The sequence below is a fragment of the Penicillium macrosclerotiorum genome, assembly GCF_028827735.1.
Source record: "Penicillium macrosclerotiorum strain IBT 26536 chromosome Unknown utg000010l_segment0_segment0, whole genome shotgun sequence".
Taxonomy (NCBI): domain Eukaryota; kingdom Fungi; phylum Ascomycota; class Eurotiomycetes; order Eurotiales; family Aspergillaceae; genus Penicillium; species Penicillium macrosclerotiorum.
Genome location: NW_026643089.1, coordinates 542,849 through 764,497, shown reverse-complemented (window position 1 = coordinate 764,497; position 221,649 = coordinate 542,849). Strand labels below are relative to the sequence as shown.

The 221,649-nt window shown below is 49.3% G+C and overlaps 66 protein-coding genes across 66 annotated transcripts; 26 read left to right on the top strand and 40 right to left on the bottom strand.

Moving 5' to 3' along the window:
* Positions 1-1,421: 1,421 nt before the first annotated feature.
* On the top strand, positions 1,422-3,013 carry N7462_009942 (protein kinase domain-containing protein; the record flags this gene model as incomplete). Its single annotated transcript, XM_057081656.1, has 2 exons — positions 1,422-2,737; positions 2,905-3,013. 2 exons carry the CDS (start codon positions 1,422-1,424, stop codon positions 3,011-3,013), a joined length of 1,425 nt encoding a protein of 474 aa, XP_056928696.1.
* A 1,305-nt stretch (positions 3,014-4,318) lies between these two features.
* N7462_009941 (uncharacterized protein) lies at positions 4,319-6,039 on the bottom strand (the record flags this gene model as incomplete). Its single annotated transcript, XM_057081655.1, has 6 exons — positions 4,319-4,531; positions 4,587-5,036; positions 5,090-5,394; positions 5,448-5,635; positions 5,691-5,775; positions 5,826-6,039. The coding sequence occupies 6 exons, from the start codon at positions 6,037-6,039 to the stop codon at positions 4,319-4,321; spliced, it is 1,455 nt and encodes a 484-aa protein (XP_056928695.1).
* A 1,409-nt stretch (positions 6,040-7,448) lies between these two features.
* Positions 7,449-10,048, top strand: N7462_009940 (uncharacterized protein; the record flags this gene model as incomplete). Its single annotated transcript, XM_057081654.1, has 10 exons — positions 7,449-7,757; positions 7,933-8,171; positions 8,241-8,388; positions 8,439-8,529; positions 8,582-8,611; positions 8,662-8,728; positions 8,779-9,373; positions 9,429-9,517; positions 9,574-9,793; positions 9,851-10,048. 10 exons carry the CDS (start codon positions 7,449-7,451, stop codon positions 10,046-10,048), a joined length of 1,986 nt encoding a protein of 661 aa, XP_056928694.1.
* A 959-nt stretch (positions 10,049-11,007) lies between these two features.
* On the top strand, positions 11,008-12,109 carry N7462_009939 (uncharacterized protein; the record flags this gene model as incomplete). Its single annotated transcript, XM_057081653.1, has 2 exons — positions 11,008-11,870; positions 11,998-12,109. 2 exons carry the CDS (start codon positions 11,008-11,010, stop codon positions 12,107-12,109), a joined length of 975 nt encoding a protein of 324 aa, XP_056928693.1.
* A 702-nt stretch (positions 12,110-12,811) lies between these two features.
* Positions 12,812-15,323, bottom strand: N7462_009938 (DUF803 domain membrane protein; the record flags this gene model as incomplete). The annotated part of the gene is made up of 2 exons (XM_057081652.1): positions 12,812-14,512; positions 14,580-15,323. 2 exons carry the CDS (start codon positions 15,321-15,323, stop codon positions 12,812-12,814), a joined length of 2,445 nt encoding a protein of 814 aa, XP_056928692.1.
* A 1,431-nt stretch (positions 15,324-16,754) lies between these two features.
* Positions 16,755-18,866, bottom strand: N7462_009937 (putative Patatin-like serine hydrolase; the record flags this gene model as incomplete). The annotated part of the gene is made up of 3 exons (XM_057081651.1): positions 16,755-18,078; positions 18,137-18,713; positions 18,800-18,866. The coding sequence occupies 3 exons, from the start codon at positions 18,864-18,866 to the stop codon at positions 16,755-16,757; spliced, it is 1,968 nt and encodes a 655-aa protein (XP_056928691.1).
* Positions 18,867-20,201: 1,335 nt separating this feature from the next.
* Positions 20,202-21,455, bottom strand: N7462_009936 (MOSC domain protein; the record flags this gene model as incomplete). Its single annotated transcript, XM_057081650.1, has 1 exon — positions 20,202-21,455. One exon carries the CDS (start codon positions 21,453-21,455, stop codon positions 20,202-20,204), a length of 1,254 nt encoding a protein of 417 aa, XP_056928690.1.
* A 399-nt stretch (positions 21,456-21,854) lies between these two features.
* On the bottom strand, positions 21,855-23,701 carry N7462_009935 (serine hydroxymethyltransferase; the record flags this gene model as incomplete). The annotated part of the gene is made up of 5 exons (XM_057081649.1): positions 21,855-22,999; positions 23,062-23,199; positions 23,265-23,358; positions 23,422-23,478; positions 23,552-23,701. The coding sequence occupies 5 exons, from the start codon at positions 23,699-23,701 to the stop codon at positions 21,855-21,857; spliced, it is 1,584 nt and encodes a 527-aa protein (XP_056928689.1).
* A 1,907-nt stretch (positions 23,702-25,608) lies between these two features.
* N7462_009934 (uncharacterized protein) lies at positions 25,609-27,003 on the top strand (the record flags this gene model as incomplete). The annotated part of the gene is made up of 1 exon (XM_057081648.1): positions 25,609-27,003. The coding sequence occupies one exon, from the start codon at positions 25,609-25,611 to the stop codon at positions 27,001-27,003; it is 1,395 nt and encodes a 464-aa protein (XP_056928688.1).
* A 1,108-nt stretch (positions 27,004-28,111) lies between these two features.
* Positions 28,112-29,279, bottom strand: N7462_009933 (uncharacterized protein; the record flags this gene model as incomplete). Its single annotated transcript, XM_057081647.1, has 5 exons — positions 28,112-28,273; positions 28,384-28,463; positions 28,521-28,818; positions 28,999-29,142; positions 29,202-29,279. 5 exons carry the CDS (start codon positions 29,277-29,279, stop codon positions 28,112-28,114), a joined length of 762 nt encoding a protein of 253 aa, XP_056928687.1.
* A 1,275-nt stretch (positions 29,280-30,554) lies between these two features.
* Positions 30,555-31,167, bottom strand: N7462_009932 (uncharacterized protein; the record flags this gene model as incomplete). The annotated part of the gene is made up of 2 exons (XM_057081646.1): positions 30,555-30,909; positions 31,010-31,167. Coding segments are annotated over 2 exons (513 nt in total), but the record flags the coding sequence as incomplete, so codon positions are not given.
* A 2,635-nt stretch (positions 31,168-33,802) lies between these two features.
* On the top strand, positions 33,803-34,578 carry N7462_009931 (putative GPI anchored protein; the record flags this gene model as incomplete). Its single annotated transcript, XM_057081645.1, has 3 exons — positions 33,803-33,949; positions 34,192-34,274; positions 34,356-34,578. The coding sequence occupies 3 exons, from the start codon at positions 33,803-33,805 to the stop codon at positions 34,576-34,578; spliced, it is 453 nt and encodes a 150-aa protein (XP_056928685.1).
* Positions 34,579-35,804: 1,226 nt separating this feature from the next.
* Positions 35,805-38,282, bottom strand: N7462_009930 (putative acyl-CoA synthetase; the record flags this gene model as incomplete). Its single annotated transcript, XM_057081644.1, has 4 exons — positions 35,805-36,253; positions 36,337-37,212; positions 37,320-37,715; positions 37,907-38,282. 4 exons carry the CDS (start codon positions 38,280-38,282, stop codon positions 35,805-35,807), a joined length of 2,097 nt encoding a protein of 698 aa, XP_056928684.1.
* Positions 38,283-40,093: 1,811 nt separating this feature from the next.
* Positions 40,094-41,081, bottom strand: rasB (Ras small monomeric GTPase RasB; the record flags this gene model as incomplete). The annotated part of the gene is made up of 2 exons (XM_057081643.1): positions 40,094-40,732; positions 41,004-41,081. The coding sequence occupies 2 exons, from the start codon at positions 41,079-41,081 to the stop codon at positions 40,094-40,096; spliced, it is 717 nt and encodes a 238-aa protein (XP_056928683.1).
* A 9,360-nt stretch (positions 41,082-50,441) lies between these two features.
* On the bottom strand, positions 50,442-51,569 carry N7462_009928 (uncharacterized protein; the record flags this gene model as incomplete). Its single annotated transcript, XM_057081642.1, has 2 exons — positions 50,442-51,440; positions 51,510-51,569. 2 exons carry the CDS (start codon positions 51,567-51,569, stop codon positions 50,442-50,444), a joined length of 1,059 nt encoding a protein of 352 aa, XP_056928682.1.
* A 788-nt stretch (positions 51,570-52,357) lies between these two features.
* Positions 52,358-58,666, bottom strand: N7462_009927 (uncharacterized protein; the record flags this gene model as incomplete). The annotated part of the gene is made up of 3 exons (XM_057081641.1): positions 52,358-57,286; positions 57,324-58,166; positions 58,238-58,666. The coding sequence occupies 3 exons, from the start codon at positions 58,664-58,666 to the stop codon at positions 52,358-52,360; spliced, it is 6,201 nt and encodes a 2,066-aa protein (XP_056928681.1).
* A 1,168-nt stretch (positions 58,667-59,834) lies between these two features.
* Positions 59,835-61,118, top strand: N7462_009926 (GNAT family N-acetyltransferase; the record flags this gene model as incomplete). The annotated part of the gene is made up of 1 exon (XM_057081640.1): positions 59,835-61,118. The coding sequence occupies one exon, from the start codon at positions 59,835-59,837 to the stop codon at positions 61,116-61,118; it is 1,284 nt and encodes a 427-aa protein (XP_056928680.1).
* A 287-nt stretch (positions 61,119-61,405) lies between these two features.
* N7462_009925 (ABC transporter ATP-binding protein) lies at positions 61,406-65,546 on the bottom strand (the record flags this gene model as incomplete). Its single annotated transcript, XM_057081639.1, has 3 exons — positions 61,406-64,431; positions 64,493-65,423; positions 65,490-65,546. 3 exons carry the CDS (start codon positions 65,544-65,546, stop codon positions 61,406-61,408), a joined length of 4,014 nt encoding a protein of 1,337 aa, XP_056928679.1.
* Positions 65,547-66,740: 1,194 nt separating this feature from the next.
* On the top strand, positions 66,741-67,610 carry N7462_009924 (enoyl-CoA hydratase/isomerase family protein; the record flags this gene model as incomplete). The annotated part of the gene is made up of 1 exon (XM_057081638.1): positions 66,741-67,610. The coding sequence occupies one exon, from the start codon at positions 66,741-66,743 to the stop codon at positions 67,608-67,610; it is 870 nt and encodes a 289-aa protein (XP_056928678.1).
* A 3,770-nt stretch (positions 67,611-71,380) lies between these two features.
* Positions 71,381-72,501, bottom strand: N7462_009923 (glutathione S-transferase family protein; the record flags this gene model as incomplete). Its single annotated transcript, XM_057081637.1, has 2 exons — positions 71,381-71,485; positions 71,542-72,501. The coding sequence occupies 2 exons, from the start codon at positions 72,499-72,501 to the stop codon at positions 71,381-71,383; spliced, it is 1,065 nt and encodes a 354-aa protein (XP_056928677.1).
* A 333-nt stretch (positions 72,502-72,834) lies between these two features.
* Positions 72,835-73,623, bottom strand: N7462_009922 (haloacid dehalogenase, type II; the record flags this gene model as incomplete). Its single annotated transcript, XM_057081636.1, has 1 exon — positions 72,835-73,623. One exon carries the CDS (start codon positions 73,621-73,623, stop codon positions 72,835-72,837), a length of 789 nt encoding a protein of 262 aa, XP_056928676.1.
* Positions 73,624-75,708: 2,085 nt separating this feature from the next.
* N7462_009921 (uncharacterized protein) lies at positions 75,709-76,053 on the top strand (the record flags this gene model as incomplete). The annotated part of the gene is made up of 1 exon (XM_057081635.1): positions 75,709-76,053. The coding sequence occupies one exon, from the start codon at positions 75,709-75,711 to the stop codon at positions 76,051-76,053; it is 345 nt and encodes a 114-aa protein (XP_056928675.1).
* A 1,998-nt stretch (positions 76,054-78,051) lies between these two features.
* Positions 78,052-82,114, top strand: N7462_009920 (putative nuclear migration protein; the record flags this gene model as incomplete). Its single annotated transcript, XM_057081634.1, has 2 exons — positions 78,052-81,136; positions 81,204-82,114. 2 exons carry the CDS (start codon positions 78,052-78,054, stop codon positions 82,112-82,114), a joined length of 3,996 nt encoding a protein of 1,331 aa, XP_056928674.1.
* A 2,584-nt stretch (positions 82,115-84,698) lies between these two features.
* On the top strand, positions 84,699-86,616 carry N7462_009919 (uncharacterized protein; the record flags this gene model as incomplete). Its single annotated transcript, XM_057081633.1, has 5 exons — positions 84,699-84,798; positions 84,855-84,935; positions 84,986-85,509; positions 85,596-86,146; positions 86,193-86,616. The coding sequence occupies 5 exons, from the start codon at positions 84,699-84,701 to the stop codon at positions 86,614-86,616; spliced, it is 1,680 nt and encodes a 559-aa protein (XP_056928673.1).
* Positions 86,617-89,382: 2,766 nt separating this feature from the next.
* On the bottom strand, positions 89,383-89,760 carry N7462_009918 (uncharacterized protein; the record flags this gene model as incomplete). Its single annotated transcript, XM_057081632.1, has 1 exon — positions 89,383-89,760. One exon carries the CDS (start codon positions 89,758-89,760, stop codon positions 89,383-89,385), a length of 378 nt encoding a protein of 125 aa, XP_056928672.1.
* A 1,817-nt stretch (positions 89,761-91,577) lies between these two features.
* On the bottom strand, positions 91,578-93,376 carry N7462_009917 (cytochrome P450; the record flags this gene model as incomplete). The annotated part of the gene is made up of 6 exons (XM_057081631.1): positions 91,578-91,792; positions 91,851-92,141; positions 92,212-92,345; positions 92,410-93,019; positions 93,060-93,325; positions 93,366-93,376. 6 exons carry the CDS (start codon positions 93,374-93,376, stop codon positions 91,578-91,580), a joined length of 1,527 nt encoding a protein of 508 aa, XP_056928671.1.
* A 4,291-nt stretch (positions 93,377-97,667) lies between these two features.
* On the bottom strand, positions 97,668-98,043 carry N7462_009916 (cytochrome b5-like heme/steroid binding domain-containing protein; the record flags this gene model as incomplete). The annotated part of the gene is made up of 2 exons (XM_057081630.1): positions 97,668-97,745; positions 97,867-98,043. The coding sequence occupies 2 exons, from the start codon at positions 98,041-98,043 to the stop codon at positions 97,668-97,670; spliced, it is 255 nt and encodes an 84-aa protein (XP_056928670.1).
* A 463-nt stretch (positions 98,044-98,506) lies between these two features.
* Positions 98,507-101,848, bottom strand: N7462_009915 (putative mRNA splicing factor RNA helicase (Cdc28); the record flags this gene model as incomplete). Its single annotated transcript, XM_057081629.1, has 1 exon — positions 98,507-101,848. One exon carries the CDS (start codon positions 101,846-101,848, stop codon positions 98,507-98,509), a length of 3,342 nt encoding a protein of 1,113 aa, XP_056928669.1.
* Positions 101,849-103,110: 1,262 nt separating this feature from the next.
* Positions 103,111-106,328, bottom strand: N7462_009914 (tyrosine protein kinase SWE1; the record flags this gene model as incomplete). Its single annotated transcript, XM_057081628.1, has 2 exons — positions 103,111-104,728; positions 104,779-106,328. 2 exons carry the CDS (start codon positions 106,326-106,328, stop codon positions 103,111-103,113), a joined length of 3,168 nt encoding a protein of 1,055 aa, XP_056928668.1.
* A 2,307-nt stretch (positions 106,329-108,635) lies between these two features.
* On the bottom strand, positions 108,636-124,303 carry sidC (nonribosomal siderophore peptide synthase SidC; the record flags this gene model as incomplete). Its single annotated transcript, XM_057081627.1, has 10 exons — positions 108,636-108,791; positions 108,868-112,437; positions 112,497-113,596; positions 113,655-115,290; positions 115,341-115,685; positions 115,746-116,930; positions 116,983-119,340; positions 119,393-119,577; positions 119,637-119,885; positions 119,941-124,303. The coding sequence occupies 10 exons, from the start codon at positions 124,301-124,303 to the stop codon at positions 108,636-108,638; spliced, it is 15,147 nt and encodes a 5,048-aa protein (XP_056928667.1).
* Positions 124,304-127,429: 3,126 nt separating this feature from the next.
* On the top strand, positions 127,430-129,063 carry N7462_009912 (L-ornithine N(5)-monooxygenase; the record flags this gene model as incomplete). The annotated part of the gene is made up of 2 exons (XM_057081626.1): positions 127,430-128,289; positions 128,442-129,063. 2 exons carry the CDS (start codon positions 127,430-127,432, stop codon positions 129,061-129,063), a joined length of 1,482 nt encoding a protein of 493 aa, XP_056928666.1.
* Positions 129,064-131,422: 2,359 nt separating this feature from the next.
* N7462_009911 (uncharacterized protein) lies at positions 131,423-131,620 on the top strand (the record flags this gene model as incomplete). The annotated part of the gene is made up of 1 exon (XM_057081625.1): positions 131,423-131,620. One exon carries the CDS (start codon positions 131,423-131,425, stop codon positions 131,618-131,620), a length of 198 nt encoding a protein of 65 aa, XP_056928665.1.
* A 435-nt stretch (positions 131,621-132,055) lies between these two features.
* Positions 132,056-134,587, bottom strand: N7462_009910 (ankyrin repeat domain-containing DHHC palmitoyltransferase family protein; the record flags this gene model as incomplete). The annotated part of the gene is made up of 6 exons (XM_057081624.1): positions 132,056-132,726; positions 132,778-132,890; positions 132,943-133,207; positions 133,261-133,333; positions 133,399-134,202; positions 134,303-134,587. 6 exons carry the CDS (start codon positions 134,585-134,587, stop codon positions 132,056-132,058), a joined length of 2,211 nt encoding a protein of 736 aa, XP_056928664.1.
* Positions 134,588-135,217: 630 nt separating this feature from the next.
* Positions 135,218-136,006, bottom strand: N7462_009909 (putative cyclin-dependent protein kinase complex component; the record flags this gene model as incomplete). The annotated part of the gene is made up of 1 exon (XM_057081623.1): positions 135,218-136,006. One exon carries the CDS (start codon positions 136,004-136,006, stop codon positions 135,218-135,220), a length of 789 nt encoding a protein of 262 aa, XP_056928663.1.
* A 1,117-nt stretch (positions 136,007-137,123) lies between these two features.
* Positions 137,124-138,164, bottom strand: N7462_009908 (uncharacterized protein; the record flags this gene model as incomplete). The annotated part of the gene is made up of 1 exon (XM_057081622.1): positions 137,124-138,164. One exon carries the CDS (start codon positions 138,162-138,164, stop codon positions 137,124-137,126), a length of 1,041 nt encoding a protein of 346 aa, XP_056928662.1.
* A 1,559-nt stretch (positions 138,165-139,723) lies between these two features.
* Positions 139,724-141,458, bottom strand: N7462_009907 (uncharacterized protein; the record flags this gene model as incomplete). The annotated part of the gene is made up of 3 exons (XM_057081621.1): positions 139,724-140,887; positions 140,941-141,220; positions 141,277-141,458. The coding sequence occupies 3 exons, from the start codon at positions 141,456-141,458 to the stop codon at positions 139,724-139,726; spliced, it is 1,626 nt and encodes a 541-aa protein (XP_056928661.1).
* A 393-nt stretch (positions 141,459-141,851) lies between these two features.
* N7462_009906 (hydrogen/calcium exchanger domain-containing protein) lies at positions 141,852-143,307 on the bottom strand (the record flags this gene model as incomplete). The annotated part of the gene is made up of 2 exons (XM_057081620.1): positions 141,852-142,443; positions 142,511-143,307. 2 exons carry the CDS (start codon positions 143,305-143,307, stop codon positions 141,852-141,854), a joined length of 1,389 nt encoding a protein of 462 aa, XP_056928660.1.
* A 316-nt stretch (positions 143,308-143,623) lies between these two features.
* Positions 143,624-143,803, bottom strand: N7462_009905 (uncharacterized protein; the record flags this gene model as incomplete). The annotated part of the gene is made up of 1 exon (XM_057081619.1): positions 143,624-143,803. The coding sequence occupies one exon, from the start codon at positions 143,801-143,803 to the stop codon at positions 143,624-143,626; it is 180 nt and encodes a 59-aa protein (XP_056928659.1).
* An 802-nt stretch (positions 143,804-144,605) lies between these two features.
* Positions 144,606-147,010, top strand: N7462_009904 (cystathionine beta-synthase CYS4; the record flags this gene model as incomplete). The annotated part of the gene is made up of 5 exons (XM_057081618.1): positions 144,606-144,649; positions 144,962-145,468; positions 145,529-145,563; positions 145,674-146,350; positions 146,417-147,010. The coding sequence occupies 5 exons, from the start codon at positions 144,606-144,608 to the stop codon at positions 147,008-147,010; spliced, it is 1,857 nt and encodes a 618-aa protein (XP_056928658.1).
* A 337-nt stretch (positions 147,011-147,347) lies between these two features.
* On the top strand, positions 147,348-148,721 carry N7462_009903 (putative short chain dehydrogenase/reductase; the record flags this gene model as incomplete). Its single annotated transcript, XM_057081617.1, has 5 exons — positions 147,348-147,519; positions 147,584-147,616; positions 147,687-147,926; positions 147,981-148,597; positions 148,671-148,721. Coding segments are annotated over 5 exons (1,113 nt in total), but the record flags the coding sequence as incomplete, so codon positions are not given.
* A 377-nt stretch (positions 148,722-149,098) lies between these two features.
* Positions 149,099-150,115, bottom strand: N7462_009902 (signal recognition particle receptor subunit beta; the record flags this gene model as incomplete). Its single annotated transcript, XM_057081616.1, has 2 exons — positions 149,099-149,842; positions 149,903-150,115. 2 exons carry the CDS (start codon positions 150,113-150,115, stop codon positions 149,099-149,101), a joined length of 957 nt encoding a protein of 318 aa, XP_056928656.1.
* Positions 150,116-150,362: 247 nt separating this feature from the next.
* Positions 150,363-151,436, top strand: N7462_009901 (putative beta-1,6-glucan biosynthesis protein (Knh1); the record flags this gene model as incomplete). Its single annotated transcript, XM_057081615.1, has 4 exons — positions 150,363-150,542; positions 150,623-150,723; positions 150,804-151,317; positions 151,374-151,436. 4 exons carry the CDS (start codon positions 150,363-150,365, stop codon positions 151,434-151,436), a joined length of 858 nt encoding a protein of 285 aa, XP_056928655.1.
* A 285-nt stretch (positions 151,437-151,721) lies between these two features.
* On the bottom strand, positions 151,722-153,315 carry N7462_009900 (glutamate 5-kinase; the record flags this gene model as incomplete). Its single annotated transcript, XM_057081614.1, has 5 exons — positions 151,722-152,618; positions 152,672-152,767; positions 152,824-152,934; positions 153,024-153,211; positions 153,279-153,315. The coding sequence occupies 5 exons, from the start codon at positions 153,313-153,315 to the stop codon at positions 151,722-151,724; spliced, it is 1,329 nt and encodes a 442-aa protein (XP_056928654.1).
* Positions 153,316-153,538: 223 nt separating this feature from the next.
* N7462_009899 (mitochondrial inner membrane protease ATP23) lies at positions 153,539-154,385 on the top strand (the record flags this gene model as incomplete). Its single annotated transcript, XM_057081613.1, has 3 exons — positions 153,539-153,767; positions 153,830-154,089; positions 154,158-154,385. 3 exons carry the CDS (start codon positions 153,539-153,541, stop codon positions 154,383-154,385), a joined length of 717 nt encoding a protein of 238 aa, XP_056928653.1.
* A 315-nt stretch (positions 154,386-154,700) lies between these two features.
* Positions 154,701-155,979, bottom strand: N7462_009898 (aurora family serine/threonine-protein kinase; the record flags this gene model as incomplete). Its single annotated transcript, XM_057081612.1, has 4 exons — positions 154,701-154,826; positions 154,882-155,114; positions 155,150-155,828; positions 155,887-155,979. 4 exons carry the CDS (start codon positions 155,977-155,979, stop codon positions 154,701-154,703), a joined length of 1,131 nt encoding a protein of 376 aa, XP_056928652.1.
* A 335-nt stretch (positions 155,980-156,314) lies between these two features.
* N7462_009897 (TIP41 family protein) lies at positions 156,315-157,276 on the top strand (the record flags this gene model as incomplete). The annotated part of the gene is made up of 3 exons (XM_057081611.1): positions 156,315-156,640; positions 156,716-157,106; positions 157,163-157,276. The coding sequence occupies 3 exons, from the start codon at positions 156,315-156,317 to the stop codon at positions 157,274-157,276; spliced, it is 831 nt and encodes a 276-aa protein (XP_056928651.1).
* A 656-nt stretch (positions 157,277-157,932) lies between these two features.
* N7462_009896 (uncharacterized protein) lies at positions 157,933-159,057 on the top strand (the record flags this gene model as incomplete). The annotated part of the gene is made up of 3 exons (XM_057081610.1): positions 157,933-158,001; positions 158,061-158,445; positions 158,546-159,057. The coding sequence occupies 3 exons, from the start codon at positions 157,933-157,935 to the stop codon at positions 159,055-159,057; spliced, it is 966 nt and encodes a 321-aa protein (XP_056928650.1).
* A 278-nt stretch (positions 159,058-159,335) lies between these two features.
* Positions 159,336-161,865, bottom strand: N7462_009895 (bifunctional aminopeptidase/epoxide hydrolase; the record flags this gene model as incomplete). Its single annotated transcript, XM_057081609.1, has 10 exons — positions 159,336-159,456; positions 159,518-160,005; positions 160,114-160,342; positions 160,396-160,409; positions 160,466-160,591; positions 160,682-160,801; positions 160,882-160,999; positions 161,075-161,294; positions 161,385-161,469; positions 161,542-161,865. The coding sequence occupies 10 exons, from the start codon at positions 161,863-161,865 to the stop codon at positions 159,336-159,338; spliced, it is 1,845 nt and encodes a 614-aa protein (XP_056928649.1).
* A 472-nt stretch (positions 161,866-162,337) lies between these two features.
* Positions 162,338-162,958, bottom strand: N7462_009894 (uncharacterized protein; the record flags this gene model as incomplete). Its single annotated transcript, XM_057081608.1, has 1 exon — positions 162,338-162,958. The coding sequence occupies one exon, from the start codon at positions 162,956-162,958 to the stop codon at positions 162,338-162,340; it is 621 nt and encodes a 206-aa protein (XP_056928648.1).
* Positions 162,959-163,382: 424 nt separating this feature from the next.
* On the top strand, positions 163,383-166,957 carry N7462_009893 (uncharacterized protein; the record flags this gene model as incomplete). The annotated part of the gene is made up of 3 exons (XM_057081607.1): positions 163,383-164,168; positions 164,263-166,690; positions 166,770-166,957. 3 exons carry the CDS (start codon positions 163,383-163,385, stop codon positions 166,955-166,957), a joined length of 3,402 nt encoding a protein of 1,133 aa, XP_056928647.1.
* Positions 166,958-167,486: 529 nt separating this feature from the next.
* Positions 167,487-169,480, bottom strand: N7462_009892 (Zn(II)2Cys6 transcription factor; the record flags this gene model as incomplete). The annotated part of the gene is made up of 2 exons (XM_057081606.1): positions 167,487-169,289; positions 169,358-169,480. 2 exons carry the CDS (start codon positions 169,478-169,480, stop codon positions 167,487-167,489), a joined length of 1,926 nt encoding a protein of 641 aa, XP_056928646.1.
* Positions 169,481-170,167: 687 nt separating this feature from the next.
* N7462_009891 (uncharacterized protein) lies at positions 170,168-171,553 on the top strand (the record flags this gene model as incomplete). Its single annotated transcript, XM_057081605.1, has 1 exon — positions 170,168-171,553. One exon carries the CDS (start codon positions 170,168-170,170, stop codon positions 171,551-171,553), a length of 1,386 nt encoding a protein of 461 aa, XP_056928645.1.
* Positions 171,554-171,784: 231 nt separating this feature from the next.
* N7462_009890 (uncharacterized protein) lies at positions 171,785-173,332 on the top strand (the record flags this gene model as incomplete). Its single annotated transcript, XM_057081604.1, has 3 exons — positions 171,785-171,994; positions 172,040-173,071; positions 173,132-173,332. 3 exons carry the CDS (start codon positions 171,785-171,787, stop codon positions 173,330-173,332), a joined length of 1,443 nt encoding a protein of 480 aa, XP_056928644.1.
* A 221-nt stretch (positions 173,333-173,553) lies between these two features.
* On the bottom strand, positions 173,554-174,579 carry N7462_009889 (uncharacterized protein; the record flags this gene model as incomplete). The annotated part of the gene is made up of 2 exons (XM_057081603.1): positions 173,554-174,262; positions 174,383-174,579. The coding sequence occupies 2 exons, from the start codon at positions 174,577-174,579 to the stop codon at positions 173,554-173,556; spliced, it is 906 nt and encodes a 301-aa protein (XP_056928643.1).
* Positions 174,580-175,252: 673 nt separating this feature from the next.
* On the top strand, positions 175,253-177,259 carry N7462_009888 (Sterol O-acyltransferase ACAT/DAG/ARE; the record flags this gene model as incomplete). Its single annotated transcript, XM_057081602.1, has 4 exons — positions 175,253-175,831; positions 175,924-176,065; positions 176,119-176,792; positions 176,855-177,259. The coding sequence occupies 4 exons, from the start codon at positions 175,253-175,255 to the stop codon at positions 177,257-177,259; spliced, it is 1,800 nt and encodes a 599-aa protein (XP_056928642.1).
* A 214-nt stretch (positions 177,260-177,473) lies between these two features.
* Positions 177,474-177,764, bottom strand: N7462_009887 (uncharacterized protein; the record flags this gene model as incomplete). Its single annotated transcript, XM_057081601.1, has 2 exons — positions 177,474-177,656; positions 177,690-177,764. 2 exons carry the CDS (start codon positions 177,762-177,764, stop codon positions 177,474-177,476), a joined length of 258 nt encoding a protein of 85 aa, XP_056928641.1.
* Positions 177,765-178,317: 553 nt separating this feature from the next.
* On the bottom strand, positions 178,318-180,537 carry sac6 (fimbrin; the record flags this gene model as incomplete). The annotated part of the gene is made up of 5 exons (XM_057081600.1): positions 178,318-178,349; positions 178,423-179,405; positions 179,477-180,180; positions 180,241-180,451; positions 180,515-180,537. 5 exons carry the CDS (start codon positions 180,535-180,537, stop codon positions 178,318-178,320), a joined length of 1,953 nt encoding a protein of 650 aa, XP_056928640.1.
* A 1,406-nt stretch (positions 180,538-181,943) lies between these two features.
* Positions 181,944-186,258, top strand: N7462_009885 (uncharacterized protein; the record flags this gene model as incomplete). Its single annotated transcript, XM_057081599.1, has 6 exons — positions 181,944-182,006; positions 182,088-182,237; positions 182,282-184,739; positions 184,797-185,282; positions 185,341-185,522; positions 185,584-186,258. The coding sequence occupies 6 exons, from the start codon at positions 181,944-181,946 to the stop codon at positions 186,256-186,258; spliced, it is 4,014 nt and encodes a 1,337-aa protein (XP_056928639.1).
* N7462_009884 (uncharacterized protein) lies at positions 186,012-190,266 on the bottom strand (the record flags this gene model as incomplete). Its single annotated transcript, XM_057081598.1, is given in 6 exon segments — positions 186,012-186,146; positions 186,482-186,652; positions 186,735-186,959; positions 187,184-189,656; positions 189,706-189,874; positions 189,894-190,266. The coding sequence occupies 6 exon segments, from the start codon at positions 190,264-190,266 to the stop codon at positions 186,012-186,014; spliced, it is 3,546 nt and encodes a 1,181-aa protein (XP_056928638.1).
* A 1,043-nt stretch (positions 190,267-191,309) lies between these two features.
* N7462_009883 (PaaI family thioesterase) lies at positions 191,310-191,744 on the bottom strand (the record flags this gene model as incomplete). Its single annotated transcript, XM_057081597.1, has 1 exon — positions 191,310-191,744. The coding sequence occupies one exon, from the start codon at positions 191,742-191,744 to the stop codon at positions 191,310-191,312; it is 435 nt and encodes a 144-aa protein (XP_056928637.1).
* Positions 191,745-192,375: 631 nt separating this feature from the next.
* N7462_009882 (DDHD family phospholipase) lies at positions 192,376-195,156 on the bottom strand (the record flags this gene model as incomplete). Its single annotated transcript, XM_057081596.1, has 2 exons — positions 192,376-193,618; positions 193,685-195,156. The coding sequence occupies 2 exons, from the start codon at positions 195,154-195,156 to the stop codon at positions 192,376-192,378; spliced, it is 2,715 nt and encodes a 904-aa protein (XP_056928636.1).
* Positions 195,157-196,600: 1,444 nt separating this feature from the next.
* Positions 196,601-197,675, bottom strand: N7462_009881 (RNA-binding protein; the record flags this gene model as incomplete). Its single annotated transcript, XM_057081595.1, has 5 exons — positions 196,601-196,653; positions 196,708-197,071; positions 197,130-197,229; positions 197,289-197,345; positions 197,593-197,675. 5 exons carry the CDS (start codon positions 197,673-197,675, stop codon positions 196,601-196,603), a joined length of 657 nt encoding a protein of 218 aa, XP_056928635.1.
* A 1,343-nt stretch (positions 197,676-199,018) lies between these two features.
* On the top strand, positions 199,019-201,813 carry N7462_009880 (putative mitochondrial carrier protein; the record flags this gene model as incomplete). Its single annotated transcript, XM_057081594.1, has 8 exons — positions 199,019-199,123; positions 199,180-199,497; positions 199,553-199,840; positions 199,911-200,047; positions 200,117-200,318; positions 201,062-201,182; positions 201,283-201,650; positions 201,736-201,813. The coding sequence occupies 8 exons, from the start codon at positions 199,019-199,021 to the stop codon at positions 201,811-201,813; spliced, it is 1,617 nt and encodes a 538-aa protein (XP_056928634.1).
* A 298-nt stretch (positions 201,814-202,111) lies between these two features.
* On the bottom strand, positions 202,112-203,586 carry N7462_009879 (glutamate-5-semialdehyde dehydrogenase; the record flags this gene model as incomplete). Its single annotated transcript, XM_057081593.1, has 3 exons — positions 202,112-203,013; positions 203,069-203,230; positions 203,286-203,586. The coding sequence occupies 3 exons, from the start codon at positions 203,584-203,586 to the stop codon at positions 202,112-202,114; spliced, it is 1,365 nt and encodes a 454-aa protein (XP_056928633.1).
* Positions 203,587-203,909: 323 nt separating this feature from the next.
* On the top strand, positions 203,910-204,555 carry N7462_009878 (uncharacterized protein; the record flags this gene model as incomplete). Its single annotated transcript, XM_057081592.1, has 2 exons — positions 203,910-204,167; positions 204,229-204,555. Coding segments are annotated over 2 exons (585 nt in total), but the record flags the coding sequence as incomplete, so codon positions are not given.
* A 60-nt stretch (positions 204,556-204,615) lies between these two features.
* N7462_009877 (putative COP9 subunit 3) lies at positions 204,616-205,803 on the top strand (the record flags this gene model as incomplete). The annotated part of the gene is made up of 3 exons (XM_057081591.1): positions 204,616-205,032; positions 205,107-205,259; positions 205,321-205,803. The coding sequence occupies 3 exons, from the start codon at positions 204,616-204,618 to the stop codon at positions 205,801-205,803; spliced, it is 1,053 nt and encodes a 350-aa protein (XP_056928631.1).
* Positions 205,804-221,649: the final 15,846 nt, after the last annotated feature.

Below are 221,649 nucleotides of genomic sequence, written 5' to 3'. Positions count from 1 at the left end.
AAAAAAATAGGTTTTGTGTATATGTTATGATCAAAGAACGTTGTTGTTCAGATATTTTAGTGTACACTATGTACAATAGTGAAAAGGATAAAACACTAAAAATGCATCAGTTTGATTATCCAATGTCTCTAGGAACAATTCACATCGATATGAAGCGTTCCCAGAAACACGGAATTATCTTTTCTCCGATTCTCTGGGTACGCCTCCATGGGACCCGTTTGTATGTAATGTAATATATGGGTAACAATTGAATTCCAGCATGGTAAACCAAATACTGTTCCACCACCATAGGGGAGCTCAACCTGCTTCTTTTCCACATTTCGCTCATAGAATTTCTTTCTTCACTCAATCAATAGTTTCATTGATTGATTTCGTTAGTCTCCATTCGCCTAATTGCAAACTAGTTCATGCGATTTCAGCCCACTTTGATAGATGATATCTGGGCCATCAACCTCGTTGGCAGACACGCTCAAAGGTATAGGATAAAACGGTATGCATGGTGCGGGGGTTCGCCAGGCTTTCCATCCACTCGCTGGATAGGAACCACATTGGAGTTTGCCGAAGCGCTGGTATAGCTCAGTTGTGCTTAGGCCGTCCGTAAGTTTCAAATACTGTACAGTAACCTCGCACGGAGGCTCTGAGAGCTGAGCGTGAGCACTGCCTCGAGGCAGTGCTCATTACATAAACAGCTGACAAGGCCTCCTGATAAGAATTATCTGTACACTAGTTTACAGTATTATAGGACCTGAGGGTCGTCCGAGGGTCGTCCGAGGGTAATAGTGGGAGTACCCGTGGCTTTCTGCCGACCCCATTATATTTCTCGTATTGCAAAACCTAGGACATTTGACCGCAAAGAATGCTCCACTATTCTATGCTTAATCGTCGAGATTCCATCAACCATCTTCACACAATTGAAAGTGTATCTGAATCTTAGTCTTTACATATCAGCTACTAACGCCAAGTCCCCGACATCAAGCAGGAGAATTTCCACTATAGCCTCAGTATTTGTCTGTCGCTTATTTGGTCATTAAATACAACCCTATTTGGCACCTCGTCACCCCTGAACCTGAAACTCTACCTTCCCAAGCGCTCACCTCGACATCTCTCCTTTTCCTAGGGCTGGGGATCTCTGTCTGCGGTGCACGTCTCGTGTCTAAACGTTTCTTATCAGCTATTCTTAACAGCCTGTGAGCCGGCCAGTACATATGATATAATCCGCGCTTTTCTATTGCGTCCTCCGGCGGGCAGCCCCGCCTTCGTTCGCAAATTGCTGATCATCTTCGCTCGCTTTGTTTACCAGGTCCGAGACGTGCTTCTTCTGTAATCCAATCCAAGAACCTACCAATGAAAACTTCCCCGCCACCTCTCAGTCGCGTTATATTCGTCTCGCGATCCGATCCACCTCTACCACTGTCACTCCTATGCAGAGAGAACGATTACCGATAGAGAGGCTCTGCGAGCGGTTCAAGGATCGCCTCGGCGATCAATTCTCAGAAAATTATCGAGGACAGCGCTTTTTCCCGTATGGGACCGCACAAGAGGTCTTCCGAAACCACAGGCGAGATTTAGAACGGCTTCTACAAAATGTGAGCGAGGCGCTTGCTGCAGATGAAACGCTTCTGGTGAGCGTTGTTGATCAGATCCGGACGAGTCTCTCGAACGTCCTGGCAATTTTGCTTATGGACAGGGCGCAGAATGACACATTGGTTTTCAACCAATTTCTCTCTTTGATTTTACAAAGGAATAACCGCATGTGGGAGACCCTAGTGTTGAGTGATTCTGAATTGCCCATTTCTCGGGCTCGTGCCGAATGCCTATTTCCGGGTAAGGGAGGTGCCTTCTTCGTCACGCAGTTGCAATTCTGTGCGATAGTACTGCAGGACAAAAAGGAGGTGAAATGCTCGGATAATGAGCAGATCCTGCGTCCTCTCCCATACCTGACACAGGAAAATATCGGATCGGGGGGCTTTGGACAGGTGTGGAAAGTCAAAATCGAAAGACGCCATATGCTTTCAGCGAACGGAGACAGCGAAAATCGAGATACAGTGCTACTAGCACGGAAGGACTTTCAAATTCAGACGGCATTTAAGAAAGAGCTAGAAGTGTTGAGGGAGATTATGAAGCAACCCCAGAAGCACGACCATCTAGTACCCCTTCTCGCCATTTTACAACAGGAAGCTACCTACAGCCTATTCTTCCCATTGGCGTCTTGTGATTTGAGCTATTACTTTGAGCATACCCCAGTCCCCCGCGACATAGACGAGAAGAAGGCTATATATCATCGAGGAGTTGCCTTAGCGGGAGCGTTGGCGTTCCTTCACCATGGTCTGACCAATATGTCGTGCTATCATTTGGATTTGAAACCCAAGAATATTCTGGTCTATGATAGGAGCACGCCAAATGAAGTTTGGAAAATTGCCGACTTTGGTCTTTCCTCAGTTAGGGTCAACGCAACCTTGCAGAGTAATGGCGACTCCACTATGGCGACAGGAGTTCCAGGGACGTACTTAGCCCCTGAGTGCGCAGTCACTGGTGAGAAGGTCAGCGCTTTGAGTGATGTGTGGTCATTTGGCTGCATATTCAGCTTAGTTCTTACCTTTATGATGCAGGGTTGCCCTGGGATCGAAAATTTCAAGGAGCGACGAGGTAGAGAGCCCAATGGCGACACTTTTTACACCGATCCGGCTAGGCCACATATTTCGCCTGCCGTAACTAGATGGTTTGATTACTTGAAAGAGTATGCCCCTGAAGATCCATGTTCAAACGTGATATGCGAATCCTTTGATTTTCTGCTGGACAAAGTTTTACTGCCTCGAAGGAGACAACGACTGGAAGCGAGGGAAATTGAAGCCCGATTGAGGGAAATATGGACTGCCAACAGCCACTTTGAGTCCCCTTTAATAGTTCAAGACAGTCGCTCGACCAATCGCCCATTTTCCAGATTGACTCGGTGGATTTCTCGGCCAAGTTCAACCTCCAGGCCCAACCCACCGCCTGCATTTCGGGGAAGTAGATTCTCGCCAGAAGGCAACATCCTGGTATCTTACAACTCCAGTCATAATCGGATTCAGGAATTACCACATATGCAACGGCCAGTGGTCGTGCAAATTCCTGGATCTGTAAACTGTGTTTCGGTCAGCAATAACTACATTTGTAATGGGCTGGAGGGGAATTGTTTTAATGTATGCTTACTCCTTCTGCAATCTGATCTCTCATCACTAATGGTACCGGTACAGTGCTGTATTTATTCTTTCATGGGAGGCTCCACCAATAAACAGCCAGATCTTATATCCATTCCCAGTTTGGGTTCCATAAAGATGGTTGCCCTATCGACGGATGGTGCGTTAGTCGCCTTCATTATGACCCAGGAACCCAATGGGACCGAGTTGGAATGCTCGAGATATCTTTGTAAAACCGAAGACTTGATGCGTCTGGGTGATAGGTAAGTTTCCAGGTTAAGACACTGTGCAAATCGTGTGCTAACAGATAGACACAGAGAGGATCCCTATTTTATATCCAGCAGGTCAAACTCTGCAGCCTCTGCCCCTTCATTGGAATCCATAACCACAGGATCTGCTGCGAATCAGTTGGGACCTGCAATTGGATCGGCTGCAGATATTCGATTCTTTGGCTTCACCAGTGATGACCAATTTCTGGTCATGGTGACCCAAAAAAAGACGATCAGTTTTTGTGTCAAGGCATGGAAAACCCAAGGCGCCACTCTATACCAAGACAGGCCATACTTAGAAATGACTATTCCATATAAGGTGAGCGTGATGCATGTATCCTGATGATACAAAATGCTTACCACTAATTAGGGCTCGGCTGCCGCAGCTGCTCCGCACTTTACAGCGTGCACAGTTTTTGTGCTCGACGGGAATCTTCGGTTGTTTATACTGTCGCAAGAGCAGTATCTTATTAACGCTGATTTGTCCCAAAAAAAATGGAAGAGCCGAGGGTTGAACAAGAAGATGGTCCATATACATCACAGCAATGACAACCAAACACTAATCTTTCTCAAGCCCGATCGCCAACAAATTTTTACTTTAGCCGTCTCGCCTGTACATATTGAAGACGTTTCGGTTGCCCATCTGACCCCAAGAGGAACGATTGAAAGCTCTCCAACGCGGAAGGGTCAAGCTAGTCTTGTCATGCGAAAAAAGGAGAGGGGGCAAGTTGAGGTATTACTGGCCACGACAGATGGCGTTGTCCATAATTTTGATGTGACGTGACAGTTCCTGAGTGAACGCATCTGTAACTTGTTTCGAAATTTTGTTAAGAATAGCAAGTGCCATCTAAAAAAGGAACATAATGAACATCATGTCGAATCATACAGCGAGCCTTTTTCCATAATATCCTCCTTGTTTCTTGACTTTGCGCGCTGTTTACTGCTCTTGAAAAACCACCAGTATAACAACGTGGCTGCTGTCAATGGTACAGATACCACAAAGTATATCCAGAATCGTGGGGACACAACCAAGTTGTGATTATTGGGGTCCATCTCGAAAAAGGAATTCATTCCCAAGAGGGTCTATTCCACCAATCTTAGTTACACGTCTTATCTTTAAAGTACCTGGACTACTTACTGCCATGAATGTGGGAGGAAGATAGATCAGCGTGACAATCGTGATAACGCGCACGGTTGTGGAGTCGTCGACAGTAGAAAGTGTCAAATCGAGCATATATTGGCTCTGGCTTTTTGCCGTGAAAGAGTCTTTGAAAGAGAGGGTATCTGTGATGGAGACTGCGAGACATGCGGTCCGAGACTTCAGAAACTCTGCTTGCTGGCTGTACGCATCCACCATACTGGTGTAGTTGCGGAGTAGCTGCTTCATTGAATAAGCATCTGACTGCTGCGTGATGTTGCTCTCCGCTAAGGCGTCATTAAAATAATGCAATGCCTGGAAGCTCTGTTGGAGTGATCTAAAGATGGGTACCAGAGATAGACAGCGAGCCTCTGTATGACGGACGGTGTTTAGTGTCTCATGGTTCAGTCGCAGCTCCTCTTCTAGGCGCTGGGCCATATTTGTGTTGGCCTGCGAAATGTTAGCCCAGAATGCCGTTGTAATTTCTGCGACATACAACGTACAATAGTGAGAATTTTGCGCTCATGGTGGGCTAGGTAATCTCGCCACAGGGGAAAGAATGTCCCAAAGAGGATGTTGTGAATAAGAAGCGGCTGGATTTTGAAGGCTTGCACCAGGGATGGGTTCCGCAAGAGTCTCGTGAGGCGTTCTTGAAAGACACAGTCCAAGGTAGGATTGAGGAAGATCCATGTGGACCGATTGGTGTCTGTTTCATACTTTTGATACACTGCTGTCTGGCGAATGGCCCAAGGGTCCATTCCACCTTCAACAGACCTGCAAACAGGGTACTTCAATACGTAAACGACTTCTATTCATTCCGTCAGTTGATGCATGATTGGGGATTGCATGCGACCGGCCTACCGATGGTACGACCATTAAATTTGAAAATAGGCGCACTACTAAAGGCCTCTTCCACCCCAACACTCTTCTCGCAGAAGGCGAGAGGATATTCGAGGATTTCTGATGAGGCCCCGGCAATATCAATGATCTCTTGGAAGATCTGGCGAGACACGTTTAGTGAACTCCAGGAGTATATCTGATCAACAGAACTGGAGCAACGTTAGACACGCCAATTTCATATAATAAATGATTCCAGTTACATACATGACTCTCAGTTCGCTTTCTGTCTTGCCAGAATCGGTGTTCCAGGCGCGCAATTCGGCCAATGACTTCAAAATGTGTACTTCCACTATCTAGACATCAACAAAAGGAAACCGATCAAGAGCAATGAATAAATACCACCACTCCCCAGTTTCACGTCCGACAAAGTCACCTGAACATTTTCCTGCTCTGTGGTAAAGCAATGCCGGGTCTCTGCTCGCGTCCAGTAGTCTTCCGGAAATGGGACGAGAGAGTACAGTTCTAGGGGATCCAAGTCTGGCGCATAGTTGTTTTCGAGAATTTTGGTTGTAGGCGCGTATGTCGCTCCCACTCTCATGCTCTCAAGCCCCATATTTGGAATGGTGATAAGAATAGGAAAGGCTTGGAACTTGATTACCACACCCGGCACGATTTTTCCAACAGCCACAATTTATAGGACATATAGGGAGATTTTTTCAGGACACCAAACCGGGTCAATACATTGAAATCAGCCTCGGGGGGCTTACAATACACCCCTAAACAGCCAAGGCTGCACGCTGTTGCCCCGACGGGCCGCAGCAATGGCAAATACGAGCTTTCGTGCGTGGTAATTTCCATCCGCCTCAAGTCATTGGTCGCATTGGGGATCATCCCCCTGTAGGATGCTCGAGCCCCTTCCCATCATTTGGTTTCCTTTTTGCCGCCATAATCTCCTTCATGACCTCGTGTCTGATTTTTCTACGTGCCAAAGGTAAGCAAAAGTCCACACTGCCACTCAAAGCCTCAGCCACTCGGTCGCACTGCATCAGGCTTGTTTCGGGCTTGTTCAAACTTACTGAAGTTCAGCCTTTCATTGAATTATTAGCCTTCCTGCCTTTCTGTTCATTCTTCATTCACATATGGGAAAGGCTTACCTCAGTTACTTCTGATGGGGCGTCGAAAGACAATACATCTTCATGAATCTGCAGCACCACAACCGAAAGTCAGTGATCAAACAGGGATCCACATACTATTCTGCCGCGAGCTTACTTGAAAATGGAAGTTTCTTCCAGGATGGCTGGGAAACTTGGTCTCCAGAAACGCCTGCAGCTTCGCGATTGTCAGATACTTCCCTGGAGCCTCCTGTCGGCGCATAGGGGTCGAATTTGATGGAGGCGAAGACGACAAGACTGAGAAAGAGCTCCAGGCACGTTTGATGCTTGACATTTATATTTAGCTAGCCGTATGCCGTGGTGAAAGTATTGCTATTGTATAAGTATAGAGTAGATAGTTGTTCTATAGATTATTTGGTAGGAAGCGTCGAGGGATTTGAAAGACGATAAAAAAGCGGGGGATTCTTGACTCGCTCTATACTGGTTGCAGCCTACTTCCAAAGGCAACGAGGCAGGAAATAGGAGGCTCTGCACCTGTAGGGTTGTCCAATCATCTCAGTGAGCTGAGAGGGGAACCGACGTGGCTGCAGTCACCCGGATCGCAATGCTGCAGGAAAGGCCATGGCGGGCCAATGGACCATTCGCTGGCTATCGGTTCAGATAGCTGGGTATTATTAGCTCTACGCGGCGGACAGGGGATTTCGAACAGGCCCAATGGATCAAGAGCCTAGTTCAGCTAGCTTACTGTTGATCTCACTTTACCCAGCGCGGAATGGCTGTGGCGGACGCATTGTCCGTGCTGTCCAGAATCCCATCTTTCGACCCCGGCTCCGTCCATCTGAGCCCTGTTCATTGAAAGGATGATGCTGTTTGATGCATTGTTCAGGATCTCCTCAAAATTTACGACACGATGGCCTTGAACAACAACGGTAGTGTCGATGCATACGAGATCTTTCGCGACCTTGATTGGCTTCCCTTTCGTGCGGGATTAAATGAGACTCGAGATGACTCCGAGTCAGCACGCACAGGAACGACGAGAGGCAACACAGTTGAGCTGCAACAGCTTGGAATTCCACTCACACCGCAGTCGCCGTCTATGCCATCAGTCTCGCCCCAATCCTCGCGCCCTCGAGGACCAGAGGGCATTGATGGCTCTGGCGAGCCACCAGATAGCTCGAACGATGCTACTTCTGCCATGCAGGACCCGAGAGATCGCTCTGTAAGGTAAAGGCTACGTACGTCGACCCTATCTGAATCACTGCTTGGCTAACTGTGTACATCTCAAAACTTGCATAGTCAGAGACTGCGAGGCATTCATATTTTCGTAAGCGCTACCTACCCAGTCTCTTCCAGTCGTACGTGAATGTTGCTAACTGAGTTTGTTTTGCTCGTAGATGATTACCCTCAGCGGCGTTCTCGGAGCTGGACTCTATGTGCGAAGCGGTTCGATCTTACGATTTGGGGGCCCCGGTGCCGTGCTCATATCCTTCACCGTCATGGGGCTACTCGCTTGGACGGTGATGCAATGCATCGGTGAGATGCTGACTCTATGGCCAATACCCGGTGCACTGGTGGAATACGTCGGAGCCTTTGTCGACGAGGACTTGGGTATTGCGGTCGGCATTGCATATTGGTATTTTCTACTTGATTGTATATGCGTCGAAGAAAAATGAACTGACTGCTTGGCCTTTTGCTATACTAGGTTCACTTATTCAATCATCTTTGCGGCGCTAATTGTGGCGGGGGCCGGTGTGCTTGATTTTTGGGATCCGGGCAAAAGTATTGAGGGGACAGTGATGTTTTTCCTAGTTCCATTATGTATCATCTTCTTCAACAGCTTTGGAGTCCAGGTGTGACATAGTTTACCATACACTAAAGATGTATTGCTAATGATTGTCAGATTTATGGATTATCAGAGGTAATCGGAGGCTCTCTGAAAATCATTGGCATATGCGTGGTGATTGGTAGTATGATTGCGATCAACGCTGGGGGTAAGTCATATGTCCCAAGGGGCTATATTGAGCCTGAGCTGACTTTAGATAGCTGGAAAGGAGGGCCATATTGGTACAGATTGTAAGTTCCATTCCCCCCGGCGAGGATGAAGGTCGCTCAATCTATTGCAGATTTCAAATACGACACCATCTTCCCCCATGATCCAGCGATTGGTAGTTCTTGGGCATCTGCCTTGTTGTAAGTATATTTCCCCAAATATGCACTCATGTGGATCTTAATCTGTACAGTATTGCATTCTCTATCGCAGCCTTCGCCTACATCGGTGTCGATATCACAGCCGCCATTGCCCTTGAAGCTCGTCTGGACAGCAAAAGTCCACAGGGTAAAAAAAGTATTTGGCCTACCTTATCGGTCCGATTCGTCGCAACATGGACAACGTTTATCATCTGGGTTATCTACTTCTTTGCAGGAATAATGCTTAGCTTCAACGTTCAGTGGCAAGATCCTGATCTCCCTCGCGAATCATTCCTCGGATCCCCGGCCACCCGTACCAATAACAACCAGATTAAGAGCAACTCTGGGTTCGTCATTAGTGCATCGCACTCGGAGATTCCCGGACTTGATACTCTGGTCGCAGTGATTATCCTTGTAACCGTGATCTTTTCGGCAAACACAAACCTATACGTCGCCTCGCGATCGCTTTTTGTTCTCACCCGCAAAATCCACAGCGATGACAAGTGGTACTTGCAGGCTATGGCATTCTTTGGAAAGACGAATCGTTACTATGTGCCAGTCAGGGCGATGTTGCTCTCGTGTTGTTTTCTGTGGGTGCCGTTTCTGTACCTTTCGCCGCATAACTCGCCCAATACCACTATTACCAGTGTGAGTTAACCCCGTTCCTTGGAGATTTTCTTTTTTTTTTTGACACGTTGAACAGTTACTTGAGATCCTTTCCCAAATGGGCTCAGTGAGCTGCATTATAGTTTGGGCTTGTGAATGCTGGGCATTCGTCCGGTTTTATAACTGGTAATCTCAATCTCCCTAGCTCGGTGGACCCATATTCCATGTTGACATTAAACTAGTCTCTACAAACACCGTGACAAAATCAACAGCTCCCCCTCCTTGGCACGACTTCGTCGCTTTCCTCAGGCTGCAGAAGACTTTTACCCCTGGCGCTCCCACGGTCAGCCGATTACCATGAACCTCGCGCTTTTCGGCTGCCTTTTCGTCCTCATTATCGCTGATGGTGCTGCGCTGTGGCACGGCTTTTTAGTCAATGATTTTCTCTCTGCTTATCTTGCCGTATGTGCTCAGTCCATCTCCAAATATTAGGTTTGACATGCTGATTATCCTGGGCAGCCACCCTGCTTCGTTGTCCTCTGGTTTGGAATCAAATATCTGCGCTGGAGAAGTCTCAAACTGCATCTCAAGGATCTGTCAGATTTTGAGGAGGCTAAGCTGAGCTTTCGCTACCTGAATGAGATTGGGGAGAGAGCTTCTATGAGGGTCCAACCGCAACAGCCACGCGGATGGGGAAATCTATGGGGCTTAATGTAATTGGAAGATGTATATCAACGGGGGTCTGCCCAAGGTTGCCCGGTTGGTTCGGACAAGCCGAGGCATGTACAGCATGCAAAAACCACTCATCGCAAAACAGCAAGCAATATGGTCATCTCAGCCTATTGGGGATGGCAGGCACAGCAGGAATGTAATGACAGCAAAATCCACTCCATGGATCCAACTAATCGGCTCATATAATAATGAATACTGTAACATGTGTCTGTCGTACAAAGATATTATATACTGCATTATCTAGTTTATATCATCAAGCGCTATGCTCGTCCTTCTTGGTGTCCTTCTCCGGTGGAAGCCAGTGGTAGCCTAGTATTTGCGTATTAGAACGCATAATGCGACTTCTCGCTACTACTAGATTCGGAAAAGAGGCTCTGCCTTTCGAATGTCCAAAACGCACAGGATCCGACTATAGTCGATATCGATTATGTGCTATATAATGTCTTCCATCAATTCCAACCATTTCAGAGTGATCTTCACTCTCACGCTGGTTGTTTGAGGACTGTGGCCAAACTTCAATTTTAGGCTCGCGGGCTTATCAAATGAAGAAAACAACCACTCAACTACTCAATTAAGAATCGAGATAGTCAAAGCTATCTTGAAAATTTCCTCTAATATAATAAACCATAGAGCAGCTGGGGGAAAAAGGCATGTCCCCATCACTCAATACCACGTGATAGACAGAACCCTATCCCAAAGTAGTAAAATCTAAACACGGCGCAACCATGGTTCCGCAAACCTCGGTCACGCCAACGTCACTCATCGATGGCTGGTTCACACCTCCAAGCAAGAAAACACAGTCTGAGCCTGGTCGCTGCGTAATATAGAAACAAATTTATGCATTCGACCAAGGAAGGCACAGAAGCCAAACCGCCCGAGAGCAGCGCATTTCAACCCGCCAAGCAATACTCCCCAGCAACGTATCTCCGCAGTTCACGCTCACCATGCCTCCTCCTCCCCCTCCTGCTCCCCCACGACCGCCGTTGAAACAGACCCCACAAAACCATCAAATATTCGACCCCTGGAACTCCGCTTCAACGGGCCATCAGCGTGCCGAGAACCCCTACTCGAACACTACCGCCTGGCGCGACACCCGCGCGCACAAGCTGGCGCGCCAGTTACGCGGTGGCGACTGCAACGAAGATAGTGAAGACGGGGTGCGCACGGCGCAGGCATTCGATGGGACATGCGGCTTGGTGTCGCCCACGAGAGACGAGGGCCGCGTTGTGAAGGGCGGAGAGTGGCGCTGGGTGTCGGAGGAGGAGGCGAAGCGGGCGAGGCTGGGCGTTCGGGATATTCGGTGCTTTATGGGGGTTGGGAAAAGGAGGGCCGGTGGGGACTTAGAGGGCCAGACTGGGAAGAAGGCGAAAAGCACAGGTGATAGGTTGGAGAGGGCTTCTGCATTTAAGTCTGGCATTGCTGCTTCGCTGACTTCGGCGGTGTCGTCGTCGGCATCGTCGTCGTCAGAGCCCGATGCCAAAGCCATGGCACCGAATACTGTACAGGAGAAATCTAAGCCAGACTCGCAATCTGCAGCTGCTTCTGTATCGACTCTCTTTGCCGGAACCACTATCTATGTCAACGGCTCGACTCTCCCTCAGATTTCGGATCATAAGCTGAAACAGCTCCTTGTCTCGCACGGCGCAAAGGTGTCCATTGCCATGGCACGTAGATCGGTGTCACACGTTGTTATCGGTCAGCCTAGTGGCATTGGACAAGGGGCCGGTGGCGGTCTTGCGGCGCGGAAGTTGCAGCAGGAGATTGAGCGGGGTGGTTGGAAGGGCGTTAAAGTGGTTGGTGTTGACTGGTAAGAAGCATCTGCTAGGATAAGAAGCATCTGCCAGGATCTATCCTTTTCTCCCATCATTCTTTTGTTAAAAATTGTTTGTGCAGATGGATGAACGTCTGGGAGGCTGACTTCTAATCTACTGCAGGGTTTTGGAGAGTATTAAAGCCGGGAAAAGGCTCGCCGAGTCCAGATTCGCGGCTATGCATGTCGCGCCAAAGGGACAAAGGAGTGTTGCAGGCATGTTTGGTGGTCGGTAGATTGCTCCCAGTCGTTTGGGTCTCTCTTTGATGACATTGGCTGCATTGGCATCTATGTTTAGTTTACATTGCATTACATTAGACCTGGCGTTTAGGAGGAGGTGCATAGCATGGATATATGGCGTTTCTTCATTAATTTGTCCACTTTCTACTCTTACACGAGACTCGGTGGTATGATGATTGCTACAAGAATATTTTAAATTACGAAGAAAAATGCTATACGATTTACCTTGCACGACTAGACAATCCATCTGAAGTCATTTTCAGTCGCATCCAAGAAAACACGTATATGGGATGGATACAAACATATTGCAAATTTCCCGAGGGCGAAGAGACCACATACTTCACCAATGACACTGTCGATCATGAAAGTATTCAATCGTAATGCATTATCAGTCATCTATCATGACATCCATATATGTACAGTGCCTTACGCACAAGCTCGCTTGTGCCCAGACATACAAAGGTAGAGATAAGTAGTAGAAACAGGAAAAGGAAACAGATGTACACCCAATATATCCCAGCTACCCAAAAATCAAAGTATAATACGCCGTCATATATGCAGGGAGAACCTCGGCGAGGCTGTAAGATATAAAAGACACTAAGAGGGGTAAGAGGGGTGATGTCCATCGATCACAGATCGGTTACAGAGTCATCATAGAGAAACGTCCAAGATGCACTGCTGGAAGAATCGGGTCCCAATTAGAGAAAGGCGCCTGTGCCACCTGTGCCACCACCGCGAGCAGAGCGCCGCTGTTGGTATGTCTCGCCGTCATCACTGCCCACTTCCGACATGTGTCGTCGCCATCCGCTTTGTGAGCGGCTTAAGTAAGTAGGCTGGACGTTGTCATCGTCGTGGGCCTCCACGGATGAAGGAATCGACGTGACTCCCATGTCAGAAGATCCGGATGAGACAGACCTCACTCCGGTCGGGTCATCTGCCATGGTGGTCTCGTCGGGCAGCGGCGGGAGAGGATTAGGGTGGCGGTGCGTAGAGAAAGAAGAATGAGCTGGTGGCGGAGCACGACCGTGGGATGAGGAATTTGTCCGGGTACGGGAGCGAGAGCCCATCTGCCAGCTCTCGTGTTCGGCATCACCACGTTCATATGAGGCAGGAACCTGGCGAGTTGGGGGCAGGTAGTACGGATTGGAGACGTTGGATGACTGCCCAGTGAAGAAAGCGTGTTGATCCTCGTACGGCGGGAACGCTGCGGTGGACATGCTCGAAACTGAGTCATGATGCGGGCGGGCTGGTTGCAAAGGGTGGACTTCACCGGCATCAGACTCAGCACTGGACCAGCGGTCCAGTTTCTCGCCTAGGCTCTCTTCTTCGGGATGAGCAGCGCGTGTGTCGCCGCGCACCAGACCGAGGCGCTCCTCCTCAGTTCCAGATCTAGTATGACGCAAAATACCGCGTGGGGAATTGACAGGGCGTTGCGGTGAAGAAGGATTACTGTCAGACTTGTTGCGATTGAACATGCCGTTGAAGGAGAATTGGCGTCGGGCGGTTTGCATCGGGGGATCAAGGGTTTGCGTGTCTGGCTCTTCTTTCTTGTCAGCCCAGGAGATAGACCGAGGCGTATCGCTACGTTCTCGGCCAGTTGGGCGAAGCGAGGCTTCTACCCCAGCGTGTCCAGCACCGTGATACTCCGTGTCGACAGGCTCGCCATTGCCCGTTTCGGTCATGTTCGGAGGCGCACTCTTCGCGCTCAGGGGTTGCTTCTCATCCTGATCATTCAAATGCAGCCACTGCCCAGGGTGAAGCATGCTCGAGGTTCGCGACCGGAAATCACTGAGAAAGGAGTGTCCACTTTGCTTGGTGCTTGGACGGTGTTCCTCTGCATCGACATGATCGGGGAAACGAGACATACCCAGAGGCGGCAAGTTTTGTTTGATCGAAGGAGATCGGGGCGTATGCGGGCGAGACATGGTGGGTCCTGCACCGATGACAGTTCTGCGCCGGCGGATACCGTCCCATTCGATTATTTCGTTCTCACTCGGTGGCTTGAGGTAATCCTCCTGTTTCTCCTGGACGAAGCGACGGGCTTCATCAGCCTCCTGGGTGCGACGAACGGTTGAAATACGGCGGATGATGGAAGCAGCACCCCGAATAGAATCGGCTTTAGGCTCATACTCGGGTCCTTCCTGGGTAGCCACTTCACGAAGCTGGTCAAGATCACCCTTGAACACAGCGGCATCCGGAACATCCTTGGCAGACTTGGAAAGTTGCAGCAAGACTACGCCGGAGCAAATTTGCAGGAAGCCCATGATAACGGTCGCGATTTGAACACCGGTGGCCTTGAAACCACGAAACAAAATTGCCGAGGTGATAATGGTGGCACTGGTGAACAAGACATAGTAAGTTGGGGTGACGAGGGCAGCATTGAAAAGGTTGAGTGCTTTCTGTTTTTTTTGATAATGATTAGCATCGACCAGTCCAACCTAGAAAATGAGAAGGAAGAAGACATACGTTGAGAAAGATGATCTCTGTCAGCAGCGTGCAGACGACAAAGACAAACAGGACGTATAGAAACCAGTGCTTGAACTGTTCCTCGCCATCGATCTGAGCGATAATTGCGGAGCCCAGACCCTGCGTTGCAACAACGCTCAAGCCCCCAACGGAGCTGCAGATGCTGATGTAGGGGAACATGCTCTTCTTGCCATAGCGTGGGCCCACCCAGATCGCGGTGAATGCGGCGCCGATGAGGATGATGCCTCCATATACCAAGAATCCAGGGGAAAGAACATATTTTTGCATTTCCTGAATATCGTCGACAGACGACTGGTCGGGCGCATTCATGGCGATGATGACGGACCCGAGAATACACGAGAAGCAGCCCACTTTGCCAACAAAACTGAGCCGCTCCTTCAGGAAGATGGCCGACAGGATGGTGGTGATGACGACGGAGAGAGCACCGAGGGGAGTCACAAGAATCGCATCGACGAAACAATAGGCGACAAAGTTGCAGATTTCGCCGATAATCATCAGGGTCATTCCTAGCCACCACCAAGCATTTTTCAAATATCCGTATCCTTCACCGGCCTCCTCGTTGTATTTGATGTTCGCCTTGAGTAGTCCGACCTTCTTGATCACGAAGGAGATGCCGATGAACACTCCCGAGGCGACGGCTAGTGAAATTCCGACAGCCTTATAGAAGGCCGGGCGGCCACTGGAGTCCGCGCGGGCCAAAAGGGTCGCGGTATGAGGATCCATGACGGATGATGAATTCGCGCGATAAGTTGAACCACACTGGCCAGCAGTGAGGGGAGGAAGGGAAATGTGTTTCCAGAAAGAAGGTTCAGTCGTAAGGACGGAGTCGTCCGAGGACGGGACTCGGCGTCTAGACCTGAGACACTTTGGGTCAGGCCAGTTTTGCGCCGCGTGGCCTCGTCAGCGTCTAGACCGTGCGTTTCTCAATAGAGAGCAGAGTCGTCAAGTCGCAACACGAGGGAAGCCAGGTTGAGGTTTGAGGAGGAGTTTGGATCTTGTCAGGAAGAAATGACCTCCGAGACTTGGCTACTTTTGACAGTGCTGATCTCGGAATGTTTCTGGAACGAGGAAATCAAGGCGGGGGCAAAGCGATCAGCGGGTGGAACGTCAGCGGCAGAGGCGAGGATGAGGAGGGCGCGACCGAGGGAAATTCCAATAGATGTGGTCAAAAGGGACGGGATTTGATGCAAGAGAGATATGAAGAAGAAAGAGAGAGAAAAAAGTGCAGCGCAAACGATCGAGACAGATAGAAAAGGGGGGCAGAGGAAACAAAGAGGCTGGGCCTGTGGGGAAGAAGAAGGTTGCGGGTACACGCAAAGGACTTGAGAGTGGGGCGTTGCGCCGTGCGATCGGGCGGTACCTGGCAGGTCGCGATTCAGCGATTTGGCGATTTGGGCCGATAAGGGACTAAGATGCGATCGGTACGGCGGACTCCCGTAGATATAGTATGCTTCTCGAAGTACCAACCCGAACTACTCTGAACAGAAACCCGAAAGGGTAGACCCTTGGGAACCGGGACTCATAGCAGTGAATTCGTTGATGCTGGGACGGGCCAGTCTGCAGTCCTTGGTTGTGTCGCAGCTAAAATTAACTCGGCGATCCGTTGGGCCCAACGTTACAGTGCCCTGGTTCATTGGGTCTGCGCTGTGGCTGGCCAACTACGCTCTTACAGTTACAGTTCCAGCAGGTCCATCGGGCGTAGCTGAACAGATCGGATTCAAGTATCAATTGGACGCCGCGGCTGGACCCTGCATGGTAGCCGAGAGACCCATTTTATTACTACTGTACTATACACCAGATGTCTCGTTCAATCCTCTTATGATCGTCAAAAGTCATCATTCATCACATCCACCGCACCAGCCCAGGAGAAGGCGGGGGCGAAGATAGAAAGGAAGAAAGAAAAAGAAAGAAAAGAAAACAAAAAAAAGGATATGTAAAATAGAGTCTTCAAGAAACAGGAAGTCTCGCGAGAGAAACTGCCACACACCGAGACACCAGCCTGTTCCTCGAGAGACCCATTCCCCAATTTGCACCGTCCCGATGGTAGGGTATCCAAGGAGAAACAAGAAACAGTAGTAATATGAAACCCAGATCCCGGAAGAAAGCTTGCGAGTCAACAGTAAAAGAAGTTCAACAGGACACGAGAGGAAGAGATCATCGTAGATGGTAGCTCGGCTTGCTTTGTCGGTTCACAGCGGGCGGCGGCTCGTCGACAGGGTAGGGCGGGCGGACCTTCCCGGTAGCGGCAGGTATGGGGTGCTGCGAGAACAGCGGCGCCGGCATCGCAACGCGATCATCGTCGGCAGACGGATAGGGGATGGGCGTCTTGGGAGGGATAGGGGGTGGCATCCCGTTGAAAGCAGAGTACTGGTCGGCACTGCGGCGGGGAGGACTCCCGCTCTGCTGCTGCGACGACGGCCGCCCGTAATCGTGGCTGCGACGAGAAGTCGCCACCTCGCCGCTTGAATTGCGGGCAGGGAAACCCGTTACGCTATCATGCGGCGTGGGGTGAGCGGGCAGCGAGTCATCGGCTGGCGGTGCGGTCACCGTCACACTAGTAGGCACCGGTGGTGATACTTGCGTGGGTGGGTGAGAGAAGTACTCGACGGGCTCCGCAGGAAGCTCGATCGCAATGGGGTTGGAAGGTGGTGGTACGGAGTAGGGGGCCGTACTAGGCGGAGATGGGAACTGAGATAGAGAATGGGAGAAGGATTGGAACTGAGACTGAGACTGAGACTGAGACGGTGACTCAATCGGGGAGTGGACGGTGATCTCTTCTCGCTCTAAGTCGAAAGATAGATCATCCCGCTCCCCTCCAGCAGCGGCATGCGCAGCTAGGCGCTTGTTCATGCGATCGATCTTGGCGAACCGAACACCAGAATCCATAATCATCTTCTTCACCTCGGGCCTCGCCAGGTATCGTCGAGTATTGGTGCTGATGTCGGCAAGTCGATTCCATTCGTTCATGCCGAACTCGCCCACGCCAACCTCAACATTCAAACGGCAGTAGTTGTCTCTCGAAACATTTCTCTTAGCTAGGATGTCCCGCAGCATCTCCTGGTGGATATCTTCACAGCCTTCAATCTTGGAAATGAGTCGTCGCCGGGCCTCGGCGAATGTGCCCAGCGCATCACCAAAGAAATCCTCCCACCATTCATGCTGTCGGTTGTTTGTGCCCGAAGGCCGCTTGCCCGTTCCAACACTCACAAACACACCAACCTCCCGACCAGGCCACTCGTTGACCACCGCCTCCTCTAGGATTTGCGGTGCAGGGTTGTAGGTGCCGGAGCCCTCATCGATGAACTTGTGCTGGCCAATTTGGATCGGCTTGAAGGCGAGTCCGGTTGCTGAGGTGGCGCGACCAGCTTGCCAGATGGTGCAGTCAAATTCCGGTGGAGGTTCTCGACGGGAGTCGTAGGAGCGCAGAAGGACTGCAGGTACATTGCGTTGGGTACCCTTATAGAGAGCAGTGACAGCCCTGGCGGCCGAGTTAGCATGCAATTCCAAATATTCGATCCAGCAAGAAAGAGCCTTACGTTTTGGTTCGATTCTCTCGGTTGTCATAGAGCAATGCCTCCGGATTGCCCCAGCGCAACCCGTTGAGAAAGGTGGAGCCTCTTTGGCTTGTTGGACTTTGCGGATGTGACATTGCCGAGGTGCTGAAACTGCCACGGCTGACAGAGCGTTGAGGCATGGGTCCTGAGCTATAGGGCAGGCTGGAGATGGATGCGCGCGGATCTCCTCCGGGTTGGTCGTTCCCTTCGGCCTCGAAAACGGTGTGTTCGCGCACACATTCCTTGATGGCCTCTTCCAGCTTGGAGGCCTTGAACAACGTTGAGCGATACGGGATACCCGCGATCGTCTTGTCCGTTTCAAAAACCTTTCGAGTCATCCGTACATAAACTTCCTTGCAAGTCTCAAGGTCGAGGCGAAGGCGCCCCAGCATGATTGCGATCAGACCGCCGGTGCCGGTGCCGGCAATCAGGTCGAAATGGTCGCAAGGCTTTGGAATCTGGTCGCGCCGCGGGGGTTTGCCTTCGCATTCGACGTATGTCCGGTACATGAGTTCCTGGAGAATGATGAGCATGGAGTAGCCGCGAACACCGCCTCCATCTATGCCTTCGAGTTAGCGCGATGCCCGGATGCCTTGCATTGAGGGTGAATATGGGAAGGAAAAGATGGAATTTTGTTGGGCTTACCGAGAGACAGGATCCGCAGCGGCGGACCCTTGGTGGTGTCTTTGCGACGCAGGGTAACTTCGTCCATCGTAACCGCGGCAGATGGAGAATGAAGGTAACAAGATCGCCCTCGCCCTTTTTTTGGGCTGCGGCAGCTTACCCGCGGCGGGGCTCAGCGGCGCCTTATGCACCGAGATCGCGGGATCACTGGCGCCTGACCGGTGCGGTCAGAGCGTGGGAACAGAGGCGTGACGCTCAGTGTAACAACTGACAAGTGAATGGAAAGCTAGATTGGGTGTGTGACACGGTCGATGTGCGGTGCCGATAATGCGGGTTTCGAGTAGGCAACGGCGTAACTTCGGTTGGAGGGGGGGCCCTGCTTGGAGGCAAGCCACAACGTGATCGGGTTTTCGATCGCAGGTGGCTGTGGCTTCGCAGGGAGGTGGGAGCTGCACGATGCGAAACGAGGAGTTGAAAAATCGAAGATCGCTCGTTCAGTGCGAATGATGATAACAACAGTTATTCTTGGAAAACGCACCCACATCCAATGGTTCCATGGATCCCGGGCCAGTCAGGTGATACTGTGGCGGTGTAGTGAGATCTGACGTAATTTGTGGCAGTGACTCAGGGACCCTTTTCCTCAGCCCTGAGCACTCTGCGTACTTATGTCTAGAAAATCTTGGAAAAAGGAAATCTGGTTTGAAGAATGTTGGGAAGGTGTGCACTCAACGCTTGAGTTTAAGTCATTTATTGGAGTGGCCAACGACAAGGAGATAATAATAAATGGCTCTCATGGAGACGTCAAAATTCCTGCTTCTGCGGTCCGAAACACGTGGGTTTTCCGCTTCATGCGAAATGACGGGCAGCATAAATAACTTAGAATTAAGTATACTCCAAATATATGCCACTACAGTTAGCCCAGAAAACTGTAATAAATGCAGTCATTACTTGCAGTGATTTTACTGATCGAGGAAAATGAGAGGAGGGTTACAGAGTGGTGGCGGGTGAGGATATTGATGGCATTTCTGCGGCTGTGATATCCATCGCGCGGCCTCTACGAAAATATAACGATCTTATCGCTATAAACGACTCACAGCCGTTGTATCACTAGCATTCTATGGTGCAGGATGGAGGTTTGCTGTCCCCTCCAGCCTGCATAGTCCAAAAAGTCTTGGAATTATTCCATGAAACGATACTGCAAAGGAGCTCAATTGCTCTGAAAGGGCACGAAATTACACAGGCTATATATTTGTATCACAAGATATACTTTTATCTTCGTAGAGAAATGTCTCGACTGGAGCGAAACGCCACATAGATGAACCCATTCGTAAAATCATAACAGGCATTCAGTTCGAAATGCCCGGCCAATCTAGCAATTGTCAGCACGAAAAAGTCGGCTCCACTAATTGAGGAAGAAACAGATTCACTCACCGATAACTGAATGCTCCTTCGCCCGTGCGACAACTTCAACCTCATCACCGACCCGTATCTTCTGCCCAATTGCCATCTTTCCGAGAAACGAGTAACGCCCAAAGACGGGACTGAACCGTGCCCCCTTGTCCACCCGCCGGTCTTTCATCAGCTTCTTCAGCACGCTTCCCGCCTCGCCAGTCCCCATCTTGCCTGTCTCAAAGTCCACATTCAGGCTTTGGCACCGTACGCAATTCGCCGTCAACAGTAGCTGCGCCTTTGACGTAGTCCCGATGGCTAGCTCCGCCCAAAAGTCTTCCTCAAATGCCCTCTCCGCCCCGGAAACCACTATATTCGGCCGGAACTTGGTCCGGTCCATTTCTTCATCCCCCGCCAGCCGCGCAGACACGTTGTCCACCGAAGTTTCCGAGATGACCAGATACGGTGCGCAGTCTGCGAACGTGATCCGCGCCTCATGCTTGCGCTGCGCGTACCAGTTCACAGCGGCCCAGAGCCCTCCAAGGACGACGGATGTGAGACCCAGCGCTTGAGGGCCCGGCAGGCCGCTTTGGAACCGTCGCAGACTCCAGCCCACCACGTTGAGGAAAAGGCTGGCCAGACAGATGAGCTGGATCCATCGGTCGACGAGCTTGTTTCCGGGAAGCGTGAGCTCTTGGCGCCATACACTCCACCACCGCTCCTTGTTCCGCTTTGCGGGCGCCAGGGTGCCGAGCACGCCTCGTGTGTTGGGCCCTAGGAAGGCCAGCACCACCCGGTACCCGAAACACTCGCTGAACCAGTCGTTGTACTCTGCGCCCATGTCGAACCCTGTCGTCGGGCTCTGGTGCATCGTGATTTTGAGCGGCTTAAGTTGTTTCTCGTTAGGGTGGAGCGGAATCTCAAGGCGTCTGGTGTCTCGGGGAGTCCGACTCTGATTGAGGTCTCCTTGTGTTGGTGGGTGGTATGTCACGATGACTTTGCTGTTCACTTCCTTGCTCTCTGATATCTCGATGTTTGTCTGGAAGAGGGCCATCGCGGGAAAATCCGGGACATGCATGTTCTTCAGCGTGGGCTCTGCGCCGTTCTCTCCAGGCTCAACTTTCAGCAGCATGAAGCAGCGGTCATAGCGAAAGCCCAGAGGCGTTAATTCGCCCTCGGTGACGGTCGTCGGCCGCAGGGATTTGATGGGGTAAACATAGAGCTGGGTGCGTAAGCGGACGTTAGCGCCTACTTCTCGAAGTGAGATTGAAGTCCTCAAGATGGACATACCTGGCTGATCTTCATGGCCAATACTATGTGGGGTAACGGTAGGAACGATAGTTCGGTGTTTGGAGCAAAGAAATCAAGCCCAGCGACGTCACCCTTTTTAAGGGCGAAGATCATTCAGGACGGCGTTTGGTCCGTGTCATGGGTCTCGATTCCACTCTTATCGGTTATCGGTTATCGTGCCGACCCCGCGTCAGCGATTGAGTTTGAGACGCATTTTAAAGCCATCTTGAGGATAAAAATGCGATTATTCTTTCCACATTCTACAAGCAAGATTGGAAGGAATTTTGTTTTTGAAGTTAATTCTTGTTGATCATATTTCGTGTTGAACCATGGCTGGGAAATGTACATAATAAAACGAGAAGGAAAAATGAAAACCCCTAGGATAAAAGAAATGCGTCTACTGGTCCTTCGCCCACGGCAGGCTAAAGGTGCCCACCCAATCCTCAACTTCTTGTCGCAGCATGACAATCTCTGAGATCTCCTCGCCCTCACCAATGTACTCGAAGAAGGCCTTCAGAGTACCGGGGTTCTTGGCACCACGCGACTGGGCCTGCTCGCGCGCGGCCTTGTCCAGCTTCTGGGTCAGAGTCACGGCACGGTCGACAATATCCGCAACACGGCGGAAGTCTTCGGGCTGGAAGCCACGAGAAGTCATGGCGGGGGTACCTAGACGCAGACCGCCGGGCTTGAGGGCAGACTTGTCGCCAGGGACAGTGTTCTTGTTGCTAGCAACGCCGCACAGCTCGAGAATACGCTCGACACGAGCGCCATCCACGCCGCGGTTCTTCAGATCGACGAGGACCAGGTGGTTGTCGGTACCACCGGAGACGATGTTGTAACCGAGACCGCCGTTGCTGGTGGACTCACCCAAGCGCTCGGCGAGGGCCTGGCAGTTGGCTAGAACGGTCTTCTGGTACTCCTTGAAGTCGCTGGACTGGGCCTGCTTCAGGGCAACAGCCAGCGCAGTGATGGTGTGGTTGTGAGGACCACCCTGGTGGCCGGGGAAGACAGAGGCGTTGATAGGGTTCTCTAGGTCGTACATCTCCTTGTTACCCTTCTTGTCAGTGCGACGAACACCCTTGCGGTAGAAGATCATGGCACCACGAGGACCTCGCAATGACTTGTGGGTGGTGGTGGTCACCACATCGGAGTAGGGGAAGGGAGATGGGAGAACATCGGCGGCCACGAGACCCGAGATGTGGGCCATATCAGTCAGGAGGTAAGCCCCAACGGAGTCGGCAATTGCGCGCATGCGGGGGTAGTCAACCAGACGGCTGTAGGCGGAGGCACCGGCCACAATCAGCTTGGGGCGGTACAATTGAGCCTGCTTCTCCAGTGCGTCGTAGTCAATCAAACCAGTGGACTCATCCAGGCGATACGGCAGGGTTTCGAAATATTTGGAAATCGCGGAGATCTTCTTGGTCGGAGTCTGATAGCCGTGGGAAAGATGGCCACCGTGGGGCAGATCAAGACCCATCAGGCGGTCGTGGGTGTTCAGGAGAGCGGAGTAGGCATAAAGGTTTGCGGGAGAACCGGACAGGGCTGGGACCATGTTAGCGCACTCTCTTACGTTGCGTGTTGTTACGAAGACTGTGGCACCATACGCTGAACGTTCACTCCCCACTCCTCCGGGTCGAGACGGAAAGTCTCGAGAGCGCGTTGCTGACACAAGCGCTCAGAAGCATCAATGTGTTCATTTCCACCATAGTAACGGGCGCCAGGATATCCCTCGGAGTACTTGTCTGGATATGCGGTTAGGACTCGGTGCTTATCAAGGAGGTCGAGGAAGGGAGGTATCGTCACATACTCTGCATCACACTGCCCAGCGCATCGAGAACAGCCTGAGAGGTGAAGTTCTCAGAGGGAATGAGGTTGATGAAGTGCTGCTGGCGGTTTTTCTCCTGGGATTGGTCTCAGCGAGGGTGCTCTACAGCTCTGCAGGAGCTTCGGATCTCATGACGTACCTTCTCCAGGATGGTGTACACCGTCGGGTCGGAATCCTTCAATGAGGATGAGAGAAGCTGCAGGGACCATTAGAATCGCCAACTTCGCCTTTTGGAGTTCAATTGAGGCCTTCCGCGGGTCATTTCTTACCTTCTGCTGCGCATCGGGGCTCGATGACGATACTCCCCGCACGGGAAGGACACGGGGCACGGCAGTGAGAGCGCGAGCAGACACGGGCACAGCCGGTCGAAGGCTCCCCAAAGAGAGACGGGCAAGACGCCCACAGCGAGCGAGAGACATGGTGACGGGTGACCTTTGCCAAACTTCGATAGGAAAGCGGCGACTTTATAGTCGTGAACAGGCCGAACCGCCGTTCCCCGTTGCCCGCGGAAAGCGGGAAACCACGCTATCCCGCTTCGGGCGGTCCGCCTGGCCCGTGCGCGCGCGTCCGTTTTTCTTCCCACAATTTTCTGCCTCCGTCTTTTTCTTCTTCACACAACTAAATCCAAGATGAAGAGATGGCGTTCTATCTGTTTCAGCACTCGTCGGTGATGGCCTGGCCTCGTGCCGGGCTGTCGCTGGACGGGCGCTGCTGAGAAGGTCCCGCGCCCAGTCACCATCCATATTAGGGATCAGTTTACCATCTGATTGGACGTGTTGTGTTTGGTTTGGAGCTGAAGCTTCGCCCAAGCTGGCAGGTTTGGAGGATCTGGATGGGACATGGATCAACCTGGAGGGTTTTCCGAGTTCCTGAACCAGGGAACACACAGTTTTCAGGACTACAGAACTAGACAATCCAGTCCACCACTTTCTCTCCTCTCGGATGGTGTGAAATGTGGTGCAAATCCTGTCCTTTCCACGGTCGCGGTGCCCCGTTGGCTCCAATGGGCGTGGCACCTCAGTCAAGACATTTGAGATAGTGCTAGTAAGAATTCAATTTAATTTATACTCAATATATCTGAACAATATATTCCTGTATTCATTCCTAGGCTTTATTGTCTGTCTCGCAAGCTCTTGGAATCCTCGAGATTCGTGCTTTGTGTGAAGCACGCGAGATTTAGGTCAAGGTTTATCAAGCTTATCGCGTTCCCCTATCACCGCTTCGGCTTCCGGTCGGAGGTGGCCCCGAGGCCCCCCAGAGCCAGCAGCTACTCCGATCAGTCGACCGCCATTTCGCATGACCATCGTGAATAGCTGCAGTCCCAAAATGTTGCCGGCTGCCAAGGCAAATGTCGTGGTTCTACATTATCTGCCTCAATAACTCTCGTGACTCTCCCCGCCCTCTCTCGGGAAGCCAAGCTCAGTGTAGGACTTGATCGATTACCATGTAGAGCTCACTCTTGGTTGCACTGTCTGAGAACCACAAAAACATCAGAAGAGGAAAAGGCAGGTCATACTCTGAAACTTTGTACCTTCCCACTGGAATGATGCAGTCTGGCGGTGCCGAGCCTGACCGGCAGGGATCATAGGCAAGAACAGGGCCAAAACCAGGTGACGATCACACGAGAGAGTGCACAGGATGGGCTAGCGCACGAGACTCGGACCTTGAACTTATGCAACCACGGGGGTATCCACCGACATGAAACTGGTCCTCAAGAAACGAAATGAAGTCCACGATGTATCTATTAATGGCGCCAGACACAGAGTCTGCAGGATGAATAGCAGATCTTACGCTCCAAGCTGTTCGATTTGCATACTCAAGTGTTTGCAGATTACAGAGGGATAGGAAACGGAAGAGTACGAAGCACCAAGCTGGAAACCCACTGACCGCTACAGATGCATGCCCGATAGGCTACGGTTGTGTAATCTGCAGTTACAGAAGAGCATGGGCCTTGCGGGGCTAACGGCTGCATGTCGTTGTCCATGTGGTCCATTTTTGTGCAAGATTCCCTCTTTTTCGCATCACGCTTCGATCTCTTTTTCTATTTTTTATTCATATAAGATAGTTCATTCCAATCTTCATCACTACGTCCCCAACTTAAAATCGTCAGGCATCTGGTAGACAGAATGATATGTTCACAGACAGAAGAAGAGAGACGTCCTCTTCTTCTTGATCAAGAATCCCAAGAGAGTGAAATACCTTGTTCGCAACCAAAATCTCTGTGGGCGCGGTTTCGTCAACCCTCTGTAGGGCTTCGACCTGGACTCCTACCGAAATCCAGACTAATTGTGTTTTGCAACAGCCTTCATGGATTGTCGGCACCTTCATGTGTTTCGTAATCGTCACCAGTTTCTTTGCGATTCCTGATCTGAACGCCACTCTCGCCTTAATCTGCCACCAACAGTTTCCGGCCAGCCTAGCTCATTCAAACAGAGGCTCCTCTCCACCGGACCTTCTGGACGAGCTCTCACAATGCCTGGGCAACGAACATGCCCAATCTGCTTTAGCAAGGTTCCTGATATATGGCCAAGTCATCGCAGGCTTTCTAAGTGCCATCTCATGTCCAATTCTGGGCTCTTTATCTGATTCGCTTGGACGCAAGCCCATCCTTGCTTGTAGCGCCTTCGGCCTCGCCCTCTATGACAGTGTTATACTTCTGGTGCTGCGGCATCCAGATTCGATAGATTACCACTGGCTCTTAGTTGGTAGTGCCATTGAGGGCCTCACTGGCTCAATCATCATTGCTCTGCCCACTTCCCAGGCATACATCGTGGATCTCACCAACTCGCAAGACCGAGCGTCACCATTTAGCTACCTCCAAGCCGCACTTGCCGTCTCTCATGCTGTAGGACCAATCATTTCTGCGATTCTAATCAAGGCATTCAAGTCTCTCGTGGCTGTTTACGCTATCGGATTATATGCCCACTTATCGCTCGGCATGGTCTTCCTCTGTGTCTTGCCAGAATCCCGCTCTCGACCCTCAGGCACGCATAAAGACGATGATTTTAATGGTGAGCAATTGACACGCGAGCCAGAGTCGCTTAAAAGCTCAGCTTATGCGGCCCTCCCATCTTTCAAATCCCTTTGGGAAACGAGTGCACCTCAGCGCCGCAACATAATAATTTTGGCTGTTCTGGAGGTCACCGTGTTTAGCATCGGGCTGGGAACATATCAACTACAGTTGGCATACCCGGCTTATCTATTCCACTGGCAGCCTGAAGGCCAGAGCTTGTTTATGGCCTTGATAAACTCGTGGAGCATCCTTGTCCTAGTTCTTATATTCCCACTCGCGATGACCATGGTTCGGAACAGGGCGAGCTGCCTACCCGGTCCCAAATCGCCGAGCGTCTTTAATGTGGGCGAAATAAGTGCTATTCAACTGCTTTTACTTTTGCAAGGAGTTGGGTATCTTGCGATTGTGCTTTCTCAGCATCAAGTATTATTCATTTCCTCGTCATTGATTGTTGCATCGGCTGCCCCTGCTCTTCCTCTTCTAACATCTTGTTTAACGGCGCACGTACCAAGTGACCACACTGGTCAACTGCTCGGAGCTTTGAGCTTTTTACATGCTATTGCGCGTATTATTATCCCGGCTTCTTTGAATGCTTTATATAGCTCAACAATCGGCTGGTTTCCGCAGGCGTTATTCGTGGTGCTGGCAACTGTTTTCGGGGGTTTATTCCTTGCCAGCATCTGCATTCAGAGAAACAGAGGCATTTGAGGATTATATTGGCGTTCCCATACTTTTTACTACCATACACATAGATAGTGGCCAATAGACGAGCAGGCAATGAGCAAAAGATCAGTCTGAAGTGGCTCTCTTGGAGCGATCGGCTACGAAAATATCAGTCTTGATGGCACTTCTCTCTAGGCCAGTAGAGCTCCTAGCAGATTCCTCTCCTCATTCCTTGAATGTAAGATATTTTTGCCTAGATTTACTCCGAACCTTAATGTAACATAGCCTGAACCCAGTTCCCAACCAAAGAAAAGCTCATACCTTCATGACGCCGAGCCTCTTAAGGGAGCAACTTCTTTGCATCGCTCTACGAACAAAACCCGCACTCTCAAGCGACCTGTCCCGATAACTGGACGCAAAACATAATATTGAGATAGCTTATGGAAGATAAAATCAGTGTGCTCAGACCGACCACTAGATTTTTGGTTATTGACGAGAGATTCTCTACCGTGGTCCTTGGTTAGAGCGATTTGGTGCTGGGAGCTGAATGCAGAAATAACTAACAAAAACGCAATTTAATTACTAATTAAATCAGATTATTCTCGCCAAGACGGAACGCCCTAACTATGAAGTCGACGATACAGCAGTTGATGCCATATAAACCAGAATGCCATGGATGTTAAATACATGACAGATGGAAGCTGACCTTCGTTCTTTTCGACAATAAAGAAATGGCGATAGCGTGGGTGAGAGGGAAAAATCTTGTTGAATATGCCAAATCGAAGCCAGGAGAGATAATAAATATCAAACAGAGGAGACAATATCAGTGTCAACATCATGGGGAAACCTGCAACCGATACCCGCACAGTTCTCTCGTGGACATCGATGACCACTGATGCAACGATCATCGTCACATTGCAAGCCCTTCCAACAGGGCGAAAACCGTGCAATCCACATCAGATCAATCACATCTTGACCAACAAGCCGTGGTATATGCTTATGGGTACAATCCCTGTAGGAGCAGGATCCCAATATTTGAAACTGGTTGCAAAATTTGTTCCGCTTCAGAGTCTCAATCTTGGCTTTTGTGGAGTACTGCAGCGGTACATCAACGCGTTCTCCATTCACATTCCTACGCACGACCAATATTGGACTAGGCGGGGTATCTTGTTTTGCTGTCGGTTTTGTTAGCGGAGCCGCTGTTCTTGCTATAGAGGCGTAGTTTGGAGTCGGCGTCCGTGGAGGTGTAATTGATTGCGTGACCACTTTGTTGCTGAATGAAACTCTTCTCGCTAACTTCTTTGACCGAAAAACGCTGGGGAACGAAGTTGTCTCAAATTCGTACGCTAGGTCTCTCATTTCGCTGGGAAATGGTGGCCCTTCTACAAGTGATATATGATTCGACCCTCGATGGGGTCCTAATACTCGGGCATAGCCATTATCTGCAGACCCGCAGAAAATGATATGCTGACAATGAAGATCGTGAAGATAGTGGTCAAAGTGAGCTAGGGTATACATTAGAGCTTCCTTAATCCTCTGGAGTAGAAATTGAAAACCCTTACCTCCAATCTTCACATCAGAACATTCCTTCCCGCTACCAGCATCCACAAACTCACACAGAGTATTTTCCATGTTAAAACCTTGTATAAAGCATCTCACAACATCCACTGAGCTCACGATACCACTATCGGAATATACCTTCGCTAGACCAGCCACGTTCGCGTATACCCGAATTATGAACTGGATGTTGGGGCTACTGTCGGGTTTGACCTCTCGGATATGACAGCGAGCCGCCTCAATAAGTGCTTTTGCGGCGGTGCGACCACCCTTCTGTCCATCTTGAATTAACTCATCCATGAACTACATCACACAGTTTAGTCCAATTCGAAATCTGCGTAGTAGGAGATACTCATGCTCACGTTCATGTGATCGCCATCGACCAGTACCAATACAAAGCTCAACTTTGCCTATGCATTTGAAACCAATATCAGGCTTGGATACACAAGGTAATCCAGCGAAGGAAACCATCGCAAAACTTACTTCCATGCGAGACTTCTCTTTGAGTTCACCCTCGCATTTCCTCGCATCTTCTTTATACACCTGAACTAGCTTCTTCTGGTCCTCAGACTCGTTCTTCTCGAGTTGAAGTTCTTTTTGAAGATCTTTGACGTAGGTGAGAAGCTCCTGGTAACATTTTCTTTCATTATTTAGGTTTAGGCCGTATAGCCACGAGCATCACATACCTCGATGATTTTATCCTTGTTATCTTCCGCAACTCTGACAGCCTCATATCTGCTATTCAGCTCGTCCAGCTCCACCATTTTGGTCGCTTCTCAGAAGAGAAATGTGGGACGTATGTGAGGGAGTGTAGCCAGGAAACAGGGGCGCATCGCTGACCCTCGAGTTCTTTTTGAGTGCCTACTGCTTTCAACCCAAGGCAGAGGAGGCACCAAATGAGAGGTCATTTTGTGGCAGTGTGCATGCATAGATCCTTGGATGTTGGTATCCCATGCTTTACTGTCTATATAGCATGGGTCAGAATTGGTTGCCACGTCACCGCCGCATCCAACGAGTGGTTGTTGCAGGGGTATTGGCGAAGCGCCGCATGCGCCTCATTCAGTTCCTCCTAGACAAACTCAAAACGTGATGACCATTTTAGGTCAAGGGATGCATGCAACTTTTTATGCATCACTGTTCAATTAATAAGGCCGGTGCGGCGTTGACACGTTGGAGCGTATGTCAAAAGTCCACCCCGGGCTACCTAACCCCGATATTATCGAGCAAACTATGGAGGAGGCTCTTCCCTGTTCGATCCGTCAAATTTTTCAAAGTCATCGTAACCCTCTACCATTTCGAATACCCCACCAGCCATGATTAGATTTTTGAAACACGATTTTTCAACAATTATAAATTGATTCAACTACTTGATCTAGACACCAATTGAATCGATTAGGTACATAGACTGCAATTTCTTCAGTCATTTACTCAGGAAAAAGGAGAGAAGAGAGGAGAGGGTACGAGCTTTTGCTCTTTCACCATATTGGCTGCGCAGGTTGGTCTTTCCTTCCTCTGGGGTGAAGGAGCCCCTTCTTTGTCGTAGCGGGCGCCAGTGTCCCGTTAGGGTAGAGAGATAAGAGTCGAGTTGTCATCTTGTCCTCACGCAACTGTTACAAACTCCAAAGGATAAGCTTTCTTGTACTAGGATCTTCTATCTCTGTTCTTTGCGTCCATCTATCATTGATATTATCCACTCCATGATTGCCATGATTCAAGCAACTGATAGGGTGCAACGAGTATTTTCAGGAAGTGGATCAAGGGAGACCTAGCTATATAGCTAAATGAAAATTCAGCTCATACTACGTGCTACACATTGACAGAAACAACTGAACTAATTTGTGTATATACTACAGTAGATGCCCCAGCAAACGAAGTAATGAACCGTCATTCATTTTGCTTCATAAATTCTCCTGTTGGGCGAGCACTACAGTAATAATTAAGTAGTAGGTAGTCATGATTTGCTTTCGTCTGTTTCTTGACAGCCGTCACATCAAGCACAAGCGAAATTGTACTTTGAGAATAGAAATTCAGTGCATTGCCTAAATAATGCTGGCGACCGACTGAATGAGTCCAAACACCAAGACCAAAAATAAGGCGATTACCACAATCCAAAACATATACCTCTGGTTAGGCTTACGTTTGTCGACCACCCATTTCCGTACCGTTGTCGGCTCTGTCCGGTCGTATTCTTCGCGCAACTCCAACAACTGGTGGGACCAGAAGGGGAAACTAGCAATATCGCGCGACGTAGAAGGGAGTTGGCCTGCTTCCAGGTCAATGGCTGCTTTTCGACGGCATTTTAGGATACAACGCTGGCACTTAAGGTTGGATCGTGGGATCAGTAGCGACAACGTACGTGCAGTCTCTTCCAGGAAGCCGTGGGGGAAGATGGGGCTGTGATAAGTCAGTATATGAAAGCTCGCGAAAACCCGATTGATCCGGGGCAGGTCAGTCGTAACAATCTTCGCCATGTCTATCCTAGTCTATAAAAGACGCAATGTGAAAAACTCTGAGCTCCTTATATCCGTCCTCCAAGCTCAATATAAGGTGATTCTCAAGGCGATCCGTCCACCCAATCTGGAATCCACCAACTTTTCTCAGATTCTCAATATTGAATATCAACGAAAATGACGGGGCATCAGAGAATCCTGGGACTTTTGGAAAAAGAGACTGAATTAATTGCTCTAGTGTCAAGAATATGCAGGCCGGGTACACAATTAGCACAAAGCTGGCGAAATTAGCCCTCGATCGCTGCGACCTCGTTCTGGGCTGTGTTCAACCCCCTAATCGCAAGTATGCCCGGCCTTAAGGACTCACTCATGATCAATAACAATTACTACTAGGTCAACGGATCCAAGGGTGAATTTCCCATGTCAGGCAATTTACTCGTGTAACCGAGGGAAGCTGTGTTCTGAACCGTGGTGTTGCGTGGAGAGCTGGTCGAGATAACAAACCCAATTTTATTGGGGCCAGTGGAGGCTTGCACTGGCGAAGTGATGACCGCAGACGCATTATCCAGCTTGCGGCAATTAAATTTGAAACGGGAAACGAATCTCAACCTCATGGAGCCTCTGATGATGCACTTGCTCATGATCACGGGAGAAAATTTCACCACAAATGGTGAATGCAAATGCTTGCGTCAGAGCGGTTGTCGAGGACGGCGAGGATAATAGATCTAAGAAACATGTCCGCTAATCGAGGATGCTGGAAAGGCCACGTATGTTGCTGCCTGTGACGGGAGATTGCGTTGATAGTTTACTTGAGAGCCTTGGCTCCAGAAGTCTGGATTAATATCTTGCCTAGCCGAGTCAACGAAATCGCGAAACTCCAGTGGGTACGAACACTAGAGCTGGGAGACGATGCGGTGGCTGGCGCGCTATGTCGAATTATGTTGGAGATACATATGAGCAGGTAAATTGGGATGAAGAATCCATCTCACCGGACTGGAAAGCTTAGGCCGCGTGTTTCGACAAACTGGTCAGTACGGAAGGCGACATTTACCGAATAATCGTCTCTCGCCTAAACGTTTGGCCTTCGACGACAGAGGATACCTAGATTCTACATAGCTGATTTGCTTGTTAGTCTAGGCGTAGCTTACAGCTTCCAACAAAAGTATGAAGCGGCTCTGCGTGCCTCCGAAAAGTTTTCTACGTTGCTGAGCCAGCGGGGTTATGACACTCAAATGCTTCCATAGCTGTAAACGATAACAAGCCGGTCTTTATGATGACCGAAAGGCTCGATGAGGCCGAGATTCTATTATGGGATGCTGCCGCTGACTTCTCCGACCACGATAGAAACACGCATGTCCTCAATTATCACCAGCGGAAGCGCCTGTACCTCCACATCATGAAGACATAGGCGAGGTCTTCTACAAGCCTCGCTATAAATATCATCAGCAGAGAAGAAACCGCAGCCTTGGCCACAGAGCTTGTTTCACCGGTTGCTGGCTTACTTTTTTTTCTCTAAGCTTACTCGATGTCATCGTGCATGATCAAGCTGCAGGGAGCTTGTTATGACTTAACAGTAAGATTTTATAGGTCTGGCGCCAGCGCCAGCGCCCTTGCACAAGCTTTGTACGTCCTACTCCCTAGTGATGATGTGCAGGCAACTAAGTATAAATGAGAAGATACAAGTTTTGAAGTATGACGCATAAGTGTAGAACAACATATGCTCTCATCCTGAACTTCGTTCGGAGTAGAAGATGTATTTTGTACTTCTTTTTGCAACTGGTCCCTCAGATCTCTCTTTCCCCACGCGATAATTCTTTACTTAGGTCTACCCAATCATCATGCTTCCTCTATTTGGTTGATGGGGGAAAACAGCCTTGGCCCCACAGGGCACATTCCGCCTGTAATTCGTTCCTGTGCTGACACTTGAGTGTATGGAATATGTCACTGAACGAGTACCAACACGGAGAGCTGGACCATACAGTTGCCGCCTGAATACTAAAACTGGTGGGTGTTGGGATACGTCATAAAGGGTCTCAACCCGATGAGAGGTGATACTTAGTACCGCGAACTAAGGATCTTGGCTGCTAAGAATAACGACGACGATTCAGTTCGTTTCGATTTCGATCAACCCCCCTAGCCCGATCTTCACCAGGTCCAGACCCTTGGCTGCCCCCGACCAGGCTTTGCTCCTCGCATGTGTGAGACTGTTCGGTCTGACGAGATCCACCAAATATGGCCCAAGCCGGCAACGATCCTCGCAATTAGCGGGCCACGCACCCAGACCGAGTTTCTGTTTTTTTCCCCCATCGGCGTTGGTTTGGCTGGTCCGTGGCGGGTAATCAGGGGATAGTCGGCGGTGATCGGGCCACGGCCTCATCTTGTTCGACTCCGCTCCGCTCCGCTTGAAAGTCCCTGATTCGTCGCCAAGGCTCCACTTTACCCCTGCGTCCACCAGTCGCAGCGTCCTTGCAGCACCACCGGGCGTGAATACCTTGAGGTCTTCAATTCCTCATCTCCCAGAGCTTCTCGCCACGCCGTTTACCGGGGATACTGCCACAGCCGCGTCCCTTCCTGGCCCCTTTTCCTGCGCTAGTGCACGGGTACCTGAGCAGACCCGGGGGACACAACAACCAACATTGCTATAAACCCGCCCAGTCTCCCCCTTCCTCTTCCCGCCCCCCATCCGCTCTCTTACCAAACTAAACACCCCCGGTGCATTCCTCGCCCGAGTACATTCTTTTTACAACGAAATCCACTCTTTTCCAACTCCTCCGGATCATATCTATATCTCCCCCCTTGCCAGGAACATTCCTCGAATCTCTCTCCACACTTCCAAGATGCGTTTCTCTATCGCCGCTATTGCCGCCCTGGCCGCTGGTGTTGTCGCCTCCGATGTTGTCACTGAGACCGTCACCCACTACACCACCTACTGCCCTGAGGCCACCTCCATCGTCCACGGTGGAAGCACCTACAGCATCTCCACCGTATGTGATCTCCTCTCGAACAGTCCGACCCTGTCACACCTTCCCCTGGCGATCGTGATCGCATGTTGGTTCGAGAATATGAAGGAAGAGATATCGAAGCTCGGCAGCTTGGCGACTTGGCGACACAGCCGTCAGACCTCCGATTCACATTCCAGAGCCAACATGATGTTTCTCGAGATCTATATCCCACCTTTTCGCACTTCGGGCTCTTGTGAACACTGCTAACATCTATGCTCCTATAGCCCGGTCACATCACCATGACCAACGGTCCCTTCACTGTTACTCGTCCTCTGATCACTCAGACCGTGACCTCGTGCAACAAGTGGTAAGTGGTTCCTATCGACCGGACTCCCAGGTCGATGCCGTCCAGTCTCGAATTAAGAGGTGACTAACGTAACTTGTACAGCTCCTCCAGCGGTGTGCCTTCCGGCAGCCCCTCCAGCACCGTCAAGGTCACCTCCACTCCTCTGGTCCCCAGCAGCGCTGGTGCCACTGGCACCAGCGGCACCTCGCCCTCCGGCGCCGCCTCCACCTCCCAGGCCGCCTTCAACGCCGGTGCCGTCAACGCCGCTACTGGTGCTGGCGCCGGTCTGGCCGCCGTCTTCGGTGCCGTTGCCCTCTTGCTGTAAGCGCGAGCATGAGCTTTAGCTTTGTTCCGAGTATGAGCATGTGAGCGGTTATCGCATGCACGGTTGGTCGGATCGCCCTCGAGATTTTCTTTTGATTTAGAGTGATCCCGAGAGGCGTCCGTTTTCCAGGCGTTTCTTTTTTTTTATTTTCACTCTTCTGGATGAGCCTTATGGAATTGTTTTGGGGATCTTGTCTGTTTATTCTACTTTTTTTTTCTTGGTGTATATGTCTTGTCTATGCATTTACTAGATAATACATAATCGACCCCTGTCTCAGGGTTTTTTATGTCTTTGACGTCGCGAATCAGCTCTTTCCTTTATACCCGCGCTTGCGATACGTTCTTCTGGCAAAATTCTCCTGGATATAGAGTTTGAGTCTTCGTGAAAATGATTTCCTTGCCTTCACTCTTTGCCCTCGCTCACATGGGTGTTGTATTGTGGTTTGTCGCCGTTTTGTAAGTGCGAATGGTGTAGATGCAATTTGGAGCTCTTTTCGTCTTGACCTTTCCATTGCTCTCATCCCATGGCTGAATTTAGTGCTCGGCAGAGGTGAGTCGAGCTTAACTACCTGCATCTCGACTATATTATGAACGCTCCTTACCTCATTTCCCCGGAACATCAAGTTAGACATGCACAAGTCCGCTTTGGCTGTTTTGGGGGGGGTCTCAATTCCGGGTTTCGGCTGATTTGATCCTAGGTATGCAGGCTGCCTGGGTTATATATAACTAGACTCATGCTGGACTACGCTACATGCCTTCAGCATGTCATTATTTCCGGCTTGGAATGAATGGGTGAAGCTATCTGAATTGAACGATATGGCGAAACTTTTGTAGCTACTACGTGGTAAATATATATATATCTATGTCTGTATGTATGCGAACGACTGTTGCTGTACGTAGTGGCTTGGTGTTAGGCGAAATTGAGCTTCATACACAGTCTATTGCAATCTTTCATCCGTCAGTAGAATGATAGAACTAATACCAAGGCTCATATCTGAATACTGAGTGAGAGTGTATAAAGGACTGTCTTCCCATCCAAGTTATCAAAAACCAAACAAACCAAGAGGCACAAATCTACAGCTTCCTACATATCCGACTTTGCCTGCCACTAAAGCCTCAAGGCAACCTTCCCGCACAGCGACAAGGGACGTCACATATATACAACCTGCCAATCATCCTCCCTCTTCTCCTATCCAAAACCCAAACCCAACCCAACATCGCGCATATTCATAGCCTCGCCTTCGTCGCCCCCCCGGCGGCCCTTGTCTCAAAGTACTCACGCACCCGCGCCCTCGCAACCTCCACCACCTCAGCATCCTCTACCGTCGGCGGCACGCTCACAGGCGCCCCAATCCGCCCGGCCACCCCATGCTCCACCAGCTCCCGCAGCACCCGCCGCAGCGTCTTCCCACTCCGCGTTTTCGGCATCATACCCCGGCCCTGGATCATTCCGCCTAGCGACGCAATTGCCCCAATCTGCGCCCGCACCAGCCCATTGACCTCGTTGAACAACGCTGCCGGTGCAACGGCTGGGAGCGCAGCAGCCGGGTCCGGGTCTGCGCTGTCACGCAGGTGCACGAACGCGAAGGGCAGGTGACCCTTCAGTGGGTCGGGGATGCCGACTACGCTGGCTTCGCTGATAGACGGGTGGCTGAGGATAGCTTGTTCGATGGCACCTGGATCGCGCAGGAATGAAAGTGCATCAGCAGAGACAATCGAAGAAGCGGGTATATCGTGAGAAAGGGTAGGGTCTACGAACCTGTGCTGAAGCGGTGCGCCGCAACGTTGATGATGTCGTCTGACCGAGCCATGATATGTACATAGCCCTCGGCATCAATCATCCCCGCATCCCCCGTGTCCACCCACCGCCCCCCAAACCGCTTCATGTACCCGCGGTAGAACCGCTCCTCGTCGGCGAACAGTGTCGTGAACGCCGTCGGCGCAAGCGGCGCCGCCAGCACGATGTTCCCCATCGTCCCGCGTGGCACTTCTACTCCCTCGTCGTTCACAGCCCGCACATCGAACCCAGGCATTGGCTGGCCCGCAGACCCGGGCCGGGCCGGCAACGGTGTGTCTGTACTGCTAGGCGATTTTTCATGCGCTGCAGCGCTGCTGTGCAGCGCAAGTGCGGTGATCGGGGACCCAGACTCCGAGGACCACCAGTTATCGATGACCAGCGCGCCGGGGGCGGCGTGCTGTGACAGTAGGTCTTGGTAGAAACGCACAATGCTGGGCTCGCTGCGCTCGCCAGCAAGGAACAAACCCCGCAGTGTTCTAAGGCCGCCGCGCTTCGCGACTTGATGGAAGAGCTGGTTGTCCGGGTCGTCTTTACGGACTGCGCGCATAGCCGTGGGCGCCGTAAATAGCGCATTCACTTTATGCTCCTCGATGATACGCCAGTATGCCCCGGCATCAGGTGTGCCGACGGGCTTGCCCTCGAACACCACCGTCGTGGCGCCGACGAGCAGTGGGCCGTATAGGATATAGGAGTGACCAACGACCCAACCGATGTCGGACGCGCAGAACATCACGTCGCCCGGCCCATTTATGTTGAAGATATACCGCATCGACAGGTCCAGGCCCACGGCATGCCCGCCGACCTCGCGGACGACGCCCTTCGGCAAGCCTGTCGTTCCTGGAGAGTGTATCAGAAATGGAAGAAAGAAGGAAGAAAGAAAGAAGGAAGAAAAGTTGGAAGAGGAAATTGCGCTCTATATTCCTCTAGGGATTGCTCCCACTTACCACTGGTATAGATGATATAGAGCGCATCAGTGCTCTTCACGGGCACCGGGTCTGCGCGTACATTGCGCATACGCCCGCTCTTCACCAGACGCTGCCAGTTGCGCTGCCCGCCCAGCTTATCCGGGTTATTCCATCGCAGCTGGTCTCGCTGCCACACGATGACCTTGTCCGGCTTGAACGCGCTCGCTGCGATTGCGCCCTCCACTAGTGGCCGGTACGCAATCGGACCCTTGGCTCCTTCAATCCCGCACGACGCGGTCATGATAGCCCGCGGCCGCGCGGCCTCGATACGCTGCGCCAGTGACTGTGCGGCGAATCCGCCAAACACGGCGGCGTGGATCGCCCCCAGGCGGGACACTGCTAGCGCGGCGATGAGCGCCGCGGGTATCATCGGCACTGCGGGAGGCGTGCTGTTAGCCTTGAGTCCTCATCATGTGGTTGTGCCGGTTGTGCCACCTCGGCGCAAGCTCCGAAGGGGCCGCATTGGATGAGAAGGGTAGCTCTGGGAGCTTGGGAGCTCCGAAGCGAAGTGGGAGGGGGAAAGGTGGGGTAGACGACGGGGGTGGGGGAGAGAGAGGGCCAGTTACTGTAGAGGATCACCACGTCGCCTTTGCGGACGCCCTCCTCGCGTAACACCCCGGCCAGCACCTCGACTTCACCGAGCAGTTGTGCGTAGGTGTACTTCTCCACCGTGTGCGTCACGGGCGACTCCCAGATGATGGCGACCGCATCGCCGAGCCCATTCTGCACGTGACGATCGACGCAGTTGTACGAGGTCGAGAGCTCCCCGTCCGCGAACCACGACCAGTGCGGGTGCTGGCCACCGGCCACCGTCTTAGTGCGCTGTGTCAGTGCTCGTGATGGCTTGCGGTGCCAGTGGAGTCGCTCCGCAGGCCCGGCCCAGAAGCTCTCCGGGTCGCGAAGCGAGTGGGCAAGGGCTGTCTGTTGGGGATGGGGCACCATCGTTTGCCGTTTGCAATTGGAACAGTCGGTGAGCGAAACGGTTAGGTTGTTTTTGATCCCAATGCTGTTTACTTTCCTGTCTTTGTGCTCACTGTTTCGCCTTCTCGCCTTCTCGCCTTTTTGCTATATACTCATTCGGGAGGGCGGAGAAAGGGGATGAGTGAGATTCGTTGCACCCCCCGACTGCTCGGACTTATAGACCGTACTGTACCCGAGGTCCAGGGCTCGGGATCCGCTGGTGCGATTGGCCGAGCGGCATGCAGGGATCCTGAGATGCAGAGTCTTAGAGAGATGCAGGGATGCGGACATCAGAAACACCCTGAATTGTCGAGGACAACAAGTCCGAGCAAATGCGGGGGAAGCACGGACGTCCCCGCACCGCGGTACCCGAGAGCTACATGTGCTTGAGCTGGCGCCGACGTACGTCGCGTAGGTACTCACTCGGTAGCCTGGATCGACGCAATAGCGCTCCTCCGATGAATCCAATTAGCTGTTCTAAGTATAAGCTGTAATCTAATAGTACAGTAGAGATGCAGAGTGGGGGGTAAAGAGGGGAAAACTCTTAAATAGACTAGACACGTCGACACTAGTCCATAGTGCCACTCATCGGCCAATTCAACCCTTTCAGCTCACGGTGGCAAGAGGAGGCTGAAACATGCCGGTTCAATAGGCAGCTTGAGTTGCCCGCACAAGATGGTTGAGAGGGCCCAAAATGTCTTGCTCTCTATGCGACTCCGCCTCAAAGGGAACTCAAGACACTGGAAACTCTCTAACCGAGACTCACAGGAGTCTGGCTCATCGGTCTCAAAGCAAAGCTATAACAGTCTCAACTCTGTATTTGTCTATATATACTGGCAAATGGAAAAAAAAAGAAGTAGGGGGAAGGAGCTAGTAGAGATTCCAATAGAATAGATGAGGATAGTAATGGAATGAGAAGAGGGGAAAAAAATAAAGAACAAGCTCAGTCGTAGGGTATCATGTCGAAATGCCTGCTAATGCGCGACTGCGATCTTCTTGGCTTCGTCGCCTGCGAAGTGGTATGTGGTTGTTTTTTTTTCTGTGGCGTCGGGAGAGGCTCCAATGAATGCAACTATCCCCGTCCCATCGGATCTGTGTTCGTGGATTGCAAAGTCGTCTGCTGTACTCCGCCAGAAACAAGACCGGGCCCGTTACCCGTCATGCATTCTGTGAGAGTGGCGGTCATCACAACTATGCATGAGCTCAAATGCCCTCCCCAAGGGCTCTAAAATGGCACCAATCAGCCGGACCGAAGGGAAAAGGGAGAATGAGCGGCGTTCCAATAATTGCCGAGACATTCGGAAATTGGACGGCGAAGAGATGGCGGTGAGCCCCCATCTCTGGAAATCGAGGATGATCAGCGGGCGGGATCGGAGGTGTAAGGGCGAAGCGGGTCGAGTAGGAGCATGTGAGGTTAGAGGTCGCGATGATGAAGGATGGGCGGAAGAGGTAAATCAAAATAGGGCCACCGACGCCGAACGAGGTCGTAAACCAAAAGACAGAACCGCCCTCCAAATGCACCCGAGACCAAAACAATAGAGAAATCGAGCGGGACAAAATAAAGAGGAGATCGAGAGGAAATAGGGCAGCAATGCGAGTGTAAGGGCGAGGGGAAGCAAAAGGTAAAAAAAAAAAAAAGAAACTGAGACACACGCAACAGCCCTCACAAGGGGCCACCGCTGAAGAAGAAAAGAAAAAGGGGACAGAGACAAAGAAGAGCACCCAATCCCAAGTCAAGAAAGGCAAAAAAAAGAAAATCAAGACTCAAACGAATCCCGGACGGGCCCGGCCGCTCACAGGATAGTGCATCGACGGCGATGAGGTCGATTATCCTGGCGAAGTCGATTGGGAAATTCGGCATTGGCATCGCGATCTCTGTGCGTCTGGCGGCGCTCTTGTCCCCGACCGCCTTGTTGCTGTTGCCGCTGCTGGCGGAGCATGCGCACGACGTCATAGAAGGCCTTCTCGACATTGATGCAGTTCTTGGCTGAGGCTTCGACGAACTCACAGCCCAATTCCTTGGCCAGGGCCTGGCCCTCCTGTGCGGACACGGCCCGCTCGACGGCCTTGTCGCTCTTGTTGCCGACCAGCATCACGGGCACAGGCAATGGGGGACCGCCGGAGGGATTGCCTATCGGGGAGTTCAGGTAGCTTGGGCCGGAGGGAGAACCCGAGCTAGCGGATTCCTTGACCATCTTAATCTGGTTATAGAATTTGGTGATGCGCGAGAAGGAGGCGCGCGACGTGATGCTGTAGACCAGTACAAATCCTTCCCCGTCGCGGATCCACTGATCCCGGAGCGCGGTGTACTCTTCCTGGCCAGCCGTGTCCAGCACCTCGAGCATGCATGACTGTTGATCGATGACGACTTGTTTGCGGTACGAATCCTCGATGGTCGGATCGTATGTTTCAACGAAATGGTTGAGACAGAGCTGCGCGGGTGGGAAAATGCCAAGGTTAGTCCAGCGGTCTTAGATCGTTGTTCTGTGGTGATGCCAGTGAAGCGTGTCTCTCTGTCTCTCTCTCTCTCTCTCTCTCTCTCTCTCTCTCTCTCTCTCTCTCTGTGTGTGTGTGTGTGTGTGTCTTTCTCTCTTCTCTTTTCCTTTTGTGAGGCGCGTGGCGTGTACAATTCGGGTTGTGCAGGTTTTTCGTGGAGCGTATGCTTTGATCGCCGATCGGGGGAAGGGATTGGGAGGGACCAACCTGGATTGTGAGAGCCGTCTTTCCAACACCTCCATCTCCCAACACCACCAACTTGTACAATGTCATTTTTCCCGACATGGCGGGCGAAAGTAGTCGGGTCCGATCGAAGGTAAGGGGGTGTTGACGAAGGGAGAGGAAGAAGGGGGGAGGAGAGGGGGGTGGTGTGGTTGTGTGGAGGGGTAGAGGGAGGGTCGAGGGGAAGACGAGGAGAAGGCGGAGAAGGGTGACCGAGCAACCACCGAAGCCGGGAAGTCCAGAGGGGCCAAGAAGGTCAAAAGAGTCCTAGGGGGGGGGGGGGAGTCGGGGGAGGATAGGAATCGAGGGAAGAAGAAAAGGGAGCTCCGGCTTCAATGACGCAGCGTGTGTGTGTGTGAAAGGAGGAAACGAGGGGGTCCAAACCGCCGTGTGTGCGAAGTTTGGTCGGGAGGCTGGAACTAAGTGGAGTGGGAGGGGTTGGCCATCGCGATGGGCATACTTCAGAGAGAAACAGAGACGGGGAGAAAACAATACCAGGAATCCTCTCATATTATTAAACCAGTCCCAGGCCAAGGATGCCTGGGCTCGACAGAGAAAAAAAAAAAAAAAAAGACAGAATGATTTAATGATTTCCCCCCAAAGGAACGGGCCCGGCAGCCCGGTCACCCTGGTCAACTCTGCCGGTCTGGAAGTTCCTGGCGTCGGAGCTTCCCAGGGGGGGGAAACGAACGATGATTTGGATTGGAACTACAATCAGGATGGAGTTAGGATGGGGGCAGAATGGGGACATGAGGATCATTAGGAGAGCGATTGTCGTGATTGTACACGGTACATCTGTCTACGCTCCTGTCGTATTGCGTGTTACTGGAATAATTATATTCTTCTAGAATGTGTCCCCCGATTGATCTATACCCGGGCCCCGACAAGGAAAATAGCCTCGTGCAGCAGCGCGAGAAAGCGCAAATCCTCGACTTGAATGACCTGATTCGACAGACCGGCCATGATGGCTTCATGGGACATCGATTCTCACTGGATTGGTCACCCTGACTGCAAGTACTATACGGCGTAGCGTCGTGAAGGATCGACGGCGAGTTGCAGAGGATATATGGAGACCTAAGCGCTTGTGCGGACTATACCCTTCCCAAATGGCCTCCCAACCCAAGGGACAAAATAGGGGGGGGGGGGAATATCTAATAAAAAAAAAAATCCGATCTAGAAAAACGGCCCGCCACCTGTCTCCTGCTTTCCTGATGAAATCCTATGAACTGCATGGGGTTATGAGTCCGTCATGATCCCACGCAGCCAGCGGTTCGGTCCGTGATCGTTTTGGAGACGGTATACCGTCTCCAAAACGGGGGCAAACGAGCCCGACCATGACCATGATCAGGATGGACAGGTATCCTCCAGCAGACAGACGCACACCCCGCTCTTCCGATCTATTCTGTCTCTCATCTATCTGCAACCATCGGGCCTTGAAAAGCAGTGGTGAATAGTGGTGATTATGGTGCACCGCCCCGCTAGGGCAGCTCTCGGCCCCAACCTCAATCCCGATGCTCAGTCGTGATTACTATAGGATTGCTACTGCCAGCTGGCCGTCCCCCCTCGTGCGGAATTGAGAAGGGCTTGGTCCAATTGCTGTCTGTTTCTTTCTGAAAAGAGTTGCTGTGGCTTTGGGCCCTCCCCTCCCGTCTCCACCCGGATGCCATCCGCGCTCAATCGGACCGGAGAGAACTTGGAAAGATTTGGGGGGGGGGGGGGGGGGGGGTTCTGAGAAACGAGCTAATGGGGTTTTGGTCCGATTCTTCATTTCCACTATAACACTTTCTGCAATTGTGGCTCTCAAGTGTGGCTCCAAAATCTGGTCTATCGCATTCTAAAGTACGGTCTGCGGGCCTGCTCAATCCGACTCCCGACTGTAAGGTCGGTGTCCTAAGGCCTGAAGCCTCGGAATATGTCAAATTCTTAAGGCCCCATTGATCTCGACCGGAACTACGGGGCCGGTCTTTCTGTATGGCCCAACACCTCAGCCATCATCACAAAAAGAAAAAAAAAAAAAAAGGAAAGGAAAGACCAGCGATATGGTTCCGGGTGGGGTTTGTCCTCTTCCTATGCTTGGCCACTTGGCTCAACCACATACTTCAAAGTCTGTGGCTGATGAGAATGCGCTTCTTCTCCACCAGAATCAAAAATAAAACACTGACAGCCGACAGAACAAAGAAAGAGATATCCAAAAAAAAAATCATAATAATAGTCTTCCAAAGCACCATTGACATGATTCTCAACTCATCACCACAGTTCCCATGATGCTCGGGAGCAGGAAAGACCGGCAATGGAAGCGCTACCCGCAGTGGATAGGAATTCTGGCGGGCCCAGAGCGAAGCGGCCCAACCTAAGCCCAAGAAAGGTGGGTCGATGCGAAATTGACCTCCCAACCCAGCTGTTATTGTCCGTGTGGGGACGGGGAACTCGGGAGCTTCCCTTCGGGCCCAAGCGAAACAAGGATCGATGAAGAAGAGAAGTAGAGACAGAGAGCACAGAGAACACAGAGAACACAGAGAATTGAGCCCATATTCCGAGACCAGTCTCGTTCGGAGAAGAATCAGGTATGCGGAGTAACCTCAATTTACGGAGGCTCGACGGAGAACAACAGCAGGGTGCATGGTGCCGGGCATGGGAAGAATCGGGGGCATCGCAAAACCCGTTGATTAGCCATCATCGCCATCGGAGAATACGAGGCCGGAATTGCTCTGCACGTGGGAAACCGCGCAAGTGCCGAGTTTAAGTTCTTGACGCTTAACTTTGGGTTCCACACTAAGGTTTCAAAGCTGTCACGGTGTTGAGGGCCGACCCCCCCTCCTGGATTGATCTCCCAATTCTTCTAGATGTCGCATATATCGCATACGTTGCAGATAGCACCAGTTATCATAGCCCACTACTATCTTGCCGCCTCCCGAGTGCAGAGCGTTATACTTCCGACCTGGAGCTTTTCCAGAACGAGTGTACTCCGTTCTATGCCTGTCGCCCTCCACGGAACTGCTCCGGAAAGAACAAAAAGGGACGAACAGGACTGTTGATTCTCCTTCACCACGATCTCTCAAAGCGCCATTCCAGTCTTCTGTCTTCTGAAGCAGATGAGATCCACTCGGGAAACCCTCTTCCCACTTCTCTCCCTTCAGATTAGGCTTCGTCTCTGGCCGTTTGCAACCCCCTCGATGGTTGCTGGTCAGTGGGTCCGTGCCATCCACTCGATGGCTTTGCCAGGAGATGAGCGCAGCCCCGTTCTAATGATCACAAAGCCCTCAATGGCTTTCGCCTAGATGAAGTACGTATGCGGGGTCCTCGATGTAACTGCTCCGGCCTGGCGAACGGGCTTTGACTAGCCCTGTCGTCGCCGAAGGAACCAGGCCAGTGGAGCCCGTGTCCCGGCATCGTGGACAATGGCCCCGGGCGACCCAGCCCCTGCGCTACACGTCCCTATCCATGATGATGGAGACCCGGAGATTCTGGTAAATTTGGCTCCATCAGGATCCAATTCCTTCCCTCAGTCCAGGATGCCAAGACGCCCTGGGCTGGCCCGAGAAGGAGTGCATCCACCCGCGGAACGGCGCGTGAAGTCCCGTCTGATAGATCGCCCCAAGGCCTACCCGGCACGGTGAAGGCGGGCTCTGTCCTTGGTGGAGACGGCGGGTTTGGTTTGGGAGCTGTCGACTGGTTTAGTTCAAGTTTCAACCTCCCCTTCCCCCTTTTATTTTGGTTTTCCTGTCCCGTCGGATCTGTTGGCGCGGTCTCTTCTGCGCTAACTCGAGCATGACGACGTGCTCCATTTACCTCGTGGCACTGGAAGCTGCTCGGCCATCTAGAAGGCCCTGGCTTTTACTGACTCGACCTCGGCTTGCTCTGTGCGTGAAGATAGTGAGTCTGTGGATTCATAGACGGATTGGAATACTACAGGAATAAATCGTCTTGGCAATTGCTATCACTACTCCCTTCTAATCCCTAACCACGTCATCATTACCTATCAGATTGTCAATGACCCAGCCAAGGATGAGCCGATGGATGGAGGACTGTGAATTGATGTCGTCTTCAATCAACTTATGTAGCAAGCCATTCAGGGTTGTTTTTCCTCCGGGCCCCACTGAGATGCCGGTGTCCCCTATGTTGTCCCTCGGGGCCCTGGTTTTCGTTTCAATCTAAGCCTCTATTTTCCCAAAATTCTGCTCTGACTAGTCTCCTCGTCTAAGCGTATCTCCTCTCCCAGAAAGTAAAGTAGACGGTGTGAATGGACTAGCCTCATACTGGGAGTCCCAATGGGATGGGTATAGGATGATAGCCATTCCACATCTTAACCTCCATATGCCTTCCCGGCCTCCATCTAGCGTGGCGATGTACGCACCTCTGATCTTCATGACCTCTTTCTCCCCGGGGCGCCTTCTCCCGCTTTGTCAACGTTCCATCGGTGACCCTCCTTCCCCCTCACCTTCTAGCTCATCCGTCTGTGGTCCCCGGGCACCGCAGCTAAACTGGTTCTGCGGAAAGGGCCGACGCGAACCAGTCAATCGGGGAGTCGCAGAAGAAGCAATGAAAAAGAGGGGGCCAAACGCAAGCTGTTGCCCCCTGGTTTCTAGCGTTTCCCCTTCGCGAGTCGCCAATGGTGTTCGTCCATTTTCCAGAACCTCCGGCAGGGATGCTTCCGTAGCGGATCCACCCGCCCGTCCTGCTCCGCCGTTAGATGGAGTCGCCATATGGTCGACGTTCTAACGGTCCGCTATGGTCTCACCCCGGTCCTACACGGGAAGACCGCTGGTTGACATGAATTGGTCTAAGCCGGCGCTGTGCGTCGTGGCTTCGCTTAGTTTGGCGGCCCCCTGGTCCCTCTTGGGCCGATTCGAACTCGAATCCATGCCAATCACATTCGAGTCCAATATCCCTCGGCTAGGTTATGTTTTGGCCGGAAGGGGAAGGGGGGAATTACGAGAGCTTCTCTCTCCAGATCCTTCCAGTCGAGTGGACAGGTATGGATGATGATCTGATGTACGCGTCGCGCCGTCTTTGCACAACCTTAGGGTTGCCGGACTGAGCTTTGTCTTGTGACGACCCAGGCGATCGGCAGGGACAATTCCGGCACCCTGGGCCTGGGTAGACTATCGTGAACTTGGTCAATGGGGCCTGCTTTTTCGGATTCTTTTCAATTCAGGGGATGATGGGTCTCCGTTGGGCAGGAGCTTGGCATCGGGCAAAGCCCGATGCTTGGTGGCCAGCGAGGATTGGACAACTGCTTTATCCTAGCTGGTCCTTTTCAGGGGGATGAATGGTAACTAAGGTTCTGAGGTCAGTGGCTTGGCCTAGTTACGTGCTGTATTCGTAGCAGACTGGAGCCCAGTTTGCAATGGAACGATCGGGGACGGGCGCGATGGGTCATTAATTAAGCTATTTCTATCCTCCCGTCAAACAAACTGACCATTAACGCATTGGTTGCTACCTAAATAGACCCGCAATTGGGCTTCCTTAAATGGTGAAACCGATGCAATTTTATTTCTTTCCAGCAAACAACAACGATTCTTCGGCCCGACTGAGCACTCAGAACGTACTGAAAGCCACCTATAGAGTGCCGAGTAGTCTGACTCTTCGCTTGGTTTTTCGTAGCTGATGCATTTGATGAATCAATTTCTAGTAGGGATCATCGACGTGGCCAAGCTTGAAGAGAGACAAAGTTAGGCTCACAATTTTAAGACAAAACTAGATGGCTTGCATGTGTGCGCGTTTGAGTAAAGTTTCTCTAGTACGACTAACTACATCGTTCGGGGATTCTTCGGCTTTGCATATCAATATCACATTGTCTTAGATGAAACAGGAAAGGCGTAGAGCTTATTTGCAAAATGGATGAGACAATAAGAAGACAACTGGTTAGGTTTTGAGAATTATTCAAAAGGAGAAATATGAAAATGGAAGGTGAGAATCGTTGTCGGAATAGGAGTTGGAGAGACTCCATGTGCTATTTATTAGGGTACATGTCGATCACTTCTAGTTGGATGCGCCGGACCCAGCAACAGATACCTTTTTTCGTGAGCAGCAGGGCCTTTGAAACTTTCATCCATATATGATACCCACCAAGCCTTTCTTATAATAGGCACCTGCAAAGCTAAGAGGATGCGTGCTTTAAGTTACTGAAAGCTCCTATTGTCGCTATGTATAGTAGTCTCAATGCTGATTTACGACAATGAATACAGTTAAGTATGATCATCCTTAGCTATGCATGATTTCTACATCCAAAATGCCATTAAAATTCGAAACCCGTATGGCTGACAACGGAAGATCGTCCTTCGGTGACTCCGAGACATTGTATTATGGTCCTGAGATGTACAGTATGATTCTAACGGAGCACTAGATAGGAAAACGACATAGAGAGGAAAGATTTTGGTTTCACTGAATTCACGTACTTTCTGGATCGTATCGGCCAGGAGGCAGCTGCCACTCCGGCTTGACATAGCTGTATTTGTTCCTTTCAAACGTGGATTGCGTTCCAATGATTTTCATGTATGAAACATTCTATCGCGGTTGAAATTGTTGTCTACGGTAGTGCAATCCGAAGAGATCTCACTCTGCGAAACATATCTCTAATGACGAGATCTTTATGAAAGCCACGCAAGAAGATGTGAGGCTACTTAAGACCCAGAGGGCCTCATTTCCAGCCCGCTTTAATCAGTCTCGCATGGTTTAAACCAAATGATCCTGTGTTTTCTGCTCCATACGTGAGCCCAAATGGGCAAGGAGTCCATCCCTTGAATTTGAAACTGGAATGCAAATAACTAAGTTAGTGCCACAATTTCTTATTAAGTATCGGTCACCGATTGAAAAGCCTAGTCTGCTGACCAGGTCACTGTTACAAATATCTTGTACTTCGATACCATTCCATATGTGAAATAAGCGTTCAGATAAGTTAGCCATCACCCTAGAATCCGAAGAAAGCGCAACTGCTTCTGGTGGGCTTGTGTTCTCGAAATAAATGACTTCCGTTCTCATCCTTGTTGCCAAGTTGTACCGCCATCCAGATGAGTCTAAGTCGGTTAGGATCACTGTACCGTTATCTGTTGATGAGGCAGCGTTTAGAATTTGGTTCTTATGTTCGATCTGTTCGATCTCGTCATTGCACTTGGCCATAAAAACATCCCAAACCCTGATCCTCTCGCCCAGGGATATAATCAGCTTCCCATCTGGGGAGACTATCATGTCAAAAGATGGACCTGGTATAATCAGATCTTGAGCCCTTGTGGTAAGTACTCCTTAGTCTCATGTTGGCGTATGAAGTTAAAAATACGAACTTGCTGTCGGCCGAAAAGATACAAGATATGCTTCTTGTAGAAGTATCTTTGTTAACGCGAAAACAAGAGTCATCAATACTTTTTTCTCTGCTTATTTGAATATAACAGCTATTCATTAATTAGGCTTGCTCAAAAGGAAAATGGTTGAAGAATTTTACTTGCGAGAATTTTGCTAGGTTCATTTTCTGGTGTGGAAGGTTCAACATGATGGCTTCGAATAATTCGAATGTAGAGTTTCCTAGCACCTCCTCCCCAGTTTTTGAAAGTTCGACCAGTCGAACACAAAGAATTTCGTCCAATGCTCTTCTTCGGAATCGATAATGGAATAGGTTGCGCGAACATGCCAGCATTCATGACAATGAAGTAGGAATCTGAGTTACCAATCCACAGTTTCAAGCTTATGTCGAGATATCGAGAGTGGAAAGGGACGCTTAGAGAGTTTTTCGAGCCAGAAGAATTTGAATTACAAAAAAGACATCCTTCAAAAGTGATGAGAGAAATATTTTGTGTTGATCACTGTTTTGCCCCTGCAAGTACTCGTCGTGTTCCTCCATTGGTCACAGAGGATCTGATTCTGGTCATTTAAAGCGGAGTTTCCCCGTCGTTCATGGAAAGCTCTCAATAATATTGAATTTCAGTCGAGAGCAATAAGTAAGAAATATGATCTCGATGAGCAATATACTGACTCTACTTGATAGCCCGTGGAGCTCGTTTGGGGATATGGAATGGATGTGATCCATAAAGCCGATGCGGTTGCTATAACATAGTGTAAGCGAGACGCTATATTGTTGAGCAAAAACATCAAGATTGAACGTGGGGCTAATCAACATAGAAAGCCTTGCCATAGGGCCATCCGGAACATAAAAGGCTTTCCTTTGGGAGTGACGGCTCCCATCAATCGCTGCAATTCTTCCCCGGCTGTTTCGCTAGTGAGCCCTTTGAGTTGCAGGCAGTTAAATTTGAGATGTAGCTACACGGAAAATATCGTGTATTTGACAAGCCATATATTGTTGAGTGTGAATTTTGTTTCTTTTTTCCAGATGCAAAAGCTGAAATCCCTTGTCGAGAATACCCGCGTGATGAATATTTATTCAACCAGTGACCAGTGAATACTCAGTGCCGACCCGCTTCTCGGTGCGGAAAACAGTCCGAAACTGTTGAATTGACTAGTAAGGAGATAGTATTGGACGTATTACCCAACGCTTGGAAGTTTTACGGTCGTCCCCCTGGTTCTCTTGGACCAAATCAAGCTTTAGAAGAAGTGTACTATGGATGTGAGAGATGATTTTATGTCTCGCAGACCGCACTCCAGAGACGATTTTCTTTGTGAAAGCTGTTTTCTTTGTGAAAATTGTCCTTTGATTTGGACTGGTTTTGGGGGAAATTGGATCAAGAAGTGTCACTCAGCTAGGGTGGTGTTTAAAGCGAAATCTTGTACCCGGGATCGTAGCAATTCTAGGGCTGAGAACAGCAACTAAAGGACACCAGAATATCCGGATAGACCATGCATAGAGGCTAGTGTGTCCTGCGCATGTCCGCATGCTGAGTCTTCCGGATCTTCATGCAATACATAAATCAATGGAGCTTTTATTTTACCTTCTGAAACGTACGGTGGGGAGTGTAAGTAACGACTAGGCTATACGAGTAGCGTCTAGGGTATGCTCATGCAGATCGTATGGGTTGTTTCAATTTTGAAAGAAACGTGCGTTCGAAGAACAGTTTCTGTATCAAAACATTAGCTTGAACCTTTATGTAAGGTCATAAAAGTAAATAACAAGACATTTGAAATTCATATATTTCTCGCTGATTACTGCACAGCAATGAAGCTACCTTACGTGCCGAGTATGCCGAGTATGGTCATGCGTTGTCCAATATCCTAGCGCCGTATGAAGAATTTTTGCAATTTAGGCTCTTTCCGCCAGTTGAGAGGTACGTGACGCTTAATGATCATCGACCGATTATGAAAGGGGTGAAAAACAGCGAACCCAGGCTATCCACAGTCCAAGATGTAGCAACGAGCATCAAGTATGATTATAGTCCAGAAAGAGTATCATTCATTCAAAGACCCTGATTAATTTGTTTCCGTGATATTGAAAAATGATTTTTCCCCAGAACACTATGTCTTGCATATATTACCCCGAATCTATGCCTTTTGAATGTCGTTCAAATATGATGTCACTCTTTCCACCAGAATCCGCCGTGGCTCTGCTTGATCTGAATCACTTAGAGCGTGTGATGCATTAGGAATGACCATGCTACGATGGTCCCAGAATTCCCGCCCCTCGACATTGATGGCTCTCTGCCACCTTTTAAGTAGCTCTTCCTTATTGACCCAAGGCGGCACCGACTGATCGCGACCAGAATATAGAACCAGAAGTTTTTGGTTAAGCAATGCTCGCCTTCCCACCATGCCAAATGTTTCCTTTAACCGCGTATCGCTCAAGTCTGAACTGAACAGATCGTCCTCTTCTGGCTTCTCCGGACTATCCGGGCTCACCAGGCTCAGGAACCGTCGGCTACTGACTGGCGCAGTGGGCGGATAGCCTATGCGACCAGTGACAGATAGTGGAACCACTGTGTCAACAGAGTTGTTATCTTCATATGTATTTCGGCGAGCCTCCTCAACGGCCTTGTTGTACAACTCTCGCATCGCCGCTGGGCTATCCCTTGCTGTGCCACACTTGATCACCCAAAGAATACCCTCGCGATCCGAAACAGGCGCTTGCATAATAGCACCATCCACAGGTGTTCTCAGAATGGGCTCCCAGTCTTTGTCAAAGATTGGGTTTGCAGGTCGAGGATTCGGGCAGTTAATGTAGTGCATCACGTCCTGGCTGCCCGTTGAATGGCCCATGATAACGACTTTGCCAGCACCATACTGTGGCGTCTTGTATTCGCGGATATACTCCACAGCTTGTGCGATCTCATCAATGTCCTTGCCAAGCCGGCCCATGCCCCAGCCACCGTATGACGAGGACAGAATCAGGTTGAATACGGTCCATTCTGTCGAGTCGAGGGCTCGCACAATATCACCGAGATATTCCACAGAGCCGAGGCCATCGCCAAGGCCGCCTACAAAGAGAAGGGTGTGTGGTTTGCGAGGGGATCCGCGGGTGTATTCGAAGGAGACGAGGCTGGAGGTCTGGTCGCGAGAAATGGGCTGTCAGTGATTGTGTGTCATCATTATCGGGGGTTCAGAGAGAGCAAATACAATGTGATGTAGAATTCCGGGTTGGCCTCGAGCCATAGAGGTGAGCATCTTGAGTTGCATTATTGTGAGCTGGAGAGCTTGAGACGGATAGGTGCAAGACGAAGCTTTCCAGGTTCGTCAGATCAGATAAGGCATCAGATAAGCTGAAAGCGCCGACGCCGGCACTCACAGTCGAGGAATTATGTAAGGGTGTAATTGTGGAGTTAGGGCTTGTGCATACTTACCGTACCGCTAGCGCGGTTTTAGTATTGATACGGTCACATTCCCACTCCTTCGCCCTTTACATGGAGACCAAGGCCAAACACGGCTCAGGGGGAATTTTTGCCGCAGGAGGCGTTCTTACCGCGCTCAAATGACGCTTGAAAAAATAATCTGATTGATAAGATTACGCCAAGAATGCGAACGAGGTGAAAAGGGGGGATTTCGCAATGTGTAAGACAATTTCGGCAATTAGGACCTTGTTCATGCCGAACTGTCCGAATCGTAGAGGGTTTATGCATGGGATGCTGTGTATGCTGCCAGGACCAAGTGGCTACCCAGCATCGCCCCTGGAATGCAGATCTTTCCATTAAGACATATTGCCCAAATCCCTAGCTGCAGGAGACAAGCTAAACCTGCAGATGCAGGGTACAGAGATCTCAAACGGCGCTGTCAAACTCCTTAGCATGCAGCAAAGACGGAATGGCGATCTATGTATATGATCTCAGAATGATTGCTAGATAGGAATGCGAGAAAGCTTATTGCAACACTTGAAAGGGGAACAATATCAATGGACACAATGCAAATGCGATTAATACAGATATACATATAAATAAGTCCTAGAACCAAAAGAAGAATATCAGAAGATTTCAAATGACCATTGCAGAACTCTTCACGAATCCCTCCATGGCATCTGCCAGTTCATCCAGTTTGGTTTCCCAGAAGTCCAAGCGCTCTTCATCAGCTGCAATGCCAACATAGGTGGCACCGGCTTCGGTATATGACACGACGCGAACTGGTCGAGATGACTCAGGATGCGGATTTGTGTAGTCAACCTCACACTCGGTTCCTGCAAATGGAATTTTATCAAAGTAATCGATATCGTGGTGGTGCACAATTGAAGAAAAGAACGGAATTGTAGGTGACCATGATGTGCAGTTATCAGATGTTTCCTGGAATCCAAGCGTGGCGTGTCGGCTGCCCTCGAGGAACTGGTCACGAATCCTATCCAACAAGTCCTTGACAGTCCACCCAGGCTGGAATTTGATGCGGAGTGGCATATACTGGTAACATGGTCCCATAATTTGGTCAACGCCCGGAATATCAACTGTCCGGCCAGAAACGAGGCCTCCGAAAGTGACATCGTCTGCGCTCAAGTGCTGAGCCAGTACACGAGCCCAGCTGGCTGTGAGCAATGTTGCCATTGTAGTATCAGGAGAGCGTGCAGAAACGTCAACAATCTTCTTGATAAACTTTGGCTTGCTGCTTGGCTCTGGTGGTGGAAGGGAGGTCAACCAGGAGCCCTGAAGGACACTGCGCCAGTACTGAATGTTCTCAACCCTGGATTCAGCTTGATATTGAATGAAGTTCGAGAAAGGCACTGAAGTAACAATTTCCTTCTTTCCGTAGCTCATCTCTAGTTGTCGAAGCACTTCAGGAAAAGAGATTCCATCGTATTGAGCATGCGAAATCCGGATCATGAAGCCCGTTTCTTCGGTGCTGTGCACGACAAAAAGATGAAGGAAAGACGAGCCAAGTTGGAATGACGAGTCAATTTCAATATCCTTATCCGCAAGCTTTTTGCAAACATCTCGCAGAGGTTCTTCACTAATGTGTTCTGAAACAGAAACTTGCAAATTTTCAAGCACAACTTGGAAAATGCGGCCACCGTCTTTAACGAAAACCGTTCGGAGAATCGGGTGGACAGAGACAAGCTGCTGAAAACTGTCTACTAATCGGCTCGTATCAATATCTTTGTTAAAGTATAGCATATTGTACTGAATTGCACTGCGGGGAGTAGAAACAGTTGACTCCACATCTCGCTCTTGGGGATCTGTAGCTGGGAGAACATCCTCAATCTTCCAGGATGCTACTTGCAGTGCTGGTCGGATCGTTTGGGAGATAAAGGTCTCCAAGTCTTGCGTCTTCAATAGAGAAAATGATAAATATTCTTTAACAATACGCTCACCGTCGACAGGAGCATCCTCTAGCATACTTGCCATAGAACGGAGTTGCATATTGCGGAAAATGTCCGTTACCGACAAGTGGTAGCCATTGAGTCTCAAAGCGGATACAAGCTTCATAGCCATGATGGAATCACCTCCCAACCGGAAAAAATTGTCATCCAATGCAAGCTTTCCTTCTTCCATGCCAAGGAATTTGGCCCACAGTGCTCGAAGAGTTCGCTCTTTGGTGGTCAGTTGTTGAATGTTCCGACCTGCACGAATATTCATGAAGGCGGTGCGCAAATGGAGAAGCAGCTCCTGAGTAACCTTGCTTTCGGTGGCTTGAAGGAATTCAACATCCATTTGGTCACCAGTGTAGGGAATGTTTTCCAGCGGTATGTATATCGAGGGTATCATATAAGGTGGGAGAGTATCGGCGAGCTTCTTGTTCAGGCTAAGAATTGATTCTGAAAGCCGAGAAGAGATAGCAGGGGCCAAAGGTAGATCTGGGGACTTGATGCCAAGGTCAACAGAGAGGCTCTCACTGGTAGCCGTCTCGCTCAGAAATGCGACTAGTACAGTAGATTGATTCTCAGCCCCCTTTGGTATAATGAGACGTGTAAATACATCCATGTTTTCTGGGAGTAGCTCACGAAGTTGGAGATCAATCGCCGCAAGATCCATGACATGGCCATCAAGCCTTCGAAGGCTCTCCTTCCGACCCATGAAGATCAGAGAGTTATCATCGCCATACTTGACAAGATCACCAGTTTGGTACAACTTTTGTTCTCGACCTTCAATATCGTCTGCTCCAAGCTTGAGCCATTTGGGAGTATCAACACCCTCCGCTTCACTGGCACCCTCTAGCAGAAGTTCGCCGACCGCGCCAATAGGCATGAGTTGGTTATTATTTGCGGGATGAACAATCCACGGAACAAACCTTGTAGGGTATTTATCTCCTACACTGAGTCCTTTCGTTGCGACAGCGAGGTCGATAGAGTCCGTGGTTTTATTTTGAACAACCTCTTTGTTAATTTGCCAAATATCGGCCCGCTCTTGATCGCTCAGGCAGGATATGCTGTCAATCTGGACCGAGTCATCAGAACAAAGCTGCGCAACAACGTGTTCAATCTGTGCCAGAATACGATTCATTTGTGGCTCAGTGATAAGATTGGAGTCAAAGCTTGCTGTAACTTCGAAACCGCCTCGCTGCAGCGAGCATGCAAGCATCAATGGGTATGAATTGAATCGGAGGGCCTCATGCGCAGCATCTTCCACGCGAAAAGGGGGAAGCTCGTCCTCTTGGAAATAAGATGCATCTGCCTGGCGAGGCTGAATGACGAGACCCATCTTGACTTCGCACGCTAGCTGGGCATCGGCACTCACACGACGGATATTCTGCATCCCAAGATGCTCGTGTGCCGCACGAACAATGCCTTGTTCTTGGAGTGACTGCAAGAATTCCTGGGTAGGAGCCGATCGATCAATACGAATTCGAACGGGAACCGTGGCGATCATTGGGCCTTCGATCTGTTCGACACCTGGAATACGCAAAGTGCGCCCAGCGAAAGTTTCGCCAAATACCACGTCGTCGCTCATTGTATACTGCGATGCCACCAAAGCCCAAGCCGCTCGGATAAATGTTGCGGTCGTGATACTGGATCTGGTGGATTGTTCAACTGAAATAAATCGCTGAGCCATTGCGTTGGGCTCCGGTATATACATGCGCGATGGTAGCACTGGATATTGGGGACCGGTTGCACCTTGCAGTTGCATGCGCCAATAGTCCTTCGACGACTCCCTGGCTGGATCAACGAGATACTGAATGAAGTGCTTGAAGTTGGCTGGCCGTGGAGTTTCAATGTTCTTGTAGGCATTCTTTGCATGCTCAATGATCAGGTCGGTTGACCAACCGTCGTAGATTGCATGGTGAACAGTCCAGACAAAGTATGTCTTATGAGAGACATCGTCACAAATTATGGAGTATCGGCTCAATGGCATGTTGACTGACATCGGAACCTTTTGGTCTTTTTCCAAAAATTGGTCCAAACTTGAATTGCATGACTGCCATTGCGGAGCTTCACTGGTGATGACCTGCATAAATCCATGGTCCTTGAATTCCACAACCCGAGTACGTAGAATCGCACTGTCCTTAATGACAATATTCCACGCCTCTTTGAGCTTCTCCACGCTGCCCTGTTTCGGAATCTCTGCAATTCGCTGAGCAACATAACTTTCGGCCGATCTTGCTGAGAAGGCCATGAGAATTTCTTGTAGCGGCGTGCAAGGATAGATGTCTTCTATCATTGTTTTCTCAACACCACATTGGATTGCAGCCTCAGTACAAGCAGCACTATGATCCCAACTGGATTCAATCATAGAAAAAGGAGGCACCTCGATCTGCGAGTCAGTCTCTTGCCTCTGCATGGAATTTGCCATGTCTGAAAGAACTGGAAAACTGAAGATATCCGCAACAGTCAGGACAAAGCCTTGTTCTCGAACAGCTGGGACAAGCTTCATGGCCAGCACAGAGTCTCCACCGAGGATGAAAAAGTTGTGAGTCGTGCTAATTTGGTCTGCATTCAATGTAAGAAGACGACACCATATTTCATGTAGACAGATCTCGGCCTCTGAGGTTGGTGCCCGATTCTCAGTGCTGGAGGAATCGGTAGTACTTGACTGCAGTGTGAGCTGCGATCCAAAAGCGCGCAGCGACTTCCGGTCTGTTTTTCCTGAGACAAGCATCGGCATGCGATTGATACCGATATATACTGATGGCACCATGTAAATGGGTAGAGGTTTGGATAGATCTTCGTTAAGATTGACCATTTTCTCGCGAACTGCTTTTGAAAATTGAATTTCCCGGAGCTCTTCATCCTTTCCCCCAGCCATTTCAGCATTGGGATCCGCAATGAATGCTAAAAGCAAGGAGTCCTTGCTTCGGCCCTGCGGCGCAATCACCTCGACTGCCACGTCAGTTCCAGCTGGCAACAGCCGTCGCAGGTGATGCTCAATCTCGCCGAGTTCAACTCGTTGTCCGCGAAGCTTGACTTGTGTGTCCTTACGGCCAACGAATACAAACCCACGCTCGCCGTCTGGGTCGTACCTGACCAGATCACCAGTCTTGTATAGTCGGCCTTTGCGTCCTGGTACCCCTCCACCACCAGCAGCAAGCCACTCAGGATCCTCAATGAAGGCGGCTGCAGTCTTTTCAGGATCACCCAAATATCCTTGGCCCACAATAGGCCCTTCAACGAGCAATTCACCAACCGCTCCAATTGGCATCAATTTGTTATGATTATCCGGATCAACCAGCCAGATCACGCCTCCATTGCCTGGTCCAATGCTAACGTAGGGCTTACCGGCGGCGCTGGAATTGATGGTACACCCCACTGTACACTCGGATGGGCCGTATCCGATGACAATTCTTGTGTGTTGACCCCATTCAGACACATCTCCCACGGAGCATGACTCTCCACCGAGACCAAGGCTGTGCAAGGAAGGAATGATATCGGCATCCAAAATACGGGCCACAGAGGGGGTCATATTAGACATTGTGACGCCCATACGACGAATAATTCCACTGAGATCATTGAGTCGGTCTTCATCGGAGGGGGATACATAGGCATCCACCTCGCAGCATGGTGCAAAGCATACTGTCCACGCTCACATCAAAGGCGTAGGATGCGAAATCAAGGACTCGTGACTCGGCTGTATAACCCACAGCGGCACTGCGCGCGATGGCACTCGTAGTATATGTGGTGTGGTTGATGATCACACCTTTTGGCTTGCCAGTGCTTCCGGAAGTAAAGATAAGGTATAAAATGGAGTTGGTCGGGACCGTTGGAAGTTCAGGATGAGGGATAGTAGTCGCCTCTGTAGTTAAGTCGTCCAAGGCGTCCTGTGAAATAACCACTGTTTTCCCACCAGGGGCAATTTGAGGACCAAAAGGTCCGTGGGTCTCCGAAGTAACTATGAGAGTGGCGCTGACTTGGTCGGCAATAGTCTGGCGTCTCTCAAGTGGTTGACTAGGATCCATTAGGACAAAGGCACCGCCGGCCTTGATGACACCCATTACTGCGACGATGGTCCATCGCGACTTTTCGAAGCAGATCGGCACTATTTGACCGATTTGTAGGCCCAGTCCAACTAGATGGTGTGCGAGAATGGTCGAGTATCGTCCAACTTCCCCGTAAGTGAGGTTCCCATCCCATGAACAGATCGCCTGTGCGTCGGGCTGTTTCTGTACTTGCTCGGATATTAAATCTTGTATGCAAGTGTCCACCGCCTGGGGGAGATCCTTGTTCCAGGACCAGATTTCGGACCGATCAAGTTCACCTAATTGAAGGACTGAAGATATCGGGCTGGACATATCCGTGAGGATCATATTGAGGATTTCGACCAGCGCGTGTGCATAGTGTGTTGCCAGGTACTCTGCGCCGAGAGGTTCGCGCCAACATGGGCGCAACCACAGACTGCTATCCGACATAGTAGCTTGCAGTTGAATATTTCCCTGTGGTAAGTTGTGCATTAGTTTCTGGTCTAGTCGGTGCATTCGATCTGATGGGGTCCGCTTTTGCATACCCATGCCATGCCACCTCCGAGCGCATCGCCATCACTGACTCTCGCATTACTAGATAGGTCCCTCGGCGCACATTCATCGTTGAAAAAGAGGATCGCATTATCCAAGGTTACCAAGTTTCCGGCCTGGATCTGATGCCGGTAGGATCGCACGCTCTCAAATGCTACCGAGATCGCATCGGTCGCATTCCAGGTGACAGTTGACGTATCAAAATCAAAGGTGAAGTCGGCGGAAGTTCCATTGCGACCCCAGGTGAACTGGACCGGATTGCCATTGCTATAACGGTAGAGCAACAATGCCCAAGCCAGGAGCAATAAGTCGGCCTCCGACCCTTGGTACTCGCTCGATCGCACGAGGGGCACTTCGAACCGGGCAAATCTGGCCAGACGCTTTGGAGCCTCGCGCCCAGTCGAGAGAAAAGCCCCAGCCATGGCGCTATCCACGTCCTCCGTCGGAGTTTGAAAATTGAGAATATCGATAGAAGACCTGCCGACAGACGTACATGGGAAGGATCTGAAGAAAGAATCTTAGATGAGTCCGCGCATCCGGTCTTCTCTGCTCACCCGGAAATGCGCCTCTCCGTCTCGTTGCTTTTCTCCGACGCGAAATCGGGAATCCAACTTCTCTGAGCCCCACTATCGGTGGGCTCGTCTGTGTCATCGTCTGCAGGTGAAGGAATCACCGAAAAAGAAAAAAAAGCAAAAAACGATTGATATGATTATTTCCAAAATCGGATCGCAATGGGTCCCATTGACACGAGGGTGAATTGGTCCCACTTTTATCTGTATTGGTAATATATACCGTTGTCTATAACACCATACGATACATACCGTCACAGCGCGTATAAGCGTAATTTCTGGAACCCGCATTTTCGCGCTTTTATAGGCAGATTTCTAGCGCATTGCGTAGTGGTTCCACCCATGCAAATGCCTTGGCTCGGAAATACAAGGGCACATCACCGCATCGCATTGGAAAAAAAGGGAGGGGGGGGGCAGTTAGAGGAGAGGGCGAAATTACCTTGGTCGAGACTTGAACAGTGCCAAATTATCACAACATCCAAGAAAAAATCATGATTTAACAAGCACAAGCTCTATTGCTTCACGAGGTACCCGGCGATCGGCAAATCTTACAGTATCTGGACCACAGGCTCCTCTTGGCGAGTGAGAAATTTGCTTCCGAGACACGGCCTTTCTTGCCCGGCAGTCACCCCGTTACATGCTTTCCTGCGGATTTGATACTGTTTCCTGTTTCTCTTGGTAGCCCCATAATCAGATACCATACACATGGTGTTATTTCCTCCCTATAGAAGGTCCGAGGAAGATCAACGCCACAATTACCCCCCATGTATATAGTTCCGTTTAGCGAAGGACCTAGAACCCCACATACATATGGCAAAGGATCCTGGGATGCACATGGTATGTGAAATGAAACACTGCATGCGAAGTCGGCTGGCGTCGCCCCACGGATCTTTTCGGGATAAGACTACGATGCTGACAGTGCGTCTTCGACCATTGTCTCTCTCTCTTTTTCATCAATCACTGCCGGTCAAGATCAGATATTGAGCCTGCGAATCGACCCTTGGATTTACATATCCCCAACATGGCTTCAAGTTCCCAACAATTGACTCCGGTCAAGGTTCGGCTGCCTCATCCGTACTTGACGACTTATTTTCTGGAACCAAGCAAGATTCAGAACGGCAAGCAACTTTTCCAGCTTCGGAAGTCAATAGAGGGCGAAACACAGCCTTTCCCCCATGTTCTCCATAGCGATAAGCTCTACTTCAGTGCGCCGGCTGAATCCGAAAATGTGGTGCCCGATTCCAACAACACCGCATGGGCCCGCGCGCAACGAAGTCCATTAAGTCTCTGCACATGGGAAGGGGCCTCTGCGCCAACAGTGGCCCAAGTCTGGCTATTCCTATACGCCATCTTTACCGTGCAAGAGACCATCGAGACCTTCCGTCTCCAGTTGCAAGGTCCCAATGCTGAAGCTCTGTCGCATTCCCTTCGACTCTCAATGGTCGCTATTGACCATCCACGACCTATCAGCAGTGCCACTAAGTATGAACCCATTGCCAATGAACTGCTGGTTATGCGCAGTGCTTTCTGGCAGGGATGTGCCTCCCCTCTGGGATCGCAACCTATCTGGCTCCCGAGCTGGAACACAGGTGCCGCTGTCCCTTCTCTCGAATACACCATGACATCGACAGAGACTATGCACCGCCGTCACCCCCGGCGCAACCCCAAACCCACTCCCGGATCCATTGTTTACAGTCGCTACATCCCCTTTCTGGACGAGCACTTCTCGCTCATTGCGCTGGACTACCAGAACCCAGAGCATCTGAATCTCTTCCACACCTGGCAAAACGATCCTCGTGTTGCGAAGGGCTGGAAAGAAACCGGCACTCTGGATGAACATCGCGACTACCTGCGTAGGCAACATGAGGACCCACACACCCTCACCGTTCTTGGTCGTTTCAATAACACCTTCTTCTCCTACTACGAGATCTTCTGGGCCAAGGAGGACAACATTGGGGCCCACTATGCCTCGCAGGACTTTGATCGAGGTCGTCATACTCTCGTGGGTAACGACGCATTTCGTGGCCCGCATCGTGTGATGGCATGGTGGCCAAGTATGATCCACTACTGCTTCATCGACGATCATCGCACTGAACATGTCATTGGTGAACCCATGTCTACCAATGACAAGGTTCACACTTACGATTATACTTTCGGCTTACACCAGGATCAGCTTCTTGATCTCCCACATAAGCGGGCTAGTCTTGTTAAGGTCACTCGGGAACGCTTCTTTCAGCTGTGTCCGTTCAACCAAGGCACTCCGCATATTGCCGGCACTGGGCTGGCGTTCAAGCCTCGACTGTAAAAAAATTCTTTAATTTGAGCGACTTCAGTGAGATAATGAGATAAATCAATTTCAGCTTTCACTTTGCATCATGGTTTCAATGCGTAAGGCTTTGAAAGGATCAAGCAACCCACATAGTTTGTGAGGTTTGGAACAATTTAGTTATTCAGAATATTAAATACAATGATAGAGGAGTAATAGGATGATATATTGAATGAATGTCAATATTACATCTGATACGAAAATTATGTATGGAGTAAAGTCTATATAATAAGAAAACAGAAAAGCGAAAGAAATGGAGGGAATTTCTACCCTTCAAATGTCTGGTTGAGAACATTGCTTCTATAGTTCTCAGACCGTGCGAAGAGCTCGTCATGAGTGCCGGCATCAACGCACACACCAGCCTCGATCATGTAAATGGTATCCGCCTTGCGGATAGTGTTCAAACGGTGTGCAATCGCGAGAACACTAATGCCCTGTGATGCGACCTCCAGACCCTCTTGCAATAGCTTCTCCGACTCGGCATCAAGGGCGCTAGTTGGCTCATCCAAGATAAGAAGTCTAGGCTTGCGTACAAGCGCACGAGCAATGGCTAATCGTTGTTTCTGGCCTCCTGAGAGCTTGCTTCCGTTTGCGCCGCACTGTGTCTCATATCCATCCGGAAGGTTGATAATGGTGTCATGGATATTGGCTAGCTTGCAGGCTTGGGTGATCTCCTCATCAGAAACTTCTGTGCCTGGACGAGCACCAAGCGAGACGTTGAAACGGATACTGCCTTCGAACAGCACTCCTTCCTGGGGAACAAGAGCAATCTCATCACGGAAGCTTATGTCCGACCGCTGGGTGATATCGGTGCCATCCACGAGAATTGCGCCAGAGCTCGGCAGATACATGCGCTCTACTAGGTGAATTATTGTGGACTTTCCTGCGCCAGACGGTCCCACCAGGGCACAGAACTGGCCCGGTCGTACGTGCACATTCAATCCACGTAGAACTGGAGCATGGGCTCGGGCAGGATACGAGAACTTCACATCACGAAGCTCAACCTCAATGCCCCCTTGCGCATTCGGCGTGAAAGCCTTGGTTTCTCCCGAAGCCTCGATATCCTTTTCGCTAGTTGGTTCAGGGAGCTCCTTGACGTTAGAGGAAAGACCTGCCGATCCGATCTCCATCATATTCAAAACTCGAGCAACTGCAGCACGAGCATTGGAAACTTCGGGTGCTAAAGCGAACATCTGACTCCACAATTGAGCGCTGACCAACAAAGCAAACATGACGATGATGAACTGAGTCTCGCTGTATGTGCCATTGAAGATCTGCTTCGAGCCCCACCAGAAAGCTAATGCATAGGATAGGTTACCAATGAAGTATGCCAGGCCGAGCCATAAGTTTGCCCACAGACTGATCGTGGTAGTTTCACGGCGAGGTCCAGAGAGAGTACGCCGGTATACGGCCAGTGTCTCGTTTTCGAGTGAAAGTGCCGCAATGGTCTTGATTGAATTGATCGCTTCCACGCTGATGCTGACAGATTGATTGAAAGCATTCTCATGCTTTTCCTCGAAGTTGGCTAGGACTCGGAGTTCCATCAGACCAACACCCAGGAGTAAAGGCACAACAGCAATACAAACAAGTGCCATCTTCCATGCGATGCACAAGGTCATAACGATGGCAATAACCAAGTTGATGCAAATCGAAAAGATAGTTCCAATGACTGATCCGCTTAGGCCAGAAATGAGATTTCCATCGTTGGTGATGTATCCCAACAGACCCGTGGGGGTCCGGCTCTCAGACTGGTGCCACTGCAAATCTTGCTCAAACAATGATCGGAAAAGCAACACCCGAATTTTATAGATCGATTTCTCAGAGACATATCCAAATCCAACCCAGCTGGTGATGTTGGCAAAGAATTCCACTATGGCCAAAATGAAAAACATCAGACCAAAGAAAGCGCCGCGCGACCGGATATAATCAGGTGTTTCACAAGGAGTCAGGCTGCCCACAGTGTTACCGAAAATCACGGCTTCTACTGAAAAGGCAGCACCAACGATGCTAGCACCGAGAAGAGCCAAGAGGGCAAGAAGCAAATATGGACGCATAATCGGGAACATGCCCTTGGCCAAATACCAAACAGATTTGTTGACTGGCTTCCTGGCAGCGTCATTCAAAGACGATGATGCGGAATCGAGAGGCTTCTCATTCTCATCAATGGAAATAGGTTCTATGCTTGTGCTTTTCACAATCTCTGTTGAGTCTGAACTATCACCATCTTTTTCGGGTTCAGTGATTTTGGGGGCAGGCGCTTCAATCTGCTTGTCTGTGGCATTTGTCTTCAAATTCTGAAGTCCCACAAGGTCTGCATATGCGCCTTGTTTCTCCATGAGTTCGGCATGATCTCCTTCCTCGATGACCTCACCATCACGCATGACGATAATTTTGTTCGCCCGCCTAATGGTTGAGAGGCGATGCGCGATCGAGATCATCGTGCGACCTTCCGAACAGCGCTCGACTGCCGCCAAGATCTCCTTTTCACTTTTCGAGTCGAGCGCTGCGGTAGCTTCATCCAAAATCAGAATCTTAGGGTCCTTGACAAGTGCGCGAGCAACCGCGATTCGCTGCTTCTGACCGCCACTCAACAAGGTTCCATTGGATCCCACAATAGTACCTAGGCCTTCGGAGAGGTTGCCGATGAAATGTGCTGCATCCGCGAGCGTTGCGGCATGCTGGACCAGCTCAAGAACTTCAACAGCCTCGGGGCCTTGATCTTGAGCCGCCTGAGTCGCATCTTGACCTTCACGAATAGCAGCCGCGATATGAGAAAGTTGAGGTCCGACCAAAGTGGACAGAAGGTGCTCATGTTTCTGAGCGGCGGAGTTGACAAGGCCATGTGCAATATTTTCTAATATGGAACGATCAAGCAAAGTTGCCTCTTGTTGAACCATACCAATGCAGCTGCGAAGCTGACGAGTGTTTAAATCACGAACATTCTGGCCATCTAAAATGATTGACCCTTCGTCGGTGTCATATAAACGTAACATCAAACTGGCGATGGTAGACTTGCCACTTCCGGAGAGTCCAATAATGGCGGTCTGCTTACCAGCAGGACATTCTAGGGATACGTTCCGGAGCACTGGTCGCTCGGGTCGAGACGCATATGTGAATGACACGTTTCGCAGCTCGAAATGGCCAACCATGGCAGGGGGCAGCTGGAGACCTTCAGATGATGTACCGTCAATCTTGGATCGGTGGCTCATGTCCCGTTGAAGTTTTGTAAAAGCCGCGGAGGCAGCCCCAAAGATCTGTAGGAATGGAGCCACTTGGCTAAGAATAAGGGTTGCTGTGAAATTTGATCAGTTCACGTCCGAGAATGGTGTATATATGACACGATATGGCCTTACCATCAACGAGCAGGAAAATCACAGTAAAGATCGAGCCGACCGACGCACTATCGCCATTGCTAGCGACAGAATTGGCAATGGTGTGACTTCCCTGCCAAAAAGCTAGCGCGTTGGCCGAGTAGGCGATGAAATACATTAGACCAGCCTGTACACCAGTCGCCAAGGCCTTTTTCAACCCCTCATTTCGCGCCGTGCGGAGGTGGGTTGTGAACTTTGATTCAAGTCGGTCGTTTGCATTGAATGCATGTACAACAGCCACATTAGACAGTCCTTCCGAGGCGATAGATGAAGCAGCCGCAAAGCTATCTGACAAGCGGCTGGAATACCTCTCAATGAACCAACCGCCACCAATAGACATGATAAAGTATGCAGGCAGCAGTGATACCAAAATACCAGCGAGTTTAGTGTCTTTGATGAAAGCAACCACATATGCAGTCACAAAGAAAGAAACACTAGAGATACAAATACCAACTTTCTCTGATGTGCCTGAGCGAATAGTTTGGATATCCCCATTCAGCCGTGACGAAACTTCACCAGAGGGTAGGTTATCAAAAAATGAAGGCTCCTGGCGAAGGAGACTGCAAAAATATTGCTCTCGAAGTCGTTGGGCCAGTCGCGCACCACCAATGGACCAGCAGACGAGATGGATGTACATAAAACCAAACTGAGCAATTGCCAAGTACAAGACATATAAAATCTTGCTATTGACCTCGGATTGGTACTCATTTTGGACCTCGGAACTGAGCGCTGTTGATGACGCACAGCTCTCCGAGTTGAAGTCGTCTATAAGCTGACCGAAAATGATACCAAGCAGGGGGAAAGGAACTCCGGAAGCGATGGCACAGACTAAACCAGCAACAAGAAGAAAGATGTCAAATTTGGTCGGGCTGGCTTGAAAATAGATCGTGAAATATTTGAAGAAGTCCTGCAGCTATAAATCGAAGGTCCAAAGTTAGCTTCCACGCGTTTAGAAAGAGCTCTTGTAGCTGTGACCTACTTTCTCAACCACCGGGGAGCTGTGCTTCGCAGGCGGGACCGCCTCCGTGTCCGCCATGGCTCACGGTAGCTGCTTCGCGCAGTTGGAGCTGTTCTAGGGGACTGAAGCTCGAGTCTTAGGAATTTTTTTGCCCCTCGGCGACGCGATTTTATTCTTCAGGCCCAGAACGGGATTGGCGCAAGCTAAGTTCCAACCTACCGAGCAGCCTGTTTCTCAAAAAGGGTTGCTAAGAGCAGTAGGCCGATACCGGATCGGCATCACTAAGCTGTCGCGATTTTGGAAAAAGGAAATCTGATAAGATCAAGCAATGGGATGTCACAGCGTAGCGAAATTCATGGCGAAGCCCTCGACAAATCTTGTCAAATTTGGCGGGCGGAACCGCTCGTGTCCGAGTCCGTCTCGGTAGGTCTTCATCTGCAGATGCCCACATCTTAGTTGTTGATGTGGGTCATGGTATTAATTACGTGTTGATACAGGGGTATTGCGTCTTTTGGGTATGAATTTCAAGAAATGTTTTCTCGTATAAGCTTGGTGCATCCCGCTTGTACATGCATGGGGCCCCACAACATGTTCGGAGGTTGGACGTCAATTGGCATAGTGGACTTGGCATTAATAACTTGCGGTATTATCAATCTGCATGTGGGCTGCGAGCCAAGACACAACCTCTTTTCGATCGGAGAAGTAACGGTGGGAATTTTCATCCCCCACCACGTCCCACCCGAGTTGAGCCTGGAAAAGCATAGGATTGGATGCAACTGGTGGTGGGTTGAGGCGCAGTTCAACCCAGAATGGATCCGCTGGGGATGCAAAGGACATGAGAACTTAGCTGCCAACTAAGTTTTTCATCTGATAATTTTCGTTTTTTATCAGATTAATCAGATTATCTACAGGTAGCCGTATTGCATTTCTGCAGTTTCTGGAACTTAATTTCATACCGTGTCTACTGTAAGGCCGCGTAATTTACCGCACCGGGTGGAACTTATCATACATACGGTACACAAGTTAGATCCAAAGACACTGTTACTGTTATTCATGAAATACCCAATTGACGGTGCGCCGGTCCGAAGCAATCCCAAATTAAATGAGTCGCTACAAAATATTTGGACCTCGGCAAATAGTGCTCCCCTCAAACATATTCAGTTCTTGGTTTCTTGGGACAGCATACTCAATAATCAACGGCCAGCGAAGACGACAAATTGAAAAGTCATCCAGTGTCTCGCAAAATCAATCAACCAAAAAGTGCAGGTTGCCATGGGTTTTACATCGTTCAAACGCCAGCCGCCACCACAATCATATGCAGATGTATCATTTCCGGCCCCTCATGTCATGTTGGTCGTTTTCAACCGGCCTCAAGCACTTAACGCCATGACTAGTGCTGCACAATACGACCTCGAATCACTCTTCTCCTGGTATGACAACGAACCATCACTCCGTTGCGCAATTATCACGGGTGCTGGACGCGCTTTCTGCGCTGGCATGGACTTGAAAGAATGGAACCAGTCAACTACGCGCCGCGCAAATGGAGAACATGATGGTCAGCAAATGATGCCTCGTTCCGGCTTTGGTGGACTTTCACGACGCCACGGCAAAAAGCCTGTCATCGCCGCAGTGAATGGATTCGCCTTTGGTGGAGGAATGGAAATTGTCGCTAACATGGATCTCGTGGTCGCTGCTAAAAGCGCACAGTTTGGACTCCCTGAGGCTAAACGAGGTGTTGTGGCTATGGCAGGTTCTCTGCCGAGACTCACACGAACAATCGGACGACCAAGGGCGACAGAATTAGCTCTCATGGGGAAACCAATCACTGCTACCAAAGCAAAGGAATGGGGGTTGATCAATGTTGTGACGGAAGACAGTGCGGTTGACGATCAAATTCTGGAGCGGCCAGTCACCAAAGCTGCTCTAGAATATGCTGCTGGGATTATTGAGAACAGCCCTGACAGTGTCATCATTGGTCGTGCAGGAATCCTGGCTGGCTGGGAAGATGGAAGTGCAGAGAATGGAGCCCGTTTACTGACCGAGACTTGGGAGCCAGCTTTAAACGACGGCGAGAATCTTAAAGAAGGTCTGAGAGCATTTTCTGAAAAGCGAGCACCCCGGTGGATAGATAGCAAGTTATAATTTACGCTTTGAATAATTCAACGATAAACTCACTAGCTTTTTGAAGATGAGACAGTTATGATCGTAGTTCATTATGACTTGCCTGGCTCGATATGTACAATGAAACAAGAGTTCCGAAATTATGCATCAGCCTTTTTAAAAATGTCAAATAATCTCAGTTATGCCCTCAGGACTCAGACAACGATCAGCAAAACAGGTTACTATTCTGTGTGTTCTGGCGCTGTTTTGATGTAACACCATCATTCTAGGATAATATGTACAATGATCACTTGATGCAGGGGCTAGAAGCTTCAAAATAAAGATATTCAGATCGAAGAAAATCATACAACAGCACCCAATCACTCGATTCTCTTGGATAATAAATTTCTCTTTCAGTGCACCTGTGGGTTAACCAAAGTCAAGCAGATCTGTGACTCATTTATTTACTAATGTCTCACCCCTGTACTTGACGCTTCGTTTTGACATCTTTGTTTGGCTGCGGGGCAATCTTTGCAACAATAGACTGGTTGGAAGAAAAGAATTTTGCATCGACAGCAATCACATACAATACAATACCAAAACCATCTTGCGGTATTACATAGGCCAAACATTTTCCGGTTCGTACAAGCTTATACCACCCCCACCTTAGAGCCTTGGCATAATTTGATCGGCATGTGGAACCAGACTCCATCCACAAATCCCAGCGCCAGCTTTCTCAAGCCGCTAAAGATTCTTGGCAATGTCATCGTTTACGTGAAAGCGTACGCGGTATGGTTTCAACGCTAAGCTCTTCGTCATGAAAATGTGGTCGTAAATTTTACTCGTCTACTACACTTGAAACGAAGGTATGACATCAGAGTCAATAAATGGCTGCTTATCTGATCATCACCGATTCTTTCGAAATCGAGGGGGTGTTTGAGGCTAGCGTCAAGGATTTCCGAAGCTCCAAGCGCTTTCCCAATGCTGCTCTCCATTTTTTCTTTGCGCTTAGTAGTAAAGATTGGACCCTGATTTCCTTTGCTTGAGGCGTGCCAGACTGTGTCTTGCCCGTTTTAATGTCTGGCCCTATTCCCTTTCTACCATTTTATGTCAAACATGGCAGTCCTATTCAAGATTTGCTCGGCGAAGAACGAAAATGTCTCGAAGCGCCCCCATGAGACTGACGCGGACCTTCTGATAGTATGTAATTAATATATACGATGGTAATTGTTACCTTTATGGTTTCTTCCGTTGTAACTACTAGAAGATGGGATATGGTAAGGATGAAGTTCTATTCGCAAGATAAGCTAAGCTATATAGGTGACGTAATCACATGCTAACATTCTAGCTAATATAAGGAAACTGACAGTCAGATGCTCTGCCACTAAAATAAAGAGGCGAACTTTGGCATCAGTGACTTGAGCATCAGCGGTTAGTTATACATATAATAATTTCTGCTTGCCAAGAGGGCATTTCAACTTTAAAAAGATAAAAGATTTTGGATTTTCACAGAATAAATTAGGAGATGCTGACGTATTTGAAGCTAGAATTCTCATAATAAGAAAGGTCTTCTATATCTAATGGATACGTTTAAATATTGGAAGTTCACGTTCGAAGGGTCCGATCTAGCTTCTGGTTTGAGGTTTAGAAGCCATCAGGTCTTATCTACATCGTAACACTCAGGCATCTATTGACACCTCGCGAATCGGACATCAGAAATTCAAGTGGTGGATCAGATTAAGTGTCTCAAAAGGCCTACGTAAACGATGATAGTACAGTTACGAAAAATCAGATCACTGGAAGGGACGTATGAGTCGCACCTATAAGACTAAATAGTTAGCAGTCGGTGATAGTTAGTGCTCGGTGAGCCATATCAAGAGTGAAATTTTCTTCCCCTCAAGATCTGGGGCATTTGAGAGTATTCCTAATTCGCAGTCGGCAGTCCTCACGAAGGCGAGGCTGCATGTTCCGTGACAGGCTGACATTGTCTGTATTTGCTTCACCTAACTACATAAGTACAGTGATGTGCTTCTAACATATCCCCCAATAATATCCAAGGACTGTTGTTAGTTAATGACGAGGATATGGTATACCAGCGTATATATGGACAGCGTGCTGATTGGGCAGTTGATAGAAAGGAACTAGGTATATAGCGCCTGGATTTTCCGGTTGGGATAGCATTACAGCGATTCCCTTCTTACATATCCCCTAATGATATCCAAGTACTGATGTTAGTGAATGACAGGGATATGATATTATGTGTGGGCGGATTACTGGTTGGGTAGTTGATGGAAGGGATATGGTTAGATAGCGCGTGTGTGTTTTGGTTGGAACAAAGGTACAGTGATTTGCCTCTGATCGCTCACTAAAACATGCCCCTGTCTCTTGTAGCCCCCAAAAATGGGCTCCTTTTGTCCAGCTCCCGTTAGCTATGCCAGCCTTGTGTGTCCGGCTTTACATATACACTGCGACAGCCTTGTGGTGTGTAATCATTCCATGAACGCGACACCGCGACTATCATAGGGGAGAAAAACGATCATCACCATATATGTCTAAGTAATTGGCTATGGCGGCCCTGCGGGCTATACCTATACCTGATATACATATAACGGTTGGATTATCTTCGAAGCTGTTGTTCAATTACTTGATTCGGTCCAACCAACTGTTAAAACACATTTGAACAAAGCTATCGTGGTTATTGTTAGGATATTTTTGAGAACTCTTAGGGACTACTATCTAGTTGCTTTGTTTCAGCTTGCTAACTTCTCAGGTAGCGCGCTGGTGGTAATAATTGAAGCATTTATTTTCAGAGATCATATCCAATCTGGTCTTCAAATTATGTCGTGCACCATATGTAACTATTATAATGAACCCTGCCGGCCACAACTAGAACGAACCCTTTCAGCCACCACCAAAACCAACCAACCTCTGGGGCCACTAGAACAGCTTCAATATGACGGGTCAGCGTATCGCCCTGCCTCCTAACAGGCTGTGTGACCCAGGTAGCAGCATTAGCGCTTGCCCTCTTTATCTCCGATAGAACCGAACTATCAGAATCTTCTTCCTCTCAAAAATCTTAGCAGCAGGATATTCTGCCTCTCTAATTTTATGTTACGAATACCCACAGATTAGCCTGGCCTAGCATTTTCGACCGCTGTAGCAGAACTTCATCGTATCATCCAAGTACTTCAACGAGCCTTTCGTACTTAGATCATACTTAACCTGGATGGAACGTTGTAGAAACACTGCTACGTTCATGACATAGGGGGCAGATGATACACTCAAGCGGGAGGACAGGCTCCCAAGAGTTGTTTTATGCGAGTCAGACCGTTAAGCGTCCCTCTTGGATGTGACTCAAAATAGTGCTAAGCTCGAAGAGGAAAATAAATCACCCGAGCTTCTAAAAGGTCGTCAAGTAATACTGATCTAGATTGGCGACTTGAAAGACGACTTGGTAGAAATATATATTTTGTTCAAGGCTATTATCGGCATGCTCCAGACCGCCTACGCAATTACCTAGTTTTGTGCGTAAGGATTTCGGAACTGGGACCCAAAATATGTTATATTATAGACTTGATGAACCAGATAAGGTGCAGAACCGCACTTTTTGGCCTTTAAGGGCGAGACCACTGCAACCACGGGAAATTCTCGTCATCTAGAAAATACCATGAGGCCTGACGACAGCTTCATTTAACATGAAGGGATTGCAAAAAATTTGACATCGGATTCAGAAAAAGACACGAGAGGCCAGTAAGAGACTATTTTAGGACTTGTGAAATGGACTTCCCTCTAGTAATTTAGCATTCATATACTCATTTTCCCTCAGGGGGCAAGATATCAGGGATGGGTCCAACAGGAATGACAAGCTGTTGATTGCCAGTCTTGCGTCCGAGAGACACGCAATATCCAAACTTATACTATTACAAAGGTCAAAACTTAGGCCAGTCATGCAATTAGAAGCAACCAAACTTACGATGTCAAAGAAGGTTGTGCTCTTGAATGCCCCACGTGTTAGTTCCGACTCATCATAATAGAGCCTGCGGTACCAGCGATCAAGCCTAGGGTAGTCGTGTCTGATCATCTTCAAGTTACACTTGAAGATCAAATAGTACGCCACATCAAAGCGTGCAATAGTCGTATATAGACGAATATCGGCCTCTGTAATGTTCTCGCCAAGGAGGAACGGTTGATGCTGGCCAAGATGTGCTTCGATGCGATCAAGCGCCTCGAATAGCGGGAAGAGATTCTCTTCATACGCCGCCTGGGTAGTGGCGAATCCAGTCTTGTAGACCCCATTGTTGATCAGAGGATATACCCAGGCATTCATCTCATCGATTTGTGGCCTCAAGTTCTCTGGATAGAATCCACCACCGGGGCGATTCACCTCGCGCAGGCTTTCAGGCACAAGATCGTCAAATTCGGTATATAACATGCGTATGATCTCGCTGCTTTCATTGTTGACGATGGTTTCTTTCTGCTTATCCCATAGCGTGGGTACGGTGTACCGTCCTTCATACTCGGGGTTTGCTTTGAGGTAGAGCTCCTTCAGGTATTTGAAGCCGTACAGCGGGTCTTTCTCGTGGGATCCATTGCGGCCGGAGAAGAACCACCCATCCGGACCCAGTTCGGCATCGAGGACGGCCACTTGAACTATATTTTGAAGCCCCTTCAGCGTGTACACCAGGTTTGCTCGGTGGGCCCATGGACAGCCGTAGTTGATGTATAGCACATAGCGATTCTTTTCGGCAGGGAATTCAGCTGACGCATCCCGAGAAACCCAGGAGCGAAACACTGAGTCCTTTCGCCGAAAGTGGCCGTCAGAATCCGCATGTTTGTAGATTTTGGTATCCTGACAAGAGCAGTCAGCCGGGCTGGTCTGAAGTATGAATGATGCGGGGGATGGGGGATGGGGGATTTTTGCCTGATCGCTCATGGTAGATTGAATACGGTCTGGAATGGGCGGTCACTGCAAGACTTTCAATTGCAACAAAAGCGAATCTTTTAATTCTTCTAACTAACTTTCCCTTTGAGTTTTCTGACTGAGATCGTGTGTTGAATAAACACCTTGATCGAGTGTCGGCGTAATCAGGGTGGTCGGAGCTTACGGGGCTGACAAATGCGGCGCGGATTTCCTGCGTCATCGCATAAGCAAGAACGACTTTGATTAGTGGCACGGATCTTAACAACATAGAACGAAGCTCGAAAATAGATATACAGCATGTACAGGAGGGAAAGGGTCTATGTTATACAGGATTTTGAACTCTCATCACCGTCCTTGGATACCAAATCGCCGAGCAACCTCCAGGAATCCCCCGGTGTCCAAATCCACCCACATGTCCACAAAGCCGTCCAGTTTAGCTTGCGCTACTTGTTCAGGGGCCCATGCTTCCTCCTTCAATCGCTCAACGTATACTGTGTAGAAACCACAGCTCTTAGCTGCCTGGAGATCTTTGAGATGTGCGGCCACCAAGGCACACTGCGACGGTTCAAGACCGAGGAGCCGGGCAGCGCCGAGATATACCTTGGCGGAGGGCTTGTACGCGCCAAAGTCCTCGGCGCTCACCAGACGCTTAAAAGGTAGGGATCCATTTTGCTGGAGGTCTTTCAAGAGCGCCATGTTGCCATTGGACAAGGTCGACGTAGTGAAACGGCGATTCAAGAGTCCCAGTCCGGGAACGCTGTCGGCCCACGGCTCGAGCTGATGCCAGGTGAAGGTCAATGCCAGCAGCTCCTGGTCGCTGAAGAGGGCTCTGATGCCCCGCTGGGTCAGCAAAGTTTTCAATGCGGTGTGGTGGTGCTCATCGACCGAGACAAAGTCTTTGGATGCATCAAACGTGCTTGTGAAAACGGCGTATGATCCCCGCCATTCTTCGGCGAGGCCGAGCCAGTCCGCCTCGCGCAGCGCAGATGCGCGCTTTCGCACGTCATTGGGGATATCCTTGTTCGGGTCGCTGAGGGCTAGCTGAGCCGCTGTGCCCAGGGCCTTGGTCACACAAGATCTCCATTCCACGACAGTGCCGAACGTGTCGAAAAATAATACCTGGGGATGCGGCATGGTGGGGGGATCTGCGGGAGGAATAGCGCTCGGCATTTCCCCACAGTGTTCAACCGCGAGGTCAGATGCTGTCAGGAAGGCGATGCGAAAATCGATTCTGGATGGTTGATCTGGCTACGATGACTTCAGATCATGCAGCAGGGGATGTTCAGATCCCAGCCAAGAGATCCTCGAGAGTGGGAATTAGACTGATCAACCCTGCATCCGGATGGCTTTAAAGATGCGCCGACAAGTGGCTGACTCATGGAGCCGCGGGCGGCCGCCGCTTCCATCAGGCTGATAGTTTTGCCTGTCTTGCCTGGTTCCCTTTCCGACTGGCCCCAATTGCGCAAATCCTGACCAGTGAAAACAACCCGTTCACCACCAGGGAACCCCCTCATGTCACATTCTGATCGCATTTGCCGGCATGAGTTCATGCGGGGCGAGTCCCGATACCGAGGCTTGTCGTGAAGATTCATTTTGTTCTTCCATATTTCTTTAATGCCCCAGGATTTGTTACGCAAGGCCCACCAACACTTCGACATGTTCAACTTGACTCGTGTGTGCCTGGGCAGGACAATACAGCACTTGGGCTGAATGCATACTCATCATCAACTTACGGACCAAAGAGAGTTCGAAGGAGCAGAGGAAGACCACGAGGTTGGTTCTCAGCCTCAGCAAAGGTTCCCAAAAAAGGTTCCCAAATACTCCCGATGTCGATGTTCCCCAGTTACACTGCCATGCAACGCCTCGCACTGTCCTTGTGAGGACTCTATTGGGCAATAGGCTCATCGGGAGAGTGTATCGTCATTTATGTTTGAAGAAGGAACTCGAGAATTATGAGGATACCCGGGAAACTTGAACTAGAGAAGGGACGCCTAATCTGTCAGATCAATCTTCGAGGAGAGCTTTAATCTCAGCAAATTATCCTCATGGATACCCATAAGAGATAAAAAAAGAATCGCTGTAACAGTAGCGATCCGCCTGGTTGATCGAATAGTTCTAGAGGCAGATAACCATGCTACCGAACAGAATGTTGTCTCGGATGGTGCAAAGAGCCAAGCCCGTAGTAACTCTATCTTGTTAATGGCATTTGAGATCCTTACATTTGCGACACAGCCACTCTCTTTCTACCTATCCGGAATCAGGAGGTTGGAGTCAGATGTTGACAAGGCTCGGGCGCGTGAGATGATTGCTGTCCAACATAGATAGCTGGCAAATTTTCTACGTGGTATGACGGCGGTTTTCCTTCAAGAGATAACATTAAAAGAAAAGAAAAACGAGGTGATTGCTACCTCGCGCCAATGACACTCTTTACGCTTTCATAATGAACTGGAGAATCTGTGTGCACTCCAGACCTTTCCATGAATATATGTATGGATGAGTAGCTATTTTTTATCGACACTCTGGACTCACAGTCCATCTGCAAGACCCTAGAGGCTTGCGTTGTCAGGACTGCTATTTTTAAGCTCCGCAGGTATGCGTACAGTCAAGATGGCAATTGTAGTCCTATTTCATCTTACACAAGACGTGTGCTGACAATGTCAACGCATGCCAAACTCGGGAGGGCTGACGCAGCTTCACCACATTCCTCAATTGCTTTTCTCTCTTTCTTCTCCCATCGCTTCTCCCACTTCCATTCCTTTTCGTGCTTCTTCAACTTTTCCTACACTCTCTTCCTGTTTAGACTATCATCTTGTGTCGACTCTCTCCCCCTTCAACGTTGAATCGCGACTCCACTTCTCCCTGCGCCTCGCGGTCTGGGCACCGCATTAGCGCTCCTGTCAAAAGAAGAAACTCGCGGATTGACCCTGCAGAGATCGAATGACGAGTCGCGGTGGGAAAATCGACCTGTCAACGGCCCGTGTCGCCTTTTCGCGATCCAACCCCTCTCGCGGAAAAGCCCCTCCCTAGTGGGGTCGGCCAGCATTTCCGTGAATAGACCGCGGAGCTTCTTCCTTCTTAGAGTGTTGGTCGGATGCTAGTCCAATTGCCAATGTGACTCGCAGTGATTGGGTTGCATACCACGCAGCGCGCGAATGGAGTCCATCCATAGCCATTATTGCCAATCGCAAATCCCTAAGGGCGGTGGCTGATTGGCTGTCCATGCAGCCCGTTTTTGATTATCTGGAGGAGCCGCGCTCAACGTCTGCATTTCTGCAACGCCGCCGGCTCGCGACTCCCGATGGAGGGAGTGTGCCCGGGGAAAAACAAGCCCAGGGGCCGCCACCGCTGCAACTGCAACAGCATTCGGGCCCTCGGACCTGGCCAGACCCAAAGCCCACTGGCCAGACGCAGTCCCCTCCCGGCCTTTGTGTCCAGGGGTCAACCACAAACAGTGCAAAAGTTCGGCTCCTCTTCCAGGTGGAGGTCCTCGAGCTCTCGCGGTCGGTGGAGACCTCGGATGGATCTCGCGGGGCCGGCAGCTCCGTTCTTCCCCCTTTTGCATAGTGATTGGACACTTCGCTTCGTCGGGTTTTCCTCCTCGAAAAAAGGAAAGCTGGAAATACAACCAAAAGAGGCAAGAAATGCCTGTCGCAGGAGTGAATACGAGCCCCGCGGGCAACGAATTCAAGCCTCCAGATCAGATGCCGGAGGAGGAACCTGAAACACCCGACACCCAGGCCCTCGATCACAGACCACTGGCTCCCAGTGAATGAAATTGCCTACGACGATCGGCACAGGCGAACTTCGCGCTAGGGCGGGCTGGGTAACGCCCGAACAGGGGAACGGTTTCTCCTAATCACGCTAGCCAGTCCTCTTTCCTCATCCAGGAGGCTGTCCAATTTATCCGATTCACTTATTTCCCTAGTGCTACGAGATGGCGTCCTCATGTCCTTTATTGGCTCCGATTCGGGTCTTTTTTTTGGTGGTTGAATACTACCACTAGGATCATGACTATTGACGTACACACCAGGGATTCAAAATAGTAACCATCAAGAACAAACGGCTTCAACGCCGAAAAGGGGGCGTGCAGAAAGTCCCAATTGGCCTTACCCAGCCGTCCCTCTAACTGGTTATGAGGTACGCAGCTGAAGCCGAACGCGTTGTTTGGACCCATTTTTGCCAGGCCCGGTGGAACCCTCGACCCAGGTTTTCATCATAGACGAACACCTTCCCCATGCTGGAGCCTATGGACAGTGACTCGACTTTATAGGTCCAACTGATCAGAGGCTAGCTAGCGATCGGAATACTATCGCCAGTCCTATTCCCCTTCGAGGCCTGTCCGTGCTATCAAAGGAAAAACTGAGATTACCACGACGCCTCATTCTAGTTGGAAACTCTGTTTTTTCTTATTCCGATTGTCTCAAGCTTTGTATTTTTTTTTCCACTTGATTTTCTAGAACCCCAACAACTCTGGTACGCCCGGGGGTTTCGCATGCTTTCCATGGTAACCCGAAGATAGGTAAATCCTGTCATACATACTTCCAGGTATTCGGTCCCCTGCTCTCCCTGTTGCAAATTGAACCTGGTATAAGCAATCGGCAGGTCCAGAGCCCATCGCCCATGCTGATGTTTCCGGGGCCATGCTTTAGTGTCTTGGGTTGGCAGCTCGCAGTGGATCACCCTGCATCCTGGGTAATCGGGTGGGTTGTCTAGCTTCCCCATGTCCCCTCCCCCCTAATGAACAAACGAACACCCCTGGACCTCAAGTTTTTTTTTTCTCTTTCGCGGTCTCCCTCGCATCCGGCGCATTTCCGATTCCTGTGCAAGGCTGATCGACCTAGTGCTAAGGTAATCAATCCAATCAATCGCCCACCGACGGAGTCAACGAAAGCTGGACTCGGCGTCTCAGATCCCTGCCTCGTTCGTAATTCCACTGGCAGATCGCGGCCTTTCGGGACCCATCACCCGGTCAAAGACGGAGTTCGTGTTCCTTCTCTGGTCGCTCCGTGGGCCCCGTAGCACGTCGACCGCGATCGCGATCGGCCTTGGTCCAACTCCGCAGACTTGTCTCCTTCTCCCAAGGAAATTTCCTCGAGCATCTGATTTCTCAAACGCGTCTCTACCCGATATAACCCCAATTCGTGGCGGCCATACTGCATCCCGGTAAGTAGAGTGACGGTCTCCGTGCATATTAAAACGGCTGCATGGGCTCTCCCCTCGCGCCCAGGAGATGCATCCCGCATCCGCACTGCAACGAAGTGGCTGACCTCATTGTTCCACTGCAGCCTACCGTTATAATCGTGGTAAACTGTGGAACTATTTCCCCTTGCCTTGCGGTCCCCGACGAGAACGAACCAAAAAAAGCTGGAGAGTCGACCCAGCCTCCCCAGTGAGAACGAAAACCCCTGGAATCACGACTCAATACCTGTTGGAACGAATGATTGAATTACGGTAAACGGTCGATTGAATGGAATCCGGCCGTGGCGTGCTCTGGTTAGCACACGCATTCGGTATATCTTGGTGATGATTTAGGCTTCTTTGGCATTGCACCAGCAATACGAGATGGCCACAGACTTGCACACCCCGATTAGCATGATGGCCCAGCCGTCCCCGGCTTCGTCGACCTCCCGGGCTGCCTCGAAGGCAAGATCCCGATCCCGATCAAGACCCAGACCGTCGCGCCGTCGGCGAGATTCGTCCCCCGCGCCATCCTCCTCACCACCCGGTCTACCGACACCTGCCTTTTCGCCCGACGGTCATACCGATGGTCCAACGGATGGCGAAGATGATATTGTCGAAGACACCCTCTCTCCGTTTGATCCCCGCCGAATCACGCCCACTCTCCATGCATCACTGGTATCTGAGATTCTGAATCTTCGGCGCGAGGTGGAAAGCAAGACCAAGGCCATTGATTCATTAGAATTGAGCTTGGATGAGTCCAAAACAGAAAATGAGTCGCTGAGCACGAGCCTGTCCCAGGCCACGCGGGAAGCGCGATCCCTGAAACATCAGATTCAGCTACTGGAAGGCGGAACGTCATCTGCGATGACCGAATTGGCTCGTGAACGGGATGAAGCTGTCGAGAACATCAGCGATGTGCGAAAGAAACTCGAGCAAACACAAAAGCGAGCCCGTAGCCGAGAAGATGAGGCTGAGCGAACGCAGATGCTATGGGATCGCGACCGCGAAGCCTGGGAAAATGAAAGGCGGAATTTGGAACGAAAAGTTCATGTGGTAGAAGGCCGTTTAAAAACGGTTCTTAGCGAGGTGGCGGCGGCCCAGGAAGCTGGAACATTGACTTCACAGCACAGTGAAAACGATGAAAACGCCAAGGACAAGACCAAAGGCAGCGATACAGCTAGCGTGGCTTCTAGCAGCCAGGGTCGGCGCCGTACAAGCATGACGAGCGTGACGACCGAAGAAGGCGAAAACGATGCCAACTATCATAATGTTCGGTACTCGGTCATGAGCATGGCTGCTGGTAAAGCCGACTCGGGTTTAAATTTAGCTGAGGAATTAGCATTTGATGAGGAGGATGAGTTCGTATCTGACGAGGATGAGACGCCCGCATCACCAGAAGCCCTTCCCGAGGAAAGGCCCATGTCTGTGAATTCCATGGCCTCGCACTCGGTTGCATCGAAGGCACGGAAGATTCTGGGCCTCTCGCTTCAGAGTACCGGGTCGATAGCGGCAGATTACCGTGCCTTAGACATGAACAATACCGCAAAAGCGCTACAGGCCTCGTCTGTTGGATATCAAGATGCTGGCATTCAGTATTCACCTCCCCCGTCGCCTGAAACTAAGGCTGTTGCAGAAGGGGTGGTTCCTGCAATTGAAATCACACCCACGGGTCCTGAAATGGAAGATGACGCCGACGATGAAATGGAAGCGCCCCGGATGAGAGACACCTCTACGCTAACCATCGCAGTCGAGATGGTCTCTAGCGCTAGTCAGACCATCGGCAGCCTTCCTAGCCCTCCATGGACACCTAAAGTGCCCGATACGCCCGTTCTTTCTGCTGAGCCAATCTCAGAGCCCGTGCAGATGACCTCGGCATCTACACAAACCGACCCTATCCCCGAAGTCGAGTCAGCAGTGGCTGCGAAGTCAACCTTATCACCCAATGATATCCAAGGCCAGATCGAAGTTCCTATGATTGCCATCCATCCCCCTGCTTCGGAGCCCCCCTCTCCTCGAAACAGCGTTGTTCTTCCTCCGCAGACGAAGAATGTCTCAATACAGACCAATTTCAGGTCATTTGTCGAGGGCCGGTCCATCGCCATCCAGACTGAAGAGATTCGCATCGATCAGCGCCCCGTGAAGCTCCCTGCAAGCCTCTTGCCTTCCGCCATTCCAGATCTGCCAACTCGGTCCGAAATTCTGGATGCTGGGGCTCAACCTTACCGTGCACCCGTGCCTCCTCCCCGGTCTGCAAAGAGAGAGCAGCGGTCGTTTACAAACGAGCGCCCTGTCAAACCCCCGCGTGCGCAAGCATCGGAACCTGTGCAAGCTTATCCTGGGAATAACGACAACGGGCCTCTCTCAGACGATTTAGTGTCCGGGCTGCGACGACCTTTCCGGTCTAGCAGTCTATTCGCCGGCTTTGAACAGCTGAGTGATGACGATGGTCCTGATGCAGAGGAACGCGATGTCTTTACGGATGACGAACTTCTGAATCGCCCATTTGCTTCCTACACCCTCCGCCGTGGCAAGCTGGTCAATGCTAAGTCATCACGGCCCAGCTTAGATGATATAGGTCTACCCGAGATTGACGAACACCTTTCTGATCCCGAATCTCGACCGTCAGATGTGGGTCGTGCTTCTTCCCGCACGACCCAGAGGTCTGGCACAACTGCCTCAAGTAGCCGCCAGACTGGTATGCGGAAGATGGCCATGATTTCCAGTGGTACAGCGGCACACCAGAGGACTCGCGCCCGTAGCCCTAGTGAGCCGAGCCTTGATGGCAGTGCAGGATCGAGCATTGCACCTCCATTTCCTGTCCCAATCCGACTCAGCTCGCGCAAGATCCCACTCACTGGCAGTGATGGCCCTCCAAGTCCTACTCGCTCTACTGGAAGACAATTTTCGGATCGCGGGGCTCGCACAAATATTGCACGACGGCCGACTCTACGCCGAGTCCGATCTGCGGCTGCCATGTCAAACTCCGATCTCCCTGAACGCCCAGAAACACTTTCATCTCCGACCAGATCCGCTTCTCCCTTCGCACCCGATAGCCCTTCATTCCGCCCGCCACCAATGCCTTTTGATGATATTACCGCTCCGCGGGAACGACGAACCACTCAGAAACGGGCCCCTCACCATCCGTCGGTGCCGTCCATGAATTGGGACCACGAGCGTCAAGACTCGACCGGAGGTGTACAGCCCACGAGCGTTGTTGACGCAATCGCACAAACCATGGTAGGCGAGTGGATGTTCAAATATGTACGTCGCCGTAAGTCCTTCGGGATGGGTGAGTCGAAAGATAACTGGGAGGGACGGAATCCCGATGAGGTATCCGCCAATATCACCAACAGCGGTGTCCGACATAAGAGATGGGTTTGGCTTGCCCCATACGAAGGTTCCATCATGTGGAGTAGCAAGCAACCCACAAGCGGGCCGGCTTTGCTGGGTAAGAGTGGGCGGAAGTGTAAGTCGCTAGTGTTCTCTCTGATGCTTCAACCCCATCTTCTAGAACTTGCTAACCTCCTGAACAGTTGCTATTCAGTCCGTACTGGATGTAAAAGATGACAACCCCCTACCCAAGGGTGCAGGCACCTCTCCGCCCTTCAGCCGCTCCATTCTTGTCCTCACACCGCAACGAGCACTCAAATTTACCGCACTTACCATAGAACGCCACTACGTCTGGTTAACGGCCTTGTCCTTCCTCAGTCACTCTTCAATGGGACTTCACGATCTCGCAGCGCTACCTCCTGCTCCACAAGAAGAAGATCCCTCTCCTCCACCCCAGGCTGCCTTGCGCCGCAACCCCATCCGTGACTCCATACGGGTGGCCAAGGGCAAACCTCGACCCATGCCTAAAGGTAAACGCTCGTTCCCCAGTGGACCGCCTGTCCCTGAAATTCCACCAGCCGGTCTCGGCCTCGAGAACCTCAACATGGCAGCAGATGCCCCGCACGTTCCTCGCTTCTCCCACCATAATCATCATACACGCAAACGCAGCAATACCGCCCCACGTCCCCCGGCATTGCATGCCATCCGTAGCTTCTCCAGCCAGGGAACCATGGCCACCATGCCCTCCTCGCATAGTGGTACGACTGTCGGCTCCTCAGAGCCATACTTCTCGCCAGTTCCCCCGCCCCCTCTCCCCGCCGGCATTGGCAGTGGCCGTAGCAGCATCAGTCGCATGTCCGAAGCCAGTGGCCGGACATCCAACACCGCTGCAAGCAATATGTTTGACATCGGCACTGTGCGCATGGAGGCCTTCATCGACCACCATGCGGAGCAGATCAATCGGCCTCGACCGGCGCCGTCCATCCGCCCGCGACACGTTCGCAAGACTTCCAGTCAGTGGAGTCAGAGCCAAGGCCGTTACGAGCATGATGCGCCCTCCTTTGACGACAGCGAACATTCCTTCCGGCCTGATGACCCATTTCGCGGCTTTTGAGCTTATGCTTAGATTGATTCTTTCCTACATTCCTTTTACTCTTTTCCGTTTCTCGTTTTTGGGTCATCATATCCGTTATTTTATTTCCCTTGGCGCCGGTTCCTAATCGCCATGACATAATTCTACATGCACAGCCCGTACATATGATCTTCTATTCTTTCCTTCTTATTTTTTCTGTCTATCTCACTTCTCTTCTTCTGATCTACATACGTTGCATTTATACCTCCTTCTCTTTCTTGGATAATTTTTATTGCTTTTGACTCTGTTGATTGTTGATACTGATACCATTGTGCGAAAGGATACCAATTTCAGAGCAGCGGTGGATTAAAGGGCGTTGGAATCAAAATTTTATCCTTTTAAACTGCTTGAACCTCCTGGTACTCACAGATAGTATCCTGCTGGTAATTTGTTTGCGGATGATTCCAAAACTGCAATTTACCCTGCCCGCGGGAAGATAATGAATACGCACAACCGGGAGCACCCATTCAATCCCGAAAGTGAGTACTGCAGTAAGCTTTTAGAGACATTTGGTGCCTAGATACGATTGTACTTGTGCCATGTTAAAGCATCAACACACCTGTGGTAACGGAACTACTGGTCTATCTGAGACTTTCGAAGTGAACCCAGGCTTTTCAATACAAAATTGGTATATGATCCAGTCCACCGCTCCAAGGATGGACTTGTACAACCAGCTACTCACGTAAAATGCCCTACGTTGCTAGTCTTTCGAGAGAACAGCCCCACGGCTAGAGGGCTTGCGGGTTCTTAAACGTATGCCCCGCGGTATGATGTTTCGAAGTCGGTGGGAGAGCCAAGTGGGAACTGTATCCCACATTGAAAGAGTCGGGATTACCTCGCCAACATGCAAAAGATACGGACTCGATTCCAAAAATCCCCATCAGTTGCAGCTAGACCAACAAGTGGATAGCAAGAGTCAGGATCACGCCTCAGGGCCACTTGAGATGAATCAACTGTTCTCGATGTCGCTTCTCACCTTATCCAAGTATTGAGTTGTCACCCAACTCGCCCCATTTCGCGCGCCGCTGAAGCGGGCTCATCCGCTGCCTACCTGGACCGTAATGCCGCATCATGGACAGCTATCAGAGGTGTTTCATGGTGTATATAATTCTTTTTCATCCCACATCTGTCACATACGACCACAGGGTGTGGAGAACAGGGCTTCCCGTCCGCTCAGCCGTACTTAAGCCACACGCCGGCAGGTTAGTAGTTGGGTGGGTGACCACCAGCGAATCCCTGCTGTTGTATGTTTTTGTTTCTGTGATCTTTTTGGTTTGTTGTGTCCAATGCCTTTGCCGCCCGACTGTCATGGATCAAAACAGCTTTAGGACACCAGGGGCCAGTGATAACTTATCACGTGCAGTTAGGTATAGTTCGAGAGCCTTGTGGAAGATCCAGAGAAAAATTCAGGGAAGAGCACCACAAAGGGCTGTTTGCTAACCATCCTAACTAATACTCTATTCATCAACTAGTTAATTGCACGGTTAGCACGACTTATAAGTTTATATAATAACTAAATACGAGCACGTGACTCTATATGTGTAGTGGGAAACTAGCAGACGAGGGGTGATCTGTGATTGGAGGATATCTTTCCTAGTCACAGTCTTTACAGGATATAGCTTCGTAGCTTCGCATCTCCGATAGGGAGAAAATCAACCTTTTACACATCTTTCGCTGGAGCAGCATCTGTTTTCTCTCTGAGAGGCTTCCTTCCATCGTGGTGTGGGGTGGCCTGTCGGCTGGTTTGCTGATCCATCTCCTGCCTGCATTCGCAGGCTTGCCGTAGAGCGCCCTGGTTCAATAGGTAATACCGAGGAAAGTAATGATAAGAGCCAGCGCTAAGCCTCACGGATATGACAATTGTTGCTTCGAAAGTACTCTAAAGTGTTGCCTACATGAAAGACAAAACTGGCTCGCATGGCTGGTTTTCCGTGAAACCTGTGTAAGTGTTTAAGAATATTACTAGTGTTTCTACAGCAAAAGCTATAAATATTCCATAAAATAAGAATAATTGTGACTATTCCCAGTTGGTTAGTTCTGTTAGTTGATTGACAGATCATCGGAGGTTTCCCTAAATAGGACGTGGCGGGTCTAGGCAAAGGGGGCCAAAAATTGAGGGGGCCAAAAATTGTCAGAACCCTGTTTAACAGTAATCCGGTATGAGGAGCATCTATTGGCAAATTTGCATACTACAAACTAGGCCAAATAATGACCTCCATTTTATCAATGGAGTCTGACATATGACTGTTACTTGCAGTTACATTGATTTGGGCCACGGCCCTGGAGCTACAAACAAACATGAGTTGTAATTAGTCGGTGTTCGTGATAGCAAATTGAGTGACAGCGCCAATGTTGGCGCATTAGCTCGTTTCACTACGCCCAATGAATGATTGCACAAATCAGGTCCCACAAAGATGTGACCCAAGCGACCGTGGGGGACGCAGGGACGGAGGCTCAGGGCGTTTAACTCAATAGGATGGTTTCTCCCAAGAATATTCTCGTTATTTTCTCCTTCCACTTTATGCTATGTCTTTTTCTCCTCGTCGTTCCAACAACACTTTAAGCCATGGGACGCCCATGGAAATCCATAACTCTCGGGGTGCTGGCACTTTCGCGCCAAGCATGGTGCTCTGCGGGCGACATTTGCTATATGACAGGAGCCATGAGTACGCCAGTCTCACCATGGTGCTTCTTACATAGCTAATGTTCATATTTCTTTTAGCTAGTATCGTGGACGACCGATTGTACTTTTTTCAAGGCAATTATAGCACAGTTACCTATGATGGCCAATCCATCGATCTCAGTAAGTCTTGCGACTCAATCTCGAAGTTTGCGAGGGCTCAACGAAGATAGGTTCAACATTATACTATCTCAAACTTGACGATAATTACCTCGTGGAGGCCAATATTCCCCAAGCATCACTCAATAAAGAAACAATCAGCTCAAACATTACCGTGGCCTATAAAATGACAGAGCGAACAGAGCAAAAGGGCGCACTTTGGAAAACGGATGACACGTTGTTTTTTCTAGGTGGTGGCTACCATCAAGGCGTCAATGAAATTACATCCTTTAATGTTTCATCTGAAACGTGGAAAAATGTGCAAGTGAAAGGTGGAGACTTTAACATGGGGAACCGAACTACTGCACAAACTGTCAGCGTTCCTGACGCGGGGCTTAGCTTCATCATGGGCGGAAATGACCCCTATATCAATGGCATGATCCGTTTCGATGCATCTAATCCAGATAACATTTCCTGGACAAATGAGACGCTGGACAACGGGTCATATGGCGTCGATGTGCCGAATCTGAATGCAGGCTATATGGTTTATATACCCGCTAGCACAGAGGGTATGCTGATCGCATTCGGAGGTGGAAATGTAAGTTTCAATTTTTAAGCCTAGAGTTGTGAAGCAATATTGGGCCACCTCACCTTATATATCATGCTTACGATATTCATGGGCAGTACTCTGCAGGTCTCAGTCCCTACTCAGGATGGCCGTGGGAGGCGGATTGGAACATCATTTACGTATACGACATTGCTTCACACACATGGTGGATGCAAGAAGCTTCCGGTGATCCGCCAGCAAATCGAGATCAATTCTGTGCTGTTGTGACCGAATCGCCTGATCGTGGTGCATTCCACATCACGACATACGGTGGATGGAGCTTGACCGATCAACGGGCATACGAGGACGTTAACATACTTACCATCCCGTCTTTTCAATGGATCGACGCCACCGAACTTTCAAATCAGACCAATCGAGAGCAACAAGCTAACTCCACCATTGGTCGCAGTCAGCTCAGCAGTTCTTGCGAAGCGTATCGGGGATCACAGATGATTGTTCTCGGGGGAAATGTGCACTCCGGAGCATACTCACTCACCAATGGAGCATGCAGTGATGTGTTTAAACCTTCTCGTGTTCTAGATCTATCTACATACAAATGGGCATCAAACCTCAACACCAGCTCGACCTATGAGGTCCCGTCCATCATCTATAATAAAATTGGCGGAGGGTAAGTCCGAGCGATGCTCCTGAAATTCGTTGGCTGATTGTGATAGTGCTACCGGCGGAGCAACAGTATCGGTACCAAGCGCCGGATTCGCAGATGCCACGCTTGCATCGTTGATTCAAAAGCGTGTTCCGTCCCCAGCAAAATCTAGCCCTTCGTCATCTTCTTCTGTTGAATCTTCAACAACTAATTCCTCGTCAGCTCGATCGAGTGACAAGTCAAATCACACAAACGCTGGTGCTATTGCTGGCGGAGTTGTTGGTGGGGTAGCTGGACTGAGTCTGATAATTGCCATAGTGTGGTACATGGTTGTTCGGCGAGAGAAGCAAAATCCGGTAGTCCTGGAGCCATCAGAGATTCCAAGAAAGGTGCCAGTCGAGCTATCTGGGAAACAGTATGCAGAGATGCAGGGGGACAAGCACTACCCAGAAATGCAGGGGGATGGCAGACACATTGCTGAGTTGGGCTATTGATTGTCTCATACCCAGAGTCCCTTTCCTACTATTTCTTGTATTCGTTATCTATACTTCGCCTACTAATTTTTCTTTAAGCCATATAAGTTCAGGCTTCACTATAGAGAGCTCCTGCGAACTCTAGACTTTTGATTTTCTCTTTTAATGGGAGTCTCGCTGAGACCACTGTTAGTGCCTTACACCGCCCCCCCCAACCCTTCCGGGTTGTGGGTGCGCCACACACTAATTTCCACCCACACACTAATTTCCATTTTCCTATACCTCCCTATTTTTTGCTTCCCTATCCAACACCACTATCTAAATATGCCTAATTTCGACGAATCTCGTATGGCTGAGGCCTGCCTAGCTGCATCACGAGAGGATAAGCCGAATATAGCGCGTTTAGCCCGCGAATATAGCGTGCCTAGGCGTACGCTTGCAAACCGAGTCAAAAAGCATATAGGGCCTCGTACAGCTAGAAGCGGGGTTGGATACGCTCTAGAAGCCTATCAAGAAGAGGCCTTGATTCGCTGGATCCAATATATGAACGATTGCTATATGCCTATCACTCCTAGGATACTAGAAGCGTGGGCGAATCGTGCATGCCAACGCGTCGGCAAGCCGCCGATTAGCAAGATGTGGGCGTATCGCTTTATTAATAGGCTTCCTAAATATCTTCAATTAGGGCCTACTAAGCAGTATACGAAGGAATCAAAGCGAATCCTAGCAGAAGATCCAGCAGCATTACAATATTGGTACGATCTTTTAGCCTAAACAATCAAGAAGACTACACCAGCACGCTTAGTCTACAACTTTGATGAATGCGGCTTTCAACTAGGCGAAGGAAGATCTAGAAACGTTATATCTTCTACTACTAGTAGTAGGAAGATAGTAGATCTTCCTCAGCCAGACCAAGGCGAAAATATAACGACTATCGAGTGTATCGCTGCCGACGGGTAGTAGTTAGAACCTTGGTTTATATTCAAAGGTAACGGGATCTTTATAGAATCTTGGTTCAATCAAACAGAAGGCCTACCACTATATACTACAATCACTACATCGCTAAACGGTTGGATAACCGACGATATAGCAGTTCAGTGGCTTCGATTCTTTATAGAATTAACACGCGACCGTACGAAATCGGGTGAAAAACGTATCCTAATCTTCGACAGTCACGGTTTATATCTTATATTCGAATTCCTATACCTTTGCGAAGAGAACGATATCCTACTAATAGGATTCCTACTACATACTACACACCTTTGCTAACCGCTAGACGGTAAGCCGTTTCTAAGCTATAAGCAACACTTCCGCTTAGCGAATAACGACCACGCGTTTTAGGGTGGAAGCCCTATCGGAAGATCGGAGTTCCTTCGAATAATCGGTGATATTCGGAATAGAGCGTTTAGCTAGCGAATTATTCGTGAATCGTTCAAAGATCGTGGGATCTATCCAGTCGATAGTAGAAAGGTTATTAATAGCCTTCCTATCCAAGAAATCCTAGATCTCCTAGCGCTAGATCTACAACCGCTTCATACAACAACACCTTCACCACCACCTATATCTTCTTCTAGTATCAACCAATCGCCGCCTAGATCTATACAGGATCTAGAAAAGAATCAAAGGAAGATTGCTAGATATCAAGAGGATCTTACACTAAGGCAGCAACGTAATCTTGATCGTGTGTTTCATTATAACAAGATTGCTATAGAGAACCTAAATCTAGCGAACGATACTATTCGCAAGATTAGGGAAGCTCAACAACCACTACAGCGCCCAATCACCAAGCGCCAGGTTAAAACACCGCTTAGCAAAACAGGGGTTCTCTCTATTAGAGATGAAAATCGTTCTATTACTAAAAGAAAGGAGAAGGAAGCGGATATAGAGCGGAAGCGGGTAAGGAAGCAGTGGAAGAAAACATATGGAACATCACCACCACCAGAACCTACACAGGAAAGCCAGGCATCGTTGGATAGAGCAGAGGAAGCACGTCAGAACGGGCAGGGTTTCTATATAGATACTAGTAGGATGCAGTAGTAGATAGGGGAAATATCAAAAAATGGAAATTAGTGTGTGGGTGGAAATTAGTGTGTGGCGCACCCACAACCCGGAAGGGTTGGGGGGGCGGTGTAAGGCACTAATAGTAACTTAGCCACTAGAATATTATATTCGAAAAGAATCCCTTTCTCTGGACTGTATAAACCAAGGGACAAAAATTTCCAGAATAGAAGTAGATTAAACTAAATTTAGTGTCAAGAAGGCTAGTTTGATGGCTATGATAAGGGTAGGTATGATCACGTCCCATTTCTCAGTGGTTCTCACCCTATTAATTGTGCACTCACCCCTCTGACTCCCGTCGCGCAACGCTCAAGCGACGCTTACCTACGTATTTCTCACCTAGACACCCACCCAACTACTTGCCGCACTAAAGCCACATACTCTACACAGCCGGCTCTCCCTACGCCTTTTCCGTTAAAAAGGCGAGGAAATCACTACTGATGTGAGTGTGGGTGAGATTGGCGAGAATCCTGGGAACCGGGTAAGAGAAGTTAGAATGGACCACGGGAAATTCTAAACTGTATATCATATCCAACTAAGTGTTTCCTCAGCGATTCTATAGATTCAAACTTTCCAGTCCATTCCATCAGGCACCCGTTAAAACTTCGTCAAAATACTGTGTCTATGACCATAGAGGCTTAACCTAGAAAATTGATTGCGTAAGGAGGTTATACATATCGCTTTCTTCGCAAATGAATAAAGCAAAATTGAGGAGCAGATTTAAAAGTGTCAGCCTAAAGTGCCCTTAGCGACACTTTGATATCTCTCAAAGCCAGAGGAAAGAGGAATCTTGCAGTCTTTAATCAGATCCAAAGCCTCGTTCTTCCGTCTTTCGTTGAGCATGTTTGCACTTTCCTGCAAGCGAGTCTCCACAACAACCGGTGCCGCCCGAACAGATCGCTTCAGAGTTTCAATTGTCACCTTGAAGCCAGGTGAATCGAAACTTTCAAATTTGCACATATCTCGATGATTTGCAGCGATCCCACACCGATTGGTTCCATCAATTACTGGCGCGGCACTGTCACGTGTCACAATATAGTCCGTTGAGTATTTGAGGTTTGTCGGAAGCTGCTCCCAGAAGAAATACACGTGGTATCGTGTCATCATTGGTGCAAAGTCTAGTGTTATATTTTGTAGAGTCTCGGAGTCTATTTGAAGCCCCATGACTAGGCTTGTCTCGAAGCGAGTAATCCTCCGCGGGATGACGGCAGATGCAAATTTTATCAGCCTGCTCGCTGGTCGGGCAATTCTTGATCCATTATGGGGCGTCCCATAGAAGATTATGCCGAATGTGCACGTATAGATCAAGTGAAAACGAGCGCTTCTAGACGTCACACGACCAGCAGCTAAAATCAATACTCGCTTCACTATGAGCCCGCCCAGAGAATGATATAAGAAAATGATCGGCCTTGTCGAAGCATCGTTAGTCTATCAAAATTGGAGTGTGGATTAGTGATTAAGACTGATCGGGCTAATTCGACTTCAAAGACCTCTTGCGCTTACTTCTCGGTCAATTTGAAGCTCTTTAATAAGAGTTTCTGCATGATAGAGAATTCTATCTGATGTCGTTGCTTTTCCACCCCATGAGTTTGTGTTTGCGAGATAACCCCAGCTTAGCACTCGGGCATTTGGAATCTTCTTCGGAAGGAGATCACTAAGCCAACAGATATGGCTTTTCTCATGCGTCCACGTTCGGATGGCGTCGCCCTGGAGCCCGTGTACAGCTACAAAACTATTAAGGTCAGTAAAACGTCTTCTAATTGCTAGGATGGCATACTCAATATCTATGGCGCTCTCCTTCGGATGGAATAGTTCAATGATCCCCGTATGCTCAGAGCCCATTTTTCACCTTGGATTCAACTCGAGCGGCCAAGTATCGTGACGGGGCAGGAAACAAGTGGCAAAATAAAAATTTCAATAGTCTTGAGTGAGGGGCGAACCCCACTTTCATACACCTATGTCACTATTTGGGGCACTTGGGTCGGCTGGGTGTATAAGTTCATCCCATTCATAAATATAGGTACTGGCGCTAACTTCCTGTGAGATAATACTAATTGAAACTCTAGCGCCATGCAAGTTGTGTCCCGTTTCATCCAAGAAATCATGCCATGCATTTTCGACAATGTAGGATTGTGGCTTGCGCCTTGGCAAAGTTCTGAGAAAGAAGCAAAAAGTGTTTCAAACTAAATGTGAGTCCTATCGGGCCTTGAAACATTTATGGGTTCACCACTTTAGTGTGATGCGAGCCCCTCATAAGCAAGCATGAATAAAGATCCCAGATCCGATGTGATTACTATTCATGGGAAAAGAACGAATGGCGACCTACATTATTTCAATTCCCCCAAGGAGAATGGGCAAAAAGATCCTAGAATCAATGTGAGATCTTGTCCTTTCTACGGAGTACTTTTGCGATGCCTGCCAAAATAGGACTGCTGAGGGAAATGAAGGATTTCATAGCGTGGCTATCTGCACATGAAGAGCAGGATTCATACTGACTCACACACCAATCCATGCTAATCATTTCTGCCAAGATGCTAAGCCTGCATCCTCTCAGATTGAGCCTTTTCAGGCAGCGGGTTGAAATGAAACTTGAGTGATCAATGATTTTAAGAACGACGCGGATTCATCAGCCTCTTTGATTATGCTCGCTCAGCTGCTTCCAGAACTGTTTAACTACATAGAGATACTAAATTATGAATGTGCGTCAAATATGATCTAGTAAACCAATCACTTCATGGCAGAATGCCTGGGTTGCACGGAACCAGGGCCAAAGAGTCGAAAATTTTGTGCTAGCCCTGGAGATCTGCAAAAATGTACCTCTGAGAATTCATTGGGTGGATACAATGGAAGACTGAATTTATGGATGGAGTCGATTTGTAGATGTGAGATTGACTACATAATTCTAAGGAAAGAGCTAAGGAATATCATGGCCGAGACAGTTTTACCCAGCAGCCTTCTTTCAGCGATAAAACCAGAGTCATTTTCTGCCTTTCGTATGCTGTCTTTAGGCGGCCCTTGGTCTCATGGCTGGACCAGCCAACCCAATCCCGCCGGGGGACCTCCATTGCTAGTTCTACCTGAGGGTATCTCTGCAGAATTCTTATCACTGTGCATGATGCCTCGATCAATGCAAAGTCCTCTGTATAGGCGAATCAGACATCATGATAGACCTCCAAGGGGTTACTGCATTAACTTACGTCCTAAACAGACTCGAGGCCCACCGTTGAAAGGTAAATACCCCCATAGTTTGCTTATAGTGTTTTGAAACAAGGGGAGATCCTTATCTTCCCAACGCTCTGGCCTGAATGCCTCGGCATCAGGGCCGTAGAGATCTTCCCGGCGATGCATTGCATAGACACAAAAGGCGACATTTTCGCCCTTGCGAATAAGCACCGGGGATTTTCGATCGGGACCGCCGCCAACTGGCAAGACTGTTGTGCGGTGGGCTGTTCTCGTATTGACTGGAACTGAGGGATAAAGACGAAGAACTATAGAATTATCAGATTAATTGCCCGGCTAGGGATACGACGGAGAGACGCAACGGCGAGGAAGACTTACTTTCTTTGAGCACATTTTCAAGGTATCCCATTTTCTTCAGATCGTTCCGAGTAAATTCGATCCTTCCATTTAGCTTTGTTTCAATCTCCGCATTAAGCCGAGATAGAACATCTGGGCGTTGAGCAAGGTGATAGCTATGATAGTAGGGCATCGGTGAGAAAGCAGTTATAAAATCGCAGAAACCATGTAAATACTTACAATGTCCATGTAAGGAGACAAGCTGTCGTATCCCGACCAGCGAGTAAAACATTTAGTAGCTGTGCCCTCAGAGTCTTTCGATCCGTTGAGCTCTCTGCAATGGCATCAAAAAGGCCGTAGCGATTTTTCTCCTCCAGACTGTCTTCCGCCTTCTCATAGCGCGAGTCAATGAAGCTGTCAATAAATCGATGTACCGAGTTGCATGCATTTCTAAACTTTCTGCCTCCAATTACCCAGTATAAATCTAGTAGTCGAAAACGTTGTACAACATAATTTTGCGCAATGTCGAAGTCCTCGGCAAAGCTGCTGTCTTTTGAGCCCTGCTTCTCAGTGAGACTGTTGACCGATCTGCCAAAAAGATATTCCGTTGTAGTGTCGAGCGTGAGTCGAAAAAATAATGATTGCAGATCAACACGGTCGCTATGTTCTGAGATACGATCCAGGAGATTAGTAATATGGACTTGAAAGATCTCTAGGTCGTTATATTGTTGTTTGCCAAACTGTGGCTGAAGCATCTTTCTGGAATGTTTCCAAGGTTCACCTTCCTGTGTGAAAATGCCGTCGCCGAGAAGCGGGAAAAATATCTGACGACGAAGACCAAATCCAAAGTCTGGTGTATTGTTAGCCTTCTATCAAACAGACATACTGACTCTTGATCATTGGATGACTGAGGGTCGCACCCTTCTCTTGGGATGACATCATGGCCTCAAGGTTTCTAGGCTCTATGGTGCCAAAAGCAATTGTGCCTAAAAACTTCTGCTCCAAAGTAGTGCCAACATCCCTGAAATGAAATGTGAAGAGGTCCATCAAGCGCTGGTCGGCATCAGCGGTCCAGATTTGTATCAGGCGATCGATGCCCAGCGGCCACCAATTCTTGAGCCTAGGAGCTTTCTCACAGCCATTCTGATCGCCAATACTACAGTTCACCTGGAGTTGGTCAGTATTACACTCCATACACACCAGTCATTTGTGTTCGATGGACAATTTAGACATTACCTTGTATGCAGTGAACGCTAGTTGCACACGGCACAAAGCCCATGCGATTATGATAGACACGCAAGCTATTGCTGTCAAGTTCAACGTTCTCGCACAGTTCTCAGTGCAATATGCTAAGAGTCACATAGATCGCCAGAAAGGCTTGAATACCTTAACTAAACGAGGTGGTTCCGAAGCGAAGGTTGTAGAATTGGACACGACATTTAGTGTGACACGCCGCTAGTTATTAACTCCCTGGAGTCGATGGGTTCGTGGTCAAACTAGACTAAAATTTGAGCAGCATGTGATTTACCAAAGAAGAGGACAAACATCAGTTTGGTTCAGAGTCGATCCTGGAATTTGTGACTGTGGCGGAACTCATTGTCTTAGCGCGAGACGGTTCGTGGCGGAACTGCATCCCACAGCCCGCAACCACTCAGCAGCTCTTTGTTTGGACAGGGGTGATCTACCAATTACAAAGCGCGTCGTAACTAGTTAATCCTTTGGCTTAGTTATCTAGACCTACAATTTTGAACACGTACTATGTATGTATTTGCAGTTCTGGTTTATGCACCTCGTTTATCTGGCAGGTTTCACCTCAGCCCGCCCAAAATCGTGCTGTCGTTGATCAACTGGAGAACATCCCTGATCGTGTAGACACAGCCTCCTCTTAATCACTCAACACAAATTATTCTCTTCTATTGATAATTTTCGAATGCCAGTGACCTCATGAATTTACGGTGTATCCTTCCCCTCGCGGTGGCGATTTCGTCTCGCAAATTGTTCTGAGGTTCTCCCTAATGCGGGTAAACACTATTTTCACCAACCCTGGCGAAAGCGCCAATATACTTGTAGAGTGAGCTTTTGATTTGTGTCACACCATTGACTTTGACGTTCATCCTTGAGAATTGAACCGAGTTACTCTGACTTCAAGTATTGTTTTCGTGCACGAGCTGGATAAGAACGCTAGTTCAGCTTGGACGCACAAAGAATCTGGGCGCTTTTGGCCCCCCGATCTGCTTTCTAGAGAATCAGCATCAAAGCTCGCATTTTGTTGCTGGAGTACAAAGCAGACGTGCCATCATTCTTTGATAGCAGCTCAGCCGACAGGATTCTTCATCATGCACAAACACTTCATTGAAGAGCTCAATTCGGAACAGGAGCATGATGGTTCCAACGGACGACCGATCTTCTTCATCTGCCACGGTCTTGGTGGGATCATTGTCGAGAAGGCCTTCATATACTCCTCAATGAGCCCATCACCCAATGTCTCTCATCTACATTCTATTTTCACATCAACATTCGGCCTTATTTTCTTCGGTACTCCACATGAAGGTGTACAGAAGGCGAATTGGTCTTATTTGACAAGGGGTTGGAAGGGACTTTTGAAAGATCGCATGGTATCTACGAACAACCAACTTCTTTCTTCTCCTAGACCAGCACTGTACATACGACCACAGGGTGTGGAGAACAGGGCTTCCCGTCCGCTCAGCCGTACTTAAGCCACACGCCGGCAGGTTAGTAGTTGGGTGGGTGACCACCAGCGAATCCCTGCTGTTGTATGTATATTTTTTTTGTTTTTTGTTACTAACTCGCGAAGCTCAGTGCCTGCTCTATATTCTTTAGCCCCTCTGCTAAACTTTCCCTTGTGCCCCCAGCCCTAACTTTACTTTTTGGGTTGTGGCCTAGACTAAATACTGATAGGAGCTAATCACGAAACAAGATTCACCGTGGCTATTATAACTATCTGGTCTGGTCTTGGCTATCTCTGCTCTAGGGACACAGTGAAGATTTTGACTAAAGCACAGGTGTAGTAACGATACCAAGCGTTACTCCTGTAATCATATACGCCCCTCGTGACCGCCTCACTGAAGATGCCTGGTCTGTATATCGAAGAGATGGCTCAAATCCTATAAAACAAGTTCAGCATCTTACCGTCATCATCCAGCAAGCACATGCTCTTTCGTGGGCTGATTAGACCCAAAAAGACAGCCCGGTAGAAAGCATAAGAACATAACTTTCAACTAGGAGATTTCTACCAGAACCAAGCATCCAAGTTTCGTTTGTACTACTGTACATATACCTTGTTTTTGTTGATGAATCTGGTTTTGATAGACAGGTGGGATAAAGGCGAGCCAATAACATGTGCAGGATCGACGCGGCTGGCTGTGGATCCATTGGATGGATCTTCAATCTACTATGTAAGTTGTGATTCACAAATGACCTTCCTTGATCGGAATGTGATGACACGAAAAAATGGGCCTAGCCATGCTCATAGGTACACTATACTATAATTAGTATGAAGCCCTATAAGTTATGGGGAATGGATGATTGTACGGAGCCAGTCTGTTGAGGCTAGCGCTATGACGATCTTGAATACTAGGGGCAGCGATCAAGAGTTAACAAAGTATAATGGTGCATTCGTATGTTTAAGGATAACTACGTTGAGTTAATCGATTATTGGATATGCAATACGTTACATCATCTGTTTCGCTTCTTTCGTCGACGATGCAAAAAGGTATGGAACTATTTGCATTTAAAGTTTTGGAATCGCTACTATGATCATCGAGCATGTCTCATTTCTGATAATTTTCTGTGTCCATGACCCACTTGCGTAATCCGCTCTCTATTCAATTATGCTCCCCCTCCTTCCAACGATGCCTTCCTTACTCCAACCAAAACTTCTCATAAGAATATCGGTAAGCTGGGCCCAAATTGAACAATGATCACAAATTAACAAAAGTACCTCTAGCCTAAGCAACATGTAGATCAAATACCTCCTTTCTCTTCTTGGCCTGGTGCTTGCCGTTGCAGCTGCTCCAGAGCCTCAGTCGTATGAACCGCAATGTGGGTCCTTGAAATTTTCTCCAGACAGCATGAATGCTAACCGTGCTTTTTACAGATGGAGAGAGTGGTGCCAAGTGCACCAGCTATCAAGACTGTCTCGCTTCATGCAGTTCAAAAGATTTCAACGTCGAGGATGGGGGTAGCTATAATGGCATACGATTTGTGTGCACATGAAGGCGTTGCATTTAAAATCTTCGTGGTTGCAATTTCGAAGACTATTGCTGTATGTACTGTAAAGAGAACCGACGTTAAGTGCGTTCGGCATGATTGAGAGTTTATGCAGGGGTGCTAGGTCAAGATGTGTGTTTGATTCTATCGCAGTGGCCCATTATTTATCTCATGTAGAAAGCGACTAGCAGTCCCAATTCGAATCCCGCGTTGCAAGTAGAAGCCAGAGTCCGGGTCCTCGAGGACGAGTCTGAGATCTAGATAATTCTCTAAAATCACCTGACAAATCTTACGGAAATCCACCTTGCGCGGCCTCCTCAGTGGCGCGTGACTCCAGACATTTACAGTATTCTCTGACAGCTGTTTCATGAGGCCCGGAAACCATCAGCCACTCCTTAGGTAAGGACATAGGAAGAGATGAAGCAATCATGATAACACTGCCATTTTTAGTAGTCAAAAGTTGCCAATTGCTGGAGGATATGGTACCGTAATGTTATGAAGGAAGCGATGGGCAGCCTCAAGGTAAAAGCGAAGTAGGAAGGAAGTGAAAAAGAGGAAAGGAAAATGGCGGTAACTACCTTAGGGGTAGGAAAATAGTAACAACTCCCGTATAACGAAATTTTCCCTTTAATCAAAATATATCAAGACTCGTTTTAAACTAGGGGTTCATGCTTCCAGGTAAAGAATATTCAGGTAGGTAAACTACTGCCCGAAGCCGCCCGAGCCTGACCAAGGTCGACTGTGTCAAGCGGCAGGCCGCCTTGCACCGAACAATAGGCGCTAGGGAAGCATCGCCATAGTATAGCTGCAGTATATTTATTTTTTATTTAAGTTCTTTTCTTCCTTCTGGTCTTGTATCCTCTCTATTCTACGCTCCAAAAAGCTCTGTTACGACCTCCGAGCGAAAGCTGGGCCCTTGAAAACTTGCCTTCCCGTCTATTCTCCTTCCAAATTGAATGCGCGACATCTAAGATATCTCGTTGCGTGCAGATCACAAATCCAAGGAATTAATCAATCTTCAAGTAGTAAATCTTCAAGTAGAATCTAGCGTGAAGCAGGTATAAACACAAGTGTCTTAAGATTCCAATTCTAGGCACGAACCACCAAATTTCTCTTGGATGCGTTATTTAAACCCTCCGCCCTCTTCAAACGATCATACGATCACCTTGCTGCGCCGTCCTCTCCCTGCGATCGATTCCGGTGGGTTTGGGGAGAGCGCGAGTCTCATCAACCTTCGCGCGGTTGCTTCTCCATCTTGATGTCCGTCCTCACAGCTTCGCGGCATCCTTGACGTCGCCAATCTTCAACTTCGGTGCGTACTTCTTCAGGACGGACTCATTGTGGTACTGCAGGACAAGACGGTCGGAGTTAGCGTCACTTTCTCGAGATCAAAATGGAACAGAGGCCGGGATAGAGAGTGTGTCATGTATTAGGGGTGTATGAGAGGTGCTCAGCAGGGATGCTTGCCTTCCAGAATTGCTTCGACGCATCCTTGCCTGCGACGCGCTTCAAGATCTTCGCGCCGCCCGGGTGCTCGTCCACGAAGTTGGTGACATCGTAGACGCCGGTATCGACGATGATGTACATGCCCTTGTCGGCACTGTTGTGTGAGGCCACGTCGGCGGGAGTGAAAGTCTTCGACATGGTGATGGGGGAAGAGTGTAGATGATGAACCCAAGGGTCGAGGATGGCTGACGTTATTAACGGTTCCACGGAGCGTCTCAAAAGTCCGGGGCAGCGCGGGGCCGAGGTTAACCAGATGCCGCGGTCTTTGGAATCGCCGCCTGCTGATTGGCTCTGGACAACGGAGCTCGGACTTTTATGGGATTCGGAATTATTCTATGTAAACGGCCTAAGGATTGTCGCTGACCAGTGAGACTCGCACTCGACGCGGCGATCAAGCGTGGAAGGACAAAATTTAGAAGGATGAGCTTGGTCGGATGTATATCAGGTATATCGAGCACTACACAGAACGAGGTGCCATGGGAGTGTCGGCTATTGAAATATCGGCTACCTCTAAATACACAAATCCACAAGACTAAACACGCCCGGACAGGACATTCGTTGCTCTTGCCCATTGCGCAGTGACTGTTTCTTCTGTCCTGCTCTAACCCCGGCTCTTTTCTCCTACAGCGCCAGTCCCTTTAGGCACTTTGCGATCCAATCCTAACGACTCCAAATCCTTCTTCTTGTAGTAGTGCGGTGCCACTTCGACAAGCCACTCGGCCTGCAGTGGCATGTTGCTGCGCATGTACTCCTTGCTGGTCAGCACCAATTCAAAGTAGATCACCCACCTTGGGTTAACCTCGAACAGGGTGCTGGAAGGGTGTAGGTACACCGACTGCCCATTCTTGATCGTGCGGTAGCTGTCGCCGCCACGCTGCAGACGGGCGGCGTTGGGGAAAAACCCAGAGGTGATGGCTTTCTGGATGGGGATCAGGTTATTCGAGCCACAGGTGCTAATACACACTTCGACGCGGTCGCACAGCTTGGCCAGCTGGTCGCGGACGTCGCGGGCCCGAGTGAGACTCCGCTGTTGCAGGAAATTCTCCTTCGCCCACACGACACTGAAATCTGAGTCAACCCACTGGTTCCAAATGTTGAGAAGAGTCGCGTGATCACCGCCGTCCTTGACGGTAAATCGATTCCGGGCGCTGTCTGCGTGAATCTTCTTGTCTTTCGGGCGGAAAAAGAGAGCGCTCGCCTCGCCCAGCATCGAGACGATGGAGAGCACCTCTTCAACACAGCCATACTGACCGGCGGCAAGAATGGCCTTGGCCAGCATCGGATCGGTCGGAAACTCAGCCATTTGACGACCAACCTTGGTGAGATCACCTCGGTCATTGAGGGCTCCCAGTGCGTACAGTTGCTCCAACGCTCGAATGATCGTTTCGGCGGGTGGTGGGTCCATGAAATCAAAATCGAGCAGCTGGTCAATGCCCAGTGATTTCAACATCAAGATGACACTGTTAAGGTTGGTGCGCTGAATCTCAGGAGTGGTGTTCTCTTCCAGTTCATTGTAGTATGCCCATTTCGTGTAGAGCCGGAAGCATTTACCGGGGCCGACACGTCCAGCACGACCAGCACGCTGGTTAGCGGACGCTCGGGAGCATGGGGTCACGACCAGGCTTTCCATGCCTGTGCGCGGGTTAAACACATTTTCTTTAACAAATCCAGGGTCAATCACATAGACGATGCCGTCGATAGTCAAACTCGTCTCGGCAATATTGGTGGCCAGCACCACTTTGCGGGCCTTTGGCGGGGTGGGTTCGAAGATTTTGGTCTGTAATTCACTGGGTAGATTGGCGTAGATTGGGCATATAATCATTTCCGGTATTTTACTCCCTAGTTTTCGGGCAGTTTCTTGTAAACTCTGCTCCGCCGCTTCGATTTCCTCCTGGCCAGTCAGGAAGACGAGGATATCGCCTGTTCCTTGGGTGACGTGAATCTGGAACACAGTGGTAATCGCGGCGGCCAAATAGTTGGCTTCAGGCTGTGAGGTATAATGCACATCCACAGGGTATCGTCGACCGGGAATGTTGAAAATCGGTGCATCGTCAAAGTACTTCTGGAATTTTTGCGCATCCATCGTCGCGGACGAGATCAGCAGCTTCAGATCAGGCCGCGCCTTGGCAATATCCTTCAGAAGACCACAGGCAATGTCTGTTGGAACTGTCCGCTCGTGGGCCTCGTCGATCATCAGTGCTGAGTATTGGCCGAGATCAGGCTCCGTGAGCAATTCTCGCAGAAGCATGCCGTCAGTCATATATTTTAATATCGTCTTGTCGCTCGTATTATCTTCGAAACGAATAGCATAGCCGACTTCGTTTCCAATTTTGACGCCCATTTCCTCGGCCACACGAGCAGCAACACTCATAGCAGCCACTCGTCGCGGCTGAGTACAGCCAATTTTCAACCCATCCTTGGTGTACCCTGCCTCATGGAGGTACTGTGGAATCTGGGTTGTTTTACCAGAACCTGTCTCGCCGACGATAATGAGCACCTGGTGGTCATGCACAGCCTGAATAATCTGATCCCGGAACTGGTAAATCGGCAGGCTCTTACGAGTCTCTTCCATGGTTGCAGCTTTCTTCTCGGCCGCATCGACTTGCTCTTTGAATCGCAATTGCTGCTGGGTCATGGGTTTCTGCGTACCCTCCAACTTGGCATCCATCACGAAGTTAATTTGCTGTGAATCGTCGAAAACATATTCATAATCTCCTTCGTCAACAAACTCAGCCTTCTGGATTTGCGCTTTGGCTTTGGCGGACTGTTCGAGCTCCCATTCCTCGTGTTCGGTGACAAACCGCTCTTGGCCAGTTTCGTCCCGGTCCACGTAACGTTTATAGAGCGCCTCCTCCTTCTTCTTCCGATCGATCTTGCCCTTTTCCGTAATATAGTCTTCCGGCATCATGTAACCATCGCGGTGGTCATCAATCTTGAGTCGCTCCTCGGCAATCCGGAGAACTTCTCGGTTACGAGCAAATTCCTCTTTCTCTCGGCGCGTCAGGTTTGGATTCTCGCGTAATTCGGCACTTTCTTCCGCAACTTGGCGGCGCAGCAGGGCAAGTCGCTCTGTCTCACGCTTCTTCAGATATTCTTGTCGAGAACGCATTCGCAGATCTGGCATCATAGCAGCCCGCGCACTGGCATCATCTCCCAACGCGCGACGCCGAGCAGCTTCACCGTCGCGCGTTCGGTCCTCCACAATCTTCTTTGACTTGAGACCATCCTTCTCAGCCAGTCGCTTCGCGAATTCGTCTCTCTCACGGAGATCCTTTTGACGATTCATTTCCTGCTTGGTCTGGGGGTCGATATCGTCATCGGGCGAGACTGGTTGTGGAGAGGCAAACCCATCTTCAAGTCTGGTCCGTTTCGATGGTGAATCTTTGAACTCGTCCTCGTCGGCGTACACTTCATCCTCGGGGATCTCCTCGTCGCCCCATCGGTTGTCGAAGTCCTGCGAATCCCGCTTCCGTAATTTCTTCGAGCGTGGGCGGTCCCGACTTTCCGCATCGCGACTACGATCTCGTTTTCGGGTATCATCTTCTCGTTTGGTTCGCTCGCGGTCCCGGTCGCTATCTCTCTCTTTATCACGGCGTCGCTGTCTGTCGCGCTCCACCTCCACGTTGACAGGTCCTAATGAGGAACCGGAGTCTTCGCCCATATCCACCATCCTATATTTCTTCTTTGTGGACTCCTTGCTCGCTGTACTTTTGGACGCTGTGGCATGAGACGGGCGGCTAGCCTTTCCCACGCGGGAGAACAGCTGGGCGCAAAATGCGCCAATCTCATCCGGGCTGCCATCGAGGAAGGACACCAGCTTGTCCTCGAGGGAGGACGCAGATTTGGCAGAAGAGGCTTCTGCGAGGACAAAATCAACAGCAATTGGATCAGAGGCACCGGTCAAACGGATGAGAGAGTCCGACACAAACGTTTTGTTGTCCATGATGGATGCGAAGTTTCGAGAGGAGTGTGAGAATGTTCCACGTCCGCTCACAGCGTTTCGCGGTTGTCGATAGCCCCTAAATCAACGGGCGCATACTGCATAGAGCATGCAAAGTAGAAGGCCACGGACTAGAAGAAGCTTGGTTGGAAGTGGCAGGTTGCAAGTCGGAGTTGCAAAGCTGTGAGGATGAAGAGCAGCGCTCGAAAGTTGCGCTCGGGAGTTACGCGCCAAGACCGGTGGCGATCCCGGAACGAGTTTACGGCGGGAACATCATGACCTCCGAAGTATACCATTCTCCCTGATATGTCAAGTTCACTAGTTCCCGGGAAATGATTCTGAGTTTTAAAGGTGTAAATATGGAAAAAAAAATGAACAATATTGACTGGGGTATCATTCAGATTCCATCAATGGGTGAAATGGAATCAAGCTAGTCACACAGCTCAAACAGATCTCGCTAATCTAACACCCCACAGTGGGCATCATTTATCGTCTCTTGTACCAGATGGCAAAGAAAAGCAAGGGATAAAAGGAAATCAACGCTCAGAGGAGACAATAAGACTCCAGAAAGGCTTGCAAAAACAAAGATAGAAGCGCTCAGCGGACGTAGCCAACCAGTCAACCCGCAAAGGGTTAAAAGGAACCAGAAACCGACCGAGATATTCTTAGTCAACCGGTGAGATCAGAAAACATAGATCCACAGGCAAATGATGCAAATGAAGGTCAGTCCATGAGGACACATACGAAAACTTCTTGAATGGGATGACCAGGGCCATCGCACAAGGGTGAGTGCGTCAATCGCAAATGGGGTATGTTGGTACATTCGTGACACCTGGTAATGCTAGGCAATGGTACAAAGGAAACCAAGGAAAATGGACGCCACAGAACGAATGAGAAAACGCCGCGCTGAAACTCCAGGGTATTTGCAGCCCTCAGCAAACTCCTCCAGGTCATGACAAGTGATAAGAGGGAAAAGCTCCGAGCGACGGAATAGAGCCAGAAGCGCAGTCGGATGGAAGCCGAGCAGATGAAAGCCTGATTGTCAAACCTGTCAATCTGAGAAGCAGAAGGGGGCTATAGAAGAAAACAAAAGGGGTCGTTATCAGTTAAAGCGTGGCATGAAAGACAGGCAAGAACCAAAAAAGGCAAACGAGAGCAAGCGCCGGGTCGTGTCAACACCAGGGGACAATATGACAAAGGAAAAAAAGAAAATGATAAGCACGGAACACCCTCCATATGCACAACAATTGAAAGGGGGAGATAGATTACACATCGATCATTTCGGCATCTTCAGCCAAGATCTCATCCGCGGGCCCCCAGTTGCCCTCGAAGACAGTAGCGCCCGCGCGACGGCGTTGATTCACAAATTGCACACCATAGGTTTCTAGAATTTGGTCGGCAGTTGGTCGGTCAAGTGGCTCAGGTGAGATCATCCAACGGACAATCTTATCCAGAGCTTGGGTGTGGTGAGCGTCGATCATAAAAACGGGGGGATTAATCAACTCCCCACTGCGGGCGAGCCGGGACAGCTTATGGGTATTCACTTTGCGATTTGCCAAGAAGTTATCACCAAAGTCGTCGTCGCCAAGATCAGAAGCGCAAAGCTCCTCAAAGGATGACTCCTCAGAAACTGGGTTGCCGGATGCATCGCGGAAGATGCTAGTCTCTGAGCTCCAGGTGAGACTCGGAACATCACTCATATCTCCATTGCGAAGCTTTTGCCAGGATACTCCATTATCCGGCAGCTCCACATTACCAGCAATCTCAAACATTATGAGACCCAGAGAGAAGATATCAGCGGGCTTGTCAAAATGACCCATCAGAATCTCTGGTCCAATGTACTCCCGGTCACCTTCGCCTTCAATGCCGTCTTCGGCAGGCCAGCGTGTGGCCATACCGAAATCTCCAATCTTCAACACGCCTTCAAAGGTCACGAGAATGTTGGCAGGCTTCAAGTCCAGGTGAATGAATCCTTGGTCATGAATGTGCTTCAGCCCAAAGGACAATTCAAGCAAGATCTTCCAGATGCGGAAATCGTCCAGGCGAGCCTTCAAACCCGCCTGTGCCAAAAAAACATCCAGACTGCCCTCTTCGCAGAATTCTGTTTGAATGTACAAGTGGCCATGATCTTCCCAGCTGTCCATGAATGAGATAACATGGTCGGAGTTAACCAAAGTCTTCAGTACCTCGACCTCCCGAATGCGGCGCTCGCGGTCTTTAAGACCCGAGTAGGGATGCTTGCTTTTCTTCACAGCCCAGACCTGGTGAGGCAGAACAGTGGGGGACTTGGGTCCGCTAGAGGGAAGAGAAAATACAGAGGGAAAAGCATCGTGGGGCTGTGCCACCCGGTAAACTTGAGAGAATTCACCGGTTCCAATCAGCTCGACTGTATCAAATCGTGAAGTGAGGCTAGAGTCCACGTCAGGGGCATGGTAGCCACTGAGTTGAAGACTAGGGCGTTTGCTTGAGAGTAAGGATTCGCGAGGCCCGGTGGGCGTGGCAGGGAGATTGTGACTGCTGCTAAAGTCTGGCTGGAGAGATTGTTGATCATTCGGGGCGGATATGGACAAGCCACTGGGATCGGGCGGGAAGAATTGTTCACGAGGAGTTCGAGGTGACGCCTGCAGGAACCGATCGCGCAACGGAGTCGAATTGGCGCTGCCTCTGGATTCTGAGAGACGCTCAAGCGAAGCGATTTGAGACGTAGCGGGAGGGTAGGTACGAGAGGGCAGAAAAGCTTGCTTGGTGGGGGTAGGAGGAAAGTCAGAGTCAGTCAATGGCTGGCTGTCGTGTCGTGATGATGGAGACTGCGCTTGAAGCATATCGTCACCATCAACGCTCACAAGGCTTCCGCGGCGCGTGGGCTCAGGACGATTGAAGGTGCTGCCGAAAATGCCCATGCCCCGTGCAAAAGGACCAGTCTTGGGACGCACAGAGGATCCCGGAGGATTAAAAGGAGAGGCGGGTATAGCCTCGGATTGTCGGCCAAGCTGGGACTTATTGAAAAGACTGTCCACGGGGGGTTGGGCCCAGCTGTAAAGATGTTCACCGGCCGCTTACACGGAGTATCCGGCATATTCTTGTTGAAGCTTGCACCATGAGGTTCCTCTGCATTGCGATTCTTCTTGGAAATCAAACCAGTGGACATGAATGCAGCCGGTAGAGGCTTGACTAGCTTGTAGTTCTCGGGGGTCGCGAACGACTCGGATGAGTCTTCACGTGTTACGCGGCGAACTGGCGCAGGGCGGGTCGTCCCAGCTGGAAGTGATTTAGAGAAGTTGAATATGGGCCGTGACGCTCTTTCGGGCTTGTGAACAGGTTCATGTGTAGGTGAGTCATCGAGACTCGACCCAGAAGAAGATTGGGTGATCGTACGAGAGAGAGGATGAGCAGCGGGTCGAGGAGGCTGAGTTGTGGCGACATTATTGGTGTTCGTTGCAGGGTTTGGAGAGAAGAGAGGACTCGCTGGAGGAGGACGAGGAGAAAAAAGATTGGTCTCTTGTCCACTCTCGAAAAGACTGCTGTCAAATGACATGCGTGGTCGAACTGCCAGTGGAGTACCAGGTGATGCCTCCGAATCGCCCATTTTAGGTCGTCCAAATAGAGAGCGCTCTCCTTGGCGCTGTTGAAGAGTTGATCGTCGAAGTGAGGAGGAGCGTTTGGGGATGGTAGCAAAGGGACTGAAAGGTTGAATGGGACTGGGGAAAGAGAATTCAGACGCGGAGGCGCCAGATGGACTTGCAGGCGCCGTTTCACAATCGTGGTCGAAGATACTAAAATCGGTGGGAAAGGTAGGGGTATGCACACTGCGTCGCTTTGCGGACGGACTTCCGCGAGAGGCTTGGTCCAAGTTCATGATGCCGTCACTACGCTTCAATGGACTGACAGTCGCAAAAGTGCCAAAGGTGCCACTGCGCCGCTTCTCTATGCGCGAAAGAGTGGGCCGTGGAGCGAAAGCTGGTTCGGTTTGGGCGGGGGCTGGAGTGGTGATGAAGCCTGAATTAGGGCAGGCGATGCTCTCACTTGGGTCAGCCAAGTCATCCAGGGTCAATGCATTTTCTTCGCCATGGGCCATAGGAATGGACTGGGTAGGAGTCGCGTTGCCGCCGTCTGTGGACACCGTTAGAGCGCGTTTGGCCGGACTGCGGGGCGATGTTCGTCGACGCATGGCCGGTCGCGTAATCTTTGCGCTGGGGGGATATGGGATCGCTAGAGGAGATTGTTGCCCCGATGAGGGCAAAAGGACAAAGTTGTTGTGCGAAGCTCGCCGCGAGGGCGACAGAGGTGAGCCGATGTAGGAGGTGGCCTTCGAGGGAGACTGGTTGCGAGAGTGAAGGAAGAAGTTGGAACTTTTGGAGGGCGAGCGCGACAGTGAGCGCCGGAGCTGGCGGATCGCAGAGCTAGCATCGACGTGGAGTGGTGAATGCGATGGGAGATGGAGGGTACCACCGGAGTCCCGGTGCGGCGAGAAAGTTGCAACCATGACGGGGAATGTGCTCGACGTGCCGCGCAACAAGCCCAGAATGAGAGGTCGGTCCAATCACGAAATGAAGATCTTCCACACTTTAAAAGAGTCCGGGGAACTCACAGACTCAAACTTTGAAGAGAATCGAGATCCAAAGCAAGTTCCGAGGGGATAAATGTCGTGGTATACTGAAATTTCCCTCTGGTCCACCACAAGACGCCGGGAGGTGGGCGTGAAAGAGGGGACAATAACGCGGCCTTCGATAAGAAGGGGTTGAGCGGCGGTCAGCCGGGCTGAGTCAAGAAAAGGCTACAGAGCTGTTGCTGCTGGTGTTCAGGCACGCAGAAAGCGTTCTGGAATGCTGGGAAGGCGCAGCCGCAAAGTGGCGAAGAAAGAGCGAAGGACACTGGCCATTCACCCACTCATGACGAGGCGTAAGGAATTCCGTGGTAATGGTCCTCCGATCACGCGGGGGATCACAAAACAAGGCGCGCGTGTCCGTGGGAAGACGGCAACGACTGACGATTGTCTCTGCCTACGTTTCGAGGGTCGCGCTGGAATGTTTCAGACCGGCCACACGGACATGTGCTGTCGCGATGCGGAGATGATGTCGACGGACTCCAAGGATAGGCCAGCAGGGCGGATTTGCGGGCACGGATTCTTTCTCCCTGGAGGGTGCCAGTGTTCCGGTGTTTCAAGGAAGAACGGTCGTGCAAGGGGTAGATCCCCCTCCGGCGGCCGTGAGCGAGATCAGCCCACGCGAGTTGGGCAGTCGAAGAGGGGCGGAAATGGGAATGTGGCTATAGTTCTGGAGTAGGTCGGTAATAGGTTCCACGAGATCGAAGGGTCGAAGGGCTCAAAGGGCGAGGAACCGAGGGGGGGATGAGGGGAGGGGCCGAGATCGAAGGATGGAGATGGCGATGCCAGGAATGTGAAAAGAACAGAAGAGAATAAATGACTTCAACGCCCGATCAACGCGCTCGTCGCGTTGTTGATCCTCGATTCCCGATGGGGTTTAGCGGCGGGGACGCGTCGTGACATAAACAAATAGCGCTTATGTAACATCTGATCTATAACTAAACGTGACCGCTAATGCCGATAGCCTCGTTTGCTATGACTCCCTTCTTTCCTATCGCTTGTATTTCTTGTAGTTCGTTTTATTTCTATTAATTGTGCATGTTGATTCCTGCGTAACTGCCTGGGCCCAGCATCCTTCGGCTTCGCTGGCCCCTCTGGGCCTCCTGGGCCCCTGGGGAGGACAAGGATTCCGGAGTTGCCCCTGCGGCCCCTCTCGAGACCGGCGCCACCCAAAACAGCGCCGGATGCGCGGCATCAAAACTCTGTGCTCCTCCACCAATGGACTCAAATTGTCCCAGCGCGTTCCTGACAATGCAGTGCACGGAGCAGACCTCGTCGCACCGCTCGGATTACCCGCCAGTGCCACCACGCCCCACGTCCGTCTGGGAGGCTCATGGGGGGGGATTCGATAGGTCGGCCACGCGGATCTCCCCTTGCTTGGAAGGCTGCCACCCATGATTTCTGGCTCTCCACCGTTATTGATGTCTCATCTGATCCATCAGCTCGTTCTATCTTTAGTGAGTGCAGCCCGGTGCGGGCAGTGCAGGATGAAGACGTTCATTGATTCCATTCATCCAACCGGATCGAGCCCGAGTTGCCACGGCTTGCTCGTTCAGGTCCCCAGACTTCAACGTTCATTTTTGCAAATTCTCGCTCTGAAGCATGCCAGGCTTGCGACAGATCTCCAAGGCTCTTCTCCTCAGGCCTCCCGGCAGTAGAAAGTTCATAGGTTGTGTTGGATCCCATCGGCCAGTTTGTTTACACGGAAGGTGGAGACCCTGTCAACAACCAAGTTGGCCCTGATCAACCCGGGATCCGCTCGTCCCGCATTCCGTGGGTCTCCTATCAGTCCCAATCATGGCCCCCTCGAGTTCGATGCAAATCGATATATTGAAATGAAGAAAAAAATTTTGAAAATTAAAAATGGTGAGAAACAGACACATCCAACTCCAAAAGTACCGCAAAAGCAATATCTATATGCACAGGACAGGAACATAGGAAACAATTTCTCGCTCGGAGTAACCCAAACTCAATGCAATGGAAATCAAAAAGGAGGAAAAAAAAAAAAAAAAAAAAAAACACAAATAGGAAGAAGGAAAACAAAACTCAATGTCAAAACAAATAAACCTAGAATTGTAGAGCAAAGCAAGTCCCCCTTCTCAACTTGTATTGAGTCTCTCTCTACCTGTCCCATTTTCTCTCTATATGCGCAAAGTGTGGTACGTGTGGTACTCACATTCCCGTGGTCTATGCAGATGAGTAAATATCCACCAAAGCAGTCAGTTCCTTCCTGATGGCCTCCATCAGTATCTCACTAGTGGGGCGATCCAATCGAGTCTCGGGCGCAAAGAGGCCAAAATCTAAACGGTCCTCTCGAATTGCGGCCTCCACATCGAGCGTAGGCTATTCCAGCGCGTAGAAACTGCATTAGCGCCCGCTGCTTGCCATCGGGTTGAATTGTCAGGATAGCCCAACTCACCATGAAGATATCCTCGATAGCCGCCGTTGGTCCCTTGGAATTGAGCGTCTGTGCGGAACAGCGCCAGGCTGTGTCACCGTTGGTTTGGGCCTGTTCGGGCCACTGGAAACTAGAATTGCTGGCAGCTGCCACCACATCCTGCGAGATTGTCTGGAATATCACCTTGTCACTCGTGTTGGCAGTGTTGGAGCTGTTGGAGTCATGGGCTGACTCAGGTAGTCGAAGGAAGTTGACACAAGTGTGAATTCTCACCCCGGTCCATTCGGCAATCTCTACGAGCGAGACGCTCGCATGATCGACCATGCTGATTTGGCCGATGTCCTCTTGGATCCGGCGAGCTGCCGCGAAAAGCGAGTCATGATCATCACTGAGTTTGTCGTCGAGGCGAAGCGGTACGATATTAACCGTGGGGCCCACTAACCCCGGCAGGCCCTCCATGCTGTATGATCGATTGGCCAGATACAACCCAACCACAAGTGGACTCTGTAACGTTTTGGAGTCGGTCGATGTGGACGCGAATACCTGGGCATGCACTCGAGCATACACTGCAAGGAAGATGGATTGGACACTCAGCCCGTGATGTTTGGCTGAGACTTCAATGCGAGACATATGTGAAACTAAACCCGGTCGATAGTCCTGTTGGATGACGCCAAACTGCCCTGTTCGCTGTTCTTCCTTGGTCAGTGTCGAAATGGAGCCAAGATACTTTTGCCAGAAATCCCGTCGGACCTCCATCGGCGAATAAACGTGCTGGAACGCTACAAACTGGGAAAGCTCGTTCTGTTCAATTTTCGGTTGGGATAGTGGTTGGTTGCACAATTGAGCAAGACGATTCATAAGAGCAGGAAGGCTGACAGCATCATAGAGCGCATGGTGGAGATGCAAGGCCAGCACAGTGCCCTTGTCTGTTTGACAGGCATGCAGCGCAACAGGTACTGAGCCAGAGGGTTGTTCGGTCCCAAGTGCCGCAAATTGCGGGTTGATACTTTCGTGCCAAATGACCGATTTCTGTACAGATCGGAGCACCACTTGCACATATGGCACCGCCTGCAGGTCGTCTGTTGGGAGAAATATTGTTCGGAGAACGGAGTGTTGTTCGACAAGCCGAACCCAAGCGTGCTCTAGAATCACCCGACTTGGCTTCACTGGTGCGAGGTAATAGAAGACGGGATAGAACACCTCGGGATTCAAGCTATGCATCGCAAGGAAGTAAGTTTGGCCTGCAGTTGTGGGAAATACTCTCTCGACTTGAGATGGACCAATTTCAAATGACTGAAGGAGAGAGTCTAGATCGATCCTCTCGAGAGACTCTTTCACTGCACTGGCAACGTCTGTCGGACTGAGATCCATTGATTTGGCATTGACTGCTCTCGCCATCTTTTCTATCGTTCCTGCTCGAAGCATATCGCTTACTGCCAGCTTGATCGAACGTCTCTTCAGAAGTGCAGCGACCTTGATCGCGCTGATGCTATCCAAGCCGAGTTCGAAAATACTGGCCTCCCTGGAGATTGACTCCTCCGGCACTCCTGATACAATAGATAGAACATGACGGATGCTCCTCTGAATCGGGGGCCATCTTGTTGCGCTCAGTACCGGGACCACCGGGGAGACATGCACATCCTGCGCATCATGCACATCCATGTCTCGATCGACCACGGTTTCGCAGATTTTCATGACATTCTCCGTAAATTCAACCGTCTGGTGGTCTGGATTATCAATAACGGCAAGCAACACGTCTACCATATGTCCTAGGAGGGCTAGTGTGTCCTTTTGTCCCATGACGCTTCCACGACAAGCCACTCGAGCCACAAGGTTTTCCCCCATCCCTTCGACTTCAGCGCAGACTGGGTACTCCACATCACTTGCACCGCCAATTGACTTGTATAAGGCGTTTCCACTGGTCTCGTCCTCTGGGGGTCTCTTTTGATATATAAAAAGAGACTCAAACAGCTGACGTGACCCTGGGTCTGATCTGGCTCGACGCAGTGGGAAATGCTGATACTCGGATATTTCCAAAAGTGTTTCTTGAACATACTTCACTAATTCCAGTCTGGTGCCGTGAAGAATCACTCGCATTGCCACAGTGTTCATAGTTGGAAACATGACATTTTCGGAATTTGGGACATTACGGCCGGAAAGAACCAAACCGAATATAACATCCAGCCTCTTCACATAGGTTGCTAGAATCAAGGACCAACAGCTGACCAAAAGCGCCTGCATTGTGATGCCATGTCTTTTGCAGAAAGTCTCAGCTTTCGCAAGAGAGACCGAGAATTGTTTTTCTGCACGGTGAACCAGCTGCGAATTACTGTCGGAATGCTTCCCTTGAGGGAAGACTGTCGGTTCACAGTTGGATAGTGTCGCTCTCCAGAATCGGAGAGCTTTTTCACTAGAGGATGCAAGGATTTGCTCTAGGATTGCATCGGCCGATGGTCGAATACAGTCGTTGCCGGCATAGGACTTCGCGACATCCTCATGAAGAAGATTGATAGACCATCCATCATAAAGAGCATGGGCGATCGAGAGGACGAGGAAACGAGCATCTCCATCCGTCGCCATTGTCAAGGTAAAGAGCGGGCAGCCCTTCAGACTTGTGGCAGCTCTTGTGCGTTGCGACTCCATTACTGACTCCACGGGTTTCTCATCTAGCCTCACGATCTGGAAGTCAAACACGTCTTCACTGTGGACTACCTGGGCATATGATGCTAGAATCTCTGGATCCCATACTTCGACAAAGGAGGTACGAAGAATCGGATTGGATTTGACAACGGCTCTCCATGCTTCCTGAAGCCTCTTTAGATCCACATGAGGCTCAATTTGGAGAATTTCATGGTTGTAGTAGTGCTGGTACCCGGATTCATTCAACTCCATAACCATCGCCTCCTGGATTGGCGTAGCTGGAAGTACCTGGCAAAACTTATGAGGCAGGAGTTTCTCTCGAGAAAGGAACTCTGTCAGGCTGTTTTGCATCTGATTCAGCAACGGATATGTGCCATTCTGCACGGGATAGTCTGTTTCTGGGAGTTGACTCGTCATGGCCTCAATATTGCGGTAGCGCATGATGGTGCTCACTGGGAGCTTGAGACCAAGCTTTCCCAGGCGTGAAGACAATTTGATAGCATCTATGCTGTCAAGGCCAACTTCAAAAATAGAAGTCTCCTCGCTAATAGATTGTACATCTACCTCGGCAAGGGTGGCAATAACGTCACGGATCATGCAAGCCTGGGGGGTCCATTGGAATGAAGGCTTGCTAAGGGATTTTGTGATGAACTCTCCCAGTTCTGTTGTGATTTCACCTGGATGAAACTGGCTCTCTTCCGCAACTCCATTAAGGTAAGGCAACTCTCGGTCGGGATTCTGGGCGAAGTCAAGCAGGATTTGTTGGAAGCTAGAAGCAATATGCTGCGCTTTCTCTGGAGACACTACCTCACTCTTCGCCGCAATTGTTGCGGTAAGGGTTTCGTTGCAATTGCGCACAATTTCAAATGCCAACGGGTGCTCGTGCTGTGCTTCTGAATCCAGCGAATGCCATAGCCCGCTAGTGGATTGGTTGATGTCAGCATTTTCTCTCTGGAACACAAAGAGTGAATCAAAAGGGGCTCATCTGGGCTTTTGCCCAGCCATTTGACAATATCCCTTAACGCCGTGAACTGATAAGGGATGCTGGAGACGTGATATTCATGGCATCGCTTAGCAACCTCGGACCAGGACTTGAGACCACGAAGTTGGACATTGCTGGGGATGGTATTGAAGAGGGGGCCAATGACATTGGCAATTCCAAGAACGTCTATTGAGCGACCAGAGGCGATGATTCCGATTGTTGGAATGAAACTAAAATGTTTCTGGAGGGCTAAGAGCCAGCAGGCATGGAAGATAGCTTGTTCCGTGACATTGAGGAATTTACGCAGATAATCCACGTTTTCGGTTGTATCAATCTCAATCCTATGCGTAACGGCGCTGCCCTGGTCTTCAACTTGTCTAGACAGGGTCTTTTTAGGACAGCTTGCCAGATGTTCTCTCCAGAATGCCTCTGCTCTAGGATCTTTGCAAAGAGGACCAAAATGCAGCACATCGAGGAATTGGGGAGGCCGATCGAAATCCCTCTGCTGGTCGATATATATATGAGCCACCAATTCAAGTAAAAGTGCAAGACTGTTTCCATCGTAAAGAGCATGGAATATGTTCAGACACAAAATCGATCTTTCAGTAGAGCTGACGATGCCCACCTCCCACAGCCGTGTTGATAAGCCCTCGAGCTTCAAGATCCACTTTTCGAATCGTTGCTTGCATACATCCTCAACTTTTTGCTTGGGAGCTGTTTTGATGTGGAACCAAGGAAGCGTGTCTTTCTTCAAAATGGCCTGCGCATAACCGTCTGGAGATGGTGAAAATCGAGCTCGGAGCATTTGGACCTGGGATTGTGCCTGGGTCCATGCGGCTCTCATTCTGCTCGGGTCTATTGAGGGTGATAGCCCAAACGTAAAGGACGAGCAGTAAAGGGGCTCCGTGCTCGATAGGAAGTGGTATATGATACCTTCCTGGAGTGGCGTACAGGGCGCAATTTGCTCGATCTCGCTGTCAATGACTCCGATACTCTCAATTATAGAATGGGAGTTTTTATGGGCAAAGGCTTCCATCCCCTGCTTTGCATTTCTGTGAAGATTACTTTGAGAGATTGACGAAGCTGTCGATCCTTCTAACGCAGATGCCATTCCTGCGACAGTGGGGTCTGCATCCTAACGTCAGATATACATCTCTCAGGGGCAATTCCAAGCGACCGAACTTACACTTCATAATCAATGACGGCTGGGCCTGAGGAAAACCGGTTTCTCTGAGACTTCTCGCAAACGATATCACGGATATTGAATCAAGTCCCAATTCATAAATACTCGACCACGACGAAATAGCGGAGTTGGGGGATCCGATAAATTTTGCCAAAATGGAAATGATTTCCTCTTCTCGTGCACTCTTCGAACTCTGATCAACGGCTAGCGCACTTAATTTCTGGAGCTCGTCTAAGGTGAGATCTTGGTAAATGGCTTTCAGAACCTTCATGTCGGCCTTATTATTGGCTGACAAAGGGAAGCGGGTCATTGGAACGACATGCGTTGGCACCATGTATCCCGGAAGATGTGTGTGACAGGCAGTCTTGATGCTTGACAACAAAGTCCGATTCTCGTTTGAAAAGCAAACTTCAGCGTCATGAAGTTTCTTGTTCACATCAATCTTTGTGACAAAAGAGACAAGCTGGTCTTTGGATTGCTTGGGGTGCTTGATGACCAGTGTAGCCACTTCATTCAACTCCGCTGTGGCCTGCCTGATAACTGCATTGATCTCTCCAATTTCCAGCCGTTGACCGCGGAGCTTGACCTGGTCATCTATTCGACCAAGAAACTGGAAGCTTCCATCATGCAATATTCTGACCAGGTCACCAGTTCGATATATGCGGTCGTCATATTCCGGTAGAACTTGGAACCGCTCTTTAGTGAGTTCTGCTCGGTTAAGATACCCCTTTCCAACTAGAGGACCGGAAACACATAGCTCTCCTAAGCCACCGCGTAGGACAGGTGTTGAAGAGCCCGGTTTAAAAACATAGGATCCCACATTGTCAAATTGTGGCCCAATGTTAGAAGCCTTGTCATTGGGACTCATACGCGGCAGCATGGTGCAACCAATCGTGACCTCGGTCGGGCCATAGCCGTTGTAGATGACTCCATGTGTCCCCCATTCGTCAAGGATCTCTTGCTTCAAGGCCTCCCCTCCGGTGATAAATACACCTCGGCATAACGATGGAACTTCATCCGGATGCACCAATCGTGCCAAGCTAGGAGTAAGATCAATGTGGGTAATAGAAAGCTTTTGGATCATCGCTGGTAAATCCTCGAATAGCAGATCCCGAGGGCATGAAGTGACACATATTCCCACACTCCAGCTCCAGTATTGCTCAAGCACGCTGACATCAAAATGGAATGAGGCGAATTGCAGCCATCGAGAATCGTCGTCCCAATGTGGTGAAAAGAGCTTCTGGAATGCTAGCATGGCTTGTACCGCGTTGTCATGAGTAATTTCACACCCCTTTGGTGTACCAGTTGTGCCAGATGTGTATAAGCAGTAGCAAGTGTCACCTGGTTGTATCTCGCGCACCAGAGAAGGCTGTGTAGGCGACAAGCCTTGGAAGATACCCGGTTGGTCAATGGAATGAATATCGACACCCGACAGGCATTGTAGATCTCCCTCCCGAGATTGGTTGCAAAGCAAAAGTTTGGACTGAGAATCCTCCATGATAAATTGCTTGCGCGATATAGGAGCAGTCGGGTCAATGGCCACATATGCACAGCCTGCTTTCAGAATACCGAGGATTGCAATCGATGCCTCGGGACATTTGTCGAAGCAGATGGCAATCATTTCACCAGAAGACACTCCCTTATCTTGCAAAAAGTGAGCGATCCTATTGCCATCCTCATTGAACTCACGGTAGTTCCAGGTCTTTTTTGGAGATTGTCCGCATTTGGGCCAAATGCGAACTCAAAGGCTGGCTTCTCTGGAAGCATTGCGGCACTTCTCTCCACAAATTGATGCAGCAAAGCCACCGAGGAAGGCAAGACCTTCTTCTTGGCGGGAGTGACAGAAAGGAGTTGTTTTCCCAGAGAGAGATAATCATCCGACCTGGAATCGGGGGATAAGACAGTGTGTTCGAGGATTTTGTTGTACTGCTGTAGAAGTAGATGGGCTTGATCTTGCGGAATAAGGTCACTCCTATAGCTCATTCGTACTTCAAGATCGGTTGACCGTGGAACGAGCTCGATAGACACAGGATACTGCAAAAATTAGCATGGGCTTTATCGTTTGATTGTCAAGGCAGAACATTGTGAACCTACATCAATCTTCGTCTCTTCATCAATAACCTCCCACCCCACAGAGGTTCCCGGAGCTGATAAAAATTTCTGGTAGACAAATAGACTGTCAAATAGCGGCTCGTCACTACCTATCCATCTTTGAATTTGTGCCAATGGAGTAAACTGATTCTTGACCAGAGATGCATTTCTCTTCTGAGTGGCCTTCAAAAGTTCACTGTTAGATCCCTGCACATGTGAAGGAGATGGTACAGTTACTAAACAGGGGAAAACAGCATTTTGGGCAGACGGCGATAGATTCCGACCGGAAAGGACCGTCCCAAAGACAACATTTTGCTCTCCTGTGTACGCAGCAATCAAGCGAGCCCATGATGCTTGGCCTGCTGCTTGAAGAGTGATTCCGATCTCTCGACAGTGAGATTCAAGCTCTGCGAGGGATAATGAGCAGCAAATTGAGCTAGTTAATAATGTCCTTTTCTCGCTGCGAATGGGGTTCAGATCAGGAAATTTGCAGGGGACAATCTCTGACGAAAGCCCCTGCCAAAACGATTGGGCAGTTTCACTCTGCTTTCGACTTTCAGTCAATATAGGACCCAGCGTGGAGGAAATTGATGGCGGATGAATAAGTGTTTTTCCTTGATAAACGGCAAGGACATCGGAAAAGACCGTCTCCAGGGACTGTGCATCATAAAGGGCATGAAGCGCCGAGAAGCTCATGGTCGTCACTTGATCTGAGAATTCGGTAATAATCTCCCAAGGAGGTTGGTGTAGGTTTTCGAGAACTTGTTTCTCATGAATGGCGATATCCGAAGAATCCTTCCAAGGAAGCTCAAAGCCTGTCTCGTAAGTGATCATGGCAAAGGGGTGTTGCTGATTGTACAACTGAACAAATCCAGTCCTCAGCATCTCATGGTGAGCCACCACTTTTATCCAGGCATTCTTGAGCTGGACTCTGTCCAATGGCTCTGAGAACTTCAAGGACATGCGGTTGAAGTAAACATCTCCATTTGAATGAGTAAAAAGTGCCAACATACCATTCTGCACAGATGTACATGGTCGAAGGCACTGAACTGTTTGTGAATCTATGCCGAGCTGGTTACAAGCCATTTGAAGATGTTGTTTTTCAAAGGCAGAAAAGTCAAAGTGCTCCTCTTCGGTGGTTTTCTCACGAGTTTCAAGGAGTGAGGCAATTCTTTCGACAGATGCGGCCTTTTATTTGTTAGCCATTAGCTAATTGGAAACTTGAGAGCCTCAAACTGACCTCAAGAATATCACCACTAGATATTGTATACCCAAATTTACGCAATCTGCCCGAAATTTGAACAGCATTGATACTATCTAGACCGAGCTGAAAGATAGTTGTGTTTGGAGACACGAAGTCTCTGTCGACCTTAGCAAATTGGCAAAGAATCTCACGGAGGCTTTCTTCCTGCAGAGACCATGGGCGAGACACGTCAAGATTTTGCGAGCCTGGGCTGATTTTCTGCACTTTAGGGGTCGAAAAAACCCGAGGAATATCCGTCGCAAATAGCCGTCTGTCGGAAGCCTGGGCGTCGGAATACTGGATGGTATGATTGATGAGGAGCACAAAGTTCCGTGCAAGCTCATCTGCCAATACAGAGGTCAAATGCGATGGTTGGAAGTGGAAACATATTTGAATAGTGTTCTGTGTTTCGTTTGGAATGATCTCACAAATCAGTGGAAATCCCATGTTACCTTCATCTGTGAGGAGTTCCCAATATTGAGGATCAAGGTCGGAATTCCTGGTTTGAAGGATGATCAAGGTGTCGAACAGGCGATTGGTGCCTTGAAGAGCGCGCCTCTGAATATGACGCAGAGGACAGAGCTGGTGATGCAAAATTTTGCTATTGTGCGTTTGAAAGATCCTCATAAGGTCGGCATTTGTTGACGTGGAAGACAGATTTACTCGCATGGGAAGAGTATTGAAGCAAGGCCCAATAATTCGATCTGCATCCTCCACAGGCACAGTTCTACAGCTGAATACATTACCAAAGCAGACATCAGACGTATCGGCATGTAGAGCCAGAAGTCTTGCCCATGCCGCATGAAAGACATTCAAAGATGAGACGGACAGGTCCTTGCATTGTTGTTTGAATGCGGAGAGAGAAAGGCCCGCATCAACATAGATTTGTCGGGAAGCAGCTTGGCTTACGGACCCAACGGCATCTTTGGGAGCCGGAAGTAGAGTTGGCGAGACGCCCCATAAGTACTGGTCCCAGAAATGATCTGATTTTTCAGAGGCAGCCAAGACCATGTAATCAATAAATCGGTGGAAAGGGATCGATTCAGGAAGTGCTTGACCTGCAAACGAAAGCTCGAGCTCGTGTAGCAACTGCGAAATGGCTTGTCCGTCATATAACGCATGGTGTATTGATAACAGGAGGTGGGTCTGCTGCTCTTCAGGATCTGTGAAGGCTGTCAAGGAGTATGGAAGTAGGTTATTGACTGGTGACTGGTGCTCAAACTCTGATTTTCTTTTCTGGATATCTTGGTCGAGTTTCTGGACAGATGTCTTCATTTGTGACCAGGGAAGGATTGCGCCGGCTAGCACCACTTGGGCGTACGCGAATCGCTTATCATTAGTTCGCCAGAAACAAGTTCTTAGAATATCATGTCTTTGCAACATTTCAATCCATGCAGTTTTCAGCTGGTCGACGCTTGTGTGCACCCGGAGCAGGAGGTGATTGAAGTAAGTCGAATCAAGATCAGATTCAGCTGCGAGCATTGCTTCCTGTAGTGGTGTACAAGGATATACGCGCTGGACAGAGATATTTTCGCCACTGATTTCATCCTTGACTTCACGTAGGAAATCATCATCGAACACTGATTGAGAGGTCCTTTGTAGAGGTTCTTGAGATGAGTGACCATTAGCCATGGGAGGAATAGCAGACGCCAGTCGAGATACTGAACTGTAGCGCAGAATTGTCGATACTGCAAGTCTTCCGAATCCGGATTCTTGAAGCTTCCGTGAGAGCGAAATCGCCGACAGTGAATCGAGGCCCAATTTATAAAATGAAGTGTGTTTGTGTATGTGTTGCTTATCAACTCCCAAGACTGTGGACAAGGCCATCACGATTGCGCTTTCAATATCGGTGAGGGTCTCTGCGGTGCCTGTTGAAGCTCTTTGGGAGAATATATTGATTCTCTCAGGGCTCATCTGCTCAATCTCTTGCTTCAGACTTGCACGGTCGATCTGAAAGGATTCAGTCATCGGCAATTTTTCCATTGGAAGCAAAAGATAAGGAACTGCCAATAAATCTGGTCTGGAATTCAGTTCCTTGAATAGATCTTGAACCACAGAATCAAGCTGCCCAGAATACTCTGAGTCATAAGCATCTTTTGAGGGCACCCAAACTGTCGCCAATTTCTGCTGCCTATCAACCGGACTGTCTATAAGAACACTCGCAGTGTTCTCAACGAGTCCTGATGAGTAGAGCGCACATTCGAGTTCATTCACACTTGGTTCTTGACCAAGAACAATAATACTACCATCGGGAAGAATTCTTCCATAATCTCCAGTACGATGGACTCTTCCAAATTGAGGATGATTAAGGAAGCTGTCTGTAACCGCGCCCTTCATGGTGGAAACTAACTGGCTCTGTTTTGATGTCATTAGTCTTCATCCAACTCAGAGCTTCTCATAGACTGACCAGTATTTCACCACCAAATACTAACTCTCCAACAGCTCCACGGGGCACGAGTGTGAATTCTGATTGATCTGCAACAACCATTACAGACATGTTGTCCAACCGCTTTCCGACATTGGAAGGAATAGCCGAGGCTTGAACGTCGTTGAACATCGAAAGAATACTTGGTAGGGCTGAGGAGCGATAACCTAATGTAATAATTATCAATGAGAAGTGCTTAAGTTTGATTCCTTCGAGACATACATACCTTGATGGAGACCCTTTCCAGCCCAGTCATGGTGCACTTTTGCAGTTAGCGGCTCACCAGATATGAAGAGCTGTTGAACACTGGGCACATTCTGTGGATTCAAGTCCGATGCCAATGTAGGAGTCGAGTGAACATGTGTTACATTCATTGCGTTAATAATTTCCTGGAAATTGGTGGCAAGTAGTTCATCATTTGTCACGCAGAGCGTTACACCGGCGCTCAGCGCAAAGAAAAATCCAAGGAGTGAATCTATAGAGCCGTCAGACTTGTCTTTGAAATAGCGAACTAGTTGTTTGTGACTTACCAATAGATGCAGACGGGGATGCCTGAAATATTTTGGATCCCTGCGAAAGAGAATACATGTTTGTGGTTGCATCAATGTGGCTTTTGAGGCCTTGAGAAGTAAAGGAAACATGCTGCACCGACTCATCTTTCGAAGAGACATTTTCCACCCTAACAATGTTGAAGTGGGGGCTAGCATCGTTCGAGAATATATCTTCATGAGAGTATTCGTCAAGTGACTCAGGAAGGAGTATCTGGGCAGCAGATCCCAGGGGGGTCAAAAAGTCATGGTTTGAGGCGGGGGAATGGTGGATGAAAAACTTTATCTCCAAGGCGGCAAGCGTGGATCTGATGCTTTCTAGAGAAAAGCGAGGTGCCAAGGGTAAGAGGCCAGCTCCTATCTTGGTGACAGCAAGAACGCATATGTAAGAATATATTGAGTTCTCTAAAACAATTGCGATTAAGTCGTTCTTCTCAACCCCCGAGATTAGGAGATAACGAGCAAGGGAGTTTGCGCGAGCGTTCAGTTCAGAGTAAGAGATGCTTTCAACTTCCACAGGAAGGGAGTCTAGCTCTTTGAGAAGTTCGATAGCCGTTTTTGATGGATTGGCAGATGCAACTCTTTGAATAACAGAAACAAGGCTTGGATCATTGTCCAGTGTTTTGTGGATTGGGCCGAGGAATGATAGAATGGGTGACGGGAGCTGTTTACCAATGTGATCAATTGGCAAATCCAGGGAGTCAATCAGAATAGATGCTACATGGTCAATCTGCTCCAATAAAAGCTCTGCTTGTTCACAGGGCAAGATAGATTGTTGATATGTTGCCTTTGCAATAATTTCATTATCTCTCGGCTCAAGTTCCAACAATAGCGCAAACTCCAGGAATTCGGCAGTATCAACTTCTTTGAATAAAGACGGGTGGTCGTTTTCAGACCAGACGCTTTCTTGCCAAACAAAGGCAGTGTCGAAAAGATTTAGGTTCAAATCAATGCCAGAGGCCCTCTTGATATCTTGAAGCGGGAGGCTTCCGTGCTCCAGAGATTTGCGGTTCATGTTTTGAATGGCTAAAAGCAGGTCTGTCACACTTTGCATCTTATCCAGATTTATCCGTGTTGGTAATGTGCGGATACATGGCCCAAGAATCGTCTCAATCCCTTTGACAGGCAGTGTTCGACCGGAAAAGACGGTACCAAAGACAACGTCGTGAGAACCGAGGTAAGATGACAGGATATAGCAAAATGCAGCTTGGAAAATGGTCTGTCGGCCAATACGGAAGCTCTGAGATACATCATTGAGTTTGGACATAGATACTTTCAATGTACGAGTGACATCTCGTGTGCTTGGAGGTACATCCATTGTTCCATGGAAATTTGGAAATGTGGCGGGAGAAGTGCCTTGGAGCTGGTCACGCCAGAAAAGAAATGAATCATTGGAAGCTTCCCCAAGCTTATGCTCGATGAAAAAGTTCGTCACGATGTTGTATGAAGGCTTTGGTGGCAAATCCTCTCCAACCAAGAGACGATGGAGATCCTTCAACATGAGCAGCCAAGACCACCCATCATATAGCGCGTGGTGAATGTGCACTAAAACCTGAAGGCCTTCTGGTGTTTCCTTGAATTGAAATCGAAGGGGACGGAGAAGATCATGCTCATTCATAAGCGAAATATCATAGTTCAACTCATCACACTTCTGAATGATATGTGCACCAGGAAGTCTCCAGGTAAAGCGGGCATATGAGTGATCCTTGAGGCCGATCTCAACGAAACCGGATCGCAAAACCGGATTTTGGTCCAGAAGTTTAACAAATGCTTTGTGGACAGCCGTGTAATTTATTGAGCTCTGAAATTCAAGTTCGATCCAGTTACAGTAGGCTTTGGAGTCTCGGGTGGTTTCCAGTATCATCGCCTGTTGGATATGACTGGAAGGCTCGATCTCGGTCGCCTCAATGCTCAACCCTAAGGACTCTAGTCTTGCTGCACCTGCATCTGCCACCAATTGACGGATTCTCTGAAGGCCTGTTTGAGTATCCTCGTGTGGCTGCGTTGTCGCTAGCTCCTTTGCAAGCTGCCATACTCCATCAATACAGTCTGCCTCCAACAGACGGGCCACATCGAGGCGGATCCCAGCATCTAGCAGATGAGATGCAAGTCGAATTGCAGCCAATGAGTCAAGGCCAGCCGCAGTTAGACTCTCTGTGGGAGAAATTTGTCTATCGAGCACATCGACTACACAAGATGCAATTGTTTCCTCGGTTTCATCTCGGAATTTCTGTGGCTCGGTCGACTCGGTAGCATTTCGATGGCGAACAAACTCGGCCTCCAGCGCCTTCCGATCGATTTTCCCAGACGGTAGCTGAGGAAATTGATTGACAAGAATGAATTCTCCTGGGACCATAAATCGAGGTAACCATTGTCGGCAGGTATCTCGCAGAGTGCGATCATTTGTCCCTTTGTCATTGACCAGAACAAAGGCCGCCAAGCTACCGTTGCTCACAATCGCAACAGCACTTCGAACATCTGGTGCCCGGCAAATTGCATGCTCGATCTCGCCAAGTTCGATCCTTTGGCCACGAAGTTTGACTTGACCACTGGAGATGCGCCCAAAACACTCGATCTCGCCGGAAGGTAACATCCGGGCTTTATCACCGGTCCGATAGAGCCGGCCGTAGACAGGACTGTCAATAAATGCCTTGGCGTTCTCTTCGGGTCGGTTGATGTATCCGTCTGCCAGCTGCGATCCACCCACTACCAATTCGCCAATCTGGCCAAGAGGCAGAGGCTCGAGCTGAGGAGAGGAAGACGAGTCTTCCACCTCTAGGGACATGATAAAAGCAGACACGGTTTTGAACGGCTTGCCAATCAAATTGACTCGATCACTGGCTCGGAAGTGGGTGGCCGCAGTACAATGGATTGCAGCCTCAGTGGGGCCATACATACCGTGAAGAATGCCGTCTGAGTTTTCTGACTGACCGAATTCATCCACGACATGTCTGGTCAGCATCTCGCCAATGGTAAGGAGGACTCGCAAGTTTGGCGCAGCAGCCCGTGTGCGAAGCAGTTCTCCGGCCACTGTGGGGGTCAGCTCGGCCGCATCAACTCTCATTTCCGTCATTACATGAGAAATATCCAACAGCATTTGCTCTCTATCCGAGCCGATTAACGTCGCCCCTCGCATGAGAGGGAAGAAAATTTCGAAAACCGAAACATCGAAGGTTGGGGATGCAAACTGTAAAAAACGATTGAACAAGGGTATCAAGTCATTATGCGCTAACAACGATTGAGTAGCCGCTAGATGGGAAACACCAACTCCTTTCGGACGGCCCGTGGAGCCGGATGTATACATCACGTAGGCCAGGTCCGAGGGTGTAGCAGAGACTGTCTCCGCAGCTATTTCGATGGGATCCTCTCCATCCAATTTGGTCTCCAGGTCATCAACAGTGATCACAGCCAGGCTATCACTCTGCGGTATCCGAGCCGCCAGAGCGCCTTGTGTAATGACCACAGACGCTGCAACATCCTGCAAAATAAACTCGATCCGGTCCCGAGGTGCGTCAATATTCAAGGGACAAAAGGCCCCGCCCGCCTTCAAGATGGCCAGTTGCGTGATGTACAGCTCCAACGACTGTGGCACCAGTACTGGGACTACCATCGCTCGCGCCTCAGCTCTTTGGCCTTGTGAAGCGGCACGGCCGATTTCCCTGGCAAGTTTTGAGGACAGGCGGTCCAAGGAGCGATATGAGAGAGAACGGATGTTCCCATCGGCAGTCAAGCATTCAATGGCATAGTTGGCATCATTGGCCCCGCTCAAGGCCAGCTCATGGAGCAGCTGCGGACCAGGCAAGGTAACGGGAGATGGGTTCAGAATTGACATCTCCAGAAGGCCCATCGAAGCCGGCAGGTTTTGCTGAATGTCCGACTGTGATGCCTGCATATGGACGGTGTGTTGTAGTTGAGCGTCTAGTTGATGCAAGAACGCAGCGTCTATGCCTGTCCACGAGTGCAGAGTGCTCGTTTGGGCCTGGCGGTTGAAGGACCACACCATGGAACAGGAAGCAGATAGGGATGCATCAACCTCTCCACCGGCGTCGTCCTGGATGATAAACACAGCGGTGTGCTTCGCACGGAGGGACGCAGCATCCAGTGTTGCTGGCTGGATTGAAGGAGTAAATAAGACGACTTTGATTGGCTCGTGATTGAGCACGAATACCGGAGATTCTTCGGTCGTGAAAACACGCAGAATGGAGGCCCAGGCCAGTGCGAGTAAGTGCGTTGGTAAGTGCGCCGTCTCCACAGGCCATTGTTGAATAGCGCGCACAGCGCCGTCTTCACCAGTGTCGCGCAAATGACCGCCCGTGATGACGGGAAATGGGGTGAAACGATCCATCGGGTGGTCCACCAGGGGAGGGGTCAATGGCGCATGGTCCAATGCTGCTTATAGATTGCTTATTAGACGGGCCGTGAGTGGTTGCTTGGGCCCGAAAGGTCAGTCCGTTTTTATGCAGGTGGTAGCCGCGAGGTGGACTGAGCAGAGCTGCTGGCGGCAGCTAAGGGCTCGGTGGGCGAAGGGTGAGGGGTTTGCTTTCAACGAGCAGGGAGGAGAGGGCCAGCAGCGGGGTCTCCATTCATTGCCAATGTTGGGGAGCAGATCATAACGGGATGAGGATAGAGAAAAGAAAGATGGTGAAGGAAGACGAGGGTTCTAGGGACGATCATTCGGGGTTGGTAGGGAAAAAAGAAAGGCGTCGGCCTCTGTGTGAAGCAGGTGTTTAGTCAGTACTACGTCGTGGAAGCCTTTTTGAGGTCTGCAGTGATGACCGAGACAAGCGCCCAAAAAGTCCCCCCCAAGTCCCTCGAGGCCCAACCAAGCCAGTGGAGGTTTCGTAGGAGCCTCTCGTCATTCCAGCGTTTCCCGAGCTAGCAAGGTCGGGAGGGTGCGAGGGCGAGAGTTACAAGAGGACAGTAGCGTCGAGGATCCACCGGCGGAGTTAAACCGGGCCAGGCATGAAGCCCCGAGCATAGGCACCGTTTTCGTGTTTGTGTTTTCTATCTTTTCGTTTTGATATTTTTCCGGGCTCGCTACTGGTCCTGTTCTGTTCATTTTTGATGTATTTAAGGTGGCGTGATGCCTTGCACTATAGTTGTGTCGCAATAAGAAGGATCCTGTTGTACTTCTGGACTGCTTAGCGTAGACAGGACTATGGGACTCGGACTCCGCGCTAACGACAGTATCTCTCTGTTCGGGGTTGGGGTTTCTCCCCTTTTTTGGTTTGCTTTGGTCTCTCTGATCTTTTCTAGCGTATTCTATTTTATTTCATTTTTTGCTCCCTTCCCCTCCTTTCCTATTACCGCTCTATCGGGATTGGCGTGAGATGGTCCATCCGGTGGAGCCCCGTGCAGAAATGGCCGGTTCACGGATCGATGACGTACCGTCGCACCTGGAAAATACCTCGAAATATAAGATGATAATATCATAATAAAAAACATCAGAAGATCCAGGATCAGACGAGGAGGTGGAAATGAGAAGTAATCGGTCCTCAGAATCAGAATCCAAATTCGAATCAGGGCCATTCCGTGGTCGGTCATGGATGTATGGATTCACCCTAGTCGCCTCGTGTCACGGATGGGATGTCGAGATCGGCCTCGATCGATCTCTCTCGAGCAGGCTACGAGTAATACACAATAGTATCCGAGGAATATACTCCCAATTCGGAACAGGATTTATCGCAGCCGCACCAGCCTGAACTCTTAACCGATCCGGGTCCTAGAGAGCAGGCGGGTCGGGCCTTGGGGCGTGGTCATCAACATCGAACACCTGCATCAACCTCGTACTTCCCTATACTTCCCTATACTTCCCATCCCTCTCTATCCTTTCCTATACTTTCCTATACTTCCTATCCTTCCTATCCTCTTCTCCATGGCTCTTGCCTCAACCGGCCATTTGACCGCCAATAGAAGTCGATGCCCCCCGTACAGGACATTCCCCAAACTCTGTTCGCTCGTCCGATCCCAACCCCACGTTTCAGGAAACATACACGACGGGCCCCCAAAAGCCAAAATGCCCTCATTGCCCTCTCCACCGCCCAAAAAGCAAGCCATCTGCAGAGCATCGCGCAGCCACTCACCGACCTCCCGGGCTTCTTTTCCTGCGGCATCCCAGTGAATCCCAGTGAATCCCAGGTTGTATATCCACTGAATACCATCTGCACCCCTCCACCCCTCCCCCCCCTGCTCCGTTTTACGCCCTGGCCTCGTTTCCCCCCCTTCCTCGTCCTGCATTTTTCTGGTCTCCACCTGCCAAGAGAAAGTTTGTGGTCAGGTCACTGGTACTCGCCTCGTGCAGTGCGGATCCCCTCCGGCCCAAGTCCCCAGTACACCAATCACGACATCCCTGGTCGGGTCGACTCCCATTTTCCCGACATCGGGCATCTGCGGATGACCCTCGCCTTCTCACACGGGACACTGGGTTTGATGGGAGAAATTCCGTGACTCGTCGACCCGAAGATACGTTTTCTTTTTTTTTTTTTTCCGGTTTGGCTGCGCGGTGCAGGAACTTCACGGTGACTTGCAGGGAAGTGGAGCTGGCGCGTCAGCAGCAAGATGAAACGGGAGAAAAACAAATTCACCGATTTAGTAGCAGTTTCAATGAAATCCAGGTTTAATAATTCCACCAAGCACAACCTATCGCTATTTAACTGCCGTCTGCCCGCCCGGACTTCGCTAGGAAGCGCAAAAGAAAGGCCATCCGCAGTGGAGACTGATTGATAAATGAAACCTAGGAATTAAACCGTTCATCTACGAATCAACCAAGTTCTTTGGGTTTTGTGGTCTTGTGGTTTTACTGTCTTACGGCCTAACTGTTTTGCTGTTTTTTCTCTCCACCAGGGCCCCATCTTTCCATACTTCTGTTATTATTATTTTTCTCTTCAGTTCTTCGTGGACCTCCTTCGGTACCGATACCACAAGTACCATACGGTCAGGTCACATTACCCACCCTAGGTACAATACCGTCAATACCGTCTGTACGACTATACAACTATACAACTATACAACTCTACCGACGATCCTCTTCTCGGTGGCTCCCCAATCCCATTCATCTCCCCCGACTTATTCTGGATTTTTTTGGATTTTCTTTTTTTTATCTGATCCGCCTCGGGTGCAGATTCTGTTCGGTGGACCTAAACGTATCGTACGGCACGTCAACTGCGCTGCTCCGTTCGCCTCGATCCGCCGTTGCCCATTTCGAGAAAGCTCCGGGTGGATACGCGTGAAGCTGATGGTGATCAGTTCCGTCTACATAACCCCGTCCGGCAGGCATGCAAGCTCGTCTTTTTTTTACTTTCGGCACCGCTGAGTTTCACTCCTTCGTTTCTTCGTCCTCGTTCCTCTAGCTCGGGCGCCTTGGTTCGTCGGACCCTGCTGCCTTCGGTCTCTTCGTGGAACAAGACTATATCCCCCCTCTTCAAAAAAAAAAAATCACCACCACCACCTCTACCTCCTCCACATCAAAACCATGGAGCCAATTCCCCGCAAGTCCGAGTTGCCCTTCCTGAACGAGATGGAGCCGCGCACTCAATCCCCCAGCAATCGCTCGCTGCTGCGTACCACGCCCGCCGACGAGATGCATGATCTGCTCTGTGTTGGATTTGGCCCGGCCTCACTGGCCATTGGCATTGCCCTGCACGACGCCATGGATCCGGCTCTGAACCGCTCCGGCCCCAGCGCATCCTTCAAGCCTAAGGTATGCTTCCTAGAACGCCAGAAGCAATTCGCGTGGCACTCCGGCATGCTGGTCCCCGGCTCGCGCATGCAGATTTCCTTTATCAAGGACCTGGCCACCCTCCGCGATCCTCGCAGCAGCTTCACCTTCCTCAACTACCTCCACAACAAGAACCGCCTCATTCACTTCACCAATCTGGGCACCTTCCTGCCTGCGCGCATGGAGTTCGAAGATTACATGCGGTGGTGTGCCCAGCGCTTTGAGCACGTCGTCTCGTACGGTGAGGAGGTCGTCGAGGTTGTTCCGGGAAGCAAGACCAATGGCGTTGTCGACTATTTTGTCGTCCGCTCGCGGAACAGCGAGACGGGCGAGATCTCGTCGCGTCGAGCCCGCAAGGTCGTCGTGGCCCTCGGTGGCAAGGCCAAGATGCCTCCGGGCTTCCCTCAGGACCCGCGCATTATGCACTCCTCCAAGTATTGCACCGTTCTGCCCACTGTACTGAAGAAGAACAATGAGCCTTACAACATTGCCGTCGTGGGCAGTGGCCAGAGTGCCGCAGAGATCTTCCACGACCTGCAACGGCGGTATCCCAATTCGCGCACCACCCTGATCCTCCGGGATACTGCTTTGCGCCCCAGTGATGACTCTCCTTTGTATGTCCTCCTCCCACCCCCGTCTCTCTCTTTTCTCCTTTCGCTCTTTTTATCTGTTGTCTTGCCTATTGTCAATTGGACGATGGGAATCTTACTGGTGGTATCTCTTGTATTGGCCCTCGCTAACGTAGACTTATTTGTTCTATCTCTAGTGTTAACGAGATCTTCAACCCCGAGCGGGTGGACAAGTTCTTTAACCTGCCCGCCGAGGAGCGCCACGCGCGCATTGCCACCGAGAAGGCCACCAACTACAGTGTGGTCCGTCTGGAGCTGATTGAGGAGATCTACAACACCATGTACATGCAGCGGATGCAGAACCCGGATCAGACGCAGTGGCAGCACCGCATCCTGCCGGAGCGCAAGGTCGCACGCATTGAGCACCATAACCCCGCCCAACGGATGCGCATTCACGTCAAGTCCGTGAAGGATGAAGCCTCGGAGGGCAAGGAGGTTCTGGAGGTCGACGCCCTGATGGTGGCCACCGGCTACCTGCGGGATGCACATGAGCAGCTGTTGGAGCAGGTGCGCGGCTTGCGGCCTGCGGGTCAGGCTGCCTGGAACACGGGCCGGGATTACCGCGTCGCCCTCGATGGCAGCAAGGTCAGCGCTCACGCTGGTATCTGGCTGCAGGGCTGCAATGAGAAGACCCACGGCCTCAGCGATAGTCTGCTGTCCATCCTGGCGGTGCGTGGCGGCGAGATTGTCAACTCCGTGTTTCAAGATCAGCTGTCCGGTGCAGTGGTGCAGGACACCCGGTTGCGCGCCATGCTGTAAAGAGCATGGCCAATTCTGTTAATGAATGCCGTGTGGAGCAGGGAGGTTGGTTGATTGGGATGGGGTTTCCTAAAAAAAAAGTTTGGATTGAAGAATAATACCCGGGGAGGGCTGAGCACTAGGGCGAGCCGAGCCCCCCCTCTACCCCCTCACTGGAAGTGGTGGTGAGATGGAAGATGACCAGGTTTCCGGCTCGCTTCTTCTCATTTTCGTTTCTATTTTCTGCTACTGTGACATTCTGCTACTCTGCTTCTCTCTCATTCGCGCTTCCGTTCATGTCCTCTCCTCTTCGGTTCGTCCGGCTCTCCCACTCTCGCATTCGCTCCCCCATTCCGATATTCCGATATGCTATATTAGAGTCCCCCCGCCCCATCATGTTTTCTAGATTGCTCTTGCTCTTGTCTAATGATACGATACTTCCGTTGAAATGTTGAATCGATGGAGATCCCATTGAATGGCCACTATATTCATATTCATTCCCTTGTACTGGAAGTTTTTTTTCTTTTTTTGCTACCTCTTTTGATCCACATCGGATAACATGTGCCTTGGCTGTACTCCTTCCGAGTCCCCGAAAGTCAGGTATGCCCCATCCGTTCGCATCGCAGCCGCCCTTCTACACCGTCTTCTTCAGTGACCCTAAAACCCTCAACCTAGTGGAGCCTTGATGGGGTCCCCGAAGCCAAGACTTCACCAGACAAGAATTGGTGTCTCGTTCCAGACCTTTGTCTCCCGAAGCCAAGAAAATAAAATTACCACCGTGCGCACGGAGACAACATGGAAAAGACCTCCATCGGATACCGCGCGAAACACGGCGGGCCCCCCATTGGTATGTCCGCTTATGTGGACCATGGAAGACGTATGATGTACGATGTACGATGCACGGCGTATGCATCCCCTGGAAGGAACCGTTACTTTCAGGGACCAGGATTCTACCCACGTTCCTTCGAATGCAAGCTCGGTAACCCAATGCTCAGCTTTTCTTACCTTTTCCACTGTCAAAGCGACGCTGATCACGCCGATCGGCTGTGCTGACCAGGTTCTCGGCGGAAACCGAGAGCAGCACCCTCTCTGTCGCGCTGGTTTCAAAGAATTGGGGCGAGATGGAGACTAGACCGTTTCAGTGACCCGTACCAACGGGCTTGGAATCGACACCTGAAAGGGCGATGGGCGATGGACGTAGGGCGTATTACGTTCATTTCAAGATTTCAAGACTCTCAGCCCAAACGAGCCTGGAGTCTGGAATCGGTACCAGTACGGAAACGAAAAATACCGTACCGCAACCGAGAAGTGGGTCGTCTCGCGTGGCGCCATCAGATAACGCGCACATTGAATTTTTATCTGATCGGAAAATAAAAAATTCAGTCCACGTTTCCAATCCCGCCTTCCCGGCGTCAACGATCCCCCCACGAATCCTACCTCATTCCGGCACCACGCTCTTCCGTATGGTGCGTTCGCTCAAAGTCGAAGCCCAGGCTGCACGCCCTCCATCTCCGGCTATCTAATGCGTCAGACGAAGTACGAACGTGCCAGGCCACTCTCCGGCTATCACTTGCCTACTCCGTGTCTAGTGAGATGGAGCTCTAGACGCCCCTCCCTCCCGATTCGGCCCATGAGAGTCTTAGACGTACTTTACCTCCCCACCATCATCTCCCCCCCCCCATCCCGAACTGCCAAACCTGCCAACTTGCCAGGGAAAAATGCGCACCTGGGACCCAGTCTAGAGGCGTTTCCGGGCTACCGGAGACCCACAATGCGTCGTGCTCAGTGCTCGCGTTGCCTGTTCCATGCAGGGGCAGATTGCACGGCAGGCGTTGCATGGACAAGACTTTTCGGTTTAGGCTTATAATACGTATTTTCCTTTTTCTTGTTGTATTTGCTTTTTTTGTTCTTTTCAATTTGGCCATCTGTTACCTGTTGCTCCAGGGAAAGGGGGGAGCGGAGCCACAGCCTCGACCGAGCCCGATTACGGCCGAGATATGATCTTTCCTCTCTATGTACATGTACGGAATATGCTGTACTCCGTATTTTGACTCTAGGTCTCGGGCGTTCGACAAAAGCTCGGCGATATCGGATGTGGGAGCAGGAACCAGTTTTGTCTCGGCCTTGGCAGTGGAGGGTCGTGGTGGCGTTCTGATCAGATAATCTTTTTTTTTCGGGGCGAAGGGGAGAGGCGCTATCGGCGCGAGTTATCTGATGGGCCTTTATTTTCGGCCGGGGACGTCTAGTTTTCCCAGCGATTTGGAAGGCATGAAGACATGAAGACGAAAAGATACCATCCGTCATTCGATATTGAGGGTCCTGGGTCGCCTTCAGGTGTCAGTTTCCAGGTGGGTTCGATCTTCATGGCACATCTCCGAACATGTCAGGGATCTCGGCGGCTGCAGCGGTGTCCTACCCCAAGGAAGAAGGTGGGTATCACTGGGCCATGGCCTCGGGTGAGGGGGTAGTACGAATAGGCATCTTTCCAGAAGGCCCTGCAGGAGTATGGATCGTCAATGCTTGGATCGGCGTCAGTTCCTGGACTTTAGCTGCAGGGCCCCTGGTTTGCTCTAACTGATCGACAACAATACAAGGGAACATGCACTGGGGACGTATGAAAATGAGCGTGGTCATGATTGGAAGTCTGCAGTTCGTAAGGCATTAGAGCCATCCATAAGCAGCAACACCAGGAGAAATATATGTATAGGGCGAGCGTTCAAACAAGAAACAAAACCATTATCTAGCATCCACTGTACACGGTCTCTCTTTGATGCAGAACATGAATAAAAGGGACAGGGAAACATAATAAGAAGAAATGGATGGGGAAGAAAACAAACATGCCACGCATAACAATGCAACACCGACGCTGCAGCTCATACATGAAAACTCTCATAACCGAAAACGAAGAATTGGGAAGGAAAGAGGAGGGACATTATCACGCAAAAAAAAAAAAAGAAAAACTTTCACCCAACACCCATGCAGAATGGTTTCAGATCAGAACCGCAACACGAGTTCAGACCATATGTTCAGGGTCTTCACCCGCCACGCTGCGGTAGGCGCCTCCATCGCCAGATCGACTCCCTGTATGCATGCGGAGGGGAGTTTCATACATATCATAGTAGCTGATCACCTCTCCTCCGAGCATCGCGGAGCCAGGCTCACGCTTGCCGAAGATCGGGGCCGGGTCACACCAGAAATCACGGCAGTTGGTCGCCACACCGCGAGAGAAGGGATTGCGAGGGCGTGCCGCCTGGGGCCCATCACGGAGTCCATCACGGGCCGTCGCAAAGAAGGTATCGATGCCCAGCAGAGATGACCACTGCTGGACACAGCCATGTCGCCGCCGTGGAGGAGTGGAATGGGCAAGAGCCGGGTTCGGCCCCTGTCCCGCGGCCGAAAGACCAGCCCCTTCGAGTGAGGTTGTGCCCGCAGTCATGGCCGAGGCGAAGGCTTGCGAGCTAGGGTAGGAGCGGTCGATATGATGGCCTCTCATATTCTCATATGTGGTCTGATTGCGCGAGATCTGGACAAGCTGGACAGCACACAGCATTGTGACCCAGACTAGCTGCAGAGTGATCCAGATGTTGAGGACCAGGGTAAAAGTGTCGCGAGTCACATAGTCACACAGCGTATCATTGATGACATTGCACTTGGCATTGGCAATTGGTGGTAGGTGATTGATATCTGAGACGGTTAGCAATCAGTGCTGCAGCGAGTCACATCAGAATTACTTACAGCCAATAGTAAGCTGCACAAACAGAATAATGCCGATTTCAAGACAGATGATATAGAGCACAAAGTGACGGAGATTGTTTGCTCCAACACAATTGTCAATCCAAGGGCAGTGGCTTTGAAACAAGTTAATGGATAGGCCAATGAATCACATCTATCAGAACATACTGGTCATGCTTCGCCACGCAGCGGCCACAACGGCGACAATGCCGGCTGCGGAGTGGTTTTCTTGACATGCAGGGTACACAGAAATTCTCCTCATCAAATTTCCACAGCTCAAACAGCTGTTTGACCGCTTCTCTTTGCTGATTTCGGCTGCTGATTTTTGGGACATAGCCGGGATCTCCGATCATGGCGGAGATGTAGAAGTAGGTGGTCAAACTGTAGAAGACCGCAAACAAGATATTTAATATCGGTGCCGAAGAATAAGTCGCTAGTTTTGTCAGTTTCCGGATCCAGGAATCGAATTTGCTATCCAATGCTTACCTGGGAGTACTTGAAAGACGTAACGGAATCCAACCCAGAAAAGTGTCGCGGCGAACACACCAGCCAGATAGGGCTGTAGAGGTTGATGTCAGCATCATATCAATTCGATATTTCTGGCTATCAAAATTCAGGACATACCGTCTTTTGTAGAATGCGATATTCCGAGGGGCCTCGGTTCGCGAGCTGCTGCGCGATCCATTGCATGCCAAACAAAGTCACTAGGGTGAGCGGAACACCAATAAAGATTACCAGATGGCTTAGCATCCAGATGCCAATTAGGATGGTAAGGAACGGCCAGAGGAAGAAAAACTTGGCCATCACACTCTTGTTGCGAACAAAGCTTGTCAACCCCATCGGCACCGCTTTCTGCGATCCATCGGGCTCGAAGCCACGCTCCGCTAGAGCGCGAAACCAGATCCGCGACGTGTTCATTTCCTGTGCGACAGTGCTCGGCGACTTGCCATCTCGAGTCTTGGTGAATCGATCCGCTCCGTATTCCAACAATTTGAGAACGGACGGCAGTGAGCCCTTGACCAATGCCCAGTGAAGGGGCGTCAATCCTCCCTCATCGACCGCATTGGCATTAGCACCCCATCGTAGGAACAAATCCACACAGGCCGGGTAGCCCTTGTATGCGGCCCACATCAACCCAGTATGACCTTGTTGATCGACCACGTCCACCGGGATCTCTTGGTGGAGCAGCAGGACGAGGAGGAATGCATTTCCGTCGATGGTCGCCAAATGAAGGATATTGTACCCTTGTACATCGGTCAAAAGGGGATCCGCGCCGTTCTGAAGCAAAAGATTGACGATATAATAGTGACACCGCTGTGCCGCCCACATGGCGGGTGTGGCTACTGACTCTCCGCCCTTGGCGTTGACGTCTGCGCCGTTATCCAGAAGAAACTTGCACATCGCATATTGGTTGTTGATCGCAGCCCACTATCAAGATAAGAACACTCAGGTCAGCTTCTCAGATTACTATCGATGACAGGTCGCAAAGCAGGGGCGAGCACTGGCAGGAAGGACAGGGAGAACAAACGTGTAGCGGCGTGATCCCTTCCTCGTCACGGTGATTTGCGGTGAGTTTCTTGGTCGCAAACAGATTCTGCATAGCGGGAATCTCTCCAATCCGCGCCAGCTGCATGATATCCTCCCCAAGGGGGATCGAGCCCTTCGGCGCATCCGGCCGCATGGTCTTGAGTTCGACATCGGGATTCGGAGACGACGAGATCTCCTTGCTGTTTGACGGAGAGGCAGAGCTGGAGTTCTGACCTGAAGGACTGCTGCTCTGAGTCTCGGAAGAAGGCGAAGATTTGGAAGACATGGCGGCGGGAGGAGTTTATGTGTATCGTCGTACGGGCGAAGGCCGCCTCGGGAGTCCGGCGTTGGACACGGGTCGAAAGAGTCGAATTGACAAGGAACTGCGTTGAAATCGATTTCTCTCTCTAAGCGAACATCGTGGAGTCGTATTACCTGTCCACAGATCCCTTTCACCACGGTAATTTGAATCCTCGGAGGCCGAAAAATAGGGGGAGATGGATGGAGAGGATGATCGACCTGGAGAAGCGGCGAAAGGGCGGACCTTTTTTGTCGGGGAAACCTTCTAGCGCTTGCGCTAATCCACTCAAACGCTCTGTACACCGTCCTCTATATGTAGACGAGTAACAGAATAGTCGAAAGGACAATAAAGCAAATGCGATTCTGTGGGTAGGATCCGAGTCTATTTTTTTCTTCTGCTTCGTTTGCTTTTGCACAGCCTCGCGCTCTGGCACTCGGAATTCTGGGAGGGCCTTTTGGCGGAGTACACACATAGGGCCGATTACTCAGCCGCATAGGCAGCCACGTTTCCTTGGCCTTTTCGAGGCAAATTTAATATCAAGATATTTACAGAAAGGGCTTGTTCATATGAGAGAGACGTATTCAAACAGAGAGAAAAATTAATGCAGAAGACTGATCAACTGCTTCCGTTCGTGGAAAGGAGAGATGCCGTCGAGTCTTGCGCGCCATGCCGCCGGACTTCATCCATTAACGTCTGCGCATCCACGCGCAGCTCAAAGTCGGCCAAAAAGCAGAAACTGATTTCAAGTTTGGAAAGTTCTTGCTCGCTCACGCCACCCACTTTGGCAACGCGGCGGTGCGGGTAACTGAGGTCCTCCAGCGCTTTGGTAGCCACCATAAGCCCGGCGAGGACGAGCCGGTGCATGTTCTTGGGCGTCACCCGCAGAACCTTTTCCACGGAGACCATTCGGGTGATGTACAGACTAGCTGCAAGAAAGACGGCGGTTGACATAGGACAGAAGCGGTGCAATCGCTCCAGGTAATCCTTCAACGTGATGGGGGGTACCTTCTTCGAAAGAAACTTGCGAGATAACATTGCCATCTGGAAGGCTTCCGTACTGGGCCGGCCGCTACTTATCCCCGAATCTCCGCAGCATTGCCCTGTAGAACGCACCATGAACCCCTCTTCCGCGGGTGTTTCGCTCCCCACTGGAGTAGAATTGTAGGAGTCGGGGTTCGTGGTTGTTGCCGAATAGGAGCAATCCGCATTCAGCTTTTCGATGTTGGTACAGAGTAGCTCCAGGGCCTCCTCAGGCGATATATCAAAGACCCTGCATGCGCCATTGCGCGGGGATGGACACCTCGTTGATTCTGTGTCGACGGCTGGAGAGCCTAGCTTCAGCAGGGATCGCGGAGATTTCGCCCCCTCAGAATTACATTCAATCTGCGTCATGACTGCAGCCATCCTGGTCTTTTATTTTATTGGCCAGCACCGAAGCGGATAGACGTGGGTGTTGGGCAATGAAGAGGACACCCGGGCCTAGAGATAGATGGCGGCTCTCTGGATAGACTTCTCATCTTATGGCTGAAATCAGAGCACCGTAGAAAAGCTCCAGGGCTTTCAGGCTAATCCAGCTAATCCAATGTTACAACGTCTGCCGGCTCGGTGTGGGGGGAGGAGAAGATCAAAGATAGGCTCTTGCGGCGTACGGCGACTCGCAACCCGCAGTTTGTGACCAAGATTTGTGAAGGGACCCAAGTGAAAAGAATCGTTGGAAGCGACGATCGCTGCGATCGATCGAGACGCTGTGGAACGTCTGAGGCCTCGGTGCCTAACGTATATTAATGTATGTTAACGTCCCATGCCCAAAAAGCCACCGCGCGGCAAAGTCGCCGAGGTCCCTGCAAAGACTCACAAATTCACCGTATGGTCCAATCAGCCACCGAGACAAGCAACCCGAAATCGAGCTATCAGATAAGGATCGCAGAGATCTGAGAGGCCGAGGGCGTCTCAAAGGGTCGCAAAAATAGGGGAGGGAGGGGCAGAGAGGCAGGCGGAGAGGCGGAAGCTGAGGAAAGGCGAGAGATAAGGTAATTTCAGGTGAATTCAGGTGTTTTTGTCCGGTCCGCCCGCCCTCTTACTGAATGGGGCAATACGCGCGCATTCTTTATGCATAGCAAGGTGATGACGGAGGCTGAAATGTATAATCTCACAGAACTCTTCCTGCAGACATAATTTACAGATAATAAGGGAAAACTATGAAGACTCAGGAGATGCAAGTGGGTCATGGATACGTTAATTTGCCTTTCTCTCTCGGAGTATATACAAAGGAGAATCATCGCTTCGTGATCGTTCAATCCTCAAACACCAGAGCCCCTGTCTATCTTTCTTTACATCTTTGTTCATAAAGTAAATTGAGAACCAGTACTCCACATCATCCAGAATTTGTGAGTTTGATTTTGGGCGGACCAAATGCCGGCACGTCTCATCTTTGTGTGACACCCCCAAACCCATCGCATAGTTCATGCTATGCTCCTAGGTCGGTGTCTTCTACTTCCGTCCACAATCACCCTTCTTAAAATTAAAATTGAGAGTCATCAAAGCGGACGGTGGGCTTCCGATATTTAGTCCCACTGATGACACGATAGGAATCATTGTTCCATCCGTTCTGTCCCTTTAGCACACTTCGAGGCCACCGTTCCTCAATATCAATGCTGCTGCGGGACCGAGAAAAGGAGTCGGAGAGCCTCCGTCGGGGGCTTCGACTAATCACGGTCGGCCTGGTGGTATCCCGTGAGGAGAATGAGCTTCGCCTGCTCCATTCAGGGTCGGAGGTGTAGTATTTGACATCCCGAGGACTGCGAACCTCCACTGATCGGTATCGAGAGAGCGGTCGCCCTCGCTCACCGTCGGGCTCCAGATAGGTATCCCGGGAGATGGACCGAGACTTTGAATAATAACTGGCCGGTCTGGATCGGATAAAGGAGTTGACATCGTCCGAGGGATATGGAGATGCAGGTTCACGGATAATCACGCTCGGGCGACGGGAGGTATATTGACCCGCTCGAGCTGGAACAGGCTCATGGATGGGTGACCATGGTCGTGGGGATCGAGTGGCCGGTGAGGAAGACTCTGAGACTCTGACAGTCAGTGGGACTCGCCCCAGGGATTCTCGAGAGCGGGAGCGTCTTGATGAGTAGATATCCGTGCTCACTCGAGTCGGCCCACGGTCTCGAGATCGAGACCGGGACCAAGACCGACTCCGCTCATGATGGCGTTCAACGAACTCGGTCTCTCCTGAACTGGGGCGAATCTTGTACCGACGCACCCGTGCTTTCGGAGGATCTACCACGAAGGCCCGAGACACGGATTCCCTTGGCTCCCTTGCCCTGCGTACATATTTCGTGGTCGAATAGCTGCTGGATGGATCAGGGCTAAACAAGGATGACAACCGGTCCTTGGCGCGGCTCCATTCCGATCTATAAGATCGTGTGCCCTTCTTGGAAGTGAAATCCCGAGGGATACCGTATCTGCCCCGTAGGGAATCAGATGAATCCGAATCGCTGGCATCATCGCGAGGGGTCGCAAACCCCGATCGTCTCCGTGAGCCGCGGCTATACATTTCGGCCTGAGGAGATGGAGTGGAATCGGACGAATATCGGTTGTGAAGAAATTCTAGGGAGTCGATGTGACGCATGACTAGTATTTATGGCGATGAACAAGAGTCGATCGATAGTTTGACAAGTTCGTGAACGGGGGATGGCAATCAATCCGATATAAACAGAGCGATGTTTAGAGGTTCTGGTGATGAAGCTGTAGAGAACCCTTAATTTAGAAACACACGATGTCTCCGCTCACAAAGACAACTTTAAAGTCACACCGGTTAGGGAACATGAGTGACGACAGCTGGATACTGGGGGCTTTTACTCTCTGAGCGTGGCGTCCAGGTCAACGATGGTCAAAATAGAAATGAGACAAAGGGGTTGAAAGCGATGCTTGGTAGGGATCGTTGCAGACCCATGCAGTTCCGTGTAGACCTGGCGCTGGCGATGATTCCCTTTGTGTCGAGGTTGAATCAGGCTAAGCTACCGATCTTTGAAGAAAACGAAGAAAACTTTCGAGTCTTTGCGGCATTTCTTCCAGGCAGTATAAGAATCCGATTTGAAAGGAGACAGGGCAAAGAATACGATGACTGAGCTTACCGCGCAACAACCTAACTCCAACGGCGGCGATATGGAACATTTTGTGTGGAGGACGAAGATCTATATCGAACCAACTGATATCGCACCGGCACAAAGGCGCAAAGGCAACAGCGCGATTCCAAGTCGACGGCTGATAGGGAGCAGTCACCAGGGCGCAGCCCCGAGTCAGCCGAAGCCAAACAGGTGACGACCGCGACCCAACAAAGACCTCCCACGAGGAGAGCATCGTAGGCCATAGTAAGATGGTAAGGATCCTATCATCATACGGGCGGTTAAAATGGTTGTAGAATGGTTGTCTCGTCGTAGTGAAGGGAGTGGTGGTGAATGTTGGTGTTGTTCACAACAGTAATAACATCCTCTCTTATTAGGCGGGCCAAGGGCGGGTACCTGAGTCGAGGAAGCCGAGTTGACGATCTGCAGTGCTTTGAGTGCTTTTGTTGCGTGGTTGTTTGGTTGTTTGTGGTTTCTTTTCTTCAACCGTCCCGCGTTGGGGGTCGATCACACTGCCGGCGCTAAAGATCGACCTGGGCTCGTTGGGAAGGGGAGGATGCCCTAGATCCCGGCGACCATACGATAGGAAGAATACGAAGACGCGACCGAACGCAACCAAGAGAGTGACCTCATACAAGCAAGGATGACTCTGTCCATTTGGTCAAAGAATCTGTGCGGCACGGTTTTGGCCGGTCGCGTGGTCCTCGAACGTGCGTGCATGCGGCCGTGAAGACCAAGGGACCCTGTGGCGCATGGCCATTTGGCACCAGCCACAATGCACGATCGAATCAACGATTCCAGCTGTTGGTTGGAGGTCGCGAACCCCACCGTCACTAACAGTAACGACCGGCTGAGAAGTTACGAGAATGCGCCGGCTTATGCGCCCGGGTAGGGCAACGGCCCCCGGATGAAGGAATGATGAAGTACACGAGGGGACAGCCCCCCACCCAGTTGCAATCTGCCTCCGAACGCTCTGCTTTCATCTGGGTTAGGTCCAACGTTCGAGGAACCGATCCTGGGCTTTGTCTCGTTGGTGCAAAACATCCAGATGGAGTCCCTGCAATCCCTTCTGAAGTGCACTCAGTTTCACCTCTAGGTCGGACAGCGCTTGCTCCTGGTCGGGATCGCGCAAGGATGGCTCATAATGTGAGTGGGCTTGTAGGGATGAGAACAGACGCTGGGATGCATGATCGGAAGGGGTCAATTGGGTCACCAGCGGCGAGTCCACCGCAACCCGAAGGCTCTGGAGCGTCTGGGACAGATGCTGCCGCTTATCATAAAGCTCCGGGACACCACCATCATCCCCTCGTGGGCGAAGTACAGATTCGGGCGATACTCCGATCCGCCGCAGGAGACTTTCAAGGGCGGGTTGTTCAGGCGTCGGGACTGGGTTGCGGGTGGCCGTGAGAAGCATACCCGGTTGCATGGATCTTCGTCGCAGGGATTCTCGTCGAGAAGATGGTGGTGGTACAAGTGGACTCCCAGCTTCTGCCTGGTAGAGGGAGGCAAGTTGCTCGAACAATTCACAGGAAGACGCTCGATCTCCAAGCTGTTTGGTCAGGGCCTGCTTGGACAGAGTCATATCCACAAGGAGGTCGAGGACCTGATATTTGTTAACTTTGATCATATCGGTTGTTTTCAAAGGAGTCTCGAAGAGCCTTGAAGGAATACACACCTGCTCTAATTTTTGCTGCGACGTGGCCAGAAGGTGGTCATGTTCATTCTGGACTTCGCGCAGAATGGGCTCGTGGAATTGTTGCTTTGCGTACATTTCCGATAGGATCTCAATCTCCGGATGGAGAGATTCCAGTTCTTCTTCCAGAACGGCAATCGTCTCATCTTCTATGGTACCCGGGCAGGCATCAAATGTACTCGAATGAATGGTCTCGAGATATAATCGATCCAGGCGATAATGGATCTCATCGGCGCTCAATTCCGCAAGAATCTCACTCAGTTGAGTTGCTCGCTTGGCACTGGACGCGCCATTTTCATTTGACTTGACTCCAGATATGGTACTCTCGAGGTTGGCGAGAATCCTGTCGTCATGCTTTAGCTGAGTAGATAAAGATGAGAGAATTCGCTTATTCTCCACTCCTATCTTCTCTGTTATACCCCTTAAGCTAGAATCGAGCTCGTCGGAAAGTTCGTTTGCCTATTTTTGTTCAGCAGTGTATAGTCCAAGAGGTAGAAACAAAATGATCCCACCATGATCCTCGTGTTTTGCGTCCCCGCTTCATGCTTCTTCCGCAGTCTCGCGATATCTCGAATTCGATCTTGATCCAAGCTTTCTCGAGTTTGAATTTGCTTTTTGATGGTTCGGCATTGCAGTGATAGTGTCTCTGTGTGCTTTCGGATGGCTGCAGTTGAAGCTTCGAGGGATTGTATCGCTGTTTGAATCTCGTCCTCGAGCAAGGGTCGAGTCGCATCAAGTTCGGGGTCACGAAGGAGGGCGTGGAGGTCACTGGAGCTCTCAAGCTTTGTCCATCTGCCCATAATGTCAGCCTCTACCATTGAACAGCATACTTCTTTCGGTAGACATACAATGTCAGCTCCTCCCGTGAAAGGAGGGTCTCCGGTTTGAGGTGCTTTGACACCCATTCCACAGTCTTCTCGCATGAAATGGGATCCTTCAGAGAAGCCTCGATCGCATCTCTATTGGCTAGGAGATCGCGCTCCTTGAGTGTTGCAAGGATGACATCCGTCAACGGGGTTGTGTTGTCCATCGTGGATGGATTGTTTGGATTCGCGGGGCCCGGAAATTGGGAATGCGGCGCGCCGGAGCTCGGCAGTTGACTGGACCTATTGAGGCAAAGATCAGGGCAGAACAAAAGACGTTGTCGTATAGAAGATCCTGAGGCTAGGTGTTTGCGATGAAGAATTCTGGCCAGATCATACGAGCTCAACTATTCAACTCGCTCAGTCTATAGGGGCCTGGTCCATTCACGAAGTCTTGCGGTGTATGTTAGTATCACGTGATTGTATACAAATTTCCCGTTTGAGAAAGCATATGACAAGGGCAATTGATTGAGTATACAATAGATGTATACATGTGACAGAATTGTTATTAAATGATTTGATAGTATGGTTCCCATTATTTACTTAATGTCAGACCACATTCAAGCTGAGTTGGTTGACGCTACATCGACTTTGGGATAGTACCACGACGTAACGGCGATAATGAAGTAAACGAGGACGCACAGCGATCCTTCAAGATAGTTGGACTTGCCATCGCGTAGGAAGTTCCCAACAACCAGGATTGACAGGACGAGTAGGACCACCATGAAAATCTCGAAATTCAGACTCATATCCTTGTCCAATCCCCATCCCACGAGGACAGCAAGCGGAGCGTTGAGAAGCGCCGTTTGGATAGATGGCCCCAAGCAGTGGAATAGCGCAAAGTTGATCTGATTATCCCAGGCCTCGTCAACAGCTGTCAGGTGTTCCGCCGCCTTCTCGACCAGAGGAACAAGGATCAAACCCATGAAATTATCCGAGACACCTCGTTCCACGATGTATTCGATCTCCTGTACGAGAAAGACGGCCGACATGCAAACAAATGTCAGAGAAATCGCGATGGCCACCAAGCATTCCAAAAAGGTAAGCTTAGCTCTCTGGCGCTCTTGGTCGCGGTCCTCATCTTGTGCCTCGTCTTTCGCCAGAATCTCGTCGAAAATCGAATTGTGGCTATGCAGGTTAAAAACAAGATACCTAGAATGAGAGAGTCAGCAACGGGTATCTCAAACAATCTTTGATCATCCTATTCAATAAGGCTTACACTATGAATGCGATAAGAAGAATGACGGCGGTGGCACGACTGATCGTCAGGGCATAATCACCCAGCATCTCCAACGTAAACTCCTCGTTTACAGATCCTTTCAAAGCGGAATAGAAGGCACTGGGGATCAGTAGACCGAAACCTGCCACCAGCAAAAGGCCAGTGCCCACTTCACTCACGGCCTCGTGGAACACCTGCTCGCTTCGCTTCAGACCACCAACGAAGAAGCATGTTCCCAAGCACAGGAGCAAGTTGGCCAAGATGGACCCCAGAATCGCGGCTTGTATAACAGGAATCAAGTGTCCATTATGATCATTGTGGAGCAAGACCATAAACAGGACGATTTCGACCACGGCACTCAATGTTGTCTCTAGCAAGACCCCCAGGACTTTTGGCAGTTTCTTCGCCAACTCTCCGCCGGCAAATCCGAGCACATTCGCGGAGGGCACCATGGCAATATAATTGAGACTGAAGACCCAGACATGAAGATCGGGGCGTGCAAAATGCATGACAATCGCTGCAGGAACGAATGGCCAGAGGATATTGACAATCATTGACGCCGTACAGATACTCCTGAAGCACACCCTGAAGAAATGGACCGGGTGGATGCCAGTTCGTCCACTCTCTCCTGCACTATCCACCCGGAAAAGACCCAACACATAGCGACTCGGGTGATGCTTGGCAAAGGTGGGCAAAATCGAAGTATCCTGGGGGTTTTTCTCTTGTGATGATGCTAGGTCAGGAGAGCGCACAGGCGATATGCCTTCTCGGGACACGGTGGACCTGATGGATCTCATCTTTGGGCGCAACACAGAGAACTTGCTCTAGAAGAGCGACGGCTTAACAAAGCTCCCCCTTCGCTAGTTGTTTCAAAGCAAACACAACTTGGGTAGAGTTCGAATAAAAAAGATGCAGGAGGTCCGCGGTCCAGGCTGGGGAAGAAGAAAGGGATGTTGGGCGGTAAAAGAGAGAAGAGGGAGAGAAAAAAAGAAACGAAAAAGCGAATCGCGGCTGTATACTCAGTACTCCGTACTCCGTACAAAAACAAGCGACAGGAGAGCAAATAAAAAAACCCGCTTCCAAAATGTTGTGCTGGCACGTCGAGGCAGCCAATCATGCTCGCCATAAGCCCAGGATACGGAGTAACAGAACGAGCCAGAGGGTCTTGGCACCCGCCACGTCCGCGATCTGGGTAGTTTGCTTTGGGGGTTGCTTGTGTGATATGATGTGGCTGCCGTGAAGATCGTCCGCGTCTCCTTTTTCTTCTTCACCACAGCCCGAGGTGCGGGTCATCGAGGGCACAATTCGGGCCCCACCGGCTCCTTTTCGCGGGCAGTTGGCTGTTGTGCAATCCGATCGGCCATTAAAGATCATTGACTGAGAATTATCTTTTCAGAATCCAGAGTCTTTCCGGACCTCTTCTGCTCAGGGATGAAACATCGTCGGCTGTGGGGTACTGGAGATTCCATGGGCAGTGCACAGCCACCCGCTTGGCTCCTGCCGAATGATGGCCCGCTCCGGTGTGTACCCCCTTTGACGGAAAAGGATCGTCGGTCCTGGTGACGAACGTGCTTCCGAGAGATTCAGATTAAGGGTTGCCAAGCGTATCCCGCGTGTCTGTTCACCAAGAAGGTTCGGGGGAGGGGAGCTGCATTCGGTCATCCCGAAAGGTTGAAGGTGGATGCAAAGCCTTTGATGATCATGCTCGCAAAGTTGAACTCACTTGACCGGGGCATGTGACTTCAAGGAGGGTCGAGTCGCAGGATTTAATAGGTAGAGAGAATAAGTGTGAGGTGCATCGAATTATTCATAAATAGAAGAAGAAACAGGACCAAAGACGATCGGTTCCCCTAGCCAACACGTCGATGACCGATGTTCAAATATATAATTCGGCCCTGAGGATCAAGAGCACATCATGAGCACATTGAAGACTTTCAAGAACCATTCTAAATGCCTAAAATCATCAATAGATGTCACATATGTACGTATATACGTATATACATTTTCTGCAATACAATAAAGTTTTGCCATCCTTCCCCCGGCCCCCCAAACAAAAGAAAGGTCAAGTCATTCTAAGCGTACAGTTGATTCAAGCATGGCGCGGGCGAAAGGGCTCCACTCTGTTACCTGGGAGTATATGTACGTTGGCAAAGTCGGCACATCTGGACATACCTTGGTATTTCAGTGTTGTGCCTTATCAAATTTCAGCGCTCTTGAACCGCTCCTATTAAAGTCCAGAGATTTGATCGTAGATGTCTGTGGATAGTGTTGAATTAATCTCTGTGGCGTGGAAGAACTTATCTCGCCTTTTTAAGTATGAACCACGACAGGTGGTTCATATATTGAACCCGAGTCTATGGCCATGACATACTATAAATTGTACATGTATTTATATCCCACCGGATCTAGATACTTGTCCCATCAATATTACTGGCTCTGTTGCCGTTCCAGCAAAATAAACTTACCCGCGAAAAACAAACCGGAAACAACAACCTATTTGTCAGGTGACGCTGGCTGGACCGATCCGTCGATCCGCCGAAAAAAGCCCACCACCGAAACGCGGTTATCATCGGGTGGGGCGAACCTTGGGAAATCTGAGGAAATCGAATCGGACGATGGTGAAATCTTCCTTTCTCACTCCCCTTCCTGTCCGTTTGACCTCTCCAAGCCCTCCTGGGAGCTCAAATTCTGCATCCCCATGGCTTCTACCACGAAACCTGTCATCCCGCCGGTGGCGCTGGACACGATTACCCAGCACATCGGCAACACCCCTCTGGTGCGACTAAACCGCCTGCCTCGCAGCCTGGGGATCGAGGCCACTGTCTATGCGAAGCTGGAATACTTCAATGCTGGTGGTAGTGTCAAGGACCGTATTGCGCTCCGTATGATTGAGGAGGCTGAGCGATCGGGCCGCATCAAGCCTGGTGATACTCTGATTGAGCCCACCAGTGGCAACACGTATGTTTTTTTCTTCTTTTGTCGGCATAGAACACGAGCATCTGCTAACATTCATGCTAGTGGTATTGGACTGGCTCTAGTTGGCGCTGTCAAGGGTGAGTCTTTTGAAAAGAGAGAAAGAGGGGAGAGAGAGGGAGAGATGAGCACATGGTTGGTTCCCTGGTAAGGTTCCAATGCTGACCTTCTTTTTTCTGGCATGTTGCAGGCTACAAGACCATCATCACGCTCCCAGAGAAGATGTCGGCAGAGAAGGTTGCCGTCCTCCGTGCCCTGAATGCGACCATCATCCGTACTCCCAACGAAGCTGCCTATGACTCCCCCGAGTCTCACATTGGTGTCGCGAAACGTCTGCAGAAGGAGTTGCCCAATGCCCACATCCTGGATCAGTACGGCAACGAGAATAACCCTAACGCCCACGAGTTTGGAACCGCTCAAGAAATCTGGACCCAGACCAATGGCGAGATTAATGCCATCGTGGCCGGTGCAGGCACTGGAGGTACAATTACCGGTATTGCCCGTGGCCTCAAGAAACACAACCCCAATGTGGAAGTGATCGCGGCCGACCCCCATGGCTCCATCCTCGCCTTGCCCGAGTCGTTGAATGAGGCCCACGTCAATGAGCCCTACAAGGTCGAGGGTATTGGTTATGATTTCATTCCCGATGTGCTGGACCAGAAGATTGTGGACCGTTGGTATAAGACTGCCGACAAGGAATCTTTCCAGTACTCGCGTCGTCTGATCGCTGAGGAAGGTCTTCTTGTTGGTGGTAGCAGTGGAAGTGCTGTCGCGGCTTTGGTTAAAGCCAACGAGGAACGCAAGTTCGCTCCAGACGATGTCGTTGTTGTTGTTCTCCCGGATAGCATCCGTAGTTACCTCTCGAAGGTAAGATCGCCATCATTCCCAGTCTTTTATTTCTATTATAACCTGATTCTGACTATTATCAACCAGTTTGCCGACGATGATTGGCTGGCAGCCAACGATCTTCTGCCTGCGCTTCCCACCCCTGCTGCTCAAGCACAACAGGCTCCTGCTTCAACCGACCCTTTGGCTGGAGCGAAAGTCAGCGCTCTTCGCTTGAAGCCGATAACCACTGTTACTGCAAGCTTTGCCTGTGAAGCCGCCATCGAAATCATGCGTGACAAGGGCTTTGATCAGCTGCCTGTCCTTGCATCGTCTGGGCGGAGACTTGTCGGTCTTGTTACCCTGGGTCACGTCCTCAGTCGACTGACTCACGGCCGTGCCACTGGAAAAACTCCGGTTTCCGAGGTCATGTTCGACTTCTCCAAGATTCCGGAGGTAGTGACTGACCCTCGCGACCTGGGCGCAAGCCGCATTGCGGGCAATAGCCAAACCAAGCGCCGCCAGTTTATGGAAATCACCATGGATACCCCTCTCAGCGTTTTGAACCGCTTCTTCGAGTGGAACAGCGCTGCTGTTGTGACAGAGAAGGATGAGACTGGTGCCATGAAGCCGTTGGCCGTTGTGACCAAGGTGGACCTGCTCACCTGGATGCTTCATAATGGCAAGGCGAATGGTGCTTGAATGACATGATCACGACTATCCGCTGGGTACTAAAATTCCTTAACCGCCCGCGTTTCAAGAAATGCTATGCTTCTTGGATGGAGTTTCAACATGCTGGATTCTGAATGGGTTTCATCTTTTTTTTTTGGGGGGGGGGGGGGGGAGGGGTGGGCGTTTCCTTTGTTTTGAAGACTTCCATTGGTTTCAACATGCCATGAGATTTGCCTATATTGCTATGAAGATAGAGCATTGCATTCAACAATAATATAAATTTTCAATAGACATCTTTCCAGTGACGGGAACCAAGGAGCTGCTTATGTGACGGTACTTGTTGCCCTTTTGCCTCCACACTTCAACAATGACGTATGGTCACCAAACCTTCTGCTCAATTCTGACTGGCATTTCCGTTTTTGACAGCGCTGGATCTCTTGAAGAACGAAAGAGTAAGTACAATGACGGGATTTTTCACCTACCGGAATTTCTCTTTGCAGGATACACCAGAACTAGATGGGAAGGTGGCTGTTGTGACAGTATGCCGTTCCATATGTCCTCATAAATCGCTTCGTTGAAGTATACTGACTTCATCATCAATAGGGCGGGCAAGAAGGCATTGGCAAAGGCAAGCCAGTCCAATTATTGCTTCAGCACTGTTATTTTCGAGTCCTTCAGAAGAGTTGACCATATTATAATTGTCTAGAGATCACAGCTCAGCTCTTGCTCCATGGGATTGAGAAAGTGATTGTTGTCGCCAGAAGCGAGGACAAGTTTAACATCGCGCGGAAGGAATGGATTTGCCGTGATGGCATCACACTCAGTGATGATTCTGTACAAGTTGAATTTGTTCAAGCTGATCTGGGCGATGTCGAAAGTGTTCGTACGGCCTGTGAACATATCAAGGCAAAGACAGACCTCATCCACATTCTGATCTGTAATGCTGGTAGGGCTGTCTTGAGACTCCAGTCAAGATCTTGAAAATAATCTTTCCAATTAGGACTTGGAGTGCCATATGAGTGTCAGCGCTCGCCCCAAAATATCGACCATGTCTTCGCAGCCAACTGTGTCGGTCACCAGGTTCTCACGACGGTACTTCTTCCGCTTCTTAAGAATGCTGCCTCAATAGCCCCCAATGGTGCTCGTGTGGTGGTCACTACGTCTTCTCTGCACCTTATCTGTCGACGTCTTGACTGTGACCTACTCACGTCCCCGACACGCATAAAATGGCCAGCTCTTTATGATGGCATGTGGCGCTACGGTCGTTCAAAGCTTGGAAACATCCTCTTTGCTAAAGAATTGAGTCGTCGGCTTCTCGAGGACCAAGATCCACCTAGCAAGCAGATCTATGTCAACTCATACTTCCCTGGAAACATAGTCACAGCCCAATGGCTGGCCTGGAGCTCTTATTTTGGAGCTTGGATTGGACTACTCATGCGCATGATCGGCTCACGTTTGGGACAGACGGCTGAAGATGGTGCAGCAACGGCGATCTACCTCGCAGCGAGTGCCGAAGTGAAGGACATGAATTTTCGCGGGGAGTACTTCATCCCCATTGCGACTTCCTCTGATCCGAGCCCGATGGGCAAAGACATGTACCTCGGGCAACAGTTGTGGGTATGTTGTATCTCCTCCCTAGATCTGGCTGTGAAAATTTTGCCGAACTGAACCGTGATTTTTTGTCGTCCAGGAATGGATTGATACACATGTCACCAAGATCCTAGGGCCAAACTGGAAGAATGGGTAACGAAAGTTGGACAGTTTGTGCTTGAAGTCTTGGGCGCCTACAGCTCTTCGGTATAATAATTGGTACGAGTACGTGCAGTAGGCGTCTAAAACGGCCTCTTCAATTCAATACTTTTAAACTCATCTGTGAACCCACTACGCTCAATTGAAGAGAACTCGAAAGGGGAGTTAAATTATAGCATTTTTTTCAAGGATCCACGAGTACCTGGCGCCTAATTTGAACCTAGTGGCTCGGCTCCCTATACATTATAGGTACAAGCAGTATATGTGCAATATGACAGAGAAGGATCGATGAATATCAACAATAAAGCCATCAAAGGTTCTTATGGGCAGTTTATACCAGGTAGCGTTTTGAAATCGAGTCCATATAGCTCACAAACACATGCCAACCCACTCCTCCCAGCGACGAACGCCAGAGCCCAGTTCTTCCTGCTCGTCACCCTTGACCGCACCACCAACTACATCAACCTTGACACCCACTTCCTCAAGAAGCTTGAAGGTGAAGATACCCTGGGCATCGTCATCACCCAGAACCTCTTCTTCCTCATCATTTACTCCAGTGTCCATACTAGCATCCATCAAGCCTTTGGTTTTGGACTTCCGGATGCGATCAATTTCGGCCTCCAGTTTCTCACGCACTGAGCCTGGTGGCAGCGCGGTGAACAGATCTTGCTTGTTTGCGGCGACTAAGACAGGGACTTCCGCGACCCGTTTGGTCGAGGACTTGCCTTTACCCAGGGCGCGCTTCTGAAGAACCAATAGGACGTCGTGCAGGTACGTCGCGGTATCTCGGAGAGTAGTTTCATCCACAAGAGCTGCGGTGTCAACCATGAAGATCACGCCACGGAGCTTCATCTTTGTGTCGTTGGACGTGGACATAGACTGAAGCTCGGAGATCCCCTGAGAGGCCCGAAGCTTTCCATGCCCGGGGGTATCCCGCAGGCGATATCTGACCGGGTTCCGTACAGCTTCCTTCAATGAGGGATCATTGACAGAACGGTAGCGATTGGAGGCAGTGGGGACAGTCGGGGGAAGGCTGACTGAGACCAGAGTAGAGATCTGGGAGGTGTGAGTGCTGTGAGACTTATTCGAAGCCGGGGAGGATTTAGCTTCGAGCTGTAAGGAAAGTCAGCGTTATGGGGTTTCTGAACCTAATAGAGGAGATTGGAACCTCACCAGCGTAGTGAAAGCTGTCTTGCCCGCTCCGCTAGGACCTAGGAGGATGAAGTTGCTGGAGGGCGGCGAGGCTACGGCGCGGTAGAAAAGGAAATGCAGGGTAATCGGAACACCGAAGGTAATTATGATGGCGATGACAATGGAGACCCAGTTGCCATCCAGCAACAGCGTTGCGATGCCAGTCACTGAATTCCAACCTGCTTGACTCGCCATGGTGGTGGGCTGATGGGAAGTTCAACGGGAAGCCTCACGAGCCGAAAGAAGTCCGGTCCCGATAGCACGGGCCACTAAGCTTATCTTAGCGCCGCGCATCATTTGCATGTCAGGACATGCGGAATGAGAGAGTCTGGCTTTCTACATACCATGGGCCAAGGGGGAGCGTAAACGCACTTCCTTCCCCCTTGGTCCGCTTCATCCCGGATTCATTCTGGCTTCTTCAATCTTCCATCCCAAGCCCAGCATGCGATTCGGTCGGGTGTTGTCTGCTCTTGTTGCTCTAAAGACCACGTCGGCCCAGACCCTGAGTGGCCTGAGCTTTGATGGCCGGGACCCTGTGAGTCTGGTCTGGGCATTTGATGGTCACACCTCCGGTCGTTACGATTTCTACCTATGTGCTGGTGATGAATCGACGGGAGCCTACGTGAGTATTCATCGATGCGATCGTTTTTTCTATTCTACATCCTCTGGATAATTCGTGGCTGATCACGTAGAGGTATATAGGCTTCTCTCGCACGAGTTATCCAAGACACTGTGGTGGCACCTGGCGACTTGGTTTCATTTCAGGTGGATCTGAATATGGGGGGAAACGACTTGAATGCATAGTATGTCCAATGTCTCAAAATTCATGAATATAGCATGTTTAAACTGATCCTTTGGCACCACCACCTCAGTTTCCTTAAAGTGGTTCCATCGGATCCCAAGGAACATTGGTCTGGATTCACATCACACTTTACCTTGACCCATATGAAAGGCTCCTTCTCTTCCAAAGTGTCAGATGCCGTGAAATCAATGCAACCTATCACACTCCCCTTGCCCCTGGTGGGGGTGCCAACCTGCTCAATTCCGCTGATCTGGCTCCGGCCTTCAATGGATCAGCCCTGAACAGTGACATTCGTGAGGAGGCGACAAGATCCTTCTTAGAATTCCCTTCACCCACTATTCCGATCGAAATAGAACGAAATGAATTGCGGAAGCGTCTCGTCGACCCTCACACCATTCCTTATGGAGAGCAAACCGGCCTCACCAAATATGCTCCGATGCCTAAGCGTGCCGGAACCACCATTGCAGACAGATCCCCCACACCTCAGTACCCACCATTTCCTTTTTCTATCGCAACTACCTATCTTCCTGCCCCTACCGTTGAGTACACCGACACCGCCTACTTGACTTGGACTACACACAGCATTGAGAACACCGTAAGTCGAGCAAGCAATGTTTGTTTTTCTTGGTTTCAAATGCTAATTAAGTCTAGGCTGCTCCTGCAGCTGCACCCACATTAGACAAGAGGATGCAGCAATTCCTGGAACGCCGATAGAATTGAGTCTGCCTTTACTTCTATTTTTGACTCAGTACCTATTAATTTCTCTTTGGATTCCATCAATATGAGTCGTCAAGTGCTGAGCGCCAGCTCAGCATAATTCAATAAACATAAACTTATACCTCTGCATCCGGACTAGTAGGTACCACTCGTAACCACAATGTGATGAAACTTTTGTGCTTTCCCATACAAGTATGTTGAAACTTGGCTATCTTCCAAGCAAATCAAGGCACTCTCTCCATATGTGCAATGTATCAATGTATTTTTGGTCTATAATGTCCTTCATTCTTCATGATTCGTGTCGCGTTGTGAACTTGGGGACTTGCACTCGTCTAATACGGGAGACAATGTCGGAGTCGCAGGGTGATTGTGTCGGTCTTCGGGGTGAAAGGAAATGTTCTCCCGCAGCGCAACGTACTCGCTGTCTGCATAGCCGATCAGGGACTCAATATGTGTACTTCGGTGACCTTTGATATGTGCAATTTCCAGACTGCCGTAATTCACAAGCGCACGACCAACTTCCTTGGGCTCTTGCCCATGATGGAGGAAATCCCCGTTTAGCGCATCGGGAGAAGGCTTCTCCACGACCACCAGGCGCACACATTCATGTTGGCCAAAGTGACCTTCAACTCCAAGAACTCCGGCTGGGAGAAGACTGGCCTTGTTTTGGAGGGCATCGTACGCTCCATGGTCAATATAGATAGTGCCGTGGGGCGTGAGGCCATGAAGTAGCCAAAATGTGCGGGACTGAATCGGGGTGTTAGAGGGAAGGAACCGAGTATGGAGAGGAGGAACAGGGAGATCCAGCGGCTGATCATCGGTGGAATTGCCATTCAACTTGGATACTTCTTGGAGCCGTTGCAGGTACTTCACGATCTCATGAACATTTCCCGGCTTAGAGCTCTTGGTGATCACAGTAGTCACACCCGCACTGGTACCCAACTTCGCGGCCACAATCTTCGTGCTCATGCCTCCAGTTCCAAGAGCCGACCCGGCAGACGAGACATCCGCCTCGAGAGTTGAGATATCGTCGACAACCTCAATGGGCTTAGCGTCAGGGTTATTGCGGGGGTTGGCGGTATAAAGGCAGTCGACATCTGTCATCAAGAATAGATAGTCGGCCTTGACAGTAGCTGCGGTGATCGCGGAAAGGGTATCGTTATCGCCAAATTTGATTTCCTGCAAGTAATATGTCAGTTCTGCCGCAAGTAGCCTAGGGTCAAGAAACATACAGAAACTGCAAGGGTATCATTTTCGTTGACAATCGGAATCACGCCCATGTCGAACAACTGCTCGAAAGTATTCTGAGCGTTGACATATTGAGTTCTCTATACTTGACGTCAGCGTTCAATCAGAGTATGAGATACCCTAATTCTTGTCTTACATCTGCAATATCGTTTCTCGTCAGGAGGATTTGGGCAACGGGAACTCGAAGGTGCGAGAACATGTTGTCCCAAAGACTCATAAGTCGGCACTGACCAACGGCTGCAAGTGCCTATATATGTCCATAGAATCAGCATTGAGTTCATCCGTTACGTTGTTAGAGATCCATGGCCTCTGTTTCCTTGCTTTGGGCATTCATACCTGTATTCGAGGCAGGTATGTTGGTCTCTGGTCCACGTCCATCCTTCTTAGTCCAACCCCCACGGCGCCGGAGGAGACAAGCACGACTCGGTGTCCATCTTTTCGTAACTTTGCAACCGTTTCTACTATAAGAGTCAAGATTGATAGAATAGGCTCGTGCGTTTTCTCGTCGACAATCGAGCTCGTTCCTAGAAGTGTGTTGCGTTCGTCAGTCTTGCTGGGGATCGAGTCATATGCGAATATATCTCCCCGCACCTAGTTTAATCACAATCGTCAGCCCCGAGGCCGCCATGGTTGCATAGGCTGGTCAATAAAAACATAAAAGAACCCTCCACTGACACACTCAAATTTGAAAGAAAAGATTTCTTTATCCCTCGAGTTGTCCGCTCGACAAGATTTGATGGTGCCGCTTTCATCGGAGGAACCTCCGCAGATTCTGCCGGGTTCACCCGCTCCGCCCTCCTCGGAGATTCTTCTTCGCCAAACAGCGCGCTTTCTGGAGTCTTTGAGCTAAGATGTCGGATTCTCAGTCGCCAGGTGCGACTGCGCCTTCAAATGACAAGCCCGACACAGGCTTCATTCCTGGAGATGAGACCTTCACGCAGTTTCGCAATATCTACCGCATCCTGACGGGTCAGATGTCCTCCGAGGGCATTGAACAGTTCCGGGTTGCGCGAGACATTCGAAACGAAGCTGCGGATTGCAAGCGCTGTGAAGACCAGCGCGACTACCTCCTTCAGTATAGTGAGTACTATCGTTGATTCTCCCGAATGAAAGCAATTGGCTAAGAGTATAATCTCATCCAGGTCCCGTAATCCGATTCCTCAGCGACAACATACGGCAACTCGGTAGCGATCTTCATAGCCATAACATCTACTGTCGGCGTTGCACGAACCGAAAGGCGGGTGGATTTGATCCTGAGTTTGGCATTCTGCTCTGTGCAAACGAGATGAAAGACCAGGGACACTTGGAGGATACCATGGCTCATGAGATGCTACACGCCTATGACCATTTGCGCTTCAAGGTTGACTGGACAAACAACCTGCGCCATGCTGCCTGTACAGAGGTATGCTCGATGGAGTTGCAATTGACTCCCACCTCAAGACTATATCGACTGGTGCTAACTTCTCTCAGATCCGAGCAAGTTCGCTCAGTGGAGAATGCAGATGGGCGCGTGAATTCTTCCGCAGAGGCCAGTGGAAGCTCACTCAACAACACCAAGAGTGCGTTCGAAGGAGAGCCGTCCTATCCGTTAGAGCACGCCCGAATTGTCGGGATGAGGCCCATGCTCAACAGGTTGTAAACGAGGTCTGGGATAGCTGCTTCCGAGACACGAGACCTTTTGATGAAATCTACCGATGATACCAAATTCCCCCATCTCCTGATCTTTCTTTGCAATTCCCCTCTACTCACCACTGATCTGATCACCTGTACCATAAGTTTTCATTTTGAATGTATCATATGTCATTGACTCTGCATGGAACAAAAGATTTAAAAAGGCCCACATGTCCCATATCGCAAACGCCGCCACAATTATACGCCAGTGGAAGCAAAGAAACTCCAACAATGCACAATACTCCAACCTTGAAATACCGTGTGGACTGGGCAAGAGAAGGAAAGAAAGAAATCAAGAGCAAGGAAAAAACACCGGAACACCAATCTGTCATGCGCAGAAAATCATGCCCTACCATCCTTTGACGAACCAGAGCTCCGCTTGGCGTCTTTGGTGCAATGCTTGACAATCCAGGGGTGACGCTGGATTTCATCAAGAGGAATGCGCTTCTCCGGGTCAAGAACAAGCAGCTGGAATTAGTTAGCAATTAATTCTGCATTTGGAAAGAACGCGGTTGGAACATACTCTTTTGATCAGGTCCTTTGCTTCTGGGCTGACAAAAGACGGCACGGACATGTCTCCCTTGGTAATTCGTCGTCGTGTCATGATGGGAGTATCTTCGAAGGGTGCCTCTCCAACCAGGAACTCGTAGGTCAGAACTCCAAGACTCCACAGATCAACTTTCTCACTGTAGCACTTGTCCTGGGATCCAGGGTTCAACATCTCCGGGGGAGGTAGTCGAGTGTTCCACACATCGTCTGGCGACGGTTGTTGGGGGCATGGACACTCCAACCAAAATCACTGATCTTGATCTCTCCATGAATGCCGACCAGGATGTTCTCGGGCTTGATATCCCGGTGCATCACATGCTTCTTGTGCAAATACTTCAGCGCCGCTGCCATCTGGGCTATATATTGGGCCGCCTTCCACTCGGGGAAGCGGTTCTCCTTGCGAAGGTGCTTGTACAGTTCCCCGCGACCGGCAAATTCGAGAATCAGGAAAATACGCTTGCTGTCATGGAAATGACCATAGAGCCTCAAGACATTGGGATGACGCAGGTTACTCTGGATCTCAATCTCACGGCGGACTTGCTTTTGCACACCACCCTGCTGGAGTTCCGATTTGTGTAGCACTTTCAGAGCGCACACGAAGCCCGAGGAGCGCTCTTTGGCAAGGTAGACACGGCCAAATTTACCCTTTCCAAGAGGTTTGCCGATCTCAAACATACCAAGGTGCAGCTGTCGGGGCTGATCATAAAGGGGGGCCACGCTACGCTGGTCTCCATTTTCGTCCGTGTTTCGGGTGACCAAGGTTTGCGAGCCCTTGCCCGGTGACGCAGGAACATTCATAGAATTCACCTTGCTATCATTGGTGTTTTGAAGGGCCAATTTCAATAGGTGAGCCCGGTTGGAGTTGTTCATTTGCGCCGAACCTCCAAGACCGGATAGAGACATGGCTGTCGAGAGGGAGCCCTTTTGTGAAATCCTATCAGCACAATATGGCATAAGATATAAAACGGGTTTGCCTTACCTTGTGCTTGCCATAAGTGCGGTCGGTTCCAGCCTCCTTTTCATCTTTGACAGACAAGTGCTCAAATCGAGCTTCGAGTGTCTTGGTGGCCATGGTTCAAACAGAAGGATGAAAAGTCACTGAGCGGATGATGGGATGAAAGGAGGAGAGAATTGTTGGTCACTAGGGATAAGATCAAGTTGGATTGCTCAAGCCCACACAAGCATCATCAGTTCGCTTGGGCGGTGGTGCAGTTGTCGGATGGTCGATGGAGTAAATTGGAGATCGAGAGCAGAGGAACCAGTGTTTGGATGCCGTTCCCCAGCGCGTCACCCCGGCAACGCATCGGCCCGCCTCTTTCTCCGTGCGCCGCGGGGCTATCGCTATCAGCTCTAGATCGCTTGCCAGATAACGCATCGCTTTCATGACGACATGGTCTAATGAGCATCATGGCTTCCAACCATTCCCCTGCAATGCCCTCGGGGAGCGCAGCAGTCTACCCTGAGGCGCGCAAGCCGCAGTCGATCTCAATCGGCGGTTTCCGGATCCTCACTCAGAAGCTTCCCATTTTGAAAGCCGAACCCATCGAGGAAATGACCCAAAAATTAGGAATTGCCCCACCCGAGATGATATTTGGGGATAACTTTGTCGCCATTGAACATGAGAAGAGTGGCTGGGGAATCAATTTCAACGCATTTGATGCGCTGAACCTGGTCGACAAGACCGGGCAGTCGATGCTGCAAGTCGCATATTCCAAAGAGTGGCAACGAAGCAGGTACCGATGACATCTTCAACCACCCGATCACCGTCTCTTTGTCTGCCTGCAGACCTGACCATCCGTTTTCAATAGAGAGAAAACCCATGAAGGGATAAAAGAAATCGTTAAGCCATTTGACTGGTCCTACAGTACCGACTACACTGGCACTCTCAGCCCCAGTGCGCCTCTGTTTGAGGAAACCACAAAGCCAATCCCAATCGAACTCTTAAAGCGCCCAGACCCGATTCTGTTTTTCGATGACGTTGTTCTATACGAGGACGAACTGGCTGATAATGGGATTGCCATGCTCTCCTGCAAGATCCGCGTGATGCCGGGCAGGCTTCTCCTCCTCTCAAGATTCTTCATGAGGCTCGATAATGTTCTCATTCGTCTTCGCGATACTCGTGTCTATGTTGATTTTGAGACTCGCGAGGTGATTCGAGAATACCAGTCTAAGGAGTGTGAATATGAGAAAGTCAGACAGGTATGGACCATTCGCTGCCGATGTCTATAAGATTTTGTTTTGTTGACCGCCTGTAGATGCTGGCCGGTACCCGGGATGATATCCCCGCGTTACTAAGAGATTCCAACAGATTATCGGAGTTGCTTCCTGTTGTCGCGAGGCGCTCGGAACGTGTTGATCTTGAAACTTGAAGCCGCAGAGGCGGGTGCTTGGCCTTGTCCAGACCTTCCTTTCGTTGACTGGATGGACTGTACTTCCCCGCAATCAAATCAACAAGAAAAGCAGAAGAAATGCCATTTTAAACACTACAATCACCGGGAAATGCAGTCATTGAAAGGCGCAGATACTGATTGGCCTTCTTCAGACATAACGAAGGTCAAATATGTGGACATATTCATGACACCAATTTTCTCAACTCAATCTCTGCATCCCCCCTCCCCCCCCCCCCAATAGTCTGATCAATGTCATGAAGATAGAACAGAAGATCTGTAAATAGACGAACTTAATCAGAACCTCACTGCGGTGAAGAAGCAGCCCACCACTATATTCTATAAAAAAAAAACACTGAGTAGATGGCAACATGAAGCTAGACATAGTATTTAAAGGCAATTATTGACAGCTAGACATAATATATTCGCATGCTCTCCTTTGTCTATCAGATCAAACCAGGAGCAGCACTTGTCACTCTGCTTACAATCCGCTGTCCGTTGATCGGCCCGTGGATGGACAATGGAATCGCCCGACCCGTCCACAAGAGGCAAACAGTGCAAACATGAACTTCATCTCCAAAAAAAGATAGGTCGTGTTCATCGAATGAGATAAAACAACGCAATATACGGGCAGAAAAATGTCTACTACACGATTGACCACATTGTGGGCGCGCGATTTTCGTGCGGCACAGAGCCAACGCCTTCAGGTACCATTTTGTGCCTTCCATCCTACTGCATCTCTCCAAGAACTAATCGAGTCTGGCAGTCATTCACCCAACGCGCATCTCTTTCTTCAAAGACGTCGCAATCCCTCTGCCAGGCGACTACTGGTCGTCAGGTGGCTTCGAAGACCCTCTCCACTTCCTTGGAATCTACACCTCGCTCCCTGCGCAGCCATGCGCGATCGTCCTTGACCCTTCCCAGTCGATCATACTCTCAGGGATCCGCCGTGTCTCGCCTGGCGAGGAGTGCAACGGCCCCCGGTGCCTCTGCCGAAACTTATATTGCCTATGGCATGACCCAGAAGCTATTTGAAGCTTGCTCGACCCAGGCGGACTACCAAATTCCTCAGGCGTCGCAGAAGGGCGTTCCCGTGCCTACCACGGAGTCGGGGGAGCACCTGGGCGTTTCAGACAGCTGGTGGTACAAAGGTTGGTGATTCCGTCTCGGGGTTTAGTTTGCTCATAGACATCTTCTATTCTGGATATACGTTTGAGGGGACGGTGACTAATTTGGGGCTTCTCCTTGTAGAATTGGGTCTTGCGCCGACGTTCTCTACCTGGTCGCAAATAACCTTCCTGCACATGTACCTTCTCACCGTCCGACTGCGTGCTCTTCCCAATCGGGAGAGCTTCCAGACTTACTCCCGTCACTTGATCGATCATTTTTCGCATAATGCTGAACATCGCATGGATGTCCTCCATGACCTGGGTAGCCGCTCGATTCGCAACAAGTATCTCAAGGACCTGTTCATCCAATGGCGAGGCATCATAGCTGCATACGATGAGGGCCTGATCAAGGGCGATGCGGTGCTGGGCGCTGCCGTCTGGAGAAACCTGTGGAAGGCCAGCTCGGCCGGCCCTGATGGGAAGGAAATCGATTGGACGAAGGTGGCCTGGGTGGTGGCGTACATGCGTCGGGTCCTGGCCGAGCTCGCAAAAATGGATGAAGCCGATATTGTCTTTGAACTTGGCAGTGGGAAACAGTCTCGTCTATTTGGATTCTCTGCTGTTGACCAGCGATTGGCCGAAGGCTCCAAATGAGATGAACGAGTATTTGGATTCGATTTGGCAGATGTACGAACAGCCTCAGATGCTTTGTCCTTTCTTCATTCTTCATTATTCTGTGTTATTAACGTTTGGCGGATTAGTCGTCGTGGTGCCTTCTAAGATTCGCCCTTTGCGAGGGTACCCAAGCCATGTACAATAGTAGCAATTTGATCAGACCACGCTCTATTCAATGTATCTTGTTCCCAGGTGGGAGCTTTTTTCTAACTAGTATATTATAGGGGAAGTATAAGAAAGTCAAGGCGCTTGAACATTTATTTTTTGCCAAACAGATCCTTCTCAACCATAGCTCGGCAGATGGGGTGGTAGAAGTCCTTGTACTTCTCGAAGGTTTCAAGAGCAACCGGGCGGTTGATCTTTTGGAGATTGCGGTACCTGAAAACTGTCATTAGTTTCCCTTGGGTTGAAGTTGGGGAAAGTGACCGGGATAACTTACAAGGGTCGCACAAACTTCATTCTTCCGATGCGGCCAAGCAGCTCTGTGGTGGGCTCAATAACCGATTCATCGCCGGCCTGCATACCCAAGCGAAGGTACAGGTTGGCCACCTCGATGTTCTCGCTCTTGACGAGTCCGTACACCTTGCCCATTAGCTTGGAAAGTTCGGCGCTCAGCGGCTTTTCCCAGAGCAAGATTTGTTCGAGGAAAACGACAATTTGGTTGGCGGTCAGACCCTCGAGGTCGCTAGCCTGGGGCTTGAAGGACGAGCCGGGGAGCGTCTCCCACTTCTGGGCCAGCGCATATACAACATCCACCAAGGACGTGTCGAACTCCGGCTTAGGAGGAAGGCCAGGGGCGTAGAACCATGTGTCCCAATCCAGCTCGTTCAGAAGCTTGGAGGCCTCGGCATCATCCTTGAAGAAATCCAAAATGGTAGCCTTGAACTCGTATGAATCTAGCGACTTGCATTTGAAAGTGGTAAAATACTAGGGAAGGATGTCAACAATGCAAGGGAAAAAAAAACGAGCTCCCGCATAATATACCGCAAAGCATGATGTGGGGGGGGGGGGGGGGGGGGGGGGGTATAAGCTCACGTGAGGAATGAACTTGTCGAACTTGGGTTTGCCGACGAGGTTCTCCAGATAGAACAGGAAGTTGAAACCCTTCTCATAAGGAATGCTCGAGAAAGCATCATCGGGATCTTTGCCCTTCAGGTCCGTGATCAACTTTGTGAACTCATGGTCGTGGCCAAAGTGCTCCACGGAATCCTTCAAAGCTTTCCAGCCGATAATGGCGGAAAAGTGGCGATAGGCCTCGCCATGGCTGCACCGATTAGCATCAAATGGTCGAATACACGGGCATTTTTGAGTACATACATGGCAGCCAGAATCTGAGGATGGGTTAGCATACTGTTCACAGGGATCAATCAATCGAGAAATCACATACACGTCGCTCCAGATAGACAGTCCAGCCTTCGTTGAGCCAGAAGTGCTCCCAGGAGGCATTGGTCACCAGGTTACCACTCCAGCTGTGAGCCAGCTCGTGGGCAATAACATCGATGTTCTCACGATCCTGGACAGTGAATTAGTTGTTGTTTTTTTTTCGCCACTAGCAAGGACAGAATTGCAAACGGTTTCCGATTAGATATCAGAGACGTAATACCTTAGAAATGATACTGGGAGTGGCGAAAGTGAAGATGGGGTTCTCCATGCCACCATAGGGGAAGCTCGGAGGCAAAATCAGCACGTTATACTCTCCCCAGACGTAGGGATATACAATTTTCTGGCTTGTTCATCAGTTTTGGTCCTCCTTCCTGTGGGTACCCTATGTCTTGTCAGGATCATCAAATTGGATCGGCCTACCTCGATGGTGTTGATAAAAGTCTCCGTGTCGGCCTCCAGCTCCCACTTGCATTCATCCAACTTGTCGGGGCTGGTGGCCACGACACTGCGAGGGCCAATGGGGGCCTCCGCAACATCACTGGAGCGAAGAAGGAAGCCGTTATCAGTGTGAGATCTATAAGAGATGGCCGGTGATGAGAGGATCTTTCCTTACCCGCTGGCAATGGCGAAGAGATAGCTGGGGATCGGGACCGACTGGTGGAAGCGATACAGCTGACTTCCCGATTGAGAGGCCATGGCCGACTGCCGGATGGGCAGGCCACTGGTCATGACGGGGAGAGGCGAGGTGATATTGAAATCAAAGGTGGTCTTGACATCTGGCGTGTCCTGGCATGGGAAGATGGACCGGGCATGGATGGCCTGGCATTGTGAGACTGCGTGACCGAGAGATCTGCATTAGCGGCGTGCACTCGCAAGAGACAGCGAGCACTGGGTGCTGCACTGGATGCTGCACAATCACCTACACATGTACGGATGCTTCTTGTTGGAGGTTTGAGCCGGGGTCAACCACTGCAGGGCGGTGCATTTGTCGGTGGTTTGCACGGCGATCTATAGGGCGAGTTGAGTCTGGATTCTTTGACCATCTGAGACGCGGCGGAAACGGAGGACAGGAAGGCTTACATCGACCTCAACGGTCCCGTTCAACTGGACATCCTTCTCGAGGATGATCTTGAGCGGCGTGCCGAAGGGGGCCAGCGACGGCAACAGCTCCCACTGGGTGGGCTTGCCATCCACCTTGATGGTGCCGATGTCGAGATAGCTGGTGTCCAGAATGATCTCTCGGGACTGGGCATCAGTGGTCGCCTTGAACTGGTGGACAACATTGCCGACCAGCTTCTTCTGGTCGAAGAGGATATCAAAGTTGGCAGTGATGTGGGTCGAGCGCCAATTGTTGTAGTTGCTTAGCGTATTCGGATCCCGCGGGGTGGTGGATGCCATGGCCATATTGCCGGGGAGAAAGCCGACGCTGACGGAAGATCTCGAGTGTGCAAAGAAACGTCCAAGTGGGCGACTGAAGACGCGATTCATCAAGTTTGGTTTCCAGTCTCCTAAAACGTAAAGAAGAGGGAGAAGGGAGGGGGCCGAAGTGGGTTTTTTTTTTTTTTTCGGCGTTCCGTCGTTGTTGTTCCGGTGCTAAGCGGGGATGGCGGTTTAGCGGTTACGACGGCTTCGACCATGATCTCTAGTGATCTACTGAAGCGCGTCGTATACTTTTCACGTCTAGAATTGCGTCCGGTGCATTGGTTCCGGGCAACTCAGGGTCAGATTTGAGGATCCCATTCTTGATTGCGACCAGTCATGTTGGACCAAACTCAATTTTGCTCCGGGTGTGATGCGAACGAGCCAGAGAGTATAGATCAGATGAGAGACCGAGACCAATGCGATATCTCAATGTTGCATGTCTATCTATACTTGGTCAAGGCAGTGGATCGATGGGGAGGGGTTGACGCGTTGGTAGGTTTGTTCTCTGGTCCCGTTTCTGTCTTTTGGGTTGCTCTGCCTTGCTGGCAGTGCTGGCAGTGCTGGCAGTCTGGAAAGTCTGGAAAGCCCGGAAAGTCCAGAAGTATATCGAGCCCCGAGCATCCAGTTCACGCCCGAGCCCAGCAAAGTCGATCGGGAGCGCTAAGGGAGTCTCCGTCACACCCCCTTTTGCCCTCCCTCGCGCCCTCTCCGCCTTGCAATCAACAAACAACCACCCTCGAACTCTCTTCCTCCTACCGTCTGCTCGGTCCGATCCCATCTTGTCCTTCGCGCTCGTCCGTTCACCTCTTTCTGTCCTCTTCACCTGTTCCTGCTCCCTCCCCCCTCCCCCCTCCCCCCACCCCGCATTCCCTTGTCTGCCCACCGCCCGGCACCCACGGACCACCCCTGACCCAGCGCGGGACCGCGGCCCCTGATTATTGTTCTCCTCGCACCACAATTGCGCGGCAGGGTTTTCTTTTCGTCTAGTTTCCCGGTCTTTCAGGTCTCGGCTCAGTTCTGTCGTGACCGCATCTTCCCTGCAAGGCTGTGCCTGCGCAGACTTTTTTCTTCCCATTTGTCGAGATCACGAAGCAATGCCTCTCCCGTCCACCTTGCGATAGAGTCCTTTATATCTCCTCCGAGATCGCCGCCAAAAGCCACCATGTGCTGAGATTCCATGTCATATCAAAAGATCCGCTCCGCCAGACCCAGACTCAGATTGGGACCCCGACTCAGACTCAGATCCGATATCACGACAAGCCACGGCCGTCCATTGAACTATGAAGTGAAAATACCCGGATTGGATTGACGACCACTCCCACTATTTTCCACCGAGTCATTACCACCACCTTCATCCAACGAATTCCCTCAGTTCTCGTGTTCTCAGGAGCACGGCTTCCCGATATCACTCGTGGGCCGACTCGCATCCTCAATGTCAGGTTTCGGCCGCTAATAACCCCCTCCCCCGTCCATCCATTCCCAAAATCGAAGCCTCAAAAATGCTACACCGCTCGGCCCTAGAAGATGAAGCCCGACCATTCCACCCCCGACGCCCGTCGGGTCCGTTTACAGAGGTGCCACCCGCCCCCCCTCCCCATCGCCCGGCCTCGCGTTCGTCACGGCCCGCATCCCGCAATCGAATGGTGAAAACTCCCGGGGCCATCCCGTCTACGGGGCTGGGAGTGGTCTCGGAGAACGGGACCGGGTTGACCCCGACCAGCCCCATCAAAGAAGGACTCGGGAGTGTGAACCGCTGGTCGCAGTCCACGACGTCGAGTAAGAGCCCTTCGGAATATACGAGTCACCGCCGAGGTAGCTCAAAAATGTCACTCTCCGGACACAGCCCACATCGGGGTCCCGGACTCGGCGAGCTTCCGGAATTGAGCCTCCCGCAGCTAAGAGCATCGGAAATGTTTTCCACTGACTCAACCGCCTCCCATCTCGATCTCTCCTTCACGGCCGCGAGCCATCTGTTTCAAAACTCGGCCCCCAATGACTCTCGGGGGCCCAGTCAGGCGTCGCATTCAGACCCGGCAATGTCGCGTATCAGTGATGGTGCTGTCTCCGGAGATGGAGAAGGCGACGCAGAGACCCGACAGCATGGTCAAACCCAAAAAGTGATGTTGTCAAAGGCCCTCCAAAAAGCCAACACCGCGGTCCTCCTCGACAATGCGGCCAACTTCGAAGGTGCCATGGAGGCTTACAGTGACGCCTGCCATCTTCTACAACTGGTCATGCTTCGAAGTAACGGAGGCGATGAAGAGAAGCTCAAACTCCAAGAAATTGTAGGTGCCTTGCCCCACCCAATTCATTCTGTTACCACGTCTTTGCCCTTCAAAATTGATAACAAGCACTCTCCATACTAATTGAATGACTCAGCGAGATACCTACATGATTCGAATCACCGAATTGGAACGCATGGACTTGCCTCTCCCGACACACGATGGGAAAGCGCTGCCTGAGCGTCCGCTGAGCCAAGAGTCGTATGGGGAATTACTCCAATCGTCTGCTCACGATGATTCTCATGTTGAGAGCGAGCATAGCTCGGCGCATTCCAGCCTGGCTCTTCAAGCAGCACTTGAAGAATCACGATCCTTGCCCTCGGAGGCAATTCCGCCTCGTCGTCAATCACTTCGACCCGCGGGTCCCTCTGGGCGATCCACCCCTTCAAGCCTCGGCAACAATCTGGCCGCCTATAATGGACAATCCACGGATACCCTGGCAGGCCTCGAAAGCAACGAGTCTACTTCATGGTTGGATACCATTGATGAATCTGGGGCCTCTTCTCCTTCCTCTGCGAATTCAAAGGCATCGTCTGTATATCTGCGGCGCCGGACGAGTCGTCGGATCAGCACGGATACCGAGGCTGAATTCGATGCGGCGCTCGATGCAGCCGTTGAGGCAGCGTATGATGATGGTCTCGAACCCGTCATGGAATACAAGGAAGAGGAAAGCGACGACATCGTGGCCAACGCTCGAAGGAACATTGAACTTGCCAAACAGCGTGTCCGAGAAGCTGAATTGGAGGCCGAGGCAGCCATGAATCGGGGCCGGGAGTTGCGCCATATTCAGGAACAACATGTTCTGGTGAACCCCGTGGGCCGCAATTCTGGTTATTTGGATGAGGAGGCAGAGGAAGAGGAGCGTCTGCTAGAAGAGATGACCAAGGGCTACGTCATGGACGACTTTGAATTTGGGGTCCAATCTAAATCGGCCCTGCCTCGTGAATCCGATTCTAGCAACATGTCCGGACGAACTTGGGAAAGCTCCGCCGCCTCAAACATCACGGGTACTGGCGCGACTCTCTCTACCCTCACTGAGGATGATGATGTGCTACCTTCTGAGAGCATCGAACGAGACCTGTTACCTTCCTCTCCTCCATCTGCCGCGCTACCTCCCGTGCCAGCATCTTCCGATTTCCCTGTCCTACCAACAGAACGTGCATCTTTCTCCAAACCTCCACCGCCTCCTCCCATGGGCCCGCCTCCCATTCCTGGCGTGCGAGCCCGCAGACTTTCCGCGCAGCCTGCTGCGGAATTAAAAATCGAGACAGGGACTCGTTCTCGCACAGAATCCAATGCGTCGAATCTGGATTCCTCCTCAACTCCCCTCGCCAGTCGACCACCACCACCTCCTCTTCCCAAAGACGAACCGTCTCAGGATCCACCCAGAGCTTCCACCCCAAGTCTAAGGCCCACTATGCACTCCTCAAAGCGCAATCCATCCGTTGGTTCGGTTATGGACAATATCAACCTTGCAAAAACTCGTACACAAGAAGACGACGAACCCGGGCTTCCGCCATTACCTGCCTCCGCACGACCCATGGGCAAGGTCCCCTCCGCTCCAGACGGACTGGACAATTCCAATTCCAATTCCAATTCCAAAGCGTTTCGGAATCGCAATGTGTCTGTTCCAACACCTGATACGGCTCCTGGCTCACCCACCACCCCGTGGAGTGGTTCCTTTCCCACACTGGATATCCAAAAAGCTGCGTTGGCAAGTAGCGTCCCCGTAATGCCCACCCCCACGGGTGCATACTTCACGCAAAATGGTCTTCCTACCGGCGGTCTCAATCTCTTTGATTGTGATATTCACTCGCCTACTGCATTGGGGCGCCCTAATTCTCTTGTGGCGAATGCCCCCCTCCCGCTTGAACCTTGCCCAGAGTCCTTCCTTCTTCGCCCGTTCTGGCTGATGCGATGCCTGTATCAGACGATTGCTCATCCTCACGGTGGTTATCTGTCAGCGAAACTCTTTATCCCTCGAGATGTTTGGCGCGTGAAGAATGTCAAAATCAAGGCACTGGAAGACAAAGTATCCAATTGCGATCTGCTGACAGCCGCCCTACTCAAACTCTCTCAGGTCGATACCTACGATGCGGACGCCGTGCTGGAGGAGATGCAGGCACTTGAAAGCGTTCTGGACCAAGTTCAAATGGCGCTATCTAAGAGATTGGGCAATGAAGTCGGTGTTCACACAGCCATACCACTTTTTAAACCGAATGCTGCTGCAGAAGATCCTGCTCACGCTGAACCTGCCCCGTCGAGAACTTCGGGTACTTCCAACAAGTCTTATCTTCAATCTTGGAAACGACTTCGCGCGAAGACTTCTGGTATCGGCACCACCAGCAACTCCTTCCCGAGTGGACGTGAAAGCAACAAAGAGAACCTTACACTTCACTCGGTTCCCATGACTTCTGGGCCCACGCCTCACACAAGACGCAATGTTACTTCACTTGAGTTCTCAGGCCCGAATTCACATTATATGGGGGCTTTGGCGCGCCTCTTTGATGCCGCCCAAGTATTAGGTATGCGTGAACCCACCCTTTTATCTGCTACATGTGAATTTGAATATTTTTTATCTCTCCTTTATACTGATGAACATAGATCAAATCGCCCACCAGGTTGAAGATCCTGGCCTCAAACACTCCTCCCCAACTCATGTTGGGTTGGAGCTCAGTACACGCCATGCGGCCGAGTTCTTCGGTTTCTTCGTATGTCGCTTTGCGCTGACCGATGTGGGCTTGATGCTTGATAAGTTTATCAAGCGGGGCAGCGAGTGGGTATTGATCTAAGCCACCATACAAGCAGCGCTATTCCATACGATAGACCTTTGTCATGGGTTTTTACCAGCCCTCATCCACCCCTGGCTTTTTTGCCACTGGCACCTTTAGGTCTTGCAAGCCAGTTTGATTCTCTATGCCTATATTCTGTTTTTGACGTCCATATTGACCCGCCGCCATGTCTTTTAAGATACCATGATTTGCCTCGTTCAGATATGATTCAAAGAACATAATTCTCATGAGATGGGATTGTATCTATTTGCTCTTTGCCTCATCTCTGTTTTCTTGTGAAACTTCGGTTTTGTCCCTCGATTCCCATTATACTCCACCTGCATCTTCTCCTCAGCTCATACCCGAGCAATGCATTTTATATGCAAGCTATGATGTTCAATTCTTTCACCTTTTTTGGCTTAAAGATAGAGATATACATTATGACGGATTTCAAAATGCTTATAACCTAGATACTAGGCAAGCGCAAAAACATATTGTTTGAAAAATTCCATCAATAATTCGTACAAAAACCAGACTAGATAGAAATCTGTTAAATGGTAATACCAGCGGACCGCAGGCATATTTGCCGTCGTCTTTCGGCGTCGCGGATGATCTCGGCAGAGAGCTTCAAACTCGGCGCTAGATGGGCGTAACTCTCAACTTCAGCAACTACACTGGAGATGATAGCATCAACCCTCAGAGGAGGTGGAAGTAGAGTCGAAAGAGTCGGCGACATGGTTGCACCCATGATCAATAGGGCCTGTGAGACCATCGACAATGCTCCCTGCCAGAGATACGGAAGGTGACCTTCCCGGTGGCTAGCGATGTGCTCCAGCTGTCGCACTGTCGCATCAAGACATCTTCGGCAGCATTCGCGCACGCCTGGATCGGCGCCGGTCTGCTCATTCTCAAATACGGCAAGGATATACGGACGATAGATGATCGTTCGACATGCGTTATACCGGAGTCTCAGTACTGTCTGTACCGGGTTGGAGAGCGGCCTCTGTGCGAGGGGAAATTGAACTGGCTGGGGCAAACTGTCATACCATTGCGACAGTTGGAAGTCCAGCTCTGAAACGATCGGCCCGAGAGATGACAGTGTATGCGAACTGTCTTTCTGGTAAATGAGATGACTGACTCTATTCAAGAGTCTCCGTAGAGCGATCTCGGCTAGAAAATACCAGAGCTCATCGCGTCCCACCAGGTCTTCCGTGAATCCACTGGTGCGGGTCTTATCCGCAATTCGATCTTCGTCCAAACCTTCGTCCTCGTCGTCGTCATCTTCTTCTTCAAATCCTCCAGGCAGGTCAACAATCTCCTCAAAATTCACGATGCCAGAGTGCGGAAGATCCAACTCGGCCAGAAGATCGCTTTCATACAACAGCGAGTTCCAATACACTCGAACACTTAGTTCTTTCCATTGTGCGGGAACCCGGCTCGGGTTGCCGAAGAGTAGCTGTAACTTCATGCTTACGTTGGAGAGCAAGGTCCAGGCCTCCAAGGGCCGCACCAAGTAGAACAAGTAGGCCGATGCGAGAATCATGCATTGGGTTGCGATAACAGAGTTGCGCATCATGATGGATGGTAGAAGGCTCCATGCTGCGGCAAAAAATGGTAGCCCTGGTGGTTCATGATCTGGTGGCAGGAATGCTATGCTACCATTCCGACTGGCGCTGCCCAGGGCCAGCACCAACAGGACAAGACAGCTAACAGGCCCATCTTGAAACCCCTGTGCAAGAGCAGCCCTATAGTATCGATTCCAGGTATATGGATTGACGCAGGCATACCATACGTTGGCATTGTGGAAGAACGCCTGCATATAGGCAGGCACATTGGCCAAGTCAAATCCGGAATTCGGGGTCAGCCGTAAGGGTTCGCGAGCCATCTCCAGCTGAAGCAAATTCTGGGGATCATAAGGCTCTGAAACCAAATCTCGGATAAGTGGCCACTGTAAAAGGTGCAACGCCGGGGTGGTGTGTACTTTCGGCATGGTTGATATGCTAATAGTTGGAGGCGGATTGACCCATGACCCAAGTCCCACTGCAGACATCTTCCCAGAGGCCGCTGCTGTAACACCGTTTACCTTGCCAACTGGATCCTCACTCCCTATCCCCGTATCGTTGCTAGTAGCAGGAGAGGTGGATGACAAGGCCAGCTGGGAAGTTCCTTGGCTTACCAAGCTGGAATGCAACAGACCTTCGATTCGGGCAAGGTGTTCCAGAATCAGTTTATCGCCCGCATCCAATTTGATACCGGGTTCTCGATACACGCACTCGGCATCAAGATCGGTGCAGAGTTGACATTTCGGGCGTGCTCCGTTACATCGCGTTTTGCGCAATCGACATATTTGACACTGGATTGAATGTTTCTTAGTTTCATCAATCAGGTTCACGGACTACAGCCCTTCCGAGAGACGCTTACAGCAATTGTTGCCCGTCTCCGTGGGTACTCCGTCGCCTCTGAGGTGGAGCGCTTTTTGTGGACTAGTAAATCAAGCTCACTCCCCACGACATGGTCAATGTCCCTCTCTGGGGGTGAAGTCATGATTTACAGTGCCAGGTCTCCGGGATATATATCAGAAGAGTGGGCGTATTGTTGACACCGGGGTAAATATTGAGTCCAAGCCCGGAGACGTATCATGCAACTCCGCTGCCGTATTCAATTCATAAGACCTTCAAGCATATCGGTGCAGACTTTAGCCATTGACTGCTGTAGCGAAGGATAATCTAGTGGGACACAAGTTTCACCACCAGAGATTCTGGGCTTCTGCGCATCTTCCAGAATTCAGGTCTCTTGTGGACAAGATCTGCTCGAGAAAAGTCCGGGGAACAGCGGGGCAGCCCATTGCTCACGATAACGTCGCTCCGTCCCAACAAGAATTGCCTAGTCTGGACTTGGTGGGGCCAGGGGGTCATTTCAGCGACAAATCACCGTTGAGTTAGCGATGCACTGCACACGGGGAAGTTGTCCGTGGTGGATTGGGCAGTCCGGGCTTGGGAGGTTCAGCGTCAGGCCCTTGCAAAGCTCGCCAACCACAGTACCCGGCAGGTACTTGGATGGAGCATGGATTGAATTTGACTAGCAGAAGTATTTTAGAGGTATTGGCCAAGTGCAGTTCCACAACCAAAGTTGCTTGGGCCGCGATAACGCTATCACACGTGGACGCGTCTTCCCCAAAACAAACGCGCTTCAACTTTCTTCTCATAACAGCTTTTGACCACAATCGACACCATGCCACGTCCTGCTCCCAAGCGAAACCGATTGACCAAGGGTCCCAAGACCGCCAAATCAACCGAATCACATCCCCCCGACGATACCAATGTTTCCAGGTCGTCGCCGGCGGCTGATCGCGCGTCCACTTTGGACCCGCGACATGCCCTTCGGAGCCAGACCCCTCTAAGCAAGAGCTATGAACAAGCAATCGAGTCTTCCCCGACAGGCGACCGGCCTGGTACGGGCAGTCGACCGGGAACAGGTAGTCGACCTCCAACGCGATCCCGTGGCTATTCGTCTACGCTCTCCTTCGCTGGACGCAAAGGCGACATGAGCACGCGCATTCCCGGCACACCTGGATTTGAGAGCTCGGTCCTCAGCAATTTTCGACGTCGACCGCGACAGCAAAGCATTCTACAAATGATGCAGGCAGAGGATGACTCGTCTGACCTAGATGACGAAGACTTTCTCGGAGGGCTAAGTCCCCAGGATGAATCTACCCCACTGAACCTCTCAAAAGGTAAATCGTTGCTTGTGAGACAAGGGGAGCAGTCGCCGTCGCCGTCGCCGTCATCCGAATCACTTCCGGCGTCGGGTGGATCGCGAAAGCGCAAGCGCGCTGAAGAAATCCAAGTGCCCCAGTCGCCCTCCGAGATAGTCGAGGATACCCCCAACGCCACGCCAGTCCCTCATGTTTCGCAGCCAGATGTATCTGAACATACTCCTCAACCTCTGAAATTCCCCGGTGTACTCAGTCAGACGATGTTGCCCCCTGACAGTAGCCCTATGAGCTCCATCGCAACAGCACCACGATCCCCGCTAGCCATTCCACAACCAGCCCCGAGGGCCAGAAAATCAAAGGACCCTGTACACTTGTCCACAGCTGCACTCCAAGAAAAATTGCTTCCTCGGCGACGACATCGTCGCCAGAATCACGCAGTGGATCAATTCGACCTCCCAAGTGACGATGATAATAGCGTGCATGATGCAGCATCTGGTGACGAGGACGAGTTGAGCTATCAGCCGACACGAAGGTCACGGAGAGCACCGAATGACAAACACAAGCCTCTTGCCAATGCTCAAGACAGATCCAAGCTCAACAATCAGAAGCAAAAGAAGACCAGGGCCAAGTCCGATCAGCCACCGAAACCGTCAGAAACCAGAGCGCCCGTGACATACTCGGGATCGCGCCAGAGTGGGGGTTTCGACAAGGAGAACGACGTGCTCTCGTCGCCCACCTCCTCGCCATTATCGTCGCCTCCCGATTCCGAGGTATCTGATTCTGAACCCGAAATCCAGCCGCGGCGCTACATGAGCGAAGAGCTACGCGCCGCTGCCAAAAAGTTTGCAGAGGTCGACCGGTGGCAGATGGAATTCGAAGAGGTCTCGGCGTCCGAGGCCTGAGGGAGTAGTGGGTTGAGCCTATAGAGTGGTGGAGGGTAACGATGAAAATATATCCCCAATTATTTTGTGAATCGACGAGAATGCGTAATGAGTGAAATTGTGTCCAGTCCGTGAGTAGCCGGCCTTCTGTTGCATTCTTCGGCCCCGCAGTGAAAGGCGACGTAAATAATTCGCGGCCCCGCGACCATTATCTCTCCGCAACCCCTCGCAAACCCCTCCTTCCTGCCCATCATGTCTGGAGTGGACGCTATCCTGGCCGCCAAGTATCCGGCGAAAGCCCATGCGCGCCGTGTCGCTGAGGTCCTCAAGGCCAAACATGGCGACGCGGGCGCCATATACCTGGAGGCGCAAAAAACTCGGCTGATCGAGGACAACGACGAGGCAATGCCGTTCCGGTACGATTCCGACCTGATTTTCGACTTCTTTGCGAGATCTTTTGACGTCAAGCGAGATTGAATATCGTTACTTGTGCTGATTCGACCCTAGGCAACGTCGCCCCTTCTTCTATCTCACGGGATGTCTGGAGCCCGATGCGTCCATGGTCTACGATGTCAAAAAGGACGAGCTGACCCTGTTCATCCCCCCATCGACCCGGAGTCCGTCATCTGGTCCGGTCTTCCTTTATCCCCTGAGGAAGCTGTGCATCGTTATGATATTGACCGTGCTCTGTACACAACGGATGTCAATGATACCCTCGCTGCGATCTCCTCCGCGCAGAGCGGAAACACTGTCCTCTTTGCAATTGACGAGCAGGTATCGGAGGAAGTCAAATTTGAGGGCTTTGCTGAATCCAATCTTGCAGTTTTGAAGACTGTGATTGGAGATGCCCGTGTCGTGAAGGACGCATACGAGGTTGCCTTGCTTCGAAAGGCCAACGATATCTCCGCGCAAGGACACATTGCTGCCATCAAGGCAAGCAAAATAGCCACTAATGAGCGCGAGGTTGAGGCAGCCTTTATCAACACCTGCATTGCGAACGGAGCTCGAGAGATGTCGTATCACCCCATCTTTGCGGGCGGTGCCAACGGCGCTACTCTCCACTACGTCAAGAATGATGAGAGTCTGACGGACTCGACGACTCAGAAGCGAAAGGGGAACCTTTTGATTGATGCCGGTGGTGAATACCAAACGTACTGTGCAGATATCACTCGAGTTATCCCGCTGGCTGGCAAGTTCCCGCTGGAGACCCGTCAAATCTATGAGATTGTGCTGGAGATGCAGAAAGAGTGTATTGCTGTCCTGAAGGAAGGCGTTCTGTGGGATGATGTACATGCTTTGGCCCACCGCATCGCGATCAAGGGATTGCTCAAGCTGGGAATTCTGCGCGGCTCCGAGGAGGAGCTCTTCGAGAAACGTGTCAGCGTTGCTTTCTTCCCGCATGGTCTAGGTCACTATCTTGGCATGGACACCCACGACACGGGCGGCTATCCCAACTACGATGACAAGGACAAGATGTTCCGGTACCTGCGGGTCCGTGGCAATCTACCGGCCGGCTCTGTGATCACGGTCGAGCCTGGGGTAAGATGATTCCTATGCGCAGCCGGATTGAGTAATGCAATAACTAACCCCACACCACAGATCTACTTCTGTCGTTTTATCATTGAGCCAGTCCTGAAATCCCCCGAGCTGAGCAAGTACATCGACGTCGATGTGTTGGATCGCTACTGGAGCGTTGGAGGCGTGCGCATTGAAGACAACGTTCATGTCACCAAGAACGGTCCTGATAACCTGACTTCTGCCCCGAAGGCCATTGAGGAGGTTGAACTCCTAGCTCAATAGAAGGCCGGTGCAAATGGATTAAATTTGTGACGTTGCGGGAGCGGGGAATAGTGTCCCTAGCGACTAGTCCACGATTCTCTGAGTGCGCCCGGCACGGGTCATTTCTTGGCCTGGATTATGACATGGAAAAGGAAAATTCTGGTAGCTCTTGGGGAAAACATTTTGGGTATCAGTTCAGGAACATGTCATTTGCACAATGATGAGTATTGTCCAATCGTGTTTTACTTGTCGGCTGCTCTCAGACGTTTCCGTCCCCTTGGACTTGATTCTGTCTCCGACTGGCCAGGCTTCTCCCTCCGATCCATCAACATTGTCAAAACATCAAATGTAAATTCCGGTACTTCATGACACAGTTTGGCCCAATCCTTTTGGATCTCATGTAGGATATGGCCTCGCGAAGCCCAGTATGAGGCAACAGGCTTCCGAATGGCAATTTCATCTTTTGTGGTATGGGCGTAGACATATCTGGCGTATGCCAACTCGCCCTTGGGGGTGTCCTTGATGTGGTGGATCTTAGTATGCACCAGGCTCTTCAAGGCTGGCATGCGCAATGTTTCTGCCAGTGTGTAAATGCGCTCATGCTGCAGCAACTCTTCGCCACTCTGATCGAAGTCGCCCTCGGGTACCTCCGACCCGGAGGGTCTGTCTTGCTTTTTAACAGTGTAGTCACGCGTGTACTGGAACTCAAGGAAGGATACGAACGCCTCGACATCTTCATCGGGAAGGTTGATGCGATGCTGGAAAACGGGGTCAGTCTTCGAGAGCAAGCAACAGAAGACGAGCAGGAATCTTACTGGAGAAGAGTCCTCAAACTTGTATATGAATTTGGCGAGATATGGTGAGTCCAGCAGAAGGTTTTGGTGAGCGTTGAGAATCGTTTCGTTGTCACCTTGACCGACGACAATCTCAACGCTCGGGGATGTCAAAAGGCTGATCAATGTAAGTAGATTGTTTTCATACTCCTCGTTTTCGTGTTATATCATGTAAAAGTGCTAGATGTCACCTTGACAAGGCCGGAGAGGGTACGCAGAGTTGGGGAGAGTGTCTTACTCAAGGAAGTTGAAGGCGGTCTTCTTCGCCGGACTTCGAGATCCAGATCCCGCTGGCGCATCCGAAAGAATGCCATCATTTCCTGGGGTAACAGCCTGCTGCGATTGCTCCGGCTGTTCCTGATTCAATGTCGCCTGTGTCCTGCCCATTGCGACCTCATTCGGGTTTCCATGGGTGGCCGCATCCATGTTCGCCATGTTAGCTTTCTGTCCTGTAATTCGGGTTGGTTGGATCCTGAAATTCAGATTTGGGGCTAGTCTATGTCAATGGGAGAATGGGAGTGGACAACTGAGAGCTCAACTGAGAGCTCAATTGAGCTCTAAGATAAAATTCATGGTATCGGAAGGTGAGGGGAAAACTGGGGATGTGAAGTCAGGCAGAGAAGCTGGCCGCGGTTATGCCAGAATGCGGACTGAAATTCAACCTCACAAGCACAATAATCAAATAAACCAAGGGAAGGAGAAGAACAAGAGGCTCAACTTTGTTTATTTACTAGAGCTCGTCTTTGCGAAACTTTATCATTCTATCATCTCCCGCTGACATGTCAGCTTATCCAACCTCTGACAGTTTCTTGGACACTCGACAATAGACAGTCTCTATGCAGGATCTTCACCATCTCCGGCTCATCTCTAGCTCGACATAAGCTGCCGATATACTGCACGTCGTTCCACCTCCGCCCAATCGATCGTCCAATCCCGAGAGCGTGATTGATGTCATCCGTTTACTTCCTCGGTTTGCCACTATAGATCCGAGCCACCCGAGCCGCTTCTCAGCCCCGTAAAGAGGGTCCAAAGAGAGCTAGCCGGGTACATGAATGAAGCTGGCTAGCAGCTCAAGACACCAAAAGAAAGCTGACCTCTCTCTGACGGCATGAACGGTCACCCAAACAGCCAGGCAGATCTATTGCAAGGGCAGCTCATGTCAACGTCGTCTGGTTTGACTAATAAAGAGCAAGACCGTGAGATCTTGGGTCAGCAACGGAGTATACCAGTCAAGTTCCAGGAAACAAACCAAGCAGGTCAGTATCTGCTCACGTCCGAAGATGCCGCGCTCTTGCAAGAGATACTCCAGCATACTCTTCATGTCGAGAGATCCGGGGCGGCAGTGAAGCGGAGCTTTCGCTTTCGAGATCTCGAATTCACTCGGCAACTAAGCACCTTTGATCGCCAAAATCCGACCTTCCACTCCTCCCAGTTCCACGGCTTCTTTACCCTCTTCTGGCTAGGGGTGACCTTAATGCTTATCAAGGTCGCTGCCAATAACTTCCGAGCGTACGGGACTCCCTTTGGAAAGAATGAAATCATTCAGCTCATGTTGAGTCGTGATGTGCTGGTTCTCGGCATTACGGACTTCATTTTGTGTTGGTCTACTCTGTTCTGCCTTGTTCTTCAGCAAGTAATCTTCCGAGGGTATCTACATTGGAGTCGATCTGGGTGGATCGCTCAAAATGTGAGTATTAGCGGCCCCTCGAAAAAGAAAAGTATTTTAAAATCAGACGTTCTCTAGAATTCTTTCTAATCCAAATGACCGTGAAAAACTAGATCTGGCAGACGGCATATCTTGCTGGCTTCATCTGGTGGACATACCATCGTGATTGGCCTTGGACACATACGGTCTTTATTGTCCTGCATTGTTTAACAATGTTGATGAAGCAACATAGCTATGCTGCCTACAATGGTTACCGTAAGTTAACTTCAAATACACCATCGGCTACTTATTTCTAATGCACATGACAGTATCCGAGCTGTATCGAAAGCGACAGCTGTTTAAAGATCGTCTCCATCGGCTCGAGAAGCATGTCAGTGACAGCTTCACAGGGACAGCGAATACCTCATCCGTGTTCTCTAGTGCTGGTCTGGATTCCGAGATTACATCCCTCAGGAAGCAGAACCGGCGACGCAGCTCTGCAGACTTTAATAATTTCCATGGGACCCGGAATACCGATCACCTTCTGTCGCTCTCCGAAAGCATTGAGAACGGCACACCGTTGGAGCCGACTCAAATGATGTCCCTGAAGTCTCTTCTAGAGAAGGAGATTGAACTTTTGTCTGAGGGACTTCGGGGTCAATTTTCATCTGCCAATCACTATCCCAAAAATCTGACAGTCCACAACTTCTGTGATTTTGTCACCCTGCCTACTTTGGTTTACGAGCTAGAATACCCTCGCACAGAGAAAATTGACTGGGTATATGTTGCTGAAAAGACCGCGGCCACATTCGGCACTATCATGGTTATGATCGCCGTGTCTCAATATTGGATCTACCCCGTCGTCATGCAGACCCTGCGCATGAAAGAAGAAGGTTTGACGGTACAGCAGAGACTACAGGAGTTTCCCTGGGTCTTGAGTGATCTGCTATTTCCATTCATGATGGAGTATCTACTAGCTTTCTACGTCATCTGGGAGTGCGTGGTGAGTACATTGCCTTTGTCCTAGTCGGCTTTCTCGAAACACGGGTCTAATATCTTGCCTAGCTCAATGCATTAGCCGAAATTACCCGATTTGCAGACCGTGGGTTCTATGCCGACTGGTGGAACTCGGTCTCCTGGGATCAATTTGCCCGCGACTGGAACCGCCCGGTGCACAGCTTTCTGCTACGGCACGTCTATCATAGCTCCATTAGTACCTTCCACTTGTCGCGGGTTTCTGCCAGCTTAATAACATTCCTGCTATCGGCTTGCGTTCATGAGCTCATCATGCTCTGCATCTTCCGGCGTCTGCGGGGCTATCTGCTAATCCTACAGATGTCCCAGCTCCCCCTAGTTTCCCTGAGTCGAACACGCTTTATGCGGGACCAGAGGCTGGTGGGGAATATCTTCTTCTGGCTAGGGATTTTTACTGGCCCCAGTCTACTCTGCAGTCTGTATCTGATCATTTGATTGTTTGACGTCTGATGTCTGATATACTCGGATGTGCTCAGACAGACTAGATGGACTTGCCGTTCGATTCTAGTACGCTCTACTTCTCCACAATCCACCTGCCATGGCTTCGTGGAGCAAATCCCGAGAAGATAGCGTTGAATTACAGGCAAACAGATCAATATTTATCTCCATAGACCACTCCATTGCGGGCAGCACAAGTGTCGCCACCCATCTAGATCCATGCGGCTGATTGCACCCCAAAGCGGGCATCCTGGTGCTGACAGATGATATTGGTCACCATTTCACCCACGCCCAACTGATTGCGGGCGAGCTGGCGGCCCACGGCTACTTCTTCGACATGCCAGATCTGTTCCACGGAGACCCGGCGCCTCTGAGCCGCCTGGAGGACTACGATCTGATGGGATAGTTGAAGGGGTACCTACCCAACCGTGTGGATCCTGTCATTCAAGGCCGTATTGCAGGGAATGAAGTCTGTCATGGGCTGGGAGCGGATTGCCGCCATCGGATATTGCTTTGGAATAATCCTTGATCGATTCCCTGACCACTGTCCGTGATACTAGAACTGACATTACCTCATCCACGCAATAATCAGCCAAGTATGCCGTCCGTTCGCTTCGACCGGGTAACTGTGAGGTCGCCTACGTGGCTCATCCGTTTTGTCGAGGAGGCCGCCTTCGCTCAGGCCGTGGCCTGGTTCAACTAGTACCTCTAATGCTCAGATATATCTATGAATGGAATTGGCTTGTGACCATTGATTCGGCCCTCCGTATTTCTGGAAGATCCCACGTAATTTCTCATAATGTAACAATCAATTCTCTTATTTTGGAGTTCGAGCTATACCTCTCGTTCGCCATGATTCAAGCAGTGGGTGTACATGCATCACAAGAAGACAGAAGCACAGAAACATTGCAATATTCGCAAGCCACATCCTATTCATATGAAAATTTGAGAGAGGCAACCCATGCGGACTCTTTAGGTGACTCCCTGCTCTTCTGAGCCTTTGAGGGAGGTAGGGATATGCTGCTTGTTAACGGGAGAAGTACGGAGGTTCATGCTCACATCTTCTCGTGCGTGGCCATGAGTGAACCTGTTCCATGTGATCAGTAATCGAAAACATCTCACGACGTTAAATAGAAAACAGGGAAGTATGGAAGACATACCAATAAAGGTGGTCACAAGGCGAGACCGCACTTGACAAATATCCTCCGGCACCAGCCAGATGGTGGCCCCCATCTTTCTCGCAATGCTGATGCTAAGCTTGGCATTGGCATAGGCTTCTTCATCGGTTCGGCCGGGCGTCACCAGATCATAATCCACATAGCTGCTCTTCATGCCATTCAGGACGTCTAGGAGGAACAGGCCAGAGCCGATGGATTGGTCCTTGAAGCTGCGGATCGTAGACGACCGACCGCCACTCTTGGACATATCGTTTGCCCAGCGAATCATTTCCGCATCGGTAATTTCTCGCTTGCCCAGACGCTGAGCCAGCGCAGACAAGGTTCGAGTAATATCGCGACGCATCAACTGCCACACCAGCCCCAGAGTCAGAGTCCGCTGGCCATCGGTGATATCAGCCCCTTGAACACCAACCAACGAGAAGCCGTGATGCTTCCCCAGCTCGATAGTATAATTAGTGTTCTCCACCGCCTTGAATCGCATCAATTCGCCACCCGACGCCGGAGGCTTGTTCACATGTCTCCAGTTGACGCTGCCTGGAATGACTTTGTCGTAGGCCTGCAGTAAGATGAAACCATCGCGCAAGTCATCAAACAGGGAGTTGACAGCCGGTTGCACATCCAGAGAATTCAGCCAAAGGGTGAAGACACGAGCCTCACGCTCACCTTCGGCATCAAAGTCCTCCACCTCCAGTTTCTCCTCCTCGGTGATGGGGTCCAGACCAGGGTGGGTGTTGAACAGATTGGCGACAAATGCGAGATTCAGCTTAGGGTTTCCAGCAACGAGGGAGGTGGGGGTCAGGAATTTCCGGCAGTCCAACTTCTCTGCATTGGTGAGAACTTCCTCTGCACGCTGAAGCAGATCCCGAGTCTGCAGAGGGCTACGGGAGCACACATCCGGGGCCAGCTGGTTCAGCAGAACCGTGTAGTTTTCACCGTCCTTCACATCAGTCGAGAAGTTGGTTACCCTGTACCAACAGACATATGTTAGCCTATGGCCACCATGCGCCAATCGTCGTCATCAACGATACTTGCTTACCGTCGTTCCCACTTGGCATTCTTCAGGTGGTAGTTGAACCAACGGAGCAGAATCTGCTCTGGCGGCAATCGCAGAAACTGCTCCAGAGTCTCGTCATCTTCGAGGAGGCGGTACAGTTCCGGGTGGAGCTTAATGTCGATCTTACCCAACAGGCCCCGGCGGATGATTTGCCAAATTAGACCGAGAATGAGATGCTCTCGGACTTCGATGATATCTCCGCTTCCGATGTTGACAACGGAGCACCCAATACCCTTGGCAGAATTGATGACGATGTTGTTGTTCTCGGTCATGTGGAAGGCATTCAGTTCCTTGATCTTCTTCCCGGCCTTGTTGAGGACACGCTCGTCGATGGTATCGGGCACGCTGTCATTGATCAGCTTCGCTAGGACCAGGCCATCCTTGCACTTGTCGAACATCTCGAATGTGTCGGTCGGGAAGGGTAGTAGGTGGCCCACATCCGGGTCGCCTGCTAGAACAGCATTGATGTGTCTCGTGAACTCCGTTCGTTCATCCTCGTTGATGGTGTGGGTGACGTTGGCCGAAGAGCCCTGGACGTGGATGCGGCCGCCGACGCTGCCCTTGGAAACATGGCGGGATCCGCCTGAGCCGGCGCCCGCGCCAGCTCCCGCGCCTTGAATCACAGCCGCGGGGCTCGATGCGCCGGGGGCGCCGGGGGCTGGCCCCGAGCGCAATCTTGACACAAGCTTTTCTGATAATTAGCATGTCGAGACTCCCTCAATCGCGAGAATGGAAAGAACACCTACGTCGATATAGTCCTCAACCTCAACCCGGCGCGAGCTATCGAGCTCCACACCCTTGAGGGTCTGGCGCACCACATCGTACGGCTGTCGCTCTGACTGTTGGGTTGCTTTGATCACAGAAGCTTCGTCCAGGTAACCACGGTCATCGACGTCCAGCTTGTGGAATGCGTCTTGAAGGGCAAAGATTTCGCCCTGGTCCAGCTGCGGGAATCGCCTGTGTACACCCCAGCATCAGCATCAATCCCTTCTTCGTCTACGAAACATTGAAGGAACTCACTTCTGCAGCTTGAGGACGTTCATCTTAGGCGAACGGGTAAGGGAGGGTGGTCAGTCGCAGGTGGGACGTGAATCAGAACTTGACGGTCGGGGGAAGGGGGTAGTGGTTTGTGGTGGTAGTGGGGGAGGAGGGGGGGGGGACGGAGGAAGAGGGGAGGAAAGGGAAAGTTGGAGAAGGGCGGGAGGAGAGAAGGTACGGGCAAAGAAAGAGCAGGAGGAGGATGGAATTGGGTTCCCAAAGGCAGCAGGTTTCTAGACCCTTCAAGGCATCGAAATACGGACAAGAAATGGTCCAGCACGTCTAGGACGTGCTACCTGACACGCCATTGAGTTGGTGGCGTACCGTGTGTACTATGAGTACCGAGTATACCGAGTATACCGAGTTTAACAGAGGTTTCTAGAGCTCCCAGTGTATGGAGGGTATTGAGGATACGGTAACGTATGGAAGCAGGCCCCCCTTTAATGGGGGCGGCACTTTACAGCTAGTTGCGGGACGGTACCTGGTAGATACTTGGCTGTTTGCGTATATTTTCGTATATAACTTGGGTACATTTTGTGTATTCTGTATCGGGGCAATACGTCTTTGAGGCGCAGTTGACCCATATGACGTCATGGTATTGGTCGCTGAGAGAAACGACTGAAAGGGGTCTCGATACGAATACGCGTAGAAAGAAAAGAGAGACGGAGAGAGAGGGAGGTAGAAATGACAACATATAGGAAAAAATATAGAATTATCTAGATATATATCTATGCAGTAGATAGATAAATATAGATATAGATATATACAGCTTAGCTCCAGAGCCCGGGATTGAGGAGCAAAGAGAGTCAAATGGGCAAGAATCTCACACTAGGCAGACGCGGATGATGACCATCTGCTGACCAGAGTGACATCTGTGACTTTATCTCCTACGATTGATGAATACCGATAACGTTCGATGGTATCTTGAGATACATTTATATCTATGTCTATGTGATTCGCCTTTGTTTCAATCCGAGGGTCATGGGATGGGGTAGATATATATCGATATCACGGACATGATCGATTCCGAGCTGGTGATAATATTCAATTCATTGATGACATGCCCCTCTCCCTCTCTTTACCCCCCCCCGTGTGTTTATATTTGTCCATACACATACATGTATGCATCACAGAATGAATACATCACATACAACAATGTAGACGTGGATTTATACACACCCCATGAATGGACCGGAAAAAATCATGGTTTAAAAAAAGCATCCTACCCCCGAGGAGGTCCGTCGAGGGATATCAATGTTAATCACACCAGCAACGGCTGGTGAGTTCTATCGAGAAGGCTCGTACGGCCGGGCCGAATGACGTACAGAAGCCCGCCAGTTCTTGTCCTCTTTAAATTCCGTCATGCGGGGAAGCGAACTGCTGTTGACTTCCTCGACACCACGCCGAGATCATGCACTCCTCATCAGCCACCACGGACAGAGATCGGGAACAAGGAATCAAGATTGCCATTGATGTATGAATAAACTTTCAGACTTCTCCAACCTTCCCCCCTACCCAACCCGCACCTGTCTCTTCCTCGCTGATATCCTCTCAGAGAGGGGGAACCTTCACTGATTGTGTGGGCAATCCCGGCACTGGACGCCTAGAAGATGACATTGTGATCAAGCTGCTATCAGAAGATCCTGCAAATTATGAAGATGCCCCCTGGAAGGCATCCGTCGCATCCTGTCCCAGTTCACAGGCCGTGAGATCCCCCGGGGGGAACCGATCGACACATCGCTCATCCAGAGCATTCGCATGGGCACCACGGTGGCAACAAACGCGCTCCTCGAACGCAAGGGAGAAAGAATTGCCTTGGTGGTCACCAAAGGGTTTCGAGACTGTCTTGAGATTGGGAATCAGTCCCGACCAAGAATCTTTGATCTCGCCATCAAACGACCTCAGATGCTCTACGAGGAGGTGGTAGAGGTGGACGAGAGAGTCACACTGGAAGACTATGCTGAGGATCCTCGGCGCACTACCACGGCGGCCCCCCCACGAAACCAATCAGGGTCTGAGGCCGAACTCATTCGCGGCCTTTCTTCAGAGGTCGTACGTATCCTGAAACGTCCCTCGGAAATCCAAGTCAGGTCCCAGCTGCAGAAGGTATATGACAAGGGAATCCGGAGCATCGCAGTATGTATGATGCATGGATACACCTTTCCGGACCATGAGGCATTAGTAGGGTCGTTGGCATCTGATATTGGCTTTGAACATGTGAGCTTAAGCCACCAGCTGACGCCGATGATCAAGCTTGTCCCACGGGCGACCTCAGCCTGTGCGGATGCCTACTTGACCCCGACAATTAAGAGATATATATCAGGATTCCAAGCCGGATTCAAAGGAAGCCTGGGAAGTGAAAGTGTTCAACGAAAGGGAGATTCCCGGAGTGCTCGATGTGAATTCATGCAATCCGACGGAGGGTTGGTTGATGTGGACAAGTTTTCGGGGCTAAGAGCAATCTTATCCGGGCCAGCTGGAGGTGTTGTGGGCTATGCATCAACATCCTACGACCCCGTGACCCAGATCCCTGTCATTGGATTTGACATGGGCGGCACTAGCACAGATGTGAGTCGTTACGGGTCAGGTAGTTATGAACATGTGTTTGAAACTACCACGGCAGGTGTCACGATACAGTCCCCTCAGCTAGATATCAACACGGTCGCTGCTGGTGGCGGCTCTAGGCTTTTCTACCGCAATGGGCTTTTTGTAGTTGGACCGGAATCTGCAGGAGCTCACCCGGGACCAGCATGTTATCGCAAAGGGGGACCGCTGACTGTGACCGATGCCAACCTGTTCCTCGGAAGACTGGTCCCAGAGTTTTTCCCCAAGATCTTTGGCTCTCATGAAAATGAAGGTCTAGACAAAGAGACCAGTCGGCGGCTTTTTGAAGAAATGACACGGAATATTAACCGAGACATCGCCCAAGGGGAACAGAGCAAAGAAATGACCCCAGATGAAGTCGCTTTTGGCTTCATCAAGGTTGCAAACGAGACTATGACGCGGCCTATTCGCTCTTTAACCGAGGCCAAGGGACATGATACCTCAAAACACCGCTTAGCAACCTTCGGAGGGGCCGGAGGGCAACATGCGGTGGCAATTGCTGAAAGCCTTGGAATTCGACAAATCCTCATACATCGCTATTCGTCTGTTCTCTCTGCATATGGTATGGCATTGGCGGATGTGGTCGATGAAGCCCAGGAACCAGAGTCTAAGATTTGGAACGACGATAGTATGATTCGACAGGAGCTCCAGGAGAAGATGCAAGAACTCAGGAAGAGATCAAAAACAAGACTGCAAGAGCAAGGATTTGAGAATGATTCAATCGTCTTTGAAGAGTACCTGAATATGCGGTATAGAGGTACGGAATCCACCCTCATGATCTTGAAGCCCAAGAAAGAAGAGGCCAAAGCGTTATTTGGTGGAGACGAATGGGCCTTTGGCCAGGCATTCATACGACAACATGAACAAGAGTTTGGCTTCACACTGCCAGATCGGGATGTCATCGTGGATGATGTCCGTGTGAGAGGAATCGGAAAGAGTTTCGAAGTCTCCGAGAAAACCATCGATCTGCAGCTTCAGGAATCAAATCCCAAGGATGTTGTTGGTCGTGAATATGGAGTATCTCAAGTATATTTTGAGGGCGGCCGGCATGAAACACCTATTTACAAATTGGATGATCTGGGAATCAACGATCGGATTAAAGGTCCAGCTATTCTTGCCGATGATACACAAACAATCGTGGTGACACCCGGTGCTTCGGCTCTTCTTACCAAAACCCACGTTGTCATTAACATCGGGGAATCAAATAGCTCTACTTCTACGGTCAGCAGTGAAGTAGTTGATCCTATCCTGTTGAGTGTCTTCTCGCATCGATTCATGGCTATTGCAGAGCAAATGGGACGTGCCCTGCAAAAGACGAGCGTGAGTACCAATGTTAAAGAGCGATTGGACTACTCCTGTGCCTTGTTTGATTCTAATGGTGGACTTGTTGCAAATGCACCTCATCTGCCGGTCCATCTGGGAAGCATGTCGACCTGTGTACGGATGCAAGCTCGGATATGGCAAGGAAGATTGAAGCCTGGCGATGTGATTGTATCAAATCACCCGGAGTTTGGTGGCACTCACCTCCCTGATATCACAGTTATTCAGCCTGCCTTCGATGAGGGCAAAATCATCTTTTATGTTGCCTCAAGGGCACACCATGGTGAGTGGCCCGTCTTCAGGCTAAGATCAGTATGTTGAGTTAACGCCATACTTCAAGCTGACATTGGCGGAATTCTGCCTGGGTCTATGCCGCCCCACTCTAAAGAACTCTACCAGGAAGGGGCAGCAATCAAGAGCGAAAAGCTGGTATCAGAGGGAAAATTTAACGATGAACGTATTACAGAGCTATTGTATCACGAGCCAGCTCAATATCCCAATTGCAGTGGAACTCGATGTCTCGCCGATAATTTGAATGATCTTAAGGCCCAGATTGCGGCTAACAAGAAAGGAATCAGCCTCATTAGCGCCTTAATCGAGGAATATGGTGAAAAGATCGTTTTGTTCTACATGAGCCAAATCCAGGAAAATGCAGAGCTCAGTGTGCGCAATCTACTAAAAGAGGTCAGCGAGAAGTTTGCAGGTCGTGACTTAAGTGCGATAGACTACATGGATGATGGGACTCCAATTCAATTAAAGATATCAATTAACGAACAGAAGGGTGAGGCAGTGTTTGATTTTGCTGGAACGGGACCAGAAGTATACGGTGGGTCTTTTGGATCGTTCACTCATTCTGAAGAGAGGATCTAGACTGACAAGACTAGGCAATACCAACGCTCCGGAGGCAGTCACATATTCTGCGATAATTTATTGTCTACGTTGTTTGATATCTGCAGATATACCGCTGAACCAGGGATGCTTGAAGCCAATTGATGTCCGTATTCCTCCCAGAAGCCTTCTCTCCCCTTCTGAATCGGCAGCGGTGGTGGGAGGGAATGTCTTGACAGTAAGAGGACCCTGTTTTTCTTACATGAGGCAAGATTTTGAACTGAAATACTTGACCCTAGAGCCAACGTGTGACCGATGTCATCTTGAAGTGCTTCAAGGCCTGCGCCGCTTCTCAAGGGGACACCAATAACCTCACATTTGGATTTGGTGGAAATATACAGGGAGAGGCTGAGCAGAAAGGGTTCGGCTACTACGAAACCATAGCTGGTGGGAGCGGAGCAGGTCCTGACTGGGAAGGCACATCGGGAGTTCACACGCATATGACCAACACTCGGATCACCGACGCAGAGGTGTTCGAACGGCGATATCCGGTACTGCTGCGAGAGTTTACTTTGCGCGCCGACTCCGGGGGTGCTGGGCAGCATCGAGGTGGGGACGGCGTCGTCCGAGACATCGAGTTTCGCATCCCTGTACAGGTATCTATTCTTTCAGAGCGCAGGGTATATCATCCTTACGGTCTCGAGGGTGGCGAAGACGCTCAGTGTGGTCAAAACCTCTGGGTGCGTCGCATCAACAAGTCAGATGGGGGTTTTGAGGAGCGATATATCAGTTTGGGTGGGAAGAATTCTGTCCAGATGCAACCTGGAGAGCGAATAATCATTCGCACTCCCGGCGGCGGAGGCTGGGGACAAGTTGGAGATCAAAACCAAATAGTGCATGAACAAGATGCACGGCATACCTGGAGAGGAGGATCTATCTATAACAGCCTTGCTACCCAAGAGGCCAGTATATGAAAGGTTGAAAACATCTTGAGAATCAGAGACTATAAGCAAAGCAGGGAGGGAGAAGAGAAATATCTCAAAGACTTTCTTTCGGTCATGAGTTATTATTATCAGCATAAAATTGTGAGGGACATGCGTTTTCTAGCAGGCGTCCTTCGTTGTCCATCTGCACTGCTTATCATGCTTCGCTTTCCTCGTCACTCGTAGCTTCAATATTTTTCTTCGAGGAGCTAACATCCTTGCGAGAGCGATTCTCTGGCTCTGCATCAATTTCACATCCAGCTTGGCCGCCGGATCCAAAGTATTCTGGGCGAGGCAGCGACACTCCTTGCTGCCTGAGAGCTTGATCGATTTCAGGGAGAAGCTGTACTAGTGCTGCAAACTGTTCCACGGGCATCGAGATTCCCTAGAGGGAGTCGTTATTAGAATAACTTCCACGCAAAGAGAAGCAATTGAAGAGAGCATTGAGATTCCCAGGGTCAACTCACCTTTTTGCTAGGCAGCTCCTGTCCTTGCTTTTCAAAGTATTCTCGCACGCTGATCATGGTCTTGCCTCGGAACGAGGCAATCGACACGCGTCGCATTTTGGAGATCTCCCAGTATCGCTCCCCGTTGGAGTCAATCGTTCCGCTTATCTTATCATCAAGGTTCACCCGGGTCTTCTTTGACTGAAATCGACTCTCTTTACCAGAGTCAGATCCTTCAAGGGAGCGCTTTTGGGAGGTCATCATGAGAGAGGGGAAGGGGTAGAAGTGTGTACAGGTAGAAGTCCAAACAAAGCGAGCGATGAGCATCACAAAGGCCACTTGGGAACGCGCTGACGCATCATGTCACGTGTTGAAAACGAACTACAGGATGGTTATCTACCGACGTCATACCCATCATGGACGAGATCAAAACACTGCTTCAGAGCTTGAAGGCTTTAGAGGGTCAGCACTCGCAGACCTTGCAGCATTATCGAGAATACAAATCCTCGAGCTACCGTCTCCACTTGAAGACTATTGAAGATCTTCTCAAGGGCTTCCCGGCTGGCAGCAGCACCCATTACGCTCGTCAGCGCCTGCGGAATTCCTCTCTGAACAAAGAGGCGGCGTGCCGTATCTCGTAACCGGGCCTTTTCCTCTTCGCTAGGTGGCGGGGGCCAGGATTGTAATTCTGTCTCCGTTGGAAGAGCATTCTCTCGTAATTTCTTAAGAGATTCAGCGAGCGCAGCATCCGACGTTTGGCTATCAATCATAGAGTCTTGTAGCAACTCCCGAATCGTCTCCAAGGTTGGACTTCCTGGACGCAGGATGTACGTTTTCGCCGCATTTAATAGAGTCCGGCGGATGTTCCATGCAGACGATAGTGTGTAAAGTTCGTTGATCACGGCAAATATTAACTCCACCGCGATTTGAGTCTCGTCAGTCGTGATGGGATTTCCAAGTCGGCGTGTGCTTTCGGATACTGATTCAGAATCACCGTTGAATTCTGGTTTGTCTTGCATCGTAGCTGACTCCATCTGAAGGTCTTCCGTGGTGGTTGTTTCCTCTATGGATTTGATTGACACAGGGGAGTTACGGTCATCAGGTTGCGTGAGATTCGACTTCGATGGTCCTGTGTCCTGTTCGCTGATTGTGAGAGATTTGGGATCTTTGGAATCTTTCATGGAGTCGAAGACCGGAGCTACCGGGGATGCTATCGGGGAGACTCCTGGGGACGCTACCGGGGACACTACCGGCGATGCTTTCGGTATGGGATGACCCTGTACCTGGGTATCTTCGCCAGGAGTAGGGTGGTCCACAGTAGGGTTCACTGTTGAGTAATTGTGAGAGTGGGAGCCATCGGGGAAACTGAGGCTCACCGGTAGATCTCGGTCAGCTTTGGACGGACTCTTCCGGTGTTGGAGTGGGCGGTCTGAAACACTGGACAGCTTTCTGTTGTGCCCAACTGCACCGAAGACTCCGGTAACCCCATCGAGAACAGCCCGACCTCCTCCTGCCATGCCCTTGGGGGCGTTCGTTAGCGCTCCCAATACTCCCTTGCCCATATTCTCGAATGCACTTTGACTAGGGAACGAGAATCCTGGCTTGGTGAGGCTGGCCTCACCAGAGTTTCCCTCTTTCTCTAGAAAGCGTCGCATCCGTTCGGTTTCCGCAAGTGACTCATGGTTGATTGCTTCCTGCAGATATCTTTCTAATTCCTGAGCTAGGGCTTGCCTTGTTTTCCCTTTCCAAGAGGGTAGAGCGGGGAATTGATCGGCGAAGACATAAATTCGATTGAGCCGTGAAACCGTTTCAAGTGTCTCGTGGAGAGACTGAAAGTCGGAATATTTCCGAAACACCATCCACCCTGTCGCTCGGGTGGAAGCAGGCTCAATCTGAAGCAGGTAATCCCACGCAGGCCGTGACTTGATAAGACCCTTCTCGCCTCCTGCGGCATCATCATCTACCAACACTCTAGCACAATGAAGAGTAGCGGGCGGCGTGGGACTTTCTTGCAGTAAAGATGTTGACTGGGCACTCGGGGGCGTGGGAAGCAATGTTGCAGCTTCTGGAGTCGGGAGCAACTCTTTGCTAGGGACATGGTTCGCTAAGACATCGGAGTTTGGGTCTTGATCTCCATTTCCTCGCCTGGTTGTCGCTTCACTGGTCTCTTCTGTTGATGTGGGAAGGTCCTGAGGTGACCCATTTCTAGCCACCTGCCTGGCTGGTGTGCTCGTCACATCTTGGGATGCGATCATCGCACTTAATCGTTTTGCCTCCACCATGGCGTCTTCTGTTGCTTTGTCCATGGGAATTGGCGAGGAGGGCCTTGAGTCGGGATGAATTTTCTTATTTTTCGGTCCTGAAGGAGCGGTCTTTTTCTCAGAGCCTTTGGAGGCATCCACTCCCTGATTTCGTGCGCCTTCGACGCCAGCATCGATTGCATGCATGATTTCTGATTCACCGTCTTGAAGAAGATAAATGATCCAGTCATTAATAAACTCAGGCCGGGAGAGACTGACGACGGTTGACTCCAAAATGACTCCCGCAAAAACCTCACGAAGAAAATCCCTTGCTGGAGAACAACTGTAGGTCTTCGGATCAAGAAAATTTGATAAAATATCATCAGCAACCATGGTGAGTTTTTTCCGCTGTTGGTCCCGAGACAAAACATTCGCCAGGCTACTATCCGGGGCGGTTTCCAGATACTGGTCCACAATCTTCTTTGCATCTGCATCCGGAGATTCCGCAACCGCAAAGGCGGCCGCGAGTTCGTTCAGGAAGACAATAATTATGGACGAGGAGTTCGTTAAAAATTGGAGGAAAGTATCCTCAGTCCGCTTCCGCGCAAGATGAGATGCCACCGTCGTTACGAAATGTGTTAACGCTCGCCGACAAGACGCAGGAAATATGGATTCGTTGGGCAGAATCGGATCATACCAAAACCTGGATCTTTGGTCAGCTCTGCTTCGGTCTAGAATAAAGGATGCCTCACTTGACATAATCCTTGATCACAGCATCCGTCAGCGATCTCAAAGCTGCCGCCGTGGCTGGTTGGAACCTCGCAAAGTCCAGATCAACGGCCGATAGATCTTCTGGTACAGCGACTGGGCTGCTGCCATCCTGGGCATCCTGATCTACCAGAGAAACATGCTTAGGCCACTCTAGAAGTCTCTTAGAAACCTCCAGCGCCAGCTCCTTTCTTTTCTTGGGTGTTCGCAAGCCTCCCCCCCTCCTCCGCTGCATGGCCGGGCCCTTCCCACGAAGCATGCAAGACGACCCCCAATCCGATTCCGATCAAGACGAGTCCAATCCTACCCAATATTATATAAGTTAGGATGGCGAGGAAAACAAACACGCCAAGGAGTGTTTCATGGCTGGAGGTCGCGAGAAAGTCCAGGATACGATCAACCAGCTCCTGAGGTTGTGTTGTGTTCTCGGTTCGTTTCGCAGTGGCGGAGCTCCCAATACTCACAGTCTCAGGCGGGGTCACTAGGTTGGTAGAGGATGTCAAATATGCTTGAGAGGCCTCCGCATCACTATTGGATGAATCCATTGTGATTCTGGAAAGCGCGTCGGTTTAGCAAGCCAGGTGGTCAAAGCTCGACTGTATGCACATCCATGCCCCTCTCCAAGAAGCTGGAACGTATTTGAATATGTGGAAAAGCAGAAGCAACTGTTCGGAGATGGACGCCTCCCCCCGTTGGCGGTGGGAAAGGGGAGAGCAAGAAGCTTGACAGGGTGTGGACGTGTATGGAGAACGGGGATCGGAGGTCGGACCACGGAGTAGTTGGCCCGGCTAGGCAATCGGAGAGCAGAGGCGTTGGTCAGTGCGACCGCCGGGAGACAACTGATAGCCGAGACCCCATTCCGAGGGGCTGGACTGAGATGATGCTGGACTCACGGAAGAAAGGGCTAACAATCATTTAGAAGTATTTCAGTATTTCAGTATTTGGGATTGCGGTAGTCTGTTCACAATTACTTAAAGTACTCGGTGCGTATGGAGTTGGAGGTTCCTTGAATATATCACGCGTGGCTCTGACCCCCTCGATCGTACGCTAAACATCTCGTAGTCCTGCGTAGTCTTAACGCACGGTAGTGTCGCACATAGAAGATAAGGTTATCATGTCATCAGAAAAGATGCCCAGATGTCGAACCTAATCGGTATCGGGAGCCTATGATCTCGAAACGGTACGCCCAGAGAGCTCCACTTTGAGGGATGAAATCCCGTCTACAATACCAGAGAGACAGGAAATACGTTTGGAATCAAGACTATTTTGTATCCATTCATCATTCCCCAGCGGCCTGGGAGTGGACCGCCAGGAATCTAAAGCATAAACAGAATGGAGTTGCTCTCCGCTATCCGAGTGAATCCAGACATTCAAAGAACATGCGTGTCATGCCGGATGCAAAGAAGATGGCGGTGGGGAGAAGGGGGAGGACCATGGCTCGGCGTCCATGGAGTCTATAGAAGGTTTGATGGCATTGAATCTACTATGGAAGTTCCTGTGGGAATGGAACACTGGACCGGATTCGATTACTGGACAATCGAGACAATCGAGACCATTGGACCACCGGGGAAAACACACAATCCGGGCTTCATCGTGTCCGGACGTATTTAGTATGAGAACCCTGGGCGACGATGGACAGGCCCGACTCGGTCTGTTTCGAGATAGTGACGGTGGTGAAGGCGAGGGACTTGCCGACCTTGTGGGCACGGCTTTCAATCTCCAGCCAGTCGCCATGTGTCGCGGTGGACAAGTAATTCACGTGGATATCCGTGCTGACGCCGGTCGAGTCCAATCCGCACGAAGCAATAGCGAGTCCTCCAGCCCAGTCCGTCACGCAGGCTGAGAAGGCACCATGCAGGCTGCCCTTGGAGTTGAGCTGGCGATGGCCAACTTGTAGTCGGGCTCGCATCACGCCCTTTTCCGCATCATAAACATCCACATCGCTGAGAAGAAACTCGTAGATCGGGCTTTTGGAGCGAGTGTGCTCCCATACCTTCTGGACCTGTTTAAGTTCTGAACTCATGGTTGTATGTGAGGAACAAGACGCATGAGGGGAAAAAGAAAAGGAGAGGAAGAGGGCGCACGGATGAAAGTTTTGCATCGGGAGAAGTTGGGGAGGCGATAAGTGTGATGTTTAGCGAGCGCTGGTCAAGTGGGGCCGCGCTCCAACATTACAGTACATTAAACATTAACGTACTTCGTGCTTAGTATTATTCTTATTATTCAATACCCGTGCCGAGCCTCCCCCTACAGCGACACCCCTTTCTAAACCTAAAGAAGACACTCTGAAAGACGAGTACGAGATGATGAACTCTAGACAAAAAAAGATGATTATGTTTCGTTGATCCGTCTGATCTTTTGGTTTACTGGGGATATGATCAGGACTTGTCGGCAATGCCGTCACCTCGAATTCGATGACGGGATTGTCGGGACAACATCTGTGAGAGCATGAAGTGATTCACATCTTCATCACCCCAATATGTGAGATGGCTGGCAATACTTGCAATCAACGAGATATCGAATGCGCCTCTAAGTCATACAGAACCCCTCCGCAAAGGGGTTGGGACAAGTCAGCACGCCAAGGGGTTCGGTAATTAGGAACAGAGAGAGCAAAGGTGAGGGTTGAGAAAGATCCAGGTACGGGACGAGTTCACTCACTCTTGAATACTATAGTCAACACGGCCATTGAAATTCAAGGCGCGTACTTTAGCATCTTCGAATTTCACCCTACGTTCATGATCATCGGCATCGAGATCGGACTCCGTCTCGCCGAGACCTTTTCTGTGAGAGTGTCGGTTTTTCTGAAATCCATCATAGAGTGTCTCAATGTCTGGATCGATCAGGGTATGACAACGATCATTCTCCCCCGGGGTTTCATCTTGGGCTGAACCGGAAGCTGACTGGGTGCGCTCGTGTCCAGTGGCAGCATGGGCTGATTTATTTCCGACCCCAGTTGCAGACGAGGGTTCATCGATACTCAGTCCTAGGCTTCGATTGAGCAAGCTACTGGCAACCCCTGAGGTAAAGTTGCTCCACAAGGAGCCCACACTCTGGCCCATACGAGTTCCTAGGACGGAGAGGCTCTGCCCGGAGGTCGTCCATAAACTTTTCTTGACAGAGGGAAGAGGCTGCGGTTTCAGACTAGCCATTGCAGGGGAAATGAGAGGTTCAATTCGATAGCTGACTGGATCCGAGGGGTGGAAGATGTTGTAGAGATCACGACATTTAGGCGCTGAAATGATGGCAGAGTTGTCGCTCAAATCACGCGCGTTAGCACCACAGGAGTCTCGATTGGAGGTCCGAAAAGATCCTAGTGTCTGCGACTCTAGCTCATCACCAAGCACACTCGTGCGATTTCGAGTCCTGGTTGGAGTACATCCAGCAATGGTTTTCCCTTTCAACATTTGGAATAGGGCAATTGGGGACCCCAGGCAGAAAAATTCCTCACATTCAAAATCCAACGTGCTCCGTCTCGTCTTTGGTGAACCTGAGGGATGATCACTGTCCTGGGTGGCCCGCTTTGCTTCCTGGGCAAGATCGACCCCCGACTGAGATTGGTGACATAGAATATCAAACAGGATCGCGCTTCCAAGAGAGTGGCCACAGAGGCTGACAGAGCCATTAAAGGATGGGTTGCGCCTTCTATAAAGCCGAAGAATACGGTTGCATTCTTCTTTTACAATTGTAGAGATATGCTCACAATACCCGCTTTGATAAAGGAGCACATCCATTGCCAAGTCGGAGATGAGATTTCGAACAGCCGGTACACTTTCAAGAGTGATGTCTGCTAAACTTGGATATAAACTGTCCTCCGCCATGTCGGCGTCTGTGAGATCGAGTTCTTTGCGGTTCTGACGAACCCCTCGGTAAGGAAAATCGAGAAGATGGCGCCAACATCTGTACAGGAATTAGCATAGCTGACGAAATGTTCTAGGGTAGGCTAGGAACAAAAATTCAACCTACACAGGAAGAACTTGAACGCGACAGTTGATGTCCTTGTCATCGAAGTTCGTATTCAAGGCCTGAAGGTCTGGCGAGGCCCTGTAGACCCCCTTGAGTGTCTTTCGGAGAACATTGACATCATGTATGAAATTAATGCTTTCCAGCCGCAACCCAAGTCGCTGGCCAATGCCGTGGGTGACCAAAACTAAATGGTCGATCTCCCGCTCTCGATCTTCATCGTCAACTTCTCTAGACTCTTCCATTTCCTGCTCTTCCTGGCGACGGGCTTGTTCTTCCAGTTCCGCTGGATTTTGTGGCTCGCCTGCTAGGGATGACATTTGGCGTTCTAGGGTTGACTTTGGTCGCCTCTCCATGCTCTCGGCCTCTGCACTGTAACTTTCCGACCCAGATGGCTCTGGGAGGCGAGCCTTTGCACCATCTGGGTCAATGACCGCCTCGGCGCTAGAAGTCAGATTGCTCGAGTTTTTTTCTACCGACTTCCGCTCTGAGCCTTGACCATCAAGTGTTTCTCTTGGTTTTCGAGGCTCCGCCGAGCCTCGAATTACTTTCGTGCCGGGGACAGCCCCAAGCTTTTGGAACACAGTTGTGCTGAAACGCGACATAAAATCATCGGTAGTTATCCAGGCTGTTGACGCATCTTGATAAGCAACAATTCTGTTCATATAGGCGCCAAATAAGCGGTACTGTCGAGGATCGGAAGACGCTGCCGTTGCTCCGTTCCCCGAGGATTGATGGTACGCTTTGGCTGATTCCGAAGATCGGGGTCCACCTGTATTCGGCTGGGGATCTGCATGTCCACCAGGTTGCGTATGTTCCCTGAGTACGACAGAGTCAGAGAAGCCGGTCTCTCTGGCATCTGCTCTCCACGGCCTTAGTTTCAGGTAACCCTCCTCTAGCTGGGTCGCCAAGTTTTCCTCGCAAGGTTTCATGCTTGATCCATCATGTAAAAACCATGTCCCGCGCCGGACTTCATAGACAGGACCAATCCAATACGCCGGGCTAAGCTCTCGTTCTTCCACGTCCACATCGAACAGATAATCTTCGTTCACAGGTACCTTGGTAGGAGCATGCTGTGTGGGCTCCTGGTTGGCGTTCGCATGTCGCTGTGAATCAGCAATGTCTGAGAGCTTCTGGAATGCAGTTTCAATGGACAATGAGTCTCGCGGGGAAAATGGAATGAACTTCTTGGGCGGAGCCGGCGGCTTCTGGTCCGTCTTTTTCTGCTCAAGGCGGGCGGGTTTCCGCTTCGGTGAATCCACAGCATAGTACCATCTCACTCGGAGCGGAGGGCAATCTGGAGGGTAGTGGTGCAGGCTCAGCCTATGCCGGTTTGAAACTGTATGATCCTCTCCTTGCGATCGTTGCAGAACATCCTGCGCCGCCGGTCGATCGGGCAGCTGAGGTGTGGAGCTTCGAGGCGTACTCCAGGGCGAGAGGGTCCCCAGGAATGACTTTGGGTCCGCGCCCGCCATGGACGCCAGGCGGGCCTGTCGGACTGCAAATAAATGTCCCAATGTGCAGGGTATCGTCCGTTTTGTAGGAGAGCACAGGAAGAAAGGTGTGCTTTTGAGTCACCCACGATCCTGAGTGGTGCATTCAAGAAAGATCATATCAGTCGAGGAAAATTATCCGGCCTGGGCTATGTAGCGTTGTGAAGGAGGGGCTGTGACAAAGTTGCCGTGGATTGCAATACATGAAGTTGTTTTGGCTACGAGTCCAGATCGGCCATGCATGATGTAATCCCCCCACTGTTCACTAGGTTGACCAACGACAGATTGCACGTAGTTTGTCAACCATAGTTCAAGTTACCTCGGGCTATCTTCCCTTCCCCGTACTAGTGGTTAAGTAAACTACGTATATTGCGATTGCTTGGAAGCGACTTCCCCACCATCTACGAGGATCCCGCACAGGGTCGATGATGGATAATGGCACAACTACCCCCGGGAGCAGTGGACATGAGGCAATACTAAACCGACTCGCCTCGCTCCAAAGCAACCTGCATACCGGAGTGTATTACCCTCTTTCCAATAGCGCATCTTATACCGAGGTCTACGATTCACCACATGAGCGTGGGTCTAGAGAAAAGAATTCAGTACTATCATCCTTCGATGTGATGGTAGACATGGTCAGATTGAGCATCGAATATCTAGGAAGTTATCAGGGTGACGGGCTTCTGATCCTTCCGGGCTGTAACACTCGGGGCAAAGGCATGATAATATCACCTGATTCGGCACACGGCTGTGAAGGTCAATGAGCAAGGACGAATAGAGGTCAATCTTATGAATTATCCAGAGTATAGTCCCATCCCTACGGATCTTGGGGCAATACGACTCTACGATGGACGTGGGGCGTATCGAAAGGGAGGCAGGAGGGAGAGGACGAAAACCCCGTGGGATTCGATCGATCGTACATCCGCGGGGTAGAGTTGGAAAATGGAGAACCGCTTTGAAATTAAATCTGCGAATAAGACGGATGGCGAGCGGAATTTATCGTGGAAAACGCAAGGACGAGAGACGCGGGCGAGGAAGGACAACACGATCGCTCGACGTTCGTTTCGGTGGGATCCGAGCTGCTGACCAGGATAAATACCAACACCCACAAAAAAGAATCAAACAAGGGAGCCATGGGCAAGCAACCCCCAATCAGAAAATGGCCGTAAGATCAAGCTTCGACAAAGGAACATCAAAGAATAATGCGAGAAAATTCCACGGTATGTGACGAGAAATCTCACTCCTGTAGGCTTCGGGATAAACTTAGGGGGAGGGGGAGGGTATTTTTTTTCTTTCTTTCTTTTTTTCTTTTCTTGCAGTCACTTCCCACCGAAAGGCTCGGAGGCGAGAACCCTCATACGGACTGCAAATATATCCGATGGGCAAAAGTTCGACAGATGGCTCGGATAGACCTGGTTGAGTTGATCTACTCAGCGGTATCAAGCTCGTCATGGGCAGAAGGGACAGGGTCCAGGGGTACTAGCGAGCGTGAGCGAAATCCATGATATTTTGGCATGGGGTTTGACGACGAACCTTTCCTGTCTTCACCGTTCGGGCCGTTCTCACGCTCCTCCTCTCGGCGCTCCCGGTCATCCTCGCGCCTATCACGATCTTCTTTGACATCACGCTCTCGCTCCTCCGGGGTACGTGATCGGTCACGGGAGCGTTCGCGATCTCGGTCCCGTCGATCATGGTCGCGGTCCCGGCGGTCATGGTCGCGGTCCCGGCGGTCGTAATCACGGTCATGGCGATCGTAGTCTCGTTCATACCGATCGTCGCGTCTAGGGGAGTAACGACGAGGGGAAGTGGAGCGACCACGACGAGGGGGTGTACGGTCACGACGACGGTCACGTCCCGAATCGAATCTCCAGGATGCGGAAGGTGGGGTACGTGCCCACTGACAAGAAAATTTAGACCGTAGTCTCTTGTAGATAGGTAAAGGACAAGAGGCTTACCTCAATCTTCAAAAGGTCGTCGCGTCCAATGCGCTTATTGTGCATTTCATGATAAGCATCATCAGCATCGCGACGGCTCTCATATTCAACAAAGGCAAAACTAGGAGCCGGTCGTCAATCAATGGGGAACTCATGGGACTGTTTAGATACCAAGCTTACAGTCGGCTCGAAGGAGTACGAGGAGCTGGGATATCGCAACGGACCAGACGTCCATACCTAAATTGAAGATCAGCACAAGTGGGCACAACATTCAAGATGAAAAGGTTGTAATGACAGGTGACCGATGACGACCAAAACCAGCATCCGGGAGGCCTTTCAAAGGCACGCGCAACGGATGGAGCTTCAAGCGCAAATGCCAACATAATCCCGACTCTTGAGTGTTTAAAGGTGGAAGCCATCGCAGCGTCGGGGAGGGATTCGAGAACCGAGGGCTTAACAGCGCGAAGTTGTGGACGTCACATACCGTTCGAATTCGTAGGCAAGGTCGCGAGCTCGAGTTCCGTGGCCAAAGCCGGTGACATAGAGGGTGGTTCCCGACCGAGACATGGTTCATGGAGTAGAATAGACGATGGCGGAATAGAGAAGGGCGAGAAGGAAGGGAACGAGAGGAGGTCGTTGAAAGGAAGAAGATATTGTTCCGAAGGGGGAGAAGGGCGGTGGCTGCAACTACGGCCATCCATAGTGACCAATGTCGCAGTGATGAAAACGATTAGGAGGAGCGTAGTCCCTTTTTAATAAGACCTTGGAATGCAAGTGAGCCTGATGGCATAGTGCAGGTAATTGATTTTTCTCAAAATCGAAAATCGCAAGAACAATGATAATGATGATCCTGGAAAACAGGGTGGAAGAAGGAGAGAATGCAACAGCGAGAGAGGCGTTACCAGCGGTTTGGGGGGGGAGGTCCTTGCAAAAGAGCCACTGTACACCTTTTGTGCCTCTTAGTGCGGGTAATTGATAGTTATTATGATGGGAAGTAATAAGTTAAAAAAGGATTTGGAAAGTGTATAGGGCAATATTCCATTTATATCCAAGCCTCATCTTGAAAGATTCAAATAGTGGCATTTGCTAGCTACTACACGACTTAGGTGTCTACAGAGTACACTAATATAGACCTAGCTACCGAGGAGAGTAAGTGAGGGAAAGATGATGCTTGATAATGGAGTTGAAGCTAGCAGTTGAGGCCTGTACATTTTCAGAATGCCTAGATAACAGGATCTTGACATGGTGTACTTTCGGTACCTGGTACTGGGTACTGGACTGAATGATAGACTGGGTACTGGGTACCTGGCTGATGCGATCGGGGGCTCGGGAGGTACCGTAGCAAGTCGGCACTCGGGATCATGTTTTCCAGCACATCATCACCTCTGAACCCTCCACCCCTCCCATCGAAGCCTAAGAACCGGACCAAGCGCCAATAGCAAGAACACTGTTCGCTTGCGGGATCTCGACAGCCGGAAGATCCAAAAAGCAATTCCATTAAATCCAGCGCAGAACTTCACCCCGATATCCTCCTTACCCCCTTTGTCCATACGAAGCAACAGCATCATCAGCCTCCGTCGTTTGAATCAGCCCCATTATTTTTCGAGGGGCCTGGATAATATCCATCAAATCGCAAACTGGACCTACAATTCCAATGATGGACCTGTAGACTCTCCCAACCGCAAGCAGTCAGAAACTCGGACAATCTCTTGATGGCCAGCTCGACGCACTCCGTCCGGATCCCCTGTTCTTTCTTCTGTGCATTACATCCCCAACACCATTCGTCTGGCCGTTCGATATCCCGTACTTCCTTGTTATTCTTGAATTCAACCGCAGAAGTGCATGGGAGAAGCATTGCCACCCCGTTATCTTAGCACGCAACCCTCATCACACACTCGCATGCCGTCAAGATGAGCCTTGATCGTCAGGATGCACCTCAGAAAGATGGATTAGATAGGGCAGCAAAGCCTGCATTGCAGAATCTACCATTGCCTCCACCCACAAGGCCGATCAAGGTGAGTCAAACCCAAGGGTCCATTCTCCATTGCCAATAGCTAATAGTTCCTCTCAGGAGTCGGTTTCCTCCCCTCCATCTCTTCTCGATAAAACCAGAACCAAGCTGGCGGAGCCCGTTGTTGCCGCATTCATGGCCGGTGGCGTGGCCGGTGCCGTTTCTCGGACGATCGTCTCTCCCCTCGAACGGCTGAAGATCTTACTTCAGATCCAAAGCGTCGGCCGAGAGGAGTACAAATTGTCTATCTGGAAAGCTCTCGGAAAGATGCGACGAGAAGAAGGCTGGCGAGGCTTTATGCGGGGTAATGGAACCAATTGCATACGTATCATCCCATACTCTGCCGTTCAATTCGGAAGTTATAACTTCTACAAGAAGGTTCGTCGTATCCGCCTTGGGATTATCTTATCTCTAGAGTTTGTGAACTCACCAGGCCGTGTCGCAGTTCGTGGAGTCTCCTGAGGGTGAAATGACCCCTGCCCGTCGCCTTCTCTGCGGAGGCGTCGCGGGAATCACATCAGTCACGGTTACCTACCCACTCGATATTGTTCGCACACGACTTTCCATCCAATCCGCGTCCTTTGCGGACCTCGGCAAACGCGATCCATCTCGGAGTCTCCCAGGCATGTTCACCACAATGGTTATGATATACAAGAATGAGGGCGGCATTATCGCCCTGTATCGCGGGATTGTCCCCACGGTGGCCGGGGTCGCGCCCTATGTGAGAATCTCTTTTTCTCCCTTCATGTCCAGTCGGTATGCGTGTGCTATTTCTTACTAACGGAAGCTAGGTTGGCTTGAATTTCATGACCTATGAGTCAGTACGCAAACACTTGACCCCCGAGGGCGACAAAAACCCCGGTCCGGCCCGTAAACTTTTGGCTGGTGCAATTTCCGGAGCTGTGGCACAAACCTGCACATACCCCTTGTAAGCTGAATCCTGATTGCACCGATTGAACTAGCTCGGAGAGGGGAATTGGGACTAACAGAAATCTAGTGACGTACTCCGACGACGCTTTCAGATCAACACCATGTCCGGGATGGGATATCAATACACCTCGATCTGGGATGCGGTACGTGTGATTGTGGCCGAGGAAGGGTCACGAGGACTCTTCAAGGGAATTGGGCCCAACCTTCTCAAAGTGGCCCCCAGCATGGCCAGTAGCTGGCTCAGTTTTGAATTGACACGAGATTTCCTGGTCAGTCTTGGTGATAGAGATTAGTTTCAATATATTTAGATGTACTACTTGTTTGCGGCGCTAGAAGGTTCAGTCACCTTCAGTCCTGGCCTTTTGATGGGCCCTACTTGTATATAAGATTACTTGGAAGAAGCATAAAAAAAATTTGAAGTCTAGACTGTTTCGGGAATGAAATAGTTATCTATTCTCTGCGCTTGAGAACTAAACGATCTCCCTAGGAGAGCTGACAACGGACAACTTGAGGGAATCGATTCAGTGTCCCTCACTAATTGCATCCTAGTGTCAATCATGGGGTCCAGTATGACTAGCCTTGATACTGGAGTTGCAACTGCTATTCTCGCTACCGCTTCCACTCCGACTACTGTACCCTGTTTCCTGTGCGAAATTCGTGATCACTCCATGACCCCCAAGTTCAAGTTCAAGTTCAAGTCGGAACTTGAATTCATCCATGCTGACTAACTGGCGGGCGGCGGCAACTGCCTATGGCTATCAGGTGACCTTGTTTGTTACTGAAAGAGGACTAGCGTAGGGCTCAACCCACACACACCGCGCAGCCGAAAGTCCAAGACTAAAAACCTCTTACACTTCCAAACGGGTGCGACAGCAAGCTAACTCCCAGGTGTCAGATTCATACCAGCAGCCATGGGTATGTTTTTCAATCCGTCCTGTCTTCCCAAATGCCTTAATGGCGCTGCCCAGAGATTTGAGCCGTCTTTTCCTCGCCGACTCTTCCAGCTAACCAGGAGCGAAATTTCTTAGGTATCGACCTCGACCGTCACCATGTGCGCAGCACCCACCGCAAGGCGCCCAAGAGCGAGAACGTCTACTTGCAGGTTCTCGTGAAGCTCTATCGCTTCCTTGCCCGTATGAAAACCCTTCCAATCCCGACATGTTCAACACCGCCTACGAAGGAAATAGAAAAATTGCTAGGGAATTCAATACTGATTTGAGTTGCCTCTGATAGGCCGTACCGAGTCCAACTTTAACAAGGCTGTTCTCCGCCGTCTCTTCATGTCGCGCATCAACCGCCCCCCGGTTTCGCTCTCTCGCATCGCCTCGAACATCAACGAGTCGCAGAAGGGCAAGACCGTGGTCGTGATCGGCACTATCACTGACGACAACCGTCTCCTCAACGTCCCCAAGCTGTCGGTTGCTGCCCTGCGTTTCACCGCCACTGCTCGTGCCCGTATCGAGAAGGCCGGTGGTGAGATCCTGACCCTGGATCAGCTTGCTCTGCGTGCCCCCACCGGCGCCAACACCCTGCTCCTCCGTGGCCCCAAGAATGCCCGTGAGGCCGTGAAGCACTTTGGCTTTGGCCCTCACTCTCACAAGGTTCGTGAATTTGAAGATAGTTTCCGAAATTTTTTATTCATATTTTTGTCCGATTGACGTGCTGACTGGCTTCGAATCGAAATAGAAGCCCTACGTTGCCAGCAAGGGTCGGAAGTTCGAGCGGGCCCGTGGCCGCAGACGCTCCAAGGGCTTCAAGGTCTAAAGAGCCTTGCAAGGATCATGGGAAAGATGTCGGTCTGTCAGTGCAAGGACGATGTGAATCCAGATCTCACTCAGTGCCCGAGGTTTTTTTTTTATCTTGCGGGGTCTGTCCAGAGATCTCAATTCGATGTACCTACAGTGGCGGAATATCTTTGGTTGGACTGGGAGATCAAGATTTACGAACGGAAGAGGGCAAAAGAAAAATACATCCGGCTTAGTCCTCATCTTTTCTTACGACTGCGAAATGTTTAAAAAAAAACAATACGTTTTGATATTTAATTTTGACGATGGTCACGTAGTTACTCGGTAATGAGCAGGTTTTTATGGATGAATTGTCGTCCTCCTTCGCCGTCATGGTAATCTCCTGCTGCATGCCCATTTCCTCGGATCAGATATTTGTAAATTGTTAACCCCTCCAGCCCGACAGGACCTCGCGAATGAATCTTGTTGGTACTAATGCCAACCTCCGTGCCAAACCCATACCTCATGCCGTCCGCGAATCTGCTTGAGGCGTTCCAGTAGACACCTGCGCTGTCAATGCTACTCATAAATAAATTCGCCATCTCACGGGATTCGGTCAAAATGATATCGGTGTGTTTGGACGAGTGTGCATTGATGTGAGCAATCGCGGTCTCGATCGCATCCTCGGCGGGTATCGTCTTAACAGCCAACACCAAGTCCAAAAATTCGGTATGGAAATCGGTCTCGGTAGCGGGTAGAACTTGCGTGGCTTTGGAGAATGGAAGTGTCTTCGTCAAGGCGGCTTTTGACACTGCATCGCAGCGAAGAGTCACGCCTTTGTCTAGCAGAGCTTCAACGACAATTGGAAAAATTGATTCCAGAAGATGCTCATGGACAAGCAAGGTCTCGAGTGAATTACAGGCCGCCGGATAGTTTGTTTTTGAATCCACAATGACTTTTACCGCCGTCTCAGCCTTCGCATCCGAATGGATGTAAGCAGAGCATAGTCCATCGGCATGCCCGAGCACGGGAATCTTGGTGTTTTCTTTCACAAATCGAACAAGTTCGTTCGACCCTCGGGGAATTACGAGGTCGATAAAGGAGTCTTGAGCCAGGAGAGAGGAGACGGCGTCGCGGGTCTGGACGAGTTGAATCGACGACACTGGCACTTGAGAGCCAGCGATGGCCTCGGAAACGACATTCGCAATCGCCACAAACGATTCCATAGATTCCTTTCCGCCTACCAAAGCTGGTCAGCAACCCAAATAATATGGTTTGCAAAGTAGTCAAGATACCTTTAAGAATGGCAGCATTGCCTGACTTGATAGCGAGAGCAGCAATGTTGGCAATCACCTCCGGTCGAGCCTCAAAGATAATTAACAAAACTCCTATCGGGCAACTGACGCGCTCCATGCTCAGCCCTTCGTCCAAAAGGGTTCGTAAAGTCACTTTGCCCACTTGTTTGGAGTTCGAGTTAGATCAATCGGAGTGGGAGGGACAGGTTGATCTCACCAGGGTCCTCCAAATCCCTAACACTCAAGATTCCTTCCAGCATGTCATCATATTTGCCCGGTCGTGAAAGATCAAGGCGTTTGAGCACACTGTGACTCAGGTTCCCCCTATCAGCGGCTTGGGTTGCGATCTCGACATCTTTGGCATTCGCCGCCAAGATAGCGGTGCGATTCTTGTCCAATGCACAGTGGAGAGCCGTCAAAGCCTCATTCCGGGCCGTATTGGAGAGGGTTGCAAGGCGACGAGAGGCGAGCGATGCGCTGCGAGCCACATCCACTGCAGCCGACTCAGTCAGCGACATTGATCCTGTGTAGGTGAAATGAAGGACCGGACTGAGGAATGTATAATGGGAATGCCCCAGAAGAAGAGATGGATGAACGAATGTAAGGTGGGGGTGGAGGGGAAAATTATGGCGGATTTGAGTCAGAGGGGCAGTTGAGCGGCCGGGGTTCCACTCCCGTTCTCCGCCCTCGATCCGCCGAGAAGCTCTTCCAAACTGCTCCTCCTCCCATGACCCCCAGGACTTTTGTTGCTTTGTGGCTTTGTGATTTTATTGACCAGGCATTTATTTGTCCTGCTCGCCTCTCTCCACGTCTTTTTTTCTTCTCTTTCTTCTATTTTGAGATATCGAGTCATCTGATTGCTTTTGTTTGTTTCTCCTCTCTACCCTACACTCACGCCGAGCTCAACGTCGCGCTGCGTATTCCCAGCATGGATTTGATCGCGGATCTTGCGACAAAATCCGCACAACTACATGCTATCTCACACATTTCTACTGACGAGGAGTATGACCGGCAGCTTCTTGATCATGTCGCATCCCTGAGACATGCTCTGTCTACCAAAGCTCTGGTCTGCGTTGCCGGTGATGATTCACTCTTTGATGTAGGCAGAATCGGTCCCCCTTCTCTTTCTCTCTCTCTCTCTCTCTCTCTATATGACTGAGAATTATATGATGGTTCTATATGAGTCTAATCAATCAATCTCCTTGGTTGTGCAGAAATTCGATCCAGGTTCCGATTCTCTTGTCTATCTATTCCTCCTCCACCTCCAAATTCAAAGCTCTCAAAATGCAAATTACAATCTGTTTCCAGAAGCCATCTTGCCATCAGGGAAACTTTGGAACAGAATTACAGCCTACATAAAGGCCTTTGATCCGGTTCAAGTCAGGTATGCAGGTCATGAATGGCGTCAACTGATTGAACTTGTGGCCCAGATAGCACAGGGGGCTTCGAAGGCAAGACTACCATTCACCCAGTCGCGTCATGCCTGATAATTAACAAAGTGACAATTCCAGCCTCTTTTAGCTGTGTGCCTGATCAGGGATGCAATAATGCGGTTGGACCCATCGTGTGATGTTTTTACATCCTTACACCTTCTACTTACTCGTTTTTGCCTCCGTGCCCGGGCATACACTTCCGTACTGCCGGTCCTAGACAAGCACATCTGTCATTTGCCTCTTTCGACACCTTGCTCCCCATCAAAACCTTCCACGATAATGTGCACGTCGCATGACTCGGGCTTATTTTTCATCACCGACAGCTCTGGGCTGTCATCGAAATTGACCTACAAAGACTATCTGCAATATTTCCTTTATGGCGGTATGATTTACTTGGCATTAAAGAAGTGGCGCAAGGCAGCTCATTTTTTTGGTATCGTAATATCAATGCCAACCGGTGGACCTGTCAGCATGGTTATGGTGGAGGCATACAAAAAGTGGATTTTAGTGTCGTTGTTGGAAAAGGGCAAGGTGAGTAGCCAGTCCCGCTTGCTGGTAAAGGTTTCCCAGGAGTATCTGGAATAATTGACTGACTATCTGCTTAGCTTTGCCCACCACCAAGCATAAGTTCTCCACAAGTGATCAGAGTGCTTCAGTCCCTTGCTAAACCCTATATCAATCTGGCCTATGCGTTTGAACAGGGTGATTTGAGAAGGCTGGGAGCCGAGATAGATGCAGCTCGAGATATATGGTGCACGGTACGATGATGGAGAACGCCATATTTCCATGTGTAAAATTGCCGCTGATAAGATCCCCTAGGATAATAACATGGGTCTGGTGTCTCAGGTGATGAATGCTTACTCGAAACACACCATTATTGGAATCAAGAAGACATTTGCTGCTCTTACAGTGGCCGACCTGACGAAACAAGCAGTTTCTCTATGGGCTACCACGGATGCTGCAGAGTCAACTATAGCGTCACTCATCATGACTGGCGCTATACAAGCCACTCTTGTGCAGTCTCAAGCTGATAACGGTGCTGCGATGCTACGTTTTTTTGCAACCGCTTCTTTGCCCCAGATTCTACAGGAAACTAAGGTTCAATCCCATCTCCAGTGCGAACGGGGTTCAATGGCAGCTCTGATGAGAAACTTGGATCAACGCAACCATGGAATGGCATTGAGTGATGAATTGATTGACAGTATGCAGAAAGGGCAAACATGGAGTACTGTCGGTGAAGTTGGCGTGGGGCTCGGCACGGATGCTGGTCTTGAAATGGATGAGGACTTGATGGGGGAATGATCTTAGAATATCTGCCCTTGAAATCCAGAGGCTCTCTATGGCCATGCTCCTCGATTAGTATATGTCTCTGGCAGACATTGATTTATATGAAACCCCTGATATGGGAAGCAATGGGATTTTGTTCAGAGTGACTATTTGAGATTAACTGGATAGCGAATCTACATAAACACACGTAGGAGGGATAAGGCTGATATAGCTTTCCACTACCTATCATTTAATAACCGCTATTTTTATGAGATGAACTCCATACTGTTCAAAAGGGATATAGGTTGCAAGCGCGGAGTCAAGAAGCTGGCTATCTAGATAATGCAAGCTTCCTCTAGTCGTATGGGTCGGCTCGAGTGGTAGTGGGGAATGGCTCTAGTGGTATCCTTGTCTTGTCGTACAGTTGTTGATTACCAAGGAATGTAGATCTATGGTTCGCATAGTATACAACGCCTGTATGACCCTGATGTGATTTGGGCCTAGTGCCTAAGTAGCCTAGATATTACTTACTTTTGTTATAACCTTGGTTGATATATAACACAGGCAACCTGCGCCGCGTTCCACGTAGTTTGTTCAGAAAGCAAGCTAGTGCTAGATATCAATTGGCAGTCTACAGGATTGTCATTGAAGTTTAAATAATCTATCTTGGATATTATTGATCAAATAATCAACATCCTTCCTGGCAGAGCTTCATCTATATACAGGGTGCTGTGTAGAGGTTTACGCCTGCTGGTTTCTAGCCTGGTGCGCATGAAAAGTGTTGCCCGCGCTACTGGCTACCATGGTGACTGGAATGAACAGATGGAAACGAATTCAAAGGACATGGAAGAAATGAATGAAAGGTGAGCACCGTCAATCAATGAATGTTCTTATTCCCGTTAGAGCTTCCTCCATATACAAGGTGCTTTACAGGAATTTGCGTCTTCTAGTGTCTGGCCTGGTGCGTATGAGAAGTTGCTAGCAACAGGGCTGTCGAGTATATAACGCACGCTGTCAGAACGAACAGATATAAAATTGAATAGATAGAGGAAAGAGAAATAAGGAAGGAATTACCGTGTTAGAGAATAACTACTTGTATAGGGTAGAAAGCCTGTCGACTAGGTAGGAAGATGAACGTCAAGTAAGGAAGGCAAAACAATGTTTCTTGCTATCATGGATCTCTCTATAATCCTTAATTTATATACAGGCTTCAACAGTTTCCTATATAACCAAAGCAAAGGCGATGGATGTTACAGACCCCACCCCTAGGGTGCTAAATATAGACACGCCTGAACTAATCAGTTCAGCAATAAGGCGGTCAGGATAGATTTTGCTAGGAGTCTATCGAGATCCTTAAACTATAATACCTAAGGTCACGTAGTGTCTAGGTCCGTTCGAACGGAACGGACCTATTATATAATATTGCAATATCAGGCTATTCCTAACTCTATACCTTAGGTATTAGTTCGATACGGTTAGGCTTCGTTATAATAGCCCTACTTCTCCCTATTATAGATATATAACCTATAAGGGCCTAAGGGTTCGGTGCTCTTCTATTAGGGATTCGTGAACCTCTCTTCCCTATAGCCTTTACTTACCTCTATTATATATAGGCTATATTAGACTATATATTATAATATAATCTATCGCCTTTACCTTAGTTATATAGGAAGATATTAAAACCTATATATAAATTAAGGACTATAGAGAGATCTATAATAATAAGAAATAGTATTTTACTTTCCTTACTTAATATTTATCTTCCTATCTAGTCGATAGACTTTCTATTCTATATAAGTAGTTATTCCCTAATAATTTCTATTTCTTCTATTTTCGATTATCTAGGAAGATAGCGCTAAGAACTCGTCTACTTCTTTAATAGAAGAAATAGCTAATCCTCTGAGCCTATCTATAGAGTAATAGATAGTACTAACTAATCTTAATACTAGACTCTAAGTAGTCTAAGATACTATTAAAAAACTATAGAAGCTTAAAGAGCTATAGGAGTAAGTAGAGATCCTAAAATCTTAGATTATACTATAGAGTAATTAAGAATCCTCTATAGATCCTAGCTAAAATTTATATTAAATTTCTTACTTTAATAATATTAGGAGTAGCTTCTTAATTTATAATAAATATTAAAAGATGCTTCTAAGAAATATTATAATAACTAAACTTAGATTCTAGAAGCGATTAGCTATAGAGATTAAATATATAGATAGAGATAGTATTAATATATTAAAGAAAAAGCTCTAATCTTCTAATAAAATATAAAGGAAGATTAGTCCTATTTTAAGGAATAGATCTTTACTCTAATTAAAAATACTATAAGTCTAGAATTAGAAGTAATAGGATAGCTAGAAAAGGTTTTTTAGTAAAGAGATAAGGATCCTAGAGAATTCTATATATAACTAGATACTCTTAAATAGTATTTTCTATAGTTAGCTAAGAAAGAAAGAGTACTTTCTTATATTACTAAGCTAAAGTATAATCTATAAATAACTATTTAGTAATATATAACTAAACTTCTAGAATCCTATAAAGATATAATTAATATAAAAAAAAAACTATCTCTTGGCAGAATCGAATTCTTGCGATATCTCGCTATCTAGAGGTCCTAGGATCTCTAGACCTAGTTCAAAATCAAACTAACTTCCCGCTCTATCGTTTAATACCGGTATTAACCCTATATTAGCGATAGCAGCGGTAGGCGTAGCCGAAATAGGGATTTTACACCCCGACTAGGCGCGGAATTTTCGCGAACTACGGAACGTATAAACTTAATTCTAAACGATCAAAAGCACAGCGTGACCGATCAGGATGGTCACCAATGGAGGCCCAAGCTTGGAAGAAGGGCGGATACTTAACGGCTCCCCTAGATCTCTCACTGGCAGGTATAACATGGGAGAACCGCGTTGCATTCGCCCGGGAGCCATAGCGAGAGCCTCCGACGGTGATTATCTCTGAACGTGAGGAAGCAAGGAAGCAGCATGCAGAAATACTAGAAAAAGGAGGATGCCTAGTTATCTACACGGACGGCAGCGGCTATGAAGGCCGCGTGGGCGCTAGAGCAGTGGTATAGAGCAAAGACCCTGCATACTACCGCTCGCAGATAGGAACAGAGGGGATCTCCACTATTTACGCTGTAGAGCTGCGAGCCATTGATATAGCGCTGTTAGTTATTCATCAGCAATCAACTATTCATCAGCAACCGGTTATTCATCAGTCAACCAATCAGTCAACCGAATCAACAAATCAGTCAACAAACCAAGCTAACACACTTAAAAAAGTGGTGATTTTCTCCGACTCCCAAGCTACATTGCAGGCCCTTATGCGACCGAGGATGCCTTTAGGTCAAGCCTACTTGATCTCAGCGATACAACATCTCCAAACATTGAACGAAGCGAGAATTCATGTTGAGTTCCGCTGGATCCCTGCGCATGAAGGTATCCCTGGCAACGAGCTTGCCGACAAGACAGCGAAAGAAGCAGCCCTCTCCGATTCTACACCCTCTTATAACAACCGTTATCTTATCCTCGCATCTGCAATCAAACGACGTATCCGACAACGAGTAAAACAGGCGTGGGAGGCAGTATGGTGGAAGGAGAAGGGCGCAAAGTCGACGAAGCGGCTAGTGGAAACAGCAGGTAAGAAAGATGTTCTTGATTACTAGCAGGGCCTAAGGAAGGCAACATCGTTAGTGCTGATCCAACTGAGAACGGGGAAGATCGGACTGTCAAGCTATCTTGCAAAGATTAACGCACGAGACTTACTAAGATACGGATACGGTTTAGGCAACTAAACAGTAGCTTATATACTGCTTGAATACCCGGAGTTGCAAGAGATACGCACAACGCTAAGAAGCTCCTTAGCTGAAGTAGGTGTCTCGATACAACTCGGCACTGACGAGCTTCTTCGCTAGCTTCCCGCAAGGCTATATCTAGCATAGTTTATGATTTCGTCAGGCCTACTTAATCAATTCAAGTATCTTAATCCCGCAGCATTCGGCATAGAGCCGGAAAGCGTAGTAGACTAAACATAAGTATCAAGGCAGTAGTCCTGCAGGACCGATAGGGTATAGAAACAGGGGCAGGGTGCTAGGAACTCAGCTTGCTCTCTTAAAATATCACCGACAAGCAGAAGCGGTAATAGCCGCGTATAAGAAGTAGTAGGAGTAGGAGTAGGAGAGCAACGTGAAATCGAGATCTAGTAATTCGGATCTGCCACTAGCAATAACAACTAGCGTCCTGATAATTCAGAACTCGGTAACACGAGCTACTAGGGAGAGTGTAGGAGCGAGGAAGGGAGTAGAATGTGCATACGGACTAGTGCATATAGGATACGGGATACGGGAGTTAGATACGGAGGTCGGGCGGTGAGATTCTGCTACTATATAACCTTATTATCAATCTGCAGATAAGGCCGGCGGTGTAGTTCTGCCGTCTTATCATTATTCTACAAGATAAGGCCGGCAGTTTCTCCGCCCGTATATAGGATATTGATACTAGATGTTGCATACTAGATTGCTGAGGCTATAGTGCATAGTAGGTGCACTCGGCGCCGCCGGGACACGCGGGATGCCGCGGAGGCGGATCCCTTCTTTCGTTATTGTTTACCTTTCCTTTGTTATTCGATTTCATCTATTCGTTCTAGCGTTATGCTGGCCCTACCTTGATAGCAACTTCTTATGCGCACTAGGCTGGCACTAGAAGGCGCAAATCCCTGCATAGCACCTTGTAAATAGAGGAAGCTCCATCAGGAATAAGATTATTGATTGATTGATTGATTGATAAACTTAATTCTAACGGAATAGTAACACGCGAACTACTAAATAGTAAGCAACTAATAAGCTCTTAATTAATAACTACTCTTCGATAGAGGAAATCGCCTATATCGCGAGAAATATCTACTAATACGTCTAAAGTAATAACTATACCGACCCTATTATTCGCGGCTTTATCCTCTCTATTAAGCGCTACGCGTTAAAAGCGCGCGAGAATAATACTTAGGGGATAGCTATAATCCTTACTACTATCTCTATAGTCGATAAGCGTTAATAAGACTTTACCCGAGACCTTACTAACTAAATAACGCGTATTAAAAGCTCCGCTTAGGAGATTTCGAAAACTACTAGTACTATATCCTCTTCCTAGGAGTCCTCGGTAGTAGCGTAGCGTACCTTCCGTACCTAGGGCTAGTAGCGTATAGTCGTAGGTATAGCCGGTCCTCCTTCGGGAGGTAGCTCTTAATTAGTATATTTATCGATTAGCGCCTTACTAGTAGAACTAGTAGAGGATTACTAGGTTATTATTAAGATTAAGGATAATAAGATATAGGTAAGAATTAGGATACTCTCGTTTAGGGAGTAGGATCTTATAAAAATAGTAGATAAGAAGAGAATTAAAGTAGTAAGACGTAAGGATAGTAGTACGCTTATAGGTATTCGCCTCGTCGCTACGTGTAAGCTTCCGTCTAGCGATATAGCCTTAATTACTAATACTATAGTATTAGTAGAGGTACTATAGAAGCGGGAGTATACTATATAGTAGGTAAAGATATTTAGTAAAGACGTATATATATAGTAGCCCTTATAGAGTATTATAGCTTAGAGTATCCCGATTACCGATTTTAGTAACTTCTCTAACTCTACTAGGAACTTCGCTATAGTAGAGGACCTACTTTATTAGAACCCTACGTAGGTAGATAGTAGCGAAGCGAATAATAATAAGCAGCTAAGGGTAGTATACCTTGGCTAGCTTACTAAGCTATATATAAAGAAGAAGAAGGGATCCTTAGTTATCGAGCTATTATCGCTAATTACTATAAACTATATAATTACTACTAGTACTACCTAGAGGTATCGGAGCTATTATACTACTTATTTCTACCGAGAAGGAAGATCGAGATTTTATTATAAATACTAGAAATCTAGATATATTTAGGCCTACTACCCTTCGAAGATATATATCTATAGCTACTACGCTACCGAGCACCCTACCTAGGAGTATAAGGTAACGTAGGGAGCTATTATTACTATTATATACGCTAATTATAAGGGTCCTTATAGGCCTATCTCGAAAGACTATAAATTCTACTAGTAAGAGATAGAGAGAGCGAAGTAGGCTCTCCTAGAAGCTTCTCTATACTACCGTATTGTTACAGACCCACCCCTAGGATGCTAATTATGGACTCGCCTGAACCAATCAGTTCAGCAACAAGGCGGTCAGATAGATTCTGCCAGATAATCTATCGAGATGCTTAGGCTATAATACCTAAGTATAGGATCACGTGACGATCCGTTCCGTTGAACAGAACGGACCTGACTGTTAACAGGAAAGGTCCTATCGAAGGAACGGAAGGACTGGATATATAAGGACGCTTATTCACCTATATATATTTAGTTCTTCGCGTTAATTTATCTATTGTTACTTACAGTTACTACGAGCTACACTTGTTACTTACAATTAGACTTGATATTCGACTATCTTTAAGAGACGTAATACCCTCACGGTATAATATAAGGATATACTCTAACTAGGAGGAACGCTTAGTAGTTATTATATAACTACTTAGTCGACTAACTAGGCGCCCTTTAACTATATACGTCTTCGGTCTACTCTATAGATCCGAGCCCGTATAAGGCTAGAGTAGGCAACGGTACGATTACGAGATAGATCGTCGGAGATTATAAGAGAGGTACGTTACGATAATATATATATTACGTTAACTAGTTAGTAGCGCGTAATATAATCAACGCCCTATCTATTAAACCGTGATTCAAGTATTATAGCTCTAGCAGATAGTTATAATAAGAAGATACTAGTACTACCGACTACCTAGTTACGGGTACTAGACCCGGACTCGGACGATAAGCGAGACGAACAAATCGCCTAGCTTAAGAAAAGTATTAAGATCCTTATAGAATAACTAAACGCTTTCGGGGCTAATACTAAAGATCACCTCGAATAGCTCGATACGCAAGTTATAGTACTAGTACTAATAGGCGCCGCTAACGCAACTCTCACGCTTTCTAAAGTAGAACTATTTAATAGAGACCGCACTAAGTTATAGGGGTTCCTAATATAGATAGATATATATATCTATATAAATAAGAGGAAGCTACCTATAGAACCTAGTAAGATAATTTTCGTGTTAACTTACCTTAAGAGGAAGGCCTAGGAGTAGATCGAGCTATATATAAGAGAATATTATAAGAAGGACAGAAGCGAGTAGGTAGGAACTACTACGATAATATTCTCCTACTATACCTAGTTTAAAAAATATCTCGAGAAGATATTTAGCGATATCGATATAAAGAAAGCCGCCGAACGAAAACTAAGAAGACTACGATAAATTAATTCGACTTTAGCCTATATAGCCGAATTTATATAGCACGTAGTAGTGCTAGGATAGGAAGACTACGCGCTAATTCCGTACTATAACGATAGACTTAAATTACACGTTAAGGACGAATTAGCACGAATAGACCCTATCGAGGACTTAAATAAGTTAATCGAAGCCGCTATTAGGATCGATAATCGATATTACGACTAACAAGTGTAGAAACGAGAAATCGATATATAGAGATAAGGTCGGAGTAGACTAAGTTACCGATAGTTATATAAGCTAAAAAGGGAAGATCCCTATAGACTACGACCGATAGAGCTCGACGTAGCGAGACTCCCGAGTAGAGAGTAAGTAGATAGGAAAGAGAAAAACCTATACTTTAAATACGGGAAACCGGGATATCGTATTAAGGACTACCTAGAGTAGCGTAGCTAGGGTAATAAGCCGAGAGAAAACTAGTATAAGGGCTAGGGAAGGACCTAATAGCTAAGAGCGATATCCGATAATCGAGGCGGATACAACACTATAGGTATCCGAGTATAGGAACTCCGAGCTACTAGTAACGAAGACTAGAGATAGTAGTAGATTACTACCTAAGACTATAAATAGAGCTAGGGAGAGTTTTAGCTAACGAACCGATACGAACGACTCTTTAAGAAGTTAACGCTAGAGTAATAAGAAAGAATACTTTAAGGTAGGACTAGCCTAGATCCTAGTAAGATAAAAGAAATCGTAGAACTAGCACAAGAGAACGCCTAATAGGCGCGGGCTAAATAATAGATTAAGTAAATACTTAATAAGAATATCGAGGTACCTAAGATATAGGTTACTATAACGCTATAAGACCCGGACTTTAACTAGCTATTTAGGTACTTAGGACCTACAACGCTACGATAAGTAATAAAGAGAAAACTAAGACGACGAACACTGCTAGAGCGAGAAGAAGCCCTTATAAGCGAAGAGATAAAGGAACGATTCCTATCTATTAAAGGGGATAGAGTAGAGAGCTAAAGCTAAGCTTAATATCTTACTACGAAGAATAGTAGCCCTATAGATAGTAAGGGAGAAGAGATTAAGGAGTACGAATAGATATTAAAATCTCTAATATACTCTACGCTACTAGAAATCCCGGAGATACCTTAAGAATTCCCTATAACCGCTAACGATATAAGCGAAGAAGATAATATAAGTCTTAGAGAGTTCAAGCTATAAGTATAGCGAATACTCGACGAAGAAAGTAAGGATAACGTTAGGTAAGTAGCCTTAGAAAGCGTCGCCGGTATTAGAGATAAGATTAAAAACCTACGATAGATAGCTAATAAACTTATAGCGCGTTATCTAAAGGGATGCCTATACACTAACCCTAAATATATATATATCGGGTATACTCGATACCTAAAGTACTACGAACGAGCGATAATAGGGTATTACGACGATAACTACGGGATCTATATATAAGGAAAACTCGACTTAGGTATCGAACCTAAACCCTATATATAGATAAGTAAGCTATAATAGAAAGGAGAATTTATAGGACTCTAGATAGGAAACCGGAGGATAAAAATATAGCAACTAGTAGTAATAATATAGGGTAAATATTAGGTTATCGAAGTAAACCTAAATTACCGAACTATAAGAGTTATAATAGACTCGGGAGTAGTAGGAAACTTTATAAGCCTAAGATACTACTAGCAAAATAATATCGACACGATTAGGAAACGAGACCCTATACCGATAGTAGGTCTTAATAGAGAAAGACTAGGCTTACTTATCAAGAATAAGAGTAGACCTATAATAATAATTATCGGATAATACCTAGAAATAATCAACTTCGATATTACCTTAGTCGGGAAGTATAATATAGTTCTAGGGATACTATAGTTAAGGAAATATAACCCTACTATAGATTAGAACGCCGAAGTAATCGACTTTAACAACTACAAATATTATAGGACTAGCTAAATCTAGTCGGGAATCTCCTAAGAGGAGTAGTAATAGTAAAAGAAGAAATAGAAAGGACCTAGCCTAGGGAAAGTAGGTACCTATCAAGATCCCTATTCGGAGAAAGGTGAATCTTAGCCTAGAGGTAGGGTATAGGGGAAACGTAATATAATAAACGTTAGCGTATTCCTTATAATAGAATAGAGACCCGATATAACGGATAATAAACTACGAGACTACGTTATAATCGACCACGAATCGAAGGCCTTATATACGACTAAGGAGGAACCGATTATACTAGTAGAATATAAAGAATTCAGAGTAATCTTCGAGCTACCGCTAGAGGGTAAGCTACTAGAGAGAGGACTATTTAACTACGAAATTAGACTTATAGTACCTAACACGAAACTACGATATTTAAAAATATACTAGTTATCCGAGAAAGAGCGATAGACGCTAAAGGAATATATCGATAAGAATCTAAGAAAAGGTTATATTCGACTATCGAAATTATTAGCTAGATCTCCTATCTTATTTATTAAAAAGAAGGATAGATCGCTACGACTATACGTAGACTACCGATAACTTAATAGAGTTACGAAGAAAGATCGATACCCGTTACTACTAATTTAAGAGATCTAAGATATACTCGTAGGTATAAAATACTTTACGAAATATAATATAGCTAACGCGTATAACCGAATTAGAATTATAGAAGGAGACGAATAGAAGATAGTATTTAGATACTACTACGGTCTATTCGAATACCTAGTAATACTATTTAGGCTTACCGACGTACTAGTATCGTTCTAACGATTTATTATAGATATACTAAAGGAATACCTTAATATATTCGTTATCGCCTACTTAGATAATATCCTAGTATTCTTACGAACCCTAGAGGAATATATTAAATATAATAAGATAGTACTAAGACGATTATTAGACGCTAAGGTCTACCTTAAACTATCTAAATATAAGTTCCACGTATAGGAAACCGGATTCCTAGGATATATAATTACTAAGGAAGGGTTTAGTATAGAGGAAGAGAAGGTAAGAAGTATTACCGAATAGCCTATACTACGGAACGTGAAAGAAGTTTAGTAGTTCCTAGGTCTATACAACTATTATAGACGATCTATCGAGGGATTCGGAAAAGTTATAGTTAACCTAAATAAGTTAACTAAGAAAGACACCTAATAGGCCTAGACACCCGAAGTAGAGAAAGTATTTAACGAGTTAAAAGAGATCTTTACGAAATAATAAATTATAAGGATATTCGATAAGGAGAAACTAATTACTATCGAAATAGATATATTAGACTATACGTTAGGAGCAAGATTACTCTAACCCGTAGATAAAGAAGGTAAGGACCTAAAGCCGGTCGCCTTCTAGTTACGAAAGATAAGCCCCGTAGAGCTTAACTACGATATCTATAATAAGGAACTATTAGTAATAGTTTCCGCGTTTAAAGTATAGAGATACTACCTAGAAGGAGTAAGATATTAAGTAATAGTGAAGTTAGACTATAAGAATCTAATATATTTTACTATAACTAAGGAACTTATAAGACGATAAGTTCGATAGGTAGAAGTCTTAGTAAGTTACGACTATAGGATTGAATATTATAAGGGAATAGCTAATAGCTAAGCAGATACTCTAAGTAGAAGACCGGACTACTAAGAAGGAGTCGAACTAGTAGAATATACGGTATTCAAGACTAACGATAAAGGGTATTTAGTATATAACTACTAAACGCTCGCTGTAATAAGCGAAGTATAAGAATCCGAATAGGTATAATAGCTTATATAAGTAACTAAGAGTAACGAAATAATTAACAAGCTTGTAAAACTAGAGAAAGAAAATCTTATCTAGACAGATAAGGGATTAGTCCTAATATATAGACTAATATATATCCTAATAATACTACGTAGAGAAGTAATCAAACAATATCACGATAACCCTACGAGAGGATATACGGGAATAGAAAAAATAATAGAATAAATATCACGAAACTACTTTATACCTAACCTACGACGAAAGGTTATAGGATATATCTAAAGATACAAAACGTACTAACGAAATAAGCCTATAAGGTACGTACCCTATAGAATACTATAAAAGAGCGAAACACTAACCGAACTATAGGAATAGATAATAATAGATTTTATTACTAAACTACTAAAAAGCTAAGAATAGGATATAATCCTAGTAGTAGTAGATAGACTTATAAAATATACCTATATAATCCTAACTACGGAGACGATTAGCGTAGTATAACTAGCGTAGATCTTATTAAAAGAAGTATTTTCAAAGTATAGAATACCTAGAAGAATTACGAGTAATAGAGATAAGCTCTTTATATCGAAATTCTAGTAGTCGTTAATAGATCTAACCGGAGTAGAGTATAGACTCTCTACCGCTTATTATCTATAAATAAATAGATAGATAGAGAGAGTAAATTAGATACTCGAGTAATATCTACGAATAAATATAAACTACGTTCAAGATAACTAGGTTATACTATTACTATTAGCCTAGTTCGTATATAATAACGCGGTTAATATAATAACCGGAGAAACTCTATTTTTCGTAAATTATAGAAGAAATCTAATAATAATTAGAGAATTAATTAGAAACTATCCTATTATAGAAGAGGCCTAGTTAATAGTAAAAGAATTAAAATAGCTATACCTATAGCTATACTAAGATATAGAGTTTATTAGTAATAGGATAGTACTCTACTACGATAAAGGCAGATTAGAGGGACCTAATCTAAAAAAGGGGGGAAGGTTTACCTCCTAAAACGTAATATTAAAATAAAACGACTAAGTGTAAAACTCGATTACCTACGAATTAGACTATACGAAATTAAAGAAAAAATTAGCGAAGTAAATTTTCGACTAAAACTACTAGAGAGAATAAAGAAGATATATCCGACGTTCTATATATTATTACTAGAACTAGCACCGGAGAACGCTTAATATAATAAAGAAGGAGAAGAAATCGAACTTAATAAAGAATTCGAAGTAGAAGAAATACTAGACGAGAAATAAATTAATAGAAAGCACTACTACCTCGTTAAATAGAAAGGATACGATACTAATAATAATATATAGGAGCCTATCGAGAATCTAATAGCTTACTAACTATTAGTAGGACGGTTTCACTAGAAATAGAACTGTAACCGGGAGGCTATAAGAAAGCGTCTAGATTATCCTAAGAGAAATCGGAAGACCTAAGGACTTACGATAAACTAGGAAGGTCGGAAGTCGCTATAAGAACCTAATAGTTTATAGAAAGAGTAGTATCGTTATATCTAGTAGCAGCACTAGACTCTACTCTACGATTATTAAGAGTAGAGGCCTCGATACGTTCTTTTTCGAGACGCTCTAGCTCTTCCTTTTCGCGACGCTCGAGCTCCTTAAGCTTAGCGATATCTTTATATTTATAAGTAATAAAATTACCCGCTCGCTTTTTTAATAAACGCTTTTATTTTCAGAGACGAAGGAGTTTAGCTAGGATAAGCTCCTCCTCCTTATCGATTTTACTTTACGAAGCTAGTAAGCGACGCTACTCGGCGTTACTAAACGACTCTAATAATATTTTATACTTAACACTACAACTAGCGCGGATATAATAGGAATAGTTCTTCGAATAGTTAGAACGAATATAGACGTAGTGTAAGCGAGTATAACGAAGATAGGGAATAAGGGACTTAAAGCCCTCGTATTTAATAAGCTAATAGAGCTTACGGTTAGTAATACCTAACAAAGATATAGTTAGGGAATATTACTAAGGGGAATAAAGGGAAGGTCGCTAACAGAGGGGACTTACGACTACTTATATCTTTCAAGGACGAAAGACTAGAAAGGGGGGAGGTAATATTATAGACCTACCCCTAGAATACTAATTATAGACTCGCCTAAACTAATTAGTTTAGTAATAAGGCGGTTAGATAGATTCTACTAGATAATCTATCGAGATACTTAGGCTATAACACCTAAGTATAGGATTACGTGATAATCCGTTCCGTTAAACGGAACGGACCTAACTATTAATAGGAAAGGTCCTATCGAAGGAACGGAAGGACTAGATATATAAGGACGCTTATTTACCTATATATATTTAGTTCTTCGCGTTAATTTATCTATTATTACTTATAGTTACTACGAGCTACACTTGTTACTTACAATTAGACTTAATATTCGACTATCTTTAAGAGACGTAATACCCTCACGGTATAATATAAGGATATACTCTAACTAGGAGGAACGCTTAATAGTTATCACATAACTACTTAGTCGACTAACTAGGCGCCCTTTAACTATATACGTCTTCGGTCTACTCTATAGATCTAAGCCCGTATAAGGCTAGAGCAGGTAATAGTACGATTACGAGATAGATCGTCGGAGATTACGAGAGAGGTACGTTACGATAACGTATATATTACGTTAACTAGTTAGTAGCGCGTAATACGTATACCTTCATTATTCTAATATACTTAGCTAGTAACTACTTAGTATATAACTACCTAATAAGTAACTACTTAGCGAGCTTAGAGAGCGTCTACCTAACGACCCTAAGTAGTAAGGTGTTACGCGCTACTAACTAGTTAACGTAATATATACGTTATCGTAACGTACCTCTCTCGTAATCTCCGACGATCTATCTCGTAATCGTACTATTACCTACTCTAGCCTTACACGGGCTCGGATCTATAGAGTAGACCGAAGACGTATATAGTTAAAGGGCGCCTAGTTAGTCGACTAAGTAGTTATATAATAACTACTAAGCGTTCCTCCTAGTTAGAGTATATCCTTATATTATACCGTGAGGGTATTACGTCTCTTAAAGATAGTCGAATATTAAGTCTAATTATAAGTAACAAGTATAGCTCGTAGTAACTATAAGTAATAATAGATAAATTAACGCGAAGAACTAAATATATATAGGTAAATAAGCGTCCTTATATATCTAGTCTTTCCGTTCCTTCGATAGGACCTTTCCTATTAACGGTTAGGTCTGTTCTGTTTAACGGAACGGATTATCACGTGATCCTATACTTAGGTGTTATAGCCTAAGCATCTCGATAGATTATCTAGCAGAATCTATCTAACCGTCTTATTACTAAACTAATTAGTTTAGGCGAGTCTATAATTAGTATCCTAGGGGTAGGTCTATAATATTACCTCCCTCTCTTTCTAGTCTTTCGTCCTCGAAAGATATAAGTAGTCGTAAGTCCCCTCCGTTAGTAACCTTCCCTTTATTCCCCTTAGTAATATTCCCTAACTATATCTTCGTTAGGTATTACTAACCGTAAGCTCTATTAGCTTATTAAATACGAGGGCTTTAAGTCCCTCGTTCCCTATCTTTATTATACTCGCTTATACTACGTCTATATTCGTTCCGACTATTCGAAGAACTATTCCTATTATATCCGCGCTAGTCGTAGTATTAAGTATAAAATACTATTAGAGTCGTTTAATAACGCTAAGTAGCGTCGCTTACTAGCTTCGCAAAGTAAAATCGATAAGGAGAAGGAGCTTATCCTAGCTAAACTCCTTCGTCTCCGAAAATAAAAGCGTTTATTAAAAAAGCGAGTAGGTAATTTTATTACTCGTGAATATAAAGATATCGCTAAGCTTAAGAAGCTCGAGCGTCGCGAAAAGGAAGAGCTAGAGCGTCTCGAAAAGGAACGTATCGAGGCCTCTACTCTTAATAATCGTAGAGCAGAGTCTAGTACCGCTACTAGATATAATAATACTACTCTTTCTACGAACTATTAGGTTCTTATAGCGACTTCCGACCTTCCTAGTTTATCGTAAGTTCTTAGGTCTTCCGATTTCTCTTAGGATAATCTAGACGCTTTCTTATAGCCTCCCGGTTATAGTTCTATTTCTAGTAAAACTATCCTACTAATAGTTAGCAAGCTGTTAGATTCTCGATAGGCTCCTATATATTATTATTAGTATCGTATCCTTTCTATTTAACGAGGTAGTAGTACTTTCTATTAATTCGTTTCTCGTCTAGTATTTCTTCTACTTCGAATTCTTCGTTAAGTTCGATTTCTTCTTCTTCTTTATCGTATTAAGCGTTCTCCGGTACTAGTTCTAGTAACGATATATAGAACGTCGGATATATCTTCTTTATTCTCTCTAGTAGTTTTAGTCGAAAATTTACTTCGCTGATTTTTTCTTTAATTTCGTATAGTCTAATTTATAGGTAATCGAGTTTTGCACTTAGTCGTTTTATTTTAATATTATATTTTAGGAGGTAAACCTTCCCCCCCTTTTTTAGATTAGGTCTCTCTAATCTACCTTTATCGTAGTAGAGTGCTATCCTATTACTAATAAACTCTATATCTTAGTATAGCTATAGGTATAGCTATTTTAATTCTTTTACTATTAACCGGGCCTCTTCTATAATAGGATAGTTTCTAATTAATTCTCCGATTATTATTAGATTTCTTCCGTAATTTGCGAAAAATAGAGTTTCTCTAGTTATTCTATTAACCGCGTTATTATATACGAACTAGGCTAACGGTAATAGTGTAACCTAGTTATCTTAAACGTAGTTTATATTTATTCGTAG